The sequence below is a fragment of the Megalops cyprinoides genome, chromosome 11 (genome assembly GCF_013368585.1).
Source record: "Megalops cyprinoides isolate fMegCyp1 chromosome 11, fMegCyp1.pri, whole genome shotgun sequence".
NCBI classification, from domain to species: Eukaryota; Metazoa; Chordata; class Actinopteri; order Elopiformes; family Megalopidae; genus Megalops; species Megalops cyprinoides.
In genome coordinates, this window is record NC_050593.1 from 9878125 (window position 1) to 10166482 (window position 288358).

The window sequence follows — 288358 nt, forward strand, 5'->3', positions numbered from 1 at the left end:
AAGGCTGGAGTTTGGCTTCCTGTTACAGCACAAACCTGGAAAGTGAATTTGAATACATTCATGTTCAAGGTCATGTCAGTGTAGTCTTTCAGCATGGTTCTGATTAGTGTTTCACATAAAACTGGGGGGGCAAGTGATCATGGGTAATGACAGTTATGGCCTCCAAGAGGGAGTATCTCAAGCTCAATGTTGCTAACAGTCTCCATGTGAATTGGAGGTGACAGAGTGTGTCAGTCATTCTTCTGTCATCCCCTGGTCTGCACTGTTCATCAAAGCAGTGCAGTAAGTCACAGGCACATGACTTTTCCCTTACAATGAAGTGCACTTTAATCTTTATGGCTAGTCTGAAATGATAGTCTGGTTAAATATTTATTAGACTGTGTGTGTGCGTGCGTGTGTCTGTGTGTGTGTGTTATGTCTTATGTCTCATGAAGTGTGATTTCTCTCTAAGCGCTTTTTCCCCTTTGTGCAAACCTATTTTGGAATCGCCAATGGTACAGTTGGCTCATCTCGCCATGACAACCTCTGCACTTGCAAAGGAGTGTTGAAGCGGGACAAATGCAGGATACACCTGCATACAGGCCAATGGCTATTTTTCATGCAACAAGTTACGCAGTGCGCTATAGTAGAGTGGGTGCTCACCGCAAGCTAGGCAGTGCTTCGCTGAAGTCAACCGAGTAACTCACATGTGGATGACCAATCATAGGTTGTCTGGGAGTGGTGAGATGAAGGCATGGCCAACTCACCCCTGTCCCTGGTGGAATGAAGCCAGTTTTTACTGCCGCTGTGCGATCCTGGGTACCGTCAGTGGATGACATGGCCGGTTTTGAACCCAGGCAGTAGGGCTCAGCCTGCACTCAAAGGGAACGCCTTGCAGGACCCCCAGAGTGTGAATTCTGCTCCTCACTCTGTCAGTGCTGAACACATAGTGAACACCACAAGAAAGATAATTACATTTAACAATTAGATTTTCTCCTGACCCCCCACTGTAGGAAGAGTATCTGCTTTCTAAGCAAATGAACAGCGTCCAACCATAGCAGAAATAAAAGAGGAAAATGAAACCTACAACATAGGCACAATTTTTAAGTTTCCAAATGACAACTAATTTGTATCATCAGTTGGGGATTTGCCCCAGAGACTCCCTGCATCATCTTCATTCTGTTTGGAGGTCATCTGACACCCCGACACTAAAACCAGTACTTACTGATGAAGAAGCTTTCTCACGTGTCTGAATTTTATCCCACCTGTGATATGGGCTGGCAGTTGTGGTCTGTCCCCAGGGCTTCGGTGGCATTGTAGAAAGTAAGCGTGGGGTGGTGAGACGTTCCTGCTCCAGCTCTCCGTTCCTGCTAACTGCAGCAGAACCTCCGTCTCCCACTGGGGCTTTGGGCCTGTGCCTCTGAATGGGCACACAGCAGATCCCCATCAACGGAGGCATTGATCCCCTATCTGTGAGATCTGAGAGACTGAGACAGGGGCGCGGGACCCCCCTCCCCACGAGAAACTGTTACTGTGGATACCGTGTGAAAATTCCAGAACCCGTTCGAAACCCAAGAAGCCTTTGAATGATTTTAGCAGTGTCAATAACCTCTTCAGGGTGTAACCAATATCAGGGCTACAGCCAGAGTTAAGAAAAGTCTGTGAACACAAAGGGCTTTTCTTCTCATCAGTGGGTTTGAAAGTGGTATCAGGGAGAGTTACCCCCTCACTACAAAGTGCTGTGGTGTCCCACAATGAAGAAACAGTGTAAATGCATGGTCAGTTTTAACATTTTATCATTTGACAGTGTGTCATTATACAGCTTCCTCGTTTCTCTGAAATGTGGGAATTTGAGAAAAAAAAAACCCAATTTGGAGCCGATGCTCTGGGCATTCTGAAAGTAATCCAGCAGCGCCAACAGGAAGCTGACCATTTCCCAACTACCATTTCCTCTTCTTGAGAAATGCAACTACTGACTCTAACAGCACAAAAAATGATTCAGAGTGAAACAGGGACTGTGGATCCCTGAGGAGGGTGCCTTCCTTAACCCCATTACAGTAAACACACACAGCAGAATGTACATAGCAGCAATGCCATATAATGACAAATCAGGGATCCTCACAGGGAGGGGCCACCTGTCAACCTCACAGCAACTTATCCTTTCATTACCACAAATTACGTGCATAGGCATGAAGATGTGACTGACATGTTTACATCAGCTGACACTATCACATGTTGAATTCAGTCTTATTCTTTAGCAACACAGACAAGGTGGTAATAAATTGAAATGGTCACTGGGAATGTGTAAGCTGAATAGTTTATCTCAGGGGGTGTGAAAATATTGTTTTTAGAAAATTAAAGCAGGTGTTTGTTAATGCAAAGAGTTATGTAAAGCATGAAAAAGATGTTTGGAGCAGGATGTTATGAAATTTGAACATATGAACTTGATAAAAAGGGAAGTGCAAATGGTACCTGGCACTGCTGGTCAGATGCCTATCATCAGCTTTGTGTACAAGTCATATGCTTAGTTTTTTGACACATGGCTTATGTAATCTCACAATTCTGTAAAAAAAACTGACAGCTCTGTTATGGCCCATCCCAGAAACTCTTGTTTCTGTGATATGGCACATTGACCCCATCTAGGAAGTAGTGTATGCCCTGGCACAAGCATGTTTGTGGATAACATGAAAAACTTTTAAGTATGTCATAGTCAGCAAACAGATGAAATGTGTTCCTAAAAATCTGCTTTTACCAGGAAGGTTTCCTGGTAAACTCTCCTCTCTCCACTCTTACTGGAGTGAGCTCAGAATGTCTAGCTTAACCCGTTCATGCAACTCTGTTTTTGGAATGGCAGCTTGTGTATAGTAGGCTTGTTTCACCTTGGCTCTGTACTTGTGCAGAGGCACTGAGACAAGACAGATGCAGTCCAATACACTCAACAACTACTTTTCACACTACGAGTCACACATCGCACTGTATGGCAGAGTGGGCGCTCATTGGAGGATAGAAGCTACTCTGCTGACATCATCCAAGCTACTTGCATATGCCTGTCAAATTGCAGTGTGCTTGAGACCAGTGAGATAAGCAAGCACTAGTGATACCCTCACCCCTATCAAAGCCAGTTTGTTGTGATACTGTGGGCTACGGGTCATAGTTGTCTGATGGACATCAGACATCTGGCATCAAAACTGGCCATACAGTACAGCTTATGCTCAAGGAGAACACTGTGACCACTGAGCTACTCTGGAGCCCCGAACTTAGAATACTGTAAGGTGTTTTGTATTTTGAGAGACATGTGAGACCTGGAGATCCTCTCTTTCCCGGCAATACATGCCCCTCCCTATGTCCCTGTGCCTGCTTTTTGGGACTTTTTGGCTCTGCATCATTCTAAGGTCAGAAGGGCTGGTCTAAGGAAGGGGATAGCCTACACTTTCTGGCTATAAAATGCAGAACACAGCTCTTCATCCTCTTTTGGGGACTTCTTCTTTCCCTTTGTCAAAAATATATTTCTCTCCTCAGCACAGTTCTCCTTTAAACAGTGTCTTTACAAACACAGCATACTGCATATAATTCTGAACAATATGGCGGTACAGAAATTTCAGTGGAAAGTCTTCAATGGTGAGTGCTGTTGTGATTTATTCACACTGGATAGTGCTGCAGTGAATTCGGTTCAATTCAGTTTTTATTTGTATAGCTCTTTTTACAAGCATTACATGGGTCCCGGGCCTGAATTATTTACAGAAGTGGGTGCTATTGGGAATTATTCACACTGGTGAATGCTATTGGGAATTATTCACACTGGTGAGTGCTATGTTATTCACACTGGTGAGTGCTATTGGGAATTATTCACACTGGTGAGTACTCTAGTGAATTATTCACAGTGGTGAATGCTATGTTATTCACACTGGTGAGTACTCCAATGAATTATTCACACTGGCAAGTGCTATGTTATTCACACTGATGAGTGCTATTGTGAACTATTCATGCTGGTGATTGCTGTTGTGCTTTTAGATTCCACTTGAATCTTTAGACTCCACTTGAGGACTTTAGACTCCACCTGAGGGATGTTTTGGGGCACTCTGAAGTTTTGAGGTGCTTATAAGCCTTGCGTTTTGGGTGTTTGTAAGAGATGCATTTTGGTGTGCTGCATGATCAGGGGGCTGGCAGGGTCCTACGGGGAAGGCAGTAATAGGCAGAATGCCGTAGCTTTAAGGTTATGTGACATTCCAAATTTGCTAAATTGATCATGTGTAGGGCCTGGAGTTTTTCTCCACTTGTTTTTTGCATGTATTTCAGTCCTCCAGCATCCAAATTTTGAAGCCACAAGTTATCCCCTTGCAGTACCCCAATCATCTGAATTTATCGTTTCATTATCATAAATTACGTGCGTAGGTATGACGGTGATGCTTATGTCGGTTGATACTATCACATGCTGGATTTAAGCTTATTCTTTAGCATCGCAATGTTCACTGGGGATGTGTATATGGTATATGGAATATGGTTTTGATTTATCTGAAGGGGTGTATTGATTTTAGTATTGGCTAAAGTATTGGAATGGAATCTAGTATTAGAATGGAATCTAACCAGTGGGCATCCACATCCAAACTACAAATTTAAAAGATAAAGATCCTGACAGCTTTTTTTGTGAGCTGGTTGACTGAAACAAATTATTCAAATATTAAACTGATTGTAATTCAATTCAACGGGTTGTAATGTCCCAGTATCTTTTCTGTGATTATATTGAATGCTTTAACATGTTAGCAGTTTATTCTTCTGTCTATGCAGAGCTCCATATTATTTGGTCAACTCCTCAAGTTTATTATAAGTTTCTAGGATTCAAGCATGTAAGTCTAACCCTTGAACAGTGGTATCTGCCACTGTAGAGTATTTCATGGAGTTCACATACACCGTATCAGCAAAAGTAACTCTCAGATCAGCCATAATTAATTGACTTTGCAAAACAACCAGAATATGCGAAATATAATGACCTATTGTATCTCTTGATTTATTAATGACAACTGATACACTGTAAACTGTTTCAGTCAGTTCGATTTTGATTTCATGCAAGTCAACAGTTCACAGCAGACACAACTTGTGAACTTGACTTCTGATAGAAATGCCCCACAGCCTATATCATTCCTGCTTAAAAAACATCTAATTTTTAATTGGATTTATCATTTACCATTATCATTTATTCATTTCCCCATTTACCATTATCATTTATTCATTTCCCCTGTGTCTGTGACAGAAGCTTTTCCCTGACGTGTATCAGTCTCTGCACCAAACACTGTTTTTTTGTGTTTTTGTGAATTTAAATGCCAGTCCATTATTATTATTATTTGTGTGTGGTTATGCAAAATATGTTACATCCATCTGTACATAGTGCAGCCCTCCAAGTAGATATTGCTCCAATTAAACACCTGCTTTCTCTCCTAAGCCTGTAACTGTGGCGGTGTTTTTGCAATAATGAAGTCCTAATTGTTACTATCAAACAATCAACAACAGTAGAATTATTCAGGCTCCTGCACTGATTGCTTCAAGATTGCTGAGCCGGAGCAGGATCATAACTGAAATGCAGGTTGGACGCCCTGCAGGTCATGTGGTAGAGAAAAACAAAGTTTCAGTCATGTGACTTCCCAAAGTCACCGCATTGGTCACACGACATCTCAAAGTCACCAAGTCAGCTGCAGCACGTCCTCAAGCCGAGCATACACGCAAGATGACACTGTGTTTTGGCCTACTGGCCAAATTTCACATTCAAACTCAAATACTTTTTATGTGTCATTGTGATGTTGTAACAGATGTGCGTAATAGCTTGTTGATCTAATAATCGACTGCAATGCAGGTAGAAACTCTTCAGTGTGTCTCCGCAGTCAGTTGTCTCTCCCGAGCTTTGCTGCAAATGTAGTGTTGGCCTCTCGGAATCCCTGCTGGAGTCTTGTGAACTTAAGCAAATTCGGAAATATTGCAGGAAACTTTATTTTCTTTTTGTGTGGAGCCAAGTGTTGTTATTCTGCATTTACATCGTTTCTCTGAAAACTGGACAAACTGCTACCTCTGGTTTTACTATATGGGGAAACTTCCTCAACATGGTTACACTCACACTTAGGGCCAAGGCCTTCATGGATGTTGGGGGTGTTTGTTCAATATGAATTAAGGAGAAGTAAAACTAGGAGGTCATGAACTTTGCACAATCCGTTTGCTCAGCAGGTACAGTAAACCAGGGAAACTTCACATATTATCCAGTTATATCAGGGTGATCAACATAACATTGGCTCCCACTCTTTTTGTAGGAATAGGATTCAAACTGTGCCTGTCATTGTCAAAATGACCCAGTAAAAATGTGATCAATATTTTAACTCACCTTTCATTTATTATTCTGAGCAGTGTCATATGTATTTATTGCTCATTTGTGTGTAAAAGCAGTTTCAATTTGGACTGGCTATTTTGTTGAACACACATTGCAGTTGTGTTGAGTTTACACTCCTGATTAGATAACCTGACCACTCCTTGCTCAAGATCGCCCTCGTGCTTGTCTGTGCTGCAGTGGCATGTTGTGTATATCACAGGACCCAATAGTGGCGATTTTTATTCAGCACATTAGTCCAGTTCAGAATGGGATATTTTTACCTTCACTTTCACTCTGTGGGACACACGTGAAGCTCTGAAAGGCTGCATGAGGCCTTGGGCTGCAGCTGGCCTATATATGTCTATATACATACAATATATGTCTATACATATATGTCTATATATAGACAGGTATAATTGACTGTGTTGGGCTGAGTGCATTAGACAGCCTGTCAGCTTGGAGGTAAACTGGAGAACTTTAAGAAAATCATGATATATTTGCTCTTCCTGGAGGTTGTTCCTTGTACATTATCTGCCAACACAAAACGTTCCCCACCACACCCATTAGGTATGCTGTGTTTCGTGGCTTGAGGGCAGCTCTTTATTCCAGCGCAGGACTGTGGCTCTGTGGGGCCTCTCTGCTGAAGTATTCACTCAAGAATATTTCCATTTCACTGCCTCTAGGAGCAGACAGGTGGGCTGAACCAGCATGTCTGAGTCAGTGTGCGTGTGTGTATGTGTTTACCAGGTTTTCAATACAGAAACACAGGGTGTATGGCAATAGAAACACACCCTCACACACACATACAGCTCAGTGTTCGTAGTAGTCTGAGCTCAGGTGTCTGGGAAACCAGGTTTATCGGTGCAGGTAGTGGGGCGTTTACAGATTTACAGAGGAAATGGGAGGGGAAAGTTCTCCATTGTGTATGCTTTTCCGACAGTCGCAATGTCCACATTTGAAAGCGTAATTCCACCCCCCGAGGAGCAGGCTGTCACCTGATAGGCCGCCCATTATCGCACACAGGGGCCCCTGTGGGGGGGCTCTGTGACGGACGAAGGGATTGGCGTCTGCAGCACACAGCCTCGTCTCTCTTTATCTCTCACAGACCATCTCACAGCATCCGATTAGCGGCAGCTGCTGTCCGTGCGCGCGTCTGGACGCTCACGCTTGGATGGCTTTCTGTGTCGGCACGTGCATAGAAGCTCCGGAAAGACGCAGTTCTACCAGCAGCCATACCTGCACGTAGCTGACTGGGGGCTTTGAGGCTTTGTCTGAAGGAGAGGGAGTCTAACAGCAATCCCCAGGGGAGAGAGGGGCTGTGAGGTTTTAGACAAGAGAGGGAGTGTGAGGTTTTAGACAAGAGAGGAAGTGTGAGGTTTTAGACGAGAGAGGGAGTGTGAGGCTTTGGATGAGAGAGGGAGTGTGAGGTTTTAGACAAGGCTGCTGGAGTAGAGAGCAGGGTGTGAGGTGGTTGGAGCGGAGATCAGGGCGTCAGTGCTGTGTGCTTGGCGGAAGGCAGTCTCAGGCTGTGACAGAGCGCTCTCTATATGCCTGTCCTGAGGCTGGGGAGTGTGGCCGTGCGGGGGGCGGGATGGCTCGCAGCCACCTGGCCCTGCTCTCCCAGGACATCACCAGGCTGTGGCAGGAGCTCATGATAACCACAGGTAAGCAGCCTGACCTGGCCACCCTGCTACTCTTACCTCTCCCTGCAGACAGGCTCCAGGTGTACTATAGTGCTCTGTAGATATGTAGTTTGTGTGTTTGGTATGTGTGCCATTGTCAAGGGTTCCACTTTTCACAAAGATTTTTCTTCTTTGGTAATTGCATTCTTTCCGTATGGAAGATGTCACAGCACGCTGTTTGGGCTGGAGTAATGACTGTGATGAGTAATGAATGTTTTGTTGCAGTTTTATGCTGTAGTTAATGTTAGAAGCATGACAATTCCATTTTTCTGGTACAGAATCGGGAATTTTCTCTGCAGCCAAACCCAAGCTGTCACAATCTATGCTCTAACATTCTATTGTTTTTCCTAAACGATTGACACATTTGTTGCTTAACCACGCTGGGGTGGGTGCTGTAAAACATTACAGTCTCCTGTCACATCATTTGCCTGAGTAATCACTAGCTAGTTTCTGTGCTGCTGTTCACTGTTTACCTAGTAGTATCTGGTGCAGGATCCAAGACGGACAGCACCGAAAAGCAAACTTCGGCTCTTGCAGGAGTTTGTTTGCCGTATTGCGTGGGAACATCCAGCAGCATTTTCTGCTGAGGAAAGGAGAGACTTGCGCTCTGTGTAGGGAGGGTTCCAGCACAGCAACTCCTTGGGTTCAACGCTTGTGAGCAGATGAGAACTCCTCAGCTAGACCAGGAAGGAATCTGATCGCACATGGAGTCTGATTTCTCTATACTCTCTGCCAGGCGGTAGGTCAGGGCTTTAACAGGCGCTGGCACAGGCCCAAGCTCCATCTCACACCCACGTTGGTGGTGTACTCATTGCCATGTTTTGTTAAGGATGTATGTTGCGTCAGACTCTGGCAGCCATAGCCAGGGGGATTACAGAGTATGGAGGGCTTTATACCTGTCTGTCAGTGGGCTGGGTGCCGATGCTGTAAGGCGCTGTAAGGCGCGTGGGTGGGAGGGACCTCGCATGACTTGCGTTCTTCAGACATAATGCAAGTCAAACAAGCGATAACACATCTTGTAGTTTTCTTTAAGTAATTAGTACCTTGTCAATCCCAGTAAATTTAGCAAGGGGGGCTGGGCAGGATTAGAGTTGCTTTAAGGAAAGTAAACACACTCTGCCTTGTGAGTACTGCTCCTGGGGTGCATTTCTTAATGTTTAATATTTCGAAGCGAATTTTAGAGTTCAGATAGTGTGGCTATACACGTTAAACTGTAATGATTAATAAAAGTACTGATTTAATTACTCAGTGATTAAGAACTTACTGATGCCGCCTGACTCCAGGTTTCAGTTTGAGCAGGTGGCTCCTCCTCTCGTCTATCCATGTGTTCCCTTCTGGTCTGGTGTAATACAGGAGCAGAGTCATATGTGAGCTTTCATTAGGCCTGAATGTTTAGGGAGTGCTAAACATTTAGGCCTGTTGTTGGGGATGATGCTGGGGTTCTGACTTTTCCGCATACATCCATACCCACATACCCCGATACAACATACCCACATACCGCCATACCCCCATACCCTCATACCCCCATATCCCCATACCAACATACCCACATACCCTCGCAGTCCCATACCCTCATATCCATATACCCGCATCCAACACACCCACATGCCCACATACTTCCACACCTCTATACCCACATACCCCTATTGCCCCATAGCCCATACCCACATACCCCTGTTGCCCCATAGCCCATAACCACATACCCTGTTACATCCGTGAATGTTTCAGTGAGGACTGTGAGATCTCTGCTAGGAACAACTCCAGGCAGGTGAAGACACAGCAGATTCCTGGCTGTTGACAAAAATGTCAGTAAAACTTGGTAGGATGTACTTAACTCCCTGCCTGTGAAAACATGACCGATGACATGGAAATCAGTTCTGTGCACGCAGACAGAAGAGCTGTGTCAATAAAAGGGAAATATGCTCAGGAAGAATGTTATCTATTAGACCGGTGTTTGAGTATACGGGAAATCACCACTCCCACCCAGTCCCGAATGTCCCAGATTTGGATTCACAACTAAGATCAATTCTTTTAAACTACCTCAAAATGATCCATTTAATTTCCAAACAAAAGTGTTTGTGGGAGAAGTGTAAGCAGCATCCCACAGAAGTTATTGACCAAGTGCATTTTGACAGAAGGTAATTTTACTGGATGCTAAAAGAAGAAGCACTTTCTTCACAAATAATATCCCAGATCTCTGTTGGTGTCCGTAAGAACAATGACAGAGATGGTGCAGGAATAGAAACTGTCAAATGATTACATCGTTAATGTTCTCCTTTGATTTGGACTCCAGGCAGAGGGGATGACCATGGCCCCAGCTTAACCGAATCACTCATTAAATATACAGAGAGTTGTAAACAATACCTCTCTCCATTAAGTCAGATTAAAAGCTGAATGTCATCAGCAGCCACCTGACTATCATGCACAGATACTCAGATACTGACCTGTCACACACTGAGTGTGTTCTGGGTGGTGTCTGAGTGTGTTCTGTGTGGCGTTTGAATGTGTAGTTTGCGGCGTCTGAGTGTGTAGTTTGTGGTGTCTGAGCGTGTTCTGTGTGGCGTTTGAGTGTGTTCTGTGTGGCGTTTGAATGTGTAGTTTGTGGTGTCTGAGCGTGTAGTTTGCGGCGTCTGAGTGTGTAGTTTGTGGCGTTTGAGTGTGTTCTGTGTGTCATTTGAGTGTGTTCTGGGTGGTGTTTGAGTGTGTTTAGACACAGCTGTTTCTGCCTTATGGAAGACTGAAAGGTGAAGTTGACACAAGGCTGTGTGTTCGTAACCAGCAACTGACCCTCAGAAACTGCAGGGACATGCAAAACATGACCCTAGTCATGCAAAATGCCTCTCCTTTTATTTCATCATGACTGTAACTGTCAAAACAGCCATAGGAGAAAAGCCTCTGTTGTCACCTTGCAGTCAGATCTGCCTTCCCCAAAACTAGCCAATGAAAGATCATGGCGGTCTCCTGGGATCTCCATGAAGTTATCACCCTGTCTGATTGTTGTTTGTGTTTCTCCAGCTCTGTCTCCACTTCTGTTCATGTTCTGTGAAGTGTGAGAGCAGAGTAGGCCTGGCTCTGAATGATTCTATCCTGTACATCTGAGATAATGTTGCAGATGGGAGCTTTTAAAACTGTTGTACAAGGAAGGGGAGGCTCTGTGGGCACAAAAATAATTAAGGAGGCCTTCAATCTGGCACATGAGACTGTAGGACAGATCCAGGATCTTATTTTAAGCCGCTGGCTTATCACATGGCAGGCTCCTGCATGGGTGACCGCTGTCCTCAGGTCAGCTGTGAAGGCTTTCTCTTTGAGATTTGGAACTGCACCATGGCTGGTACAGGAACCGTTATACACTACCTCTACATGACTACTATATGCTTATTCATTGTCCTCCATGCTGGGGTGTTGTCTTTAAACAGAGGAAGCCTGACAGGGTGAAGGCGCCTGCTGTGAAATTGAATAAAACACATAAGTTGATTTAATGTTTCAGTGCAATGCATCTCACAGACATTTATGCCAATGAAACTGTAAGCCTAATTATATTCAACATTTCCTCCCTACTTGTTTCAGAAAAGAGTGTCCCCAACAAAATCTGATGAGATTAGATTGTTGGGTTTGCCATGTCTGTAACGGTGCTTTTTAGATGAGACCTGTCGGGTCTGTAATGGTGCTTTTTAGATGAGTTTTAATGTGTCTGTAACAGTGTTTTTAAGCCGTCAGGCTTACTTTGACAATCCCAGAAGAGTCCATCATTTTTTGCTCGGGCCATAACCCTTTGCTGTGCTGCTTCTCAAGGTCCAGAACTGGCAGTCTGTGATATTTTGTGCAGTTAGCAGCTGAGCTACAGAGAGCACTGTGGTGGTTTTCTTCCCTATCGATCTGTTGTGCTGTGCTCTGTGGTGTTTTCATTTCTAGCTGAAGGTCTCAGCAAAGCTGTTCAGTGTAGCAATTGATACATGACATGAGCAGTTGTACCAGTACCGCTAGGAGTGTGCAGCAAGATACCTAGGACCATACAATGCTGACATGAAAGGAGTTAAATCATTTTACAACTGCCTAAAATTTGTTTATGCAAAAGTGGCTTTAAATCATTACAGCTCCCAAATTTGTGGACTGTACCTCCAGCGATTAACTACATATACTATCAGAACGTTATTTTTGGTAAGGAGCAGCAGGACTTTTAAGTATCCTCTTTACTTAATCCATTCAGATAGTTCCTGTTGAGGGGCAGCAGTCTGCTTCAGGGTGGTGAAAAGGTAGAGAGACATGGATGTATACTGTGAGCATTCTGTAATCTACACCACTTCATCAGGGAGTACCAGACAAACAGGCACACTATGGAGAAGCTTGCTGACACCTTTCACAAATATGAACAGACGCAACTGAGAAAATGTCCAAAAAAAAAACACAGTCATTAATGTTAAAAAACCAACAAACAAGAGGAACCAGCCTGAGCACACAGTCTGCTAAGAAATACGTGAGCCCCCTGCTTTGCAACCACACACCTATATTTAATATGCCTTCAGTTAGGCAGGTGTGGCTCATTAACTAATGGCTGTTGTCTACATATAAATTACGTATATTGACAATTACAGTTAACAATTAAACAATTAATCTGCTTGGATGAAATTGATTGATGAGCTCAGTTATTGACAACTGGACAGACAGCTTTGGGGGAAAGGTGAAGGTTCTCCTTCACACACACACAGAGTGGTCATTCTGCGTAGTCACCTGATGCAGAGACTGCTCCCTAGGTGTGGCTCTGTTAGGAGGCTGGATAACCTGGCTCTGCAGGTTCAGCTCAGCCAGGAGTCTCTGAATGGTCACAGCCAAGCTTCATCAGAGACAGCTACACTGGACTGGGAGACATAGCAATATGAGACTGGTTTGAATATGAAATACCAGTATGTCACAGCAGATTGACAGGGATGTGAATATGTGGCTTGCCTGCATGTAGTTTGCCACTACCCTGAGCTGGTCAAAGGAAGACAATGTCTGAGTTAAATTCATCTTGTCCTGAGCTAATCAACAAGAGTGGAACAATACATGCCTCAGAAATACCCCCCTAATAATCAGCTAAACCAGTGCAGTCCTCAGCAGTAGGTTACATACATGCCTACATGCATAAATGCACTCTAACACAGGCGATCATCCAGTATACTAAGGCCAGGTGCATGTTTGTGCCCTGGGGTTTATATGGGAAATTGTATACAGAACAAAACATGCACAAAGACAGGTATTAAGACCCCTCATATTCCAGGAATACTTATTTAAAATAATATTAAAAACTAGAACAGGATCCCAAAGAGGGTGATGTTAGGCTGTTTGAGCTGACCAGCTCTGTATGCATCCTCCCAGACCGTAGGAAACTCAGCACAGCACAGTGGCTCCAGACTGCATTATTCTAATCTGTTTTACTGATTTACTGGAGGAAACAAACACGACCTTTTATTTTCTGTGATTCTTCTCTCCTTTGGGCACAAACAAAGCTGTGGTGTAAGCTGTGGTATACGGCAAGCCCTTGGCTTTCTTGGGTTCTCTCAAGTGACCGCTGTCTTTCTTTGTTCCGCAGATGAGATCATGCAGAAGGAGAGTAGCCCCCTCTCTGCTGCAGACATCACTCCTGACCTGAAGAAGCAGTTTGCCTACCTGTCAGGTGAGTTCCCCCTCTCTCTGTTTTAATTTCTCTCACCTTCACCTTCCTCTCTCTCTGTCTCTCTTTCTCAACCCCTCTCACCTTCTTTCCTTCTTCTCTGTCTGTCTTTGCCTCCCCCTCTCCCATACTCTCTTTCCTTCCTTTTTCTTTATCTCTTTCTCTTACCCTCCCTCACCCTCTTTCCTTCCTTACTCTGTCTTTCTTTCTCTCACCCTCTCTACTCTCTCCAAGTCCGTCCATTCTTCCCATCTTTTATCAGAGTAATAGAAAACTAATGGCCAGGGAGCTGAGATGGGTTTGCCCTGCCAGCTGTGACACAGATCCCTTACCCGTCACGTGTTATGTTAGAGAATTGTGGATGTCACGCATCACTTCGGTCTCAGATAAAACAAATGCTCAGTGACCGCAGCCAACTATTCCACAGTGGGGTGGCCTACAGGAGCACACTCAGTTCATTTGTGAAAGTGCAGCTTGCCATCTGAGGCCCGGACACCCACTGTATCCCTCCACTGCACTCCACTCCAGCCACAGAAACTCGAGCTGCCCCAGGAGAGAGTCTCTCTTGTGGCACCGACGTCAACACAGACATGACCGTGGGTCGGGTTACTCTGGACAAAGCTCGAAATAATCGCCGCAGAACTCCGCTTGGCTGCATGTCTGGTACTCCTGCACGGCAGGACTCACAGAATCTACCTATCAAATCATACCTGCTAACTCCAGTTCTCTGCTCGCCTTGTCTTCTGCTTCTTTGGTTTCTGTAGCTGCTGCTTGTTTATTCAGAGTTATTTAGGTCATCATTTTGTGTGTAGTTGGTGTTCAGTGGTTACATTTAATCAGTTTTGGCATTAGTTGTGTGTTTAACAGGTTTATGTGGTTTATTTGGTCTCATTATGGTGTAGTCTTCCTGTGTTTATGTAGCACCTCTGGGCGTTTATTCATTAAGTGTAGCTTTCATTTGATAATACGGTTTCTGTGATTGTAGGTTGTTTATTTGGCATTTACTTTAAGTGTGTATATTTGATGTGCAGAGTTGTCTGATAGGTTCCTCTCTTGCAGTCATAGTGTTTTTGTATATTTTCTGTAATAATTGTGTGTACCCCAATTGGTGTGGATCCAAGGCCCATGAACGCTGTATGTTTATTCAATGGGGAAACATGCTGAGCAGTGTTCTTAAGTGAAGATCATCACACTCAATGATTTCACGTCTCATGAATAATGATTTCATTTGTGTACTGCAAGATATGGGGGGGAGGGGTATTTGCAGCATGTGAATAAGGTTGATATAGTTCCCCATCTGAAAGAGCTGGGTTTCAGAATAATTTCCATCTTTAAAATAAACCAGTGAACTGGTCCCTCCATAGAGTTATATGTTTAATATGATCAATATGTTTGTTTATTTTAACAGAAATCAAAGGGTAAAATCTCATCAACCAATTCATTCACCTTATATCAGTGTTGCAGCTCTCAGTATGCTCATCAAATGACATTGGAATTAACATTACTTACACTTTTGCTAATATTTACAGGGGCAGCTTTATATTTTTAGCAGCTTCCTTTGAGATAAAAGCACCTGGATTTCATTTCAAAACACTGTTTAATCTTACAATGGATTAACAACCAACCCATGCTAATCTACATTAACACACGCTAGCCCATGCTGACACGCACAAACTTCTGATAACATGCACTAACCCATGCTTACCCGTGCTAACACATCCTATCCATTCACTTCCTGTGTCCTCTCTGTGTTTGCACTCCGGTTGAAGCAGGTGTATTTTTCCACTCTTAATTACTCATGGTGGTGACTGTTCTGCCAGAGATCTCCACCTTGGGTAAATGATCAGCATATTACACTGTAGCGCTGTGTAAAGTTCACTCATTTCAGGTTTTCATTTATCTTTTTCACAACTGTTTGCACTATAGTTTTAGGCCTTATGTTGTATGACTGTTCCTTATGCAGCTGCTGTGCCTTCAGTTAAATTTTTAGTTTGGGCTCTTACTGGTGTTGCTAGGTTGTATCACGGGATTGGGCAAACAGTGTGATGTAGTGGTACGGAGCAGCAGTGTGGTGTAGTGGAGCAGCAGTGTGGTGGTACGGAGCAGCAGTGTGGTGTAGTGGTGAGGAGCAGGGCAGCAGTGTGATATAGTGTTAACTACTACTACTAGCGCTGCTGTATTCCATACTACTTTATATGACCTGTACACATCTTGCCCTTGTGCCTGTTTGCCCACTATATGCACTTTTGTACATCGCTTTGGATAAAAACATCTGCTAAATGAATAAATGTAAATGTAAAAATGTACTTTACTACTATAGTGTTACACTACTACTATATTTCATACTAACACTGTATTACACTACTACTACTGTATTACACTAATACTGCTACTAATCTCATATTACTCTGCTACTACTGTACATGAAAGCTGAACTGCCTTAAGGTCTCCATGAAGGTGCCACAGGATTCCATTGCCTGTCTTCCATCTTGTAGCAAGGTGGCTCTGTTGCCATGGCAATGGGAACTGATGGACAGTGAAGCTGATATTCCCAGCCTCATTGATTTACGTAATTTATAAAATGTAGACCAGACATTGTCTAATTCATATCTGAAATGGCGAACGCTGGGCTCCTATCCACTGCAGCCCTGCATGTATGTGTGTTTGTGTGTGTGTGTGTGTGTGTGTGTGAGTGCATGTGTGTCCAATACTCCACCAATCAAATGCCCTCCTAACAGTGTGTGCTGTATCTATGTGCTTTGTGTGTATCAGACTACATGGGTGTATACCTCCCCCTCCGTGCAAACATGTGAGACTAGATCCACAATCCTTGCCTTGGCCAGATTGTCAATACTACTAAAAACATTTAAGGGAACAATTCAATGTTATGGAATCAAAAGTACATAAATAATTCATTGAAGTAATCTTTTTGAGGTTTTTCTGCTGATCCCATGGTGCCTTATTGACACATTGTTTCCGTAGTGATCAGGATGCATGCTCTGATGTTATAGTGCATTTTTCCGTCATAAAGATGTAATGTAACAAAAAAAAACCTGCTTGGTTGATTGATTAGTGATGTTTAAAGTCTGATAGTGAACATGTTTTGAACCTCACTGTGAATGCAAGGGAATGGATGATGTCATTAATGGTCCACCGATGGTGTTCTCGTAGGTGGCCGAGCGGAGAATGGCAGTCCCATCATCATTTTCCCAGAATTCCCAGGGTTCAGTGAGCTGCAGGACGAGGAGTTCCACAACGTACTGACGTACCTGACAAGCGTTCCCAGGTGAGCTCCCCCCTCCCCCTCTCCCTCTCCTGGTGCTTTGGGCAGACGTAGGGGTGGAAGGGATACATTATTTTGTGCATTAAAGTGACCTGTATGGGTTCAAGGAAAAACCAGGAACGAGAAAGGTAAAAAGAGTCGACCTTGGTTTAAGGGTAGATGTGCCTCTGGGGCCTTCCCTGGATGTTGAGTCTCCTTAGGCAAGTACAAGCCCTTTTGCAGCACCTGGTTGTTAAAGGGCGTTTCACAATCCTGCGGACTCCAGCGACTGCCAGCAGGGGGAGTTAGAGGGCAATGATTACTGTGCTTCTTTTTGAAAGTAACTGCAGCAGGATTTCTGCTGTGACCACATGTCATAATGAATTATTTTATCATCATGTAAATGAAATTTCCTGGATTTCTGCTCCATTAACTAAAACTATGAGAAGAGCATTTGCTCGAATATGCCCTGTTTACCACATTGACTGTGGGGCATTCTGAGTCATTTTCCTGCCACCTAACTGTCAGAGGGCACTTCGCTGGTGCATCCTAAACAGCCCCCTCTCCCCCTATGGCAGACGACCCCTCAACACGGACATTTCCCTGACGTTGTCAAATAGGCTAATGAGTTGTTCAACAATAAGGGCTGTGAAGCAGCATTGTGAGGGCCAAAGTCAGACTGACACTTGATTAGACTTGTGATTAGAGCTTTTTTGATTAGATGACTGATTATCTCATTTGATTAGACTAGCGATGAGTACTTGTTTTATCAGCCTAGTTCATGAGCCTTGAAGGATTTTGGTGCTGACTGGAATGGAATCAGGCCAACATGGGTGCGGGGGGTTGGGGGTGCAGGAGCCAAATTTGCACAAGGAGTCAAGTTATTATATAATGTGTGTTCATTTTGCATTCGTTGTACATGTAGTTTGAAAAGCCATTTTGGATGCGAGGCAGATTTATTTCAAAAGCACACATTTGCTAGGATTTCATGGTGGCCTGCTGCAGTGAGCTGTAGTAGTTTAACAACTGAAGAATTTTACACCCCAGATGGATTGTGGGAAGGAGAATCTGTTCTGCGCTCCCACCCCTACACTAAGCCCTCTCTCACTATACTAAGCCAGTCTCTTCTCACCAGCTGGAATTCACGCATATCCCAGCCATGTATTTCTGTCCAAATGGCTCAATCTAATTTTATTCCTGGTTGCCATGCAACCAGTAAATGCCCAGTGTCCAGGGGCATTTTTGCCCCACGGAGGTTTGTCTCTGAGCAGGATGATTAAATAATGGCTGGAGCATTTCAGGCAGAAGATCTGGGTGGATTTAGAAACTGCCCTTGATTTGAGGAACAGCTCTCTGTGGTGGCCATGATGGTGGTGGAAATGGAGAGAGAGCGTGATGCATGCAGGGAAGTGAACATGAGTCCAATGTGCAAACGCAGATGCAGACACAGAGGTGGAATGTTCTCTGTGGGATCAGGATCATGGGATACACAGCTGTGTGTTCAGCTCATCACTGACACAAATCACACGATGCCTGTGTGCTTTTCTCATGCCTCTAGAATTTTATTTGTCTGCTGTGAGCTCAGCATTGTCGATGGTCTCTCTCCATCTGAGAAATGAGTGGACAAAGCAGTGATGAGTGTTTAGTTCCACAAAGGTTTAGAATAATATTTAGATCTTTTCCTGTATCTGCAATGCACAGACTCCCCTGTCTGTGATCTGACACAGGGAGTAATTACACCTGCTTTATCAGTAAAATGTCATTCCCAATTTCCATTTATACTCTCTATGGAATGACATCAATCATCCAGCTGCTTCAGTCCTATGAGGGGCTCTAGTTAATTAGACAGCATTGTGCTGCCATGCCCCTCCCCCTGCTAGCATTTCCCCCCTTCTTTCTCAACCCCCCTGTCTCCTCTCTCATCCCACCCCCCCCCTCTGCTGAAGCTGAGAGCCTCCCTGAGCTGTGAAAACATGAAAGGCCGCAGAGAGAAAGGAAGAGAGGAGAGAGCAGGAGAGAGGAGGTAGGAGAGGTACAGGAAGGAGGGAAGGGTAGAGAGCAGAGGGGAGAGAAAGAACAGAGGGTGAGAGAGAAAAGAGAGAGGATAGAGGGAGAGAGGCAGTGAGAGATAATATATGCCATGGCGGCTGGAGTCTAAGAGCTGTTGTATGATGGTAGCAGCTCCTTTACTCACACCAGCAATGGGGCGGATGCTTACGGGTAAACCCGCCCCCTTTCCTTCACCTTAGCAGTTCGCACAGGGTACTGCAGAGGCTGTCTGTCATCCTGCTGCCAAGCTGTGATTGGCTGGCTGCGGCAGCCCCATTGGCTCGGCTGTTAAAATCGGCAGTAGGTGTTTTCTGGCTGCTGCTCACGCCGTGTGCCCACTGCGCTCCCGCAAACACAGCATTGAACTGAAGCTCGCCGTGTTCACAGGGATTTCTGCTTCCACTCTTTTTTAACATTTACATTTGATGTTTTTCCTGAGGGGGCTGTTTTTCCACACGTCCACCCCCCTCACAGTGCTTGGGACCCGCTGGGGAGCCCCTCGTCTCAGGCAGAATGTGTGTGGATGTATCTGAGGACAGACAGGTTTACCCCAGGCCAAATAGTGTGGGTGCAGTGCTGGTGCCATCAGAGTGTCGGCAGTGAGGCCTCGGTTTGATGGACAGGGCACTTCGCCTCCAGTCTTCCCTTCTCTCGACGGCACTCTATCCTCCTCCTGTGGACCGACTGCGGGCTGGTGCATGCTGGGAGAGCTGGCGTGAGGGGACTGGACCTGCTCTGAGGCTGACTGTGGACTTTTCTGTCTCAGCCTCGCAGCTACGGGGGTCGGATTCATCCTGGTCATCGACCGGCGGCAGGACAAATGGGCATCGGTGAAGGGGACGCTGCTACGCATCGCGGTGAGTCACCTGCAGATCCTGGGTCAGTGTGAGGATTGGACAGACAGCACTGGGTATCTGACTACAGACCCTGGGTCAGTGTAAGGGTTAGACAGCACTGGGTATCTGACTACAGATTCTGGGTCAGTGTGAGGGTTGGACACATTGCAGTGGGTATCTGGCTGTACAGATCCTGGGTCAGTGTGAGAGTTAGACAGTCAGCACTGAATATCTGGGTCAGTGTGAGTTTTGGACACACTGACTGGGTATCTGACTTTTCCACATTGTTTCTTAGTACCAGTCATATTTCTGATGTCCTAGCAGAGATCCTGCTCTGAGCGCCTTCTACCTGAGTCAGCTGATCTAGGAACAGCAGACACCCTTCTCATCCTAATCCAAATCATTAATGTGAGAAAACCTGAAACTGATCAAGAGACACTGTATAGAGCAGAATCACTCAAGAGACATCCAGCAGATTCTTGTGGTTGTGAGAAAGCACTCAGTGCTTTACACAAACTGCATGTGATTTTAGTCAGTTATCCAGTGGGACAAAGATCAGTTGTTCAAATGAATATCTGTTTGTTTAAAGGGCACTTAGCAGTATACTCTGGAGAATTATGAGTTTACTTTGGTTTTGATTTCTGTTTTTAAGAAGCTGAAATCAATTTGAAGTATCTTTCTTTTAAGTCAATATTTTCAGCTGTACAAGCTATCAATAAATCAATCAATCAAATCAATCAAATTGTATATGCTATAGTGCATTTTTACAAGATTGTCAGAAAGTGCTATACATCATGCACTAGGACAACTGTCCAAACATTCACCCTCATAGTGGTAAAATATACACTCCAGATGTGCTCTTTCCTGAGTGCTTACACCTGTAATCTCTGCATCTGCTGCAACTGTGAAGTGTTTCACCATCTTTCAGTGGTCATGCCCCACTGACCCGGTTCCACACAAGCATGTTATCTCTTCACCCCAGCTGAGGTTGCCTGTCCGTAGCCGTTGTGTTTATCTTACCGGAACATGAGCACAGAGTGGATTTGTCCCTGCTGCTTGTGTTGCAGGAGAGAGGGCAGAGTTCCCTCCTGCCTTGTATTCTTCTGTCCGCCTCCCCCCTGAGACCCACACCCTCAAACTGTTTGTTTGACTTTCTCCTCATTTCTGTCTTGCCTCTTTTCTATGCCTGTAGCAGGTCTTTTTCTGCCCTCCTGGGCTCTCTTTGTAAGTATTTGGCAAGACTGCGGCTGTTAGAGGTTTCCTCTGTGTGGGGTGACTGAAGAAGTTTCCCTCTCTCCCTCTCTCTGTCTTTCACTTTCACTGTCTCTCTCTCCCTCTATCTATCTGTCTTTGTCACTATCCATCTCTTTCCCTCTTGCTCTGTCTCTTACTCTCTTCTTTTCTCTCTGAAATGACACATTGGTGACAAACACTCCTGCATTCTCTTTTAGTCTCAAAAGCTTTCTTTTACTGCTTCGCCTTTTGGAGATTCCAAATGCAGAGCCATTTAAGGCATTTCTAATGCTATTTAATGCTGTTTTAATTGTCTGCCAGTTCTGCACCTCTCTAATTGTTGTTGTGGTTAGTTGTGTGAGATGTATTTAATGTGTCCTGTTATAGTAGCCTTGTTAAGACAATCAAAATAAACAGATAATAAATTAGAATGCCAATGAAATTATGGGCTATTCCTTACTATAGCCAGATTACAAATTTAACCTAAGCACATGTTTCTGCATCATTTGGGGAAAACAAATTAGTTTCTCTGTAGCAAATGGGTGTATCTTGCTGTTGTGGGAGACCGGTGTAGCTTGCTGCTGTCTGCTGCAGAGATGTCTTGATGCATTGTTTAAGGCTGAGTTTACACTAGTAATTACTGTGTAATCAGTTGATGTGCTGATACAGTTAAAGACTGAAAGGCACTGGCATGGTGCTGTCATTCTTCATAATCTTGTCAGTGCAGTGTGACATATTAACTTAGACATGACTGGATTTTACTTGATCTGTTTATATGTATTGCCAGTTCCTGAAGCCTAAGTATGGGTACTTTATTGGTTCAGAGCTTTCAGCAGCATGTGCCAGTGTGCAGGCTGGCCATGCTAACTCTGACTGTACGGCTCGAATGGAGTATCCTGTACAGGGCCACTCCACTCTGACTCTGACTGTACGGCTCGAATGGAGTATCTTTTACAGGGCTACAGCTCTCCCCCTATAAAGCTGCTGAGGATAGAAGCCAATGCCCTCAGCCAGCTGTTCCTCCCAGGGCCGCTGCCCAGCCCAGTTTTAGAACATCAGACTTCCTTCATTTCCCTCCTGGCTTTCTGCAGTTTTGCTGAAATGTGTTTTTCCTCTGAATTTGCTTGTGTTGCAGGTGCATGAGGACATGTAGGCTAGAGCTTTTACCCTGTGGGATTTAATGAGTAAACTGTCATCTTGCATCCCACAGCTGTCTGCTGTATAATAAGTTCACTGTGCTTTTAACATTTAATATTCATTTCTAAACCATTTAAAGTCTTCTTGAAAAGGTCTTTGAAAAGCATCTGAAAATGAACCCTGGGGAAAGTGTTTAGTTGGACACACAGCACCAGGCACATACAGTGAATGGATCTACTTCCATCTTAAGCACTTTCCCTGGGTTTGGATCCTTTGCAGCACCTGTTTGAGTTTTGATATTGGTTGACAGACTGTATGTGGATACAGATTTTTAAGGTGGAAGATTATTCTCCTAATGTTCTACAGTAAATGATCTGTTTATCTGATTGGCTGGGATTTCTCTCTGGACTTTTCTTTGTTTGCTTGTGTTTTGAGGTCATGATGGCTGGTTACACAAAAGAAGCGAAAGGGAGTGGTCACTGCTCTCTTTCTCTTCCTCTTCTCCTGCAGTGAGAACACTCTGCTTAATGGACAGCTGCAGACTTACTTTAACAGATTGTGATGGAATTAGTTTAATTAAATTGAGCTTTATTTTACCTTCAGGGGTATAATCAGATCTTCAGAACATTCTGATCAAGTCAAATCCTGTTATTGGGCAGATCCAGTGTATGTGGAGGTTACAGATATGTGCTGTTGCAGTTACATACATTCTAAAGATCTGCTTGCCCTATGAGGGGGAGGAGTGTTTTGTTCATGTAGAGTGCTTACACTCTAATGAAAGATGAAAGGGTACGTGTGTATGTTCTTGTGTATATAAGCCATTCAAATTATTCTGTTCCCTCTTTGGTAGAGCATGTTGACTGATGAACAAGCTGTACTGAAGAGAATAGTCTGCTGGGTTTTTTTTAATGTTTTGCCATGTAAATTATAATCATAATAGTCATTAATATATTTTTTTCCCTGTGGAATGCGGTTAGGTTTGAGATACCTTTGACCTTTAAAAAATGCCCAATATGTACATATACACAAAACACATACGCACATAATTGCAATATCTCTATTTTAAGTATTAGCTGTCTTAACTTTTACAGGAAGACATTAATTATGCTCACTATTATTAATAGTATGAGGGTATTAATGATACCCTGTATGAGGGTAGACAGGGCAGCGCTGTTGCTGAGATGTTGCTGATTATGAATGGCTCATAATTAAAATACTGCATGCATGTGGATACAGCACAGCATGGCTTCCACAGGCATAAGCACTGTTAGCATCATTAAAGGTAAACGCTCCTTATTCAGCCCCACAGTGCTTCAGCACTGCACCACTGAGCTGGGGGAAGGGCCCCTGGTCTGGCTGCTGTTAACAAGGGGAACTGGACAGGCTTGCTTGCGCTCAGTCACATGGGAAGGAGTATTCTGTGCTTCCAATGCACAGCAGAAGTCAACTGAGAATGATAATAAAAGGCCTGCGTATTGTTTAGTTTGCTTTTATGTGTCTGCATGTGTGTGCGTGTATGTGTGTGTGTTTGTGTGTCTGCATGTGTGTTTGTATGTGTCCATATAAGTGCATGTGTGTGCGTGTATGCATGTGTGTATGTATGTGTGTGTGGTTGTATGTGCCAGCATGTGGGTGCATGAGTGGCAGATTTCCTAATAATCAGATGGTCCTCTGCTGAAAGTCATTACAGTTCAAACATATGTGATAAGTAAAACGAGGAAAAGGCTGCAATCATGAAAGGTGATGTGTTGGATAAAGGGAGGTAGCAGTTAGTCTGCTCCCGTTTTCTGAGCCCTGAAGTGATTGGGTGTGATTATCTCTGCGGCCAGCTTGTGTAGGATGAGGGGTGTGGTGTGACACATGGAATGTGTTTGGCTGTTATGATGCAAATTTCAGGTCAAAGTTCAGAGTCCAGGCAGTCTGAGTGAGGTGGACATTGGAGAGGAAACTGATTAAATTTAAATGTGAAATCCATCACCTTTTGTTAATGAGGCAGACTGCTCTGCTCATTTTAGTGCTCACAGCAGTGTTCTCTGTCTGCATGAGATCAATCATGAGGAGCAATCATTCCCTCTAGGCAACTCAACATTAATTAGCAAATTCGTCATTTGGAGAAGAGCAATCTGTATTCCCTTTCAAACTGGAGTGCTCTCATAACTTAAATACAGGTTCATTTCTCAGTCGTGAACATCAAAATATAGATTTGAATAAATTTGATTTTATACATTGTATATTGCATTTAATTTCATGATTTTTCATATTCTTGTCGAGTCCATACAATTTCTTTGGGAAAACAAAGGATTACAAAGGGTGTTGTGTATGAAGTCCAGCACAGTGCACACACAGTAGGTTAAATTATTTTGTAGAGATATCATTTTTCATTTACATTTGTACATTTTGAGATTCGAGCATCTTTCATGGTGAAATTTTATTCTTCCAGAAGATTGTGGTACCTGCTTGCAGTTTGCAGTAGATTTTGGTACCTGTTTCTGAGTATGCCTGTCCTTCAGCGATGACGATGAAGGCATGGCCATGTTGCAAAATGAACAATGATATCCTCTCAGAGAGCCAGTGTCTGTCTGTCCACCTCTCACAGCCGTGTGTTCCCCTGACCTCTGACCCCGGACAGCTGGCCTGTCCCAGCAGCTCTGGCCGCACCCCTCCTCAGGGCACCATTGCTGAAAACCCAGTCGATAATGATGAGCTCTTTGATGAATTGAAAAGCGCAGTCAATAACAATGAACTCTCCAATGAAGTGCTTACTGGCCCTTGGTGCTCTTTGTGGGTTCAACACAAGGACAGGAGGATGATTCCTGTTCTTATGAGCATTGACTAGGCCATGAATATTTAATCACATGCAGTGTAGGACTTCTCAGAGGATTATGTGAAAGACAAAGTTGCTCAGGATTTTTTTAAGGGAGCTGTGTGTTCATGTGCTCTCTGACAGTCCGAAAAAGCTTGTTGGTAAACAGAAAATCCTCCACCCCAACGAGTAGTGTTTCCATGGCAACAGCGCATAGCTCGCTGCCTGCTTGGGATGAGCAGATGAAAACATGGACAGCAGTGGAAAATATGGACGTGCTTCTGCTTCTGCATATTTTCTTCAAACTGTTCTTCTTTGTCTGCAGTTGGAGCTCCTCCTAATGTATTTACAGTGCAGTTTTGGGTAAATCGGAGAGACTTCTCGGTAGATGCAATAGTGCTGTGTTTGAGGAATCCCGAGGGCTGTCAGGTAGATTTTGTTTCTGTTGCACTCTGTATCAGTTTGGATGTTGTTTCTATGGTAATGTGGAGGGATGCAGCGGGCTCTGGAGGGCTGCAGTATCTATCTGTGCCTCTGTGCGTAACAGTAGTACTATGGGACCAGGCCTCCCACTCTTAATGTTGTAGTCAGCTGCGTCTCTCTGTCCTCAGCTGTGATGGGTTGTCTCCATGGTAACTGTGTTCTGACGGGCCTTTTCTCTGGGCTCCCCCAGGGCTCATTCCCAGCAAACCTGCAGCTGGTTCTGGTGCTGCGACCCACCGCCCTGCTACAGCGCGCACTCTCGGACTTCCTGTTCAAGTTCAGCAAGGATGAGTTCAAGATGAAGGTGCCGGTACGTGTGCTCCAGGCCTGCATCAGCTCATCAGCATCTCCGCCCTGACAGAGGCGAGAGCTCCCACCTGCCACAGACTGACCTACAATCTTCAGCAGAAATGTCTTGTTTGAGGGGAGAAGCCGTGTAAATAATTCACCTGGTGCTTTCAAAATGCAAGAGGAGCCACTCCAATGGAAATGCTGCTGTGTGGAGCTGACCCATAAAGGACAGGCGTCACTGTGCTTCCATGTGATTAAATAATGAGATGTGTAATGAAGGCTACCTCAGACTGGGCTGAAGAGGAAGCTTAGTGACTTATGATTTAGAGTGGCAGCAGTAAAGCTCAGTGCTGATCTGGGATCAGTGTTCTGTGGCAGCAACAGACACATTGTTGAATGTTTGCTTACTCTTCACAAACAGGAAAATCTGTCTGTAGTCATTGATGCACAGAGTAAAAAGAATGTCAAAAATTAGGAATGTAAATGATGTAAGATTAATAAATAATCTAGCAACAAGAAAATGCAGGCATTTGGGTAATTGGCTGACATTTCTGCCTTGTTTGTGGTGATAGCTCTGGTGAGTGTGTGGAGCTCTACAAAATTCACCCTTACTCTGGAAGGCAGCCTGTGTGTGTCCTCACTTAACCCAGGTGAGCATGTTAAGCTCTGTGCCTCTCACCTGCGTCTGTGACCCACCCAGGTGATCATGCTCAGCTCTGTGACGGAGCTCCACAGCTACATTGACGGAACTCAGCTGACCCAGGAGGTGGGCGGGACCCAGGAGTACTGCCACGAGAAGTGGATCTCACACCGCACGGTGAGCACCAGCAGAACCCAGTCTGGACCCCAGAGCAGGGCAGCAGGGGCTGAGGAAGGTCAAAAACATAGCCTCTCTTTTCTACTGGAATGTTAGCATGTACTTAGCTAATACTCTGTAATAATAGCATACATTTGGCATACACACTGGAATATTAGCAAGCACTTAGCATACACACTGGAATATTAGCATGCACTTAGCATATACACTGGAATATTAGCATACACTTAACATACACACTGGAATATTAGCATGCACTTAGCATACACACTGGACTATTAGCATGCATGGTCATGGAGGAGAAAATGTGCTGTCTTTGTAGTTTGGAGACAGAATTAAATATGAGAGTGTGTTTGACTCTGTGTCTCTGAGCGTGTGTTTGTCTCTGTATTTCTAAGAGTGTGTTTGACTCTGTGTCTCTGAGCGTGTGTTTGTCTCTGTATTTCTAAGAGTGTGTTTGACTCTGTGTCTCTGAGCGTGTGTTTGTCTCTGTATTTCTAAGAGTGTGTTTGACTCTGTGTCTCTGAGCGTGTGTTTGTCTCTGTATTTCTAAGGGTGTGTTTGACTCTGTGTCTCTGAGCGTGTGTTTGTCTCTGTATTTCTAAGAGTGTGTTTGACTCTGTGTCTCTGAGCGTGTGTTTGTCTCTGTATTTCTAAGGGTGTGTTTGACTCTGTGTCTCTGAGCGTGTGTTTGTCTCTGTCTTCCCTTGGCTTTTCCAGGCAATCGAGGGCTTTGCTCTCATGGTGAAGAAGACGGCCCAGACGCTGCAGTCCTTCGGGACTGAGCTGGCCGAGACGGAGCTCCCCAATGACGTTCAGGCCACCACCACACTGTTGGGAGCCCACATGGAGAAGAAGGCGGGGATGAAGGTTTGATGATGGGGGTGACTGGGAGAGAGGCTTCATTCACCTAAAAATGAAAGGAGTCTACAGTGACTCACTGTAATTCTGCAGTGGAGAGCCAAGTTGTTTGATTGGTTAAAGCAAGTGATTGACAGCACATGGGATAGCTTCGCCCTTTATGTAGTTCACAAAACCTCTCTGTGTGGCAGCAGGCCTGGCCTGGCAAGCCACACTGTTGTCTGGTTTGCTGCCTGTCAACATCCATCAGTTTATCTTTACCCCACTTTAACAGGCAGGTACACAAGACAAAGACATTCATAACATACAAAGATTAGCTCAATTGTGCTGTACCTTCTCTGAACTGAGGCTTGGTTTTTATTGCTTTTTAAATATGTGGCATATGCCAGGGGTTGGAACAGGGCTGGGCTACAACTGAGGAAGGTGTGGTTTCTCCTAGAATGCCGCTGTTTTTCATTCTACCCCCCACTGCCCTGCAGGAGGATCTGAGGATAGCGCTGAACCAGGGTAACCGCCTCCTGGAGGGCATCAATGAGCCGCTGGAGCAGGACCCGGAGTACAACATGAACCAGGATGAACTGGAGAACCTGGCCACTGTGCAGAGGTGGGGGACAGCACTCTGACCACAGGGGTGAGGGGTTCATGCAGAGGTGAAGGGGTGAAGCTAGCTAATGACGCCCCCTCTGTCTGTGATATTGAGTGTGAGTGTCCGGCTATCTTGATTGGCTCTGTGAATCTGTTACTTGAGTCTAGATATAGATGTGAGGGCGCAGTAGCCAGAGAAGGCAAGTCTGCAGGTGATAGGGCAGAATGCCAGGGTGATTGATTGAATAGAAATGGAGATTGATGTCGTCACACTAACACCACTGTGTGGTTAGCATACAACGCCTAGGCACCAACATAAAATAATTGACACAGGAAATTGATAATTGTTTTTGGAGAGAAAAATGATCTGTCTTCTGATTTGTTTAAGCAATTGAACGCCCCTTGTTTGATTGAGCTGAAAACAACTTTCGTTGGCCTTAGAAATACCATAGTGGTCTGATCTGTTGACACAATTTCATCATGTAACTCTGAATCTTTCAAAGCCACTAGATGTTGAATTGACAAAATGCTGAGCCTTTGGTTACATCCTGAGAATTCTCCCAGGGTGAGAGGAAGGTGTGGTGTTTCGCTCCACTGGCCATTGTGCAGAGGCCAAGCTGGGGGTTATCCATCACACTCTGTACCTATTCTGAGCTGCAGTGTGTGAGAATCCCTCCACCTGCACAGTACTTACCTACCATTTCCTCATTTCCCCTCCCTCTCTCTCTCTGTCTCTCTCTCTCTCTCTCTCTCCTTCTGTCACCCCCCATGTCTGCAGGCTGTTGTCCCAGCTGGATGAGACAGAGACGGCCTTCGATGGGTTCTGGGAACGGCACCAGACCAAGCTAGAGCAGTGCCTGCAGCTGCGTCACTTTGAACACAGCTACCGAGAGGTGGGTTTGGGATGGACACACACACACACACACACACTGTGGGAATGAAATGGGGGCGAACCCTTCTGTGTGTATATTCAATGGGGCAATAGCAGTGAGTGTGTGTGTGTCTATGTGACACATCTGTCACGTCTCTGCAGGTCAGGACTCAGCTGGACCTGTGGGCGGATCGTCTGTCAGTCTTCTCTGAGGTGGCGATTAGTCCCGCCCACGTGGAGCACATCCTGAGGGATCTGACCTGCCATGAGGAAAGAGCCCATGTAAGTGCATTTCAGATTTCCCGTTACAATCATTATAGGAGTTACCCTGACCGAATCCCCCCCAAAGCAGCATACAGTCACACAAAATTAGTTGTTAACTAATTTTGTTAACTAGTTGTTAGTTGTTAATACTCATGTTATCAAATGAGTATTAATATCCCTCCACATTATGCAATATGTTTATAACCTGTTTATAATGTGTGTGGCAGATGCAATGCTCACATTGTTGTTGACACATTCTAAAATGACACTTTTCCTGTCATCTGTCTGTCAATCTGCATTGTGTAACAGTGTCCCTGGCACTCTGTATATTAATCCATGATGTTATTAATGTGGCTCCCTCTGCAGGAAACGTGACCCTTCGAAATCCTCTCTCTTTCACTATGCAGTCTGAGATTTAATATTGACATTACATGCTGTCTGGATATGTCACCGCTGCCCTTTGACCTCACACCACAGTGAGAGGTCATAAGGTCATGCGTAATAAGACTCCAGTTCTCTTCACTGGCAGAGTTCTGAGAGAACTCTGTCCAGTCATGATAGAACACCACAGTGCGATGAAAGATCTACAGGCCAGTGGTCTGATTTCTGCTGCACATCACTCAGCCTGTGTGCATTTCCAGCAGTTACACTGTAGTCTACTGAAAAATGTTCTGCATTAATACAATGCAGTTATTCCTTTTGTGCTTACCTTCATTCATATCATTGTTTATATTCATAAATAGTAAACAGTTGTGAAAATGCAAAGCTACTGTACCTGTAGCTATAGATATTTAGTGTTGAGAAGCATAAAGCATACATTATGCATACAACAAACATTAATAAACACATTCACCTCTTCACTTAGTGAAGATTTTGACCAATTAAAGCCAATGTGCATTATTTCTTTATTACATTGCATTATTGTCAGTTTAGCAGATACTCTTATCCTGAATGACTTACATAGGTTACAATTTATGTGTTATCCATTTATATAGCTGGATATTTACTGAGGCAATTCTGGGGTAAGAACCTTGCCTCAGTAAATATCCAGCTGTATAAATGGATAACATTCTTACTTAATTTTGGTTATATCCATTAACCTGAAATTTGATAAAAGCAGAATTATGATTGTGATTGTAACATATAATTGGATCATCTGTGGGTGTGGAACCATATGCCTGGTATGGGGTGGATGTAGGAAGGGGTCTGCCCATTCAGTACCAGTTACATTCATGAGCAATACCACAGCCATTCTGCCTGCCCCAGAGATAAGGACATCTGATGCTCGGTGGATGGAACATATTGCTCACAGAATCCATGAAAGGCAATCATACATCCCCTGGCACGGGCTGCCTTGGTTTTGTGTGATTCTGTGTGTTTCCATGGAAATGAGATCAGCGCCTTAGCTAGAGGGGGGAGAGGGGGAAAGGAGAGAGAGAGGGAGAGGAGAGAGAGCAGGAAGAAGGGAGATGAAAGGTGGAAGGGGAGAGAGCGCAATAAGGAGGGAGATGGAAGGGGAGAGAGAGATAAAATGAGAGAGGGAGCTAGTGCAGAAAGGAAAAAGATGGAGGGAGACAGAGAGCAGGAAGGAGAGAGATGGAAGGACTGCTGGTCCCCCATCGTTGCCTCTGCTTTCAGAAGGCTGCTGCATTGTGGTACTGAGGGCCTCACTGCACTGGGCTCAGTAACTGTGCTGAGGAAAGTGCCTGGCCTCACAGAAGGAGAACAGGAGATCCATTTTCAGTTTTACTCAGGGATTACAGTTATACGATCCATTAGTGTTTTGTGTGTTGATGTATGTGCATTGTAAAGCATTTGATATCATTCAAAATGAATTATGACTATGCCATTGCTAAGTCTTGTTTTGGGAACCCCTTTGCAGATACCCTGTAATTAGCCCTGTCCTGGCTAATGTTTTGAATTTTCCTGTTGTGTGTACCAAGTAATAGTAATAGTAGTAGTAATAGTAATAATAAGGCTGTTCTTTGGGCAGGATGTTCTGGCCCGGGCCCATGCTCTGGCGTGTGAGGGAGACCAGCTCATCGAGACATCGCATTATGCGGTGGACTCCATTCGGCCCAAATGCAGTGAGCTGCGGGCGGTGAGTGCGGACACGGCGGCCCGAATCAATGCCAAAAAGACCCACCTGCTGAAGGCCCTGGAGCTGCACCAGCGTCTGGAGAAGGTGAACCCCAATGCCCTCCATAATTCTCCACCCACGCTCCATCCAAACCAACTAATCACAACTGACCTGCAGTTAACTGGGCCCACACTCCACCATGCTCTGGATCCTGTATGCAGAAACTCTGAGGCACTTTCACTCATGTTCCACCCAGCAACCCTCGCTTTTCCTCAAACAGTGTGATCTAACATGTGTCTGACTGCTCACACATGGCTACATGAGATCCTTGATGGGTTTGGTCTGATTCTTGAGGGAGAGTCTCCACCCAGGCATGACTAATCGCTGCAATCTCTTTCTCCCAGACTGCCAGATGGTGTGAAGATGGTATCTACTTGTTGGCCTCGCAGTCCGTGGACAAGTGTCAGTCTCAGGATGGGGCAGAGTCCGCCTTACAGGAGATTGAGCTTTACTTGGAGACCGGGGGGCAGCACAGCAAGCTGGCGGACCTGGACGCTATCTGGAGAGACTATGAGTCTGTGCTCAGCACAGAGTTCAGGGTGAGAGGCCCTGCGTATGATGCGGGAGTCTGGGGTCAAAGGCCCAGTTCTCTGACTCATCTCCTTACTGTTAGCCATACTGAGCCAGATCCATCACCTTTCATCAGTATGTGTTTTGTGAGAATTTTAATGGAGTTGATCTCATCTGATATTGTTTTGAATGGAGGGGGGGAACTATCTCAGCCAGGAATGTTTGCGTAACAGTAATAAATTCAGTCCATCAAGTTTGAAAATATATTGTGGTTATGTACAGTATACAGGTCATCAGTGTAGAGTGTTTCTATCGGCAATTACTCTGTAAAGAGAGTGTATGTATATGTGGTACAGTAGGCTCTGTAAATATAGTGTAGTTAATATAGTATAGTCTGAGCTGTGTGAGTTCCAGAGTGGTGGCTGACCTCTGACCTCTGTGTCCTGATTGGTAGGAGCATGTGGAGAAGGTGTTCCAGAAGCAATTGTCCATGCAGGAGATGTTTGAGAAGCGCAGAATCAGTCTGAAGAAGCTGGCAGCCAAGCAGACGCGGCCAGTGCAGCCAGTGGCCCCTCGGCCTGAGGCCTACAGCAAGTCCCCTCTGTCTTCTCCAGGTGAGTTTCTGCTCTGGCACTCTGTGACGCTGCAGAGTCCACACCCACACTAACCGCTGACCCTGGATCAGTTCAAATTTTTAACCCTTGACAGTTTGAGTTCAGTATGAGTGACCTAATGGTGGTAACACAGGGGAAAAAGCACCCGGAGCCCTGCAGTGTCCATGCAGAAGTGCCCTCACACAGCTGAACTTTCTGTCCTTGGACTTACATCCCCCTGGTGGCTGATGTGTGTAACTGCAAGGGTTACTGCTAGTGTTTTTTTTTTAAGGAAAGAAAGGATTTTGATAACCACAGTAAACCAGGAAGTCTCTTGCACTGTTTTCATACCATTCTTTCTGTTTTTTAATAATTAAGTGATAGACTACACTTTATTTTTAAGGGCCTATTTATACTGATAAAAAATGGTATCTATTAGTAATAAATGTATTTATTGTTTAAAGTAGCTTGCGTAGCTTGCTAATGAGCAAGTCTGTATAGGTCAGGACTGGACAGTATAGGTCTTTTCTGATTTGTTGTTTTCAACCGCAGGTCTGAATGTTTACAGTTAGAAAATAAATCTGTACTCATTACATGTTTAGGAGTATGCATAGGCCCTAAAGTAAAATTGTAACCATATAAATGCCTCACCACATATGTGTTTTAAGTCATATAAGGTTAACCAATAACCTTTACCAACCCCCCCACACAGCCCACCGTATATCAGAGAGATCCCACAGTGAGGGAGATGCAGCCAACGAGGTGAGCTGTAGAAAGGTAAGTAGAGCTTCACCTGGCAGGTGCCACTGGTGCATCTTGCTAAGCCTCTAATGAGCTGGTATGGATTCACACACAGTGTGTAGAGGGATAATGTCCAGCTCTATAAGGTAATGCTTTGCTTATTTCCTCCCTGTGACCTCTCAGGTGGACCCGCAGCTGCAGAGTGCTACCAGACACGCCTCTCTGTCTGAGGAGGATGAGAACCTGGCTGTCCTGAGGCGGTGAGGCAGGGGGCATAGCGCTGTACATGGCTGCTGTGGGTGTGGTGACGGGTGAGATTAGGAGCGGATATGATGGAACGTGTGGCTTTCTTCCTCTGACTGCTCTGATCTCTGTGCTTTGCTTCCATAGACACGTGATGAACGAACTCCTGGAGACAGAAAGGGCATATGTAGAGGAGCTGCTCTGTGTTCTGCAGGCGAGTGCCACTGCCCCACCCTTAATTTACTTGCATATACTCATTACCCATACAGGAAGGTTACTTACTGTCAGAATAAAATACCTAATACCCATATAGTGAGTTAGAGTTTAGCTTGCCATTTACACCAGTTACTAGGTTGGAAAATATTCCAGTGCTGTCAAAGCTGACTTTGACACTTTCTCCCTGCTCTGTAATCCCTGCTAGTGCAGGAAACCATGGGGCACAAAACCCACATGAGTACATAAAATGACAGATATGGCTGTTGTAAATTAACTGAACGTTGGTTTGGGAGGCGTGTCAGTGTTCCTGCTTCTCGGACCTGCCACAGTCACCTATCTCTCACCCCTTGCCACTCCCTCCAGCCACACGGTCACTCCTTCCAGCCACATGGTCACTCTGTAAAACCACACGATCACTCCTTAAAGTCACATGGCCACTCCTTGTAGCCCATTTGGCCACTCCCTCTAGCCCAGGGTTTATTTGTATCGGAGTGGTGGTGTACTCTCACCTGTGTATAATCCATGTCTCCTGCTGGTTATGCTATTCCAGGGCTATGCTGACGAGATGGACAACCCAGCTATGACACACCTCATTCCCAGCGCCCTGCAGAACAAAAAGGATGTCCTTTTTGGGAACATGCCTGAAATCTACCACTTCCATAACAGGTGTGGTGTCTCAAATGGCCACAGGGGGCTGTGCTTGAGTTTGAGCGCAGTAATAAGCATTACTGTCAGTACTAACACTCCATCCCTTTCTGCCTCAGCATCTTCCTCAGAGAGCTGGAAACTTACACTGACAACCCTGAGCTGGTGGGCCGCTGCTTCTTAGAGAGGGTGAGTTAACCCCACCAGCTGACTGGCTGTAATAATGACACAGTGGCTGGCTGTGCTGATGATGATGTGATTGTCTGTAATATGACACATTGTGATTGGCTATAGTAATGACACATGGTGATTGGCTGCACTCCTTGTTTTCTCAGATGACTGATCTGCAGATTTATGAGAAATACTGTCAGAACAAGCCGCGCTCTGAGAGCCTCTGGCGACAGTGCTCAGACTGCGCCTTCTTCCAGGTAACCTTGCCCCCATGACCCCCCCCCTTTCCAGATAACCTCACCCCCACAACCTGACCCTCTTCCACATAACATCACCCCCAACAACCCCCCCACTTTCAGGTATCTCCACCTCCCACAACCTTGCAGTCTCTTAGCTTGATATATAGACATTAATTACTGGTGGACCGTTGCTTGTTGATATTTATTCTTTTTATTGTACTGAAATAGGAGTGCCAGAAGAAGCTGGAGCACAAGCTGGGCTTGGACTCATACCTGCTGAAGCCAGTGCAGAGGATAACCAAGTACCAGCTCCTGCTGAAGGTGAGCACAAACATCTCAACACTGCATGCTGTGCCATGCATGGATTCCACTGCTAGATGGAGAGACACAACACTTACGTGTTGGGCCGGGTGGGCACTTGAGATCTCGGCCCTCTGTTCGACCCTGGCTCTTGTTCACATGGTGGTGGATGGTGGTGTCCTTTTTGTGTGGCATTTCATGTTGTTTTGTTGGATGCACTTTGTGTTTGACTTTGGGAGTAGATCTAGTTTAAGAGTGTCTGCTGGATGTCAGAAATGTAAATGTAACATCAAATATTCTCACCTTGCACACCGCTCTGGATAAGGGCATCTACTAAGTGAAAATGTAAAAGTAGAATATCTTGTATTGGACTGAGTGAGAGACAGAGTGGCTTGTTCTTCTCCAGGAGCTGCTGAAGTACAGTAGGGGCTGTGAGGGTGCGGAGGACCTGCAGGAGGCGCTGTCCTCCATTCTGGGAATCCTGAAGGCTGTCAATGACTCCATGCACCTCATCGCCATCACGGGATTTGAGGTGAGAGCTGGCCAGGGTCTGGGACTTGGGTCTGGGACTGGGACTGGGTCCCGACACCAATGAACAAGGACTCATTATAATAATACAATGATAATATCTTACCTACAGCACTTTTCAAGCATACAGCAGAAAGTGCTTCACAAAACAGAAGCACTGTTAAACTTTTAAAAGAAGAAATGTAAATAATATAAAAAATACGAGAGTGTAGAATGAAACACTGATCCAAAATAATAAAAAATTATAATGAAAATAATAAAATTGAAAAATAACAATGATAAAAAAGTAAAATCAAAAATACATCTGGGCAACATGTTACAAACACACCTGGTACTTTTACATTGTACATAACACCTATATGGTGATGCAAATCTTTTAGACCATACACTTCTGATTAGCTAATTAATTCCTATCTGCCATGAAAGATGAACAGCAGAGTCCTTGACCTTTGAACTTTAACTCAGGGTAATCTGAGCGACCTGGGCAGGCTGCTGATGCAGGGCTCGTTCAGCGTGTGGACAGAGCACAAGAAGGGTCACGCCAAGGTGAAGGACCTGGCGCGCTTCAAGCCCATGCAGCGGCACCTGTTCCTGCACGAGAAGGCGCTGCTCTTCTGCAAGCGGCGTGAGGAGAACGGCGAGGGCTACGAGAAGGCCCCCTCCTACAGCTTCAAGCACTCACTCAGCGTGAGTCTGCACGACAGCACGTGTCCCGGGTCAGGGACCGGGCACAATATGTGCTGGGGAGGGGTAGGATTCTGCAGGGCCCGGCTCGCTGACATCATATGTTCTCTGTAAAGGTCGGTTTGCTGTGCAGTGCAATCCCAAGGCTCTTGGCAGCGTGGGAGGCAGACACTGTAGCATTATCCAGAGTGGTGGAGAGAGAGGACTTAGCTGGGGTTTATGGCTGCTTAATGTTTGTCAGGTGGCTCTTCATGTGACAGTTCGTCATCCAGTTCAGGGTGTCAGTGTGGCAGGCCTGTGAGGCCTGTGTGTCAGAGGAGGGAAATGAAAGCAACAGCTGAGTGATTTCTGCACATGTGATAGGAAAAGCCTTGGAAATAAATGGGAGAAACAAAGGGCTTTGTGCATTTGTAGAACAAAAGGGTGTCAAGCACAGAGCCCTGGGGGACACTTGTTGAAAGCCTATGAGGTGTGACTAGTTTCCTGACCAATGGAGTCATAGATTTCAGCTCTGTCTGTCACACCAGCTTTTGAGCCTTAATAACAGATTTCTGTCTGCTGTTAAGGTTTAGCTGTAGAAAGGTATGTGAGTTGTTATAAAGGAAAGTGTTTTTTGACATGACATAAGTCTTCCAGGAAGCATGAGAAATATAAATTTAAGATTAAAGTTCTCTTACACTCTGTGTTTCTGGTTCATCTCCTCACTCACAGATGAGTGCAGTCGGAATCACAGAGAGTGCAAAGGGTGACAACAAGAAGTTTGAGATCTGGTGCAACTCCAGAGAGGAAGTATATATCGTGCAGGTGAGCAAACACACCCTGTTGTCTATTCAAACCATTCCTGGGGACAGCTAAGCAGAATGTATGACACAAATGAATTGTGGCAATAAAACCTATAATTGTAATAGTAAGTATTCAATTTTAAACCTTTCCTGACAATGGATGTGCTGTATGTGGCAGGAGGGATCTTGTCTGATAACATATTTTTATCTTTCATTGCAGGCCTCCACACCTGAAATCAAAACGGCCTGGGTGAATGAGATCCGCAAGGTGCTGACGGGACAGCTCCAGGCCTACAGGGGTAAGATCACTTCCAGCAGTGACGGGAAATCAGGCTTACACTACATTGTGGGTGGAGCTACCATGGAATGGCAGTCCCTGACTCACACAAACCAATCAAGAGACCTTGATCTCAATCCCAAACATTGTGTTTAGTTTAAATCAGGTACGTCAGGTAAGGGGGTAGGAGGTGGGGAGGGGAAGGGGTTAGACGGTGTCTAAGAAAGAGGGGAGATGGGAACACACAGACAAGTAATGTGATTTGCTTCCCCCGGCACAAATGAGTAGCCCCTGTCAAATGAATGTGTCTGTGCTGTGATTCCCCTGTTGATCTGTAAATCACATCCATTTCAGTGACTGTAGAATCCAACTGAATTAGGCTTGGTTTCCCCCCTTTTCAGCTTTTGGTACTTTTTGGTAAAACACACAATTGAGTGGCAGCTTATTTGTTATCTAAACCACTTTTAGATTCATTACTGATTGGTTTAGACAATTGGTAGGTTAACTAAAGCAGATATAGAAAGTAACCTGTGCACTGGGAATAATCCTGAACCTTCTAACTGTGTAGAGCAGCGTTTCCCAAACCTCTCCTGGTGGACCCCTTGTCCTGCATGTTTTAGATCCCTCCCTGCTCCAACACAGCTGATTTAAATGATCAGTTTGTTATTAAGCAGCTTCAGGAGTTCATAACGAGTTGATCATTTGAATCAGCTGTGTTGGAGCAGGGAGAGATCTAAAACATGCAGGACAAGAGGTCCTCCAGGAAAGGTTTGGGAAATGCTGAAGCAGAGGTTTAGGAAGAGCACACAGCACTGTTCTGTGAAAGCTGTCTGTCTTGTTTCTTGTATTTGCTTAATTGACCAATAACGCTTGATTCAATGTGTTTCAGAAGCCAGCCAGCAGAGGGTGTCAGAGCAAGCCAGCCCTGCAACTGTCAGCCTCAGGTAGATCAGAGATGACTCACTGGACCCACCAGATCCTTCATCTACCCTTACCAAGCCAGGGTCACTTGACACAACAGGATTGTTAACTGTAAAGATGAGACACAAATCCAGTTAATGTACTGCCCAGATGCTGACAGGATCCATGAGGGATCCAAATGAGACAGTGGTTCACTCTAGCAGTGGCCCACACTATATTTGAGGGTGTGTGTAGGATCATGTGTGAGTGTGTGAGTGTGTGTGTGTGTGTGTGTGGGTGTGTGTGTGTGTGTCTGCATGCAAGTGAGTGTGTGTATGGGTGTGTGTGTTCAGGTAAGTGTATGGGTGTGTGACTGTGGGTGCGTGTGTCTGAGTGCATGTGTGAGAGAGTGTGTACGTGTGAGTGTGTGTGTGCATGTGTTGGGTTCACTTTTAAACTCTTGTATGAGGCGTGTCCTTCATTCTGTTTCTCCACAGCCCTTTCAAAGGCGGTCAGAAGAGCTCTGGGAAAGGAGAGGAGAAGAGACGCGAGCCTGGCAGCCCCGAGCCCAGCTCCTCCTCCTCCCCCAAGACCGCAGACAAGGCCAAAGGTTAGCAGTGCGTGCGCAGGAGGGAGCAGTGTCCCCACAGACACGGCAGGACTTTAACACCACAATGCAGTAGAGTGTACATCCTCCAAAACAAATGTCACATAATAATGACAAGCCTTGAAGCCCAGCAAAATGCACAAGGGAGACCAACTCAGTTAAGGCAGGTTTTAAACAGTGGTAACGTGAATAGACTAGTGAAACATCACTTACATTCTCTGCCTGGATTTAGTGTGTGATTGGCCCTGATCCCTCAGTCACTCCTATCAGCCCTCACGCCCTGTCAAACAGCTGTCCTCCTGAGCTCTCCCTCTTCTCCCTTTTCTTCTGGTGCCTGGTCTAATCTGAGCTTCCTTCTCCTCTTTTCTGTTCTGCTCTGTTCTCTTCTGCTCAATATTTCTTTCCTCTCTGTCTTCCCTCTGTTCTATCACACTCTTTTTCTTGTTCTGTCACTCTCTTTTCTGTCTGTCCTTCTCTGTGTCCTTTTCCCTGTGTCCCCCTGCTTGGTCCTCCTGTCCTCCTGCTGCTGTAGATGAGACAGTGACCAGCCCCACCACAGAGAGGGCGGCTGCGGCTAAAAAACGCTTTACCTTACAGGGGTTCAGCAACCTCAAGAGCCAGAAAGGTAAAACTGCAGTATACCATGGCCGAACCTACCCTCTATACTACAGATGCATCACCACTGTGACTTTATGTAACTTTTCCCATGGGCCTTAGGTTAACTTTTATATTGCCCTGGTGTCAGGTGAGGTTCAGCTTTATTGATGCCACGTTAAATGAGGCATATTTACCTTTACAGAGACTGCACTTCTTGATGCTAAAAACCTAACATTACCCATGGTCCTCCTTCCTCCACCAGGTACCCTGCAGTTAGACTAGCTCATAGTCCAGTATGTTCGACCTGTATGAATCAGTCTCTCAGTTTTATCCCTGCCTGTTTCATCTTCCTCTCTCCTCTTCCTCCTCTTGCGCTGCTAGGATCTCCCACTAGCCCTGACCACAAACCCAAAAGGCATGAGATTAAGAGTGACCCGACTCCTTTCGGTTTTAGAGGTATTCTACCCCATAATACCCATGCTGTTCCCATCCACATTCTCAGTTTCATCTCATGGGGGATGTAAGCATGGGTGCATGCTAGTGATGTCATTGTACAGTATGTTACCGAGATGCGAGCATCTTTTACTGGGAGCAGGGTAAAAGATCAGCTTTCCCCAACCTAGTAGGGAATATTTGTTCCTTTCTCCTAGATTTTAAAAATATGTGTTTTGTTCACAGCCCTGTGGCTGTGGAAAATCAGACAAATGAATTCATTCTGTTTCATTCATCACTCCACTCTTGTCCTGTTACCATGACTACAACCACTGGTCGCAACACTCACCTGCTCTAATGTACAATTATCTGCTTTATTCATCAGTTTAACCTCATGACCATTGGACAGTAAAAAAAAAAACCTGCATCTGGACAAAAATACTTCATTTATTTCCAGAATGGGCAGACGTTGTTCTGGTTTGCCATCAGTGGACTTGAGTGATTTAAGAGGAATCTTTACTGAGTGCTTTAGGAGGAATCTTTAAGAGGAAGCTTCACTGAGCCCTTTAGGAGGAATCTTTACTGACTGCTTTAGGAGATCTTTACTGAGTGTTTTAGGAGGAATCTTTACTGACTGCTTTAGGAGATCTTTACTGAGTATTTTAGGAGGGAGCTTTACTGGATGTTTTAGGAGGAATCTCTACTGAGTGCTTTAGGAGGAATCTTTACTGAGTGTTTAATGAGGGAGGTTTACTGGATGTTTTAGGAGGAATCTTTACTGAGTGTTTTTGGAGGAATCTTTAGTGAGTGGTTTAGGAGGAATCTTTAATGGGAAGCTTTACTGATGAAGCTTTAGGAGGACTACCAGGCCTGAAGCCTGAGACTGACTGCTGCTTCTCCCCCAGACACAGGTCCACACATCACTCTCAGCAGGGCCAAGTGGGTCAGTGCCTCTAGTCTGTTGCAGGCAAAGAGGAGAGGTAAAACTGCTGCATTGTCTGGGTTGCCTGTTCTGCCTCACACAGAAAACATGCGTGAGAAATAACTCCGCTAATCCACAGATGTGCTTCTTCCTCACCAGCGTCTGCTTCGCACGCACAAATCAAATGTTGTTTTCTTTCGGCTGTTGGGATATTTCCTCATTTATCAAAAATGTGTCATGGTAATGTCCATTTCAGGGTTTTGCTTGATTGTTTTAAAGAAGGAGGTGGTTCACCTCACTGATTGAGCTGCATGTGTTGCTTACTCTTTGCAGCTGTTGGTTGGAATCGTATGTGTGGTACTGACTGATCCAGTTCAAATCCATCCATTGCTTCTGCTTGGGCATTGTTTTACTGACAGTCTCTCACAGTTTGATCACTGATGGGGTCCAACTATTCTGTTGTGCCAGGTGTCGCACTGTTTCACTGTGTTTGTTGCCGCAAATGTCCCACCCTACTGCAGTCTCACTCTGTATACAAACACTCCACTCTACCCATTACTATCCCCATCTGTACTACCCTGTGGTAACTCCACCAATCCCAGGCCCCTGTCTCCCTGACAGAGCCTACACTGATCCCAGCCCCTGCCTCTTTGTTCCCCTGCCTCTAGGTTGGGCGAAGGCCACCCTGTCGATGGACGTCTCAGAGGAGAATGACGGATACTCCAGTTCAGAAGACCCCCTGAACTCTGACCCTGAGGATGAGGCAGGAAAGAGACTGGTGAGTAGAGGAGACTGGAGTATGCTCTTACTGGAGTTCAGCTTCTGTCCTGTATCTTACGTTTGCACTTCTGTGATCACCATCATTCCACTGGATTTACACATTAAAACAATTAACATGAATGTAGTTTTCATTGCTCCTGTGCCACTGTACTATTTGTCAGAGCACAGCACACTGATCACTGGCATGAAAGAATACCGCTAATCACAAGTTTGGAAATGGTTAAGGTTCTGATCTTTTAGAGGGGTCAGGGTTCTACTGCAGAGGAAACCTGTCTTAGTACTGATTTTTCATTTGGAAGATGGTTTATTGTTTTGATCTACTCAGATCTTGAATTAAAATATGGTTTCAGAAATAAATGGGGAATCTCTCATTTTTGTTCGGTATATCTATAATGCTAGAATGCCTACCAGTTTTAAAGTGGTTAAGTTTTGGTCTCAGGGCCTTGACTGTGCTGAAGAAAGGAACACCTTTACCTTTACCCTGTGTAATTCAGGTGTGGTTATTTACTCTAGGATGATTTGCTCTGCCATGGAACACTTTATAAAGCTGTTTGTTTCTCTGTTTTTTGTATTTAAGCTGCTTCAAAATATAAATAAATCCTATGGACCTTTTTCCTTTCATTAGACATAGCATGCATGTTACAATTAGTTTCTTGAGAACTAATTTCCTGGTGTGTGCTTGAACCAGCAAGAAACTATGTGGTTGATGTCAGATAACTTTTCTCCAGATAACTGCTCGACATGGACGCTGTTTACAGGCTAAATGAGATTTGGAGAGATTATAGATGTAGAAATGTTAATATTTTGCAGAGATAAAGAGGTCTTGGCTGAAGTGGGATTAGCAAAATCAACGTCAGTTAAAACAGAATTTGAAGAAATCCCAAATTTACAGTTCCAGTTCCAAACTGAGTATCAAAGTTATCTGATATTAGTATCTATGACAGCTCATCTTCCAAAGCTAACCTGCTATCTGACAGGTTAACCTGAGCTAAGCCAGACCAAGTTCATCCTATCCGAGATTGACTTGACTTCATTACTTCAATTGGACCAAGAAATGTGGAACACATCTCCCTTAGTCAAGTTGGAGTTCAGGCTATGGTTTAGGATTTCTTAAACCACCTTTCTGGTATCCTGGTGTTCTTTAAATCCTGTAAGATATGTGCATGCAAATGTCTAAGCAGAGGCAGAGCTGATGATGCATCCTGTGATGTCACACCCTGACCCCACCCCACTACTGTGCCCCCAGGCTCCAGGGAAGTACACAGTGGTGGCAGACTGTGAACAGGGAGAGGTTCAGGACCTGTCCCTGAAGAGCGGAGACATGGTGCAGCTGATGAAGGAGGGAGCTGATGGACAGTGGTGAGCTCTGACCTCACACTAACATCCTTACAGAACTCTGGGCTTAGACCACCACAGACCTGGCTTTCAGGGGAAATGAGCTTTTCTTACGTTTTCATTGGGTTTCATTGGGTTTGCAAACAGGCCTTTCTGCTTTCTTGCCCATCAATACTACTTATCAACCACAGTTTTGCATCCTCGTGGAAGGTAGTGTTGAAATGATACCCTCTGAACTTTCAGGTGCCCTAATTCAGCCTCAGTCCTACAGATGGTAAAACAATTGCTTGCATTTTGATACACAGATCAGCAAGGTTTGTCAGGATTGTTTGTGGTATTCTAAGTGTATACTGAGTCGGATCTGGATGATGTGGTTTGATGCAGGTTGGTACGAAACTTGAAGACCAACAAAGAGGGTTGGGTATCAGCTGCTAGCCTGCTCACTCTGATTGGACAGTCCAAGTCTTCCCAATCTCTCACAAGCTCAGGTAAAATAACAGACCTCATTCTCAACCACATTCACACTGACCCACCTTAGCTGTAGGTCAGCTATACCTGAGGCATTCTCACTAACACTGATTAGGTGTAGGACAGCATTATCTGAAGTCTTTCCATGTCACTGATTAGTTGTAGGTCAGCTATACCTGAGGTCTTTCCAATTCAATAATAATGATTACTTCACTGACTTCACAAATCACTGATATATCCAATCATCTGATAAACAAATCGCCATTTTGGGTCACATTACAGCAACATCCATGCAGCTGAGATGAGTCAGTGGACTAGAAGCTGCAGTCACTCCCATATCTTTGTAGATCTATATCGCTCCTGTATTAGTCTGCCCATATGTCACCCTCAGTCATTCATGTATCTATATAGATCTTTATCACTCCTATGTCACTCTGCCCATATCTCACCCTCAGCCGCTCCTATATCTATATAGATCTATATTACTCCTACATAAGATATAGTCTGCTCATATCTCACCAACAGTCACTCCAGTCCGCTGGTGTCGCATTACAGGTTGCTCAGTGTCCATCTGTACTCTGCTGCCACTGACTGGCTGTTGCTAAGTGCTGCTGAAAGCTGACTGTAGTGCTCTTATGTTTGGTGTTTAGAAGGCAGCGGCTCAGGCAATCTGAGCACCTCCTCCAGCTGCAGTGAGACCTACACCAGCTTCTCCGACATCAAGCCCTGAAAGCTCCGGCCACCTGTGACCCACAGCGCCACCTTGTGGCTGCTCCTGGCAGATGCCCGTGCTTCTCTGTCTCGGCCATCCCTCTGTGAATGAAGGACCTTGGTCGGAGGGAGTGGCACGCCTTCCTGTGAACATTAGCATGTTTATTTTCTACTCTTATGGGGGGAAATGGTGTGGCACTGCATGCTGGTGCCAGGCTCTGGGCCCTTCCTGGAGTTATGAGACAAGAGAGCTGAGGCGCCACAGACCAAACAGAGCCAGCTCTGTAAACCTAGCACCCAGGCCATTCCCTGGCAAAGGCACAGAAACTGGGACCCAAATACTGGCTTACCACTTCAACACGCCATAACACACCCTTTTGTCCTCTGAGTATTTACTGTTGTCAGTAGTGTGGGTGTGTTTTATACTCCCATTGAGTCTCCTGGAATGACTCAATTAATTTCCTGTCGGGTGTTTTAAAAAAGCTGTATTTCCAATTAAAACATGTAAATATGAAGAGATGTTTACCTGCATACAGATGTTCTGTGGGGTGCCCTGCACAGCAGGAGACCTCTCCCTGTGCAGGACATGAGGTTTGAGGGGCTCGCTCTGAGCCGGAGGGCTGGGCTCCCTCACTGTGCTGTTCCGCTAATGGGCTCCCCCTCTCTATCAGCGCAATAGCCTTTTACACACTGTCCTGCTGTGGGGGGTGACTGGCAGCCATGCCAACCAGCCAGATCTTTTGTGGGGAGCAACAACATGTTTCATTAAATGACAATTCCTGTGTTGAGTACTGTGATTGTTTCAGAGCTAGCTGAGTCACACCGACTCTTTCTGCTTACTGTGACCTTTACTGCTGAGATACACAGGTCTCCTTCAGCAACTGAGAAACCACATAGATTAATTTATTTCTTGTAAAAGAATATTTGTAAAGATCTTACCTATTACCTCAAATTGTTTCAATAAATACAATTTAGCATATAAGGTGATTCCAGGTATTCATGGGTTATTGTCTTGAATGGCTTGTAGTGGCTCTACCTGGATGTAAAACTTAATTTCATTTCTCAGTTTGCGCTGTGTGTTGGTGTTAAGCTCGGAGAAAACTATATTTAACTTTATTTCCCCTGATTGCCCCTCCTACTGCAATCAGGACTTCATCAGAAATGGCAGGGCTGTTTGTATAATAGACTTACTACTCGCAGCTAGACTGTGTGAACATAAAAATAGCACATTATTCCACACCTCACACTTAACGTAAAATAACACTTCTCCCTTCAGAAAAAAATCATGCAATTGATGAAAGCCGTGTTTTGACTCACCACACCAGTACAGATACATGTTCATAAAGGCAAACGTCCAAATGTTATTATATTTGTGTACATTGATGAGAGAATGTAAATACAGTGTACAGTGTCTATCTGTGATACATCTTGGAATTCCATTCTTGTGTAAATGGCAGGTGTATTGTTCCCAGGTCAGTAGTGAATAATAAAACGCTATGATTGTCAGCTAACCTTCTGATGAACGTTGCTGACCTGAGTCTCACTGCAGTGGAGGAAACTGTCTAATGCAGCATTCAGTATACTGAATCATTTTTTAAATGAAAGTTTTTGCTGTGAAGAAGTATTATATAAAATATTGTACTTTTTCATTTGGATTTGCACTCCATTTTAATATGATTCTAATGTTTTTGTTTATTGCACTTTATGCAGCATATTGCCGCACAGGGCTTTTTGCTATGGTAACTGAATTAAGAATTATAAATTATATATGTAAGATGTTTTGAAGATGTTCTGTATGGAGAGAGAAAATGGGGTATCTTGAATAAATTCTACTGAAATGTACAAAATCCAGAGTTTGTTCTTGTCTCATTACATCCATATGATAAAATGTCATTGCTGCTTTTATTGTATTTTAGAAATTAAGGCATATTCAAATGCCTCAACCATTTTCCATCTTAAAAAACAAAAAAGTAAAGGCTTTGATTTCTGACCAGACATATGGGAAAGGGATCTTAGAAAACAACTACCAGTCTTAAAATGTTTTAGAAACGTACCAAAACACAATAATCAAGTAAAGACCCCTGCTATTTAATATCAGCAATTATATTTAGTTTTGCAGAAATTGTTTGGCTTCTGTAAGCTTAAGAAGCAGTGTGTCTTGCCTGGTGCCTGGGTGTCTTGTTAGTCTGTTAGGAAAAGCACATACATGTTTAAGGTATCTTCTAATTTCTCTCCTTCATGAGGAAGGAGGATAATGTCATTTTACAGATGTAGCACGTATAGGTAGATCTACCAAACCCTTGTAGTGTTTTCACTGGCATCAGTTTTGTTTAAGAATTATTAATTGATTAAAACTAATAATTCCATGACAAATTTGGTAACAGAACTACCAGAACAATTACTACAAAATTATTACCAATACTATTTTCTACAGAAGACAAACAGCACAAGCATGGGTATTCCTCCTTAAATTCCTCCTTCTCACAATAACAGTGTAAAATCTGGCATTGGGTAATTAATATAAAATTTAAATCAACAATCATTTGACTTTGTATTAAAAACAAGAAGTACCTTGGTTATGTTTTTGGATTTCTTAAAGGTGAAAATATATTGTGGCTTTCAGAATGTTGACATTCCGAAAAAATGGCTCTCCTGTCTTTTGGTTTCCGAACCATAGTCAAAGTCGAGACATATTGGCGCATATCTATTTACATATCTATTTAGTTTATTTATTTTTAACTAAGTCATCTATCCTCCTCCATGAAAAAGTGGCTCTCTACATAATTCCATTACCATGGAATTGCCCACAAGTTTTATTCCTTAGTACTAATTCTAAACTTACTATTATTTTTTTTCTTCTTAATATATTTTTAAATTGGGATTTTAAGGTAACTGTGGTATCTGTATGGTAATTATAAGGTGTTAAGGTAACTGACACAGCCAAGCAAAGATAGCAAACAAAGTGTGTGTGTGTGTGTGTGTGTGTGTGTGTGTGTGCGTGTTTGCCTATTAGGTTCGCCTAGCCCTTCAGGAAAAATGTCATGGAATACATGCCTGTCTGCCAGTGAGAGATGTCTCTTGTTTATGTTCAGTCGCAGAACATGCGACAGTAACGCACTGTTCCAGGGGACCACATAAGCTTGAGGGGACGGAGTCTGCGTTATAAGAAATAAGGAGAGTGCCAAAGAGAGAGTACATCTGTTTTAGGTTTTGGTAAGGCTGAAACAAATGTCCATTCTACACTTACTATTGGTGTGTCAACCCAGAAAACTTCAACTGAGAAACTGAACTTGAACAAGCGGTGCTGTTTGATAGCGTACACAACCACACCTATCAGATAATATAAGAATTCGATGTTACTCATCAAACACTTTGAAACAAATTTCTGTTAAAATAAATCTGAGAAATGACTGCAACTCCTGTCCTAGCAGAATATAGATGAATTAACCATTATCATTGCAACGTAGTCAACTACACACATTTGCTAGTAAATAAAAATCTTAGAAACACATACATTTAAAATTGCCTTCAAGGCGGCTTGAGCTTTGTTTACGCATGCAGAACTTCCTCGCGGGCACATATTAAGTGATGCTTTTTTTTTAGATTTCTATAATGAACTATTTCAATATATAGGCTACCTATAATGCAACAGCAGAAGAATTACAAGTCTTGGATGGTGACGAAAATATAACGTCTAGTTATAGTATACCAGTTATAGTTTAACGTCTAGTTACTAGTTTACCAGTCACTACGGTGCAAGTGCCAACGGACGACTAAATGTTGAACAGTTTGTCAGTACAGATTATGGGTTTAGGTTCTCATGTCAGTTGGCGATCTGTTTTGGCTTTTGCAAGCTATGAGTTAAAACAGTTTTGGAACTGGATGAATAAAATATCGATAAACAACTGTGTGTGTGTGTGTGTGTCTGTGTAAATGTAGCTGCATGTATACAGGTACGAAGAGCAAAAATATGAAGAGGGGTCTAACGCAAACGTTGCACGCTGATTTGTCACACTACGTAAAATACTTCATATTCTATTAATGTTACTTCAAACAACGTATATTCTTTAATAATATCATGCTGGTGGCTTCAGAAAAATAGAAAGTATCTTCAAACAGGGTTTAAACTTAGAAACAAGCATTCAACTTGACAAGCAGTCAAGATAAAGAGTGGAGGTTCTCTCAGACGAAGACTACGACTATTTTTGAACGTCGTTTCTACAACTGACTCCTATTTGCAGGTATAGAGATGGTCTCTGTATCACGATTGTGAAGCATTTCGTATATGCTGCTGTTTGCGACGTTTACTAAATTGAGGGGTTTTCCCTCTCGCAGCTTCAGCGAATGTCACATGACACCTCGGGAAATTCGCTTGCAGTGGACCAGCTGGGAGATGGGAGCGCTGCTGAGTACACTGTGGATAGACTGAGCTCCAGCGAAATTCTGTCCTGCCTTCTTAAAAGAGTCCGCAATGTTAAGTTCGCTATACACACGTCCCTCTGACGTTTAGCCCAACATACACATCACTGGCGTTACCAGAAAAATCTGCACGGTTACACCAAGAAACAAACCTGCGCGATATACGACTGAAAAGAAAATCATAGCTACAAACAGACCCTGCTCTGTAAGTACCAGATCCAAACGTACAGGCCGTGTTAGTGTTCGGGTGTCGATCGGCCACATCGATGGTGTATTTGACACGGTTAAAACTTGAATCAAGGAAACATATTTCGTTCGATAGCTGGCTAGCTTGCTAATTACGTGAAGCCGTGGTCCAAACTAACGTTGCGGTTATAGACTTGGTCTGTCCGTCTCTTCGGATGCGTGTGTGCTATGCGCATGCCAGTCCTGTCAACGAAAGAACCAAAACATTTCTGCAGTGAGCGCCAGGTCTGGGGCTGCGCGTCTTCGCTTTCGCTGTGTCCTCTGCTGCCCAGCTAAGATTAGCTGGCTAGCAGCGTTTCGTTTCTTTGCAGCTATGTCAATGCCCCAGTGGTTCAGAAGGTAATATTAAACATGTTTTATTATTTTTACGTCACAGGCTATACGCACTGGCCATCCAGCGGACACACTATCTAAGTAGGAAAGGCAGAGTTTCCACACTAGCTACTCATGTTATTTGGTGATGTTCAGAGTGCCTTTACTGTTTGTGTAGTAATTTGCAGCGTTTTTTCTTCCTATAGCACAGTTAGCCTGTGGTTGGGTTTGAGGAACGCAGAAGAGCGAGTTAAGAGCCAGCCAAACGCCTTTGCCACGGGTGACATCAGTGTCCTTTTCCTCAAATACACTAGTTAGCAAGCTGCCTAGTCTGTCTAATTAACAACTGCTAAAGACAGTTGTTACACATGTCCACAGTGCTCATTGCCAGTGTTGCGCTGTATCTTTTAGCTAGCAGCGACTGTGTCTTAGTATATGTAATATTGGACAGCTGTGTTGCCTCTTAAAATACACATCGAAATATGTTTGCAGTGCTAGCGACCTGTCTGTACAGTGTCTTGTAAAATCCCGATAACCTAGACAAGTTTAAATCTAAATTGCATTCTGTATTCTGTATTCCGTGAGTTTAAGGTTACGTGAACAGAATGGCTTGTAATTGTACGCAAGGCCGGAGTGGGCCGTTGGACGCTGCCTCTTGATTATCGATATGCTCAGTTATGTGTGCCTTCATGCAGTTCGTATCTACAACCAGTTCTATGTGATGTAGCAGCAGTTTACAACAGAAGCGAAGCAAAGGAAAAAGGTAGCTGCAAAGCAAGGTTCCAAGCTGGAGGATCAAAGTTGTCACTTGGGTAGAGTTCAAAAAGTGTCATTTGGTCAAATGCAGCGCTGTACATTGTGTACTATATTGAGCATGTTTGCTTTACTTATACATGGGTATGGACAGTCTCTGTGTATGCTCTGTTCCTCAGTGCCACATGCTTAGTTCCATTACACCCTTCAGGGAAGGCATTTGTGATTACACAACCAGATTACCCAGATTTAACTTCGCTGTTACTGTGAAGTCCCTGGTTTGCACTCATTGAACATGCAGCCAAACATGTCTGTGGAGTTATAGTGTTGACAGACACACACAGAGTTGGGGTGCTGATGAGGAATTGCTGGAGCAGATTTTGTAGGTATGTCCAGGTATGTTTGTGTTTGTCTAAACATAGCTGTTCATAAGGTACAGCTGCCCAGGGCCAGTGTGTGTGTAAAGGAAGTCAGTACAGTGACTACTGCATCTGTTTAATACCCATGGTGTGCGTGGCCCACTCTAATCATTTATGTGTATGCATACCTGCTGAGATGATATATGTGCATTATATATGTTCAGCAGTATGACATGTTCCTCATTAAAGCAGTAAGCAGTACAGCAACTGTCAGCCCAGGGGTTCATGGGAAACAGCATCCTATGAGCAGCTTTAACTTTGCAGGGAGTTAACACACCTCCATCCTTCTTTAGCCTGCCAGGATTCGGCAGGCCTCCGGCCCTCACTCCTGTGGGATCAGTGCTGGGGTGGGGAGCGGTCAGACTGCAGGGTGCCTGGATCCAGGAAGAACTTTAGCAATGCTGGCCTGTTCAGTTTGAAGGACCAGTTGTCACAAACTTGTTTTGTCCTGCTTTTTAAATGACGTCTGTGGTTTCCACAAAGGGAGAGCTGACATGACTCCAGGAAACCATGCTTAGCTCATCAGTGTTCAGGTGAAGCGCCGAACCCACCCGTTTCCTCACCTCTTGATAAGAGGTGTGTTGTGATGCTATCCAAACTCTACATTTACATTTATTCATTTGGCAGACGCTTTAATCCGACTTACATAGGTTACAGTTCTTTACAATGTTGTGATGCTATCCAAACTCTACATTTACATTTATTCATTTGGCAGACGCTTTAATCCGACTTACATAGGTTACAGTTCTTTACAATGTTATCCATTTATACAGCTGGATATTTACTGAGGCAACTGTGGGTTAAGTACCTTGCCCAAGGGTACAGCAACAGTGTCCCAGCGGGGATTGAACCAGCAACCTTTCGGTTACAAGTCCTGCTCCTTAACCACTCTACCCACAGGTGTGATGTCACACAGTCACAGGAACATGTAAAGCTTTTGTAACATTTTTTTCTCCTGATTGAATGTCACACAGGTCCTCTTCACCTCCTCTTTTCATCAAACTGCAAAAAGGCAGCCAAGCCTGAGCTGCTGTACCCTTATTGGCATGGTGACAGGATCAGGGTGTTTGGAGGAAGTTGATTCAGGAGAGAAATGTTAATTCTGTGTTATCTGTTCATGTCCTGCTCTTGAACCTCTGAACCTGGTGCATATTTTTTGCTCTTTTTACTGCCCAGTGAAAGATGGTAAGATGTTGGTCTTGAAATTTTCATTCACTAATTTTGGCAGATTTAATCAGTGGTCTATTGCAGTGACTTTTGCGGTTACATTTTCATTACATGTACATGTATTCATTTGGCCAGCACTTTTATCCAAAGTGACTTACAAGTGAGACAGAGTACAACACAAGCAAAAAGCCATATACGGAGTAAACAATACGTTGATCAAAGATTGCTGTGCTGCACCCAACAGGTCATCGTGTCTTTGGTCCCCCAATGTAATCATCTGTTCTATTTCATTTCTGAAGAGGGGGTTCTGTAACTGCAGCCATGTCTGCAGAAACCTGCATTCTACCAAGCTGCATGTCTGTCTGTGAAGGCACTGGTGGAATGTGACTGATGAAGTGGGAGGGGCATTTTGTTTTCCTCATGCCTGTTATGTGGCAATAAAAGTGTTTTACCTTCTGCATTCCAACCACCCAAGGGTGTAACCAGCAGAAATATATTATGGGTGTGTGTGCGTTGCCAGCTCCCAAGCGTGTGCACCTGTGGGATTGACAGCTGTGTGTGTGTGTGTGTGTGTGTGTGTGTGTGTGTGTGTGTTTGTTTGTGTGTGTGTGTGCGCATGCGTGTGTGTGTGTGTGTGCGCACACGTGTACATGTGTGCAAGTGTATGACACATTGATTTAATTAATTACTTAAAGCTGAGGACAAAGTGCAGTGTGGTTATACTGAATCCAAGCCAGTGGGTAACTGAGAGGAGGAGCAGAGATATGGGTTGCTATGGAGATGGTTTTGCTTGTTTATTGGATACCGTGAGCTACCTTGTGGAAGAGTTCCGGGGCATGGCTCAGGAATAACTCTGCTGGTAGACCCTTGACCCCACTGTGACCCAGGCTGTCTCTTATGACAGCTTTTAGATTAAGGCCTAATTAAGGCAATTTATGTCCAAGGAGATGAATTTGATTTTTTCCAGTATAGGGTGAATTGAGGCCCACCTTTGGGTAAATGCCATGACTGCAGATTTAGCAGTCACTTTGAATCATCACTGTTTGCCAATGTTATTTACCCACAGTCCGTTTCTACCAACAGTGTTCATCCTGACCCTTTGCTGTTCTAAAATTGAATACTATGACTTTACAACGATACACCTGTCACAATCTCTACTGCTGTGGGTTATGAGTACAGGGTTCTGGGTGTTAGTTAGTCAGACAATTCTCTCTGAATACTTTAAGTGATGACGTGTTTGCATGTTTGAACCTCCAAAAGGCCTTTTATGCTGATTGTGTAGACCACAGGGTGCTTCCATAGAGAAGGTCTGTAATATCTCATTTAAGCTTCGCTGAGGGCTGGTATCCAGCTGTTGGCCTGTCTTTGTTATCCAGTTAAAAGACCTTGATTTCCACAGGTGAACATCATGATTGGTAGAAGTCTCTGATGACACAAGCTGGCCCCTCTCATTCTGAGACTGACAAAGTGTCATCTTCCCATAACGAGTTTACATGACTCCGGAATGTTTTGGGAGCTTTTGAGAATGAACTAGCACGAGTGATCAGGTAGGCTCACCTGCGCTGTGTGTGCTGTCTGTGCACAGGCTCGGCTCGTACCTGAGACACGGGACGACCTGCCACCATGCCGCTGTTTGGTAAATCCCACAAGAGCCCTGCAGACATCGTGAGAACACTTAAGGAGAACATGGTCGTCCTTATCAAGCAGGACAAGAAGACGGAGAAGGTATCTCTATCACCCCACCAAGGGCTTGGTCAGGGAGCTCCGTCCTCTTGGGTGGTCTCACAGTGCCCCACTGGGGATAATTACAGAAGAGATGGAGTGAATATTCACGAACAGGCAGACCTGCAGTGTGTTTAGTATCCTAGACTGTTACAGTGATGGGCTGTTTCCCTGCATATCCACACTGTTTAGAATCAGAACCAAGCACATACCTGTCTTTTACGGTTAATGAATATTTATAAACACCTGTCTTCACCTAAAGTTGGTAGATTCAATAGCCTAGGGACAGAACTTTCAATGTAACTTTTGGTAACCGCATATTTTTCTACAGCTGAAAGAACATGGTATACTCTCGGTATATCCTCACAGATACTGTATTTACTGGAGAGATATTCAGCTTGGCCACATTGAATTGAATCCATAGCTATTCCATAACATACTGGAATGGAGGGCACAGGAACCTCCTAGACATAGAAAGAACACAGAGTTTGCAGTTTCATGTTTTACAGTCTCTGGCTTCATCTCTGAATTCTCAGTCTCAGTCTTATGAAAAGGTTTTCCCATGCTTTGCAATGGTGTGAATGGTCTCCAGTGGCAGCTGTAATTTATCAGACAGTGCTGTCTTCATAGAGGTGCTATTGAGACATTATTTTCAGTAAATTTTTCCGGAGCATAAATAAAACCTTGATGTGCTCTTTCAGAGACATGCAATTCATGCCACTAGCTCATCAACTCTCATCAACACTTCCTTTTCCTTTTCATCTGGGTCCACTCAGAGAAGCCAATAAATGGCTTGTGGGAGGCTGGAGTCTCCTAAAGCTTTATGTTGTGACGGTTTTAAGTGTAAACTGTATTTTGGAGAGATTTTTTTTTTTTTTTTTAGCTCCCAGCTGCTTGATTGCAACCTGCCACCACAGCTGACAGACTTTCCAGCCACTGCGGTGTTTGTGTGTGTGTATATGTGTGTACATTAGTGTGTTTAACATGTGCGCTTCCTCCAGGCCTCAGAGGAGGTGTCCAAGTGTCTGGTGGCGATGAAGGAGATCCTTTATGGGACCAACGATAAGGAGCCGCACACAGAGACGGTGGCCCAGCTGGCCCAGGAGCTCTACAACAGCGGTCTGCTCATCCTGCTGGTGGAAAACCTGCAGGTCATCGACTTCGAGGTGAAGCCCTACCTGAGACACCCCCCCCCATACCCACAACCATCACGTGTTGCGGTGGGAGATCTGACCTTTGAACTTTGCCCCTCCTCGGCAGGGGAAGAAGGACGTGTGTCAGATCTTCAACAACATCCTGCGGAGACAGATCGGGACGCGCAGCCCCACGGTGGAGTACTTCTGCTCCCACCAGGAGGTGCTGTTCATCCTCCTCAAAGGGTGAGTCCTCCTCCTGCGCCGTGGTGCCTACAGTTCACAGCTTTAGGAAGGGATGCGTCTCCCTACGCTCATATTTTACCCACAATTCTCCACCTTATAAGCAGCTCAGCTGATTGGAGTGTGTGTTTGTACTTGTCTATGTGTGTTTATGTGGGTGTGTATGTGTATGTGTGTTTGTGTGTGTATGTTTGTATATGTATGTGTATGGGTGTGTGTATGTATATGTGCGTATGTGTGTGCATGTGTGTGTGTGTGTGCTTGTGTATATATGGGTGTTTGTGTGTTTGTGTGTACGTGTGTACATGGGTTTGTATGGGTATGTGTGTATATGTGTATATATGGGTGTATGTGTGCATATGGATGTGTTTGTGTGTGTGTGTGTGTGTGTGTGCAGGTATGAAACTCCCCAGGTGGCTCTGAGCTGTGGCATTATGCTGCGGGAGTGCATTCGCCATGAGCCCCTGGCAAAGATGCTGCTGCACTCAGAGCAGTTCCGGGACTTCTTCAGCTACGTGGAGATGTCCACCTTCGACATTGCCTCTGATGCCTTTGCCACCTTCAAGGTGAGCAACGTCTCAGGGCAGGAGAATTCCCACACCTGAGTCTAACACTGAGGCTAGGTGGCTCACTAGCTAGCTTAGTTTGTCAGCTAGGAAACGAAACTGCAAGGTCTGACTCTGTGTGACATCGTGTGGATAGCTATGGTGAAATGGCGATGGAGTTTCTGAGCTAGCCAGGTAGCCACCTGTTTTAAAAATAGACCTCAGTTACTGGACACAACTGCAGGAAGACTCTTAACAAAACTGTTAGGAATGTTTGTTGCCCAAGGATATTGTGAAAAAACACTTTAACACTCTAAACAAGTGGCAAAAATAGAGACATGTTCTATTATGAAAGTGATCAAATCTGAGTCTGATTCTGGTAAGAAATCTCATGCACAAACTATAGAGTTTTAAAAGTAAATTTCTCCCTTTATTTCTCCCACTCCAGTGTTTGAGTGACTAACCTCATCTGTTGTCAGTCACTGTAGATTTTGTTTATCAATATGGCCATTTTTTTTTTAATTCAGATCAATTCATCATTTATTTTTTCATCAACTTCAATGATTTTTGAATGAAAGGAATCCCTCTCTTTGACAGGACTTGCTCACAAGACACAAGGTTCTGGTGGCAGAGTTCCTAGAGCAGAACTATGATGCTGTAAGTATGACAGTGGTCCTCACCCTGGGGTTTACCACGGGGCATGAAGGCTCAGTAAAGATGTGCTTTTCTGGAGAGTTCACGGCTATTAAATGAGAAAAGATTTTATTTTACTGATCTCTGCTGGATGAGAATCTGTGTTACACATTTCACTTGGACTGTCATTTGGTCTCTAAGCTCATTGGTTTATAGGCTATATATTAAAGGGTCATAATTTTTGCTTTATGAAAAGTTATCCTCAAGGAAAATGTTTGGATATGCAGTGTGTGCAGAAATCAGGCTTGTTAATGGTCATGTGTGTTTGGCATACTGTTCATATAATACTGATGTATGAGAAAGGGGATCACACTGATCCAGGGAACTACAGGCCAGTCTAATTTGCAACTCATGCAATTTAGGAATTTGTTATAAGGGACAGATTAGAATGATTTCTGGGAAAAAAGTATCAGATTGGATTGTTAACAGATCATTAGGGGTTTTCGCAGAGGAAGATTCTCCAAAGACCTTTTTGAGGGAACTACTCAATGAGTTAACTTAAGTCGGGCTGATGAAATTATAATTTTGGATTTTCAAAAGGCGTTTGACAAAGCACTGCATGAGTGACTCATTATGAAAGAAATCAGTAGGAATTAATGGAACTATGTTAAAGTGGATTACAAATTGGCCTCAGCGTACAATGAGTAATAAGAGGGTAATAAATTTTTTTTTTCTGAGCAGGGAGTTGTAGAAAGTGGGACCCAGATTATTTTACAGGAGGTACAACACTAAGGTGTGTGCAGCATGAAGAAGTCTTGGGAGTAATAGTTGATGCAAGTCTGTGTGGATCTGGAAAACATTGTGCTGAAGCTGTAAAGGCAAATAGGATGCTGGGATACATAGCAAAGGTGTTGATTGCAAATGAGTTTATATTCATATTATATAATGCACTTTGTCAGACCATATTTAGAGCACTATGTCCAATTCTGAATGTCACACTATAAGAGGGACACAGAAGCTCTTAAAGAAAAACATATACAGAGATATGCTATGTGTTTTCATCTGGTAAGCATTGTCTACCAGCACTGTCCTGTGCTGGTCATTCGCCTATGATGACATCAGGGTTAGGCTTCTTTTATTCAATTTGAGTAGAATACCCTCAAATTATCCTCAAATAACCTCACTGCTGACTCCAAACCCCTGAATAATTAAATACCCACACAAACCTCAATGTTGGTTCCAAACCCCTGAATATGTTAAATACCCACACAAACCTCACTGTTGACTCCAAACCCTTGAATATGTTAAATACACAAAAGCCCTTGAGAAGATTATTCAGAACGGAGTGATCCAACGCAGACTCCATTTTTAGGTATGGCCAGAAATTCAGAGAAATATTATGCTGTATTTTGTGAAATATTAAGTCATGGACACATTAGACATAATATATATTTTAAGTCTCAACTGAAATTATGATCATTATTTCTGAGCATTGAACATATTTTTGTGTAAACTAAGGAGTACTAAGACTTGTAATGCAGGCTATGGTATGTGTTTGTACTTCACTAGCTAGTTTTACAGGTTTACCTGCTTTACTCTTCTGGATAAATTGGGAGATGTCTTTCAGCCTTTATGAATTAGAGGTTGAAGGTCCTGCTGTAGCAAAGAGACATTTTTTTGTACTCTATCATTTTTTTATCATGTCTAGTTGTGGTCATATTTTGTAGCTTCTGGTTTCAGTCATGTTTTGTGGCCTCAGTTGGAGTCTCATGAACTTCATACAGTATGTGGTTAGAGCCTGAACACAAGCACATGATTGCTTCTTATGCCTCCTCCATCCTCCACAGCCTTTTAACCTCCTGTCATGTGTTTGTACAGGTATTTGCAGACTACGAGAAGCTGCTGCACTCTGAGAACTACGTCACAAAGAGACAGTCATTGAAGGTTCTCTCTCCTCACTCTTTCAGCGTCTCACATACAGTCACACTGCCATTTTGCACAGCCTGGCACAGTTTCTCACACAGGCTGATACTGCTGTTTGGCACGGCCTGGCACAGTTTCTCACACAGACTGATACTGCTGTTTGGCACGGCCTGGCACAGTTTCTCGCACAGACTGATACTGCTGTTTGGCACGGCCTGGCACAGTTTCTCGCACAGACTGATACTGCTGTTTGGCACGGCCTGGCACAGTTTCTCGCACAGGCTGATACTGCTGTTTGGCACGGCCTGGCACAGTTTCTCACACAGACTGATACTGCTGTTTGGCACGGCCTGGCACAGTTTCTCACACAGACTGATACTGCTGTTTGGCACGGCCTGGCACAGTTTCTCACATACACTGATACTGCTGTTTGGCATGGCCTGGCACAGTTTCTCACACAGACTGACACTGCTGTTTGGCATGGCCTGGCACAGTTTCTCGCACAGACTGACACTGCTGTTTGGCACGGCCTGGCACAGTTTCTCGCACAGACTGACACTGCTGTTTGGCATGGCCTGGCACAGTTGACAGATTTCTGTGATTTTTTTCGGTCAGTGTAAAATAACAGGGTGAAAACACAGGGCTCACAGTGATGATTAAACTGAGTAAACTGAGCAGCTGTTTATTTTGTAGACAAATCTGTCCTCAAGGTCTTTGAGTGGTTGCATGGTGATGACAGTATTTACATTTATATTTAACTGAATTTAAGTTTCACTAAATTAAAGTCCAACCCAATGGATTACACTACATAATCACTGGGTGCTTCTGAATTCGCATTGCTAATAATTCTGTTCTTAGCTGTCCTTATTAGGCTGTGGATCATTTGTTGAAGTCTTTTTTTATTTTAATCCTGGAATGTGATGATTTTTGTGTGTGTCTTGTGCAGCTGTTGGGAGAGCTGCTGCTGGACAGACACAACTTCACAGTGATGACGCGCTACATCAGCAAGCCAGAGAACCTCAAGCTCATGATGAACCTGCTGAGGGACAAGAGCCCCAACATCCAGTTCGAGGCCTTCCATGTCTTCAAGGTAGGGTCCCACAGGCGGGGTGGGGGTAGGCGGGTCTGTTACAGACCGGTGCCCTTTCATCCCCGAAGCTGAAGTTCGACAAAAAAAGACAAAATCCTTGGCTGTTTCGCTCAGCGCTGATACTGTTGATTAGTATTGATGTGAATGGTCCCAGATGTGGGAGAAGTGGTGGTGTGTAGTGGCTGACATCCAGAATTTTACAGTGTCACATCATCTTGGCAAAAATTGCTATTTGGGACCAAATCTGTTGGGGGTTTAAAAAAATGTATTACTGGTTTTTAATAATAATTCCCAAATTTTCCTTAAAAGAAACAATTGTGTGTCGCATTATCATTTACAAACTTACTCATCAGTTTGACAGTGATCCGTGTTCTCTCATCTCCTTCAGGTGTTTGTTGCCAACCCCAACAAGACACAGCCAATCGTGGACATCCTCCTGAAGAACCAGACCAAACTAATCGATTTCCTCAGCAACTTTCAGAAAGAGCGCACGGACGATGAGCAGTTTAATGATGAGAAGACGTACCTGATCAAACAGATTCGGGACCTCAAGAAACCGGCCTCTTAGAACCTTGGAACTGTCAACCTCACCATCCTCTCTTTCTAATGAGAAAAACAGAAATGATAGTAACAATAATAATGCTATTTAAAATATTGAAAACATTTTTGTCTCTTTAGTTCCTTAAAAAAGCTTGCAAAAAATAGTCAATCACAGATCTTTAGCATCTGTTTTTTCCACAAACAGCATTGTTTTTATCACCAGTGTAGTGCCATTGTCACCTTTTTTTAGTTTGATTTGTTTTTAATGCAAGTTTAAAAAAGGATGAACCAAAGGTTTCAGTAACATCAGTAGGCCCCTCAGTTTATTGGCTTTGATGAGGGAGATATAAGAGGTGAGCACTGAAGTAGTGTTTGAATTTACATAGATGAAATATCAGTATGTTTTTTTTTAACACTCCAAAACTAAGAGCAGTCAGTCCAGACAAGCAGGTGAATGATATAAACAGATTGCTAATAACACTAAAGATGATTCAAATGGTTTGCCAAAATATTTTTTCTTTCAGTATAGCAAAAGTGAGTGATTAGTTGTAACTAACAAAAAGGTGTTGTGTTCCATATGTGTGCGTGTTTCCATGTGTATGTGTGTGTATTTTATGTGTGTGCGCACTTGTGCGTGTGTGTGTATGTGTGTGTGCATCTTGCTTCCTGGACACTAGCCATTCTGCATTCTTTTTCTCTTGTTCTCTCTCACCTCATGAAAACGGGTCTTTTTCAACACTCTTTACTTCATTTCAAACTTGCAGGCCTTTGATACAAGATACAGTAATGTACACAAGGTAATACAGTACAGTTTGATGTAGCCTTTTGGATGCACCAAGGTGCCATAATTCATTCCTTATATCCCAGAGACCAGCTGTGAAATGCATCACTCTGAAAAATACGGGATTATGTCTATTGGCATGACTTGTTTTTAAAAGGAACATTGATTTTTGCATTAAAGGGGCACTTCACTGAAGAATCCAGTTTAATAGGCCATCCTGTCCCTATTAAACAGTTGGCTTACTTTCTTTCTTGTCTCAAACTGATTTCAGTCTTTCCTCAAAAAAAACCTCTCTTGAACTGAACCAAATAGTGTCCATAAGGATATTTGATTACTTCATTGTTAATAGTCTAGAAAAAGTTCATGGCCAGATGATACAGGTATCTATTCATAATCCATTTCTTCACAGAACCAGGTGAGTTTTTAATGTATCTGAACCCAGCACAGCATTTGCTCTGATAATATCTAAAAGTAAACCATACGTCCAACTTGTGCAGTTTACTATGAAGTGTTTTTTTATAGAAAAAACCCAAGTAAAAGCTTGACAAATTACACATTTTGGTGGATTGCCCCTTTAATTAAAACATTTTCAGTGTAACATAATAATCAATATTTGAATTATTGGTTCTTGTAGAATGATATTTAGGCTCCAGCATAGCCAAATTCTGGTTTTCCTAATGATTTTGTGCGATTAGTACAACCTTTTTTTTTTTTTTTTTTTTAGTTTTCTGCTGATAACCATGTTTTTTCTTGTTCAACAGGGCTGTATCACAAATATTACTTCTTAATTATGTAAGTGGTGTTTTCCTGTTGTGTGTAGACATTATTTTACGAATCGATAGAATGTCATGGATAGTGGCATAATTTAAAAATCCATGTAGGCACTTTTGTATTTTTAGCAGCTTCTCCAGTTAAAGTAAGATGGAAGTAAGGATATTTTTATGAGTAGGCTATTTATGTGTGTGTGATGTAATGCTGATTTTATGGAGCTTTTCTGCATTGTTTGAACACAGGCTTGGTATAATGAGAAGCGGCACAGATGCCTTTGCTTGTGTGTTTCCGATGTCCTTTCTCTCACTGCCTTTCCAGGGGAGCTTAATCTTATTCAGAAAAATATGGAATAATTGTGATTAAGCAATGAACCGCCTTAACTCACCATATGCGAGTTACACTGTTCAAGAAATATTCTACTTGAAGCTATTTCTCATTTTCAGTGCTTAAAAATTAGACATAACAAGTGAAAAAATCATAATTTACAAGGACCAGCTAAAAGAACCAAACTCCCAGGGCTCTCTTTCTTTCAAAATGCAGATCATGCAGGCCTAAAGAGATGATCATTACAAAATGTCTTAATAATAATTAAACAAGTGATCAAGAATGGGATAAAGCCAAGGTTTACTCTGACTACAATGACTACAATGTTTATTTCTGAAATACAGTCTGATCCAGGGTAATTCAGATAGTAGTCTGACATGGATCAGAGTGGATTGTGTGTACATAAATACAAATTCAGAAACTGCTCTAAGGAAGGATCTGTACTTCTGAGGAGAACTTTTACAGTCTGTGTTCATCTGGCCAAATAGTCTGGGGCCAAACCCTTGAACAAAAAGCCATCCTTAACATAGTTGCCATACGTTGCCATTTCATTTTGGAATTTATCAATGTCAATACAACATCATAAATATCTTGTAGTATGCACTTACTAGTTAAAAGTGAACTTCTTGCCTTTTTTCCTCTTTTCTTTGCACAGTATAATATCAGTTTGGCAGTGGGCAGGGTGCTGGAGAATTTACCTGTGTTACCTTTAGCAGGTATTTGCAGCTCTGCTCCTTGTCTGCTGGAGTAGCTTCAGTTTTTATTTCTGTTCTAACCCTTAATGACATAATTTGATTTATTATTAGACTGATCAGACACAGGTGGCCACACCGTCCAGGTGGTTTGCACTTTTACGAAAGGCCGAATCTGCAGGATTGTGACCTATGAGGCCCAGGGCTGTCCACCCCTGGTAGGAAACATGTATCTGAATATATATGGCTAATTACAGAAGGAAGGCCCAACAGAGACTCCCACAGTATTCATCAAATCTTATAAAACTGAGCCAAATTCACTTGTCACGTTCCGCTTGGCTTTTGGTATGTAGAATTCCATCACTTTTGTGTACTAACAAAGCAAAGAAATGCCTTTTTTCTTAAGCTTTTGTTGTGGAATTTCATTTAACGATGACACACGGTTGTATATTTCCACCTAATGCTACTGTACCACTTCATCAATACAGGAAAATAAAGAAATAAACAAGGACAACATTTTCAGACTGTGATCTTTTCAACAGAAGAGTGTAAATTACCACAGTTATGAACTTACTAAACAATGGCTTCTCACATTCTTTGCAGTATATCAAAGATGTGGATGAACAATCATAACAGGTTGGTACAGTTCAAAATTTTAAATGCCCGTGTTAGAAAAAGTTATCTGGAGGGAAATGTATGTCTTTTTAAGCTAGGAGGCTGTGCTCTTGTCGTGGTTGTTGGGGGAAATTGTAACACTGTGTTACAGCTGACCCAGAACCAATAGCTACATCAAAGCACACTGGTTTTCAGCGAAGGGAGGAGACAATTGAAAAATAAATGTTTAACATATTTAACATTATGTTTACAAAATGTAAATAAATTTCAGCTGACTAGCAAGTGTACCCTGAGCAAAATATGTGTGCTTGCATCTGGTGTCTAAAGTTCTCATTCCATCCTGATGACCCCACGGTCTGGGCACGAATCTCCACCTGCCTCTCAGACATCTTGGCTTGGATGAAGGAATGCCATCTTCAACTCAGCCTGTCTAAGATGGAGCTCCTTGTCATCCCAGCCAGCCCGTCCATTCAGCGTGACATCACCGTACAGCTTGGCTCAACTACACTACCTTCGTTTAGGTCTGCAAGGAACCTGAAGGTAGTGTTTGATGACCACCTCAACGTTGAGGACCACAGCCAGATCATGCAGATTTGCACCATACAACATCCAGAAAATCAAGCCCTACCTATCTGAGTGTGCTGCACAGCTTCTTGTCCAAGCTCTTGTCATCTCAAGACTGGACTACTATAATGCTGTCTCGTAATGCGTCTGGTGGTCCCATCACATCACAGCACAAAATCACTATTCAGAACTTTCTCTGCTGTTTTCCCCCGATGGTGGAATGACCTTCCACACTTCATCTGTTCTGCCGAATCCCTCACTATTTTTAAGAAACATCTGAAGACACAGCTCTTCTGCACTCAGAAAAGAAGTGGAAAAAATGATTAACTGTTTTTATCTGTATTACTTTTCTGTAGTGTTTGCTGAGTGTCTGTGCAGTTTGGCGATAACACATTCTCGAGTTCTGTATTTTTGTCATTGTCCAGTAGATGGAGCTCCATGTTATCACACAAAAAAACGTGACAACACTGGTGTTGTGACATTACATACTAGAGTTGTGCTGCCCCCTAGTGGCATGCCCAGATACCTAGTATGGATAGAAGTATGAAGGCAGATACAACACGCAGCTGGGGAGTGAGCACCTGCATGCTCCCACCTGTGAGAACTATGATATACCCCAAATAATACTATTTCAATGAGTGAAAATTATTCAATTCAATTATTCTATTCTATTCAATTCAATTCAATTCAATTAATCAATTCAATTATTCAATTATTCGGGTTAGGTTTACAAGGGAAACATCAGTCATTAACTTTGAACACTAGCTGTCTTTTTCTATTTCCTCAGATGGAATGTTTCCCCAGGTTAATTCACTTCAAAAATATCAACATCATTATGTTTGAATCTTAAGAAATCTGCAGTCTAGAATCTTCTGCTGCTGCCTGTGCTTGCAGTCTTCAGATTCAAGAGACAAAAATGGAGAACCTGGAGAATCGGTATTCACAGAAAGCAGTGCATATGCTTGTATGACTTCACAAAACACGCCAGGAAGGAGGTATCATGCAGACAGGTAAAACTCTCTCACTGTTTTTTCCTCTAAACTAACTCCTACAAATTTATTATTGTAACAATCTAGAGTGAACAATGTGTAGTTGTTATATTTAGACCAATATAGTCTAAATAGTTAATTTGACAAAAAATAGAAGTGGAACCATGAAAATGTCAGTGGGGGTTTTACACTGAATTACTGTATTGCATGAACTGGAAAAAAAAACTGAGGATAGCAAAGTTTGAAAGAAGCCAAAGACATGTTTTAACTCAGACATCAGGGCCATGCTTCCCATGGGCAATGAGCCACAGGACTGGAGCAATATAGACTTACAGATTTACAAAGTACCTCTGCTGGAATTTTGTGTAAGGTTAAATAAGATGCTGCACTTGGGCATTTTCTGTGACCCCCGTGAGGTGCAGGAATGAATGCCCTGGTGCCTCCTCACAGGTGAACCAGAGGTGAGAGAGGATGTGGATTCAGCTGATCCTGGATCAGCGGCCCGTGGTCTCAGACAGCAGGAGCTGACACGCAGTGAGGAGGACACCACGGTGCTGCTAAATTACAGCCTTCACGACCAGAGCAAAATTAAGGTCAGGCACACCAGAATGATCCTACCAGTTGATCCACATGCCATTATGATCGGTGATTCTGTGCAGTGAAATACCTTTGACTTAAGTGTGCTGTGTGGGACCCCTAAGCATTGTCCTATGACTGGGTGACACTGGAAGTGTTTAGAATGTGAAAGTTACAGTATACTGAATGTTTGCCTCCCATTAGCTGCTGCAGGAGCTATGGGTGGAGGTGGTGTCACCGCAGGCGGCAGGATGCCCGGGGCCAGAAAGCACTTCAGCTCGGTGAGGTAGTGCACGGACCGCTGCATCCAGGCCTCACTGTGCTGCTTGCACACTGTGGTGTACAACTGGGTGCCGCTGTTCCCCAAAGCACATTCCCTCAGCATCCTGATCACCTTCAGGTCACAGGATAACCGGCATGACACCATAACACAGGTATAACTACACACACTGCCCACACGCGCGCCGAGAGGAGAGCGCGCGTGAGAGGGCCTTCACGCCGCTTACCTGTACTTACCCGTAAACTTACTTTAGCGGCATGCACTGGCTGCTTTTGCAGTTTGTCAGCAGGGAAGGAGCAGGGCCAGGAGGGACCTGTCAGGATGTGGCTAAGAAGAAGTAGATGCACAAACATACAAGAATAGAGAATAAAATGGACAAGATTCAGATATAATACAGATATAGACATACTACTTCAAATAACCGAAAGAAAGTGGTTTAATTTCAAGTTGGCTCAAAGAAGTCGGCTAAGTAGCCGCATTTTAGCATGGGTTCATAGGTTTCATCATAATCAGATATTGAAAACAAAATGAAGAAGACGTTGACGTGTTTACAGGTGCAAGGAGCAGAGTTTGCACAAAGGACACACAGACAGTTTAGCCGGACATAGAGATATGAAGTTTTGCCATATATTAGGTCAGATATAAATATATAAATAGGAATAGCCGTGGCTAAATTAGCTGTAGGGTTAATGGCTGATCATGGGATGGCAGAAAGGAGAAAATACACGTAGAAGGTAGGGGGAATGGTTGTTTTTCTGTTCTTAATAAAAGACAGATTTTATGCAGTAACCGTACTCTCTGTGTAAGTCAGCGGAGGTAGGAAGAACACAACAGCCGCACCTGGCAGGAGCTAGTGATATTGGGGACGAGCCAATGAGCTTTCGGAAAATTAGGGACATGCCTTATCCTTAGTCCCGCTTGCTGCCCCAGGTGTCGTGTGGGGGATGAGGTGGATAGAGCATTGAGTTTATTGTGCGCAGTGGGACACACAACCACATGGCGGGTCAGCATAAATGAGTGTTGTCCGGTTAGCTGGAATTTTCTTAAATGAAAAAAAAAAAAAGTTTGGCTTTAGAAGCCTAGCCACATGCATATACTAGCAGCTAGAAAACTAAAGGTCACATTACACTTACCAAAATAATGTCTCTTCATTGTAATGTGCCACACATTCCTAGCAAAAAGAAAATTTAACAACTGAAACCATGTTACACATATAAATTAAACAGAGCAAGCAGCAAACAACTTACCTACAGCAAATATTAGGCGCTCTGCTATGGGATACCTGAACGATCTTCTTCCTAGTTTTAGTATTAAAAGACCTATAATAGCAAGCAAGTTAGCTACCTACCTGTAAGGTATATGCAACTGTCAAGGTTGCATATACCTTTCTGTGCATTGTGTGGACAATTTGTGTTGTCAAATATACCTTTTTTGTACATTGTTTGGAGCAGTTTTGTGTTTGCATATACCTTTCTGTGTTTGGTATGGATCCAGGCCCCTATTCATCAAGTGTCTGAGAGTGGGAGATATGTCCTAAATTCTCAGAAATTCTGAAACTGATGTCAATTTGGTTCTACTCTTACTCTGAAGGGTAAAAGCACGGTATCAAGATTCTTCATGCTTAAAAGTACTCCTATTGAGGCAGGTATTTAGGAGTCCTCGTGAGCTGTCTTAACCTGTCATTACTAGCCTATAAACATCCAGTGTTATAATACTTTAAATTATAATTTACATGCCCTGACAAGAATGAACCATAAGTTATGTCTTACATGCAATATTATTTCATAAATCTGTGTGCCTATGTGTGCATGTATTAGGTCTCTGGTATTTTGTTCCAATGAGCTTTCAGGCTCACATATTCAAAAATTCTAATACAGGAAAATCGTGTTTTTCTACTGCTCTGAATGGATCTAACCTTCTAAACTGCATGTAATGTCAGTTTTTATTGATTTTTAAAAATCAGATGAAATGAAGAAAATTAATGTATTTTATTCATTTTCGTTTTCAACATAAAATAAACTATGCAGGTTTGACCTTAGAGAACTGGCTTGCATTCTCTGTATGCTGTGACATACAGTAACAGATATGTCATACAGAATATGTTATACATGTTATGTATAATACACACATATTACTGATATATCAGTGTATGTATACAGGTGAGTAATTCATGCAAAACTGCCCTAGAAGCAGAGCAGAAATGTCAGTCTCTGCAGTTTCTACAGGATACAATGTATACAGAAAAAACAGGGACTAGTAATGTTTTCACAAATGTTTGCCTACATGTATGAGTCAATCATTAAAATAACTAAGTTGTCCATTACCATAACTACAGCAGCTTACGACACTGAGGAAAATATTTTAAAGGAAATTTAAATATGCAGATAACATTAGAGTTTTAACTTAAGTCCTGTGACAATCATATATCAAGATGAAATGTGACTTTTCTTGAAGGTGTACAAAATACAACATTTTGTTTCACACACTTTTTAATTGGTACAATTTCGAAATTTCTTCCTGACTCATTTACAATGTATTGCCGTTTAAAGTAAAGGTGACGTTTTTTTAATTATGATGCTACTAAAATTCATTGACTGTAGGAATATAACCCCCAGTCATAGATATACATGGTGGTTTTAAGGCTTTTTACAAGACAGAAGAATAATGATCCACTTATTTATTTCTGCAATAAATTACTGAGAAAAACCTGTCTGGATAACAGAGCGACAGAGATCCATCTCTACTGTTACAGGTGGAATGTATGCCATCAGCAGCCAAAGTCTGGAAGGACACATTTACTAGGTCCCTGTGAATCGTGACTACAGGCACTATCATAACCAATACGCCAGCAGAAGCAACATCCCCCAGCAACCTGCATTACATTGACATAACTGCAGATATCCAAGCAGATCTATAAAAATACACTAAAATACAAAAGAAACATCAATATATAACAGCATAACAAACAAAGCTTTTTTCCATTTTTCTCTGGAAACAACGGTATTTAAAATATAATGATTAAAAAGTGTTTTGGCCCAATAAAAAATCAAAATGCATACAAAATATGAAAACAATGCAAAATATGAATGAAAATGTGAAATGTAATTCATACCGAGGACTAAGAGGACTGAGGACTAAATGTAGTCCTTTCTGTGCATGTGTCAATAGAAAGCCATGTGTCAGGGAAGAACACACAGCCAAGTTCCAGGACAGAGAGAGCCCTTAAACGGGCCAGCCACACCTATATCTATATGGCACTGATATACTGGTTACTTGCCTTTGTTTTAGCACTGTAACAATGGTGTCTTGATACACTGTAATGATGGCTGCTAGGGCTAACCCTAAGAACCATCCTGTACTTACTGATAGACTCCCACCCCATGGTGAACTTTCTGCTAGACTTCTCCCTCCACCCTGTCTGTCCTGATAGACTCCTCCCCCCACCCCATCCTTACTACTAGACTCCTCCCCCATCCTGTCCTTACTGCTAGACTCCTCCCTACACCATCTTCTCCCCATTAGACTCCTCCCCCACCATGTCCTCACTGCTGTCTGACAGTGATGTGGTGATGAGCTGGGTGGGTTGGGCTGATCAGGGCTGGCAGGACTGGCCGGCCTGCTGCTGGATCACCATCTCGTCCTTTCGCAGGGGGAAGGTGTCAATGGTGGTGAAGAGCTCTGCCGCAGTGATGGGGAAGGTGTAGCGCATCTTGTCCACGCCCTGCTTATCGACCAGCACCATGTTAAAGCTGTTATGGGAGATCTGCAACAGCAGCCTGTCAGACACATCATTTGAACAGAGTTTAACTCAAATAGGTTATACTTTATGCGGTGTGCAGAAAGCAACGTTACTTAAACAGTTTACAAGATACTAAACTCATAACAGGAGCATTACCCAGTATGTAGCCAAATGAACACACTAACCATATGTATAATAAAAAGTAGCCTCAACAATACCAGTACATAATAATGAATCATAATAATATCATATGTGATAAACAATAATGGCATAACTAGGTCTTAATATCTGTAACAAGTAGTGACAATGATATAGTACAAAAGGTACTGAAGTGAAGGGCAATGGCTACAGGCCAATCTAAACTAGGGAAACGGAATTCCTCCAAAGCGCTAACATTAGCTACTGATGCACTGTGTAAATGAATATCTACTCTTTAAATCAAGGATTATTTGAAATAACATATCTAGCCTTTCAGTACATATTCTGCATGGTTGACATTGACCCATTAGCACCACTACTTTAGACACCTCAGTGAAGAGAATGGTCTATGCAGAATTAAAAGCAGTCTCAGATAATGGGATAGGGTGGAGGACATTACAGCTAGACAAAATGGTGAACATTAAAGCTAGATAGGATGGAGAACATTATGGCTAGACAGGATGGATTACATTATAGACAAATAGGCAATAACAGAGACTGAAGGACATACAAATGCCTGCTGTTTCAGTGCACAAAAATGATACAAATTCTAGCTAGATACTTAGCAATCCTTAACTTCAAATAAGTTTAAGTGTGTAAGCTTAGTGTTAATGTATTCACAGTCCATTAAACTATGACAATATATGTATGGTACAGAAATATACCACTGATTTCAAATAATTCTCAAACTGCACAATAGCAATTTTCCAAATCAGTTCCAAAATCAGACAATTAAATTATTAAGTCCACACCGTGGAATACAGATATTTTTTGCAAGATTTTGCAAGCTAACCTTTAACACTTCACAAAAAAGAGCTTATCACACTAAAAAATAATAATAGGCATGTGCATCAAAACTAAGATGAACTAACATAAGACACAGAGTATTATTGATCAGGTTGATCATATTTGTACCAGATTTCCAGGGTGTGTTATTCATCAAGTAGACTGGGTGTTAACAGAGGCCTGTGTTATTTGTACCTGAGCTGCAGGGCTAGGCCAGGGGGGATGAGTCTGTGTCGGATGCGGCCGATCTGTGCTGGGTAGGTCCCAACCAGCTCCACCACCGTCACGTGCCTCAGGTCCAGCCCACACTGTGCGTGCTGGAACACAGCACAGACATCACATGTACACACATACTCATATGCATTCACTGCCTGTCCTTAATACCAAGTATAGACCATGAGGCCCAAGTGTCCCCTTTTTAAATGAATTTGCAGATTTTCTTTCTTGACCACATATCACAGCAGATAAACTGCTCATTGTAGTGGTCTTTAATGTTCAAATAGACCTATGATCCTTTACAAATGGTCTCTAATCTAATTCTCTCTCTCTAACTTGGCAGACAATAAGTGTACATTAAGTACCTCACTGAGCACCACAAAATGGGAGACAGGAACTGAAGTGACATTAACAGCATCAGTGGGACACATTTTGTCTATGTTATTACTAAAAATATTACTCATGCATGTGAATATTACATGTAATACCTTTACCTTTTGTAAAGTGCATTGTTGGTGCTTTAGCAATGTAACACTTTGTTTTGTGAAGTCACATTGTTTTTGCTGAGAGATTGATGTGACTGCTGGTGACTGTGACGTGACGTGCAGTCTCTCTGTAAATTAGTGGCATTCACTTGGAAACCTGGAATTGGGATAAACCCTTCTCGAGGTGAGACCTGGGGAGTAAGCCCTCCCCCCTCTCCCTTCCTCTCTGGCTTCTCACCTGCAGGTTGGTCATCTGAAACCTGTAGTAGTGATTGGCAGCTGTCGGGGCAGACACAATTAGCACGCGCCGCTTCTCATAGAACTGGTCCAGCAGGGCAGCCGCCGTGCGCACGCCCACGTTGATGTTCATGGCTGCAGGTCGGCAGGGCACAGGGACAAATCATGCGAGAGCACACAACAATCACTGCAAATATGGCCACCACTCCATGCAGACATCATCATTACTAGAAGTTTCCCAATTATTTCACTGATGTTGTTATTATTATCATTTTTTATTTTTTTGTTTTGCATATCCTCAATATTTACTTTACTGGTGTAATGACAAGAATGAAAGGAAGTTTTCTGTCACCTTTATCAATTAAATGTGTAATGTATGATACGCACAAATTCATCATCCAAGGGTAACAGTTTGTATAAATATGTTGCTCAGAAATACTTCTCTAATGGAAGTCAAGTAGCTTCTTGGCTGTACCAGCTGGTAGGCTACAGAAACACATACTGTATGTTAATTACCTAATTAGCTGGCTATTTTTTCTAGCTGCCTTGTGTAGTAATAAGCTATCTGGTTAAAATAACATGCTAATCAGCTGTAATACACAGCTAGCAATGTGATGATAACCAGCTAGCTAACTCATAATAATTAGCTAGCAAATTAGCCAGCTCATCACACCTGTGGATAACACAGCAATCAGAACTTTGCTTGTTGGCTTGCAGATGAATATTTTTTTCACTGTAAAATGCTTGCAAGGACTGACAACCAAATACGTGAACTTATTTAGCAGAGTTTTTTCTGTCACTGAATGCCAAGACTGACAGATATTGGGTAAGGACAGAGGTTATGCCCAAAGTGAACGTTAACATTTAAACCTCCCCCACTCACTGGTTTATACGATGATGTCAGAAAGTGAGGGGGACAGGAGAGAGGGAGTGGATTAAGACCCTGCCAATCAGTCAGGGTTCCAATCAGAGTGCTGCAATGCAGTACTTTCCAGCTCTCTTTAGGCGAAAAAACATACAGGTGGGACACATAGGTGGGAAAATATTCGATAAAGACAGTGGTTCAGGGTCTAAGAACACTGTGGCCCACCAAGAGCAGGGTTTTCTAACCCATCCCTGTGCTACAGAACTGCATTTGTACACACTAGTCTCAGAGAATAAGCTTTACTCTGGTGAATGGAAAATTCTGGCTGCAAAAGAATTTACTCCGTCGTGTATCTCTGAACTTTGTCTTAATTTCAATTATTTTCAACAAAGTAGTTATGTTTAGGCATTTCCAAATAAATGTGCTACATAGGTCCAACACATGTTTAGAGCAGAGGTGTAAGTATCACCTTTCTAGTTTGTTATTACCTGAAAGTATGTTGTATTATTTTAACAACGTGTTGCTTAGCATTGCAAGGATTCACATAGTATTGTACAGCAATCCCATAATTGTATGTTATTGCTTTAGTGTCATGAGTGCTAGCCAAATTAGTCGGTAGTTTAGACTTCCCTCTCTCAGCTGGCTTCTCATTCTCTCGAAAACTGAGTAGGACATTTACTGGGTGTATTTGTGCTAAAGTAGCAGTGGATGTGACAGCCTTGTTTCTCAGTCTTGTACAAAGACTCAGTTGTATAAAGACAAGGGAGTCTATCTGCAGAAGTCAAGCCCTACAGGAGGGAGGCCCTGACACATCACTATCCCATATAGCTACTGTTAACGTAATGAACTATGAGCTATGAACTATGAGCTGTTGTTAATTATATTTACCAGCGCTGGTTTTCACAGGGCTGCTACTTGGCTCAGGAACTATTTCACAGATAGAGGCCAATGTATTAATGCAGGGGGTCATAAATCAAGTTTCCTTTTGATCAACAAAGGAGTTCTTCAAGGATCCATTCTGGCTCCAGTTATGTTCTCTATTTTCATAAATAATTTAGGAGAAACTATGCAGTCAGAAAAACTATATCTGTATGCGAATGATACTGTCATTTTACACGGTTCCTTCTTCCCTAACTCAGGCTGTTAAAAATCTCTAGACTGTAGTTCACTCATTAAAACCCATGTTACATGATCCTAAATTAGTCCTGAATGAACAAGATGTTTTAATAGAAACATCAGTTTAATGTGCCACATCTCCTGCTGCTGCTTCTGTGGCAGTATATTCATGAGCTAATGAATATTTATTGATGCTGCAGTTCTTTTTCCGTAAGAGGGAGCAAATGCCCAATTTCCACAAAGCAGGGGTCAATGTATAGAGTACTGAGCAGCCTCCCAGTCCAAGTGAATGAGTGAGTAAGTCCATACTTCACTCAACATCATGTAAATTACAGCATGTACTGTATCTGTGGACAGTGGGTAAGGGTGTTTTTTGGAGCAGTTGCATTTAAGAAATACTCCCCTGTCATCATTTCAGTGACTTTGGAGAAGCCACGGCCTCTGGAAATAATGTTGAAATCATCATGTTTGCAGTGTTGATTCACATAGTTTAAACAATCTCAAAGTGGGTTTTTCATACTTTATTTAAATCACATCCTCTCCCACCCTGATCTTTCCCACTAAAGCGTCAAGCATCATTTGAAAAGCCACAATGGAAGATTTTATGCAGTTTGCACTCAAACTCCTACTGGAGACAGTTAACAAAACAGCTTTTCACCAGGTTTCCCAGCAAGGAGAAGGAACTAAGAGGGACCAAGCTTGGTTTCTACAACTAGATTCCCTGGGAAATAAGCAAGCGGTGCAGGGTTCTATGCCCTACCTTAAAACAGAAGAGGGAAAAGACCAAGAACGCTTTTCTTGTGGTGGATAAACTGTAAATAGATGGGCAGCTCTTCCAGGCTAACACCACCACACCCTGGCTCTTCTGAGACTTGCTACACTAAGGCTAGCAATTAGCAAACACAAATGTATACCTTTCTGCGAGAACAACAACCACTTACTTACCTGTGACTGCTTATTTGAATCTGTTCCCACTCTCACACAAGCAAGCACAGACAAACTTCTCTCTCTTTCTCACTGTTTGTATATTATTCTGTATTTAGGTTCAGTGTTTATCTATTTATGTTTGTAGTTTCTGTCTGTCTGTGTGTGTCTGCATGTACATTTATATCATTATTAAGAAAGGAAAACTGGCTGTTATTTAAGAACTCTGGATAAAAGGGGGAATCCTTTCAATGTACTGTTTAGGATTCTCCTCTCACGGCTCCAGTGATGACAGTGGTAATAACAACAACATTCATTTACATCCCTGACACATCTCACTTGTAAAGTTTGTGAGATGGTAGATGGCAGTGATTAAGAATGGGGCAAACTCATTACCCTGTACCGGCAGTGTAAACAGTAAGTTTATGTTGAGAAGAGCAATGGACGGGGCATACGTACGTGAACAGGACGTCTCGGTGCCAGACCAGGTCATGCCGTACTGGCACACCCTCGCGCCGCTGCCCTGCAGCTCGTACCCGCCCATACAGGTGAACTCACAGGTGGCACCGTAGTTATCCCCATCGCCATCACACTTCATGTAGCCATTGTCGGGAGGGGTCAATGGGTTGCAGCGCCGTACTGCAGAACAGAGGAACGGTCACAAGGTCACTGCAAATTATTCCCATTTACCTGACTCAGGTGGGACTGAAGGAAACAGGACTGTTTTATCTGCCCTGAATATATTTCAGGTTTATGTAACACTGAATTTTAACATGCCATTATATGTTATATTAGACTAAACTGTGTATGATGGCTGTTATTTTTCTTGTTTTGTGCTTTTTTCCTGTGCTCCAAGAAGGAAAACCTCATTTTGGATAAAAATCAACTCAACTCTTCCAAATGAAATCTACTCAGATCTCCTGTCTACAATTTCTACAAATCTGTACAAATTTTATTTACAAATCTTACTTCCTTTGGTATACGCATGGGCTTTACATACTTTGGAGTATGTGTGGGCTCACCCCTGGCTTCAATCAAGACTGACACGACATCTTAAGGGAATGTGGTATTGAATCCAAAATACAAACTCTTCCAATTAATCATGCATCATATTCACATGGCCCACCTGTTTTCTCTTATCATGACATTTTGACTGAATCCTCTGCACCATATACAAAATAGTGTTTGCAAAATCAGAAACAGATATTAATAAAAAAAAATCTCATCTGAAAAGACCACATCAGAGCTGAAGACAGGAAGGCCACATCTAAGGTTCCGAATGACAAACCTCGCACTCGCACTGAGAATCTGCAGGAGGCTTTGTTCCCCGCGCGGTCGAACACTGTGTAGGAGATCTTGTGATCTCCTTCTGGGAACTCAGTCCCAGGTGGCTTCCCTTTCAGAATTACACTGCAGGAGCAAAGAAGCAGAAGTTTGTCAGTGCTGTCTATTCATCAGGAATGAAAGCACGCACCCTGACTCTCTGCCATTGGCCCTCAGTATATATACCCAAACTGAGAAACTGCAAAAAGTTTAACAATCTAATAATTAGGAAAGCCACAAGTGAGAGTAAGTTGATTATTACAGTCATCTTATCACTGATTAGGAAACTCTCTGCTTCTCTAGACCACACGTGTTGCTCCCTGCTGTGCTGTTACCCACTCTGTGAGGATGCCATCTGCTGTGTCCTTGCCCTCCGGCGTGTCCCAGGTAACCCGCACCGTCAGCTTCCCTGGTTCTGCCGTCTTGTCCTTTATGCTGGGGCATTTGATCACAGGCGGCTGTACATCTGGAGAACAGGGAGACAGAGAGCATGACGAACCCCATTTATGACAAATAGCGCCGGGTGTCAAAGGAGGGAGGTCCTCAGAACCATCAGTACTGAAATCATCTGTCCCCTGAAATATCAAAACTCATTCTCTAAATAAAAACATAGCCATTTGTTCTATGAAATATCAAAACTTATCTTCTAAATCATCAACGATGCAAACTTAGGGGTCTGCCCCACAAAATATCAAAAATAATCTTTCAAATTCCATGTAATATAAAACAGCTGACTCATTTCTAATTAAATTTTATTTATTTTTAATTTTAATTCAGTTGAATTTCATTTATCAAACAGAAACGTTTTTGGTATGAATATATAAAAGGGTCCAAAATAAGATGAAGAATTGTGAAATGTGGGAGTGCTGGTTTCTGAGCATTATCAGAGAGTGGGACCATGGTTTAGCAATGAGAGCAGTAGTCTCTGCACCTCCAGATCAAAGGTTTGAGCTCATGGTCCTGAAGATAGAAAGCATCACTTTTCACTAGTCTCACACTATGAAAGCTGTGATTAACGGAGACTGACAATAGCACAGTTTTATGGCCATAAACAGCCATGTCCCCGTGGACATGGAGAGATCGCAGCCTCCAACTTTCTGTTTTTGTCTTCTAAACGTTTGGCTTAAGAAAAACACAGTTGATGGGCAACTTTTCACATTTCCACTGAAATGTATGCAGTGCCTTTCTCATCCCAGGCCTTTAAAAGATGGGGGAACCTGATAAAAACTGAGATACAAATAAAAATATCTGAAGTAATTTCAAAACAGAGGACTGAACTAACCTGCTAGACAGACAGATACATAGTGCAGTAGGTAACACTGTAAGGAGGCAGCTTATTTCCAGACTGAGAGGTTAGTAACTTACACTACATTAAATTACATATTCGTATCATACGGATATCCATATCAAAGAAAATAGGGATTATTTCTGGTGTTCCACAAGGATCTATTCTTTATCCTATCCATTTACATTTACACTAATCATTTGGCAAACACTTTTATCCACAGCAACTTACATTGTACATGCTTCCACTGAGCAAAATAATTTCTGTCAGCTTCCAGGGAGACAACACACAGTTATACATTTCTGTGGTGTCTCGACAGTGCTTTTAATCCTTTAATCAGCCGCTCACCTACTACTCTCTTATACTTTCAACACTAATCATTGTGTTAAACTCTCATGTTCTATCAACACTAATCAGTGTTTCATTCTATAATCATAGTGTTTTACTACTGACAACCTCACATTCTTATCACTTACAGTCAGCTGCTTTTCAGAGAAACTCACCCACACAAGCAGTCTGGCCTCCTGTCCAGGCTTTGTTGCTCATGCAAGTGACAGTTCGCTCTCCCTTCAGCGTGTACCCAGGTGAGCAGAAGTACTCACACCTGGAGTTAAAGTAGGAGCCATCAGAACACTTGTAGCCCCCGTTGGATGGCATGGTCAGCTTTGGACAGCGGATCTCTGCAAGAAAAATGTGGTGTAGTGTTAGTGAACAGGGCTCATAATCCAAAGGCTGTCCATTTGGTTCCCTGGTGGAGCGCTGCCATTATACCCTTGCGTGAGGTGCTCTCCACATGGCCTGAACTGTTTCAATGAAGGACATGTAACTGTAAGTCGTGTAACTCAGTCTGGATAACAGTGTCTGAGGTGCAAGTGCAATGTAATGTAAAGATAAATATGTCACATGCTGAACGACTTCACTGGGGTTTATTTTCAAATACTTACTATGTTCATTTCATGTTGCATAGCGTGACGGCTATCACTATATCCTTAAATATTGCAGTAGTTGTATACATGAGAGAGGTTACTCTAGGATGACATGATGAGACATGTTAAACGCTCCTGCCTTTGTGTGCCAGCAGGAACACAAAACGAATGTTTAAGATTCAGGAAAAACAACTTTCTTTGCATTTGAACACTGTTTTATTATTAGCAAGTAAGGAAAATTGTGTTTTTCACATAAACAGTTTTTTTGTACCAGAAGAATATACTTTGGCATAATAATTGGCTACCATCAAGTAAATATTTTGTAAGTATTTCATCTTATATGACAATCTGAATAAAGGCATCTGCTAAGCAAAAATGTAATGCCATGATCACTAGATCACTAGCTAACAATATTTGCATTTGCTCTTTCAGTGCATGCACAGATGGCTAGCTAGTTCACAATCTGGTTATACTGATGAACACAAAGAGGAGAGGGTCATTCCTCTCTTCTTCTAGCAAGGTAGCAAGCAACTACATGTGATTATATTGTAATGCCCGTAAAATAAGCAGTTAGCAGACTAGATATCTTTAAAGTGACTAAACACGTGACATACAGTAGTATCTAGCTAGCTAGCTGGCTGGCTAAGCACCTAGCTACAAAACTAACACAAAACAGCTCGCTAACTTGCCAGAGAAAATTTATGCTTTTGTTAACTTAGTTTGTGCTAAATACCTTATATTTTGTCAGGCATTCTGTTAAACATATTTAAACTAACATTAACTTCAGAGAACACTACCTTTACCAAAAAAGATTCACCAGTGTGGGGCTAGTCATACAGTCTTATGAGATATGCTTACGGAAAGAGCCAAGACAGTCCACAGGACTCCATATAGTGTCACTAACTAGTATCTTATGTAGGAGGAGTAACATTTTAAGCTTCATTTGGAGAGGTTAAAAATATTGAATAAGCTGTCAGACAACATTTGTCTTGGCATTCATATTTCTAGGTAATGGTACAATGAAAAAAAAACATTCAAAAATTGGGATCCTCACCAAAAGGCAACAGAATCAAGGGAAGGTCTGCTCTTGTCCTACCTACCTTTGAATCTCCCCGTCCCTAAGGCTAATTTTAACCTTTAATCCCTGCATCACTAAGACTCATTGCATTTCCTCTCATTCAAGACCTGAGTCACAGCACATATGCATTTACTTCCACTTGATATTACCACAAAAGGTAAATGTTTTGCAACACTGGCATTTTAATTATTGCCATAATGAACTTGTAATCTCTAATTAATCCCGTGATGAACCACAGCATATGAAATATTCTGCCCTCCACTGGAGCGGCATGCATCGAGAGAGCAGTACCTCTGCAGGCGTAGTTCCCTGACCAGTGCTTGCTGGCCATGCACACCACCTCTGGGTGTCCCTGCATCTCGTAGCCTTTGTTGCAGTGAATCTTGCAGCGAGCGCCCATCACGTTCCTGTAGTGCTCTCCCCGGGGGGTCCGGCAGCTCACCTGCCCGTGCTTCACCTTAATAGGAGCACACCAAGGTGTTCCTGTCACAGGGGAAAGAGAGAATGGTATCTTCCACACAATGATATCCAGTCACCGATGCGTTAATACCCCTTGGAAAAGTTCGGTGGTAGACACCCTTACCCATAATCCTCCTATTGTGACCCTCACCAACTCCATTGAAACATCTTCTGAGACACTTGTAAGAGCACAAGTACAAATAAATTCCATCAAAAGTGAATGACAGCCTAACACCACTTGAAAAAGTAATATATGCAATATGTACAGTAATAAAAATACATTTAATATTCTTTAAAATTTAAAAATGAACCAAAATATATCAGTTATTGCCAGTTTCACGTGTGCATGTTTTAAGCAGCAAGAATTGATATATTAATATAAAATATATCTTTATTTATTTTTTGAATTTGGAATTCCCAATATGTTTGACTCCTTTTCTCCCAGCTTGGAATGCCCAATTATATCCTTAAATACTGCCCCTATTGCTGCAACCCCTACTGTCAACGCGGGACAAATACATTCTCTCCTACAAAACACACGATGTCAGCCGCCACTTCTTGGCACACTGCAGCTCCCATGCTAAGCTTGTGCAGACTTGAGTCAGAGGAGGACACCTCATACACAGCTTTATGCAGGGAGAGCTACAGATTCCTGATCGACCAGAAGGGGTTGCTATTAGGTAGGTAGCCAAAACCTGTGGCTGCCATACCCTCGCCTACACAAATTCAGCCGCTATGGACTCCCGGCTATCCTCGGCTGATGACATGGCTGGGATTGAACCAGAGCTTTAGTGCTCAGCCTTGCGCTTGCAACACCAAGCACTTTTGCCAGGTGAGCCACTTAGGAGCCTCTTAAAATATGGATTGTATATCCTCATATGTAATTATTGACAAAGGAAAAGACAGAGTGAGCTTTCCCCATAACTTACCTCCCTCTTCACCACCTTCACCTGCATCCCCTCATTTGAGAAACACCCAGAGCAAGTAGAGAAGAGTACACGAAGTAACTATAGTAACCATAAGATCCATCTTTCCATGCATTCTTCTTTTTTGAATTGTAAATAGAAAAACAAGAAGGCGGCTATTGTTTTCTATTTTGGAACCTACTTAGAACCTGTGCTTTTCAACGTATACTTTGAAAAACCATTTGGGATTTTTATTTCAATCTCATTTTTAAATATTGTCTTAAATGTTGTCTGTAAACAAAACATTATAAATTGGATATTTAGTATGATAGAAGTAAATACACCTTAATATTAAATATTAAAAATAAATATTTCTGCTGCTGCACAGAAATGTTTAGTCACAGTGGTGCCTAATGGCTTAAATTTGATTTTTCGGCAGAATTTACAGCATACATGGCTGAAGATGGTATGAGACAGCCATTACTACCTGGTATGAGATGATATGAGATTGTCATTACTACCTTGCAGTCTAGAGATGTTTGCATAGGCAAAATAGTAAATTAACTAAATTTTAACACAGCTAACACGTGTAGGATGCTGAAACTGGTAAAATATAAAGTTAGCCTATATATCTACAAATGTGACTGTCATTCTGCAATGTAACTAGAAGCAACCAACAATGTAACTAGAGTCTTGCCTTAAAAATAGGCAGTAAAATTTTAAAATAAATTCTGTACGCAACAGGTAGCCAATGCAAAAATGATAAAACTGGGATGATATGAGATATAAGGATATATGGATATATGTTCTCCTGTTCAGTCTTGTTAGGAGCCTACCAGGAGAGTTTTGCAATGGCTGGTCAAAACAGCATTAAAGGAGGACAAAAGGAATCCAGCAACATTCTCGCAGATAATATTTAACTCCTGTGTTGAGGGATCTGCATTCTAATTTTAGTAATCTAATGAAGAATATGGCATATATTATATGGCATATATATGGTATGAAAGTAAAAAAGTTGACAACAATCCAAACTAAAAATGCCACTTTCTTGTTTTTCTATTTGTGATTCAGAAAAGAAAAATGGATGGACAAAAAGTACCAGGATCTTATACTCTCAGTGGTTCTCTGCGTCAAGACACATCAGTGGACAAATACCCAGTGCACCCCTGAGCTTTGAGCTCCTGTTCAACTGGAACAGGATCCAGTGACATGTTTTCCAATGTTTTTGTACAACAGGTTACCTCAGCCAATTAATATCTGTTAAAATTTCAATCAATATTTACCATATTAATCTTAGTTTGATCAAAATGGGCTCATTTACATGTATAATTCACTATGACTTGGTGGTACACTATAATGCCATGCTTCTATCATTCTCTTTGGTGAGTGAGTGAAGAACACATTTTAGGCTCCACAAAACAGCATCTTACATTCTAGGCTTTAGTTGGCAGAATATTTAAAATTCCATGTAAACTTGCCTGGTGTATGGAAAATGACATGAGAAAAAACTAGAAATTCTGTCATGGTTTACCTCAGAGAAAGCATGGCATGTAATTGGAAAATGAAACCCTACATTTTGGAATCTGAATTATTTTACTGGTCTCTTTTACTGAGCCTGGTGTGGAGTCTTGGTCTGACCACTGCTGCCACTAGGCAAGACTAGAAACCCATCAGAATGGGGTGGGATGAAGTTACGAGATTAGTTCTGTGTGCTGTCTGTTTTTTCATTTGATGACTTCTGTGCATTGAGTGCCACTCTAGATTTTATTTAAGCTACCATTCCAATAAACACATCCATACATGTACAAATGATTGCCTAAGCTAAGTCCCTACCTGACAGTGCTGCCAACACTGCAGTCATAACTGCTTCCGCTTGCTATTTCCAGCTCAAAGCCCAGGGGTGGCACTGGCTGCAGAGAGACCACCCATGATTGTGCAGTGGAAACTAGCTGTCAGCCGTTAGTCGAAGCGTTCACCTTTATATCTATGTGCATACGAGTCCTCATCGTCTCCATACGATGAATACCCCGACCCTGGAACAAGAAAGTAATTACAAGGAGAAACAGATGCTGAGGAATTGTCAAGCTCAAAAGGGAGATGCTGTGAGCAATTCCTCACATGTTAGTTGGTGGAACATGGAGCCTGTGCTCATGGCCCACACTGCTGGCTGCCAGAGGCAGGAAGCCTTTGAGAAAACCTGGCGAAGCACAGCATTTCCTCATTCAGGAGCCACACAGTTTCAGTTAGAAGAATCTGGTGACTAATGCATACTTACTACGATCTGTGGTACTTTCAGTTGCTATCCTCATGTAACCATCCGGCAAAAAGCATGATGCTTACAAGAGCAGGAAATGAGTTGGCACCATTTTGTGATACTGATTCACTAAGCATTTTCATTTCTTTCAGCATTCAAAACACAATTTATATCACCAGATTTCAAAGTGCAAGGCTAAAACTTGCAATATTTTAATATTATCCAGCATGTAGTGGATAATTCCTAATACTGACTAAAAGATCCACTTACAGACTAAGGGTATTGAGATGCTATATCTGCAGTTTCCACAACTTGCAGCAGACTGCATCTCAGTATGGCTTTTATTGACTATTATGATTATACATTAATATTTTTGACATGCTGGATAGTAATAATATTGTCAATAATCTATCTTGCTCTTGTACTTTCCATCGCCAGAACATTATCACTCCTCAGAACTGCATTAAGTGACTATAATTCCTTTGTCAACCCAGGACAGAATATACAGTGCATGATGACAGATGTGTAAGTACAATAAATCATCGTTGCTGTCATCTCCCGGACTGTGATCAGAGAAATCTTCTTAAAATATATTTGTTGTAGCTACTTGTCACCAAGCACCTCCAGCACGTGACTCTTTCTATAATGTGATTGGATAATTGGTGAAGCATTTCTACATAGCATATTGTATGTTTGTCTTTTTTTAATTTGACGATGCAAAAATAATCACCATAAATTCCTTCAGTGGTGAGCAGAACATTTCTGCTCCTTCATGTGCAACTGTAAAGATAGGTTTATTAAGGTGGTGCTACACAGCAAAGGCCGTGCATGCACTACCAGAATTCAGTATCTGAGAGGAGTTCTCAGGAAAAGTTCCCAGGGAATACTGACTCATCGTTGACGCATGGCAAAGCAAGTCCCTCTTTAAGGTCTACTCCACTCAGTATGCAAAAGCAGCAGAATTTCTCACTACAGTTTTGTCCGGATGTAGAATATCCACAACACAGCTTAGAATACAGACAGTAAAAATACAATTGGCTAGCTATTACAGTCGAATTAGCATAGTGTAAAAAAAAACAATACAAGGACTTTTTTAAGCATAGCGTAAGTGCCCTCCTGCTTAACCCAATTAGTATCCAGAGTACACCCATAGGCCCCTGCACCACCTTCATTGCATCTCTGCTTCAAACCACACCACCAGCTGTCCCTACTGAACTTTAACCTTATCTGTATATTAATCACCGTGCCTGATGTACCTCTAGTTTAGGACACAGACAGTACACTTGTGCCTGATTTCCTCCATCACTGCCTTACTCATTGTGAATCTGAATGGGTTGATTTAAATCGCTAGGACTTCTGGACTGAATGAGTACAGATAAAGTATGCTTCAATGCTTCCATTTTAAATAAGAGTTGCACAACAGCTCAGTATACTTCCAGTATTCTAAAAAAAAAATAAAAAAACTTAATTTTGGACCCTTTATTAGGATTCAAGTAGCCTGTATACTTTCTACACATACTGGGCTCCACAGGAATCCATTTATTGCCAAACACTACAGCACCCTATATCTCATGGTATTCAACTGTATGTCAATGACAAGTTAGCAGTGTATACATTGGCAGTGTACCAGAGTGGTTAAGGAGTAGGGCTAAAAAACTGCTAGCTCATTTCCCCCCCAGGGCACTGCTGCTGTAGCCTTGGGCAAGGTGCTTAACCCAGAATTACCTCAGTAAATATTCAGCTGCATAAATGGATAACATATAAAAAAAAAGGTAACCTATGTAAGTCATTCTCGATAAGAGTGTCTGCTAAATGCCAATAATGTAATGTATATCACTTAAAGTACAGAAAAGTGCTACAAGTACAACGTCACAACCTGTAGAATGGCTGCCGTTTAATTTTCATATAGGGCAGAAAAAGAAACAACTGCTTATAGATAAATATATGCAGATTACTGATGTCACACTTCTGTAAGACTGCAGTTGTCTGTCATTAATAGAAGGTCAAAAGAAACATACTGAGATTCATCTGGGAGCAAGATTCCAGAAAACACCCACTTTCTCTCAGGTTTCAATGGGCCAAACATGCAGCCCTGATAGAGAATCCAGTCTTCCGTCCAGACTATTCCCACTGGCACAGCTGTCATCATATCATCCTGTTGTATTTCTCTGTCATGTCACAGCACACACTATTAAGTCTACCTGCTTTTACAACTTTTGCATCTGGCCCATTCCCTTTATTTTATAATGATGCAGTTTCTTGCCGTAGCTGGAATCAGTGCCCGGTGTGCATGGGCAAGAGCAGGCTATCTCATTTTTGGAGGTGACAAGCAGTGTTCATTATTGAACAGGAATCTGAATCACCTGTTGCCCAGTTTCTGTGCACTGTGTGCCATTTCCTGAGAATGTGCCTGACTTTCTGCACTTTTCAGAATGTGTGTAGGGACATTTCCTTGTGACAGAGTAACAGTTTTTTACTTTTAACATTCTTTTTATAATTTCGGACATTGAGAGATGTGTGACAAATCCTTAAAATGAAATTCCATGTCAACTGGCAATTGTCACAAACATGGTTAAAAGATTTCAATACATCAGAAAGATGAAAAGCCAAACACTTAGGTTAAAGGAATGGCCAAGGAGTATGTCACTGTCAGTCCCACCAATCACGTTTATATTATTGTCATTTAGCAGACCTTGTTATCCAGAGCGACATACATAGGTCACAATTTTATCCATTTAAAAAGTTAGATATTTACTGAGGCAATTGCAGGTTAAGTACCTAGGCCAAGGCTACAAGAGCAGTGCCTCAGCAGGGAATAAAACCAGCAAACTTTTCTTTATAAGCCCTGCTCCTTACCACTACGCCATACTGATGCCCAACTATCATGCTTGGCACCTGTTTTGTTCAAGGGTTATTTGCAGAGTAGAGACGTAGACTACAGAGAAAAAAAGTTTTATTTCAATCTGTTCTGGGGCAATGTGCAAATTTATTTGCTCCAGCCAATTAACTCCACTTGAAAGAAATGCTTCTTGACATAGTTCTTGATGTATCTCATTTCCTCTGACTATGTAATTTTTTTGTTCTGTACCAAAGAGCTCCTAATAAGCTCATAATTCTTAAAATCATACAGCTGACAACTACGATGTAATTATTCACACGCCTGTGCTGATTCCACCAAGATTGCTAAGATTAGAGTGTCTACAGGGATACCTTGGGATACATGATCACAACTAAAATACAGGTTGAGAACCCCATAGGGGCTTGTAATTATAACTATAAGCCTCTAATAAAAAATAATAATTGGCTAATTGAGTAATAATTGAGTTTATCCCAGTGTGCCTTCATACACTATAGCCTCTTGCTGGAACCTCTATATACACAGTTCAGGCCTGCTGCTGCATGGACCTCCATGCCAGGTAGCAACTGCACACATGTGTTCTTGTCATTAACAGAGCAGAGGGTTGCATACATAGATATAGCCTGTCTTGGTGAGATTTTCTGCATCAAAGATACAGCTAGAGTAGGGTTACACCCATACTGTATTATATCCATTACAGTAATATCATAAGGGAAAGAACCAGTCACACACTGAACAATGACCTCAGAACAGACTTGGAGCAGCAATGAAACTCCCTACACACTGTTGTGCTGTTACCCCTGTTGCACAGTAACAATGACTTTCATTGTTTTGCAACTTGCATAATAATTCAAGCCACATCAGCAAAATTCAAAGAAAAGTGCTTCGGTGAAATTCATCCAAGTCAATGTTTCACTGTTCCAAACAGGCAAAAATATACCTTGGTAAAGAAAACAAATGAATTTCAGGACAAATCCTTTCATTGTATTTGTTTTAAGTGAACAAGGCAATCTGTAATAAAAGAAAGCACCTTTCAGCAGACCTCAGAAGCTGAAGAGTATTTTATATGCAGTACTAAAGAGCACAGGACCGTCACTTCTGCTGAGTCTGAGAAAATGGAAGCAAACCCAGTCTGATCCAAGCCAATAATGTGGGTGAAGCATGCCAAGAGCATTACAAACAAGTATCAGAGGAATATGCTTCATAAAAAGTGTTCCATCTGTATTGCAGACACAGGGCTGTGTTCAGCTTGGGGAAGGATGTGAAAAATGGGTTATCAGATTTGGTAAATTGGTTATTAATTAGGTCCTGAAAAGTGAGATCAGGCAGGTTATAGCACACCAAGAAGACTAAGGGCCCAATTTTAAAGGCTTCAGTCTCTAGCACAGTGCACAATGGTCAGTTCAGTATAAATGAATTTCCACATAAACTGCATGAAGCGTGAAGCTTGCAGTTGATGTGGACATCATTTAAAGGGAACAGAAACAGGGGAGATGCGGTGGAGAAGGGGGCAACTGTGAACATCTGGTGTGGAAAGGAAGTGGTCAGTGGGATTAGAATGGTGAATGGGACTGGTTTGTTTAGCTTTGGTTAATAGTGTAGGGATTGTCCGATAATTCTCCCAGATCTTCATACAGAATTTCAAAAGTGGGCTGTGGAACAATGTTTCACGAATTGTAGGTGTGACAAAGGTGTGACCCTATTAGGACTTAAGGACTTGCATTGCCTTAAAATGTGTGTGCCCTATCACCATGACACAGTGGCATTCTGTAAAAAATTTACAATTAAACCAACAATAAGGTTAGACAAGGACAGAAGCATACCAAGTACATGGCCTTTTGAATGCCTTATGTTAATGTTAAACAACTGTTAAACAATCACTGTATTAACTTTTTTAATGCATCAAACAGTCCCACACTGATTAGCTTACATACAGGTATATATGTACATGTGTGTATGTATGTATACAGCTATGTGTATGTTTATATACAGGTAGATGTATGTCTGCTTAGTTATAGGTGTGTACAGACTAGGTAGTATGTACACTGTATAAAAGAATGGCAGCCTTGCAAATAGAAATGCTCTACAAACAGGGCCAGTAACAAAGTTTCTTTCAATGATACTCTTTCCGGCCAGCACTGGAAACTATATGTAGAATACCACAAGAATTTCCTGTGCTCTCTGATGATATATACTGTTATGTATGCTCTCTAGTGCTGACATGTAAAGAGAGACAGTGATATGAGGGTCTGCATTCATGACCTTTCATAGGGTTGGAAACATCACCAGAAAACTATGAAGGCAAAGGGTGATTTTTCTTATATTTAATAATATGGCTCAAAGTGATTCATAAACACATATGAGGATTCAAGTTTACTTTTAAAGCAATTACCCAATCTTTGAAAGCACTCGGTACAGTTATAATAATATTCATAAGTCTTATAAGTGATAGCTGAGAGTCACCAAAAAAACATCAAGTTCAGTTTCTGAGACGTTAACAGCTGAAAAAAAAAGATTTGGAACAGTAAAACACCGGGTGTAATTGAGGAGGTAATGATTAAATGTTGCAGGTATTCTGTTTCTAATACACGTTAGCCCAACTCCCAAATGAAAGCTAACATTTCTGTTATTTAGCAGAAATAGAAAAGTAGCAGTATTACAGTGCCAGTTTGGGGTCCAGCTTCATTTATTTACACTCTAACTAACTCTGAACTGTAAAATAAACTGGATCACTGGCTGCATTTTTTCAAGTCATTTTAGGACAGCAGATTTCAAAGAATATTCTCTCCCTGGCCAGTGGCCCTGTCCCTGTGCAGTGCTCACATGGCTTTGTGGTATGCAGCATGAGAGGAAAGACTGTATTTGTGTGCAGCACCTTTTTGCCCATTGCTTCCTTAGGGCCTTTTGCCTTTACTTTCAGCCAAACCCCTGCTTCATTCCCTGGCTTTGCTGGCAACTTCATTCCCAGAGTTCAGGTGGGCTTACATTTTGCTGAAAGCAACTGTTAACTGATGCAAAGTTTGCATAGACATTTTTTAAACAATTTTGATGTTGCTTCCCTTAAACTCAGGCCTCAACAGAGAATACAAATGAACAGCTGTGTATGGAACAGCAATTGCTGCACTTCAGATTCTACATCATTGATACAGTGGACACTCAGTCATGGCAAGAGTTAAGAAAAATCATGCTTATAAATCAAAGAGAATTGTCTCATAACAGGGGTGATCCCCAGACAAAATTAATCATAAGAAGGATTATCACCTGCAGTCATTTTAATCTAAATACATTAGATATTAACATTCAAGTTACATGTTTCTGTTAAATACATAAAGACAGATATGCAAGTAGTTACACTGGAAAGACCAAGCAATGGTTAACATCTATTCACAGAGCCACTTACTGCTATTTGTACACTAAGAAAGAGTGAATATGTAATTTCTGGAACATACTTAATTGTAACTGAATTCAATCAAAACATTATACTGGTTTAAATAGTGTTACTTTATATAACATCAAGCTTAACTGTGCTGCAATTTCCCCTCTTTTCTACAACGAATGTCACCTAAAAATGTGCATAAAACATGATTTTTATTTTTGTTACTGCTCGGTCATTGCTTTAAAAGGTTTAATCTGTAAAATTTCCTTATTCATGGATTTGTTTAAGTAAATCAGATATTAGAATCTGACATTTGGTAACTCTGTTTACTGAAGTCCATTACCAAAAACCAACAAAGTTTTTTTTTAATCATGGAAAACATATTGAACCTACAAACTGACTGTCTAGAGTGGACACTGAGCATCTTTGTAACATTTCATTTCTTGTAACTCCTGTACCAGTAAGAGATCAAATATTTTTCATTTGTATATTGTATATGTTAATTTGTATATATTATCCACATTTCAAGACTGTGGATAATATAATAATAATATAATACAATAGTTGTAATATTTTTGGTTTGTGCAAATTAAATCTTTGATCATTTTACCTGAAATTATTCAATTCTTACATCATAGAATATATAATTGATTACAATTTATGACATTTATGACAAAATAACAAAAAACTCGATCAACTGGGCACAAGGCTGTGTCTCAGGTTGAGCTCAGGAGAGAAGGGCAGAAACAAGGCATTTATTCAGCCATTGTTAAGATGAAAACACACACTTACAGTGCAAAATGAAAAGGTTTCTTTAAAGCATACAAAGACAAACAGAAAATAACCCCAAAGCTTCCTTTCACCCGAATGTGTTCACACACTCCCGTCTGTGGTTTGACAGGAAATCAGAGGTCAAGGAATCAAGCAGAGGGATGCATGCACTCTTTATGAAGGGCTGCAGAGCACCACAGACACATCCTCACAGCTGCACGCTGCTGGAGATGCCATGTGTCCTTAGCACTGTGTGTGTGTGTGTGTGTGTGTGTGTGTGTGTGTGTGTGTGTGTGTTATGAATGACGTTAGACTGGAGCCCTTCAAGATCCTGTTTCTCCTGAGCTGAGAGTGTCACTCACCTCAGATAATATGGTATCTGAAGTTCACAGAAGCCCAGTGACAACCCATAGCCATGTATACAATCAAATCAAGCTGTTAAGGTTACACTGAATGTATGCTTTTGTCCATACATTTATACACTATAATGTATTAACAGACATGTCCTGAACAATGAGTACAAATCTCCCCAAACAGGTTTAACTTTTCAGAATAATTTGATAGCTAAGTTTGCAGTGTTTAAAACACTGATGATTCAGGATTTCTTGAAGACTTATACTTAATTTGTGGCTCCTATATGACTCTATGACACGTACTCAATTTCGCAAATGTAGTTAGCAATGCACTAGCTGCAGTATTTCTCCAGCCTGGAAATTCTTCAGCATTCTGAGCAGGCAAGACCGATGAAAACGAGGTACTCCAGCTGTCGGGACGCAGCATTAACCTGTATTTACACCTGACACAGAGTGAAGCAGCCTGGAGGACAGCGTTTAAAACCAAGCCACAATTTAAGTCAGCTTGACAAGCTGTGTTTACGCTGTCACTGTAAATCTAACTTGTCTTCATGTTACAGCCTGTGTAATGTGAACTGTGTCTGAAGTCATTCTTTGCTTGGACCATCTATAACACAAATGTAGTGCCAATCCAACAGCAAAGAAGTCGCTCCAGTCACTGCTGCTTTCAGTGACACAGCAGGTTTCACTTAAGTCAAAATATTAAAATAATGTACACTAAAATGTATTCAATTATAAATACATTCTAGAACAAACTATATCATAAAATGATGGATGACTAGGAGGTCCAAAAATACCATTTCCATTTCTGAAAACATTCTGCAAACACATGAGCAAGCCAATGTGCTTATTTGATATGGATCCAGCATGTGCTTGGCAGGCAGTCAGAGTAGCTGCTGACTGATAATGCTCCAAGGCCACTCTCTACACAGAACAGCATGCTGAAAGGAAGCACTGAGCTGCGGTTAGCCCATCACCAGGGCCCCAACAGTACGCTCATCTTTCCAGCTGCTGGGTCTCTCATCCACTGCTTGAAGTCTACTTCAAGCTGCACTCAGAGCTTCACACTGACTCACCAAAATGAATTCCTGTAGGCTCACTCTTTTTTTTCAGTTTTTCACTGCACACTGAAGAATGCTATGAGGAGTGGGATCAAAGAGATAGGAGTTACTATTCCTAACCATTTTTCCATCTTCATCCTCTCTACCCTTCTGGACAACTGAAATATAGTTTCCTTACAGCTGACGTTATGGAAATAAGCCGTCCTGCCAACACACGCGTGAGGCGGTTTAACAGAAAAGCCTCTTCCAGATCTCTTAACGTATGTGTACGTCACACATTTCATACAATTCAAAAGCTGTTAAACCGTTTCACTCTCCGGGCCTTATTCATAAGCCCCTTCAAACAGGATCTTTTCCTTCACAAGTAAAATAAGTTTTACTTCATTCCTTTCACTGGCATTAAACCAGAAGTGCAACATTAAAAATCGCAATAAACCGTTTGAAATAATTTTAGCAAAACTATACTGGTTCCCTTGAGCCTCGAAATCTGAACGACAACCAAATGTATACTGTCCACGTGTTAATCTATTCACAGTTCGCAGCGCTTTCCAGCAGGTAGGGTGCGCTATGATTGCTCTACTGTAAACATCCCACTCGCTGCTTTCCCCTGCCTCAAAATATTCCACGTAAACAGGGAGACTATTGTACACTACAGTTTTGCGTTTCACATAATGCCGAACAGCTTCCAAATGTAAAGCATTAAGCTAAAATGTCCCTCTACCAGCGGGAAATGATTAGCTAGTTACATTTCCCTCCACGCGCAACAACTTAACAGCAGACAAGCATAAACCGATGCCTTTTTTCTTTCAAATGCATCATTTCACCCCTGAAGTGCAATACTGTTACTAAAGAATTGTAAAATACGCTTGCAATAAATCAGAAAAGAATATTCGACATGCCTTACCTTCATATCCAAAGCTGTAGGAAAACTGGGCACCTACGAAAAGAAAAGCAACAAGCCAGGTGTCCATATCCAAATACACTACTCCCTTACTCATCTAAGGAGAGCGGAAAAACCTCCAGAGCTATCCCTGCTTTTCTTTGACCCCGCCTCCGCAAACCACGAAACAGGAGAATGTTCGCTTAGAGTTACTAATCGAATTTGGACGCAGCCGCCGGCACACATACGCTTAATTTGGGCTCCTTTCAGCATAGTAGCAATGTGCGTTCTGTCTATATTTATGGCAGTTACAGCATATCACTTTTCGACAAACTCCCTTTTTCGTTCACAGTTACATTTTACTACTCAGAATCCAAAGCTAGAACTATTTTACTAAGATAAGAATTTGCGTACCCTCGTGGTAAATGTTTACAAACCAGGGAGATCCTCGCCCTCAATGTGACATCTCCCACGTAAACAGCATATGAGAGACGCAGTTTTGCGCCGAGCGACACCACAACTCGTTTGGAAATTTTATCAGTTTGCATTATTCTGGTATATCTGAAAGTATGCCTTTTTCGAATCAGGTTTCCGATGAAAAAAAAGTTGAAAATGGGAGCGCAAAGTTCAGATGTTGTTTTTTCTACTACTAATATTTATGCACGTCCAGGCAGCAGGCCAAATAAGTGAAAATCATCAGGTTATGATGATTTGCTAATAACATAAAGGTTAATGGACTTTTAAGTCGATTCACTAGCTATGATGATTAGTCGTGTGCTGGTCGCGAACGATCAAATCTTTTTTTCAACGAATCTTTTTCAATAGGTACTGATTCACTACTCTAAAAAATCGTTAACTTGACTCGCTTGTCAGATAGCCTCCCCGATATGCTTTGAGGGACAGCTGCATCAGCCCATCAAACCTGACCGTGAGTGGGGGAAAGGTTACATTGGGGCAGGCTGCTGTCCAAGCAGCGTATCATAACTAGTAGAGTCACTGAACGTAAACGCCCCCACATTCTTAACGAATTAGTACACAATACAATGATTCTCGTTGCAGTTTGTTCGTGCATCCAGTTATTTCCGTTCACTGAGCCTCTACTGATTCGTTCGGGGTTCCTCCAGTTCACTTTCAGTAGGCTACATCTCGTTCAGTGAATCTCCTTCAGTTCGTTCTGTGTGTTTCCCTCTCCCACCACAGGGTGACTCCATCTGTCGCCATACTGTGGAATTTAATACATAGACTACAAACTTGCTCTGTTATGGAGAGATTGCACTATGCAATAAAAAAACAAGTTTCCACTGTCATTTTAAGCGAACTACCGATGAAACTATTTGCTAGATTTAAGATTATTATAGAATTAATAGCATACTTTGTTTTTAGCATCATCATCATCCTTCGGCTGCAGCTGAAGTTTTTAGCAGTAAAGTGTAATTATGCTATAATTGTATCTAGACATTTTACAAAGGTATATATAGTTTGTCAGTCATTTCATGTTTTATCATGTAATCAGTATGTGTAGTTTGCAACCAACTGGCATTGCATAGTTGGCAGCTGCTAGCCAGAGAGCATTATCTTTAATGAGCAGGTGTTACCTGACTTCGTTAGTGTACTGGTGATTCAGGCTGGGCAGTTTTTTAGCTAGCTTTAGTTTTTTAGCTAGCTAGTAGTTAGCTATTTTTAGTTTTATAGTTAATGTGTAAATCATATACATGTACAGTATATGTATATGTATATATTACATGCTACACCTGTTAGTGTCTTTATTTTTCAGTGATGACACTTGAGCATGTTCTGTGACTTTTGGGGCAAAAGATCTACTGTACGACCTTTGTTTTTATCATTATCTTTATTCAGTATTTCACATGCAATGGAGACGGGCAGTCTATCAATAGATTTATTAATGAAGGCATGTCATCTGCCCTGTGGCTTAATGACAAAATTTGCCATCTAGGTTCTAGGTATCTTAAATTGAATGGCAGAGTATTGTCAAGTGCCGCCCTGTTGCCAGACAAGGAAATGCACACTGAAACTGAATGAGATGTACTGAAAGAAATGAACAAACTGGGGGAAATGAATGAATCAGCAATTTTACAGTCACTTTGTGAGAGAACTGGAGCAATGTTATTCAAACCTTAGGGGAAATGCATGTGGGTCATGGTGTGTAATGTATAATACAGACAAATTTTACATTCCAAATAAACTGTTAATACATTGAGAAAATAATGTCAAAGGTAATAAACCTCAAAGAATTACATATAGCATTTTTTTCATTTCTTTGTCTTTGGTGGGGAGAGTCCTTATCAAATGAATCGGTGACTCAGTGAACAAATGTTTATACTGAACTGAACAAAATTATTCAGTTCAGTTAAAAGAATTAAAATGCCAATCATTAGCATAGTCATTCACGCTGGGAAACAAACTTATAACATTTGCAATGGCAACACTGTTTTAAAAAATGTTTAGAAATGCCTATACAATATTAGCTAGCGGAGTTCTTCTAAACATCCACACGCCGTCAGTCTAAGACCACAAATGAGAAATGTGGACCTCAACAGCCCTGTGTTCTCACTATCAGAACCTAGAGGGAAAAAAATGTGGTGAAAACAACCATTGCTGTCAATTCTAGCAAATATTATTTCTACACCAATAAGCCATAACATAAGATTAAGGCACCATTATACACAATGCATAAGCTGTCTCAGTTTTAACTACGTAACAAAATTGTTATCTGTCAGCCTAGTGTTACCAGTTTATCATGATTATGAAAAACCATGTGGAGAGATTATAGCGGTGCTGAATTAGCAGCATTAGAACAAAAAATAGGATGATATCAACTAACAAACACAATGAGTGATAGTACAGGATTTTGAGGGAACAGAATATACAACTTACATGATAATTAACACATACTAACACACATGATTATTGGTTTAGGACTTTCTCCTTCATTGACAGGGTTTCAAATCTGCCAAGTGCTTGTCTGACTGTGCCACTGTTTATCTGAGTTAGCGGTGGAATTCCAACTCCAGCCATGAAACCTCAGCCAACCATTGGCCAGCATTTTGTTTTCTGCCACTGGCCCAGCTGGCCTGAAGCCAAAATTGGTTTGATGTTGGAATTTGGCTTGCGGCTGTGCCAATCTATGCCAGCACTAGCTTGATGAATGCTTCCTATCTGGGTAGGACCTCTGGCTGTACAGGACAAAGCTACAGTGACATATGTAGGGGGGATAGCATTACTAAAACAATTTTATTCGCTTGAAAATATTGCAGTATGCTGAAAAACTGATGGCAGTATAGAAAGGGTGGGAAATTCCTCCCTCCCTACTTTCATAAATGTCAGGAATTTTCCTATTGGAGAATGTGAAGTTAAGGCTAGGCATGGAACTGAAAATAAAAAATAATACTTACTCACTTTCAAGGAGCAAGAAAAATCAAGAAATTATTTCATTTAAATGAAAATAACATGTGGATGCATGAACTGAGGGTATAAACAGCAGTATGCATCAGAGCGCTGCCCTTGGAACTGCTGATCATGTTGTAACATGTTTGTAGGAATTCTCTTATCTGGCAGGATAAATGTAGGCTGTGTGGCCATATGTCAAGCGGAATTAATGATGCCACAGGGACCACAGTGCATTTCAACAGAACACAGGCATTAGGTCTTGAGTCCTATGGAAAGGTAGATGCGGTTTGTATCTACACCACAGCCTGTCTTTGCAGCAGATTCGGTACAAGCTGGGACTCTCAGAGGAGGGAGGGGGAGGTACTGGAGGATATCTGAGATACTGATTCATAAAAAAGGGAAACCCTCAAACACACAATGTGATGAAGTAATCAAATAAAGTGGAAATTCAGAATGGGTGGCTCTGAGATTTTGGTTTAGACCTGAAGGACTTGCTCAGTCTAAACAGCTAGCAGTGAAAGCTGCTTCATCACCTGATCCAGAGCCAGATGGCATAGTGGAAGACTAGGCTTCAGTTCTCTGTTCTACGGGTTATGCTTGTTGACTCCCCTGTAAACTCCCAACTCCTCACAAAATCTGCAAGAAAATAGGTCTGCTGTGTGGATTCAGTCCTAAACTAAACCACGACTGTGTGTGGTATGGTGAATTCTCTATCTGCTTCATACATAAATGTCATTAAATTAACTAATTCAACAACAGAGACACTTTTCCTACAACTGCTTTGTAGCTAGGTGCCATTTTAAATTTTCTGTCAGACAGCTTAATCATTAACTAGCTGCAGGAAGATGTCATGACATAACAAGTTTGGTCTCCACCTGTGGGATGAGCCTGTTGTCATTCATGTCAGTCAACTTCATATATAACCTTATTGTTTCACTAGATACCTGTCACAGTGCCATTTCTTCATGCACTCAGCAATATGGTTAAAACATATATTCTGACTGTGCCAGCAAATAAATAACTCTCAAAAGTTGACTTCAGCTTACCAACCACTCAGGTAGATGGTTCACAATTAATTCCACCTGCTTGGTAGTTACCTAGCTAGATTCTTTCCTTTTCACGTTTGGTGGTCCAAAAGAAGGGTTTACAACAGTACACAACAGTACTACTGTAAATGAGTACTTCCAAGACAGACACAGGACACAGTCGTAAAGTAGCTTTTATGACAGAATTACGAAGTGCCATTAGGAGGCACTGTCAACATCCCAATGAGTGAGATGCACTATAAGCATACAAGAGTCAATATGAATTGACAATATGTATAAATTAAAACCGTGACAAGCTACGTAAAACAAAACATACTTTTAGCACACTGTAGCACCGAAACTTATAGCTACACATCATTTTAAACTGTTTACTTAAGTAAATTAAAACACACTGATATTAAAAATCCTGTCAAAACATGACTATCACAAATTAAAATAGCTGAGGTTTTCTTTGATTGTTCGCAAACAACCTTTTCCCACTGCATTGCATTAGCCCAAAGCACGAAATCTGACAGCGAATGAGATCTGATAGCAAATGGTTACTAATCAGGAATCGACATTGTAAATAAACTTCCTTTTAAACGAATGTAAAACAGTAACCTAAACAAAAGTTAGTAACTTCACCAGGTAAAGCGCAGTTCAGACTTCAAAGATGACTAACTCGCTGAACTAAACGTTGCACCATGTTGCACCAGGAGTTCTTTGAGGTAATTCATCCAATTCGAGTTATAGCCTATTGTTTTATGCGTTATCAGACTAAACGCTGCAGTATTCACGTATACAATAATGTATACTGAAAGGTGTAATTGCGCCATCCAAACAATGCTTTTCTGACAAAAATATTCGATGAAGTCGCCCATACATTATTTTATATAATTACCACTGAATTCTGATGCACAATTTCAGCCACTGTGCTAAAATTATCCGCAAAATCTGATACTAGGATTGTTGAATTGTTTTCTGTTCTGACGGGGTTTTTAAGCATTATCCTTTAACTGACGATCGATTCCCTCGTGGTGAAAAAAAAAATCATGAATGACCTGCGCATCACTAGGTGATGCATGGCATTCCAGACGTGTTTTCCAATTAGGGCGTATATTAAACTCTAATTAAGGATGATCTGGTCAATTTTGTGGGTTTTGTTGTTGATACTTTTTGTTACTAATAAACCGCAAATATTTTTATTACATGTAGCTAGAAATAATACAGATATATGTAAGAAAATAAATTAAATTAATAGTTGGAAAGAAACTATTGTAAGTTATCATCAGTCTTTCGGCGATTTTTTAAAAAAATGTTCTGCATTGCAGTTTTACACAATATGTAAAATGTTTCATAAAGGTATGATATTACAATGGCGTACTGTAGATTCACACATTTACTCAGGTATTATCACATCTGAAACACTCAGTCAAGACAATGTACTCAAGATCATTAGATGTGTTAGGAACCTCCAAAGACAGCCTGCTCTTGCTTAACATAGTGGTTCAATGACACTACAATGGGACCGCATTAATGCTTGAGCCAAGACTGTGTTCTAGGTTTCATTTCAAGTGTTACAACACAGCCAAAGACAGTCAACACCAGCCCATTGCTGTGTTACAATACTGCTAAATACAGTTTGCTCAATCGTAATCTAGGTCTGCCCTCATGACTATTCTGGCTGTCTGCCTCTCTCCTTAATTATGCTGCCCTAGCCTAATTCTGTCAGTATTTTCCTTGTTGCACACAGGCTACTCTTCTCTTCTTTCTTGTTCATTCAGTCAATCCTCTCTGCATCCATGTAGGTTGCCCCTAATAACAATTTCTCTCCACTCTCCATGAAGTACTCGCCAGGACTTCTGATTGCTTCTGTGGGAACGCCACCTGCTAATCTATTGGCCACAAAGAACAAGATGCCTGGACCATTGCTGCACTGTCAGATGGGGAGTATCTATTCATAGCCTGCCTCAAGGCCAATGTATTATACCCTGCCCATCTCAATGGCTATGAGGGTTGCAATTAACTGATTCCCTTTATGTGTTAAACCTGTGTTAACATTTCCCCTGTTTTCCAGGAGTCTCTCAACTGCCTTTTCCTAGGCCCAGGAATTTTTGTCCTATTTGGCCTGTGTTTCTTTTCTTTTTTTTTTTTTTTTTTTTTTTTTTTTGGAGGAAGTAAATTGTGATTGAAGGCACTAATACTAAAAGTTGTTTTGTTTGATTAGAGGTACTGTACACTGTGCTTGTAATGCCACATCAGGCAAACTAATTTAAAACACCATGTAGTTAATTTTAAATACAAAGTGCATTAATTTCATTCATTCTATTTGACTGAAATGCCAGTTGCATTCATAAAGTATGCAATATGCACAATTCTAATTCAATTAAAATTTTTCACTTCAAAATGGAGTAGAAAACTTGCCATTGCAAACATTTAATTTATAAAACTGTCGTAATGTTAACTGTTACTATTAACGTATTAGCCAACGTATCTGGGTTAGTTAAATGACAACTGAGGTAAAACAATAAAAACTACTCATCTTTCGTTCCAAATGTTTTATTTTTTAAAAATGAGATGAGTCGAGATTAGGTCTTCATCTTCATCATAAACTCATGTTCGGACAAGAAACTGCAACGTTTCAACCATAGTTAATCTAGTCTGTTGTGCACTGATTCTGGATAACAAGGTTGAGCTGAATCTTGCCCATTCATTGCATGAGAGCGTTGCGCGCAGAAAATGTACGCCATAGCACGATCATTCGGTAACTACTGGTGATCAGTTTGTACATGTCCCCTGAGCGCTGAGAAAAGATAGAAAGTCTTTTCAACAGTAAATATCTTTATTTTGAATTAACCATGCCTTGCGGAAACCGGAAGTAGTGCCCGCCCCATCGCTGGATTTGCAGGTCCAATTCATGTCTTCATGCAGGGAGACGCGTGGTATGGCGTGGTCTGTGGTTTGTAGTGTTGCCTGCTTTAGTCTGTAGTGTACTACAGTATAGGAACCCGTAAATTTCACAAACGTTTTATCATCAACAAGCAGGTCTTTCGGCTACGGTCTGTTAAAATGTTTGCTGTCAAGAATTCATTTTCCTGTGCGCTGCAAACTTTTCCAAGCATCCGTGTGAGGACATTTAGGTAAGAGACTCATTGACAGTCGTTACTAGGCAAACGTATACAGCAGCATGATGCAACAACGTGCTTGCTTTACACTGCTAGTGGCTATTTAGCAATCTATATGGTTTTGCTGTAGCTTTTATTTTATTTATTTATTTATTTATTTATTTTTTTTACAAAAATCGCATTTAGCTTTTGTATCAATTTTGCTTTGATTAGCTCAGGCGAGTTCTGAGCCACTAGTTCTCTCAGTGAAATAAAACTGTCGATTTATATTTGAATACTTTTTGATTTACTTTTTCTTTTCATTTTTAAAAATTATTTTTACTCTGTGATTACTTTTTTGATACTGCCATGCTGTAGCATCGGGCGCATGGTCTCAGGGGCTGTGAATCTCAAGGGTAGAAGTTTGCTGACTCTGAAAGACTACAGCTCCGAAGAGATCAAACACTTTCTACGAATATCACGCGATCTGAAACAAAGAATTAAACAGGAGGGACAGGTACAGGTTTTCCATATTACTGTTCCTCCAAGCATTCATATGTGGAAAAAGCTATAAAGTGAATATGAATGAACTGTAATGAAACTGTAATGAACCTGAATGAATGCATTTTGAAGCTAAGTGAATATATAGAAAAGCTAACTGACATGTCTTTCTGCAGTACCTTCCTCTTCTGCAAGGCAAGTCGATTGCCATGATATTTGAGAAGAGGAGCACCAGGACGCGCATGTCCACAGAAACAGGTGTCACTAAACAAGAATGTGTGGAATATGCTTTTGCCAGCTGGCGATATGAATAGTGTGTCTTACATAGAAAGTTATTCCTGTGTGGGAAACGTGGGTTTCCCTATTCATATAACTACGTGTGCGTGTGGTCCTCGTTCGATTAACAACAAATGTTCTGTCTATGCGTGCTTTATAGGGAGGGGTTCGTTATACAAACTGGAATATTCTGAGCCTTTGCGCAGGGCGCAGTGCTGTCATAGATAACTTCAAGATTTAAACCGCATTAATGAAAAGACACATTTGTTCATCTTTATTTTTGGTTTTGCAGTATGCCTAGTTTGTATTGGTTTGGCATGAAAAGTGATGTAAGAATTCTGACAAAATTAGGAAGCATGTTTTGACTTGTTCTAATGCAAGCACATACTGAAAGTTCTGAATGGAAGGGGTCAGGGCTGAGACCAGAAACAATGGAATTGCAGAGTGAGCAGATTGTGTGCCTTCCGTCTGTGCCTGTTGAGCCTGTGGAGACCCACTGTTTCCTCTGCCCCAGATTTTGACACACCTCGTCCAAGGCCAATAATAATTTATTTTATTTATACAGTACCTTTCATACAGCAATTGCAGCTTAGTGTGATTTACACATCAAAGTAAACAAGACCAATGCTAAATGTATAGAAGCAGCATAGAATAACTCAATGGGAAACTATATGTATATATAAGTCACAGAGTCAGCCTGTCTGTTGTGGCTTTGTGTTTCACAGTTTCGGTGCATAAAAACAGAAAACTGACTCATAACTTTTCTATGTCTGCTCTTTGGAATACTATGTAGGGTAGCATTTGAAGATCTAAGGGCACTAACATTTACTTTAAAAACAAGTAAATGTTAAAATTAATTCTAAAGCACACTGGGAGCCAATGAAGTGTAGTCAGAACAGGAATAATGTGCTGTCTTGCTGGTTCTGGGTATAATGCTGACAGCAGCATTCTGAACAAGTTGAAATTTGTCATTGGCTTCCTTTGGCAACACAATAAAAGTGCATTACAGTAATCTAGGTGACTAAAAATAGAGGCATGTGTCAACTTTGCATCACGCAGCATAGGGAATGCTCAAATTTGTGCAATGTTCGTGAGATGAAAAAAGGCAGCCCTAGTTACACGATCAATATGAGACTGAAAATCAGACCAGAGTCTAGAATGACCCATAAATTTCTTACTTTAGTTTTACTCTGTAGAGCCAAATGACCAAATTTACTGGATTATTTTTCTCTCTGTCTTTACAAGACAGTTAAAATAATCTGTCTTTTCCCCATTTAATATGAGAAAACCTTTGGACATTTAATTTCTTATGCTAGACAAGCAGCTGATTAAAAAGCACTGGCAGAGCTCTACAGAAATGTATAACTGTGTGTCGTCTGCATAACATTGGAAGTTCCTACTGTGTTCAGGTATTATTCTACCCAGTGGAAGCATGTACATTACAAATGAGCAGGATATTACATGACTGTTTGTCCCTGGTTTGGCATCAGTGTTCGTACAGGGTGCAGCACAGTGATGCAGAGATAGGAGCGTCTCATGTGTGTGGCATTTTAAGTGTGCACCACAGGCCTCTGTGCACCCCTAACTTCTGCTGTCGCTAACCACAGGCTTTGCGCTGCTTGGAGGACACCCTTGCTTCCTCACCTCTCAGGACATCCACCTGGGGGTGAATGAGAGCACGACTGACACAGCCAGGTTAGTGAGTGTGCTGCATTGGGCCAGCAGGCTCAGCAATGTGCTGGGGGAACTAATTATTTGGAGGGGTTACATTAACAGTAGAGGCCAGATGCTGCTGGTTATGAAAGGGTAGCTAGACAGTGGACCAGGATTTAGGGAAGCATGAATTAATTAGCTGTTCTCCTGTATTGGAATTGCATGTGGTTTCATTTCTCAGCTGCTGAAAATAAAGTGTGCAATAAAAGTGTCTGGTGAGTGTCTTTATTAATGAACATCACAAAGCCCTGGGGTCTAATGGCAGCTTTATCAGATGTGAGATTCTCCTTGGGACAAAGGCAGCATTTATGATGTGTCATTTGCTTGTAAATTGCAAGGCCACACAGTGTTGACGGATGATGTGTAAAACCCAAATGTGTTTTTGGGTGAGTAGTTTATGAGATTACCCAGTGGGGAGCAGCACCTTTAACTGGCTCAGGTTTAGTATCTCACACCTGCTCACTGACTGACTCACCTGGAGAGGATATCCACAGCTGTCTAGAAATGAACACTTATGGCAGTTATAAATATTTACAATGCCGTACTGTTTTTTTCTTGACACTTAAAAGAAAAATACAAATTTGGTTACACTGCAGACGTGTACTGTTAATATAAACCAATACAAATAACTTGTACTAAGTAGATCTTCTTTATTACTGTTTATTTATAAAAACAGTAATTGTGATTTAACTGCGGGGTGAAGGGTTTTAGCTTTGCATAGAACAATCAGTGACCTGTACTACGAACTTTCACCACCTGAGGGCAGTCCATCTAAACAAGGGTCCCTCAGTTCAATGAAGATGATTTATTTGCCCCTTTATGCAGAGAGAATAAGAGGTTGTGACTGCTGTGTATGTTTTGAAGGGTTTTGTCTGGGCTGACAGATATCATCTTGGCCCGAGTGAACAGCCACACTACTCTGCAGCAGCTAGACAAGGAGGCCTCTATTCCTGTCATCAATGGCCTCTCTGACCTCTATCACCCCATTCAGATCCTGGCTGACTTCCTCACTCTGCAGGTACCATGGCAACTGGGAGACTCACCAGGACTGGCTTGTGTCTGTCTCAGACTGAAAATTCTACTTTTTACCCTGAATGGCACTCCTATGCCAGTATCTGGTTTTAATTATTGTGTGCATGTGGGTGCGTATGATTATCAAAAGAGGTTAGAAATGTGCCTTGAACTAACATTTCCTGATTGTTAGATTTGTAAGAGAAGATCCATTGTTTACCTTTGTAATCAGTTTACTTTTGCATGCCATGAAATTATACTGCTGTAAGTTAATTAGAGATACTTCCTGGGTGTATACTAATGACGTGGAGAAGGGCTGTGTTAGTTATGTGCGGTTAAGGTTTATTTTTAGGCAGTTTTTTAACATTCTTCATGAGCAGGATTTTGTGTCTTGTGTTTTGTTTTGAAGGAACATTATGGGTCATTGAGTGGACTGACAGTGTCATGGATTGGGGATGGCAATAATGTGCTTCATTCCTTCATGGTGTCTGCAGCTAAGCTGGGTGTCCATCTAAGGATCGCCACTCCTAAGGTGCAGTTCAGTCCTGCCTTGGAATATCACTGGAACAGTGTGTTTAAGAAATAAAATACCTCTTAATGAACCTTGTGTGTTTTCAGAGGGTATTGAAATATCTGAAGAATCACCTCAGTATTATTTATGTATGCATTTATTTAAGTTACAAGTAAAAAAGGCTTTGTTGTACAGCACTGTGGTGTCTTTATGGTGTACAATCTGTAGGCATAAAGCTGTTGATGAGTATGTTTAATCTAGGATGTAATTTGATTTAGCTTTGGGCAACATGATCTCTTTTGTTTTGACACTCCACAGGGGTATGAGCCAGATGCCAGTGTTATTCGTGAGGCTGAAAAACTTTCAAAGCAGGTGAGGATTTATACAGCTAACACATGACTGTAGGTAAGTTTTACGTAGCTAACATGTGACTGTAGGTTAGTTGTTTTACATAGTTAGCATGTGACTGTTGGTTAGTTTTAGATAACTAACACACAACTATTTTTAGGTTTCACATAGTTAACATGTGACTGTAGGTAGGTTTTACATGGTTATTAGAAACAGTCATTATTTCATTCTTATGTTGTCCTGGGTTTTAGCTCTATAAAGAAAAGAACACATATCCTGATTCAAAATAAACATTTCAACTAAGCTGCCATTCCTCTTTTGGCAAATATGGAGGTAATCCAGAAACAATTTAGGAATGAAATGATTTATATCTAAACTTCTGGCACCACCCATCAGCATATTTTACTGTGGCCAGCATACAGTCCTATCAAGAGCCTATACTGCATGACTTGCAGTTATTAATGGTCCTTAATGCACAATTAATAACAACTATTAATGGACAAAATAAATAGTCAGTATGTTTCTCATTTCTGGATTGTTTGCAAAGAAAGTATGTGCATTACGCAGAGCCCAAAGATGTGGGTCACCAGGGTATGGTAGTAGGTAGTGAGTCTGTTCCATTGCTGTTCCTGATATGCTCTCTCTCTCTGGCTCTCTGGGTCAGTATGGGACTCAGCTGCTCTTGACCAACAACCCCTTGGAGGCAGCCAACAGCAGTAATGTTCTTGTCACTGATACCTGGGTCAGCATGGGCCAGGAGGAGGAGAAGATCCAGAGGCTAAAGGATTTCCATGGTTACCAGATCACCATGCAGGTATAGCAGCCCAGTGAACGCATGAGTATTGCTCAAGGCTGATCTGTGTCCTACCACTTGGTGCCAGCAGCAGCCCGACACTGTGCTTTGGGTGTCTGTTGATTTGAAAATCAGTTTGTGATTTCTGGATCCTTCTGATTTGTCTCAATCAATGTGCAGACATGAATAAAACAGAAATTTGCCAAATTAATGTAGATTCAGAAGAAATATTGTTTTTAGGTGTTAATAAGCAGCCCAAATCCACTCACTAATTTACACACTCGTTCATTCACTCACAAGCCTATTAACTTAAATCATCATTCATTCATTCACGCACTCATGCCTACTCATTCACATTGATACTTATTCACTCACTCGTGCACCTAGTCACCTACATCATCACTCATTTACTCACGTGCTTGTGCCTACTCATTCATACACATAATTTACCTACTGACTGAAGGAATGGCTCCTCCAGCTATTTCCACAGTACCTTAGCTTTGCCACTAGGTGGTGAATAATCAGGGGATCCGCCAATGCTGTTCATGCTCCTCTGTGTACTGCCATGTGGAAACAGGTGGTGTTTTTTGTGACCAGTATTTAAAATAGACCAATATTGCTCATATGTATTTTATATTAATTTATTATGCTGCATTGATGGCATTTTTGTGTTGTTGAGGTGTATTATTGTATAAAAGCAAAAAGTGTCACATCATGTTGTGTCAAGTAGTCCTCAAATGACAAGGCTTTGATCTCTTTATCATATAAAAATTTATTCACATTGTATATGGAACTGCTGTGGATCAGCCCACTAGCACTCTATAAAAAACCCTGTAACAAAATTTACAAAATGACAAATTCTTTAGACATTTGGAACCTCCCCTGCCCTAATATTATTTAATTTTAGAGTTTGCCACTGCCTGAGTTCAGTTTGAGTTGATGTCAATAGTGATGCAGATGGTTGTGTAAATTGCTAAGCACCACAGATAGTGAAACCATTTAGTTGCAAAGGTTTATTTGCTAATTTTATTGAAGGCTCTTGCCTTCCTTATACCTGGGCTATCAGTATCCAGTGTGATTTCTTTAACACTGTGTTAGTGATCATAAATATGTTGTTTACATGACTGGCTTCCATGATTCTGTGCATTTTTGTAGGGTGGATTTCCTAAGCCCATACATGACTATGACTTGATTCACCAAACAGGGTTCACGCTTTGTGTCTCCAGACAGGAAGTGTGGCCGCCCCAGACTGGACCTTCCTGCACTGTCTCCCTCGTAAGCAGGAGGAAGTGGATGACCATGTCTTCTACTCCCCGCGTTCACTTGTGTTTCCGGAGGCAGAAAACAGAAAGTGGACCATCATGGTAAACAACATCTGCAATATTTGTATTGTTGTTTAGGCTTTGAGGTCTTCAGTAAATTCACAGCATGCAGAGGCTTTGGGGTAAGTGTGGTTTGCTATCTGTAAGGGGGTGTTGGGTATGCTGTTAGCAATGGCAGCATCCCAGTCCTGGCGAATTAATGAAGTGTGAGAGAGGGAGGCCAGATGTCATTTGGCATTACACAAGTACATACCTGCCAAGAGAAGGGAAGAGTGTTAGGGTTTTGTTACAATCTGTAAAAATGTGCAAATAAAATTTGATTGATTGGTATTTGGGAACACATTTAGGGCAGTTTCTACTGTTATCATTTCAGAGCTATGGCTCAAGACAGAACAAAAAAAGACAATATGCATGACAATTGAAGCAGAAGTAGCATTTGAAACCTTAATGCTTTGCATGGTAGTATTTGCTTAGCTTCATCCGGATATTTTACTTATGCTTATTTTTCCCAGATCTTCAGACATTTTAGTCCTATGGTTTAGTCAGATAATAGGTGGTTTGAGCTTGAAATGAATTGTAAAATTGCTTGAGAAGGCTAATGAGCAGTCTGTCTGCAAATGACATCCAAACACGCTGACACGTTGCACACAGCAGTGACAGTGACCCTTGAATATTTAGTACACCCAGCCACAAACATCCCATGAATGGAGTTTTCTCACAGAACAGAAGTAGATATAGTTTACACTCGGAGAGAAATGCCAGCTGGGCAGGTCATGGCAAAAACCCATCACTGACTAAGGCTTAAATAAACTGCATAACCATCCCAGCTCCTCTCTACCAAACTTAAGGTGGGATAACCCCAGCTTGTATATGCCCAACTGTCTAGTAGCAGTGATTAGTAAACAGCCTGTGTCTCAGCAAATCAACAGGTATTTTCTACTTATTCCACTTCAGAGATGCCGATCATACCTTTAAGCATAGTGGATAGATTGCAGATATGAAAACTCTTAGGGACACCAGCATGGGTCATGCTTCAGAGCTGCTGTTTCTGGACTTCAGTTATGCTTCAACTCGAACATTCTTTACTGGCGTAATGAAATTCTGGTTTATGTTGATGGACTGTACACTGTGCTGTACAGTTAAACCGTAGCCCCAGTTTTTGTCTTGTTGAAATCCAGGAATAACATGTAGTAGATTACAATAATATAGGTTTAAGCATTGCCCAGATCTCACAGTGTTATCTGGCAGTATATGTTATCCATTCAGTAAATGCATTTTGTCTGTCTGGAGCTTGTGGATTAAAATCCTATCCTAACACCACCTTTATCTCTCTGTTACCAGGGTCTGATGGTCTCTCTGCTAACTGACTACACTCCAAGCATACCAAAGCTGAAGTGATGGCACCTGAAGGAATGATAATGACCAATGTAATGTCTACAGATGGTGAAGGATGGCATGGGATGGTGGATGCTAAGAATTTTAATTATGGGTGGCAGGGTAGTAGCAGATGCAGTGTCACAGCTGTTACATTGTCATCTTAATTTCCTGGTACTGTACTATGCACACATTCACTTGACTTGCACCACTAGGGGTCAGAACTGGACAGGAGAACCTGGCATGACATGGACACAATAATACAGGACACCACAACCAAGAATTATTTACTAGTGTTTGAAAACAAAATAAACTAGGATGAACTACAGGCAGTCTGTTTTGTTTGCATCCTTTAGAATGTTACATTGAACATAACATTATTGTTCTCAAAGGCATGGTTGACGGTGCCTGTCCAAGTATAATTTGTATTGTGCTGATCAGAATAAAGTTTGGGGGTATACTTACATGTTCCTAACAAATCGTTAACCTTAGATGTTGTCAAGATGGGTGCTGTTAAAACGAATTTGAGCAGGAAAGACACCTGCTCCACACACCTTTGTGAAGTACGGTACGGGGCGTCACCGCGTGGGAGGGCATTAGTGCAGTTGGCATGTTGATTGGCCCGAGGGCGGAGGGCGGCTACGATGTGAAAGATCACAGTGGGTCAGATTAGCGAAACCCAGTGGAGAGCCGCAGAAACGCAACTCCTGCTAAAATTGTAGCTACGCTTCGCATCGCTGTAGTATGGCACCAAGGAGAATGGATACGAAACCAGTGATAACCTGCCTCAAAACCCTCCTCATCGTATATTCCATCGTGTTCTGGGTAAGCAGACCGTGCATTGGTAAGGCATTTGTGGAAATGGATTTTTTTAATGGGGTAATCTGCTACTGAAAGTATATCATTGTTTTATTTTAAAAATGAGTCCATGTGATCTGCGATGTTCATGCTGGGAAACGAGCGCAAGTACATAATGACAGGAGAGAGGCATCAGTTTGGTACCGTTAGCTACAGTATACGGATATATATATATACGGATTTTTCTTGTGTTTATAATGACGATTTCGTAATTTTGTTGTGTTTATATTACCTTTAAAATGCGAACGTTTCCTTCTTAATGACGTAAATGAATAGCAAAATGAAATCGTCATCTTCAGAACAATAGCCAGACATGCGTGTTAGTTAAGATGTTTGTTAGTGACCGAAATGTGTGTAGAGAGAAAGTGGCGTCCCTGTAGCCAGCTTTTTAATGATCAGATTTGAATATAGGCACCATAGCATGAGCAAATAAAAGCACAGTGCGGCTCCTTCAGTCAGTGCAGATTGTAGGACCGTTTATTGATAACTCTGGGGTGCATGCCTGTGTGACACCGCCCTTGCTGTGATCCCGTTTTCTAGTTTGCGGAATGGTATATTGAATGAAGCGGATTTCACACCAACTTTATCGAATAATTCCTGTACTAAGAGCGAGCTAGTAGTGTGATGAAGATGCTGTTGTCTCCCCATGGTGCATAACTTGTTCAGCCAGGAAATAAATGTCGTTCATCCTCGGAACAAATACTGTATACATGTAGCCATATGGAGAAGAGTGAGAGCATCATCCGGCCGTACATTAAGCACAAAAGTGCGCAGCAGTTGAAATAGACAACCGTGCAGTGAACTAGAAGGGAGGTTATAGCAATTATCATATAGTGTAATTTTGTTTCAGTGTATTATACATCGTGAAATATAAAATCATCTGTAAATTCAGGTGTAAACGTGGCGCACATGCGGCTCATCTGATTGTTAATACGAAACAGCGGGCACAACAACTAATGATGAAGTTGTAATTGTGTAGTTCATTGGAATTCGTGTGAGGGTTTATATGCAGATGTCTTGAGTCGACTATCGTGTTGTTACAAATGTAATGAAAAGTAAGATTAGATCACTTTTAGACAGGAATAGAATGCTGATGTATAAAAACGATATTTGTGAAAGGGAAAATATTTACAAAGGGTGAGAATATGCAGAGGACAAATATGGGAACTGGGTTATGGGTTCTGATATATACTTAACATAAGAGGGACAGATACTTTGCCATAGTCATAAAGGTGTAAGATGTTATCATATAGATACTTACATTGTCTAAAGTTGGTTCACAGACTGACTGAAAGGTTCCATGGGTGGTAATAACACTAATAGTATTAGTCAGGTTCTAGGGATAAATGTCATGTTTAAGTAGGCCTAAGTAATGTGCTGCTCGATTTGTGAACCTCTGTGCTGATATGGCTTGGGAGGGTAAATAGTTTTACTGGATAGGACTGAGGAGCAGGTAATCTGAGATTTGTCAAATAGATGTGTACAAAAACAGAGTGGTGTTTTTATGAATCTGACTGCTTGTACATTGCTGTCAATGTGTAGGTGTTCACTGTAGATTTAGTGGATATTCACTATACATTTAGTGGGGTATATTTAGCTCAGATAGTTTTAATGGGGGTCACCAACAGTTTGATTGGTGCTGTTGCTCTGTGTGGTCAGATTTCAGTTCAGTTCCAGCAGAATCCCACAGCCAGAGACAAAGTCCTGGCAAAGTGTGCCCAGCACAGGATCGACACATTCAGTTTCCATGTGGTCTCTAATCACTCAGCCTGGAGTCGTCAGACTGTCTTAAATTCCTGTGTAAATGCCCCTAACTGCATTCACTGATACATGGTCCTGACTCCATACACTGTGACATGGTACTCACTCCATATACTGCTATGTGATATTAACTCCATAAACTGAGGTCCTGTTCATGCCAGCAGGGCTTTTGCAGTATTAAACTGGATTCCTGTCTTCTGTGGATGTCAGGTATTTCAAGGACAGGGAAAAGAATTCTATTTTAGGCCCATTGAACCCTCAGCTTGGTGTTAACTCCCCTCATGACCCCAGGTTTTCCTGCTAAGGAAGGATAATTTGTTGCAGCTTTCAGAACAGCAGCTCTCACCACTGTGCCACCTGTTTGGGTCCTGTCTTTTTTAATGATGACATAAATTAGGGTTCTGTTCAATCTTCAGTTCTCATTCAAGTGATTATTTAAGCAGGTGATAGGTGACTTTTTTGTTACATGGCTCTGGAGTTCCAGGAATGAACAAAAATGTTTGCATTGTAAATGTATTGTTCTACAATACAATATATTTGAACTGAGGTGCAGTCAGATTAAATCCCCCAGGAAATAAAAGATTCTCTCCTCAGCAGGAACTTCTTGGCTAGAACCAATTCTGTAATCTTAACCTCAAAATATCCTCATAGTTCCTCCATAAACTATTCTTCCATCAGTAAAGCAGGCAGAGATTAGCTCCTCCATATGCTATAACTCCAATGAAGCAGGTAGAGATTACTTCCTCCATTCAGTATAAATCCAGCAGCCCAGCCACTCCACTCTGTGACCCATATTCTCTGCTGCGTGTCCCCCCCCCCCCCCCCCCCCCCCAGCTCCTGCCCCCATGGGTTCCATGAACACTGGCACTGTTGTTTCGTCACATGCAAACATACTGAAATCAATTTTAGTGGGTGCGTTTGTCACTTTCTGCATAAACAGTGTATGAATCTTGTTGAAAGATTTCAAAGATAATTTTGAGCCTAGTGTTCCATGTAAACCCAAGGAAAACATTGCCAAAGCCCAAAACTGCTACAAATGAACTGCATTTATTTTAACTGTACAAGCATGAAAGCAAAATAAAGCTGTAAGAATGTTTGTGTTACACAGTAAGTCAATCAGAATGTGTATCAGCCCTGTTACACTGTGAATCAATCAGAATGTGTATCAGCCCTGTTACACAGTGAATCAATCAGAATGTGTATTAGCCCTGATACACAGTGAATCAATCAGAATGTATATCAGCCGTGTTACACAGTGAATCAATCAGAATGTGTATTAGCCCTGTTACACAGTGAATCAATCAGAATGTGTACCAGCCCTGTTTCTCTGTTATGGCTGCCTCTAGTTTCCAGGTTTCAATGTTAGGGATGCCTCTAGGTTATGGGTTTCTAATTTCAGCGTTAAAATGATGAAAGTGATCCACTTGGTACCATTAAAGGAGCCTCACTCCCCCTCCCCTCTCTGAAACACACTCTGTGTCAACCCCATTTCCCCTCTTCTCTACAACACATTCTGTAAAACAGAGACTTGTCAAGTTAAACATTGACACAGTAAATAGCTGTGACTGTAAGTCACAAGGGGGTCAGTTTTGAGCAGTCTTTGTCACACTGATGGGATGTAGTTCCTTAGTTTGTCCACTGCCCACATTATCTTTCCCTCTGAACTTTAGAAAGAGCAAAGCAATCTAGCAGACTGAGCTTCGATTGGACTGGCGCTCTCTCTGTCACACACACGCACCCACTCTCGTGCACACATACACATACATTCATGCAGACACTTTTTTTCATATATATTTTTTCATTTCAGCACTGTGAATAAATATATATGAATACATAATCAAGATGTCTCTCCAGTTTGACACTTAAAGGACACCTTTCCAAATGTACATAGTTATACTTGGGAATAGAAATACAGTAATAACTGGTTAGGAGCTACTAGTAACCTCATGCATTGTGCCAAAGGGCACACTCTTTTGTTATGTCATGATGCCTGTAGTATCAGTAGGTAGAAGTAATTCATTCTGGTTTTGCATTCATGTTTTCAAACTGATCTGAGTTACATGAAATTTACTGTATCAGTATGGTGTACATAATTTTCTAAGTCATGTACTATACATATACTGTAGGCATTTCTCAACATGGATAAAGTGGATTAAAATCACGGTAAGTATAATGTAATTACTATTTAATATGCAGTAGTGTAACTAAGCAGGTCCTGTGTAATGTAACTGCCAAGTAAGTATATACCTATGTACTTATATACTTCAATAAAGCATTGTTTGGTCCTGTTCCTAGGGACTCACTGTGTATGCAATGCTCATTTAACAGCTCAGTTAAACGTAATAAATTAAGAGTTCTGGAGTGATCCAGCTCTGGAGCTAGAGTGTAAACCAGTATACACAGGCAGTCCCCAGGATCAGGGATGGGGAAACACTGCATTTATGTTTAAAGCTGGAATGTGTGTTAGGTGCACAGCTATGGCTTGGGTTAGGGCAGGGGATATTCAGTCCAGCTGTGTAAATACCAAGACAAAATGTTGTATATTACTACTTTGTAACAACATGTAGATTCATATTGATAATGCGTTGGTTCAGTAATTATTACAATTGAATTACAGAGATAGATCTTTAGATTCCATTCATTTGTATGTATCTCTCTTTTGTATGAAGCCATTGTCAAATGTAAATAGTGTCCCAGATGCCAGCTCCCTGGTCTGTACATATGGCTTTTGGGTTGCCATAGCTGTAGTGCTCCTCACCTCTCCTTGAAGGGGTGTTGCAGTTATCTTTTCTCCTAACTGCTTTCCAGCATTTTTATCATTTCTGTAGAGTTCACTGCCTAATGTCCCCTCAGTCTCGATAGCTCGCGTGTTTGTTCAGTTCTGGGGAATTTACTCTTGTGGATGTTGTCAGTGTGATTTGAGATGATGTTTTTTGAAGGAGCTACTTCACTGTCTCCAAGTCATTCATCACTTCCAGAGTCACCTGTTCTGCTGTACGAAGTCACTCTGGATAAGAGCATATACCAGATACCCGAAAAATAATGACACTGGACAACGCGCTCCATTCTTGTGAAAAGAGGGGCTATTCTGGAGGTTGTGTCCCAGGAGACTACTGCTTTAACTGTTACCCTAGAAAAACGCTGCTTTCCCTGGCACCTAGGGAAACTGTTGCTTTGCCTTGTTTGTGGTGAAAGTCTTCCTTAGTCCATCAAGGTCTAAGGAAGTCCGTCTGTGCTGATCTCATACCTGTGTCCTCATCTCTCTGTGTCTCACCTGCCTGGGGTGGAGTACTGGCACAGTGGAGAGTGCTGAAGAGATAGAAAGTGGTGTACGGGAGTGTTGGGGAATGCTGGGCAGCGGCAGAGTGGCTGAGCTTTACTTCTCTTTGTCTCTTCACTGTTGTGATTGTGTGTGCGGGTGAGCCTTCAGGCCAGTGGAATTACTAGTTAATCTCCAATGACGCACCACACTAAATTTCCCAGTAGGAGCATGTTACTCTGAAATAAGTGAAACAGCACAGGTAAGGTACCAGAGTGACAGGTAGATATTGATGTTGGCTCTGTTACTGAGAGCAGAACTCTCTCATTTGGGTAAAGTGCAGATTAGCACAGTAAAGAGGATAATCCATAGGATTTGCAGAAGACATGATTAAACACAGTGCAGGCATCAGAGCAGGGGATCATGAACACAGTTTTAGAGAGTGAAAGGGCCCTGGGCCATTTGTATCTGTTTAGATCTAGATGTTAATTCTAAGTTTTCTGGAAGTCACTAAGCATTTGAAAATAAGACTTAGGGAGAGCTGAATCAGACTGTATCAAGCATGTGCCAATAAGGTAATTGACCTCACAGGGCTGGCTTTTCTTTGTCCATCTGTGTACATTTAAGACAAACCATGAAAATCTCATTTGGAAACAGGAACAAACACCTCCTTGCTCTTGATTAAGTAAATTAATACAAAGCCCTCATCCGAAACAGTGAAAAAATTTGACTTTAGAACATAGAACATGAGCTGTGTTTTTTAATGTGAGGTTTAGTATTTTCTTTACTGAGAGGCTGAGTCAGTAAATATTCCAGGACGTAATAAGAGTCCAGTGGGTTTCGGACAGGGTGTCTTCAGGCCCCAGGCTCTAATGAGAGGCACATTCCTCAGGGAGGTGTGGATGGCAGGGACGCAGTCAGGGGAGTGGCTATAGTGTGGTCCGTGCTGCTCCGGCTGACCACTTCCATTTCAGTTGCCTGGCTTTGTCTGTTGAGTTCATCCCTTATTTGTATGTGTATATTATGCCACAGAATTTCCCAAAATACACTGCAATAAATTTCTTCTTTAATACTGGGGACAGCCTTCAGCTGCTTTATCACATAAAAGTCACATGGAATTGTACTAAAAGCTGCACATGTCTGGCCCACCAGGACCTGAACCTGTGCCCATTGGTATGGGACAAATATGAGAAAAGGAAAAAGTCCCCCCCCCCCACCACTACTTTGTTCATAAATATCAGTGAGAGGCCCCACATCACACAGGAAAAGCCACATGAAAATATCTTGTGTTTCCCGGCCATGAATCAGATTTCTCACCTAGACGGTAAGATCTTTGAATGCCACCCAGCACCTGTGCGTGACCTTTTTTCCCTAGTGTTTTTACACTGAACCACAAATATGTCCACTCCCGCCAGGCAGCACTTCACACAGAGCTTTGTAAGGAGTCATCATATAGAATATCAACACGTGGCACAGATCATGTGTAGAAGTCTGTCAGATCATTCTGCAAAGCCAGGTTCTAACCATCATGAATGTTGTGCTTGCACGCAGCAAAAGGGTAGAAATTGCAGGTTTAGCTCGGGAATAAAAAACAATTAGTCCCTGATTGAGGAATTTAAAAGTGACCGAAAACTCATTTGGTGGGCTTTCAGTCTGTGAGGCCTCGTGCCTGGGGGTGTCATGGGGGTCACCAGTTTGCATCGAGCTGGTAATGAAAGAGAGCATGACTGTGCCAGCAGGGGGGAGGTGTGAGATTGCTGTTCTGACTCATGTCCGTCACAGAAATGAGTCCCACCTGCTTCCAGCGGATTTCACCATATCTAAGGTCACAAGTATGGGATTGAAACCCTCACTGCCTTGGCAATATCTGATGAGCTTTATTTTAATATTAACTGTGGAAATCAGAAGAAACCCTGTTGTGTTTCCCAAACCTGGGAATTGATTCATTTACATTAAATGTATATTTCATTGCTCAGCGGACACTTTTCCATAGAGCGATTTACATAGGTTACAATTCTTCTTATGTTATCCATTTATACAGCTAGACATTTAATGAGGCAAATCTCAGTTAAACATTTTAACCCCAGTCCAGGGATTTATAGCAGAGTTTGCATTTTTGACTTCGTTATTATTATTATTATTATTATTATTATTATTATTATTATTATTATTATCATTATTATGTGTTTCTGTAGTAGATGTTCTTGTCCTGGGCAATTTCAAAGTGTATATTCAACATCCTGTAAAACGTTTACACAGCCAGATTACGTATTCAACCTCACTTGTAAAATGTTTAAATGCATTAAATCTTGTCAGCAGAACGATGTCAGAATCATTAAACTGACAAATTAATATTGAACACTAGCACTTCAGCACAGCATAGTCAGAGCAATCTGGCAATGTGTTAAAACATTCAATGATGCAAAAGGGAATGGCACCTTACAGAAGTGATGGGTTGAAGAAAACATTTCAGTTTTACAGATGAATTGTTACTAATCACTGAACATAGAGGGCTTTCCGGAGGGAATAATAAAAAAAACAGAAACCCAGAGCTGATAGGGAAAGAATGGATTATTCCCTGACCCAGAGAAAAGCAGCAAAGAGACTCCTGGAAAACAGAGAAAATACACAAACAGTGGAATGGCATAAAAATATCCATCCACTCAGGCTCAGAGATTGTAGTTGGTCAGAGGGGTTAGTGTGCTGGGAGGAGGCCTTCTGTCCAACGCTGACCAGGGCAGGGGTGTGGGTTTTCTAATCCCAGTATAACAAATGGGGTAGGGGGGTTAAATACTTAAATTCACTGGTATAACAGGCTTTCAGGGTCAGAGTATGAGGAACTCTGGTTGATAAACAGGGCATTTGTATGATTATGCCTGGAGTTCACAGGCTTCAGTTGCCATGGTGAGTGACTGTCTTCTTGCCTGCACTTTCAGTTGTCCTACCAGCCTTGATGTGTCTGCCGGTGATGTAGTCATGAAATGCATTAGAGAATGGTGCGATTTGCTTTTCATAAGTTTAGTGTTGTACTAATGAAGCCCATGGTGAGTCATGACAGACAGAACAGCTCTCTCTCAGGCTTTCATTCAGGGCCTTGCTGTCATGACTCACAGCAGTATTGAGCTGGAGACTGCCAGACGAGGGACTAATGTTTGAATCCCTCAAGGAGCAACCTCACTGGCAGCATTCCTTCATTTCATATTCCTTTCTGTGTCAAAGTGTTATTTATCCAGACTCCCTCATAAATCCTTCATAAATCCATGAGTTCATATTTTCTGTGGAATTTGGTAGTGCCTCCCTTGCTGGATTTACCTTTCCCCTGAGCTGCCTGAACCTGGGTTCTATGGCCCTGGTTCAATTCTAGGTGTGTCTTCAGCTCACAATGACTGGGAGCCCTCAGCGGCTCAAGCTGGCTTCAGCAGGGTTCGCCCCTCTCAGTGGAGTACGCCTATCCTCCAGTGAGCACCCACTCTGCTGTAGCGTGCCGTGTGACTTGCAGTGTGAAAAATGGCTGCATGCGATTATATAAGAGGACTACATTTGTCAGTGCTCCTCAAGTGCAGTGGATGTTGCAATGAGAGGTGCCTACTATTGAATGCAATTATCGTTTCCCAAAAAGGGTTGCAGAAAGGGGAAAAGTATAAAAATATGGATTACTATTTGCTGGAAACGCCACACTTACACTGCCACAGCACCTTTTAGTTTTAGTAGAAAAATGACATTTAAGGAGGAGGTTTGATACAAAGTATACAGAAGACACTGAGCATATTTAGAAGCCAACTTAATAAAAGTCAGCTAACTACTACTAGTTCTTCTGTTTTAATATTCATAGAGGGTCTTCAAATCAATCATAGACTCCCTGCAGAGGTTTGGTGCATAAGGAAAATTGTATGAGTATGTTCTCCTCATACAAGGGGTAAAAAACAACACCAAGGTGCTTATTCAGACAACTTGGTTATGAATAAGGTTGCTAGCACTGGCTGACATTTTAATAATAATAACACATTTTATTTATAGAGTGCTTTTCAGTTACAGTGTGTGCTATACAGTGAGTGCTGTATATTTTAATATGTTTTCGAGACCCAAACAAATAAAATTGAGTACCATCCATTTTTTTCTGGGCATTGTTTTGTCCTGCACATAGGCAGTTCAAAACATAATGTGTTTGTACTGTTACTGTGTGGCTGTCATTGCATATTAATAATCTTTTCAAGTGGCGTGTTATAAGAGTATGGTGTAATAGTTTGCAATATACCACGTGAATACATTTGTCCCTCCCTTGTACTTCCGAGTACATGCAGTTGCCATATTTAAAATTTATTCCTATGTTATTTTCAACAGATTTTGAAGAAGAACATTAAGTGAGAATGTCACATAGATGTGTTTAGTTTCACACCTGTTTTGCAGTGTTGTCACACAGCAGTGCGGCTGCCACTAATTGTTCATGTGTCCTTTGCCAAGGTGCTGGGTGATTTGTCTGAGCTTGGGCCAGCTGCCATTGACCTAACCATATTAGTTTACTGTCTCGTACATGAGAACACTCATACCACTCAAAAACAGTTTCATTCATTCTTTGTTAGCCTCTGTTATACTCCATTCAAAGGGTGAGGTGAAATTAGCAACTCTCTCTGTCTGATTCTCAAGTACCCAGTGGAACCAGTGGTAGTCACTCTGTGGGCAATAACATTAGGCCCCTTCTTCAACCTTTTAGCCACTTGTGTACACCAGAGATTCTCTGAAGGGCACCAGAGACTCTTCTCTGTAAAGCCACCACTAACTTACTTTACAATTATGATTTAATGTGGATTTGTTGGGAGCTTGAAACTGATTTCATGCCTGTTGGTGCCATGTATCATTGTTTTTATATAGTTATTGTTTTGGTCAGGCAGTTATGCTTCCCCACCACCCCCACCAAAAAAATCTGGCCCCGCCAGTCAATAAAGTACAGCAGATTGCTTTCACGTATTCCTCCTCCTCCTCAGTCATGTGATACATCACTTGGCATGCTGCTAAAAGGCTATCTAACTGTCAGGCTAATGGGAAGCAGTTCCCTTGCTGAGTGCTCCTGTGAGCATAGGGACTCAGGTGGACATTACAAGGAGACAGTGGGGGTGCTTTTTTTAAAATAATGTACATGTTATCTAGTGGAACTGTATTGAATGGTTGAGCAATTTTACTGGTGCAGTAACTGGTGTCTTTCATTTCTCCTTTATATAATTTAAATGAGTGTTTTCTATTGCTTGAGCTCTAACCCAGAAGTCTGAAAAAGGGCAATAAGTAATGTTATAGTTATATATTATAGCTATTATAGTATTATAATGTGTATTAGAGTTATATATGACCTTCCTGCTTCCCCACACCCTGTCCTATGGTTTTCACGCCAACACTAGATTTTCGTTTTATTAGAAACAGTCAACAACCATTATAGTCAACAGTGTGTCCAACACCATTACTATAGCCAGTGCATCACCCAGGTTATTTAATTTCACTCATATTCCTTAGTGCTTCAGGAATCTCTAAGTAGCCTCACAGACTAACATGCAGACTCACCCCAAAACTGCCTGCAGTACTTGCTTCTAGTATGGACAGGCAATGTGGCAGTAGAAGGTTGCTCCTGAAACAGCTTACCAATGTTGCAGGTCTATTTTATAGGCATTTTTAGAGTTGAATCACAGATGTTGGCGTGGCTTTCTGAGTACAGCTTGAGGCATGTAGCATAGTCAAGAAGGCTACAGTCTACATTACTCTGCAGAAACGTGGAGAAACTGAACACTTCAGGGTGTTTTCTTTGTAGGCGATTGCACTTTTTTGCACCACTGGTTCAGGTTCAGGAAATGGAGGAAAAGGAGATGCAGTTCTGTCTCAACCACTTGAAGCTGGTAGAGAGATCAATGCACTTTGGGCTGGGCTTCATGGCCAGGATGTGATTACTGATTCTACACTTTGTGTGCAGCTCAAAATGTTTCTCAGTCAGGTAGTCTGCCATGGTGCCATTTTGCTTCATGCCTTTATTTGTGCTTCCTAGTGAGTAATATGGTTTTGTTTATAACTGTTGTTTGCACTATAACTGGTGCATCTGTTGTGCTGTCCTAAGGCTGGATGGTGACAGTACTGTGAGCTTCAGGACCAGCTGATTGAAGGAGCTCTGCTTTTTTCTCTGATTTTGACATTTCACCACCTTTTCATTACCAGAATGAGGCTTGTTTGTTAGTTTGTTGATGTTTGCAGAATTTGATGGATGTTTTATGGAATTATTAGTATTCCAAATGTTAGTAACGAATATTGGCATAACTTTGCTCTCCATGTATTTTGGGTCTTTTTCCCGTTATGTGGAGGATTCTTTTGCAGAACTGTGATTTTTTAATAGGGTTTTTATAGGGTGTGTGTCCCATTTATCAAAATCGTGTAAGTGACCCAACTCCAAATCTCCTTGCACTCTGTCCTTGCACTTCACACCCCCCTCTCTCTTTCCTTCCCTCACTTCATCTTTGCCTGCACAGATCACTGGGCTGATCCTCCTGGCGGTGGGAGTATGGGGGAAGTTAATGCTGGGACCCTACCTCTCCCTGATTGCTGAAAACTCCACCAACGCGCCATATGTCCTCATCGGTACCGGCATCACCATCATCATCTTCGGCTTGTTTGGCTGCTCCGCCACCTGTCGTGGGAGTCCATGGATGCTGAAGCTGGTGAGGGGGGCACTGTGTAATAATATCCTGTGGCACATCTTACACATGTTCTGTCATATGTTTAAACTGAGGATGGTGCTTTCAGAAACTTAAAGTAGCAATGTACAGATTGATCTGATTTTCTCAATCATTGGCCTTTCAGAAAATATCTAGTTAATCTGTTAAATAGAGCTGTTAATTGTTGGAGAAGCTAATGGTTTTCCTAAAGAGCAGTTGTACTCTAGGTGCTCTTTCATTGAGACATACTGGGGTTTGAGTAATGAATCCAGTGCCATCTCAGCTCCTGATGCAGTCACTGCTGGCTCTGTGGCCCACTGAGTAAGAACACTGGGTTGTTGCATGATTTTCATTGGCTGACTTGCTATATGTATAGGTACACAATGGAGAAAATGCCTGTGAAGTTGATTTCTCATGCTCATGCAAACGACAAATAGGAAAGACAAAAATGCATGCTGGGCGTTAGCTGAAAATTTTGAAATTTACCCAGCTGTGGCAAGAGCACAAAACTTTATTTAATCCATCCACCTGCAAACTACAAATCTGCCATTACAAACATCAGAAGTATGATAATGATGAAGAAATAAGTGACAGACAAAAGCTGGTGACTTTGTGTGTCCTGGAATTATGGTAAGTGCATCACGAACATACAGTAGCAACAGTGCTCGGTGGGTAGCTGTATGGTTCTGTAGTGGCTGCAGAGTCCTGAGGTGGTTGCACATAGTGCATTCCCTGATCTTAAAGCACACGTGGTGCGTCAGCTCCAGGTACCTTGGATTCTGCAGCAGTCCAGTCGTAATGTGTGTCAGACTCACTTACAGAACACTTGCTAGTGATTTTCAAGAACTGTAGTATTGTCCCAGACACATTTCTCTCCCTCTCCCAATGTAATCTTTTCATTCCCACACAAGTGGAACAAGATTTGACACATGAAGCTACTCACTTATCTCACATAATTACTAATGAGATGTAATGCATCTGTCCATTTAACCCCCATGTTGTTGTGGCTTTATGATTTCTCTTGCTGTCCACAGTATGCCATGTTCCTGTCTCTGGTGTTCCTGGCAGAGCTGATTGCTGGCATTTCAGGCTTTGTCTTTCGTCACGAGGTGAGTAACCCTGCCTGCTGTCTTCCACTGGATCATGGGTACCTTTAAATCATCAGAATTGCTCTTATCCATGTCACCATAGCAAAAAGTGGTCCACCAACCCAGTGCCAACCAATTAGAGTTTTACACCAGGAAAACTCCAGGAAAACAAAATCACAACTTTATGAATAAATCCATGCTTAAAATATATGTTGTGTAGGTATACTGTGCAGATTCTGCTGCTGGTGTAAGAGTGTAGTTAAAGAGTGGTGTGGCATATGACCCTTTCCCCAGATAAAAGGCGACTTTCTGAGGATGTACAGCGATGCCGTTCAGCACTACAATTCCCAGGATGAGAGGAGCCGGGCTGTGGACCATGTGCAGCGCAGCGTGAGTTTCATTGAGAAGCAGGATGTCCTGCAGTATACACCAAGCTAATGGCTAACGGCTACTTCCCCTGCAGAATAACACACCAATCTATCTGCTACACACCTTGCCAAATACAATACCAAACTAACTGCTAACTGCTGCTTACACTGCAGAATACTACACCAAGCTAATGGCTAACGGCTACTTCCCCTGCAGAATAACACACCAATCCATTTGCTACACACCTTCCCAAATACAACACCAAGCTAACTGCCACACACCCTGCAGAATACAACATTGAACTAACTGCTAATTAATACACACTCTGCAGAATACAATACCAACCTAATTGCAAGCTGCTACATGCTGTGTAGAATACCATACAAAGCTAACTGCTACACACTCTACAGGATACTACACCAGACTAACTGCTACTCATCCTTCAGAATACCACACCAAGTTAACTGCTAACTGCTACTCATCCTGCAGAATACCACACCAGTTTCATCTCAGCACAACACAGGATTGCCTTTTTTGACTCTTCAGTCTTCCCATGTCTCTTCTCCACCCGCTCTTCTCTGTTCTTTTTCTATTTCCAGTTGAAGTGCTGTGGAGTGTTTAACTACACTAGCTGGATTAGCAGTGCATACTACCCTGCTAGTGGCATCCCTGCAAGCTGCTGCATAACCCTAGCTGACTGCAACCCCCTGGACCTGCGCAACGCCACCATTGGTCCCACCAAAGTGCACCAGCAGGTCAGTAAGACGTATATGGCCCTTCTCACAAGCACACACGATGGCCTCTTTAAACACCAGGCGTCTGCTGTGATGTATCCTGTTTATCTCTGTGTATCTGTTATATCTGTTGTTTGCCCCCTCTTGACCATATCGAAGAAACGAGACATAAGCTGTGGAAGAGAAAATCTCACAACGCCGCTCTAACCCCATGAAATGACCTGCCTGTAAATGCCAGGCTTCACAAAGTCTTCTCCATCTTGACCTTCCTACCCTTTCCCATGGCAAGCAGCAGTCCACTGTCCAATCAATGAGCACTTCTCTTAATCTCAGGGCTGTTACAAGCTGGTGATCTCCTTCATTGAGACCAACATGGGCATCATTGCGGGTGTGGCATTTGGAATTGCCTTCTCACAGGTAAGTTGTATTTGCTCTACGATATTTTTATCCTGTGGATGCCAGGATTTGACTTACAATAACAACACAACAACAATATTTATTGAATGTAACACATTTTACAACTAGTACTGTCACAAAGCACTATGCAGAGGTTTGCCAGAGGGACTTAGAAAAAATGAGAAAAAAAAAACCCTGCAAGGGCCAATTTGGGAAAAACTGAAAATTAGTCCCTGACTCTTAGCAAAAAGGTGACTGAGTGACTGACTTCTGGAAAATACAGTACAAAAATAAATACAACACACATATGTAGTGTGGTGCTTGTAAATCATCAGAAGGGAATAAGCAGTGTGTTAGTGGTTTGGGAGGTAGTCTCCAGCAGCCTACAGGGGCATCTCTTGAATACAGTGTTGGTCTAATTGAAAAAAGACGGATAGAGTTAATGTTGACACAGCAATTAGCAAAAACGATTAGGGAGCACTTTATCACTGATTACTGATGCGAGACAGATAGGCCAGAACCTTCTGAGATACGATTACAATGCCAGAGTTTGTGACTTTGGGACACAGAAGGCCAGAATATTCTGAAATATTACATTACATTCCATCTTTTTGTTACTTAGAAAACATTCTTATCCAGAGCAACATATAAGATGAGTACATTTAATGTTACATTTACATTTTTGACCATTTGATTATACATTCTCAGTTATGATTATAACACCTGGCAGGGCCTTTTGATGGTAACCTGAGGTAAGAGCATCTTACCTTCTCTCACTTAACGAATGTTCCGAATAGAGAATAGCTACTTCCTTGGATCTGTACTAGATTCAGTGAGATTCTAAATTACCCAATTTAAGCCTGCTCCAGGCCTGAGGCCACCAGCATGAGTACCAGCAATTTGAAAATATCTACAGTATAAAATGCTTCCATTCATTATTCAGAGAATCCTCTAGTATAGTATCTTCTGTACTTTTGTAGTATAGACTGTAGTAGTGTGGAAGATCCTCTTTATCCCTGGCTCTGCCAGGGTAAAAGCACAGCAGGTGGGTGTGGTCAGCATCTCCCTCTCAACTCATGAGCCACTGAATGAGTGTTTTTTGACACTCCACTAAGTCATACGGACTGTGTAACCCATCACAATTTTTTGGATCCTTTTACCATTAACCAAACACCATTGCCTGAAATGAAAAGTACGGGAATGGAACCTATTTATGACCCCTCCAAATGCATTTAATTATGCTTAGCTGCTTATGTGATGGAGACAGGAGGGGGTGGGCTGGAAGGAGGAGGGGGCTGTGGGCCAATCCCCCTTCTGTTTTAATCTATACTCTTAAATCTATCCATGTGCTCCTGGTGGTGTAATACAAAGTTCCTGAGCCTGATGAGAGGTAAAACCCCAATCATTTTAATTAGACCAGTAGGATTAAGCTGCCTTCTCAGTGTGGATGAAAACCTTTTAATAAGGAAATAATGAAAACTTTTTAATAAGGTGAGAAGGAACCAAACAAACCAAACTCATTCCTTAAGAGTTCATTGCTTGCAATTCACTATGACAAATCTCTGGTGAAATCAAATGGTACACTGGGAGGTCTTGTGGTTGACTGTGGGTGTATGGGGTCTGGTAGGCTATGATGTATTAGGTCAGTGAAGCTGTGGGTGTCCAACTCTCCATGCTCTTAATAATCCCCATCCTACCTTCTCTTCTTCTCTTTCCCTTCATTCATCCCTCCCTCTCGCTCCCCACAGCTGATCGGCATGTTACTTGCCTGCTGTCTGTCACGCTTTATCACTGCCAATCAGTATGAGATGGTGTAGCATGAGGCCACAGGTGAGTACACACAAATCAGTTCAACTCAGCTGAGCTGGTAGCAGTAGCAAACAAGTAAGCAATTGCCTAAACATGCTGATGTTATGGGCAACTGCCACCTTGATTGACCTTGTTTTGTGTTTTGAAGAAGAGACTATAAATCTACATGCCTCGTGTTGACCTCTCCTGAAACAGTCTCAAGATGAGTTGACTTTATTTTATAGCTTCTGAAGTGTTTTTAGCCCAAAGAGAGAAAAAAATAAAGTGTTGATGCTGTAAAAAAGGACAATTTAAAAATGATAGCTGACAACTGATAGCAACTGATAACTATCTGAAACAAATTCAGTTGAGCATTTACCAGCAATTTACACAAACCCCTGCATAGCACATAAATTTTTAGTAAATATTTATGCAAGAAATAAATTAAAAAAAAAAAAAAAACTTGTTAGTTAGAAATCAATGTATTTTCATGTACTTCTAATTTCTTTTGATCCAATTACAACTATATTGATGATACAAATTACCAATATGACTACAGCTATGATTATAGGGAGGCTGAGACAGACTCTTATCCCACTGAACACTAATATATTGACTCTTAAAAAAGGGATTGGTGGTTTACCTTAGTTGTGGATCATGTGTAGTTTAATTATTTTAAAATGAACATCAGATATGGTGGCCTTTCCCAGGCTGAGTTACAAATTCTGCAGATGCCCCCCCAAAAATTGTATTATTAGCTATAACAGACTTAAGTAGCCTGCCTCTTAACACCTGGAGTGGTGAGCACAGCATGCCAGGAAGACTCTGCCAGACACAAGCACACACACGTGCACAGACTCACATGCACCTACCTGATGCTGTTTGCTCTGTTCTTCCCTTACAGGATGACGTTCAGGCCTACCTCACTGGGGAGAGGAACACTCTCGGAATGCTAGCACATATTCCTTTTTTCTCTGCTTTGCCTGTCCCCTCTCTTCTTTGTAACTTATTACAGTGCATCATCCCCTCGCGTGAGGTCATGCAGTAAAATCAGGCATACTTTCAAGAGCTTATGTTCACTAAAACCAAACAGCCCAAAGTAGCAGACCTGCCAGCATGTCTGGCCCTCATACACAGCATGGTCATAGTGGTGTATGCAGTGCTGCTGCAGTCTGCTGTTTCTTTTGGAGAACATTGACCTCATTTCTATGAAAATAAGAAAACAAAACAATTTTCCACCCATTATCTTTTGTAGACTAAATATTGAAAAAAATAAATAAAAATAATATTTAAAGATACTTGAAAACAAACTATTTTAATAATGTTGTGTTTGATGGGAATTGTAGTCCTAGATGTGAAGCAGCAGCCTTTTCTCCTGACACATGCCACACATCTGCATTTTGCTGCTGCTGTATTTTGAGTATATTTCAGGATTAATATCAGTCAAACAAAAGCTGGAAGAGATGCTGCATAGGGATGCATTTTGTTGCTTTTTACACCTCTTTGATGTGGCTGTGTATGGAGGGGTTCGGTCATCAGTGACCTCCTCCACTCTGTCTCATTCCCTCCAGAGATATTATTTGGGTAGGTTTTTTAAAACAATGTCATAGGTTTGGATGTACAGCCTAAACTTTACACCACCCTACTGGTCCTTTCTTTATTCCATCATGCTGCTCCTTACTTTATCATACTCTACATTTCTTTTCACACATTACTCAGTGTACTCTACCTGTTCAGCTCTATCTGAATTGTACTGTCTTATGGCTGTGCCAGGAGATAATTTCAGTCTACAGTCTACAGTCTACAGGGGCTGTTTTTCCCCCCTGGTTCTTCACATAAACCTGGAGAGACCTGGTAGTGGTAATGAGGCAGTCAATCTCAGTGTCATCACCAAACTCACTCAAACCAAGAGCCAGACTTGCTCAAAATGAGAGACTGGTTGTGGCCTGAAGAGGTTGTAGCACTGTGATCAGTGTCACTGATGGGGAGAAGAAGGGAAGGAATATCACTGCAATTTTCTTATCTCTGTACTGATTCTCATGCAGTTGTGTCACTCTGAATGGAGAGCCATTAGGGATGATCTGTATACTCCATCCATATGACACATTTTGAAGTCTGAAGTCTCTCAGGAACAGCCTATCACATGGTGTATTCTAAATAGAAACTGCAGTTGGCCTGTTTGCTTATAGGGTGGTATTGCCCAGGGCATGAAATAATGTCACAAATACTGAGAAAAATTACCAGAGGGGAGATATTTGAGTAAGGAGCCTGATTGGCTAAGAGGAACCCTACGGGGTGACAAGGGTACCAGATGTAGATAAGGGTGCAGTGGCAGAAAGGGAGAGAGATACCTCAGCCTTACCATGCAAAAAATGAAAAGAAATAAACAGATGTGAGATCTCCCTTTATGATAAAGAGATACTTTGTGACCTATGTTTCAATAGGAAAGTTGTGGAAATTGCAGCATCACTTCTGAAATCTTGTCCTGTTTGAACTGAGCATCAGTGGGCTGGGTAGGAGCGTTTGAGAATTGGTAGAGCTCTGAAAGCACTGAAGTCAGTGGCGCTAGAATGTGTTTCATTAAGCTGTTATGTAACTCAGACTGGGGGAAATTCACTATGTGGCCCAGTAGCTCTGTCTGTGTGGTTATTGCCCCATTGTGAAGTGCTCATGGCAACCACAGTCACCTGGTTTGTTTTAGGTGGATTAGGTGTATTACAGTACAGGAAAGCCTAGACAAAATTGTTAAGGACAGATAAATTACACATAAAGAATACATTTTTCCAAAAATGTTTTCAATTTTTTCACCAGCGAGCATGCCTATGAAGTATGTTGATATTGTAAACAAATGTGATCTCTGTATTAATAAAATGGTCATTACAGATTTTCCACTTGTTTGTTTGATACCTTAGCATTTTCAGAAACACTTTGCGTTTGTATTTTTGTGACCAATAATATCTGTTTCACCAATGCATTAATTTTCTCAGTTCCACCGGTACTTTCGGTATGTAACTGTGAATTTAAATTTGTTTAGTAGGCTACATGTGTTCTCTACTTTGGTCTCCATAATTTAGTGGTACTAATGGGCTACATTCAACAGCATGTAAAAGTAAAATGTCCACATTCAATAAAACTTAAAATAACTCCATTTAATTTTAATCATGACTCTCAATGTTTTTTCTCCCCTCCTTTCACCACAATTTGCAGTTGCCATTTGCTTGCGAGACTCATGCTGCCAACACAGCAAGCACTCCTAGAATTAATTTCGCACGCCAACAGTGATTATTTTTTCAAGTCACCAAAGGCAGTACAGCCATGGAGGAAGGGTGTGGCTTCACCTTACATCATCCAAGTAACCTGCAGGCACCTCATGAACCACAGAGTCCCTGAGAGCGGTGACAAGCAAACCCCTGCCAACATACCGCAATAGTAGGGCAACACCAGTTTGCTCTGGTGCTGAGGGCTTCTGGTCATCCTTGGCTGATGAGATGACTGTTCAGACAGACGGTTGTTCCAAACAAATGAGCTGTGAGTCACTGTACTGAATGTAACAGTAATGTAATTAATTCATTTTAGAGAAGTTAGATAGTTATAGCCGTGCAACCTGATTGGTCAACTTGGTGTTCCAGTAGTGCTGTTATTTATGATAGGTACTTTGTAATGAATGCCAAACTCATTGACTTTGTCAGGAAGTACCAGTGCTTAATATAGTTAGCCAACAGCAGTTGAAACAGAACATCAATTTTACACATACAAAAATATTGAGGTTACTTCACTAGCTCTGGTTAGTATTCATAATAAATACTAAACATGGTGTTTTTCGCTAGATAGATTCCAGTCATAGATAGATTTGCCAACCTCAGCTAATTGATTGTGTTTCTGAATTTAAATAACTAGCATGAAAGGCTTTGAGCACCTAATGACTGTTACTCAGTACTTAGCTGCCGCCAAGCTCTCTTTCAATTCACGGGAGTGTGTGGACCCAAACCTCTTTGTGACGCTTGCGGATTGCTGAGGCAGTGGGTGCGCAACAATGATTCTGCATCTATGTAGTTTACCAGCTAGGGATTTAAAAGTCAGCCCTTGGGCTTTACTAATGAATTTGTCACTGTTAACTAGCTACTTAAGTTACTGTCTCAGTATTTTATTAAATTTAGACAGGACAAAGCCTACTACCAATGTAAAGAAGCAGGGACAAACATAGTTTACACAGCCTTGCAAATGCTCTCCATGCTGCAGTAGCCTACAAACCTGAGTAAACATGTCAGCAAGTGGCTAAAAAGCACAGAGCTCGCTTCAGAATTAGCCTGCTGGAAGCTGTTCCTCAAGAACAGAAAATATTGAACCATAACTGAGCGTTTAATGGTAATGGGAAAATCATATTTTTATGAGAAGTAAGATTATCTAGCGACTAAGTTAGCTGTACCACTGGGTAGCTGCTTTAGACAAAGTAGGAGGTGTGCCATACGTACCCAGCGATGACAGTCTCATGTCAGTGAGTTGACAAGTTAGCTAGCTGATTAAGTGGGTTGCCAGATGTTGACATATCCAGGGGTGAAAGTGAAACAGTAGGCCTACTAGCTGGCAGTACTATTACTAAACTGCCAAGTACTCCTGCATTAAATTCATTGTTCATTTAATAATGGGACCTATTTCTGAGAGAAAAAAAACATGTTTTATGTCATTAGTTTGTATTACCACTATGTTTAGGTTATTTTACATTCATTTCATTTTAATGTTGAAAATGAACAAATTCAATTAAATTAAATAGCTCACATTAAACTGGTGTTCTGAAAATCTTCCTCAAAATAGGCTAACCAGTAGCTCAGACTATCAGACAAATCTTCATGATAAAATCGCTCAAAATAAGCTATCACCTAAAAAACAATATTGAGGTTAGAGGTCACTTGGTTGACAGGTAGACACCGCCTACCAGACTAACTAAGGGCAGTTTATCCTGAAAGGCAGAAGTATCCTGCTAGGGTGAGTAAACACCTAAACAACAGGATTTAAAAGTTGTTCAACCTAACAGGTTATAATTAACACATCAGTGTGAACCTCTACACAAACAGTATTTACACTAAGGGAAGCTTCTTGTCCTGAAAGGTAGAATAACACCTTAGGATGACCTACCCTCTTTGTTAACATATTGTTGGCCTAACCTATACTGTAGCCAACATGTCCTAATAAAGAAATCAAATGTCATAATAACCATAATAATCTGATCTGAATAATCTGATCATACTTTGCTCTGATGACGATGCATCCTCCAAGGGTGGAGACAAAAAAACAAAGCGAAAAAAAATGCACACCTTGTAGGTAGCACATGCATATTCTGAGGGGTAGCTCAGATTAGAATAGTCATCATTCACTCTGTTGGATTCAGGTGGTTTGTGTGACTGGGTGCATGGAGGAAAAGCAATGTCTACAAATGCCTCAGGCATTTTAAACTGTGATATTCAACTTTTGACATTGCTGGTTTTTAATTTCAATGTGTTTTAATTTAGTTCAATGAATGGATGTTTTCTAATTGCGTGTAAGTATGTTTGGGTGCTACTGCATGTTAAAAGTATGTGTTATTTTAAAAGAACTTGTCACAGTTTTAATTTATATCTTAATATTCAGTCTCTACCTATAGTGTATCTCAGCTACTGAAATGGTGAGAGTGCCTCCCAATGGCTCACACCGGCTACTTCACGACTTTGTCCAGTGTCTGTCTGACTTGCAAGTAATAAATTAGTGCTGTTTTGCACTATACCAACGATTGGTGTGTGATTTTTCTACTGTAACACTACACCTTCTGAGTGACCAGTCCACAGTGTCAATGTCAACATGCTTTTAGTCAACAACCGAATTATATCCGACCAATTGTTAACATCGTAGTGTACATATAAGATGTATACATATAAGAAAAGTACAGAACCGACTCATGCTGAAACATCCTTTGCTCATGAAATAGTAATTTGATCTGAACTTTATTTTAGTGCCATTTTGTAACATACAGTATCAGCAAATTGAATTTATTTTTTTTCCCTCACTTTCAAATATATGCCAAAAACATTGCGCCAGATTCACTATTCATACATGTGCACCTTTTTCTGCGTAGAGTGTGCGACAGCGGACAACGACAACGGACATTTTTTAATTAATCGATTAATTTCTTATTACGTGAAATTAGTTACTACGTACAAACAAATTTCTCTTCTGCTCCCGACCACTCGTACCACATACAAAACCACACAATTTTTGTTGACGTTTTTGTTTCCCCCTCTGACAAAATTGTACAAGTATAAAATATGTGTACTGTATGTAGGGTTCTATTGTTATTAACTTACTGGCCCAATTATAATTGCGATTATGTTTATACTGTAGGTGACAGTGGTTATTGTGCGTAATGAAAACTACTTGACTCCCGAAAACGCTGAACTCAGCCGTTACCATAGGTACGTCGGTTTAGGGAAACAATCTGAGATACAGAACTCAATCCGCACACCATTGTTATCTGAGATTACAAAAATCTCAGCAAAAGAAATGCAGGTGAATTCAGTAAAACGTGGATGAGGTACAAAGGAAAATGCAAGTGAAGTAGGTCTATCCCAGCGCAGAGGGTGGCGCGCAAATCAGCAAATGTCTCGGTCAAGTGACCTTCATCAGCACTATTCTCCTTTACACAGAGTTACGTTGTTAAAACCTGGCTGATGACACTGTAGGTCAATCTGCAGACACCACGCAAGGTTCAATACAAAACATACGCCATGTTCTGGGGGAAATACAGAAAGACTCATCTAGGGAATCTGTCAGAACTATACTTACCTAAACCGTGAGCAGAAGTTAGCAGCGCTCTCATCCTTCATTGGATGAGCGGAGCCTGGCCCTGGCCGTTTATTGGATGACTGAGCGAAGGTGGGGCGCAGCTTTTGTGTGGTCCGCAGGGGTGTAGCAGCGACCCAGCATAAGTTGGTGCAAACTTGGCCCTTCATGCTCCATGCACTTGTTCCCGCCCCCTGTTTATCTCCCGGAAGTAAATCCAAAAATTCTCGCGGTATTTTGCGCGTGTTATCATATCAAATCATAATTCCGACAAATTCAGTGAGTTAAGCGAAACTTCGTAATCATGTCTAATAATACTGAACGTGCACCAGAAAAAGCAAAGGCAGAACTATCGGAGAAGGATCTGATAAAGTGGGGACTTACAGGTTTGTTTCCTTGTGGGCTAGATAGCCATTCTTACTTTTGCTTGTTGCTTTTCAGCTGTTTCCATGCAATAATTTAGCTACAACACTGACCCTGCTATAGTTTGCTAGCTATGGTAGTCATATGATTGGAACAGCTAGCTAGTTAGCCTGCTAGCCGAGGAGGTTTACTTTCTTGCCACAGACGTGCGGCATGGTTGCTGCTTGCAAAAGAGGATACACTGGCAGGTAGTTCACCTACATGTAGGTTTAAGTTGCTCGCTGTCATTGGCTTCAGTTCTCTGATGCTCTTTAGTATCTGATTATGGGTGACGCTTTTAATAAACAGACCCTGCATACGCTTACGCGCTGGGAAAGTGTAGTGGTGGCTGGTGACATAGATATCTCTTATTCGAATGAGAAATACATTTGACGGTATCCCTGCGGTGTGGTGTTCAATTTATCTTTCTCAATCAACTTGATTTCATGGTGGAAATCCGTTGTCGCACCAGATTAGGATCCGCCTGGGGTCAGGATTCAGTCCAGGGTTCTGTCACCACTTTAATGATAGTGGGGCGGCAGTGTAGGATAGTGGTAAGGAGCAGAGCGCGTAACCAAAAGGTTGCCGGTTAGATAGCACACGGGTCACTGCTGCTGTAGAGAGCCTCTGCTAAATGAAAATAATGTAGTAGAATGGATGACGTAAATTGTACGGGAGAGCGCATTTCAAGTAGCCAGATTTCATGAAAGCTCAGGAGACCAAAATCTGATACAACACTGATATTGTCACCGTTTGATCAAAGGCACACTTGTCTAATTGTCCAGCCAGGATATTTAAGTGGGAGCAATGTGAGTAGCCTTGAATTGAATGCATAAAAAGCAAAAACAATCTGTAGAAAGTTGAACATTGATGTGCAATAATTACAAGGTCAAGTTCTGATAGGGATTCAACTTAGGTCCTACCAACTGGATGGAGTGAGGTGGCTTACCCAGTGCCTGAAGAATCAGGAAGGGTGCATACTGGGAGATGAGATGGGCCTGGGCAAGACCTGTCAGGTCAGTGATCATTTCATCATCATCTTTATTGATCTGGTCACAAACATCAACAAGCGTACCTTTGTTTTTAATCAGACAACAGAACTGTTTGTTTCAGTACTTACCATTTTACCAATACTCACCATACTCTACAAATCACTAATTTTCATGGTTATTTAATTGACATTAAGGGATGTCTAAGCTCCAGTTATGTCTCCAGGATAAATTAAAATTCTGAGGTGACCAACAGTTTATTTTCTGAGAGTAACCCTTTAAATGCCTCCAGATGATAAGAGTTTGTTGAATTTGGATGAGGTCTACTACTCATATGCATCATTTGTGATAGGAGCAAGTGTCAGTGCTGGTCTTGCTGCACTAAGATCAGTTGAAGCAGGCTCACCCTATCGTTCTGCCTCTCTGTCATCAGTCAATCTCACTGCTGCTGTACACACGCGGGGCCCTGGGGAGTAAAGGCCCCTTTCTGGTGCTGTGCCCGCTGTCAGTCATGGAGAACTGGAAGCAGGAGATGGAGCGGTGAGTATGAACACGCAGTCATTGCACTCCTCTAAACAAAACCCGAATTTATCTTTCTGTAAGATTCCGAGTCTGTGATGGGCTGATTGCTCAATTGTTCTACATTGTCACTTGCTTGTTGGTTTTTTATGCAGCATATGCTGCCAGTAGGTGGCGATAGTGATCTAATGTAGGACTGAAACAGAGGATGCTGCACAGCCTATTGATGCTTTTTAAGAGGACCTGGAAAGATAAAGAACACTTCACAATGAACACTATTTAGTATGTGTTTAAGCTATATACATGTACAATTTAGGATCATGAAAAACATACCATGGAGCCAAACTTGATATTTACTATAAACTTATTAAAATATTTACATATATATTTTTATAAGTAGTTTTGTTTTATGTTATGTTTAGCTATGTTTTTTCTGTTAATTTCTGTTAATAACCTCAGCTCCCTCCTCCTTAGCCTGTGACTTTATGCCAGTGATACAGGGAAAATCGCTGCTTCTATGCCTCATAAATTTCTGCCCACCTAAGTCTCTGGAAATGTTTCAAATCAGTTGTTCAGCTGAGCTCAGAAAGCACTGCTCAGCATAAGTTTGTCGTTCTGTGTATGTTGAATGCTTCTCAGTTATATTGGAATGACGGCCTTGGATGAACCATGCGTTGAAGTCAAGTATGAGGGCAAAAGCCTCTGAGTGTTGATGGTTTGGAATGGAGTCTAATGGCCAGTGTTTGTGCCTTTGGTGCTGGTGTAGGTTTTCCCCGAGCCTGCTGTTGTTGTGTTACATCGGCGACAAGGATAAACGGGCGGAGCTCCAGGAAGAGCTGATTGGAGGCAGGCAATTTCATGTGCTGCTCACTACCTATGAGGTGAGTGGGTTCCCCTAATCAGGGGAACAGCCCCCTTTTGTACATATCTAGTGACATCATCAGAATAAAAATAACTTTGTTTTAATTACAGATTTGTCTGAATGATGCCTCCTTCTTGAAAAGGTAAGCCAGATACTCTTAACTTGTAGCCTCTCACCTGAATATTGATATGGAGGTGATGGTCAGTGTGAGTGGGAGCAGAGGATGACTCGTGGGGTGTTGCAGGTGGCAATGGAGGATTCTGGTGGTGGATGAGGCCCACAGACTGAAGAATCAGAACTCCTTACTCCGCAGAGCCCTGACCCAGGTGAATGCCCTGTCATGCCCACCATGCCCTGTTTGGGTATTCACATGGAGACTAGGGATGCATTCCGTTACTTTAGACAGAGTTCCATATGGAATGCCGTCCTTCCCTGTTTTTAATTTGGAATGTATGGAATGGGTGAATTTAAATGTGTGGAAGCTTATGTCACAGATCCTTGGTTTCTCATCCACAAGAAGATAGATCTATACATCCTCTGCTAAAGGAGACAATCAAGGAATTACCTTGTTCTCTTCAAGTGTCACCTACAAAATTGGAATAGTCCTTAAGGTGATGACCAGTCACAGATTTACAGGTCAAAAAGAATCAAGGATGTAGCGGTTGTGGGAAGGATGAAATTGAGGACTTTTTGAATGCAGTTTAGGACAGCGGTAATCTTTACCCTAACCTCTGACCCCTTGCAGTTTTCAATCCGCTTCAGGATGCTTCTGACAGGAACTCCGGTCCAGAACAGCCTGCAGGAGGTCTACTCTCTGCTAAGCTTCATCGAGCCCCGAGTCTTTCCAGAAGACAAGGCCGAAGACTTTGTGACCAAATACGCAAACGTGCAGTCCCAACCCACTCTTGGTATGTCCCCCCAGGCCACTGAATGATTTCCTGACCAGTTCCACAGTGTTGGGGAATTAATGTGTTGCCATCGAATTGTTTCATCTGTGTTCCTTGAATAAGTGTACATATGCCAGTGCAATGTGCATCACAGAGGTTGACAATGTTCTGGAACTCCCCCCCCCAGCCACCGAGTTGCATGGCGTTCTGCAGCCATTCCTGCTGCGGAGGGTCAAAGCAGAAGTGGCGGTCGAGCTGCCCAAGAAGGTGGAGCTGGTGGTCTACCATGGCATGTCTGCTCTACAGAAAAGATACTATAAAGCTATCCTCATGAAGGACCTGGGTGAGCATGCCTGCTTTGTGAGGGGGAACGTGAGCGTGTGCGCAGGGGGACTATAGCAATTACACAATAACAATTAATTAATTGTAATGTGTACGTTGTAAACAATAATGCCACGACTATGAAAGTTATTATTCATTGTCCTGATATTATCTGTACTCCAAGTGAATAACTTTATTTTCATACTGGTATCAACTTTAGTCTCCAAACAGAGACTATTACATGGTATGTTTTTTTTCTGTGGAAGGGAGTTGGAAGCTGTGCTCAGTCTTCTGCTGCTTAACTCTCTTAGCTCTCACTAAGCTCTTAGCTCTCACTAAGCATAATATGAAGAGCACGATGAGTCTGTGCTAGCCACTGTTTTTTGGTAGCTAGCTAATGTTAGTTGTGATTTCTGAGATAACCAGTGATTTCTGAGATAACCAGCTAACTACTAGGCTGTGTAATGCATTGCTAACTTAATATAGTGTTAAAAAACCTGACTATCAGCAAAAATAAAGACTATTAATTGAACAACTACATTAGTGAATAAACCAGCTCGACGTATCGATTTCATTGGCACAACTTCAGATCCTTGCTGAAATTTGCTTCAACAAATTTCAGGTGCTAGTGAGAACTTGACTTGCTACCAAGCAGTTTTAGCGTTGCAAGCTAGATAAACAGACATATGTGCATGTACATAGGCTTGATGTAGAAGTACAAGATGAGCATGCTAAAAATTAATTAATTAAATATCTGATTAAATATCTGATGAATCTAATGAATTCCTCCAAAGGTTCGATAACTGTTGCTTATTGGTTTATCAATTTGGTAAGGACTATCATTAGCTATATTAAATGATACAGAGCACAAACATGTGAAAATTCCTAACAAACCTTTGTTCTGTACTTGTAAGACTTACCAGTAATGGGGACAGCAGTGTGTTTCTATCTGCCAAATGCATATTTTACTAATTAAATAGATAATTCCACTGTTACAAACACCGATCCCATAAACCTACAAATTAATTAAATTATTAGGAAAAATTAACAATTTTTTTGATCTGCTAATCATTGTATGTGTTTGTGTATGCCTGTGTGTGCGTGCATGGGTTGAGGTGAACAGATAATTTAGTGGAGGCAGGCTGGTAGTGGTGCGATTAACTGTGATGCAACAATGACATCATTACATTATGCAAGTATATGTATATGTGTATGTGTGTGTATGTACAGACATGGTGTGTGGCTAAGGTTTACTTTTGTTCCTCAGATGCATTTGAGAATGATCAGGGCAAGAAGACCAGGCTGATGAATGTGTTGATGCAGCTACGGAAGTGTGTTAGCCACCCCTACTTGTTTGATGGTAAGAGCTACTCACTTAAAGGACACCTCACAGTTTTCATTTAAATAATTGTGTGTAAATGTATAAATAATTACACATTAATGCCCAAGTTTTTTCTGGAAAAAGGCAATGAATGTTAGGAATGAAACCCGGGGACTGTTTAGTTGTATGTAGCAGGCTAACAGTAACTTAACAGTCTTATAAAGTTTGACTTGTTAATGCTTTGTACATTTGTACCATTTGTACCTTTGCACATTCGTAATTTTGTACCAAACTGTTTATCTGAATTTTGGAGCAGCAGTCGGTACCCTCATGAATTACACTCTTTTTGGAACTTAGGGAGGGGCCGATTTTACAGCAATTTAATGCTTAACCCCCCACCCCTTCCTCCTGTCAAAGGTGTGGAGCCTGAGCCATTTGAAATGGGAGAGCATCTTGTTGAAGCCAGTGGGAAACTTCTCCTTTTGGACAGCATGCTAGAGTTCCTGTACAAAGGGTCAGTGTTCACACTATCTCCTCCCCCTACTGCAGAGCATACAGAAAGACTGCATCCCAGACTACATGCCCACCCTCACTCTGCCCCACACACCCTCCCCCATTAAATGTCAATGTAGCTGGCTGTTTATCTACTTATAGGAAAGCTATCTGCTTACAATAACTTGCTAACTAGTTATAATACGCAGTTACGTACATTAATGTTTATCTGTTACTTATAACAAGGAACAAGCTATTCACCTTGCCAGCTTGTTACACCCTTGGATAACAGAGCATGTGCATACACACAGGCTCATACATGTTCACATGTAGGCATGCACACACACACGCCTTACATACCTTACACATACCTTATTTCAAGTCCTGCTGTAGTGCACTCTAGGTGAACATTTTGTAGTCCTAATTTACCTCAGTATCTTTCCATCGAAAAGGGCTTGTGTAATCGAGAGATGTAAGACTGTCTTTTTGGCAGTGAGTAGCATTCCTGATTTAATTAGAATCAGTGTATGAGTCTGAGTTAGCAGGTATAGATTGTGGACAAAATGGATCCTAATCACATCAGATTAAATAGATCAGATAAAACTCCCATGGTAGCAAAAAGTTGGCAGAAATTTATATGGTATCTGCTGAGTGGCCTTATAGATTTTGTTAAAGGTGATAAGACAAATCTTTGAATACAGAATCTAGACTGGCCCACGCAGTCTCCTAGTTTTTTTTTTTAATTTGAGTTAAAGATTTAAAAAATGTGGCCCTGTAATCAGTGGAGCTGAGGCTGCTTGAGATATGAAATTCCTGAGACAGCTTGAGGAAACAGAAAGTCCAAAGGGTTACGATTAATTAATTTATTTGTTTGTATGTATGTTTTAAATTATTTTTGTTTGAAGGGGCCATCGAGTGTTGCTGTTTTCACAGATGACAAGAGTTCTGGACATCTTACAAGACTTCATGGAGTACAGAGGTACAGAGGTTCCCCCTGCTCGTCCCCACTGCTCCACACTGTTCCCCCTGCTCTTCCTCACTGCTCCACTGTTCCCCCTGCTCTTCCCCACTGCTCTATACTGTCCCCCCTGCTCTACACTGTTCCCCCTGCTCTTCCCCACTGCTCTATACTGTTCCTCCTGCTCTTCCCCACTGCTCCACACTGTTCCCCCTGCTCTTCCCCACTGCTCCACACTGTTCCCCCTGCTCTTCACCACTGCTTCACACTGTTCCCCCTGCTTTTCCTCACTGCTCCACTGTTCCCCCTGCTCTTCCCCACTGCTCTGTACTGTTCCCCCTTCTCTTCCTCACTGCTCCACTGTTCCCCCTGTTCTTCCCCACTGCTCCACACTGTTCCCCCTGTTCTTCCCCACTGCTCCACTGTTCCCCCTGCTCTACACTGTTCCCCCTGCTCTTCCCCACTGCTCTATACTGTTCCTCCTGCTCTTCCCCACTGCTCCACACTGTTCCCCCTGCTCTTCACCACTGCTTCACACTGTTCCCCCTTCTCTTCCTCACTGCTCCACTGTTCCCCCTGCTCTATATTGTTCCCCCTGCTCTTCCCCACTGCTCTATACTGTTCCCCCATCCTTTAACCACAGCACTATGCTGTTCCCCGTGGTCTTCCCCAGTGTCCCTTTGTCACTTAATCATGTCTTCATGGCTTCCTCTTCACGTCTGTCTTTTTTTCCCTATGTATGCTTAGCCTTGGGCTGATATGGAAATTAGTTATTAGAATGCACTTCAAGTTTCATCCAAGTCTTTCAAAAGGCCCTTGCTAAGCTGGTTTATACATGCGTGCTTGACACAGCTAAACAAGTCCTTGTCTGTATTTCATTATTCCTGTATTCCTATGTTGTGCAGGTTACAGCTATGAGCGACTGGATGGGTCGGTCCGCGGAGAGGAGCGGAACCTGGTCATCAAGAACTTCAGAAGCAAGGATGTGTTCATCTTTCTGCTCAGCACCAGGGCAGGTACGTCATTTTAGGTAACTCCACATTTCATAGAAAAACAATATAACTGTGGAGGTAGTTGTAAATGTGGTGTGAGACCCCAGTATTAATAAAATGAAGATACTAATCCAAGATACAGGTATTTCAGAAATATTAAATTATTTCAGATTTGACAGATAATCATTTTCATTTCCTTTTTCATTCACAGTTCACAGTTGTAACTAGTCAGAAAGCTAGCACCTCAGAATTGGACAGACATACCACCTCACTCAGCCCCTCAGTTTAATTTCGTTCCTGTTTTTGAAAACCTGGAATTACATAAACCTGGAAACTTGGGATATCTGTGTGATGCCAGGCATGTTTCACACAGCAGCCACTGTGATGAAAAACTAATCTCAGATTCTTTCTTTCTTAAACAGCCAATCTGATTAGCATGCTGCCCTGATATTAACTCCAGTGTAGTCTTTTTGAAATGTTCAGTATATGTTTTGGGAATTTTTTTCCACACCTCTTCACACATGCTTTAGGGGGTGTGGGGCTGAACCTGACGGAGGCCGACACCGTGATCTTCATGGACAGTGACTTCAACCCCCAAAATGATCTGCAGGCTGCTGCCCGTGCCCACAGAATTGGGCAGACCAGGTAATGTACTGACACAGGCAGGCGTAGTCGCACAGGGAAATGAAATTATAACCAGGGGAGCAGAAGCTTGAGTCTTGGGTGGGACACTTCTCTCGTGTCCTTGAGAAATATGCCTATACAGAATTCACTTGAATATTTACAAGGGTGGGTGTGAAGGAGGGTGTGAAGATGTGTAAAATGCAGGCTGTACCAGTTGTATACCCAGACCTTTATATGTGTAGTTTTCAGTTCTTATTTTTTGGTATTTGTGTTTTCACTGCCCGCTCTGGGGCTGGGTGGGGTTGATTTGTGCCTGTTGCAGGGCGGTAAAGGTGATCCGGCTGCTGGGGAGGGATACGGTGGAGGAGATTGTGTACCGGCGTGCCGTGTCCAAGCTGCTCCTCACTAACACCGTGATTGAGGAAGGGCGCTTCTCGCTCCTGGATCAGCCTCATTCCGCCACCGCAGGCCTGGAGGTAAAGAACCCATTTACAGGAAGCACAGGATCCCTCTCTGCTGCCCTCTACCTATTTACTGCCCTCCACTTCTCTAATACCCACTACCTCTCTAATGCGGTCTGCCTCTTCATTTCCTCATTCCTTCACTGCCTTCTACCCCTCTACTGCCCTCTATTTTTCTGCTGCCCCCTTCCTCTACTGCCTTTTGCCTCTCTATTGCCCTCTACCTCTCTACTGCTCTCCAACTCTCTGCTGCACTCTTTTTTACTGCCCTCTACCTCTCTATTGTCATCTGCTGCCCCCTTCTCCTCCTGCCCTCTACCTCTACTGCCCTCTCCCTGTCCCTCAGTAATCCTCTGATTGCCCTGTCCCCCTCTCTCCCCTCTCCGTGCAGTTAAGTGAGATCCTCAAGTTTGGAGTTGATAAGCTGCTGGCATCAGAGGAGAGCTCAGTGCAAGACGTGGACCTTGGTCTCATCCTGGGCCAATCACGTGACGGACAGTGGCTGACTGAAGAGCACCCCCCTCTTCCCACTGAGGAGGGGGAGGCCTCTGATGATGATAACCTGAGTGAGTGTAGCTGGTGTTTATCATTGCCAGAGTTTCACTCAGTTAAACGTCTGAACGGCTGTTTTTCTTTCTGTTCATCTTTTAAATGTTTATCTGCTTATTGTGGACACAACCCAACAGCCATGGGCGTCAGTTTGTTTTGAAAAGTGCTGGGGACAACGACGGGTTCAGCATGTTCACAACTAACTAAAGGCTTGTGGTGGAGACGAAATGGGCCATCCCCGACAAGAAGTGGTGGGGACATGTCCCCAGCATCCCCAGCGTAAATGACGCCTATGCCACAAAACCATCACTGTCGCGCAGGTTATTTGGAAAAATGAAGGTAACTGGTAACTGCCACACTGTGTTGCTGTTGCAGGCCATATGTACGTGTTTGAGGGCAGAGATTACTCCAGAGACCCCAGCTCAGAGGACACAACTCGCTTTAATCAGATCCTGCAGGAGCAGCTGGCCGAGCTGGAGCATGCTGGGGAAGAGGGCCGTGCAATGCGCAATAAAGCAGGGGTAAGAGGCTCACACCGAGGCAAGGTGTGTTGCTAATCCTGACACAGCAGAAATATTAGGCCACACTTGGATTCTCATCAGACCTGGGTCAAGTACGTATTTCAGATATTTAACTGCCTTTCACATATTTTTTATTTAATATATACAAAAGAGATCATTTACAATTACAAGTATTTGATGAATTTTGGGAATACATTTATTTGAATAGAAAAAGGATCAAAAATTCCAAAAGGAGAGTATTCCCATATGGCAAAAGTGATCCCAAAAACAGAAGGGGGACCTAGGCAGCTTTGCTAAGCATGCTCCCTCGTGAACGGATAGCTTGGGGGCTGAAACTTGGCCCAACTGTTTCATCCACTTCAAGAGCAGAGGAAATCATTTTGAGCTGGGAATTCCATCTTGTGACAGCAGCAGGCCGCAGTCAGTTTCCTCCCTCCAATGTTAGCATGAGAGAGTAGACTTGCAACAGAGAGAAATAACGTTTGAGACTTTGGAAGTAGTTTTATTAAGGTAATCAGCAGATGTTACACCGTCTTTGATGGTAAACTGAAGAGTATGAGCAAAGCTTGGGAACCTTCATCATCAGAGTAGTAGACAGCATTATTTTCCTTTTCATTGGTAGATGAAGAGCTGTCAAAATGAACAAGACCAGCAACCTGATGGGATTTGCCCCAGGTCTGGTTCTGATCTGTATGAGTGTGTTCCACGTGAGTGTGTGTGCTAGCTGTGTGTGTTCCACCACAGCATGTTGGTGGGCACTGCCCTATGAGTGTTGCAGTAGATACATGCTATATTGTTGTACTGTGAGTGATAGGTAAGTGTGCGTTTCTGTACTGTTAGTGATAGGTAAGTGTGTGTTTCTGTACTGTGAGTGAAAGGTAAGTGTGTGTTTCTGTACTGTGAGTGAAAGGGAGGTGCATGTTTCTGTACTGTGAGTGATAGGTAAGTACCTGTTTCTGTACTGTGAGTGATAGGTAAGTGTGTTGTGCTGTGGCTCCTCAGGTAGCCCTGTGCAGGCCCCTGGGGGTGTCCGGCCGCCGGAAAAGGCCGCTGAGCGAGGCGGAGCTGGAGCTGCGTCGGCAGAAGAGGCGGGAGGCCGCTGCAAAAAGAGCCAAGCTGCAGGAGGAGAGGAAGAGAGCACGGGAGGAGGCACGACGCCAGAAGAAGTAAGAGTCGCAGCCGACACGGATCTCGACAGCAGGAATCTCAGAGCTGCCTCAGGGTGATGTCACCACCTCCGCTATCTGTCAAATACTGTCCAACCCCTCAGTGCACCGCCGGGCACATCTGCCTCACACTGTCATCTCTACATACCACTCTGAATGGCAGTCGCTTTGCTTCGGCAGTTTGCACTGAGTGGCAGAAGTAGAAACACTTCCAAAGCATCCCAAAAAGCAGGTGTATATATATATTTCATGGTAGTACCTCCTTTTAAATATATTAATATGCTTTATGATTTCTTGACTTGAAATGATCTCATTTATCTGTCATTATGTTTGTATTGTTTATTTTAAAGAATAATGAGTATAGGAAATTGCTGCATGTCTGTATCTACACCATTCCCCCTACTGTAGTACCTGCAGTACCAATCAAAAAGTGCTGTATTAAACTGAATTACATGTGAATTAAATTAAGGGTTGTGTTTTAGGATTACATTAGCCAGCAAAATAATTTGTATTATTATTAGCACAGTAAAGTAAACTCAGCTCTACCAGACTTTAGGCATCGCTGTGAAAGATTGATTGTGGTTAAATTTCAGACTCGTCATGTTTCAGCTAAGGGACTGTTGTCTTTCAAGTTGTACCACTGCATGTGTGTGTGTGTGTGTTTTGTAGGTTAGCATGGTGGGAGTCCTCTGGGTACCATTCTCTGTGCCTGCCCTCAGAGGACAGTGAAGAAGAGGAGGAAGAGGAAGAGGGTGATGATATCAGCGTGAGCTCCACAGATTCAGAGCATACGGCCATCCACTATGTTCTAGGGGACGTGACCTACCCCCAGGCTGCTCAGGAGGATGCCATAATTGTGCACTGTGTTGGTATGGCAACAATATGTTCCCAAGGGGCTCTGCTCTCCCCACCACCACTAATCAGTCTTAATCTGTTCTGAAATCCTTATTCTATACTGACATGAAAAGGCTGAATACTCACTGCTGCATCATTTACAAGTTACTCATTTGCCCTAATCTGTTTTGTGTGTGTGTATATATATATAATACACACACACACACACATATATGCGTGTGTGTTTATAGATGACTCTGGACGCTGGGGACGAGGTGGGCTGTTCACTGCACTGGAGATAAGGTCTGATCAGCCACGCAGACAGTATGAGCTGGCGGGAAAGATGGAAGGTGAGCAGACTATACAAGCTGGTGGGAAAGTTTGTCAGGTGAGCAGACTGTACGAGCTGGTGGGAAAGTTTGTCAGGTGAGCAGACTGTACGAGCTGGTGGGAAAGGTGTCAGATGAGCAGACTCTCCAGCATTGCCCTCCCCAGCACTACTTGTGCAGCATGTCACAGTTTTTCCCACATGTACAGATGGCAGGATGGGCTGATGCCACAGGAGGGCACTGGTGAATGCTTAAGCATTCCAACCTGTCGGACATGGTAATGCTTTATGTGATGCAGGAATGTTTTTGGCTTTTACCTCCATTTAAAACATGCACCAGTGCTCTCTGCTTATAAAAAGCAGATCCCTCTATGGCAACGTGATTCTCTTAAGCAGTTGATTCTTAAAAGCAGAGGTACCAAATAAATGAATGAAAGTGACGTTTCATTCACCGGGCTCTGATTTCCTTCTCTGTGTTTCAGACCTGGACCTCGGAAACGTGCTGCTGTTCTCCATCGATGACAAGCAGGCCAGGCTGGACGGAAAGGACTATGTGAGTTTGCCCGTCACCATGACGCAGCTCTGACACTCTGAGGGTCCAGCTTGTGAATTTACTGTGCCGGTGCATGTAGGCAAGACTGAGCGAAACTCGTTTTGTGGCAGATCAGTGAAAGTGAAGACCAAAAGAGTACTTTCATCTTCATGCCCTTCTGAGGGGTCCATGATATAAAACAACGTCATCTATCTTCAATATTCAGTTCAAAAACAATAAGATTAGATTACCACTTGAACAAAGCATATTTTTCTGCTTTTTCAATTTGAGATAATCTAGTAATAGATAGCAGTTTTGTAAATACAGATGGCCACAGTAAAGTCTAATTGTGACTAAAGTGATACTGTTAAAAAAGACTTGTTATAGCTTTCTACTCATGCAAAAAAATATAGATAAGCATTACCCCTGCTAACAGCGCCTCTGTTCTAAAGTTCTGCAAAGCTGAACAGCCTATCCCATACGGACAAATCCTTATCATTTTTACACAGTCCATGAAAATATTTTGGCTGCACTTAACATGCAAGTGCTCTAAATGAAAGGCTTTTTGTTTCTGTAGTACACTTTTACAGGAGTCAGCAGCCTCGCTCATTTACCCATGAGCCTCCTGAGAGATGTGCCATGGGGTTCCTGTATTGCACAACAGTTCCTAGCATGCAACCACACAGCTGAGAACTCCTGCGTGATTAGAAATTCCGTTTGAGGGAATACGCTCACTGATGACAGATTGATTGATTGATGGATACCTAGCATGATAATGAATATGAAGTGGTGTAAGCGTCCTTACCCTTAAAGGTGGGGAACAACTTTGTAATATTTCACTGGAGCTCCATTTTAACCATTACCACATTTTTCAGGGGATTGTTTTTCATTGGAATGATGAATACTGCTCATCAATGTTGACATGTAGTATGAGTGTGCTTAGCAGGTGTGGAGGAAAAAAAACACACATCTTGTGCTCCTGCATTACAGCTTGCCTTGATAGTGGCACAACATAGGGATCAATCAAACAAGCTGTCAGGAATCCGGCTGTCAGCTCTGGAGGAGGGACTGAAGAAGATCTGCACAGCGGCTAAGAAGAAGAAGGGTACGAGTGAAGCCAGCCGTTTCAGTGTGTTGTCATGCTAACGCAGCCACACTGCAGTGCCTCCTGAATTGGCTGCTACAAGCTGGGTTGCTTATACTCCCAGATTAGCATGTCATTTCATGGTGCTATTGAGCTGCATATTCGATAGTGAGGTTTTAGTTGATGATCTGGTGTATTGATAATCATGAAAGAAATGAGGTGTTCGTGGTACTGAAGTCAGAAGTGAAGGTAATTCTCCTCCTTTTTGGAGAATTACAGTTATTAATTTAGCTAAGTTAGCAAGTTAATTAATGATTTAATTAATTTTAGTGAGCCATTCTGAACCGAACCGCCTCCCATAACTGTTCAAACAGACAGGGAAAATTGGCTACCTTACTTCCTAGCTAGATGTCTTCCTGTATTCCAGATAATATGACAGAGAGGATTGAATTTGGGGGGAAAAAGGGACCGGGAAATGACAGACAGGGGAAAAGAGAGAAACAGTTTGGTGCCGTCAGCATAATAGAGATGTTAGAAGCCATGGGAAGAAATGACAGAGCCAAGTGATCTTGTGTATAAGGAGATCAAGGTCAAGGTCAAGGAGGTCAAGGACGAACCTCATAGAGAGGGTCTCAGCATGGTACAGCCTCTCTCCAGGACACCTGAAGGTGTGCCCTGAGAGGTGAGATGAAATCCAGCTAAGAGTGCCTGACATGCCTATCAGGCACAAGGAAGACAGGAGAATGTGATGATTTTATGTGTCAAAGGCCAGAGAAAGGTCCTGGAGAATGAGGATGGCAGATTGGGAGGCTGGTCTTAGAGAGTGAAGGGCATTTGTGGTAGAAGAAAAGCGGTTTCAGTGGAGCAGCCAGCCTTGAAGCCAGTTTGATTGGGGTTGTGCTGGTTATTCTGTGTCAGAAAATGTGAAACTTGATTGAAGGCAGCATGGTCAAGGTTTTGGAGGGTTTTGGGCACCAGAAGAGTCTGGTGCTGGTCTTTTGAGTAGAGGTGTGACCCAAGCCTGTAGACAGAGGGGATGCAGACAGTGGTCAGAGAGTTTCTGGTAAGTGAGGTGATGAATAGGAATTATTGCAAAAATGTTCAGTTCTGTTTTTTTTTGTGAAATTTGCACAAAGTCCATCCTGAAGGCTCCTGCTAATACTGTGTTGCTTGTGGGATTTTGATGAAAAATAAGTGGTAATGAATTTGCATCCCCATCATTACAGGTGGATTTGTGGGCAAATGGGGAAAAAACCAAGTCGTGAATGATCCTAAATATACATTACTCTGTATCTCTATGCATATTATTCTGTATCTCTGTGTGTATTACTCTGTATCTCTGTCTGTCCCCCCAGCGAGTGTACACCTTCCAAGAATAGGCCACTCCACCAAAGGGTTCAACTGGTACGGCACAGAGAGGCTCATCCGCAAGCACCTCTCTTCCAGGGGCATTCCTACATTCGTGTGTCCTTCGGCACTGCAAATGTCATTTAACACTTGACATCCAACTGAAACTGGAAGGTATTGCACATTGCACATTGCATATCATGAGGTCTAAAATGGATTCATCAATCATACTGATGCTTATTTATGAGAGGAGGCTGTGTCCTTACCTATCAAGCTCCCAGCCTGTCAAAAAATTGTCAGTCCTCCTGTTGTTTCGTGATAGACCTGCTGTCAACATTACATCAGATACAGCAGAAAGACTCTAAACTCTGTACCCAGGTCCAAACAAGCAGTGACAGCTGCTTTACAAGTAGACTAGGTGAAGGTTTTTAAGGACATTCCTTGACGCTGCTATCAGATACTACTACAAGAGCAGGGCAGTGTCATCGGCTCCCACGCCGGCAGCATCTGCATCGCCCTCGGCTCACAGCAGTGGGGGTGCAGCCAGCGGGGGCGGGGGCAGGAGCTCCCCCAGCCTGGCCGGCTTCATGAGCGGAGTCCATGTCTTCTTCTACAACATCGCTGCCTCTGAGAGGAAGAGCCTGGCAGGTGACCTCATCAGATATCCTTTCAAATGAGTGACGGGATCATGGTGCTGTCAACACAATGAGGACCGTGCCTGAATAAGAGATTGACTCCTTCAGCATGTTTTGAGCCTATTTGAGTTCTTTCATGGCTTTCAGTTGTTCATGTTTGTTCATGGCTTTACTTCCATTCTGACTGGCACATTACTGCCATCATTCATTTCCACAACAGAGAACTTTAGTAAGCTTTATTCGGGGCATGTAATATTTTTTATTCAACGGATTGGTCATCAATCAGATTTCATTTGCTATAGCAGATTTTTATAATGAAATAGTCTCAAAGAGCTGAGCATAATGTGTTTTCCAAAGGGAAACAAAACACCAGAGACTGAAAAACTGGAAGAATATTCCCTAGCCCTGATGGTAACCAACAGTGGAATGCCATGAAAAATGGATCAGTTCAATTCATCAGTTTAAGTCCAGATACAGTTAGATATGTAGGCTCAGGTGAACTATGGGGGGAGACCCTACTTCCTGCAGTGACCAGACTTATTTTTTTAGTTTTTGGAACCACTACAAGGCCAGCCTCTGTCCTTCTATCCATTTGGAGGCTTGAAAGTTAGCGGTTTGAGAGTTAGTTAATGAGGTATACAGTACCACCACTATTAGTTACATCTGAAAGTACCTATCTCTGCTAACAGCATCTATTAGCCATCTCTGAGGGACACCCTGAATGCTCGACCTCAAGTCGCCAGCGCTTGATCAAAGGTCGCTGGCCGCTGAACTACAGGTCACCGGTGCTCAGCCACTGCTGGGTGTGGAGGCTTGAGTGTATCTTCCTTAACACTGGGGCACTTATGATGGGGATGAAGAGGACCGCATGAATGCAGAGGTGACACACATAGTGGCAGAAGTGGAAAGTCCCATACACACACAGGTGACTACCAGTTCAGTCTCTTTGTAAAGTAATCAAGAGCATGACGTGAACATTTTATTTTTTACGTTAATTCATTTCATATAATTACTCGTGTCCATGATTACCAGCTGACTTACTTTAGATAAGGTTGTGCTTAAGGTGTTTCATTCAGGCCATACATCATCAGGCCAAGTAGGGTTGTTAATGTCTGCCCCTGGCAACAGCTGATCTGGGATCAGTTAATCCACCACTGATCCACACCCCAAAGTGTTTTGCTTAAATGGTGGATATTAGCCTTACTTCCACCCCCATGAGTCTGAAGGTACCCTCTGGTCCCCCTTGCAGGAAGTGGAGGACCTCCTGTGCCAGTATTCTCAGGCTATTCCTGTCCAGAAGACATGGCTGGAGTCCTGCTTCTCGGAGCAGAGGAAAGTTAGCACCACCCCGTTCCTGCTCCAGTTTAACTGATGACTATGCATTACTCATCACTCTGAACAAGAGAGGGGAGATTCAAACCTCAGGCTTTGCTTTCATTTTGAATTTGTCATCTGCTAAAGCCTAGTGCCCCAAGAGTCCTGATCTAATTACCAAACCCATTGACAGATTACAGAATTACAAAAGGACTTTGCATATTTGCTAACTAAATGAGAACATTATATTTGTATGGATTAAAAAAGAATATTTTTTACAACTAATGTCAGACAGACTTTTTTTTGAAAATTGTACCATGTAAATATGGAGCTGAAGTGTCAGGTAACAAATCACAGGGAAGGTCATGCATTTATAACTTACTCTCAGTGGGGCCTTGTACTGCCACAAGTGGTAATAATAACCACAAAACAACAACAACAATAAATAATAAATAAATAATAATAATAAATAATTATGATACACCTTTACTTGCATGGACAATTGTTTGTGTCACTTCAACAAACACATAATGACAGCAACAGTCACAGATTACGTTTAACACTTAATACAACAGAAAATGATCACAGGTAAGATGTTACAACAAAGAGTTTCTCCCCAAGTGTTTTGAACTATTGCGTCCAGGTATGTGGGTCACACCAGATTCAGCTCAATACAAACACAATAGGAAGTAGTTGGGACCCTTCCAAAATGGAAGTGTCACTATATCATGATCTCATGGCAAGGCCAGAGGTAGATATGTTTATTGCAATGTTTGGGCAACACTACTGTCACCAAAGTTCTCTGTGTGTCAACTCTTGCAACAGGTTCCCCATAAAATACTGTAATATATTGGCATCTTCAGTAATGGATTATCAATGTACTCACTTCTTTTTTTTTGAGAATCTACAGAAATATTCTGGGTCCCAAGAGCTATAGTCATCAGACCTTGGCTCTGAGTTCAGGGCTTTGAGTAGGGCTGATCCCTACAGTTGAGGTTTGAAAACTGGCCAGTGATAGGGATGGTGGGTCAGCCAGGCTTTTCTCACCTCACATTACTCAGGCATCCTATGTTTCCTCAGGTGCCTGTGTGTTGCTCAGATGGCATCAGTGGAGTAGTGCCTATCTTCTAGCACCCTACATTGTGTGATTAACAGCAAGAAAATAGCTGCTGAGTGTGAGAGGATTGCACTTGTCTTTCTTCAGTGCTCCTGTGTGCAAAGGTAGAAGGGGGAAGACAAGCCAGACGTACCATTGATAATTCCAAAACAGAGATACATATAAAAGGTGGAAGAATAAATGTTTTCTTCTTCAGCCTTAGTTGAAACAAACTGTGTTAATAACATCTTACTATTATTAAGCATGTATTCCTCCATACTCCAGGACCGTCCCATTCAACCCTCTCAGATTTTGGGGGGAACAAGGTCCACCCAGCCCCTGCCCTAAGACTACTGAGGCTGTCCTTCTGATGGCTTGACGAGCCCCAGTTAGTCCCATGGACTGTATTTATCAGTCTCTTCAGTGACTTGAATTCACTGTTTGTTCTTTTAAAAACATGTACAGCTGATTATTGTACCCAGATTGCGCTGTCAGTGTGGAACTATTTTATTTCAATTTATTGTATTTATTATACAGCTTTGTAAAAGGTCCTCTACAAACACAAATATTCATTAATTACGTCTTGTCATTGTTGCCATTAATGAAGACAATGTCAAAATAATCAATGTTTTGGTAATGTTTAGCCGCCTTATTTCAACCAACTAAATTTACGAACCGGTTATCTCAAAGTTCCCGGGATCGCAGCAGCAAGGCGTGGGACATAACAGCACAGTAGCACCGCCTACTTCGAAAGACGACTATTTTTCGAAGTCAAGAGGTTAACGTAGACGTCAGAGGTACTTTTCAACAACACTTACAACTAATTACCCTCTGATTTAATTTCACGTCTCCTTCCAAGGACCTGCAATGAAGTAAGTATCCTTTAATCCAATTACTTTTGCAGATAATTATTCCGCAGACGACCAACAATAAGGCGAAAGAGAAAACGAACAAGCGTTGGTGTTTAACTTACCTGTACATTCTGTGACATGCTCGTTTCAACCTCGTGATAAGTGAAAAATAAAGCAAGGAAAGCGGGCTATAGTTGGCACGTTTCGTAATACCGATCGAATATTTGTCCAGAAAAGCTCTGTTTATGTTGTGGTGCAACGAGGTGGCTTCGCCGAAGCATACATTTCTATAGTTGGTGATAAACTAAGTTTGTTACCTGTTAGCTTGTTTGTTAGCTTGTATCCTTACCTGGCCCAGTTTCCTGCGTTTCTGGGCTGTTCCGTCACTACATTCCAAATTTACTTTGTAGTGGTTTACGGTGTAGTGTTTTTTTTTTTTTTTAAGAAAAGCAACAGATCTTTCGTTTTATTATGTTTTTCGACATGGTCTGACTTAGCTGAACTAAAAAACTGTGGGCAATCAGAGGTTATATATTGTGTATAAAACAACAACACCGCAGTAGCAGTAATATAGCGTCTCTCCATGATATATGGAAACAGTTGGCGCAAATTCCTTACACAATGGTAACACATTTAAAATTGATTGTCTTCTGTACCCTTTCGTGTTCCCTTAGCTATCTAAACAGAACAAAGCAAATGTTGAGACATTTGAGTTCCTCTTTTTCATATTTTAAATCTTTTTTTTTTTCTATTTTTGAAAATGTTTAGTTGTTAGAGAGGGTAGACAGGAAGAATGGTTGGATGGTTGTCAATAACGTAACTACAGCCTTTGACCCAAACCTAAACCCGCATACACAGGTTCTTGGCAGTGGTGGTACAGCTCACGTCGAAAGTGGTGTCTAGGGGTCGTGTCACAAACTATGTTGTATTTTGCTAGTGGGCAGGTAATAATTTAATTAAACATGCAACACTGTTGGCCAAACAGAATGCCAGCCGCAATACCACTTGTTGTGTTCAACATGAGAAGTGTGTTCCTGCACACTGCAAATGGTGGTTCCTTTGCAGTAAAGTAAACGCTTCGCAAAGTGGCCAGCAGGAACAGCTTATTTGGAATGACCTTTTGCGCAGTTGTGCTATCCCATTTTTGAGCCCAGTTCTTGGAATCAACAGCTTGATTCTTAACACTCATTGCTGACGCAGGTCAGTAGTTATGGAATTAATCACCACTGTCATAATTCACTCACGTATTAGCTAGCTGTCTCGTTCCAATCCCGTTCCAAGAAAATTTTGAGCAAGTACAAATAGGCAGGGTCATCTCACTGTCTTAGTGTAACACTGTTCTAATGGTACATTAGGGTTGTCTCACTGCCTTTGTGTAACACTGTTCTAATGGTACGTTAGGGTCGTCTCACTGCCTTAGTGTAACACTGTTCTAATGGCATGTTAGGGTTGTCTCACAGCTTTAGTGTAACACTGTTCTAATGGTACATTAGGGTTGTCTCACTGCCTTAGTGTAACACTGTTCTAATGGTACATTAGGGTTGTCTCACTGCCTTTGTGTAACACTGTTCTAATGGTACGTTAGGGTCATCTCACTGTCTTAGTGTAACACTGTTCTAATGGTACATTAGGGTTGTCTCACTGCCTTTGTGTAACACTGTTCTAATGGTACGTTAGGGTCGTCTCACTGCCTTAGTGTAACACTGTTCTAATGGTACGTTAGGGTCGTCTCACTGCCTTAGTGTAACACTGTTCTAATGGTACGTTAGGGTCGTCTCACAGCTTTAGTGTAACACTGTTCTAATGGTACGTTAGGGTCGTCTCACGGCTTTAGTGTAACACTGTTCTAATGGTACGTTAGGGTCTTCTCACGACCACAGCTTCTGTTCTGCGCTCTCTTGTCCTTGTTTTTTCCCCACTGTCTTGGTACAAAACTGACAACATACATCATCATAACCACCACCCCATTTTCTGTACGATTGATTACTTTTCTGTGTCCAGTTCATACAAAATAGCTTTATAGCTAGCACACAACTGCTTGTAACAAGCAACTATCTGCTTGGACCTGTTGGATACACTCACAATTCTACTTTAAGCTGGCCATACCAAAACCAAATATAAGGCATCAGAGGCTTCAAATGATTTTGCAAGATCAGTAGCTGCCATTTATCCTCCTCTCAAAACTGTGATGCCACTAAATAATTATTGTTTTTTTATAGATATTTTCACATATGATATTTGAGCCATTTCTTGATTTATTTTTGAACTGCTTTCTTCAATTTAAACTACAAACTACAAACCGAAGTGTGGCGTTTGCAATAACCAGTCCAGGGTGTAAATGTTGTGTTTACTTTTGTGTTCATTCATTAGTAGATCTTATATAAGATTTTTGCATTTGGAGCATTGTCATGGTGCAACGTTCCATTGTTCATCCAGCTTGACCCTCTCAGCTGAAATGCCCTGGTATACATTTAACTGTGTCTGTGTCAGAAGTAATAAAGATATCCCACAAACTGGGTCCATTTCTCAGCATGGATGATATGTGCAGCTTTTTTCTCTGAGAACCTTCTGAGGCAAGAAAAACCTTATGCCTCCATCTTGTACTTGTAGAGCACACGGGTTTTTAGATGTAGTAACACAACTAGTGCAGACAGGTAAATGCTTTGTTAATCCCCTTGGGGGAAAAGTAGCTTGTCAAAAACAGGGCAGCAAAAAAAAACTCACAACAACAGAGGAACAATAAACACAAGACTAAAAATACAATGCAATACAGAAGGAGAGAGGAACCATAAACATAAACCTGAAGATACAGAATACAGAACCACCCACGAGTGCATAATATAAGTGCTGGAGATCAAATCAGATCATCAGGGCTCTACAGTTGATAGTTACAAAGGGCAAGTTATATTAAATCACTAACAGTGTGTATAGCCGCTGGTCTAAATGAGCACCGGAACCTCTCTGTAGAGACCGAGGCAGTAAGGTGACTGCTGAACTCGCTAATCATCAAAATTACAAAGAGCAGCAAAAAGCAAGTCAAGAGGAAGGAAAAGCTTTGAAGTTTCTAAAAAGTTTTTACTTTGAAGTTTTTGTTCATTTTGCATGTAGTCTTATCATTACCTATAGGACAAGTAGGCCATGTCCTGTAGAGTCCTCCCTCTGCAAGCTGTATGTTTCACAGTTCACACTGCTGAGAATACTCATATAATAGTATTTAAGCACGTACCACAAACACTGGGAGAGATTAAGTCCTGCACTTGTGCTGTTTAAATGCTCAGCTTGTAAGAACCAAGCAGTCCACTTACAAGAATCATTGTGGGCTCAGACATAAGAGAAAAGCCCTTCTGGTCTGTTGACATAGGGTAGAGTCAAAGTCTCTGCAAGTGTACATCATTGGGTTGCCTCCTTGTGTATGTTTTACCTGAGTTGATAGTTGGGGGAAAGTACCTGAAAATGAAATATGGTTGTGACATAGCCACTTAATATAAACTCAGCACTTGTACCACGCCAAAAATATACATCGCAGCCACAGGTGGAATTAGGTTAATGACCACAGAGTGGAAATTAGCACACAGATGGGATTTTTTTGTGTGAATTTGAATGCTCGGCAGATTTCCAGAGCTCAGAGAGGAGCTCTGCATACATTGACATTTGAAATGGTTTGTGTGAAAGTTCAGGTTTCTGCCATGGAGACCCGCTCTCAGTTCATGATAACATCTCTTGGAGGAGCGCACGTCGCTTTAAATTGTGCTGAGAGCGGCTGATCTCAGAGGCAGATAAAGCCACAGGGACGTGGCCTGGTAGGCAGGTTCTCAGCACACACAGACCAGCACAGTCTTGAGGGAGGTTAAGAGGAGTCAGGGGATGTGTGGCCAGTGGAGGTGCAGGTCAGAGCCAGAGTGTACCTGACTGATCATCTGGCTTTACCCAACAGCAAGGTCTGCTCTTTGCCCATGACATTACAGAAGGATTGTGCATAACAGCCTCTAAAAAGCACATGCTTTACCCCTGTCTGGAGGAACATTTCTCTGTTAAAACTCTTCTGTGGTGGTACTTTGAAAAAGTAGAATCCAGGCTGCTTCAGTTAATGTGACAGCTCAGCCATAACACTGGATGCTTAGTCTGCCTTAACAATGTTAAAAGTTTCAAGTTTAAAGTTGATGCACAATTTACGTAATAACTGGGTATATTACTAGTCATTTATCAAAGTGAAGCTGCTGGTGCCTTTTAAGTCAACAATTCCATGTTCTTGAAAGCACCTGTGACTTTTAAGCACCTGTTGAAACATCACCAATGAACCATAAGATTAAGAAAAACAGTTTTAATTAAAAATGAGTGATCTTTAAGTACTCAACATAAGCACTTCCAGAGTAGTAATTAGCAGGGGTGTTGTCGGCTTACTAGTAATTAGCAGGGGTGTTGTCGGCTTACTGCAGTACACGACATGTTTTGTTCTTTTATATACTGCAAGTACACAGCACGTTTTGTCCCTGTATGTTGAAGAAATTGAAAATGTTGAAAGTGTGGAAGAGTGTAGTGCTAAAGAAGAGTGTTCAGTCATTTACATATTTTTAGGGTGTACAGAAGGGCAGCCAGTAACAGTTGGGGAATGCTGGAGAGATGCAGCTAATGAGCACTGTTGCAGCTTAATGCTGAGGGGTCCGGCAACAACAGCATGGTAACTCTTAACTCTAAATATGATGTCATGCTCAATTTTGATTTTCTTGGTGGAAAAAGTAAGTGGACCTAATTGCTCAGTATCAGCTTGTCATCATCTGACATTACAGAACTTCTCTGAATGGTGTGGGTAGCTGCAGGCCTTATAGGGCTGGCTGCTGTCAGCTGGGTTGTTGACTTGTTACTGACTCTTGCACGTGTATTTCAAGTTTCAAAGATTAAGGTCATACTCTTATTACAATTCAAATTCATACAAAAAATTCTTAAAAAGAATAATGTTGATGCTTTTATGTGAAGATTAAAGAAAAATACTCTGAAACATGCAACGTATGTGGCATACACTTAAGTGTCCACTAAAATGGTGGGTGAATAACCAAAAAAAAATAAGTTATGGTCCCCTGTGGGCATTAGGTGCCGCAGCAGTAAGTAGGGCGTTATTTGGGTCATGCTTTAGCTACTCTTACTTAGGGTTGGGTACCGAAACATGGTGCCAATATGGCATTGGTTCCTATATGACCGGTATCTACCGGACCGAATCACAACGTAGATTTCAGTCCCTCATTTTGGTGCCACAGCTGTCGATTGAAATATTTGCCCTCTGGTGCTCCGAAATGGACATTACAGTACTGTAACTGTTATTTAGTGTTAAATTATTGTAGTTGGGTTAGGTTTTATTTATTATGTGAATTTGTTATGTAAATTTGTTAAGTGTTTTGTAGGCTATTTATCTATATTTATATATTTAAGTACGCTTTAACCCTTTCGCGCGTATGGTCACACCGGTGTGATTTGCCGTTTAGTGCGTATGCTAAAACCAGTGCGATTAGAACACTAGATTGGAAAAATTCTAGCTAATTTTAGCTTTGAGGAAACAGCGATTTAACGTTACAAATTTAGCAAATGCTAACTGATAACTATGAGAAGCTTAAAAATGCTAATGAAAACATAACGAACCATGTAACATAACATGCGTGCTACATAGCATAAAAATAAGATTTGTGCGAAAGGGTTAAACTGTTAACACTTAATATGTTGTTCAATTTCAAGTTCAAATTTGCCTTAGCAATGAAAGAAGCCGTTCTTTAATGTCGTCATCCATCGTTTTGTGCTTTTTTTTTGAGTATCAGTTAAGGCACCGTTTAGGCACCGGTACCGTCTTAAAAGTATTGCTTTAGCACCAGTATCAGAAAAAACCCAAACGATACCTAACCCTACTCTTACTAGAAAGTCAGATTGCACACCGCAGACAAGGTGACCTGGCCTGTAAATGACTTCCCTTAACTGTAGTCGATTCACAACATGTACGACAGTTTGAAAAAAGACTGTAAAAGCCAAGCGTGTATTTGGAGAGACGAAATGTAGATTGCCGTGTCTCTGGTTCTGAACACAATAATCAACATTCTGCCTGTACAAGCTGGAAAGAAAAATATCAGGTGTTTGACAGCTTTACCTTTAGGAGAAAGAATGCATTTATGAGAAAGAAAAAACAGCTCCATGATGGAAAGCTTTGAGGTGCCTGTGGCTTTTACCTGATCCCTGAGAATGAACTACCACTCTGCTACAACTCCTCTCTTGCCTGTCATGTATGCATGTTATAAGTCTTGCACTTGTGAGAGTGAGCTCATTATTACTGTGTGACTGTTGGGGTGTGTGAATCTGTTTTCCAGTACCAGTTGACAGGAAGGGCTTTTCAGGTAGCGACAGGTGACAGATGAATGTGGATCTATCCCATCTAAACAGAAGTAGCATGCAAAAGAGGAAGTCCCTGATGTGCAGTATACCGTTTGATGTAATACCACGCTGCTCTGGGGATTGGCATGGGTGTGACATGTTTATGTTGAAAAGGGTGAAAAATGTACGAATAAGTATGTCTTTTCACATGTGTGTGTTTTTACACTGTTGAACCATCTGTGCAACGTAATGACTGGTAAGATTGTAAGAACAGGAGTGCTCCACAAGTGGACCAAGTCTGAATTTATTAAATCATAGGCATGCACCTCTCTGTGGTAGCACTTAAGCGAGGTTTACATGCACATATCTAACGGTTGAATCAGGCCCAAACTGAGCAGACTCAATTAACTGAATGACATTCACATACATCCTGGAAGAATTAGAGGACACGAAGGAATCAGCTAGAACGTGGGCTGTACTTTCTCACATTCTGAGGGAAGGGTTCACTGTGGGGTAATTGATAATTGGCTAATTTCATTTAGCAAAATAATCAGCTAGCTGCCTAATGTAAAAGTCACTTCATTATCTTAGTGGCCTGACTCTGTACACTTAAGAGAGTGGCTAACTTTTATTAAAGCATCAAGGTTTATGTAAACACCTCTGAGAGAGAAGTGTTAGTCAACAAAGTAAGGCAGTTTCCGTCAACATATTTGCCAGAATGACATAAAAATATGACCATGACCACAAAAAAGAGAACAAAGGGAAACATATTTAACAGGCTTCTGCACTCCACTGTCCACTGCACTCATCAACTCTACAACAGGCTCTCAGCCCCAACATGTGTACTAACAAATCGATCTGGTTTGTACATATAGGTTGATCTGGTTTATATATATTTCCCCCTCCTTATGTAGCATAGCAGGAAATCTGCCAGGCCCTGTCAGAAGGTTTTCTTCAGCATATCATACAAAGAGTCATGATAAGAGGTAATTCATCTCAGGAGGGAGCTGTGAGAAGGGGAATCTTGCAGGGATCGGTACTGAGGCACCTCTGCTGTTCCTTACTTACATAAATGACCTTAATGAGGGCATTTAAAAGCAAAACCGTTAAATTTGCCAACAGCACTAAACTGATAGGTCAAGCTGACCATTTGGAAGGCTACATAAATGATTTGAGAAGATTTAATCAATCAGAATCATGCATTAGGCAGATGTCTGATAAATTAACTTTAACATTGCCAAAGATAAAGTTCTACATGTAAGCAATAATAATGTAAAAAAAGAATTATTTTTATCGGTGGTACCAAAGTAAAATGTGTGCAACTTGGAAAAGACGTGTTTGTAATAGTTGATGTGCATCTGTTTGGATTTAGACTTTGTGCTGTAGGCAAATAGGATGCTGGGATGTACAGCTAATAGTACTGATTGCAAATCAAAGGAGGTTATATTAATATTCTATAATTCTATAATGCACTTAGTCATTTTACTAAGTGCATATTTACATTACAGTGTTCAGTTCTCAGCACCACACCATAACAAGGACATAGAAACTCTCCAAAAGTACAGAGAAGGGCCACAAAATGGTTTCAGGTATCAAGTCTATAAGAAGGGTCTGGGGAAATTTGATTGTTATTTTATGTTTTTCAAAAGATAAAGTGGACTAGAGAAATTATTTTGAAATTTGTTTTGTGAACAGAACAAGAGTACAGGTGGAAATTAGTTTAAGCAAAATTTCAAAGATATTTGTAAGTACTTTGGTAGTTATAAATGTATGAAATAGCTCACCAGGATGTGCTGAGTGTTCAAGACCAGGCTTTACACAGCCCCATCGTTACATTAAACTTCTTTTCAATTAATCACATTTTATTGGTTAAAATGCATTTTGACAGTCAAGATTTTGTAGTTCCCACTGTCTGACACAATTTTTCAAGTTTTTAAATTTGACTTTAAATGCTTTTAAACATTTCACTATGCCAGTTTGTCTTAAGAAATTTACACTGGGATAAACGCAAAAAAAAAAATTCACAGTCTAACATGCAGAGCTAAATGATGCTTGTCAGTTTTTACACCTCTGTCAACGTGTCTATATTACAGTCTTTATTTTAAAATGGCTTTTATAGCAAAACATTGGTAATTACAATGGACATTAATATGGAACATGTGTACACTCCTTTTGATTTGCAATTCAGATTCTTCAAAATATGAATCCTTTTTCATTTGCTGTTTCCATTATTTTGTATACCCTTTGTGTAGTTATGTATATATAGCACTGTGACAGTAGTCATGCTATAGTTTGATCTGTCAGTGCAAACTGGTAGAATTCAACATAAAATACAGTATTTCAGCCATTTCGTCATAGTATACAGTGAGATTTTATACACCAACTCTGACCATGACAAGCAACAAATTGAAACCGCAGTTGCAAAAATCTGTGCCATAGTTTTTGTAAATAAGACATAATTTAAGACTTAAAGGGACTTCGCACGCACACAGTTGCAGTTGCTATTTAAAAAACTATCATTGCGTATTCTTATTTTGAATTTTATTCAATAATCTCTTGCATCTGGTCTTCACCCGTCTGCAGACTTGTCTTTCAGCAGGATAGCTGTAGTCCGCATTCCTTTAACTGTCCTGAGGAGAACGATGAAACAGTGAGTGAGGACGATTTTCCCAGCATCCTCCCTGAGTCCAGGACCTACCACCGGCCACACCCACACGGCCCCTCCCCCGTGGGCCGCTTGAGTGTAATGGCGGATGCATCCTTCTACGGCAGCGAGCTCACCCAATCCCAGCCCAGCAATGGCCAACGGCATCAGGGTCTTGGCTCATTAGTTGGACGTGGCCCCGCCACACCCTCCCTCAGCTGGGCAGAGGGATGTATGAGCACCGTGGACCACCAAAAGGGGGCCTGGCTGCACCCCAGCTTTGCCAGCAGCTTTTCCCGGTACCCCAGCAGCCTGCCTCCACATCTGCCCTCAGGAGAGTATGCCAGCTGTTACCCTGTGAGGGGAGTCCACTCCCTCCCCAGCTCATGCAGCCCCAGTCTGGAGCAGCCACGTTCTCTGCACTCCTTCCCCCCAAACGCTGCAGCCCCACTCAACTACCTTCTGCCTCCCTATCCCTGCTCCTCCCATGGCCCCGCCTGCTGCTCCCGGGGTCCTGTGGAGCGTTTTGGGATGGGCCCCTTTCCCCGACACCTGTCCTGCGGGGCCTCTGGTGAGCTCCCACGATAACATATGATAGTCTCCATTTTGTGGGTGTGGGTTTGTGCTGACTTGTCTGCTTTTGATGTAGCTCCTATCATTGTGAAAACACTGGGAAATGTCTAATATATAAAAGGTAAAGTCTCTCTATAAATCCTACAGTGTGGTCATAGGCAGGAATTCAGCTACAGCAGTGATTGTGGGTAAGTCAGTCTGAGCCTGTGAAGATAGGCATTGATGAAGGGAAGAGGGTGGGCTTTACTTTACTGTCATGTCCCTTCCCTTAACCTTTCCACAACTCTGCTTCCCCATTTGAAGCAAGGTGGGAGATAAAAATCAGATTCAGTACCTGTATTCAATACATTTATTTTCAATTTGCAATTTACTATTTGTAAAGCCCTCTATCACTCCCATTGACCTGTATCTCAGCACACTGTCTCAGTGACCTGCATTTCTCTCAGGGATTTAGAACTAAATCAGTGGCCTGTGGCCTTGTGTGACCTGTAGTTTTGTGCTTTTCTGCTCATACTGACCTGTAGCCTCTCTGTCCTGCATTTCTCCTTACAGGTCCTTATCCCTGTGGATGCCCACAACCAGGCTGTACACAGAGGTGAGTCAGAGTCCAGCCTTGTGTCTTGCAGGTCTGTGAAAACCAGCAGCGCTCTAAAATACAACATGGAGAACGACTGTGTCTAACTGTAGAAATGCTGATGCATCATCAGCCTTACTGTGTCACAAGATTGTTTATTGCTGGTAAATGGATGAGTCTGAAGCTCCTAAAACTCCAATCTTACGTAACACACACAGATGAAAACTGCTTACGCATTGGATGACAGCCCAGGAGAGCAAAGCATGTTAATTTATACCACTGTGCTTATGCATTTAAGGAGAATTAGAGGGTTTCTGATGTGTCGTCTATCCCATAGTGGGTACCCCCATCCGCACCTGAGACAGAACATCAGTCCATACAGCATGCCACTGTCCCAAGAGCACCGTGAGTAATGACCCCAACATGACCTTTACTGTCATTGTGTTAGACAGTGTAGTTTTTGAGTACATAGTTGCCTGTGCTTTGCATGGGCTTTTAGTGGTGTGTCATTTGTGAGCACACAAAACAACATGGCCCCTCCTTCCCTCCCTCCCTCCCTCCCCATCTCTTTCTCTCTGGGTTCTTCCTCTCAGGCAAGGTGTTTGTCACGTATGAGGCAGACAGCGACGGCCATGTCAACGAGATAATCAAGTTTGTGGCCTTGCTGCGGCACAACGGCTTTGACACACGTGTAAGAGCTCTTTCGTAGCCAGGCTTCAGAAAAATTTTTACCACTGTTTCTCTTGTTGCATTCTGTTTGAAAATACATATCATTCTATTTAAATATATACCACAAAGTGATACAAATAATACAAATATTGTATAATGTAAATATATATTTCTCAGATTTTCAGAGTTCTAATCCTCAGCTTTTCAGATGATGCAAGCAATTCAAATTTGATTTTGTCCTCGTCCTTTTTGATATCAGAAACTATTACTTTCCCTGTGTTATACTGTGCTGCTATGGTCCTAAATCCTATCGCTCTTTCTAATTTTGTTATTTCATTTTATAATTTTTTTGTTGTCAAGTTTTGCTTCCATTGACATTGTTACTACATTTAGATTTTACATTTAGTTGTCTCTTTGAAGTGTCATTTTTCCACATTGATTGCATAATTCAGGTTTCATACCGTTCAGTTGACCAACGTGTTTGTAACTCTGATGTTCAGATCTTTGTGGTTTTACTATATACTGTGTTTTGGGGAAGGCCTCACAGGTTTTGGTGAATATGAAAGGTGAAAGGTCACGCTCACTCTCCTTCCTGTGTTGTGCAGATCGATGTATTCGAGCAGCAGTTCCGAAGCATTAGCAAAATTGACTTCATGGAGAAGTTCATCAGGGAGGTAAGTGTGGGTGGTCTTCCCAAACCTCCCTGCTAACACTCTCATCCTACCTTAAGCAGCACCATGTTCTGTTTTCTGACCCTAGCAGTACTTTACTGTATTATTATTTGATGTGTATGTGATTATAGTGTACAGTTAATGAAGGGTTGGGGGAAAAGTTAATAGGTGTTTGAAAATGAATCTGACAGAAAGTTTTGAGTTGGATTTACCAAGCACACACCACGTCAGTGGTTCTTACAAGCACATCCAGCCAAATGTTTCTTGTTTTTTTTCCACAAATGTTCATCCCAGGTGCCTTTGGAGAAGAGGGGCTGCACTTGTGTTGGCCTTGCCTTTTTAGGCATGTGCACGTGTGTCATGGCCGCAGAGATGTGACAAAAACTTCACACAGCTGAAACAGTCTTGTGGACCTCTGCTACCCTTGTGCACAGCTGCTGATCTGTGACTGTTTCTCTCCCAGAAAGACTACCTGATCATCATAGTCATCAGCCCTAAGTACTACGAGACTGTGACGGGTGGCCTTGTCAGCACAGAGAATGATGAGAGGGCCCTGAACACAGTGTACATTCATAAGCAGGTACGCAACACAAGCACTGAAGACATTACTGATATTGCTCTATTTTGTCTGTGTAATTTGTGCTCAGTTTTTTGATGGAATCTGGCCTGCTATAGAGCAAACCATTCTGGAAGCGCATCTGCTCTTGTGTGTTTGGGGGTGTCTTTGCAGGTGGACTTTAAAAAAAGTTTACTCTATAACGGTAAGATGTGATAGTGGTAAGATGCTGCAGATACACTGAGGTAGTGAGCACAGAGAGATTATTATGAGCCATTATTAAAAATCTATACGCATTCACTGGTTAAATTCCTGATGGTTCCTTGGTTCCATATTGGTCCACAACATACAGGCGTTTCCCTCTCCTTTTGAGCCAGTCCCCAGGCCTTGGTACCTCCAACTGGGTGAGCTCTGTCTCCAGTGGACAAACTTAATTATCTCTTCTCTGTCAGTTCAGTTTCAAAAAATGAATACAGACACGACAAACAGAAAACATAACACAGAGTGGATTCACCCATTGCCAAGGACAAAGCATTGTTTTTTTTTTTTTTTTTACTAAATTTCAACAGCTGCTAAACTCATAAAATTGTGTAAGCATTTGGAAAAAAACTCCTTATTCCAAGTTAAGGTTAATGTTTTGATGTCAGATTTATCAGGGCTCTAAAATGTACAGCAATTCTTAAATCTTTTTTGTCTTTGAATTCAGCTGCAGAATGAGTTCATTCAAAATGGCAGCAGAAACTTCCGGTTCATCCCAATCCTGTTTCCTGGTGCCAAAAAGGTACGTTAAACTGTAGGGAGCTGGCAGTAGAATGCAGTAAGTGGGTTGCTGTCTTGCTGCTCTTGCCTTTGAACTGAATATTCTATGTTTTTAACTTGCTTAACCTGATAGTTTGATGTATACTTACTATACATAAACCTAAACAAGGTCACAGAAAGTGCGCAATAGCCAGGAGATTCTGATTCAGGAAAACACACTGAAAGCAAATATGATAAAGGTCATGGCTGCTGCATAATAATGTTCCTGTTGCCTGTTGTACAATGTTTTTCATGCGAAACAAACATGTTTCTGGGATAGCAGACACACAGTAGAGAAATGTACACTTCATAAGTCAGTATTTCTCACAAGATGAGGAGATCAGAGGAAGCAGGTACTGGAGTCTGGAGGTGCTGCCACCTGAATGCAGTTTGATTCATCTTGCTATTGCTGGTTGATTAGCCACAGTTGCCTGGAGAATTGCCACAATTGCCTGGAGTCAATCCATCACAATGGTTTTGTCACTTTTAAATGTTTTGGCCCAATTTCAAACCAATTTTTGTCTTATGATTAAAGAACTAATAGGGAATCTGCAGATAACTGGAATAAGAAATGAGTGACTGGTCAGCAAGATGATGTAAGATTAGGCAGGAGATAACAGTTGCAGCACATGGTGTGATTGGATTGGGGGAGTGTGAACAGATGAGGGAAGAGAGTGGGTTGTGATTGGGTGGGGACAGGGGTTTGATAGGGTAAGGAAGAAACAGGAATGGTGTGATTGGGCAGGGATGGGAAGGGTTGTGATTGAGCAGATGGAGTATGGGGAGTAAGAGGGGGGTGTGTGATTGGACAGGGGGTGGGGCGTTGGATGTGACTGGCTCACTTCTCTCTCTGTGCTGCAGACCCACGTACCCACCTGGCTCCAGAATACCCATGTCTACTGTTGGCCCAAGGACCGAGACGACATCCTGCGGCGGCTGATGCGCGTGGAGAAGTACAACCCCCCTCCCATTGGAGATCTTCCCACCATCGTCTCCATCCCTTTGTAGCGCCCCCATCTGGTCAAGGGATAACCCTGCAGAAGGCTGCAGACACAGGGCCTCAGACTGGTACTCTATCCACATTCCTCATTCAACCTCTGTTAGTGACTCTCCAGGTCAGTATTGGGCTGGAAGCAGAAATAATCTTACAACCCCTGCTTACCCAGGACCTGCCCGGTGCAGTATTCTGAAACCAGCCACACCACTGGATACAGCAAGGATTTTCTTTAATTTTTTTTTCCCCTTTTTCCTCTTTATGGAGCCCTCTTTTGGAAACACCAACCGGATGTATTAAGCTTATCTCACTGTGAGAACCACTGCGCTCACATTGGACTGCCGGCGGTTTACAATCCTTCAATATATTCGTGTGCCTGTCATGGCTATTTTCTGCTCTGTAAGTTTCCCAGCGCACTACAGTGAGCTAAACACTGGAGAATGGGTGCGCTTTCACACCTGAGTCACAGAGTACCCGTGGAGAAGCCAGCTTGTCCTGCCACTGTGGGCTCCTGGCTGTTGTCAGCTGATGACATGACTGGTATCCAGCCCAGAACATAGAGTTCAGCCAATGCTCAAGCAAAGCACTTACTCACTAGCCCCTTTTCTTAAAGGTTTCATTATTTTAAATATTCTTTGGATGTTATTTTTGGGATAAGTGGGGAAAAAATGTTTGTGTTTATTTTTGTCTGGAGTTTCGTTTCCTTATCGGCTTACCTCTCACAGTTGTGACTTTGTGTCTTATTGATAAAGTAGGTTCAGGTTCACAATTATAAATCCAATCAAGTTTGCACTTAGGGGCCAATTCAGGGTGTTTTGCACACCCTCACTTATGAATTTTTCAGCTTTTGGGATTCAGATTTAGCTTATGCAACTCCTTTCTCCTTTAAGTGGGAAACACAAAATTGCCCAAGGTAAATAAACGTAAACTGCCCTGAAAAGCAACACCTCCCTACCTGGAATCTGGTGGTCAATTTTATAACGGACGTTTTAGTCCTCATTGCAGAGTGCAGATGCAAGACACTCTCTGAAGTCATGAAAACTTAACAAATAACTCTGAGAAAACAGAGCAGTTCTAGAAGAAGATCAGCCTTTTCAGTACTTCAGCATAAAATGGTACAAGTTAAAAATGTCAGTATAAAATATTTTTATTTGAAAAAGGAAAAACATGACAGTGTACTTATTTTTTCACATTATTCATCACATGTGGATACTAACAGAGAGTCTGTAATGTGTGTGGTTCATTCCACCAGCTATGTAGCAGCTTAGCAGAGTAGTGTTACACTCCAACTGCTCTGTTTTGCTCTCTCGTAGCACTGGAGTTTTTCTTGGCTTTTCCCAGTTGAGTTTTCTATTTTTTTTGATTCCCTGTAGAAAATCTACTATGCTACATGCACAGCGCTCTCTGAAGTCAAATGAAATTTGATGGATTGATTGATTGAAAAGTTTATAACAACTAGTTATGTGGGCTCCTTTGAGCTTTTTCTGAAATGTGTCAGCCTTGGTTAGTGACCCCAGACACCTGAGGTAAAATAATGAAATAATAAAACTGCTTATCTTTCATTCTAATTGTTTTTTTTTCCACAAAATGAACTGTTATGTTTTTGTCCTAAACATCCTTCATCTTTGTCATAAACTTGTGCTGACCTCATTTTCATGTTCTTATCCATACTGCATTTGTTTGTCGTGTGCTGTTCATGAAAAACAAAGCGCTGTAGCAGCAGTCTCATAGTTCATCAGATGAGTAGAGTCCGGCTGTTTATTGGATGAGTGGGCGGAGCTGGGCCGGAGCAACTGTACACTCTACCAAGTTCACCAATAACAACCGTGTTTGGTCAAAATGTGCATATCTTGGAAAATGAGATGCACCCTTATTTCATGCAAAATTCCCTAATTCTGGACAAACTCCACTGCTCCACTCCACTATATCTGAATGTGCTTGATAAAAACAGAAACGCACAGTTCTTCTCAGAAGCATCAGAAGTGCGTATCTCAAGTCTGAATCGACCCCTTAGCGAGTAAACAAACTTCAAAGAACAGTGTTTGTATCTTTAGTGGAGTTGAAGAGCAGCTTCCTGTCAGACGTTCACTGTGGGAAAGCAAGCATATTTCGCTGAGGTAGCATTTATAAATCAGTGCAGTGAAACACAAACATGTTTACTGTAGGGCAGTGGTGACCAACCTGATTGAGAGTAGGGCCAGACATTACAGACATCGTTGTCTGTACCACAGGGACCACAATAAAATATTCTCAAACATGTTATGTGCAAATCAAATTGATCTGCCAAATCACTTAATGTAATGTACATGGAAATAAATGTCATTTATTATACTGAAAGCTCATGTTTTTATTTTCCATCCATGAATTCATTTGTACTTGAAATGGAATGGAGGAGGTGATGGAATGGCTGTTTTGCTGGTCTGCTCCTGGTGAGATGACTGAGCGCTCTCATGTACACTCTAGACTCTACAGTCATATGCAAGTCACAGGACCTAACAAAATGTTTTTAGCATGGAATTAATGGAACTTGTAATGGGAATCTAAATCTGAGTGATATTTCCTTCACTGTCACTCTAAGGGCCACAGGTGAATCTCTGAGAGCCAGTGTGAGGCCCTATGAACTTTGTGCCATGGAGGAGCCGAGGGTCTTCTCTAAGGAATTGCCCACTGCTCTGTTACTATGAATTCCAAGCAAAAGCAATTGGTTCTAAACAATTTATGATTGTAGCTATAGTACTGTATGCACTGTTTTGTACTTCCAATGAATACACTCAGAGTGCCACATTAGATGAGGTGTAAACATTTCTGACAAAATGTCCTTTTTGTTCACTTTTGAGGATGTCCGCTTTCTCAAGATGCCCAATATCTGCTGAGTAACTTGTATCTGCATATAGGTCCTGTTCTTTTGGTTGCAGGTTGTCACTGTATCTTTCAGCAAAGCATTGTTTTTAAATCAGATGCAGTCTCTTGTGCTGTGGCTCTGAGATAATTGCCCTTCTTTACTGTTTTAATACATCTAAGCAGCTGTGTACATACATTTCATTTCATTTACATGTTATTTCATCCAAAGTGACTTACAAGTGAGGCAGAGTACAACACAAGCAAAACGTCATGTAAGGAGTCAACAATATTAGAAGTGCTGCATAACCATGTTTCATGTTTCAATAGTTGGCCAAGCAAGGTACAAGCTAGCTGCTAGAGGTACGAGTACATTAAAGGTAGTAAAGGAAGTTTAAGACAAAAGAAACTGCTTTAGGTCAGCGTTTCCCAAACCTCTCCTGGAGGACCCCTTTTGAGATCTAAAACATGCAGGACAAGGGGGTAGGTGGTAGCGTTTTCAGGTATGTGTGGAGGAGCTGTGTCTTCATACAAAGGCTTATGTTGAATAATTAGGTAAAGGCTTGTAATGAACACCTTCATACTGCTGACCTGGATCTTCCCCAAAAAAACAAACCATGATTTAGGGAATGTCACTGCATTATTCACTGATGTTTCTAGCTGAAGTAGTCTGTGTCTGCTGTGATACTGTCATGACAGTTACCTTCTCTCTGTCCTTTTATGAATGCTTACCTTCTCCCTACTGTTTCTGATTGTCTGCGGCTTTATAGCTGTAACTATAGCTGCTGTGTCCTGTTACACGTGGATACAAGTTTTACATTTCAGTGGTTACCAGCAAAAGAAACACTGCAAATCCATGCAGGGAAATATTACAAATAAACAGTACATGATTCCTCTGAGAAACAAAGAGGTACGAGTACATTAAAGGTAGTAAAGGAAGTTTAAGACAAAAGAAACTGCTTTAGGTCAGCGTTTCCCAAACCTCTCCTGGAGGACCCCTTTTGAGATCTAAAACATGCAGGACAAGGGGGTAGGTGGTAGCGTTTTCAGGTATGTGTGGAGGAGCTGTGTCTTCATACAAAGGCTTATGTTGAATAATTAGGTAAAGGCTTGTAATGAACACCTTCATACTGCTGACCTGGATCTTCCCCAAAAAAACAAACCATGATTTAGGGAATGTCACTGCATTATTCACTGATGTTTCTAGCTGAAGTAGTCTGTGTCTGCTGTGATACTGTCATGACAGTTACCTTCTCTCTGTCCTTTTATGAATGCTTACCTTCTCCCTACTGTTTCTGATTGTCTGCGGCTTTATAGCTGTAACTATAGCTGCTGTGTCCTGTTACACGTGGATACAAGTTTTACATTTCAGTGGTTACCAGCAAAAGAAACACTGCAAATCCATGCAGGGAAATATTACAAATAAACAGTACATGATTCCTCTGAGAAACAAAGCAACGTGAACACCATTTCCCTTTTAACGTCTTTAAATTTACTTCAGTTATTTTAGTGCAAACTAAGTACGTTACATTACATGTACTATATACCGGTAAACAACTGTATAACAATGTCAGGAAATCTACACAAAACAAAAAAGCAAACATAAAAAACAGCGAATGTTACCTTTGTATATCAACTCATCGTAGATCAAATGTGCAACTTGTCACTTATAATTAATAAATATAAATAAATGGCAGTTATGTACATGCTGTTAAACATTTGGGAAGGGACGCTTTACAATGGGAACATGATGGGTGAGAACAGCAGTACTAAAACACAAAATAGATTCCACAGTAGCCACAGTCTTGAACTGGACTTTCAGTTAACAGGAAGTACCTCAATGAGGCGTGACAGAGCCCTACGCTGAGGCACTACCATTCCAGTGAGATCCATTTACTTTAGTAACAGAAATAAACCTTTAAACATACGGAGAACCCCACAGCTGTTTTTCAGACATCAATCTACATCTGTTTCACTGTACATTTATACAGGAAATGCAGTTGGTTGGCAATCCCAGGCTTTGTCAGAGGCATGGCTGGGTGTAATGCTTTTATCGTACACCTTAACACTTAGTTTGGGGCTCATTTCCAAACGCTTATTGACCTTTTCCCACAATTGGCTTTTGTCACCAATCCTTAAAATCAATTTCAAGCTCCAGCGATTCAGAAATGCCACATGGGGCTTATAAAGTAACTAGGGGTAAGCTAGGCAGCTGTTTCACAAACACAGGGCATCACTACAACGCACTTCACGAAAGTCAGAGACATGTGCCCCCTGTGGAGCCTGAGCGTGTGCACTTCCAAATTCCTTTCCCAAATCAGGGGTGGCCACTTCAGAGGCTAAAAGGCCGAAGCAGTCATTGCCCTTCCACGTCTTCTGTCTTAAGTTCCTTCTTTGGGTGACACAGCACAGTCCTGCTTCAGGGACTACTTGATTCTTATAAGCAGCTGATTATTAAAAGTGGAGTTTCAAACGAAGTGTTTCCATGTGAAGTGTGTGCATGTTTGTTTTAAACATTTCCCCTGGATTCACTGATAAATGCCCTTAGATCTCCAAACATGGAACAAAACTTGTATTGAAGTATTCAGTAAGTAAAATACTAAGCAGAATAACAATAACATGATTCCTGTTAATAATTGTGATTGTGTGATCTGCTGGGACTGTTGGAGCTACAATGTGCTGTGGAACAGTCTATTTTCTTAACTAAAACATGAAATAATTTGACTCGCATTAAATTTTTAAATGCGTTTTCCCCTTTATGTAACCCTGTTTAAAAAATGGCAGCTGTACATTAGGCTCATCTCACTGTGGGCACCTAATGCAATGTCAGCTGTAAATTCAGCTAATATCTGAAAGGTAACCTCTGAAACTTGCAGGCCTCCAGCCACCCACAGCCAAAACTGCCCGCCCCTTGCCTGACTCATGTCCTCTTCCCAACACGTTACACACTCATGACTTCCACAGGACCAGTCTCACCCTCCATCACATGGCCTTTCCCCTCACACACTTCAGCTTTGGCACTGTTAAATTACTGTACAGATGCCAGCCTTCAATGAGATCTCTGCACTGGCACTGTTTGGAGTGAGGCTACTAAACCAACTGTTGTGGCATGAGGAGGCCAGCAGAGGGCACTGATGTGCAGCCTGCACATAGTCTTAGGAGATTTTTGTACACTCACATTCAGTATGATATGTATGGCCACTGTCTCCTTCAGATGGCGCAAGCTGATGTCTGTGTACACCAGTCTGTCTAAGAGTTTGTGGACCTCAGTGAACATATTACCACATGCAAAGGAAGTCTGAAGTGGTCTCAAAGTGTCAGCTTTCCAGGAGCTGCTGACAGAGAAAAAAAGATGAACTATTTACACCCTTATAGGAGAAGTAAAGCAGAGCGTAATACAGCAACTTGAGCTATTTAACTGTAGGTGATGCCATGTGGAAGGTGCAGTATATTTTTCAGCTGAGTACTGGCAAACTCTAAGACAGAATGGTGTAAAGTGCCGCGCCAGCTGTCTGAAGACGATGAGACACGGCTGCAATATGGCACCCGGGCCAACCCTTACGAGCTCTAAACTCCGTCTGATAGCACAGCCCTGCAGGAGTGATGCATTATGGGTACAGTGGGGAAGGGGTCAGGCACAAGGCATACGCCTGGAGTGCAGCTTAATTAAACATGATGGATTCGGGATCCTGGTTCATCATCTGGGCCATGTGGCGGAGAACATCCTTCTTCGTGATGATCCCCAGCAGGCGGCTGAAACGGAATTGAAAACTGTTAGCGATGAACCTTTTCCCTCATTTCTACCATCACGGTTATAACCGCACACCTGTGCACAATGTCACATGATGGCCTTCCAGCCTGTTCTGGATTTACCCAAGAAACAGTCCAGGACCTAAGAACACAAACTTCAAATCTTTGTTTTTAATAATCTTTACTGGGTATTTTATATATTATATATTATATATTATAACCTGCTAGCTGATGCTTAATGGAAGCTAAAATGGTAGCTAACTCATAGCTAGTGAAACACTTATCTTGAAAGCTTGCTGGGGAATTTTAACAAAAACATTACTTTCTTGTTCTAGTTAGTAAAGTACTGCAAATGTATTGATTTCTACCATATTGTAAGTACTTTAAAACCTGATACAGTTCTTATGTTTGATTAAAAAGGCCTAATAAAGGCACCATCTAATTGATTTTTTAAACATATATCCCTTGCTTGGTGTGGTGACAGACTTGGCTTCCACAAGTCCGTACAAATGGTACAAAATGAGTTATTTTAAAGCTGAAAATAAACTATGTACTTTTTGAGCTTTTAGCAGGCTAACATTACCTACACTGACATGTCCTCATTCACCCCCTGCGTGGAGCAGGACAAACCCCAGCCCTCGCCCTCTGTGTGTGGCAGGACACGGCCCTACTCACCCGCTGCGCGTGACCAGACACTGGCGCAGGCCGAGCTTGCGGAAGATGTCGACGACCGTCTCCATGGGCGTGTGGTCGGTGACGGTGAAGGGGCTGAGGTTGAGGATACGGCGCAGCTTCAGCGGCTGGGGGTTACTGGCGGGCAGCTGGGGGGCCTCCTCCGTGAAGTACACCACCGAGTTGCTCACCACCCCGTCCTGCTTCTGCCGGGCGTTCTCTGCAGAGGAGACACACCCTGAGCGCCCGCCACTGCTGGGAGCCTCCGTCACGCAGCACTCCTCTACTTCATCAGGCAGTGGGCTTTACCACTGCTCCACACAATGGAAATACCACTGAACTTAACTACACATGACCACTGCTGCCAATGTCACTCGTGCAACACGTGAGCTTTACTACTGAAATTAACTGGGAACACAAATAACTCAATCTAACTGTCACTAGTGCAAAACAGAAAATACATAACAGTATGCATGAAAATCAATAGAGGAGACAGAGCAGTGTTGGAGGGGTGTGCATGTCTGTGTGCATGTGAAATTGTAGGTGTGTGTGCGCGCATGTGAGGTGTAGGTGTGTATGTGTAAGTATGCATGTGTATGGGAGGGTATAGGGGTGTGTGTGCTTATGTATGTCAGGGTGTAGGTAGGTGTGAGTGTGTGAGTGTGTGTGTGTGTGTGTGCGCGTGTGCGCGCATGAGAGGGTGTAGGTGCGTGTGCGGATGTGACAGTGTGTGTGTGAGAGTGTGTGTGACCGCGCACGCACGCAGGGCAAAGTGCTGCAGGGTCTTACTGATGGCCAGGATGAGGTCCCTGCGCTGGACGAAGCCGATGAGCCGCTCCGACTCGCGGGACACCACCACGGGGAAGCCGTTGTAGTCGGTGTCCTTGATGAGCGCCTCCACGTCCTCCACGGTGGTGCCGTCCTGGGTGAGCACGGCCAGCGGGGGCTCGCCGCGCCGCGGCCGCATCACGTCGGTGGCCAGCGTGCGGTGCGTGAACTCGTCCTTCACGTCCAGGAACGGGTAGCCGTTCAGCTGGATGTGCGCCTCGTAGATGCCCTCCTTCCCGAACGCGTCCGCCACCCACTTGCTGGTGACGGCCGCCGCCATCAGGGGCACGATGTACTCCAGCCCGCCCGTCAGCTCGAACATGATGACCACCAGCGACACCGTCATACGCGTCACTCCCCCTGCAAGAGCCAGCAGAACAGTCAGCACACACTGCAATACATCTGCAGGAACTGGACTCTGTTATTGGACATGTATTTATTACTACAACTTGCACTGCTGCTACTACTCAACCAACTACTGGTACTACTATTACACCAACTCATATTGCAACTGTCACTTGCACACTTTGTCTATTTATTGTCTTATTTATTATTGACTATTTATTGTCTTTCTCCTGTCTTATTGTCTTTTTTTGCACTGCTCTCATTGCACTTCATGTCGTCTTTGTCTTGCACTGTCTAAATGTAGCACCATGGGTCCCAGGGAAACATTATTTCATCCTGCTGTATCCCTGTATATGTATGGGCTGAAAATCTTTCAGTAATATCCTTCCTTTCACTTTCCACTATCCAATTAAAGAAGGCGAGCACACCACAGCACACAGAATCTCATAACGTAAATGCTCCTTTCCATCTTATCTTATAAAGGGTGTAGCGCAGCCACCTCTGCTGGGATTGGTGCCAGCTTCTTACCCAGACACGCGGCAGCGCCCACCATGGCATACAGGCCTGGCGTGACACAGTCTGCCCCAGGTCGGCACCAGTTCCTGAAGATGATCCAGTCGTGGTGGTGGTAGGCCATCTGCTCCACAGCAATGCCCACGATGCGGCCGGCAATCGCACCCACGGCCATGCTGGGAATGAACAGCCCTGAGGGGATCTAAGGGGAACAAGGGGAGATATCAGCACCTGGAGCTTACCTGCACCTACCCAAAAATGGAGCTCAGCTCCACCTGCCCCACTTCATCTCTACCTGCCCTTACCTGGAATACCTTTCCACCTGTCTGAAACTTTAGTTTCACTTCTCTCCTCAAACACAACCCATTTCCAACTCCCCCATTTCCCTACACACCAATATAAGCTCCGCATGCACAACACAGTTAGAGTCATGTAATCATCTTACTGGAAGAGGATAACCAGACTGACTGCTAAGGGATCCCTTTCTGGCTGATGAAGGTGAGCTGCAAAAACTCCATGCTGTGCTTGGCCAATGTGCCATGTGCTGCATTAACAAATTAAACTGTACAGAGCTGAATGTTTTTTGTGTTGGATTCTATCTCTACTTTTGTTCCAAAAAGCTGAGATGGGCCATGTGTTAAGCAAGCACCTCCAGAAAGAGGAGGATACCCAGTTTGAGTAGATCATTTAAAAAAGCTTTAATATGGTTAAGTGGTCATAAATGTTTCGTGTTTCCATCTGCATACAATATACTCAACTGCAATAAGAAATAAATAATGTGGGAGAGTTTCCAGCTCATCTGCATTCAAACAACACATTCACACTTTCTGAAAGCTTTGTGCTGCAACAGTACTGGCAGATATTATTTCCCAGTTATGCTTAAATAACCAACACCTTCAATTTGAAAACCTGAAAATCTGACCTCCCCGCCCTCACTGGAACTGGCTGAGCTCACTGCAGACACACAGACACAGGCCTCACTGCAACTGGCCAACCTCCCTGCCATCAGAAAGTTTCAGCCCGCTGCCCCCCCACGTTGCTCTGACCTTCATGCCGAAGGTGAAGATGGTGATGACGATCTTGAAAATGAGCGCGAGGGCGAGCTGCCAGAGGGCGCTGTAGACCCCCGGGCCGGCGGGGCGGTCGGGGATGTCGTCCACGGGGCGGGTCATGTTGGGGTCGTTGACGTAATCGCAGAGCTGGGAGGACTCGAGGGCCCCGCAGTCGTTGAAGAGCTGGGAGATGAGCTCGCTGGTGCTGCGGCGGGTGTAGGGGTTGGGGTACGCCAGGATGGCCGTGATGCCAGTCACGGCCATCACCTCCAGCACCGGGTACCGGCCCAGGCGCGTGGTCTTGCGCCGCCGGCACCAGGCGATGTTGGCACGGATGAAGAGGGTGCCCCACAGGCCCCCGAACACACCCAGCAGGATGAAGGGCACCAGCTCCGCCATGTACCAGGGGGTGTGGTACTCCACGTAGAACAGCACCAGCCGGCTGTTCCCAAAGGGGTTGATGGAGCGCAGGGTGAAGGCGGCCACTAGGGCGGCGAAAAAGGACCGCCACAGGGTCTTCAGGGGGAAGTAGTAGCTCACCTGCCAAACACAGAAAAGAAATTCCTCTGGGCCTAAGGAGATGCACCAATCGTAGCCTTGCACTACAAATTTAAAGGCCTGATTGGCAAGGTCTCTTAAAATGACCAGAAATTTTCCTTACAATTATCATTTAATGTGTATATTTAACCAATGTTTAAAATTAACATTTCAATTTTCTGTAAAATAAGTAGAAAAAGAGTCCCAGAGCCTTTTGATAGAAGTCTAGAGTAACAACATTAGCACTGGGTCACTGCAGCCAAACACACTCCATTCATTTGATTTCCTTACAGACTGACCCAGTGTGTCCCAACACAGGGCGTTATACAACCCAGCATTGTTGGAAATTTGCATACCTCCTCCAAGCTAAAGAGAACTCCTCCGATTGGAGCCCCAAAAGCAACGGACACCCCTGCGGCCGCAGCAGCAGACAGCACCTGCAGAACACAATCCCAGCATTCACTGCGTGTGGTGGGAAATACAGCAATCTCCTTTCCTTACTGACATAACTTCTCTCTTTTCCCTTCTCAGGGGAGTGGTATAACCATGCATGTGCAGATAAAGATGTTATTGGCTGTTCATATGCCAAGCATTGAAATGTATGTTGCATGGCTAATATGCTCACCTCTCTATACTGGTATATGTGATGGCTAATATGGTCAGCTATCTGCACTGGTATGTGTGATGGCTAATATGCTCCCCTGTCTGTACAGGTGTGTGTGTGACGGTTAATGCGCTCACCTCTCTGCGCTTGCCCTCATTCTTGCTGTACTTGGAGAACAGGCTGCTGAAGAGGTTGCCACAGCAGCAGGCCACATGCACCAGAGGCCCCTCCTTTCCCAGGCTGAGCCCGGAGGACACAGCCAGCACCAGCGTGACCGTCTTAATCAGCAGCGTCCACTTTCCCAGGTACCCTCTGATGATGAACCCACTCAGGATGGTTTTGATCTGTGGAATAAGGCAAAAAGAGTCTGAAGCTGTTCTGTACATGACAGCAATTATGCATAATGTTTCTGACCACACGGTCAGGATGACAATGAAATCTGGTCCCAAAACCCTGAACCCTAAAACTCAGCCTGTTTCAGGACCACCCACCTCAGGAATACCTGACCCGCAGGCATATGGAGCAAAAACCCGAACAAGAGACACCGCCAGGAAGGAAAAGAGCAGCGCCCACAGAATGTACAGGAAGTAGTTCAGCACGTATTCTCCGGCACCCTGGAACAAATACAATGCAAGGGATGGACCTGGTCAGACACAAGTGTTCAATAGCGGCAGACACACACAACGTATGACTTCACTATGGCAAAAGGTCACAACGACACCATCTTACCTCCGTGTGTCCGGTCATAAGCTCTGCCCACTTCTGCCACTGTGGACACTTGTCGCGATCATCGAAGGTGGTTTCATTGGAGGTCCAGCAGCACTGTTCATGACTGTACCAGAAGGCTGACAGACACACCCCTTCCTTCAGATCCGTCATCCAGTCCACTGCCAGGTCGATGACACCAGCCAGCGTCCCTGCATGTGTCATGAAGGCACACAGATCACACCAACGTTGCCTTTAAGGTAACACCCCACTAAAAGGCTCACCAAACCCAGAGAATGTGTCTGCCTGGACACAGCGCACAGTAAGGCTTGCTCAACTGAACACTGTCCCTTGGGGTTAATGTTCACATACTGAATGAATTTTCTCCAGGCACCACAAGCTCTATACTGTCACACCAGCTACTGATATTTTTCAGTTGAATCCTCAGCAGTCAGATCACTTCCAAAGTGTCCTGCTTGACCTTACCTGACAGCAGCCCAATAAGCAGCATCACCACCCATCCTGACCAGGCATCCAGCAGGCTCTTAATGAACTCCCAGATGGACTCCTTACTCTTGCTGGTGATCTAAGGAGACAGAAGGGGTGTGTTGTATCTGTCTGGGATGGCAGAGGGATAGAGTTCAAACAGGAGATACCCTCACCTTCCTGTGGCGGTCTGTGTCCCGTGACTTCTCCCTCAGCCAATCAATGGTGTGGAAGTCCTCGTAAGTGCCCACGTCAGGGATGGGCTCGTCCAGGAAGTCCATCAGATTCCCAGAGCCGTTCATCTCCTCCGTGGGGGTCATAGTGACACCTGTCTAAGAGAGACACAGGACAGAGGCATCACCAATGACTGCTCAGGAATGCTGCATATGTACCGGTTAGAAAATATGACCATTTTTGCCCCTGCTGAAGTTGTGAATGAGACAAAATTATGGCTTCTACAGGGGAACAACTGCTTCATGTGGTACCAAGAATTTCTGTACAACTGACAGCTTGTTGACAACAGTGAGAGAGAGTGTAACGATATCACATAATCCAGAGATGAAACAACAAATGCTGCGTCATCGTGATTTTATTTAGCTAGCATACTGTCTTCTGAGATAGTACTAACAACCTTCTCTGTTGTATGCCTTTTAAAAGCGTAGTTTTAAAAAGCAGACATATGAACGATAACGGTAGCCTCTTAGTCTGGCCATGCCAATAATTATGGGCCTTCAATCTGAAACGCTGTATTTTGGAAGTCAGGTGTTCTCGTATTGAAATCAGGTAAGGCAGAACAATCAAACCTTGCGTTCTTATCGCAGATAGCAGACTGAATGTGTCGCGCACGGCTATACACGGCCCTGTATGTGGCAACTCGCTAGCAGGTAGCTGGTTAAAGGACACACCTCTCGGTCACTTCACCCTCAACGCGACCTCTGATTTAGCTTCAAGGAATCAAGAAAATCTGGTTGGGCAAGTAGCTAGGGTCTATTTTCCAGCATAAGACGAAAGGCTTCCAGTCAGCATCAACTGTACATTTGAAACATGCAGTATATATTCTAACCCGAGCTGCTGCAGCTAACTGATTAAACACACAGATTATGCTGCTGGCTAACTAGCTCGCTTGTTACCTATAATTTTGACACAACACATTATCTGCACCCAAGCAAAACGCCAACTAGCAACAGACTGAAAACGTGAGCCCACCGCTACCTGTCAACCAGCTAGCTTGCACGGCTCTGACGAGGTAAAAAAAAAACAATTAACTAACAAACGATATGGAACGTAGACTAGCTAGATACAGTTCAACCCCGAGCACTGCAAGCCAGAAGACTTGGATCTATACAGACATTTCTTTTTCCGCCAAGGTTTCCAGCTTGCTCGCCAATATTAGCATTAATGTCCATTATTCCAGCTCGCTAGCTAGATGTAAACCATTGCTTACCTTCGGCTGCAACGATTCGGGTGTATGTATACGACTCTTTCACAGTATATCTATTTCAAATATTCGCTTAATTACCCAAGATATGTTCATTTTAGGAGGCTTTTGCAAAATATAACTTGAACGCCTCTGATGCTAGCCAGCTAGTATTGAATGGTCAGTGATTTCAGCTCTTGCTAAGCGATCCCATAAGCCATCTGTTCCCACTGTCATGGCGTCGAGAGAAACCTCCCTCAAAATCATTTGACAGCAGCAGGGAATAATACCCGCATGTAAACACATACAGAGCACCTAGCTGAACACTTGATATTAATCACTAGTACTAAAGAGTGAAATGAATAAATTGTATTCTAATTCAGGCTTGTTTTTGTAATCTGACTTGGCTGTTTTGTAATGTTTATATTTTTGTCAAGAGCTGATACCCAAACAACAGTAGCTATATTGCTGAAACTCAATACCAGTACATGTGTGAGACCATCACACTGATCCAAGGAACTACATGCTGCTTAGTTTAAGTTTTAGTTTAACTGTCTCATGTAAGATTTTGGCATCATAAACTAAGGGTTAGACTTATTCCTCAAAAAAAAACATCAGGGGATAATAAACTTGCTTTTCTCAGAGGGAACATGATGATCATGCTTTACAACTTCCCCCTTTTTTTCTTTTTCTTTTTTTTTTTTTTTTTGAGGAAACCATTGTTGAATAATATTCCAATGTGAGGACAGAGCTTCACTTTTCAGACAGTTTGCTTCCAAAGGGAGAATAGTTTGGTATCTCATAAGTGCTCAAGAAAGATATCCTTGGGAAGCATGAGGGACATCAAGGTGCCGAGCGAGACCCCTGCAGTCTGTAGTGGCACAGATCCACCAAACAGTAGACAGGTGTGAGAGCCTCCAAAAACACAGGAACTCACATTGCGAACCACTGATACCGGCTCCAGTTCTAGAAAGGCCATGGGAAAATGTGGGTGTGGACCTGTGTGAGTGGTCAAAAAAGACCTACCTGCTGATCGTTGACTACTTTTCACAATTCATTTAATTAGCTGAACTGGAAGTAACCTCCTAGGAGGTCATCTTCAAAGTTGTCAGGGAGGTCTTCACATGTCACTGAATTGCTGAAGCTATGGTGGCTGACGGTGGCCCCCAGTTTGCTGCAGAGGCTTCCCAACAGTCTGCGTTGAAGTGTAACTTCCAGCATGTCACAAGCAGCCCGTACTTTCCTCAGGCAAATGGGGAAGCAAAACTTGCTGCTGGCGCAACTAAAGTTCTCTGAAAAAGGACAAAGGATCAGTCCAAAGCACTACTGGCGTACAGATCTACATCATTGGAGCATGGGTTTTCAGCTGTGCAGCTGCTCATGTGGCGAAGACTGAAGACTCCACACAACCTTTCCACAAACAGCTACCAAACTGAGTTCTGAGTGGCCAGACCTTCAAGCTTTCTTGAGAAAGGGTAGAGACATAAGACAGCGCGAAGCAGGAGATTATAACCGCCACCATCTCTCTTGTCCACAATATTAGCTTCAGCCACGTCAAAAAGTGCGGATCACTGCAGAGCAGGCACCTGTTGTGTGTGTAGCTAGAACACCACAAGCATACCTGGTTGAGAGGGTGTCCTGAGAAGGAACACGTCCCACCTTTGCCTAACTGGAGACTTACCTGCCACAGTATCAGTTTCCAGATCAGGCAGGATCTCAAAGCCACCAGATGAACTAGAGCTATAATTCTGAAATTTAAAAGTACTGAAGGGTTAGGTCTTATAAGAAGTTATGAAAAGGGAAAAAAGGAAAAAAACATTTATGTTACGGTTCAGAGACATTAGCTAAAAATGGAAGGAATTTAAGTTGTGAGAAGTTGAATAGAAAAATGAGTTGAGAAAATGAATGTGAGAAATGAGAAATCTGATAGAAAACATCTTAAATCTTTGATTTAAACAAATTGTGCCGCTTAGGTAAAATGAGGTGTCATGTGAGGCTACGTGTCACATTATGCATAGCAAGCATATGATGTCAGATGGGCATCTTCTGGGCCAGTGAAAAGGTTGCTAAAGGCTTGTGTATGGTGTCCATCTCCCTCACTACTTCCATAAAGCAGTGTACTCAACAGAATTCAACAACAATAAATGAATTCATTTACTTGTCATTTATCATTTATCACCATTCATTTACATTACATCACATTCATTTGGCAGATACTCTTATCTGCAGTGACTTCCTGCACAATAGAACAGAAATGTTTCCATACAAGTCAAATGAGCAAAAGTGTCAGAGTAGGCAAACAACACTCCCAGACCAGAGAGTGTGTGCACAACACCATTCAAGCACTACCACAAGTTAACCTGTGGAAACCTGAAACTAAACAGCCTAGAAAACTAAGGGAAGTCAAGTATACACACCATATAAGACACTGTCACTAGATTACAGACTTCATAACACATCATGTAAATAAGCGGTAGTAATACAATTTGCAGATGCTGGAGGTTGGGAATGAAGTGGAACTAAGATGCAGTCTGAAGAGGTGGCTATTCAGTGTGTTATGAGAGATAAACTCTTGTTGTATGGAATTATCTGAATAAAATCTGAGCAAGATCACATTGTTGTCCAGGAGACCATTTGTTTATACCTGAAATAATCTTACACTCCTCTTTTCATAGTTCTTTTTTTTTTTAAATACCCCCATTAAACAGGGATTGATACTCACCACACTGAAATGATTACCTCCATTAAATGTTGGAGATGAATACTCACCACCTTCAAAATGCCCCTGTTAATGTAAGGGATAGATATGCACCACATTTAAAATGCACCAATTAAACGTTAGGGATAGACACTCACTATGATTAAATGTACACAGCATTTAGAACACTAATGCTCAGAATAATCAGTTTCATGCACAATTGCGAATACTCTGTACAGTGCACCAAATGTAACTAGTGCAGGGCTCTTACATGTCCAGTAGATGTCGCCAGATAAGTAGCACATGAAACACTTTTCAGCACGACACAATCTCAAAGAGCTCAAAGTGCTTTACAGTCAAATGCGAAAAACTATAATAATAAAATAATACAGAGGAATGCACAAAACAACTGGTAAAACAAGGAATGATAAAACAAGGGAAAAAAAACATGCATTGTGAGGCTATTTTATATAACATATACATGTTATATAAAAAATGTAGTAGCACATGATTAATTGTTTTTTTTTTTCTTATTTTGGCTTTCAGATAAACATGGACCCCCTTTTGGATTATGGATGTATTATCTGTTCTGTCACACAGATGAATATAATACTGTCAATTTGTTTTGCTTCTTCCCAATTCCTATGGACAGGTGGTTTGGTTTGCTTCCCCTGTGCACATAGATCCCATGAGAGATTGGCAAAGTGTCACAGTCTGAAATCCTGTCTACTAGTCATTAAAGCAAAGGCTTTAGACTGAATTAAGTACTGTGATCTCCAAACATGATGTGCAAAATCCTATGTATAAGGAGCTAATTTGACAATTTAGCATGTTCTACTGTAATACTTTTACCTTATAAATATAGGGACTGTTTTCGTAGGAAATGATTTTACCCATTTCCAAAGGCTTATAGACCATTACAATAATTTAAAACCAATACCAACGTGTGTTTTATGCAAGCACAAATGTACACACGTTCACATACACATACACATACACATACACATGCACATACTTGCATGCTCACATACACATACACATCCAGGCATACACATACACATGCATGCATACACAAACACACACACATCCATGCACATTCTCACACATACACGCATACACATTCAATTCAATTCAATTCAATTCAACTTTATCTGTATAGCACTTTTTACAACACAAGTTGTCACAAAGCAGCTTTACATTGTTCCCAGGCCTGAGACCCCTTGAGAGCAAGCCTAATGCAACAGTGGCAAGGAAAAACTCCTTAATTAACTGGAAGGAACATCCATGCACACTTACACATGCATGCGCACACAGATGCATGTAAACATATAAGCATGATGGCACACACCCAAACACACACAGACATGTACACATATGTGCACTTGCGTGTGTGCGTGTTTAGCTTTCTCCTCACTGTAGCATTCACCTCCTGCTGTCATGCACAATGCCAGCCTTGTGTCTGCTGTTTACCAGTCATGTGCCACAGAATTCCTCATTCAGACCATACTTCTGCAGCCTCTGTGTGCAGTGAAGGTAAGAACTACCACAATTCATCAGAACAATTGAAATTATTACAAAAATTGCTTTTGTTATGTGTGTTGACACATGTTACTAAACACGTGTGTACTTACACATATTGCTTTAAATTTAGTTGTAAACAAAGTACAACATTTGTATGCCTGTATGTTAGTTTGCATATACATAATATTGACATATTTGTATATATTTGTGTACATTTGTGTGTATTATGTACAAAAATTTATACCAATATGCACAAATATACAAATATATATTAAATATTTTACCAAAGATGTTGCTCACTTAACCAAAACTGGCTGAATTTTTTTTTTTTTTTGGATTACTTTGCGTTTATTGCCTTAAATGATCTTTCCAAAGTCATAGGTATAGTATCTATTTTATGACTTTGGTTCAAAGTAATGTGTGTTGTAGCCATTCAAAAGAACTCATTCTCATATTTTTAAATATAATAAAAAATCATAAATCATAAATGTCTCATAAGAATCAGCCTCCACAGAGGATTGCCCTGATGTTGTTAGTTGGGAGGAATAAATCATTCACATGTTGATCTGACTGAGCACAGAATGCAAATCTGAATCATTTCTCACATATCAGCTGAGACATATCAGGTGAGACAGACATGGGGAGCACTCCGACACACATGTACACACACTCACATACATGCATTCATTCACACACGTACCCGCTCACATATGCATACATATCCATGCGTAGACAGCAAGGAGCCTCCTTGCTGCCTTGCCATCCAAGTTGCTTTAAAGCAATCAAGCCCACAGCGCTCCCAATATCTGTGCTTATTTGTTCCTCCTTAGATGCCCACCATCAGAGCCACATCATTACTGGAGAGACAAACCTGACAGACACAATCAGGCGAGTGGGAGAGTGGGGTAAAAGTGGAGCTGCCCCCACACTCCAGAAACAGCAAAGATCTGCATTTTAATGACATCCTGTCTGCATGCTAATCGCATCCTGCAAGGCTCGCTGTTTGGAGACAGGCAGCAGTCTCAATGACAGTTTTGTTCGCAGCCTGTCTCAGTCTCTGGAGCTCTGTGGCACTGCAGCAGCACTGACCCTCTCCCCCACTGACGATCCCATCTCTCCCTCTCTCAGCAGGACCCGCTGCGGAAGGAGTGAGTCTGGGCTGTGCCGAAGGCTCCGCCGTGACTGGCCGCTACTTTGAGGAACTTGCACAGCAGCAGCAGCTGCTCCGGTCTGACTGCAGGGGAGAGAGGAGCCGCTGGCAGCAGGCCGAGTGAGGTGAGGGGCTGTGGGGCGAGCGGGATGTATCAGGGAGGGTACGTGCTGGAGCTGCTGGGGGTGTTCCTGTACGCCACGGCCTGGCTCTGCACGCTCTCCGCCATCATCATGTCGCAGTGGCTGACGCTGTCCACCGCCCTGCTGCCCACGGAGAGCTACGAGCTGGGCCTGTGGGAGACCTGCGTGGTGCAGGAGCTGGGCGGGGGCACGCAGTGCAGGCCGTACACCAGCCTGCTGGGCCTCCCGCCGGACATCCGGCTGGCGCGGACCCTCATGTGCTCCGCGGCGGCGTGCGGGCTCCTGGGCCTGCTGCTGGCGGTGCCGGGGCTGCACGTGGTCAACAGCTGCCGGGGAGCCGGGGCACTCCGGGCCAAGAGGGCGGCCAAGCTGCTGGGCGGGGCGCTCTGCCTGGCGGCGGGGGCGCTGGCTCTAGCGCCAGTGTCCTACATGGCCCACCTGACTGTGCTGCGCTTCTTCGACGAGTCGGTGCCGGACGTGGTCCCGCGCTGGGAGTTTGGCCACGCCCTGTTCTGCGGCTGGACGGCGGGGTTTCTCCACCTCGCGGGCGGGACTCTGCTGCTCAGTTCCTGCTTCTGCTGGCAGGGACACGCCCATCCACCACGCCCATCCACACACGAGGGCGAGGCTGCGGGCCCCAATGCGGTCAAATCTGAGTACGTGTGAGCAGCATGGACGCAGTCCTCACTGGAGGGCCTAGGACAGCTTCACTTTCCTTCTCCGTCTCTGTGACTCTCTCAAGGTGAATACCTGTGTTTTCCTTCACATGCTTCTGCACACTAATCTAACTACATCTACAGGATACTGTTGCTAGTACAATTCTTGAGGCCTGTTTGCTTTGGGAGTATGAGTTAAAGAGCATCTGACAGGAGCTGTTCACAGTGCTGAGATCTCCCCTGTACTGTTCCTGCCTTAGTTACTCAGGTAGCTTCTCTCTTCACCTTGTGTTTGAAATGGACCAGTGAAATTAGTGGCTGTTATACAGTTACTGCATGAGTCTCACCCAGAGAATAATGAACCATTTGTTTCTGCTCAGACAAACCAATCCGACCAAGTCAAATTAGGTATCAAATAATGCATAGAATTCAGAATCGTCTTTCTCCTGCACGAGGAAGCATCAGCCGACAGTAGAAGGTGAAATCCTGCAGCGCTGGACCATGTGAAGCACACACAGACGAGTGAGCAGCACCTGAGTGTTAAAATGCCTTTCTGTGTTGTTGTCTGACCTCTGGACAGTTTTCTGGCAGTGTCTTTTACTAAAATTTTGCATTGTACCAAAATTTATTGGAGTGTTATTGTCACAATGGTTTTAATGTTGCATAATCATCAAAATATAATGTAAAGTATTTATCCAAAAACATGAACATTCAAATGTAGTTGCGCAATCAAATTTGAATTGTGAATTTGCACATTAATTATTTGGCAATTTTATAAATAAGAATGACAAACATATGCCCTTCCGAGTGCTGATTTGATAATATACAAAAATGTATCTATAGATACAACATGATTTTCTCTTAGAGTATTTTGTATGTAAAGAAAATAGACATAATAAATATAGTATTTTGTATCAATTGGGAACATTCAAAAATGAATAAATATGAAAAAAATAATAAAATACACAAAACAAAAACTAAAACTAAAAGAACGAGAAAGAAAAACAAAAGAAATAGACTGCATATTAATCAAATAAACTCATCAATACAACATATTAATCATGCTGCAAAAAACAACAATTAATAATTTTGATATATACATTATGGACATTGTCTTTTAAGGAAAGAAAAGATTTATTTTTGTTTTCCCTGCCACTCTTCTAGAGCAGGCTCGTCATTTTTTAACTAGCCTGAGGTAATATATTCCCGTAAAGAAGCCAAAATAATATGTAAAAGATATATGCCTCTACATTTAAATTCCTTAGGTGTTACAAAAAATGCTACTTGAGGATCATTTGTTAATGTTGTTTTGAACATTCTTTTAGCATTTATGCATGAAAAGATAGAATACCAGAAGTCTTTTGACTTACGGAAAGACAAAAAAAATATGTAAATGATTTGCCACCTCTTCCCCACTCTTCTCACAAAGTCTCTCTTCAGCAGATGTAAATATGCAGTATGTCCTAGGGTAGAGGTGGCTTTGGCATCCACTGCACTGTCCTTCAATCATGTATACTTCATCCATTGATTTAAATTTTCAGTTGCTACTTTGCCCCCAAAAGAATGGACTGGTGAGAGTGGTGTCTCTTCAGAATAGCTTTTTCCATCTTTAGCCACCTACAATCAGTTATGTGTTTCATCCATATTATCCTGGCCTGCATTTGTGTTTCCCAGGAATACCACCTTAAATTTGTTAATCCCAGGTTTCCTAGATTCTTTTTTATCTTACTCCGGGTTTTTTTTTTTTACCCTGCCAGATAGCCCTGGGTATAAAGAAGTCTAACTGATTGAATGTAGATTCTGGAGCCAGCACTGGTAATGTTTGGAATCAGCCTAGGGAGTGCAGTCTTACTCTTCATAGTTTCTACCCATCCCATTAATAAAAAAAGTTAAAATAGACCATCACCTCAGATCTTGAATAACTTTAGCTAATTTACTTCATGCAAGTCTTTAATTGCTGCAACTGTGTTAATTCCAATGTATCTAATTCCCTTTTCTGGCCACTTAAAGGAGGGGAAGATACTTATCCAATGAGGTTTAAGTGGATGGTTTAAGTGTTGGGCAGCAGTGTAGCATAGTGGTAGAGAGCAAGGTTTGTATCTGAAAGGTTGCTGGTTTGATTCCCTCCTAGGGTGCTGCTGTACCCTTGGGAAAGGTACCTAAACCAGAATTTTCTTGGTAAATATCCAGCAGTATAAATTGATAACATGTAAGAATTGTGACCTAAGTTACAAAGTCACTCTCGACAAAAACATCTGCTAAGTGACAATAATGTAATATAAATGTAGTGTACCCACAGCAAGTGCCTTTGTTAAGAACGTATATTTTATACCCTGAGTATCTCTTTACGGTTCTTAAATGTGATACTAATTTATGAAGGTCAGATGTGAACAGCATAATATCATCTGCATGTAATGAAATGTATGTGCTCCTCTCCACCAACATGCATACCTTTTATATTTTTATCATGTTATGAGTTGGGCAAGGGGCTCTGTCCTGTTGGCTACAGCAGCAATGAGAGGGGACATCCTTGTCTCACCCTCCTGCCTATTCCAGAAAAAGAGGATAGCTGTCTCTGTCGAACTGGCTTGTAGTGTGGAAAAGAGAATTGCAATCCATTTAATAAATGCATAACCAAATGTAAACCTACTGAGCACTTGAAGTAGATTGGGTTCTGACATCCTGGTAAAAGCCTTCTCTGCATCTAAGCACCATACCCTCATAAGGTTGTTTAAGTAATAGGAAGCAGCCTCCAGATGTTATCTGGAAGTTGACCACTATTCAAGATATCAGAGATACTGTATCTCTGTACTAACACCTGGGATAAATTGCTCCAGAAAGAGTTAACAGTATCCATCTATGTCATTTTTATGTATGTAAGCCTGGGCTTTTATTGCTTTTCAATTTACAGACGGAAAATGTCCAATTCAGAGGTTTTTCAGTTTCAGCTGCTAATTTTGTAAGTTGTGTATTTTGTAAGTTGTAGGTATGACTTTAACTTGTCCAATTCTATACATGTATTTGTATTAGTGTGAAGTTTCTTTTAAAATGATAAAAAGCTCCTCTGGTCTTTTAAAGAACAGTTTCTCAGTGTCACCTGATTGAACTTGATGAATCTCATTTCTAGGCTGTTGAAAGTGGAAAGTGGCTGACCTTGCCATCTTGGTAAAACTGTTGCTTCAAAAATCTCAGATTACACTCTATTTTCTGTTTGAGCAGTGAACGAAATTTTCTATTAATCAATTGGGAAAGTATTTCTCCAGTTCTTGTTTTTTTTTTTTCTTCCTATATTTTGCAATGGGCCACTCTTTTTCCCCCGGAGCCCCCTTGGTACAGCTTCTCACAGGACAGCAGGGGAAACAGCTCTCTTAAAATACCCAAGACACTGTCTGAATTCTGTCTTAATGTAGCATTGTAATTCTACCTCATCTATATAGGAGTGATGCATTTAATTTCCACAAATGAGAGGTAGGGTGCTTATGTATATTACATTACAGTACATTTTCTCACTTAGCAGATGCTCTTACTCAGAGTGACAGACAAGATGAGTACATTTAACATTACATTTACATTGTTGACATCCAGCAGATTCTCTTATACAGAGTTATTCCAGAAGTCAATCACAAAGGGAATCCAATTTATTTATCCCATAGACAGACTACCTTATCTTTGTACAACCAAATCTTCACACAGCAAGCCAATAAATGCTGTCAACAAACAGCCAGCTAAACTACTGACTGATTAGACAGGCAGTAGTTTGCATGTAGGTTGCATGTAAACCTACATGCAACAAGTTAGAAAACTGATACTTAATATGTGTATTACTATACAACATTACATACAAATCATTTATCACAGGATCTTCAGTTTTAGTTGTAAAAAAGTAATTAACACATGAGTAGCATTTCGGGGGGTTGGAATAGAGAGAGAACTCCAGTCCGTTTGGATGCATATATCTCCACACATCAACATGACTGATGCACCCACTTCTCAGTGTGAGGTGAGAATGGTGCCTGATCACCTGTAGCAGATAATAGACAGATAAAATATCACACTACTAGGAGCAGTCCTGCTTTTTCAGCTATTGATTCAGTTCTCTTGTGTTTTCTTCCAGGAGAGTCATCTTCATTAGATGCATAAATTTTAAACATTGAAGGGTTTGTCCCAGCTAAACACTATGCACTTTTAGACTAAATGAAATTAAGCTGTGCCCTTGTCTTCTTTCTGAGCTAGGTGAAGAATATTTGACTGACCCATGATCTGCTGAACTTATGATGTTCTATATCGGGCAAGTGGATTTCTTGAATAAAAGATATTGTACAATTCATTCATTTAAGATATTAAAGAATTTTGTTCCATTTGATTGGTCCTTGAAGCCCCTTTACACTATAAGCAACAAAATGCGGTCCATTCATTCAGCCCACATGCATTTTTTATTTTCCCCCTTTGCACCCATCTTCTGGACTGGCCAGCTAAACACTGTTGTCTCTCACAGCCACATCTGCTTGGCTCCAGCTTGTCCTCCATTGGTCAAAGCCGCAATTAACATCAGTGTGACTTTCATTCTGACAAAATCATTACTAACCCAAGGTACCGATTGGATGTCCTTCCTTGGCTGCTTGGAGATGTCATCCATATGCATGAAATTAACATTAATTTTTATGCTGATGATACAGAGCTATATGTCTCAGAGAAGTCTTGTGAAGAACTCCAGATCTCCATATTTGAAACATGTCTTAAAGATATAAAGCTTTGGATGTTATCAAACCTGCTTCTTAATTTGAGCAGAACTGATGTGGGGGGTTACAATTGGGGTACCTTGGGGTTACAATTGAACCAGACCTCTCTTTTCAACCCCACTCAAAAACACAAAAGACTGGTATTTTTTTCCAGCTACAAAACAATGCCAGAATTAGGTCTCTTCTTCACATAAAAGCTGAAGAAAAACTAGCTCATGCATTTATTTCACCTTGATTAGATTAATGTAATGCTCCTTTTTCCGGATGCTCAAATGTCACCTTAAATCCCTTGCAGAAGATGAGTGCAAAAATGTGTCAAATAATATTGTGGTTCTAGTATCACTGTATCACTTTACTGGTTATCAGTTATACTTTGGTTTGATTTCAAAGTGCTGCTCCTTATTTATGATGCTTTAAATGAAGAGAGTGCCCATTTACCTGCAGGATTGATTAATCGATTAATCCACATAGATTACATCATTCACAAGAGGCTAGCTTTCTGGTGTTTCCAAAAGTAGAAGAAGTAAATCTGGTAGTAGAGCATTTTCACACAGACCCTCTATTATGGAATAGTCTGCCTAACTATGTTCAGGATTCAGGCACAATCTCAGTTTTTAAGACTACACTGAAAACTTACCTTCACAGTAAGTCTTACAGTCATTTGGGTGCTGAGGAGGGTGGCCTGTGGCTATAGAAGACTTCAGATGTCTTTGCTGTCACCTCATTCCCAGTTGGACGATCCCTGTCTGGTTCCCGCTCTAAATGGGGCAGGCCAGTCTCTGATCAACTTTGTAGCAATGGATACTAACCTTCCTGCTCACCACACCTTTGCATGCTGCCATGGTTTACCTCTGCTGAGACTACCTAATGTCACACTGCCAAATTACTTACTGCACAATTCCCTGACCATCCCGTTTTAACCACTACATTCTCTACCTCTCTTCTCCATCTCCTATTTCTCTCTCCTGCTCTCTGTCTCTCTGCCCATTTGTGAAACAGGTGTTTCCACAGCATCACTACCAACAATGTTAACTGGCCACAATGAATACGATGCCTGGACCATTGCTACAAATTCCACTCTCAGAGCGATGTCCCCAGTCAGAACCAAAATCAGGCCAATATTTCAATCCCCTGTCCACCGCACTGTCTGTGGATTGGACACTGTTCTGTTGAACTCTTGAGATGAACTGGTGGCTTCTCATGTGTTACACCGATGTTATCTTTTCCATTATTATTTTCCAGAGTCTCTTGACCGCCTTTTCCCAGGGTCAGAGAATAATTTTCCAGTTTTTCCAGCTGGCCTGTGTTATAGGGCAGCTATTTTTTTTTATTTCCTCTGGAAATGCACTATGCTGTACATACAGCACTTTGTAGAAATCTCCATTGTGAAAATGTACTATAACAAATAAAGTTTGATTGATTGATTGAATGGTGAGGGTATTCTGGGGACTGATGGCTCTGAGCTCTGCTCCACTTTGGCACAGTTGGTTCTGACTGTTCTCACTGACCTTGAGACGGACTGTGAGGGCACTGCTTCCCACTAGCTACGTGCACACCAGCATCTGAAAGGCCCCTGTGTGGTGGCCCATCAAAGGGCTTCTTATTTCTTGTATGGTAATTTGCCAGTCTGATTACACACTGTGGGAGGCTCTGCATCACTGAAGCATGTGGAGGCCATGCATACAGTATCCAACCAAGCAAACATTCCCTCTGGTGACGTCTTATGAAATATAATTACAGTGTAGTATGGGAGTGATGTCATATTTGGTGTGAAAGCATGATCGGTGTGGGCAGTTAATTTCTGTTGGTCTTATTTGAACCCCCCTTCCTATAGGATATGTGCACTTCCAGTAGAGTGAAATCGTTGTTCGCCTTGTGCTAAATACGTACAACAGGTAGATGTTGGCAGAAAATTTCTTTTCTACTGTGTTTTAGATAATGTTTTATGAATTCATATCCAATCTTTGCTCATAAAAGTCCCAAGCCCTCCACACATTTAGATTAAAATTTAAACACCTTCACCGAGCTCATGGCACACAGTTTGGGTACAACATTACCCTTCTTCAGTGTGCTAAATCACATGTTGTCATATCCAGGTCAGTCTCAAAGACAGGGTTTCAGTATGAGGAATCTGTGGGGTATCTGTATGTACTATGTTTTTTTTTTTTTTTTTTGAGGGTGGGGAGACTCCAAACAATACAATCTGCTGCTGCGGTACTCTTAAAATGCTGTTGCCAAACAGATCGTCCCCCCTGAGTGGTCATTTTTAAGGGAAGAGTTTCATTTATCCTACTGATCCTATAGCAAAGCAAAGGACTGTATTAACCAGCTTGATTGTCTGGCAAATCAAATTAAATTTAATTTTAAAAAAGCATGCGTTTCTACAACCATTTCTCCTTACATCTTCTATGTCCCATAATGTCACCCTAATCTGAAGCATTGAATTTACCTGTTAGATAGCAGTGTGTCAGTGACAATATGGCACTGAGATGAAAGTGTAGATAGTGAGTTTTTATGGGTACTTTATGGAGTTTTTATGACCTCCTTCCTCAACATGTGGTGGGGCATTAACTTTGTTTGCAAGCCCTGTAAAAAGGAAATGGTTGCAGCTAGCCTGTCAGTTTGGATGTCTGGGCACTGGTCATGGTTCTTTTGAGTTGCTGCAGGGTGTTCATTTAGATATAACAATGGTTATGGTAATTTTTTAATAGATACCACAGTACCTAGCTCAAGTGTCCCACCTGAGATTATAACCGGCAGGCTTAAGGCATAGATTTCTGATCATCACACACAATTGAAGCTGTTACGTGGTTGGCATTAGAAGAACACTCAGAACAGAAGAACTTGCCAATTTAAGCACCATGGGGAGATAAGAACAACATGAGAAATGAATAAGTATCTATTTTTAGCCAGAGGGTGTTTCCAGGCTTGTCGTATTTTTATCTTCCTGTTAGGCATGTCTTAGGTGGGTGGAATTATAGAGGGTGATAAAACATTGGCTGCCAGCATGCCCGTAACCAGCTATGACGTCACTGAGATCCGGACCTCGGTAATTTTTTAGAGCTAAAAATAAAACTTGAAGCTATATACAACTGGATAAAAAAATAAGTGGTTGAGAACTTCTCCTCTGATATGGAACTTCTCCTCTGATTTGGAAATGAATATAAGTGTATAATGACATTAGCTTGTAATGATGTTACTCTCAAGCATTTTTCTTTTATTTTTATAGCTAGCTAAGGTTACAAATAACCTTAGCTTAATTATCATGCTTCATACCGTAGACCTCTGCATTTTGATGCTCTACATAATGTTCTTATGATTTAGTATTCAGTCAGCAATGCATATTTCAGTACAATCCAGTTCAGATAGTGTACCTTACAATTAAAACACAAATAAAATTTGTTTTTTGTAAATAGCAACAGGTCTCTTTCTATCGATGTAATATTTATATGTGTAATTTTCACAAAACCTAACACCCTCCTGGACAACAGTATTGACAAAACCTAAATACCAACGTGCCTGTAAATCCCCCCCCCCCCCCCACCCCGCCCCGGACCTCACTATTTTTTAAACCCTGGTTATGGCCATGTCTGCCAGGACTGCATTTGTGCTCTACATCCTGCATCTTGAACACCCTCCAGATTTGCTGTTGCAACACACCAATATGCAAGTCATGGTTGTATTATTCAACATTATTTCAACATAATTAATTAAACATTAAGGAACAGCAGCAATACGTTATTGATTTTGAGTAAATAACCCATCTTCAATGTGTTATCTCTGGCCAATCAGACTGTGCCCACCTGGAGATGCTGGTGGCAGTGTGCCCGATGTCACAGTGCAGGTGGACGCTCTTCAAGCCTGCCAAAGTCAATACATCTGCACTGATAGGTAGCTGAATGCTTGCGTGAATAACAGTGATTCACTTGATATTAACACAGGGCAGGGAACTTATTCACCATCAAAGCCATTACAGGCTATTCACATAGCCCATGATTCCTTGACACGCATGAGAGGGTATGGGTGCCAAGTCATGGACATTTCACACAGACAAACCCAACAGTGTAAAATGGAGTGTCGAAGATGTATCAATAAGAAACAGTAAGTTATCAAGTTAAATCACTAAAAACCAATAACATCCAATAACATCATACAGTGGCCTTCAAAATGAAGGCCAACATCTTCATTCAAAATGCTTTAAGGATCCCATAGGATCTAGTCACAGATTTTTTTACCAGGGTAATCAGACACAGCAAACAGAGAATGTCTGGAAATCACTTGCTTGTTGCTTTTCTTGGATGGGTGCATGTGACTGTGTCAACAGCAGACAGGCACGACAAAGACTACTGTCTCCTGCTGCGGCCATCACTCCCACTGAAATTCCTGGATGTAAATCTCTAAATTGCTGTGTGTGGCCCATTAGTGTAGAATTCAAAGAAATATAATTACTTCCTTACATTGATCAACAGGAACAATTTTCATGGTTATAAAGAAATCACATGGCAGGCAGTCTTTTATCAGTAGTTGTGGTTTACAGGTGAGATTACATATCTACAGGTATGTGACTCTAATCTTCTTATAAGAGTTTGACACACTCAATGCACTAATAATAGGATTGATATGATTCTTTGTACAATTTGACTTAGATTAAGATCAAAGAACTTCAGGAACCTCACATACTGAATCAGTTCTTGCCCAGAAGGGGAGCTGACAGCACTGTGGGTTCCTCTATGAGAACCGAAACAGAAGAAAAAGCTTTACAAAGCTTTGCAGCCTCATAAGGGCCTGGTTTAAAAGGGATCTGGTTTACACAGTCCTGCTTAAAAGGTCCTTCTTTAGAAAGGACCTAGTTTATAATGGTCTAGTTTACAAAGCTCCTGGCAATGACACTTTACTGTATGTCCAGTGTGACGCTTTCTTAAGGGTTTTTGTTAAGTATAGCTCTTGATGAGCCAAAACAAAATGTACCAAACTTATAGCACCTCTTATTGTCTATATCAATATTAAAAGAATAAGAGATGGACAAAACAATATAGAAACACTGCCAATGCTTAAATGTGCAAGGATCAAAGGACAAAACACTTATATTTCCAAAAATAAGTTTTTGCTCTCTGATGTCAGGAATGCCCTATCTAACAGTGCTGACCAGTTTAAGATGAAAGCTCAGAGAAACATCACAGGTGATATGAGAATAACTTGTGAGGTGAGTGGTATGAAACATTGTGATTATCCATGGCTGATACCTTTTGGGGGACATTGTGGTGGGTGGGGATGTGCGGATCTTTTCATAACCCCTTTGAATGGTTAAACCACAAAGACTATTAAAATAACTTATTCTATAATTTATTTACATTATCAAATTTATCAGCAATAGATATAGGCCACACATCTGTATCTGTGGGGGAGTAATGCAGTTACAGATGAAATAGTGGTGTGAATAATCATACAGGATGATGTGATACCTACTCCAAGAGCGCTCCTCATCTCTCTCATAAGAAGAACCCACTAGGCATATTACACTCAGTTATTGTAAAGTTACTGTATATGTATATTACATTAGTTCTCTGATATGGTTATTGTATGCGTAAAATGCAGAGCTCCAGTGTATTATATTTAATCATCTTACACATACTAGTATACCTTGTGCATTCCATAAGCTCACTTCATTATCAAAATGTCATTACGTAAGCAACATGGCACCTGGGGATATTCAAAATTTCAGAAAATTTAGCTAATTGGTAAACTATAGTTCAATTCCGAATGGAACCAAATGCACGGTGCATGGGGGTCCTGAGCAGCTCGGTTGGCCAGGTGTTTCACTTGAGTGTTGGCTCAAGCCCAGCAGTGTTATCAACCAACACTGACCACAGCTGTGAAAAAAATGTATTAGGATTTGTTCAACCGTGGGTACAGGTGGATAGGTCAAACAGGGTCCCCTCATCTCACAGCTATCAAGCACCCTGCCTGGCTGCCAACTAGTTGCTCGAACTTGAACAAAGCTAATGTCTGAATGAGATTTTGTTGAATGACGACCAAAGGACTGATTGGCTGGAAACCCACGTTTTTTGTGCCTGGACAGGCTTACTTTAAGTTAACCTGCCAGAGAGCAGGTTATCTTCTGAGGATAAGTTGTCATAGTTACTGACATGTGATTACTATAAATATGGGATTTCTTCAAATTCAGTTTTATTGATCTTGATTACTTGCTTATCTTGCTTTCAGAAGTCAGAAACATATCAGCTGTAAAGATCATCAGTCTTGGCCAGACTGAACTAGCTTGTCTGCGATAATTGCATACTTACAGTGATGTTGCATTTTATACCATGGAAAATATAATAGGTTGTACAATATATGCATTGAATTAAGAATGTTTGAAAATATCTCGAATTAGCTGGACTTAACCTTTTACTGAATCAACATATTATCCTTACCACACTATCCAGCTGTGTAAATCCTAAATCTACACGTTAAGTATGTTGTTACTGTTGTAGTAGGGGTGCAGTGCGGTGCCCCCCGCCTGGTGTGTGGGTAAAGACCAGGTCGTGGTGGATCTTCTTAATGAGTTCTACTCCAACAAAGGGCCGTGCTGTGTGGATAGAGGGTCTTTGTTCATGTTCAGCACAATGCTGACCCACGTGAAAGCGTTTGTGTCTGATTGTGCTTCCCCAGGAACAATTGCTGCGCTCAGCGGCCAGTCTGGGCCTTGTGCTTCTGCCGCTGCCAGCCTCGGCCCCCGGTCACATGAGCACGCATGGCGGGAACGGGGGCATCACCTCTTCTCCGGGGTCCCGTGACGGGGGAAGGGGGTATGAAAGATGGGGAAGGACTTTGAAGCATGTCCATATCAGCCAAATCATTTGGTGATTTACGGGAGGAAACAAAATTGGCAATAAACAATCATACAACAAGGATCCATCAGGTAGCTGTGCAGAGACAAATCAGCTCCCTGTGTCATTGTGAGGCCCTTCATGTTACAAAAAGCAGGCTGGCAGCAGTATTACAGTATTGGCTGTAATATCTGATGCTACAATATGGAGTTTACAATAACTGATTATGTAACAATGTGCTTTCTAGTATGTGTAATGATATATTTCTGTCTGTTATATATCATGTTATGCTATATTTCAGAAGAGGGTTATATCAGGGGGTCAGTTTTGGCGAGTGAGACCCATTTATAACTGCCACAGGTGACAATTCTAGTTTTCATGCATCTATAAGCAGAGGCTCAATGCTAATGCAACAGCAGGTATTCCACAAATACATTCATTTGAACAATCAAGTTCTCGAACTAAAGCAACCAAGAATGAATCTTGAGTCTTTGCTAGAAAATGTAAAACAGCGTAACGAAAATCAAAATAGCCAAAACAGTGTTTAATTTGCTGTCAGAATTCTGCTGAAGCTCGTGTCACTGCACTCCACTTGTAAGTGTGCCAGTACAGGGTTTGTTTTTCTTAAAATCTTAAAATCTTAAAATCAGAATTACAAATGATTGAACTAAATTGATGATGTAAGAACTGTCCTTAGCAGACGTCTTCAAAAATACATGGTAACTTTAATAAAGTCTTTTATTCATGAAATAAATATATGACTCATACTCATTAGTGTCTCAGTGGCACTGAGCATTGTGTTAATAGAGGAATATCAACAAAAAGCTTTGGTTCTTACTGTAGTCATCCTGAGTCAGACTGCTTCTCTTAACTTAGCGCATGCTATTCCATGTCTGTCATTTTTATTTATACTACTTTACCATTACCATGCTGTTTGCACTTTATTTCCAATGCTGCTGTGTGAGTCATTTACCAATACCATTTCCAAGTGCATCTTTTCCCAATGTATTTTTCCATCTGCTGTGATTCATGTGAAGCATCATAGATTTAGAAAGATGTTATATAAATGAAATGTATTATTGTTCATTTACAGCTGCCTCAGTCACAGCTGCCTCAGTCATACAGTAGCTGCCTCAGTCATACAATAGCTGCCTCATTCAGAGCTGCCTCAGTCACAGCTGCGTCAGTCATACAGTAGCTGCCTCATTCACAGCTGCCTCATTCAGAGCTGCCTCAGTCACACAGTAGCTGCCTCATTCAGAGCTGCCTCAGTCATACAGTAGCTGCCTCATTCAGAGCTGCCTCAGTCATACAGTAGCTGCCTCATTCAGAGCTGCCTCAGTCATACAGTAACTGCCTCAGTCATACAGTAGCTGCCTCAGTCATACAGTAGCTGCCTCATTCACAGCTGCCTCAGTCATACAGTAGCTGCCTCATTCAGAGCTGCCTCAGTCATTCAGAGCTGCCTCAGTCATACAGTAGCTGCCTCATTCAGAGCTGCCTCATTCACAGCTGCCTCAGTCATACAGTAGCTGCCTCATTCAGAGCTGCCTCATTCATACCTGCCTCAGTCATACAGTAACTGCCTCAGTCATACAGTAACTGCTTCAGTCATACAGTAGCTGCCTCAGTCATACCTGCCTCAGTCACAGCTGCTTTACCAGTTTTAGGTTTCTGTCTCCTTCTGTCTTCCTCTGCTGAGACTCATGAAGGCGGGGTATATCATTAACTAACAGTGACATCTTTCTTTTTCTGCCATGTTGACTGGCATCTATATACTTACCTAAACCACACAACTTCATTCATGTTCTCTGTGCTGTGGTAAATAATGACACATGAGATTCATGTTGAAATTCACATTTCAAAGGATTTATTCTCAAAGTAAAGACTTTTCAGAAGAAGGTTAGACTTGAGCTGAAAAGTCAGTTTCACTGAGCAAATGTCTTTCACAATTGAAAATTAAACTACACTCTGTACACAAGCTTGTCAAAGGACTTATGGGATCAATCAGTCCTCAACTACCTGGCCAGACAAGCACAAATCTGAAAATTCTTATAATATATAATAATAACAGTGAGCACACAACACCATTGTTTTTATTTGTGTGTATATATAGTACAGGTCAAAGTTTGGACACACCTATTCATAGAAGGGGTTTTCTTTATTTTACTATTTCCCACATTTAATAATACCAAAAAAATGTTAAACAAATCAAAACAAATCAAAATCTTATATTTTAGATTCTTCAAAGCAGCAATATTTTTAAAAAATGTTTTTGGAAAGAAATTCATACATAGGCATAACTTCACTATTTATATTTGTCTAGGAAACAAATTTCAAGCATTTAACCATGAGGCTTTAGATCAAAATGTCTTTGAATGCATGTTTGCCATTATCTTAATCAGGTGTCTCCAACCTTTTGACTGGTACTGTATATACATACACATACACATATACATATACATACATATATACAGATGATATATACAGTATATGTATATGGCATGTATAATAACTATTATTCAAAACCAAAATTTATGTTTTAATTGAATCAAATGTGCTGTGTAATGTTAACCTGTATGAATTATCTGTTCCCAAGCATCTGGAAGGATACAACCTCAATGAAGATATCAGACTCCCACACTAAAATGTATTGATTCAAATCATGCCTTTAAACAGTTACATTCTTCAAATAATAATACATCAGGAGGTTTACGGGTGTATGAAAAATATATATCTGGTAGCAAATGTATAAACCTTTGTTATGGGAGGTGCTACACAGTGGTGTCACACAGGATATATGAATCGTGCAGCGTGGACTGTAACAACAAATTTGCCCGCAAATTTGATTACACCTGTGAGTCCCAGGGGCGTGGTTGCAAGGCAATGACTAATGACTAATGCAAGACTGTCACATGCAGTGCCCTCTGGGGCATGAGTGTGTGCGCTCTGTCCCAATTACAGACCTCCTAGGGAGAAGCACCAGCACAGAGGCACCTGGTAAACAGTCTGTGGTATCACCTCCACTGAAAACATGGCATTAAAACAGGCCAATTGCGCTAGAGCACGAAGACTTATCATACAAGAGCACATGCCTGGAATCTGCATGCATCTCCAACTGACTGCTGTAATGTATCACAGCAGTTACCCCCATTTGGCAGGAATGTCTCTGAAGAGAACTCTATAACATTGCTCTGCTTCACACATCCTTCATTTCCACACATTTCAAAAAGGCATCCATCAAAAAAAAAATGCAACCGATAAAAATGTTAGAGTGTTTCAGGAAACTGGATGAGCATTTGGGCCTGAGTCCTGCAAGCTCTCCTGAGACTCAAAGGCAGGGTTGTCTCTGCTGTGAAGGGACACCGCTGAGCACTCCTGCAGGCCTGACGTGCCGATGCTGGAGAGATCCGGCGACGGAGAGACCTTGGGACTGGCTGGAAACCTGTAGGACAGGAACATCAGACCGCTGCCAATCAGCAGGATGGAGGCGGTGATCCCCACCCCGATCCCCGCCCCCGCTTCCTGCCTCACGGGGGCGTCGGGCATGTGAAAGTGGGCGGGGAAGCTTATGCTGTGATTGGCCACCACAGAGTTGAGGTTCCAGGAGAGGGGCAGGAGGGAGCAGCCCCCCGCCAGCATGCTCAGGGCACCCGCCAGCGAGAAGGCCGTCCTGATCGGCTGGCGCTCCTCCAGGCCGAAGTACACACAGCGGAGGCCGTACACGGCGCTGGCGTTCCCGCCCAAGCCCGCCACCAGCGCCAGCATCATCAGCACCTGGGCCGTGGGGATCTCCGGGGGCGCGAACGAGTCCAGCAGCCCCATGGCCTGGCAGAACATGTCCTGGCTGTCAGAGGTGAGGAGCACCCGGCTGTAGAAGCACGTCCTCCAAATGCCCACCCAGGCCACGCCCGAGGTGATGACCGTCACGTCCAGCACATGCCACACCCTCCACTGCACCAGGCCCAGGGCCACCGCCGTGAGGATCCAGCCCACGCATCCCACCCACAGGCCCACCAGCTGCAGGTGAGCTGAGTGAGCCAGGTACGGCATGCCGCCCCACGTCCCCCTCCCTAAGCGTCCAGGTGAGCCCTCCTCCCTGGTGAGGAACGCATCTTTGGCTGGGGCCCGCGTGGAGCTGCCTCTACACAGCCTGGGAGCTGCTGTCTGTACGATCGCCTCTCTGGAAGCGCTCAGGATTCACAGAGTCCCGCACAAGTCACGTCTCCCTTTTAACTCATGCCGCCCCGTCTCCAGGAGACCTGGCAAACAAAGCACCTGGGTCCCTGTGAGAGGGAGGGAAGAGGGTGAGAGCGGCAGACACAAAACAGCTAAACACAATGTGCTGCGGATAAGAAGCCCAGAAACAATACCCGAATGACTTACAGCTTATAGCGCAACACCCTGGCGACACAGAAAAACAAACAAGAACCTGTGCACCTAGGGCCTGAGACCATCCGAGGTGAGAACCAGACAGTGGCATACAATCCAGTATCCAAATGCGAGATCATAAACATTAAGAGCAGAGTAAAGCAAAGGAGTGTCCTATCTTCACCTGTCTGTGGGAGCAGACAGGCTTCTGAAAATCCCTCTTTTCCTATGGAATCAGTGTCATTCCTGGCACCCTGGTGCCTATGTAAGCTGAGCAGCTCTAAGATACCGCTGCGGCCCATAGTTTGACAGGTTAGAACAGACATGGGTTGACATCTACGATGAAGGCACTGTAATTTGCATGTGCTTATCTTGTGTATTATAGATAAAGGCAGCATTAAGGGTTTATAGTCTGTTAATTTGTTTGGATATCAGTGTGATTGTGTATAATAAATGTTAACAAACCAGCTTTGTAAAGGTCATACACTAAGAGAATGCTTGGTTATGTTCACCATTTCAAAACCCTTCTAAAAACACTGGTATGCTGTAGAATTGCTCTCAAAATCTATTTTGTGTCTCTAAAAAAAACCAAAAAAAAACGCCTCACGTTTTTTTTTATTTTGTGAAGCACATTGTGATGTACTGCTGGAAAGATACTATACAAATAAAGATCATTTTTATTGTGATTATTTCAGATGACATTAAAAATAATGTGCTGTAAGGCAAAACTGGCCAAAATATACACTAACGAAGATAACTTATGTGACCGCTGTAAAATGACCAAAGGAGATTTAACACACATGTTCTGGACATATTCTAAGATAAGCGAGTTCTGGACATCAAGATTTGAGATTTTGAATGAGGCTTTTGGCTTGGATCTACAACCCAGCCCTGCAACAGCTATTTTTGGGGTACAAGGAGGAGATTTTGTAATGCCCAGTAGTAAGGAAAATGTTATTGCTTTTGCAACCCTCATAGCACGTCGCAGACTACTCATGGAATGGAAATCAGTAACCCCACCAAAAGCATCTGTATGGCTTTCTGACCTAATGATGTTTTTAAAGCTGGAAAAGATCAAATATTTTCTCAAGGGATCCACCAAAAAATTCTATAAAACCTGGGATCCTCTACTGACCTACTTTGACAAACTAACAACGCTTCCTTCATAGTAGTAGATAGCGCATAGTAAAGCGAAACTGTAAAACGACACAGTCATTCACCATGAGCAATGTTTTTTTTTTTTTTTTTTTTTTTAATGTAATTATTTATTTATTTTTATTTATTTTTGTTACTTTAATTTTACTTTAATTATTTATTTATTTCATTTTCTCAGTTTTTGTGTTTTGAAGGAAATGTCTTTCTTGGCATAAATGTTTGTTGTGGGTGGGATAGAAGTTAATAGGTAACTACTTGAATTGTAAAATTTATACATGTTGTAGTACACATTGTGAAAGAACCTTCTATAAAATAATAAAAATACATGTTAAAAAAAAAAAAATAGTGTCCTGCCCCCAAAACAAATATACACGTAGCCCAAGTTTCCTTGAAAACTCATCATTAGCTGATCAGGAACAGAAATCCATTTTTCATAAAAAGGCTGAATAACTGTGGTCTTAGGTCAAATATCCAAAAGGTATTCATACCGTGTAAATGCCTGTATATTTTAATATATTTACATATATAAAACAGAATATAAATATTCAATATTCATCATATGACGATTGGTGGTTTGGGAATAGCAGGACACATAATAGCTGTGTTTCCTGGTCTCAACGAAATGCAACACAGACCCACATAAGCTTCTAATCTATTCTCTTGTTTATGAAAATTTACCTTAATTTTGAATACCTAAATCTAGCTTTCATCTAGTAACTTCTATTAATCTATTACAAATTCACAACATGTGGTGATATGGTCCCAAAGAAGGCTTAAAGCTTCTATGACAAATTGTTTTGCACTTATTTACCAAATACTAATTATGCTCAGTGCCATTGTTTTCCTAGTAGTCAGGTTAGGTTAGTATCCCTAGTAAAGATAATCAGTCTTTAATCCAATGCCACAAACAGCCCTACCATCCAAAGACTTTGCATCTGATGCAGCAAGAATTTCCATACATGTACTTAGAGCCTGAGATCAATACCTCCATTGCAATGAGTCCAAGGTGCACACAGGGTGTAGAACAGTGTGGCACACCTCACCCTCGCATTCCCAGAATGAATATAATGTCCAGACAACACCCTGATGCCAGTGGCACTTGTTTCAAAATATATATCTAAAAAACAAAAACACTGACAACAGTGTTTGAAATGAACGGAAGTGAACACTACTTACTCGGATTACTGGTCCTATTCATAGGGCACAAAAAGCCAAGGCAATTAGCCATATATAGTTATTTCACATATGAAGAAGATGCTAACACTGAATGGCTATTTCATGTGCGAGAAAGACGCTAAGATAGAATGGCTATTTCACACGCAAAGTGTGAAATATGCTGCTGCTTTCCTTCCAGCTTTCATGAGTGGGTTTGACTGTTTAAACGCTCAAAGCTGTAGCATTTAAATGCTGTCAAAACTCTGCCATGTGTAAAGTACTTTAATCACAGACACAATTGTAATGCAACATGTCGGTAATACCAGAACACCTGTGCTAGGAAGTGCTGCTTCTTTCTAAATGGAGGAAGCAGTGCTGTGTGATCATTCCCCAGCAGGCTGTGGTACCCTTGGGCAAGGTACTTAACCAGAAAACTTCAGTAAACACCCAGCTTTATAAACATAAAGCGTATTATAACATGAAAGATATTAAACTACGTAAGGTGCACTGGATTACAGCATCTTCCAAGCTGCTGTAATGTAGCGTATATATACGCAGTTTGACTACAATGTGTTTTGTCCTAAGTTGAATAATGAATTTTAATTAAATTGGATCATGTTTTCTTGAACTCTTAATTCTTATTCAACGTTTTTCATAATTTCAGCAACTGAAACAAAACTAATATTTATTTAATTTAATGTGTTGCTTGATGTTAAAGACAAAGCAAATTGCACATACTGTAGACAGAACAGATCCCCCAGCTGTGCTCTGCTATATTATTGCAAAATGAACAAAACATTATGTATGATTTAAAAACACCTAGCAACTGCTTTTCACATGCAAATGTGACAAGTCACATATTTAAAAACTGCTCTATCAGTTTTGGATCAGGAAATCTATAGGCAGAGGAACTACATGATTAAGGTCACAGAGACAAAGGCTGAAGACCTCCCAGACAATGCCACTGGTAAACATGTGCTCCAAATGCATCTCCATTCCATATAGAATGCATAAACACCAGACGCTATTACTTCCATTACTCATTCAACAACTTATAGACAGATCATATGTGAGGATAAACCATTGTTAATACACTGTACAGCTGTACAACACACTGTACATTTACCTGCTGTTCTGCTGATGAGTCTGCTCCCGACCGCTCTCCCAGGGCATCACCAGACAGCCATGGAAATGCCACTCACACACTCCCCATCCCTCATTCTCACTGCTCCAACACAAGACAAGGGAGCCACTTCCTAGTCCCAGCTATCTACAAAGTAAATATAGTCATGACTATGTCTTAGTTTAATGATTGACTAAACGTATAAACTCACGCCTGGATTGGCTGTTACACACACACGGAACTATTTACACACAACTTCCTTATTCTACATTTTGCTTTGTCATTACAGTAACAGCAAACTGCAATTAACCCCTACTGCAATGAGGGAAGGAGCTGACCTTCATCATGGAGCAAACATAAAGAGCGTGGACTTTAGCGCCTCCATCAAACTTGTAGTTAAAGAAAGGACGATTTCTCAGAGACCCTGCATAGGCCTTCTGACTTTGGAGAGATGGTGAGTGGTCAGTGAGAGTGACCATGTAAGACAGTGAGACGTCCATGTGTATGACCGTGTGAGATGGTCAGTGATCAGTGAGTGTGACCATGTAAGATAGTGAGAGGTCCATGTGTATGACCGTGTGAGATGGTCAGTGATCAGTGAGTGTGACTATGTAAGATAGTGATGTGGGGATCATGAGTGTTCTTCCTAGAGCAGCTGCATGGCAGAAGCACAGGTCTGCCATCTTTGGAGCGACTGAGAACAGAGCTTAAGGTAACAAACGTGCTCCTACCCAAACGCATTCACACTCCCGCCCTGTTCCAGACACATCCACACCCCCACGCTGCTCCAGGCACTGGTGGGGAAGCATCTCTGGTTAGTGCTGCAATAGGTGAACAGGCTTTGACACATCAGGAGCTTGACAACCCCTGTCTAATTGGTGGGTTGAACAGTTTTGAGTTAATTATCTGAAGCAACAGAGAAAACAAGTTCATGTGACCCTGGCCGCTGGTTCCCTTTCCAGCTCATCCAGTCCCATCATTCTCACTAAGCTCAACACCTGCCTCAGAAATTATCCTTGTACACAGAAGGCTGCAGGTTTTAGACCCAAAAGGCCCAGTGACATTCTTACCCTCCACTGTTTGTATGTGGATTCAGCCGTATACATGGAAGATGTTCAGAAAATTCTGGGTAAACAATTAAGTAATGGCTTATAACAACAACCGTGAGGAGCAATAAAATGGTTTCTTTGTAAAAACAGAAGAATGCTCCACTGCTTGTGCTCCTGTACTCCTCATTTCCTGTTCTTTGTGTCTCCTCACTTCCTTTGTGACGCCCATCAAGGAGAGGAGGAAGAGATGCGAGGAGAAAAGCAGGAAGTACCTGACCCAGTGAATAGGAGGTATCCAGTGAGGGAAATGGAACGTGCTTGTGCAATTTAACTCCAATTCCATTATGACATTTCCCTCCCTCTTCATTCTAGGTGTGTTTTCATGGAATATATGGAATGGGTTGATTTGACTATTTCGCTAGCAATAGGTTTTATCCATAAAATGAAATTTTGCCTAAAAGCCAATTTACATTTTAAGGAAAATTGAAAATAATACATCACCTCTTTACAAACTATCCATAAGTGAAAAGTCCAGTGAAAAATCCATAAGATGCTTGCAACCGTCGTCAAAATATAATTTATTTGCACTGTGACTTATCATTTTATTCTGGCTGCTGTTGTACACATTGTTTTGTAGTGACAGCAGGGGAGAGGTGTGCATTCACCATGCACCATGTCGCCATGGTAATACTCGAACTAGTTTCTGTGGTGCTGGGAGTCTGAAGCTATCACTCACACTGTCAAGCCCCTTTAAGTGAGGAGGACCACTTTCAGGTGGTAGTTATCTGCTGCAAATGTCTGCAATCTGGCAGAAATGTTACCTTCAAAAAAATAGATCAGACACAGAAACACAGAAAAAAATGCAAATGGAATGGAACCAGCCCCATATTTTCATTGCATTATTATTTTATATTTCATGTGAGCCTTATTCATTCTCTTGGATTATCTCCATAAATAATATCAATCATTACAGATACATCAACTAATACTAAACGACAGAATGTAATACAAGGTTAAGATATTTAAAAGCATTAGAAAGGAATGGCATATTGTTTACTTTGCTAACCGCGAGTAAAATACTCTGTAAAAGAACTGTACTTATCCAAAGGGCTGCAGTAAGTTACAAAAACTGACATTTACATTTTTTATGTAACAGCAGGCTATCTAGCAATATGAAAATGCATAATGTTACAATGTCTGGGTGGCTGTTAACCCTGGCACAAGTATAGGGTTTATTGGGTTTATTACATATCTGAGTGCAGTACATCCACTGTAACATGTGAGTTACTCCCTGTCAGGTAGGGTGACCATACGTCCTCTTTTTCCCAGACATGTCCTCGTTTTGGGACCTAAAACATGCGTCTCTAAACGAGGACGTGTCCGGGAAAAAGAGGACGTATGGTCACCCTACTGTCAGGTGCCCCTTCAAAGTCTCTGTGAGGCACCAAAACAGCCACCAAAGAATCAATGAAGAGTTACCGCCACAAGTCTGCCTTGACAGCTGCCCTCTGCTCCCCTCTAGTGGTGGGGAAATCCCACTGCAGCGAGCACTCTGAGCGTTCTTAGGAGGGCATGCTCTGCTCCTGGGGCAGGCTGTCCATCAGGCTCTTCAGCTGCTCCTCTCCCAGTCTGATCTTGTCGTCCAGCTTGCGCCGCTCAACGATGAGTGCAGACTTCATCCTGATGAAGTGCTGATAGTCGGCCATTTGCTCCTCGCTCAGGTAGCTGGCCAGGATATCGTAGACCACACGCTCCCGCCGGTCCAGGTTCTCCTTCAGCTCCTCGGCATCCTCGCGCTGACGAATCAGCAGCTTCCGTTTCTCCATCAGCGTACGCTGCAGAGAGAGAGAGAGAGAGTGAGAGAGTGAGAGAGAGAGACATTTCAGACAACAGCCAATGGAGGTCATGGACACCTTCTCCTGCTGCTGTCTTAACTTTACCCATCAACATAAGGGCAGAACATGGTTATCTTTACAAAATGATTAGACTATTTTAGACTATTTTATATCGCAGCTGGCTGCCCTCTCTGAAGATGTAAGAAAGCATGTTTCAACAGGTCAGAGAGGCAGATCATACAGAGGAATGCAGGGATGTGAGCTGAAATTATCTCATAAAATACAGACGGAACACAAGGGCACTATAATACAGGCATTCAGGCCCTGCAGTGTTTAAGAGTGCTTCCTCAGCATCTCCAACACAGCAGGGGGTTATCGTTGTCTTTTATCACAACAGTGCTGGCAATGAGTGTACAACATCTGGGCAAATTCAGATCAGACTCCAAAAAACTGTCAAAATAACATCCAAGATTCAAATAATGCTGAGATCATGCACTCACTTGAAAGTGCACTATGGCTATGGCTATATCTAGCCATGGCTCTATCTATACCTATGGCTAATATTGACACATTCATGTAATTCTGTTTGGACAGGTGTGCGCTCTCTCGTGCATGACCACACCTGTATTCTGCGCCACCCACCCATGTAGCCTCACCTTTTCCTCGGGGGTGGTGCCCTCCTCCGGGGTGTTCAGGGCACTCTCCACCCGGGCCAGCCGGCCAGACAGGGACAGAAGAAGGCTCACCACCTTGTCCAGGTCCCCAATGAACCTGTGGAACTTATCCAGCTCGTTGGGCCTGCACACCTGCTGAAGGGTGGCCTCCACCTTGTCCCCGAGGGCGTTGTTCTCCTGGACGTCCTCCAGCAGGCTGTCACGCGCCTCCCGCAGAATCTGCAGCTTCCTGCTCAGGCTGTCAATCAGCTCGTGCTGCTAGGGGCAACATAGGCAGGGTTAAGGAGAGGTAACCACACGCCCTGGCAGTGGCGGGCAGCAATGGGCCCATAGTGTGAGTTTCTGGGCCAGAGAAACAAGAATCATGCCATGAGTGTGGCACTGTGGATCATGAACGTGATCGTGTGAGATGGCAAGAGGTCTGCCAGGTGACCGTGTGAGATGGCGAGCGATTTGTGAGTGTGACCATGTGAGATGGCAAACGGTTTGTGAGTGTGACCGTGTGAGGTGGCGAGCGGTTTGTGAGTGTGACCGTGTGAGATGGTGAGCGGTTTGTTAGTGTGACCGTGTGAGGTGGCGAGCGGTTTGTGAGTGTGACTGTGTGAAATGGCGAGCGGTTTGTGAATGTGACCGTGTGAGATGGTGAGCGGTTTGTGAATGTGACCGTTTCAGATGGCAAGATGTCTGTTACGTGACCGTGTGAGATGGCAAGAGGTTTGTGAGTGTGAGCATGTGAGATGGTGAGAGATTTGTGAGTGTGACCGTGTGAGATGGTGAGCGGTTTGTGAGCGGTTTGTTAGTTTGACTGTGTGATATGGTGAGTGGTGAGACGGTGAGGGGCCCATGAGTGTTGAAGAGTTCACCTTCTTGTTGGCCAGGTCAATGTCCAGCTCATCCTCGGAGTTGCGCTCCTTGACCTGCTCTGGCAGCTCCGCCTTTGGCACTGAGGTGTCTGACTCAGCCAGGCTGTTCTCTTCACGCCTGGAGCAGACACAGAAATCACTGCACACACACTGTCCATACACACTATGCACAAACTACACGCACACACTGAGCACTGACTACACACACACTATGAACTAACTACACACACACACACACACACAATGTACTAACCACTTCTGCACTTCAGATGCGGTAGAACAAATTTAACTGTGTATCCACTACATTGGGGAATAACTATATTCAGCCTAAATTCACTGGGGAGTAAAGACTCCAGAGTGATTCAAACAGGAGCTATGTAGTGTTCTGAGCCTCCATACAAGAATCACGCACACACACGGCATGATCCTCCATCAGCTTTGAACACATGAGGGAGATTACAGCACGGACAGTGCTGTCATTAAATCACTGGGCTGAAAATGAGCATATTCATCTGGTAGTACAGTCAATCAGTGTGTGAGACAGCTAAGGAGCCTAATGGCTGGCATCCTTCAGGCTCAGCAGAATCACACAAACCTTATGAAGGTAAGCTGCCCTACCTGCAGGGGGCGGCATGGTGCAGGGAGGCCGGTGGCTTGTCAGTTAGTCTCTGGGGGGTGAACTGAGGGGAGGGCAAGCAGGATTCAGTTTGGGGGGGCACGGGGACAGGTCTTGTGCCCTGTGGAAACTCTCCCCGCAGGGAGGCGGTGGAGTCAGGTGTGGACATGGACTCCAGAGAGTCGCTCAGGGCGGTTGTGGGTTTGGGTGGGCGGGGCCTCAAGGGCACGGGGGCCTTCTTGCATGGAGTGGAGAACTGCCCAGGTTCCGTATCATGGGATTGGTCAGCAGGGTATGGTGGCAGAGCCTCTGGGTTCTGGGGGAAGGGTCTGTTGTGGTGCTGGGGATGTCCCTGATTGGCAGGGAGGGAGTTGACCGGGTGTCCTTGGGGGGGCTGTAGGGGAGCCTCGGGGCAGCAGTCGAACTGCGCTGGTCTGTCTCTGTCCCCGCACATGCCGGTTGTCCAGTCAGACACCCTGGAACACAGAGAGAGTGTCACACTCCAAACAACACACGCTGAGGGGGTCAAAACCCTTGGCTATTATGGCTGCTAAAAATTTAATGCTAGGGATGAGAATCCACTGCAGCTGTGAGGAGTTGATCTGAGCTCCCCCACTGCAGAGATCCCACCCACCTGCTTAGAAACAGCCAGGAATCATCAACCTTTGCTGCTGAAGGATTTTACAACCCCTTCTGTTACAATTTTAACTCCTTGCTGTCTGGATTTCTCCATTTATGAGCAGCAGTGAGGAAACAAGACATTTATTGTGTGACTTCTAGGGTTAGGGCTACGGCTAGGGCTAGGGTTAGGGTTAGGGTTAGGATCAGGGCTAGGTTTAGGGTTAGGGTTAGGGCTAAGGTTGGGGCTAGGATTAGATTTACGGCTAGAGCTAGGGTTAGGGTTCTGTGTCCTGAGCGTTGAGAGAAAAGCAGCTTACAGAGAATACAGAGGGTAAGGCAGGCCCTCTCACCTGCCAGACCCTCTTACCTGGTAATACTTCTCACCTGGCAGAACTCTCTTGTCCAGCTGGATAGTACTCTGGGTGGGAACCATCTTGGGTCCTCTCCACAACAGGGTTGTTCTAAAGAAAACAGGCACACATACAAGCAAAAATGCATGCGCACACACACACACACACACACACACACACACACACACACACACACACACACACACACACACACACGCACTTCTTAAGTTACAGGCTGAAGTAATGACCACTGCCATGTTGGTGTTTCAGGTGCCACAGGGTGTTTCACAGCTTTGCCTTCTGAGCTGAAGTGCAGGGTGTCATGCGTCTGCTACAGTATCATCTCTCTCACTTGTTTCACTTTGCCTATGGGAGTATTGGTGAGTGGGGACCTGAGGTTATGTCTGAGGTTATCACTGTTCCTTTGTTTTCTGATTATGCATTCATCCTGCCTGACTAAACATGGTGAGAGCAAAAAAGAAGGTATGATCTGCGCCTCTTCTGCCAATATTTCAAATATATATTTTAGCTTATCCACTTCCTAGCTAGCTTGCTGACCAGATAATGACATTATAAACTATGATGAAACTGGTACGTAGTTAGCTAGCTAACTCACATTAGTACTGTGAAATGAGACTTATGTCAGGTACAGTGAATAGCGGATGTCTGAAGACCAGCATGCCTGAAGCTTTCAGGCTGTCATTATAAAAAAGTATTTGTTCTTAATTGACCTGCCTGGTTAAGTAATCATCTCAAAAGATGAGGAGACTCCTGAATTTCCACCATAACACACCACTGGGTTCTATCCTGATTGTGTTTACAAACTGATTTCCTCTTCTGATGGATTCGCCCTGATGTAATGAGTACTGACTCTGACTAACCTGTCCAAAGGAATCAGCTGAGGGTGGCGAGCGCGGTCTTCCATACATGTATGAGGGTCTATTCCTCTCCTCTGTGTAGGGGTCAAGGATGCTGTCAGCAGAGTGATATTTCCCAGAGGCCCTTGCTTCCAGGGGCCTCCTCTGGACGTTCCATGTGGCCTCATGCTCTGCGAAGGTGCCCAGGCGCTGGTGCTCGAGGAAGGCCTCTATGTCTCCATGGCTGAGGCTGCCCTGACTGTCCTCCAGGAGCTGTCCAGTGGAGGCTGCCCTGGCCGGGCCCCAGCCCTCGTCACTCTGCCCTAAACGGGGCTTCCCCTCACGCCTGCCCGGCCAGTGCTGATCAGGATGGCTCAGACTGGGATGAGCAGTCAGAAAAGTGGATTTAGCGGTTGATTCAAAGGAGGTGGGACCGTGGGAAGAGGAGTCTGCAGCCTGCGGGTGGGGCAGAGCCTCCTCCACCCCCACCTTGTGGATGCTGTCCGGCACTGAGAGAGAGCGCGCTTTCTTCTCCGAGGGGAAGCGTTTACGGCCTCCTACACGGGTCACCTGGCTGCTGGAATGTCCAGGATTTCTCTGTGGAGCATCAGAGAGCCCTGGAAAGGGGGTGATATCATTCTGCAGCGAGGAGGAGGGTGGGGCAGAAGGCAGGTAGCTGGGTGGGGCTTGGCTCCTGAGATGCTCCGGCTGTACAGGCTGCAGATCCCGCCTCTGGAATGACGTATTGTTAAGGACGCGTGCCTGTGCCTCCTTCAGGTGGTCCTTGTAGGTGGTGGAGGTGGTGTCTGGGTTCTCCTCAGCCCCGCCCGGGCCGGTCAGGGCTGCCGCACTCCGGCTCTTCTGCAGCCGAGCTCTCCTGTTCTGGATCTCACTGCGGAGGATGGTGGCAAAGCGGTCGCTGCCCTTTACGTGTTTGCCGGTCAGGGGATTCAGGGGTTCCCTGGGCTGATTGACTAGACTCGTCAGGTCCTGGGACAGAGGGCGGAGACCTTCCCTGGGCTGGTTGACTAGACTCATGAGGTCCTGGGAGAGAGGGCGGAGACGTTCCCTGTGCTGATTGGCTAGACTCGTGAGGTCCTGGGAGAGAGGGCGGAGACGTTCCCCGGGCTGGTCAGCTAGGCTTGTGATGTCCCGGGACAGAGTATATAGCAAGGGGGTCCTGGGGGACATTCTATGGTCCTCTTGGGACAGCCAGGGCTCCTGTGACTGGTCTCTGGGCTGGACACCCTTCCCAGCAGGGTTGTCAAAGTAATGATGTTCTGTGCTGTATGCATTATCCCTGTAGTGGCTGCTGTGGTCCTCTGTGTGGGGTCTGGCTGGGGGCTGTTCTTCTCTGCAAAGGCCCCTGCTGTCATTGCCATCAGGGAGAGGCTGGGGATACTTGTTCTTCTGAGGGACGTGCCACACCGGTCCAGTGGACCTACCCGTGGAGGCACTGAAGTGCCTGGAGCCTGGCTGCTCCTCGGCTCTGAGGCTCTCCCACCCACCGGCCTCTGCTGGCTGCTGCAGGAGGTTCTGCCCGTGGCGCCCGTCCCATGGGCCCACCTTCGACAGCATGTTCTCTGTGGAGGTTGCGTTGCTGCGAGACAGGGTGTGGTCTGGCGTGCCGGAGCTGGTGGAGAAGGAGCTGTAGGCAGAGTCTCGCTTGCCTTCACTGAAATGGTCCATGATGGTGCCTCCAGGAGAGAGGTGTGTCAGAGGGTGGTCTAGACTGTCCATGCTGCCCAGCGAGCTGAGCTGGTCTGACACTCGACGCAGGTTAGCCTGGTCCCAGTTGCTGGAGAGGTCATATATGGATGAACTACAAATCATTAAGACAAGGAGTTTGTTTTCTTCCTTATGGAATGCAACTTTATTAGAAATACAACCAAAACCCTTTCATTTTTAACAGTTTTAAAAATGATCTTTAAAAAACATTGTTTAACAGCACAGCATGTACTGTGTCAGTGTTACTACAGAAACAGCCTGTGCAGTACAACAGAGTGAGTGTGTTTAGTGGGGAGAGGGCTGAGAGTGTGTTTAGTGGGGAGAGAGCTGTGAGTGTGTTTAGTGGGGAGAGGACTGTGCTTGTTTAGAGGGGAGTGCAGTGAGAGTTGCGGGTAGTTATAAGGTGTACAGTAGAAGAAGCCCAGTGCTCCTGAGGGATCACAGACAGCTCACCTTGCGTCATAGCTACTCTGCAAAGCAGATGTGGGTGCTGCAAGTGTTTTGGCAGCTTCAGATTGACCCTCTGTGATCTTGTCAGAGTGCCTGGAGTGAGGCCTTTTTGGAGAATCATTCCTCCTGGAGAACAGAGGGACACAGAGCGCTGGATTAGAACCAAAGGGGCATGGAAGGCGATGTACTTCAACTCCTCCAATACACTGTTCTGTCAAACAGAATCACAGGCTCCTTGTAGGTGGTGAAGAAACAGCCATCAAAGGATGATATTACTTACCATATTTATGCTCCAGCACCAACACAGCCTCATTTTTAGCCACTTGTTAAACAATTATCCCAGTGCAGTAACTCAATTATCTCGATCACTTCATTACCACAGAAAAGTACATAAGCATGAAGACTGACAGTGACATTGAAATCCATTTACACTATCACATGCTGGAGTCAGTCTTATCTTTTTACCAATGCAGACAATGATGCAATAAAATATTTAGCAGGAATATATATACATAACTGTTTCTATGTTTGCATTACATTACATTATATGCATCTAGCAGGCACTCTTATCCAGAGCAACTTACATCAGTTACAGACAAAACAAACTTGGGGTCCAAAAACATTACATTACTGGCATTAAGCAGACGCTCTTACCCAGACTGACTTACATCAGTGTGGGTTAAGTACCTTGCCCAAGGGTACAGCAGGGGTGCCCCACCAAGGAATTGAACCAGCAACCTTTCGGTTGAGTCCTGCTCTTTAACCACTGTGCTACACTGCCACCTGTTTGATGTGTGGGAGTGAGTGCAATAAAATATTAACCTGCACTAGCATATAATAAGCAGGAGGCACATGTGAAATCAATACATAAATGGGTCATGAGAATGTCACCTTTCCACGTCCCATTCACTAAAAGAAAGCCCAGTGTTCTAGATATTGTGATTACATTTCATCATTGTCATTTGGCTTACCATCTCTTCTGTCATGGGTTGACGTTACTGTGTGAAATATAATCGTAGGGGTGGGTTATTACTCTATGCAGTGAAACTGTTGTGACAATGACCGGTGTTAATTTCTCAGATCCTCAAGTTTTCGTAGGTTTCGTGGATCCTGACATTCTGGCAACAAACCTTGAAGGATGCCATTGTACACCTTGAAAATGTCATTTGCACTGTCTGACAACCGCGGTCAAGGTTCCAAAATCAATTCAAACACATTTATACATTTCACAATGCCTTCTGGCACTGAAGAGTGATTCGTGGAGTTTTCGTATACTGTATCTAAATAACTCAAAATCAGCATCAACGAAACATCCTTGCATGACAAAAAATAATGATGTTTTACACCTGTTGATTTATCAGGGACTACACGGAAGCTGCCATATGCTTTGATCAGCTCCATGGCAGATACACCTTGTCAGGCTTACTGGACCATGGAATTTTCATGCCGATTAATACAGGCTTGTTTAAGAATGCACATCACTTTGACTGATCCATTTTTTCAAGGGGAATATTTAAACAGAAGAATGGATCTGTCAAATCGTGAATGACATCCTTCTTTTCCCCTCTCTCGCATGCTTCAATCAGGGACTTTGCTTTCTAAATTCCAGCCTGTTATTCTCGTTTGCGTGCGACATGTCAATTTCTCATTCTGCACCAATGAATTCTGAATAATTTCAATTCTATTGCTTTTGTTTTAGTTGAATACTACATTAAACAAGATGGGAAAGGGAGCCTCTAACGTTTCCTTAAACGTGGTGAAATCTGTATAATCTGAAGTTAAGCCCACTGTTTTTAACATACTGGAGTTAGATATTCATCTCATCATAGCTCTAATGTACAGCTACCTCAAACAATGCAGCTGTCAGCTTCACTTGAGTACAAGTGAGCACTTGAGTGTTGCTTCTCTCATTGAGATTCGTGCCCTGTACGTGAACTCCATATAACAGGAAACATATTATTCATCTCATCGCCTACATCTCAACTGTGCCTCATAAATGACAGTTCCAGTGCTTATGAGTGAGTTTTCTCTGTTCCAAGCTTTATGAACTCTGGCCCAGGGGCGCTCAGTATATGCCATGTTTTAATATAGTATACGATTTTATTTAATCTTTAACCCAGACTTAATTGAGCTTTGTTCAATTAGCCCTTACCATAATAATTAACTGAACACTAGGTGAAGCCCAATAAATTGTTTTTATTTGTGAACAAATCTATGAAATTTAACATGTGCTAATAATTTGAGGAATAAATAAAAACTATATTGAGAAATATTTTTATCAGCAAACACACACTACAAATTTTTTTGACAGAGAACGTATAGGCAGAGATGTTCAAATCACCAATCATTACCACTGAAACATGACTAAGTGAGCCCATCTGAAACTACAGGTAGCATACACTGAGCAATGACAGGCCAGACATGCTGAGCTGTCCTATTATAAATGCCTCGCATGTTTAGAGGTTGTGAACAAGACACTGAGATAACGACACTTTTAGCCATCAGCTACTTAAAACAGGAAGACAAAACAAACTTGGGGTCCAAAAACATTACATTACTGGCATTAAGCAGACGCTCTTACCCAGAGTGACTTACATCAGTTACAATGTTATCCATTTATACAGCTGGATATTAGCTGAGGCAATTGGGGGGTAAGTACCTTGCCCAAGGGTACAACAGCAGTGCCCCAGCGGGGAATCAAACCGGCAATCTTTTGGTCACAAGTCCTGCTTCTTAACCACCATGCTACACTACCACCCTGGAACAAGAACAAGGGTCCAAAAGGTGATGTATATTATGAAACAGTGATAAAATCTACTGCGTGCATGTAGCTACAATATGTGTGATACAGTGGCAGATCAGCAGTGTCAGTGCACCCTCTACTGTCCAGCAAGAGAAGTATACTTTACATTACACTACTTGAGAGTTTTTCTGCAGATGTGCCAGCATAACGGATATGAAACTGTACATTTACAAATGAAAAGGTGGTCAGGGTGGTCAGCTACAGAAATATGGCTTCAGGGCTACAGAGTGTTTAAGAGCGATAGCATGGGGTACTGGCTTAGTGGCCTTTCAACCTCCTTACAGTAGATCAGCAACTCCATTCCCTATCGCCCCCTCAGAGTTTCCAACACTGTCACTGAACCCTGGATCTCTCCACAATCACAGGGGGTTTGAGCACGGCACAGAATACCACTGACACACTTTACACAGACACCCCAAACCCTGATCACCTGAAATCTCATTTCAAAAAGACATTTTACACCAACAATGAATTCAGTGAATACGATGTGGACCATTCTTCTTTTAATGGCAAACTCCAATCAGACAGCAAAAACATAAACCCATATGTAGTCACTCCGAACCTGTTCTGTGTTTCCCTCCCTCTGAAGAGCCACACATTGATCAGAGACCCATTGTAGGACGATGTCAACTTTCCATTCAGTGGAAATAAATTCTAAGCATATTCAAGGGGAATTTCTTGTATATTCAGGCCTGTTTACAAGTACTTTTAAAAAGTATGGATTCACTTAACTTCATATGAAAGAAGAATGAAAAATAAAATAAAAATACTCCTCTATTCCCCATGTGCAGTGCCTCACCATGACCCTTGACCTCACACGCTTTTTGCTTTTTCTTGAAAACAGAGTGACACTGGGAAGACGTCCAATGAAAACAATCAACTGTACAGCTGCTAACAAATCAAATGAAAACAATAAAAATACTAATTTAAACTGTGAAAAAAAACTGACAGCATAACTATTATTATCGTATCATTTGCTTATAAGGCACTGTTTTCCAGAGCAAAGTGAAATATTAATTGATTAACAGAAAAGACAAATGACAGTCATTGACATAACTGCCCCCACCCCTGGCCTCCCCCTCTGTGGTCATGTAACCCACTCTGACTGGCTGGACCATGGTTGTGCTTGTCCTGTGAAAGAAGCCACACGCTGAACAGGTCAGAATGAGGCCAGCTTGTCAATTATGCCCACTGAACTCAACAGGGCCCAGACTCATATCATTTTTGGCATATATGGGCCTGCAGTACATGTGAGAGCTTTTCCACACTGATTTATTGTAGGCTGACTCCTCATCTACGTATTCCAAATGAGACAAACTCCAGGTAAATGTAAAAGTAATAAACTATACCTTGAATACACTGAACAAGGGTTTATATTTGTAAATATATCTGTACATTTCCAAATAAATCATACACATACTCTGACTTCATATTATAGCATAATATGCCTGCCACTTCAAAATAAAAAATTAATCAACTGTAAAATGTTTCATTAATGTTTCATTACACAACATTGAGTTTGGAGGTCATTCAAAGGGAAAGTGCATTGGTGTTAGACTGTTCATAATACTAGCTCTCTACTGCAGTTAACAGGGGGGCTAATTAACTGATATATGAGATTAATTGCTTTAACTGCTTTTAGACCAATTAACCACAAGGTTCATATTGTTAACTGGAAGTAACAGTAGATCTCATTCTGAAGTAAGCTGTATGCAAGACACACACATACTGTATGCCCGCACAGACGTGCGCACACACATGTGCAAGACCAAGGTATAAAGCTTACAAAGGCAGCAGCTCCACAATCAAACTACTCATGCCAGGAGGAGAAGTGTGTACACAGCCACATTCCTGAGCTTCATCACATACCAACCCACTAGTTACCAGCCCCTGCACAGCCCTCTCTCTTGGGCCCCCGGCACACGCTGCCTCTCCCCTGGGCCCCCGGCACACGCTGCCTCTCCCCTGGGCCCCCGGCACACGCTGCCTCTCCCCTGAGCTCCTGGCACACGCTGCCTCTCCCCTGAGCCCCCAGCACACGCTGCCTCTCACCTGGGCCCCCGGCACACGCTGCCTCTCCCCTGGGCCCCCGGCATACGCTGCCTCTCCCCTGGGCCCGCAGCACACGCTGCCTCTCACCTGAGCCCCCGGCACACACTGCCTCTCCCCTGAGCCCCCGGCACACGCTGCCTCTCCCCTGGGCCCGCAGCACAAGCTGCCTCTCCCCTGGGCCCCCGGCACACGCTGCCTCTCCCCTGGGACTACAGCACTCTGCCTGTCCACTGGGCCTGACTCCACCCCTCCAACTATGCCTATCCTTCCTCATCCTGCCTCTACCCCACAGCAGTAAAGAGCTTAGGAAGCACTCAGATACAGAAGTAAAAAAGCACTAGGTACAAAGGTAAAGAAGCACTCAGGTACAGAGGTAAGGATGTGCTCAGGAACAAAGGTAAAGAAGTGCTCAGGAACAGAGGTAAAGGAGCACCCAGGTACAGAGGTAAAGAAGTGCTCAGGTACAGAGGTGAAGAAGCACTCAGGTACAGAGGTAAAGGAATGCTCAGGTACAGAGGTAAAGAAGTGCTCAGGTAAATATGTAAACTGAGTTTGCTAGATAATGATATAGATATTAAGACCACAGTTTTTGTTGGTTTTCTCTCAGCTTGTTACATACAGTCTGTCAATGGGTCATACAATTAGAAAAAGTCAGACAACAGATCAACATTCTGATGGATTTTATCCTGATTACTTCCCCTGGTGAAATGAGTACAGAGCTTGCAGGCCACATACCTGTTACACAGTCAGAAATCAGGTTCCTGTCCTTACAGACATAAGGTAATGCAGGATATATCTGCAGATTTCAAACTTCTAGTACTATTTAATCAACTATTTGTTTCCTAAAAACTGTGCTTTTTCCACACAGATTCTCTTTCCAGTTCTTTTAGTGTTGCTTGCATTTATGCAAACCATTTAGAATGGAGCAATAAAACAGTAATCCAGCAAAATGCAGCATGAAAGTATTTCCCTCTTCACCCACACTTGTGTTTCTGGGCTCCTCTCCCACTATAAACCCATGAGAGGGTTCTGCAGGGGACAACCAGATTCTGTTCTGGATTCAAGTTGCTGCAGCAAGTCAGTGAGCTAGGTGACCACACAGAACAGACCCCTAACTCACGTTCAGTTATGATTCTAAAAGAATTGTACCTACTACCCCCTAGTGGTTGTTCAGTGTATTGAATGAAAGAAACCTGTTTAGAAAAAAACAGTGACATCTCATTTTAAAAGTCAAAAACCAGGAAAACATATTCCATGGTACAGTATCCCACATATAGGCATTTATGATCAAAGAAATAAGCACACGATTAATTAATGACAACTACACCCCACACTATCTTGACACAAAGGAATTTGGTCTTCAGAGGATCCTTCTTATGAAAAATCAGTAACTTAACTATACATGGTAGGAATGCATTTGCTCCAGAGGGTATCCATTGGAGCCCCTGCTCTCAGGCTGTTTTTTGGGGTGGGAGGACACGCCCAGGCAGAGCTATGATTAGTCTGATACCCTCAGGCAATAGCCCCCCCCCCCCCCCCCCCCCACCCCTGCTCCAGCACCTGCCCCCTGCACCCAAAAGACGCCCCCTGCTTGAGCTCCAGACAGATGAGACCCCCCGACTGTGGGGGGAAGGTAACGCCCAAAACTAGAAGGCTTAACCATTATTCAATTCTATTCTTATTCATTTTTATAGCACCTTTTTCACAGTAAAGCAGCACAAAGTGTTTTACAGGGGCAATAAAAAGGAATAAAACAAACACATAAAAACTAACAGAACAAATAAATCAAAGACTGTTTATACAGCAGAAATTAACAAGGTTTACATAAAAGAACAGGAACCACAGTGATGTCCACAATCAATCATAAAGAAATAATGAGTCAACGTCACCCCCACAAAATAGTAAGAAAAATAATGAATAAATATCCAATAAATAAACAATAATAAATAAGTAAAAGTGAAATAAAAGCAGCTCATTGGTATGCCATTCTAAACAAGTGCATTTTGAGCTGTGATTTAAAGACTGGAGCTGAAGGGGTATCTGATAAAAAAAAGTTTTTTTCGAGTTTGGGGGCATAAATTTTAAAAGCAACCCTGTCCTCTATTCTTAAAACAGACTTCTGGAACATGCAGGACTTCAGCAGTGACTGACTTGAAGTGCTCATTCTGGTTTATATAGTTGAAGCATGTGCCTGATGTACAATGCTTGTTTTACTTGTAAAACCTAACAAATTGAATTTTAAAATCAATTCTAAAACAAATGGGGAGCCAATGGAAGGATTTAAGCACTGGAGTATTGCCCTCCCACGTTTTAGCCTAATTTAGTACCCTGGCTGCTGCATTCTGGATCATTTGTAACTTTCCAATAACATAGCTGGGGAAGACAGAGACCAAGGCAGTGCAGTAGCCCAGTGTACATGAAATAAAGGGTAATCTTCTCAGCTTCAGGCAGGGATAAAAATGACTCGCTTTAGCAATATTTCTCAGGTGATGAATGGAAAGTTAAGTAATATGCTTAATGTGGAATTTAAGATTTCAGATAAACTGTTGTTTTAGGTCAACGGGAAAGATCCCTTAGGACAGACAACTACACACAGTTTTTTTTTTTGACACCGCGTAATAGGCTGCTGATAACTTCCAAAAGAAATTGGTTGGAATAGGATCAAGTGAAAAGGTAGCTGATTTCATCTGTGAAACTGTTTTTCTGCATTCATTCCATGAACACTGCTCAGTTTCGCAGCGCACTGGATAGCACTCTACTGTATATACATCAATACTTTTACCTATGGTTCATTAACAAATATTCACAATTTTTTCCAGACCTCAGCTTCTGTGAGGGCAGTGTCTGAATCACTTGGTATGTGTGAAGACAGTCAGGTTCCATTGCAGAGGGTGTCTCGGTTTTGGTTTCATTTCTCCCAGCTCCAGGGCACTGCTGTTGTACAGACATTCCCCTCCTCATTGTCACACTCTGCCACTCCTCGCACTCTCCGTGCAATGACAGCATGACATCACACTTTCCTATTAAGTCACTTCATGCAAAACAGGGTGTGAACATCTCCCACTCCCTGTGTGTCAGCCAGCTTACCCGTAAATCTAGCAGCTTCCTGTACTGCTATCTCATTTCCTATAGACACTGTGCTGCTGGGAGCCCCTTCCCTACAGACACTGTGCTGCTGGGAGCCTCTTCCCTACAGACACTGTGCTGCTGGGAGCCCCTTCCCTACAGACACTGTGCTGCTGGGAGCCCCTTCCCTACAGACACTGTGCTGCTGGGACCCTCTTCCCTACAGACACTGTGCTTCTGGCAGCCCCTGACCTATAGACACTGCACTGCATACTGAAAGAACACCTGTATAACTGACTCCTTATACGAAGGCAGTTTATGACACAGAGCTGTTATTAACAGTAACAGGGACATTCACAGAATATGTTAATGAGAGAACTTGTACATAATATCTGTAGTTCAACCACTCAGGCCACAGCAAGACATTGGACCTGTCAGCTGTGCTGCCCTGGTGTGTGGCTGCATAATGACCTGCTGCCCCTGCCCCAGCTTCCATTTACATCCAGGCTTCTTCTGTGGCCTTGCAAATTCACCGGATGTGGAAGCTTCTTCTGTGTGCACATGTAATTACAGTCCAATGTGGCCTCCTCCCCCGAAGCTTGGGTCTAGCAGTCTTCACTAAACCAACTCCCAGAGCAACCCTCTGGAAAAATGCACACACCTCAAAGACATAAATCCTGCTCCCTCTACTTAGACATTCTTCCATTCCTGGAAAAACGAGCAAAGCCCGGGCCAGACGAGGCTTGCTTGCAGTGCCACATCCATTATGCGCTACAGTTGCTTCGTACTTCTTCCAGCCAAGTTAATACTGTGCGAAAGGCTGGTTTTTTTTTGTGTGACGTGGTGAGAGATGAGTGGGATCATGTTTGGGTGTAGAATATATTACACACCCCCTGCTGGAGAGCACTGCTAACTCCTCTGCTCGTTCCACCAAGAGGAACAAGGTGACCTTGCTGTAGTTTTATACGTGTAGTTAAACATGTATCTCACAAAGGAATCTATCTATGAGCACACTATCACATAATTTGCATGTCAGAACAAAGGCAATTTTTACAGGCATCTGACAAGCACAATCGAGTATACAGTTTTTCCACTCCTGCCACAGTTCGGTCTCCTCAATGTTAGGTCTCATCATTCCATAATGTCACATAACTCAACAGGAAGTGACACAGCAGAATCTGTGTTAAAGCAAACAATTTTGCAGAAAAGTATATAAAAAATCAAGGAGACTCGGTACTGACAGTTACGTACTGCAGAATTAGAGCTCCGCTGTGACCAGTGTGCAGTGACTGACTGCATGAGATCCTCAGCACTGAGCATAGGCTGTATTTGACTGTCACACATGCCTGAGCAATGAGTGCTCCTGAAGGCCATTAACATCCCAGTTTTGTCTGAGTCTCTTGGCCGCCTTTTAATAGGGTCAGAGAATAATTTTGCAGAATTTTTGGCTCTGGATATTTCACATTTTCAGTTCCCTCAGCAAAAAGGACTATGCGCATGGCTTTGTGAATATTTAACTATAAAAACCTGCTATAACAAATATAATATGATTGACTGATTGACTGTCTTTTAAAAGGGTGACCGTGGGGCACAGGGAGGGACCTTTAACAGGGTGACAATAAGAAAACTCCACTGCTGAAAAGTGCTGCTTAAGGTACAGTAGGGCAGCCTTCTGTGACTGGTTACTGTACTCCCCACTATTCCCACCACACCCTCACACCTGCACTCTCCTCCCACTCCCTCACACCTGAGCTTTACTCCCATTCCCATTACCATGGTGTGGTAGTCACGGAGATAAGCCCATGTGCTACAGGAGAGAGAGCCTTACAGTAGGGGGAGACACTCAGCTCCAGGTCTGCCTACCTTCTGACCCCGAGAGACAGGGTCTTGAGCGAGGCCTTCACCAGACCGATGGCCTCCTGCCGATAGCCGCTCAGTGGGATATCATTGACGGTCAGGATCTCGTCCCCGACCTGAAGCTGGGCAGCCGAAGCACTGCTGCCCTCCTCTACCTGGAACACAGACACAGGAGATATTACTGCTGGGCCAATGAGTTGGGCCCTGTCCTTACATTATACACTATTATTACCATTATTATTGTATCTTTATTACTGCTAAGTCCTTACATTGTATACTATTATTACCATTATTATTGTATCTTTATTACTGCTAAGTCACTCACCTATCAGGACACAAAGTGTTGCCAGTTATCATAATCAAGACAAATTAAAACTTGGAGACTAATACTGGAGTGTTGCTGAGGATTATGTACAGTTTGATGAAACAGCACCACAAAATCCTCCCCTGTAAAATTATTTAAAATTCTGTGCATTATATTCTAACATTTTTAAAATTTGCTTGAAAAGGCATTCACCAATAATTTTTTCCTTTGACCCAAAAAAGACAAAGAGTAATAATATGTGGGGTAAAAACAGGTTGTGTTCAAGAGAGATAAGCACCAAAGGATGCACCTAAAAATACCTTAAAGAGACCGCTTGTGGAGAAGAGGAAACAGGCCACTTTCTCAGCTTGTTTGTGTAATGGAACCCCCACTGTAAAACACAGAGTGTGGAGTGTGTGTGTGTGTGTGTGTGTGTGTGTGTGTGTGTGTGTGTGTGTGTGTGTTTGTCTTAGGGGAGGGTTCACAGGCACCACCACAGCAGCCATGCACATGAAGGCATTCGCAGACACCCATGGCCATGTTTACACAAAATTCCTGTTCTTGCAAGGCTAATATGCTCTTTGCAAAGAAATGTGTTCTTTCTGAGGAGTCATTGACACAGACCCCCTCTTAGTTACATGAAACAACAGGGATGCTTCACCTTTGACTCAGACTTCATGGATATCCATCTGCAGCTCAGAGAAAGTTTAATGTTGCCAAATGTAAAGCTTGTAAATAATAACAATGCATACAGTGCAATTATTGTATGGGTGGCACAACACATGCAACATGAAGTACATGGGAGTACTACTTGATGCAAAACTATCTAGATCTAGATATTGTGCTGAAGCAGTAAAAAGGCAACTAGGATGCTGGGATACAGAGCAAAGGTGTTGATTATAGATCAAATCAGGTTGCATTAATGTTATATGCCTTTGTCAGGCCACATTTACATTAATGTGTTCAGTTCTGGGAACCACACAACAAGGAGGACATAAAAGTTGTCAAAAAGGTACACAAAGGGTAATAAGACTGGTTCCAGGTATAAAAGATGTAAGTTTTGAAGGCAGACTCAGGTTAAGGCTCATACGTAATCTTTTCAGTCTAATAAGAAGTAGAAACAGGGGAGACTGAGGTTTCACATTTTTAAACAGAATAAATAAAGTCAACTAGCAGACCAAGAGGACATAGGTAGAAATGAATTAAAGGTAAATTTCACACTGATACTAAGAAGTATTTTTCTCTCAGAGAGGTATGAATGCATGTAATAGCCTGCCGGGATTTGTAGTGGAAGCAGGGACATGTGGAGTGTTCACGACCAGGCTTAGACTACAGACAAAATGATGTGCCTATTTGGGGGGAATGGCGTATTCTCGTCATTAAACTTCTTACCGTCTTCCAGCAGACTAAAGCACAAAATCTCTTTAAGCAGTAAAACTAATGTAAAATAAGTGATACCTGGAATGAATGTGAAAGGAGAAACAGACACTCAGACACCTGGCAGTGCCATCATCCTTCAATCTCGCTGGAATTCTGTCCAATGTTGCTCCTGAAAGTATGGCTTTCCTTGAGCGCAAGCTGAGCTTTGTGGTCTGGGTTTGATCCCAGCCTTGTCATCAGCTGACAACAGTCTACTATGACGTTAGCTAGACTGTTAACTTACGGTAATTAAAAAATAGTTAGCTATATAGCTTAGCTATGATTTTGCATTAGTTGGACATTCATGGATGGCTTGTTATTGTACTCAAGTAAATTCTGGCTGTTGCTAGACTAAAATTCAAGCAATAACTTACAGTTAGGTGGAGAGACAGGCAAACCGATTCATTATAAGTCATCTTCTGTTGCAATGAGGTAGACCCTTTCATTCACAGAACCAAAACAGCAACAACAACATGGCACAGCCTAGCAGTGGAAGGAGTTGATCATCTCAAGAATGCTAGCGAGAGACCCAGGCCATGTTTATGTGGTCTCCAAAGGTCTCTAGACTAAGACCGTGAGACTGAGACTCCATTTGTGTTACCCCTATGCCATGACTTTCAGTAGGATACTGTACTGAAAGGGGGGGGGCTTTAAAGTCAAGACACTTTTGGTAAAACTCTGGTACGAGAGGAATGCAGGGAATTCTAATTAGTTCCAGTTACATTCCCTTCTGCTGGTTTAAATCTTTGGGTACTTTTATATTCTTTCATTAACAAACAGAGGGCAGAGAAACAAAGAACAATCATGGCTGACCTCTCTCATTTACATTCTCCTCTGGGACTAGACGTGCAAGGTGTGCTCCCAGCACAGGACTGAATACAGGCCTCCTTCTCCCAGGCCGGACCTGTACCGCTTCAGCTGAACACAGCCAAGCATGGCAGAAAAAGAACACCCAGGGCAAAATCTTGATTCTTCACAGGAAAACATCAAACACTCATGTACATTTCAACACCCCTATACCTGGGTATCTGTGCCTTTCAGGCTCCTCAAAGAAATGAAGCACTACACTTCACACACACACACACACAAAAAACAAAATTACAAAAAAATGAAAAGCCAATGCTAAAAGCAGAAAGCAGAACTTTGATTCCTCTAAAAACTCTACCCCTCTGTCTGTCTTATAAGTACTTTTCCCATGCAACAGACACACAACTAATTTACTGCATTGGACCAAATGTAAGGCAGGGTTTTGTCCCCAATATATGCATCTTTAAACATCTCTAAAACAGCTTGTGCACAAAACATGTCTTTCTGGTGTCTCTGAGGGACCTGGTAAGGACAATGTCTTTCACAAGATTTTGAGGATTATAACAATTTGGATTTACTACTACTTACAACAAAGCCTTTATCGGTCAGCTCTGAGAGATAATGACAGACAAAAACTATGATTACTGTCTCACAGGGCTCTTTTGTTGTGTGCTTTTTAAATAAAACAATGCAGGTGCATCATATCAGAGCATAAAAACATCACACACAGGCGTGTGTCTATATATAAAAAACGCTTGAAAATAAATTCAAAACAAAGTGTGTAAAGGGACACTGGAAGGACATTCGATACTGATGCATAAACACAGTAACAGCCAAAAAGAACTGTCCATCTCTCAGGAGGCATGGGCAACCCTTTCCACACAGTAAACAGACATAGGAGCATGAATATTTGGGAACATCATTAAAATGGTAGTAGAGTTACACTAAATTTCTTCTGTGATCTCATAATAGGAACCTTCAGGACCTTTAAAGCAGTATCTCTGAAGATTCCAAGAACAGGTTACGTAAAGTATGTATGGAAAATGTATTTTAACTGCATTCCTGAAAGCAAAAAGTTATGAGTTTGTAAAAGTATCCAAAAAATTGTGTATCTTACCCAGGTCTGTCATTAATACCTTGGTTTGTATTCATGAAAGAAACCAAGACAGAATAAGTAAACAGTAAGCACTGTTCATTAGGTGCCTGGATAAGTAAAGCTGAAATGTTTTCCCTTCAAAAACAGCACTCAAACAGGAAAGGCATTTACAAAACAGACCTTTCCATCAATTACACAGTTATAGCCACACCCTCTATTATCTTTGTTTATATCTGGCATAGACATAAAGGCAGATGTGGGAGCCCTGCTGTTCTAGTTTATGATGTTGCTCGAAGGTGACTTGTGTGCATCAGACAGAGGAGGTGTGGCGTCACATTGGCCTGGAGGATTTCAGGTGGGAAAGGTGGAAGTGCAGCTAAATACACAACTTAAAGTCTGGGTCCCACAGCCCAACAGGCTTGTGGAGGACAATGACATCACACTACAGGATACTGAGGAGATAGGACTTCCACTGTAACTCCATTCAGACAGGCAAATCTCTTTCCTCGCATTTCACACTGAGGGAATACTAAAACAACATATATTTACATTACCTGATTGTCACTGAGCAGACACTTATCCAGAACGACCTACATAGGGGGACCCAGGCCAAATATAAAACACATGATAGTCTGAGAAGGAAGTTGTGGTGGTACAAGTGGGTGAAGTAGGAGAAGAGGGTGTGGGTGAAAATGTAGATAGAACTGGGGGACATGGGGAATGTCAAGGGGCAATAAAGACCACTCAGGGAGAAATGGAGTTACTCTGGGATAGTAAAAGACTGACGTTGCTTCACATGTAGGAGAATAAGATGCCAAATTTTGTTATTATTATTATTATTGCCAAATTTAGAGCTGGAGCCATTATATGTGCAACATATATGCTCTAAGGAAATAAAGTGAAAGACATCTTTGATCCATAAGGAATGTGGGGGGAGGGGGGATTTCCATTTTAATAATATTAGATGCCGTGTTAGCAATGTAATAAATGCCTTTAGTCAAGAATATACTTGGGCTTCTTAATAATAAAAGGCAGAACTCCGAATAATGCAGTCATAGGTTAGGCTTGTGTTGAAACTGTAATAATTCTGAGAGAGGAAAATATTTTGGTCCAATATTTGTATAAGGATCTACAAAACCAGAACAAATGTATCAGGGAGGCTGAAGCCTGTTGGATGTACATCTGGGTAGATTTATGACAGTTTAACTTTGGTCCAATAAGTACAGTGAATTAATTTATACTGAATTGTCCCATGGTTTGTACAAATAGAAGAATACACACAAAGCAAGACCTTTTGTGAGTCTTTGTCGATTATTATCTTCCCCAAGTCCTTTTCCCGTTGCACTTTTATAATGGTCAGTGGAAGTGGAGTGACAGCTTGAGAAAAACTGCATGCCTAGAGGTATCTATACAAGTGGTTCTTTGGGAATGACAATTTTTCAAATAGAGGGCCTCTTTAGATGTACATTCACAGCTGGAATAAGCAGAATCCCAGCAAAGAAATCACCCTCTTCAAAACCCAACAGCTAGACATGTTTCATCCTAGACCCTAACCCATGTCAGCAGTCCCATCTCAATGTTTCCCCTAGCAGTGGTTTTTAGAGATGGTGGTAGAGCCTTGTGGAAGTAAGGTAAAAACAGCCACAGTGGGTGGAGAGGGAGGGGTCTGAAATAACATGGCAACAGTGATTGTCAGGACACCACTGAGCAAAGATTTTTCCATTTGTCTATTGTTTATGAATATGTTATGAATTGATCTGTGAAGTGATGATTTGCCTAACCATAAACCACAGACAAGAGAAAGCTCACCTAAATTTGATTTGGCTAAATGACCAAGTTAACCACTCCAAACCTACTTGTTATGGACACTGGAGTTACAATTGACCTAAACCTTTCTCTTCAACCTCACATAATTAGTCTACCTTATTATGATTAGGACACGGGCACAGCCTTAGTTTTTAACCAATCAATGGTTAGCTCTGCCTTTTGGTGACATACAGTTTGCCACCAGGTAAAAATGTGGTTTATGTTTCATGAATTCCTGCTTACACTTGCTAAGAATTTCACAATCCAAGCTGGAATGAACTTCCTGTTAACTCTAAAAAGAACATTCTATAAAATGAGAATGAATCATGTGAAATGCAGTGAGCTGTAGAATTTTTTACAGAACTTATGTGACTGGTGTTGCTGTCATGCAAATGGGTTAAAAAGAGTTATAAAGAGAGCCATTGAAACCGTAATGTTTCACGGAAAGGCACACTACAAATTAATGCTAAATTCGAGTTGCTTTCACTATGAACATATGAAGACAACCATCTTAACTTTTAATTCAGGAAGGAGCTCACACAACTGCAAAGCGCACAAGACCTCAACTTGTTGTTTCACGTTTTCAAAGCTGGCTGAACTAATCCTAGGAGTAGATCATTTTGCATGATTACCGGCAAGTCTGGTCAGATCGGATCAGAAATATGGGACGGAGGTGTAACACTGACGGTGGTTAGAGTTATGAAAAACATACCTGCAGTGTTGACGTAGTCGTCATAAGCCCTTACCACCATCAAATTTAAAGAGTGGGCAGACAACGCACGTGTCATTTCCTGTTCCGTAGAGCACCATTAATACCTTATGTATTACTCATAGGAGCACTAATGTTTACCCCCCCCCCCCCCCCCAAACTGTGTTAACACGTATGAGCATACCACGAAGGAAAAATAAATCAGTGTTGTTACATGGGTAATATTAATTCTTAAAACAAAACACTAATTCAAGTAAGATGACAGTGTTTAAGATACGTTATACACGTATAACGTGTAACAACGTTAATGTGAGAGAAGGAATATATGCAACACAGAGATAGCCAACCCTTTAACTGATAAATACCAAGAAACATTCTAGACTGATTCTTGCTTAGTTTCAGAACTGTAGAAAACATCTAATTTAGCATGTTCAACGAATTATTTGAGGATAAATAGCCCATGTGCAAGCACAGTGAAACCTGCTCAACAGAAGAGCTACCACCTTCCCCAAAGCAGGTTAAAACAAGGTGGATCATAAACTTTAGTTAATGACTGAGTGTGTGTCACTATACACAGACAAACAGGAGAAAGGGGGAAATACTCTTTCCCCATTTCTGCTGGTGGCGCTGCTTCTGAGTGCGATTGCAGGCTGTGAGATCTTTTACCTTAGTTACGATCAGAGGCTCCTGGTTTTCCAGGCCGCCTTTCAAACTGAAACCCCACGGTGCTCCACCTGTGAGGAACACATCCAATAGCTCCCATCCTTGCCGGTCAGCGACTCTCTGCTCCAGAACCCCCAGCAGATCCACTTCTTGGGGAAGAAATCCTTGAGTGGACTCGTACTCTCTGCTGGTAAATCTGGGGTCAGCCCTGTGGTGTGCTGTCTCCATGGTTTAATTCAGTCTTTCTTCCAAGATGTAATGTTAGGTGTCATTTGAACGAAAAAATAAAGAAATGGAACTCCCTTACTCACTCCTTTTCTCCAGCGAGGGGGGAAATCTTTGAGCAGGGATTTGGAGGCTAGTTAGTTAGCCACCTATAGCTATACTACGACGTATACACCTGACACATCACTAGCGATCGTAAATGACAGAAGCAACGACACGTACCAGCTCTTTTGATGACACGCAGTGGCGTTTAGCCAGCAACCGCGATTTATCGTAATGTAACTGTAATCTAGTAGTGTGAAACAGTCTGGCTAATCGAACGAACTAGACGTTTGTTACTGTGAATGCGATGTATGGTAATTTGTGCTGCCTATACACAGATTCCGTCGTAGCCTACCGTAATTGTAGCTAGCAACTCCAGCTATTCCTCTAGCAAAGTTTGTCTCGCCTGAAAGCTACTGCTAGCAACCTCACACTTTTCTTCCAAAGAATAATTCAAGATGGGTCGTTTCCCCGTCACCGTCGATGACATCAAATCAACAAAAAATTCCCTCATCATCTAGCGAAGTATTCAAATCGATCATTCATTAGTGTCTTTCTTTCATAAAACACAGGCGATCTCCTTTTTCCACAAGCTTTTGTATCGGCAGACAGAATCGTTTGTTCACCGCACCTTGCTAGCTAGATCTAGCTAGGTCTAAATTTCGTAAGAGCGTTCATGTGGCAGTGCTATTCTACTGTCCCTGAACTGCGCTGTGAAATTATGCCTCTTAAAAAATGTTGTTCAGATGCGTCTCGCCGCGACTGTAACAAAATAGCTTTAGACAAAATAAATGTTAGAACACGCACGACTGACTACAGCCGGAATAACTAGCTGCTATCTACTTATTTCCTAGTATTACTTTGCGTAAGGTAGCCTATCTGGATTGGCCAGCAGGGGCGCGGCATCCACTAACCCACCTGTAACCACAGCGCTACAAGTTCATCAAGTACACACGCATGGGCGTGTGCGGCCTCTACTGTTATATCCCGAATTACGCTTTTTATTTCAGTGGCAAACAGCGATCAGAACAGAATAAAATGTCCATGCTCAAATTACTCGATTCACCCATGTGTCTGCTGGATCACATTTTACGTCATTCCACAACAATGTGGAATATAGAGTCGCAGAAAAAATATTTAATGAATTCAATAAAAAGTTTTTACAAAAACCACATCCTTTAATGCATGGATAACATTTATACACGATTTTGAAAGCACCGTTGTGAACTGTCTGCTCAGTGTATAAGTTTATGAGGAAGGTTACAAATTATTAAAATATGGTTGTAAAATATCAATCCTTTTTATATGGACCTTTTCATACTCTGCCTAAGATACCTCACCTGTTCTATCAGAACTATTTAAGGATAGGAAGACATGCTTATGCAAGTGGACTTTTCACCATGAACTTATTGTGTATTAATTGAGCTTTCTCCCTGCTGGTATCCAGTTCTGTTCAAAAAGGTGTTTTATTGTTGATTTCACTTGAACATGAGATATTTAACAGACTTTATAGATGTGAAAGGAATGGCAGCATGCAGTAAACCTTCATTAGATCTGAGGTTGCCAAAACCTGTTATTCTGGAGTTATAGGTTTGATTTATGGCAAACATAAAAAAAGTTACAATACTTTTAGGTGATGGTAATTCATGTAATTTACTTAGTGAATGTGCTCAGGCTTTTATGCTTACTCTTGCAGGCAGATCCTGGTCTTTAGTGAAATAATGCTGGGTCTCCACATGGGTTTTAACATTGCAGAAGAGAGTTTTAATGCAGAAGAGTACATCAGTGTCAGTTCCCCCCTCTCTCATTCTGGATATTGCCAAGGTAGGGAGTATATGTAAGAGACGATAGTGTTTACTTTGGCTAGACTGGTGTTTTGGGACCGAAAAGTTGTCTCATGCCTGGGCTATCATTGGAAAACTGCAAGCTTTTATAATGCAAATCACAGTAAAATGACAATGTTGTTGCCTATGTATGAATTTCTTTTTAAAAAATTAAAAAATAAATAATAGGGCTACTATTGTGGCTAAAATATAAAATAGTTTTATTTGTTTAACACTTTTGGACATTGAAGAATTCAGCTTGTGTTATTTCGTAGTTGTGATGCCTTTACTATTATTCTAAAATGTGGAAATTAATAAAAATAAAGAATAAAGATTGTGTCCAAACGTTTTACTGGTACTGTATGGCAAGTCTGAATCAGCTGTTTTATGTGGGTCATTCTTAAATGAGTAATTCTTAAATTCGTAAACTTTACTTCAACAAAAATAACTAGAGAAACACACATTTTGCTGCTTCAAAATAATCTGTGCTATGTTAATATTTTCTTATGGTCTTTAAAAAATCATGTAATTACATCAGTGTTGTAGCTGTGGTACCACTTTCTACCACTGGGAAATTTAAGAGAATCTCTTCTACTGGACAATGCACTGCACCATCTACTGCACCCTCTGTTCCATTCTCCATATCTACCCAGCATTCACCTTATTCAGCAGGTGACTGCATGCTTGTGTACATTTGCCTTGCTTGTATTTCACAGCTTCATCTATATACCATTTAAACACGCAAGGTACATTACAAAGACATACCTATAAAAATACTTTGTGTACTAACACACCAAGCAGGCTAAATATTAATAACAATAACATCACCACCACCACCAACGTCAAAAACAACAACCATACTACTACTACTAACAATAATAATACATTTTATTTATAAAGCGCCTTAGTCAAAGCTACTCACAAGTAGAAATGATAAGCCCCTTTAAACTTTAAGCTTGCCTTTAACACTGAGCACCATCAACAGTATGTGATGCCAAAAAAAGGAAAATGCTGGGACCCGTGAAGGCTTGGGAGCTGCTGGGGTGATACTCATGAAACGAGTGAGAAATGTGGCTTTGATCTGTAAGAACCTCATTGATATTTTCCCAAATTCTTTAATCGCAAAAGTTTACAGTATAATGCCCTCTGAAATCTTCATTACTAGATGCAATATTTCCACAGACCACACGATGGCAATACTTACCAGTTCATGACAGCCGTACTTTACTTGCGTTGACAAAACGAGAAGCTAAGAATCTGACCAGTTTTTGCGTAGTTTGTCCTGCACCAAATTAGAATAAATAAATTGATCTGCAGTTAAACAAATGTGACAGCTCAAACAGCCTCATTTGGTGCACAATTAGATGAGAATTCTGGAAGATCAAGGTGTGTTGTAAAAACTGAAAATTAAGTTCAACAATTTAAGGAATAAACTGTATGATGTTAATGACACATCTGCAATCAGGAACATGCAAATTCAGCTGCCTTTGGACTAGTACAAAAGTAATAAGGAGTAGGATGGTTGTCAGATATTCTCACAGTTCTTTTGGGTGCTTCAGTGATAGTTAATGCTGATCCTAAAAAGTATGTGGGATCCACATATAATAGATACATTGATTTGTGTTTGAGTGATACCTGTCTCTGGACAAAATTGTATAACATATGCATGGGAAAGGTATTGTATACTGTTTCTTCTAAAGGAATTAAATCTAAATACAGTGTCTATATACTGCAAAGAAGTGAGTCGACGAATGTCTATGTAAATAAATTAGTAAAAAATCGCGAGCTGTATATTCAAAATGGGTCATTCTTTAAGAGTTTAATATACTTATAGATGCTGAGTCCTTCCTTGACATTTTCACTCTATTTTCACCATCCACCTCCGGCAGATCTTACCTGTAGCAGCTCCAAGGTAGCCTTAGACCAGAGGCCGCTTTGACCAGTAGCTATAGTTGTTTAAACACCCAACAACGTTTCTAGAGCAACAGAAACCTAAACTGGAGTACTGTTAGATGGTACTAAGGATAGATTTAAGATTATTTCTTCTGTAGGTCCATATATTAATCTGTTTATATTTGGTTATACATTTTATTTCTAACCAGATACAAATTTAATCAAATTGCTTTAAAAATATCAAAAAAATACAACTGTATGATACGCACATTACCACATGCCTCACTGTACTGATTTAAGCCATTTGCCCCTCATCGTGGAATATAAAATCTTAGCAATTCACCGCCTTGTGCTTAACTAAGTTTGCATTTTCTTTGGTGAATTCAGTCATCTCGTCATTGTCAGGGTTAATCAAGTCAGGGTCACAAGACCCCCGTGTGTTGGAGGAAGAAATGATCTAACCTCTGCTGGTAACCTCAGCGATTTTGTAGCCTACCAAATGATAGCTCTCCCACAAGGTTGGTCTAAAAGTGTAGCCTATATGTTTCCCAGAGGAACCACAGAACTGAGTAACTTCCCATCCCAATTTCTTTTAATTTCATTTCATTTCACTGGATCACCTGTACCTGAAGGTCACAGCCTCCGGCAGCTGCACTTACGCTTAATTAAAGTAAGTCTTGTGAAATAATCGTTCAGGGACGAGGAACCGTATTCGAAAATCCTTCGATGAATGGCAAGTTTGCAACCATAAAGACTTTTCAGATGTGTTTATAATGAACACTTTGAATCACATGCGTGAGATAGCACGTGCGATATATAGTATCATTTCAGTTTATCGAACTACAGCTGGTAGTAGCAACAGTTGCGAGTACAGCCTGTTTTCCAGCTACCCTTCAAGTTTTAACATCACGCTGTTCTAGTCAACGGGGCTCGTTTTCCGTTTTTCCTCTTCGAACCGTTGAGCCCTGGTAAAGAAATGTGCCATAACAAATCGCGGTGGTCTGACTGCTATTCCAGTAAAAGCTGTGTTTTGGGGTTCCAGCACAGTTAAATATCCCTCCCGCTCCATAAGCGCATTGCGCTGCGGTATGACCTTCTCCCGACAAAGAGCGCTGTCGCCAGGCAATCCTATTACGTACACAGTGCTCGTAATCCTCCCGTTCACTGCTGCACGTGGATATTTTACAGTTTGTTTCTGCATACCAGCCAATTACTGTCAGTTTGTCCCGTGAGAATATTTTACCTATTTAAAATTTTAAACTACGATGTGTGTTGGAATGGCCTTGAATCAAGCCATGTCATAAAATGATATGTCATGTCATGATATGATTATAACATTTTTGAAGGGACACCATTATAAAAGTATACATTTTAATAATCAATGGGAAACTTGTAAGCCACCCCACTGAGTGATGTAGCCTAATCCATTCCCGGGCTGGTTCTTCCTAAATTTTATTACAGTATTCATTACATAATATATTCACAAAACAACAGTTCTATGAAAACATTTTGTAAAATTAGGAGTACGTAAGTGTCCCTACGTTAGAACACATATAAACTAAAAACCACAAACTTTCTAACATGTTCTGGTTTGCTGTGTCTGGCGCAAATATTACGACGAGCTTTTACTTAGTTTAGTCGGATGATACCCTAAAACACAAGTTCCAGTCGAAGGGCTGCTGACAGAAGTCGCAATATTTCTTCATTCTCAAATGAAAAGGCAGCTTTTTCGCATGGAGAAAGAAAACCGTTTAGCTGCAGCGCATTAATAGGGACGACGCAGAACAGGCTGGTGTGCTCGCCGGATCCTCCCTTTACTGCACGCTCGCTGGAGACCTCACTCCCTCTCTGCCTTATTTTGTTTTACACGTCCGCCGCTCGGAGCGTGCTGGAGGTTATGGTAATTGCGGTTCCCCGACTGGCCTTCTGGGTAGCGTCCGTGAGAGGGAGTGAATCGCTCTCGGCGTTCAGTCTCCGCGGTACGCACGAAGGCAGCAGTTGGTGTCTTGAACGGCAAAGAGCGACGGTGACGGAGGGAACCGGGGCCTCGGAAAAAAGGACGTGGAGGGAGAAAACGTGTTTTTTTTTTCAAATAAACGACACAAAGAATAAATCAAATGGGTTTAGCATGGATACAGTACATTTGAAAGGAATTTCCGAAAGAAATGCGTAGTCAATGGGGCTGTATTTTGAAACGGCGTGCTCGGTGTGAGCTGTGACCCAATATGGCGCTGCGAGGCATTACCAGGCTACATTAACTCCTGGAGTCTGAGGACCGTCGCCACCTGTACCTTTGTACAATACGCGAAAATAAAAACTCGCATTCCAGCCCAGGAGTCTATCCGTTGGATCTTTAACGTATCACTGGAATTCTGAGGATGTCCTTATTTCACTTCTACTTCGCACACTGTTTTTACCCAACTGGAAATATATCGATACTTTGGATCGCTATGAAAAGTTCTACCTTCAGCGAAAAGGCTGAAGAACAGTCGTAGATTGCAGAGGTGGTATTTATTTGGTAAATTCAACTAGCGGCATTTATAACGGGTATCGTTTATCCTAAGTTTGGGTTCAGACGATGGTATGAGTTTTGATTGGGATGTTTGCGCTGGATGGTGTCTGGTTTGAACTGTTCAAGTTGAAAACTTCGAATGGGAAGAAAAGGCTGGAAGTTCAACTGATAATTTGATTCTATTCAGATATTTTGTCCAGGTAAGGCATTTTTCGTTTACTTTTAAGATGTGGGCTTCATCTGTGCCGTTTCGTTTTTCTTTTTTGTATGTTCTCCAGCACCACGTTGTACGATTTGAGAATAGACATTCACATTGAAAACAGTGAAGTACGATTTTATAGCCAAACTTTGGTATTTTTGTATCTTTTGTAAATTATTTTGTTTTAACCACCCGCGAGTGGAAGGAAACGCTTCCATTGCACTGGTTTCCTAAATGTCACATGAAACGACAAATTCGGGTCGCGTCTATTGAAAGAACGCCAGAAAAAGGATGGTCTTTGTGTTTTTCGACGGAGTTATAGCATAAGGTTGATAAATTACGCTTGCGATTTTCACCGATTCATCTCGATCAGGCGACACCCATGCTGTCAGTAATGATTAATTTTCTACGTTGTAATGGGGCTTCCCGGTTAGCGGAACAATTTTACGCTCGCAGAGCATAGAGGAGCCTCATCGAAAAAGGCTGGAACGTAGCAGGAGTAGTTAGTTCGACTTTGTGTGAGTGAAATTCGTGTGTTGTTGTTTTTACCGCAAAGAATGTAAGATGACAGGCTACCGGAGTCGCTTTTTTTGGTAAAGAATAGTTCCCCTGTCCAAGATAAACCCACGCCAGGATAGACGTCTCTGGCTCGCCCTGTTTCCCTGTTTATTGTAACACGCTGTAAACGAATTCGCAGTTCAGCATGGTTAGAGGTCATCCCCGAGCTGTTTGTCTGCGTGCGTGTGGGAGGAGAAGGAGTGCGGACTCGTGCCTCGTGGGACAGAGAGAAAGATATGACGGAGATCGAGACTGCGGCAGGGAAATGATCCTTCAGTACAGATATGTGTTGTCCGTCCCTCGCAGAGTGTGAACTAGACCGAGGGAAATGGCTTTGTTCATGGTATGACCCCGATTTAGTATCGTGCCCCTATCGCGTAGGCCCATTTGTCACAAATAAAAATCACGAAACTGTCCAGTTTACTCAAATAATTAACTTAATCCCCAAAGGGTGCGGGTATTGCCTCCTGAAAGCCGTTTGGTCATCCTGGCTCTGGCGAATGAACGTTAATAATACTGGCTGGGTGGATGCTTTTTCTAGCGGTTATCCGGTAGCGGAATTGGACCCATTGACTCCGTGTACGTTAGTCAAGTCAATTTACGGAAAGGGCTGGCGGTCACATTCGTTTGTTTTCAGCTGTCCAGTGAAAAGTTGTTCTGCTCTGGTTATATGACTTTAGAATACCTCACGTCTGTCAGGCAATGTGCGTAGGCTAAATCACACCATTAATGTGTGGCAACGAATAATGGAAAACTGAATCATATGCATTTTCTAACCTATATTATCTGAATTCCTTGTGAAGATTATTTGTGAGTAGTTTTACAGTTGATTTTGATATGTTAGCAGTGAAGGAAAGTGAAGAACTTTGTAGAAAAAAGGAAGGAAATGAACCAGAAGCGTGCAGTCGCTCTTGTTGATGGAAGAGTCGAGTCTGATAGATTGTTGAGGAAGAAACTGTAAAACTAAATCTATTTTACCGAGTTTGCCATCTCAAACAGGTGTAATTAGTCATGTCAGCCAATGACTGTTCGCCTCAGATTGTTTCCATTTCTGCATATGACGAAACTCACCGAAACGCCAAAGATGAAGTGCACGACTGAAAGGAGATGCACTTTGAGAGAAAGGGGACATTTTCGTAATCGGCATGAAAATTTAATCCAGCTAATCCAGAATGTGGCGAAGGAGGTGGCGCAGCTCAAACGTGAGTTCAGTTCCAACGCGCCTGGTCTTTCTGCTTGAGTACATATAGACTGACGATTAAACGTTTCGAGTCATTTTAGCGAGCCTGTGCCTTTGGCCCCCGCGCTCACAGCTGGATTTAAACATTAAATTGGCCGTAGAATTAATTGGTGGAAGAAACGGCAAGTTCTACAACTGAGCAGCCATCGTCAGCATACATAGGCTATTAATCAATTAGCGGTCACAACACAGACATTACAAACTGAATTAGTAAAAACAAGGATGATTTATTTTTTTATAATTTAAATGTGGTTTAAGTTGTGTCGGAAATGAACAAGTACAGACATTTTCCTCTAATGCGTTTACTTGACCTGAGCCTCTGCTTCAGTGTAGTAAAATGGCTTGTTTTTCAGCGCAGTCGTTTAAGATTTCGCGCACTATTTCCTCCCGAAGCGGTCAAATCAGTGTGCAGTGTCGTGAGATCAAGAGTTCTGCCATCAAAACCCTGATTTGTCTCCCTGGTGTTGCTAGGATGTCGAGGGAAATAATGCGGAGGATCTTTGGACAAAACACGAAGATAGTGTTTCGCCCTGGGGCCACCTCTCTGTAGACACGCTTTGTTTGGTCGTGTTTAATATGAGCTCATATTCCTCAGGGCTTTCTCTTTTCAATTAGATATTTCACGAAAAGAAGCACTGCCAGGATAACTAACGCATTAGAACATGTCACAACCCACTATTTTATTTGTTGCAAACTAGCAACTGTTCGAATGTGGTCCGCCACAACTCATTCCTCACATCAACACATTCATTGTTGGACATACTGTTATTGAATTTTCATCGTTGGCTATATGCTATAAGGAGATTTGCAATAGTCTAAAGGTCAAAAAGAGCTGCAAATAGGCTGCTCCTAGTGTAACCTCGATTTGAAATGCTACAAGATGAAAATTACTGATAACGCGAAAACAGTGACAGCCTCTGGAGTTATTCCAGATTAAGGCCAAATCGTGGTGAAGGAAATCGATGCTGCCATTTGGAATCAGTGGGAATGAGAGATCGGAATAAATGCATCATGAGCTTTATGCTCCTCGGTGCAACGCTAAACGTCACGCGCTGCAAGTCGCTGACCTTCCTGTTTCGCTTGTGTGTCTCCACGCCTCTCTGCTCACCCTATGGGCACTTATAACATTTTAAGGTTATTGGTCCCCGTTTGATTGGCCCGTTCCGTTGTGACAGACCCCGTGTTGTGCCCTGCGGGACGATGTCAAAATGTTAATTTGTTGTGCAGAGACAGATTTCAGGCGTTACTGACCATGAAACAATCGAACGCTGTTTTGCCGTATAATCATGTGAAATTATCGTGTCTGTCTAAAACCAGATTTGGAATGCATTCACGCACGTCACACGTTGCGAAGAGACTGTACACCCAGTCATTTGTTTAAACGAAATGCTTTTATTTTGAATCCTCGAATTAAAGGTTAAACACAATAAAGCTCTTCGTAAAATAGGAACAGTCATCCTGATAGGGCTTTTCTGCCTACATACACAGCAAATGCATACATAGAGGTTATATTTATTTCATTGGTCGGTTTGTGTTATGTGTTTAAAATATCTTAAATATATTGAGAGAAGTGAAGTGTCACTTGTGATAGTCATTCAGAAGGGTTTTTGGACGGAATCAACCTCACACAGAGCACATTGGAAAACTACACAAACGAGCCGTAACCGTAAGTCTCATCGACAGATTCCACCAATGGCCTTTTTTCTGAGTTTTAAGTGCTGAGTTTTAAGTGAACGCTTTCGTTACTGATCTCATGTGTCGGGGGTAACCTTGTACCATGTGTCTTAAGACTGTTTTGGTGACAATCTATGCAACGGACTTTTCATGAAGAAATGCAGCGAATAATACAAGGCTGACAGCCTAACACGAATACACGCCATTTCAACAGACCTTTGCTTCTTGTCTTAATTTAAACGGTATCTGTGGACACATGCTCTACCAGAACTCAATTGCACTTGCGCTTGACGAGGCCTCTACGAGAATCGGATATTAGTTTTGAGTCCAGTTCATGACAGAGTGGAAAGAGTTTTGTAAATACGACACACGGGGATGTGTCCATTTCAGGCATTTCCAAATGCCAAGTGTGTTGGAATAAACAGTGTTCATTGCAGCGAGCTGGAGAGATCGGGTTTCAGGGCTCGCTTTCAGAGGAGACGTAGCTGCTCGGAGTCCGCCTCTGCCAGGACGGTAGCAGTGAGAGAGCACTTGTGTGCAGCAGGATCTCCGCACGCACGGCTCGGCTGCGCTCGCTAGCGCTTGCATTGCTTTCTTAATGCTGCTCTTTCACCCGCAGTGCGAAACTTGCATTTGCGCTCGCTCCGCGCATGCATACGCCGAGCAGGGTTCTCTGTATAAAGTGTATCGAGTTTCGGTTTTACTCTTCGTCTAAGGAGAGTTCGTATGCCACTTCACCTTCATGATGGTGGCCTAGAGCCTTCTCAAAATACACGTTGCGATCAAAGTTTAATTATATTTATTCCTTCACTTTTATGTACGGCCTAGTTTAATGCACATGTTTAAAGGGACACCATGACCTCAGTACGGCAGAGCATGAATGAACTCGACCTCAAAGGTGGCGGTTTAGTGTTATGTCACCACCTATGGCTTTCACCTCTGATGGAATGCCATAGAAACTTAATGCTCTTGGAATAAACTGGAAAGCATGAGGATGGGTTTTTTCTTAAACCATGTTATATGTTCATTGAAAGATGCCATCTCAGTCCATTTCATGTAGCACATGTCAATTAAAACAGTTTGAGGACCCAAAGCGATCATTCCTTTCAAAATAAATTGCTGAATAAGTATTTCATGTCACTCTAGTCGTAACATTCAGATCATAGCATATGGACACATGTTGGTAGTCCTACGTTTTGGTCCAAGTGAGGACACTGACTGTGCCGGCTCAGAACAGACTTCAGCGCAAGATCTCGGCTACCGACACGGAGTGGGCGAGGAGTTAGCGTCGTTTTGTGAGGCAAAAACAAATACTTCAACGCAAGTTTTTGGTAACGGGGGGGTGCGCCTAATTTGCATATTGGCTCTTCTTTAACAAATAATCTAAAAGGCCAATTCCTTTTTCTTATTTGGCTTGGGGTGAATAGACGTGTTCAGCTGCAAAGTCCTCCGGTAACAGCACGGGTCGCACAATGCTGCTGTTGTTGATTTTCATGTAGTCAAGGATTGTTCTGCCAGCTAGCATGCGCTATGTGGTTAGGAGAGAGAGAGAGAGCGAGGCCTGTTTGCCCCTAATGCAAATAAAGGGACAGCTGTTGGAGTTGTCCGCTCCGCGGTCCCTCGCGCTCACCTCCTCCCTCACCCCAACGACTGCACGACACAATAGCTTCCTTATGGGGGTTGTGCGCTCGCCTAATTATGGCGCATATATACTACTGACTTACTACAACTCGCCTTTCTTTTAATAGTCACGATTGCTCCTAATGGATTGCTGTAACTTAAACTGGATTGATTTTGGCGGCAGGGATATTCATTTTTAAACTGGAGCACGCGCGCTTTAAAAAGCGGTCAATCAGAAAACATGCAGCGGCTATTTAAACTGTATTTCTGAACTCCTACCCAAATGCAACCGTTGTTATTCCAACATTAAGACGCCATACTGGTGTCTTGCCAGTTTCTGTGGAAGTTCCATGGAAATTCTTCGCAGCAAAGAGCCTAGCATCTAAATGTGCCAGCACTGATTTTGGAACGTTCGGGTTTTGGAACTAGTATGTGTTGTTGTACTGTATCTCTAGTTTATGGCTTCTTATGGCTCTCACTGTGTTGTATTTTTAGTCTTGAGTTTATTGGTCCTTTGTTCTTGTATGTCTGTCATGTGTGCTGTTTTGATAAGCCAGTTCCCCACATGTGTATTAATAGAGCATTTATCTATGTATTTATCTGTCTGTCCATCTAGTGAGTGAGCGTCAGTGCCTTCTCAGGTCTGCTTACTTTGTTAAAGAGGTGTGTCATCAGATTCCAAACCACTGCTACAAAACATTGTGTTGATTCCATAACATCCGCCCCATTCCAACGTTCCACCCAGCGCTGAGTGATAGGAACTGAATATTTACGGGATTCTCAATTGTCATTTTATTATACTGGCCCCGCTGTGGCGGGTGCGTCACACAGTTATTGATTTTTTGCATAGTTCAACTTTTTGACATTTGCCGACCACATGGCTGTCATTGGATCATTTCACGTGAAGTGGTGCAATGAAAAGATAAAACATTGAAAAGTATTTCTCGTTCTCGGCTGCACAAACTTCTCCGCCCCCAATGTTTAGATAGAATCCCTGTTAGCTGCAATTATGCAAACTGTATGATCGCTCAGCTTTCTTCTGAATACTCGCCCCTTTCTGTTTCTTTAGTAATGTGTCTGAATTATATCTGTTTATTTCTTATTGTGGACAGCGCTTCCGTCCTTGCGCTCACTCCGTCCAGTATTTCGCTTTGATGAGCCAAGCCTAACGTCACCGTAAACGCATTCATTATTTCAGCGCATAGTTTGTATGATCTTTAATCACACCTATGTAAAGCTGGAAAATCAGTGGTGTTTGCCTGTCCCTTGAAAGGAGAACTTGATCTGGCAACAGTGCAGGTCCATTATCACGTGAGCAATTTTCCAGACACCCCCTGTCAGTCCATGTTAAAGTCCGCCCGGCAATAAAGTCTGCGAAACAATGCAGCGCCCCCCCTTTCCTAACGCTTCGGCCTCAGTCGGCGGCTGTGGAATCCGGGTGCTTAAAATGTGGCATGTTGGCTGTATCCGATAAGCAGGCAGTCTGGCTACGCGGGACAGAGTAGGGGGTGGACGTTCCTTTGTGATACGTGTGTAGGGTGGATACCTCTCAGTTTGGAACCGCGTGTATAGTGCCAGCATTCATTGTCCTGTTAGTGTAAAGTGTGGGCAATTACTGGAATCATGCACGTCGCGAGTCCACCGGTAGCCGACCTACAGCGATGCTTCCTTATAAAGCATTTTACGACTTAAATATCGACGCGTTTACAGCCAGGCGTAACATTAGAGTGAAATTTAATAGCCCTTAATCAGACCTCAGTAATAAGCGCGGCTGGGACTGCGGCGTCTGTCTGGCGTTAACCCTTTACTTCTGTAGCCTGTATATTTTAACTTAATGGGGACCCTTAAGTAAAGCCATTAAAGTCCGTTGTGAAGTCCCCGGCAAAAGACATACGTGTTCTATCGCATGTAGATCAAACTAAATGGCTACAGAAGGCAAAATGTTTATTTTAGAACTGATCGTCACATACTCTCTGAGCCATGAAATGAAGTAGCCTACTGCGCGACAGGTCTGGTGCTGATCCCAGATTCCAGTCGTAATAATGATATATGGTCTTATCTTGGTGAGCAGCTGTTATCTTCTCTCGAATATGGTGTCATTGCAATGAATGCCGAAGATTACGACAAATGAAAAGGAACGCCTATTTTGAGGTATCCACATGGCGTCTGTAATTGGGCTAAATCAGTTTTTAAAAAAAAAAAAAAAAAAAGAAACACGTTTAATGAGGCAATTTCAGATCTGTTTTTTTTCTGGAACATACATACAGAGTCTAGACCACGCGTTCAGCGTCACCTTAACAAAGTTTCCTGACGGATGAGGGATGGTGATGGGGGCACTGGTGCAATGAACATGACACGCGACCCTCGTGGAATAGAATTAGGTAATCCTGACGCTGTAAATTACTTTATATAGTAAAGTTGTATATCAGTTCATTTACGTCAAGGTGCTTGATTCTGAAGACAAATGGTTGATATATTTTTCATGTTAGTTTCCCGAGCACCTTCGAAATACCACCCACAGGATGGGGGTCGTCAGGAAGCTATTTTTACTATTAACTATTACTTTGAAAATGGGCGTCATGTCAGGCGCATAATTTTGACTATTATTTTAGTGTAATATTATTACGGCATATAACGCTAAATCAACTTTGAAAATTCAGCTTTGCCCCATGTAAATTCAAACAATTTCAAACATGCAGTGTCAGCATACCACTCAACAATGGCAGCTGGGCGAGCAGGTGTGGTTTAGCAGACAGTTCCAAATGTCTTTGACATTTGCGTGGTTGCAAATCTCTTACACAATAATTCAGGTAGTAGTTTAATTTAATTAAAATCGTCCTCAGAGCGGGTTTGTTGTTTTAGAGCACTTCTATAAGAAAACACTTACAAAGAGGCCAGCAATTGTGGATGATTTCAGAATGAATAGAGGTGGTCTCGCTACTGCAGTACACCAGATACCTTGGATATCTGACTCAATAAGCATTTATATCCTTGAAATCCATTACAGACTGAAAGGAATTTTGTTTCTTTCTCCGGCGTATCTTTGCAGTTTCTGCCAGCCAGTCGTTATGCTGTCTGTGACACCTTATCTAAAAAGCCCAGCACACGTAGCGACGTGTGCCTTGACACGTTTTCTCCTTCCCACGGGCGAACTTGTAAAATGACGTGCTGCATCTTTAAGAGACTACAAGCGCCGAAGCCGTATAAGGCTGGCAGCCTGCCAAAGACAGGAAAACGAGAGGGCGCCGAAACGCGGCCCCTGAGCTGATACGGTCGACTTATCTCGATCGCTGGCTTCCTCCCTCCGCTTCGTTTCTGGCGAGGAGGTCGCGTAGCGCTACAGGCAAACCCCACACCTCGGGAGCCCATTACAAAAGTGTACAGACTTGGCGGTTTCCTGTCTTACCCTGATGCAAACTTCCCCGCCATGCCCTTCTCATTAATGCGGCGGGCGCATGAAATGCCATTACCGTAGGCTTGACATCAGAATTATCGCTGAACGTCGTCACTTGTAGTGACATTTAACGCTTCAAGAATTTTGATGGGGAGTACAAAACGCCAATTTATATAATCGGACAGACACTTAAAACCGGTGGCAGCGTGAACCGAATCTGCGCAATCTAGTTCTATAAGCGCTCCCATTTGTGGCAGTGATAACGGAAAATAGCGGGTGTTTTGAATGGATAGCCGTTGGACATTTGTTAGGTTTGACTTAGTATTTATCAGTTATCGTTATTTTTCGTAGGTTATAATAACTGCCCGTAAATGGAACCTTCATTTGCATCCAGGTAGGGTTGTTCATAGCTGATTGGTTTTCTTTGCTCTCACACATTAGATCCTACGCAATTATGTGAATTGTGAAAACTGGAAGCGCTGAAAATTATTGTGCATCGCTGTATTGAAACTGACTCGGCGTTTATAGGCGCCACTTATGAATCGCTTAGCAAATGATTATCTTGATATGCGATCGCAGCTCTCGGATAACCTGACGGTAGTAAACTTCTCTTATGGCTGTACGGAGATAGGTGCTGTAGCCCGCCTCAGCACTCCCTCCTTCACTGTAAGACATCTGATAAGGAATGATGTTAAGATTTTGGGTTTTAGTTTACGCATACTGTGACAGTGGAACAGAAGAGATATTGCGTGGCCAGGAACGAGTTACAAAGTAACACAACTCAGTTTTTTTTCCCTCGGAAGAATGATTTATGCATGGTTGCCTTCCGTCTATTTAGAGAGATAAAGGTCAGTGCGTTGGTCTGCTGCTCCTTGTAGGCAGTGGCGGACTCAAGCTGTTTGAAGGGCAGGGGCGAAAAAATAAAAAGGGCACCTGGTGCACGACATGGGGCCCCACCAGCACGCAAAAGCTATGATGCATCATGTATGATGCAATAGTTTTCATCCTTGATTAAGATTAACATTATGTTATCAGGCGATCCAGATTAAAAGTATAACCACACCTTTATGATAAAAACACACAGGGAACTATAAACCTTTAAAATGTTTATTTCACAAACACCTCCTAAGTAAAACACAGAGGGAACTATTAACATTTGTTTTACAAACACACAGACAGACAGATGTGATAATGTCAATGAGAAAGCTATGGTTTGGGAGCTTAGTAGTCAGGGAAAGGAGATGGTGGGTGGTGGGGTCATAGCAGAATTCTTCTTTTGGCCATGTGTTTATATACACTATTTCACCAAAAGTATGTGGACACCTGAACATCACACCTATATTAGCTTATTGGACATCCCATTCCAAAACCATTTTTACATGCTATGCGCTTCAGCACTTGGTGGCCCCGCGTGGTCTTCACTTCCACTTGACAATAATAGCATTTACTTTTGACCGGGGCAGATCTAGCAGGGCAGAAATTTTGCAAACTGACTTGTGGCAAACATGGCATCCCATGACGGTGCCACATTTAAAGTCACTGAGCTCTCCAGTACAACCCATTTTACTTCCAAGGTTTGTCTATGGAGATTGCATGGCTATGTGCTTGATTTTATGCACCTGTTAACAATCGGTGTGGCTGAAACACCGGAACTCAATCATTAGGAGGTGTGTCCACATACTTTTGGCCATATAGTGTATGTCAATGACCTCATTATGGTCAACTGGGATATCCCTCTCAATTGACAGCAGCAGAAGATCAGAGAGCCTTCTTTCCCCACATCAGTTTCTGAGCTGGGTTTTTATCAGCTTCAGTTTACAGAATGATCGCTCTACTGAAGCAGTTGTCACCGGGATTGTAGGATATATTTTGAGGACCATAGTCAGATTAGGGAAAAGTGATTCCACATCGTTGTCTTTAAGGCACCTTAGAACAGCTTTGATGCAGAAAAGATTTGTTAGTGTTGTGGTAGCAGGGTTTGAGAGGTAAATTAAAAATCTTCTTAAAGTATCTGGCGGCACCCCTAGACTGTCGTCACGGCACCCACTTTGGGAAAGCTTGCCCTAGAGAGCATGTTGTAGGGGAGACTGTAGGGCACTGCATCTCATTTTCTTCACTGAGATTTTTTTCTCTCCATTGCAAGGGCACTTCATCGTGTTTTCTCACTTGGAAGGGCATCTAAGAGGGCACTTCATGAGTTTTTTCATCAGAAAGGCACCTGTAGGGAACCTCAAATTTATAACATAGTAAGGGCACCTATCACACCTATCACCTATCACCACATCACTTTTTCTCCACTGGAGGGGCATCTATTAGGAAACTTCCCCACATTCTCACGCATGTAGGGACACCCTTTACAGCACTGCATCACAGTTTATCCACTGGAGGGGCACTTCTCCATTAGAGGAGCACCTAATTGGGCACTTCATCATGTTTTCTCACCTGTAGGAGAACCCTATACAGCACTGCATCCAATTTTCTCTACTGGAAAGAGACACTGTCATGCAGGGGCGGCATAGAGGGCACTTCATAATGGCACCCTCTTCCATTGGAAGGGCACCAATAGAGAACGTCAAATTTAGACCATTGTCAGGGCACCTTATAGGGCGCTGCATCACATTTTCTCCACTAGAAGGGCACTCATTAAGACACGTTTTCAAATTTTCTTGCTCTAGCCTGCACATCATCATAATTTATTGCATGAAGGGGCACCCTAGAGGGCACTAAATCATTTTTTCCCATGTGAAGGGCAGCCAATAGGGCACTTCCTCTTGTTTTTGCCACTCTAGAGGGCACTTTAGCGACGCATAGCCTTCTCTTTTACCTGTAAACGGTCCTTTGTCTAAATTCAAAGCCACCCTGAGAGGCGCTTGAACTGTACACCTCACGATTATTGACCGTTTCTGTTCCTGCCGAGCGTCAAGCGTCGGGACACTGAATTCAAGGCATTATAAACTCCTCCGAAAAGAAGCTGCCTCTGAGTTCGCGCACAAGAACATTTAGTGCAGCTTCATGTGTACGTGAAGAGGCCTATTCAGATTGACCGTCTGAAAAACACATCCGCGTATACTATGGTTTCTTTGTTACTTTCTATAGTTCTATAGTAAACCTTACAACACACATTATATTATATATTATAAATTAAATAAGACTTGACGTTTATCTAACGTCAGTGAAATACACCATTATACCCCTACCCTCTTATCCCTCGAGTAGCTTCAGATTATTTTGAATTTGGGGCCGTGAAACGTTAGCACCCAGTATAGCCCGTAGACAATGAAATATCTTGCGGAGGCACCAAGTTTGGATAGCTACTCTTTCATGCATGGTTTTGGTTTAAACTAAGAAGCTAGAAAAATTCTGTCTCATCTAGGCAAGAAGCGCAGACGTGTTGCTCTCTGCGGCAGACGTGCGAATCTCAGGCACAATTTTGTGTGTTCGTCCGTGTCAACTAGCGGATCAAGTGGGAAAGCGGCTCTAGGCTGCGGCTGGTGCCCCTCTTAAATTAGATAAAGTCGCCTGATGGCGGGGGACTGTCACAATCCTGCATCTGAACACGTTGGTTTATTCTGCAATTTTATCCAAATTCGGCACAATATTTTGTGAAACCATGAATGTTAAATTAGCATGACATGTGGTTGTGATTATGACTGCACTAATCCTCTCAATCAATCAATCAATCAATCCACCATAATCAAATTCTCACAGGGTGCTTTGTATTGTATTCATCCCTAGTTTGAAGAACATATGTAATTGTAAATGTGGTACCAATAACAACTGACACAAGTTTATAAAGTAACTTATTTCCAGTTTCACCATAGTGTTTTCTATGTTCTTCACAATGACAATAATAAAATGAGGAACTGGTGAAATGGCTGGGAAATTGAGGTGGGGGGCAAAGCATGGTGAAGCTACATGTACACTGGCACAAATGGAGTTTACCACCAGCAAGGAGTCCAGAGGCTTCCAGAGACTTCCCTTTGGCGCCCTCAGGACAGCATTCTTATTGGTTCCTCTGATCTGATTCTCTTTCAGAGGCGAGTCAGGGAGGGGACGTCATGCTCTCTGCGACGCCACTGTATGGAACGATTCCCACCTGGATAAGCAATGAGAGGGCTCGCATGTGTGGAATTAATGAGGACAGGTCAGTTGCTACATCTGTCTTCTTTAACACTGCACTTCAGCTTCTGTTGATACTTCAAAGTTTTTGAAAACATTTCAAGAGAAGCTCCTCTTTCCTCTTCCTGCTACTAAACATATCATTGACATTTTGGTTGTGATACGCTCCTCTGAGCTTTAATTAACTGAAGTTTTCGAAGCACGTACTGTGAGTAATTCTTCATAGCTTTTTGCAGCTCGGAGTCCCTAACTTTGGGAGGTGTTCATGGCAAGTTGTGTGGTATTGCCTGTTGACTGTTATCAAAGAACATGTCTCTGGATTGTATCACCACATGCTTGGAGGAGTATCAGATGGCAGTGTGTGATGGCTGACACAGAGACAGGCTGTTTTCTTGCCAGTGAGGAAAATGAGATGAATGAGAACGCAAGCGTGCTGCCGTTGTCTGCAAATAGGCCTCGCAGGCCAGGGGTCAGCTGCTGTAATAAAGAGTGGAGGTGCGTAACGTTCCTCCTGTGGTTTACAGCTCAGGCTATTTGTAGTATAACGGCTTACTGAACGGCTGACTGAATCCTGTCTCTGCAATGCAAAATGACTTCCTGTCCGCTGGGAGAAATGCACCGCGCGTGACGTTACTAGAGAGCGTTTCTTTAACAGCTGGATCCAAAGGCAGAGTGGAAGCTCAGCTCATGGGGGTGGAAGTGTGCGTTCATCTGGAGCTGTGGTAGATGGGAACGACCCCAGACGGGGGCCGGTAATGGCTGTGATGCAAGAGAGTCGCCCAGATTTACAGCGGTGATGCTTTCCAGTGGAGGAACTAGTAGTCCAGTAGTCTCACCGGAAGTAGTGATTTTTATCATTAAACGTCTAGCTTAGATGCAAGTAATCACGCACAGTCTCCCTGTAGAAGCAGGTAATCATGCACAGGCTGTCCTTAGAGGCAGGTAATGGCCTCTGAGAAGCGCACACGGGGCCAGCATGCTGTTGTGCTGCGAGTGTCTGGGCTTGCGCTCGGAGTGCTTGGCAGAGAAAGGCGTTGCTTGGGGAGGGCATACGTGGTGCAGCGCTTCATCAGTCAAGACTCTGGATGGTGTTTCCCGTCTAGCCACACAACAGCAGGTAGCGCCACGCAGCATACGGTGTGCCTCACTGTTGCCAGGCATGGGGCCAGCCTGCTGCACTGCCTAAGGGGCCTTAAAATGAGCAGTTTGCCTTTCCATTGGGTTCATAATCTATATGAGAGCTGAGTTACTCATAGTTAATTTTGGTTAGATTGGCAACAGTGAAATTAAATGTAGTTGGTTCCAGGCTATTTCCGAGCAAATGCTTGCTCCTATTATCGATTCTTTGGCAGACGGGTTATCCTTCAGTCAGTAAAGCAGCCCTGCACTGTGGCTGTATGTTGGGGTTGGGTTGTATCATGTTCTGGATGTTTGACAGAAAATGATCTCACAGAACAGGGCTTTGACGCCATTGCCCTCGTATGTTGGTTTAAATAAAGAAGTAGCATTTCATTTAATCAGAGGTCTTTCCTACATTCTCCACTGTGTAGTTTACAAACCTGGCTTTATTTCTGTGACATGACCTGGGGCTGGCTATTCTACCAGGGCACAAATACATTAGCACTCGTGAGCCAGTCTGTGGATCCACCCGGAGCACCTTTTGTCTGGGTGATTCTGGTAAAGACGCAAAATGTGGCTTAAACAGATTGTAGATTGTGTTAAAGCAATTTGTTCTTGAGGCCTTCTTGTCTCCGGCTGTTTTTTTGGAGTTTTAAGCTGGATTGCACAGGTGGGAGACTGGTTTCTGTGAGTGTTAGGCTGGTTTCTGTGTGTTTGTCTGGTTTCTATGGGTACATGGGTGGTCAGAGTGTTAGGCTGGTTTCTGTGAGTGGTAGTCTTTAGAGCTCTGTTTGCAGCTGGTACAGATGATTTTAGGACCTCATGTAGGTTAATATGTTACAACTTTACGAAGGGTTTATTTTGGTCATTTAATGACAAAAGTAAGTGCCTCTTGCAAATCCAGATAACTGCTGAATTAACTGCTGGATAGCTGCAGGTATTGGTGCCCGAGCATTTCTCCCGGCAGTAACAGGTCCAAATAACTTGTGAGATGTAGCTGTCCCTCTTGCTATTTGCTGGCTGAATGCAGGGGTCAAATAGCACATGTTCACTCCCCCTGGGGTGGGGTTGAGGGGTCATGGAGCTGGAATGGGAACAAGATTTGCCTTGCTTTTATTTCTAGGGGGCAGTGATGGTGTTGTTGGATGGATGGATGGATGGATGGATGGATGGATGGATGGTTGTGGACCCACCCCCCAGCTTGTACTAACTGTCAGAAACACCCCCCAGCATCTGGTAACTAGAACAGGACTGGGGAAGTGAAACAGACCTGTAAACCCATCAGTGCTTGGTGCATTCTGTGGCAGGCCGGCAGTGGCTTCCCTTATGTCACTTTACAGCCGCGTGCCGCGGGGCTGTGGGAGGCCACTGCATCTGAACCTACAGTGCGTGACGGTAATGCCCCTATGAACCAATGACAGCAGCTGTGGCCCTGGGGATATGAGAGGTGCACTGAGGTGTTCCTCATCTGCATGCTGGCTGCGTCAGGGACAGGCTCTCAGGTCAGGGGAGTGCAGGAGCTCTGCTGCTCCTGAAGACCTTTGCTTTTAATCTCCTCATTAAGTCTTTCTGATTGGTGGTAAAACTCCTAGAGATGCTGATATCATGCACCTGCTACAGCAGAAAGATTTACCCTTGCTGGGAGCATTTGTCAAACCATAGCAGTTTCACAAAGCTATTTTTCATTCTAAAGGGTGATTTTAAGCAATGAATGGGGTTTTGGATTTCTAAATAATTCTAAATACAGAACAGCTAATGACAGGCTGATGAGAGCTTTGTTGGATGGGCTGGTGCTGGTCAAAGGCAGATGGGGCCCCCTTTGAGCTTGGTTCTGCTTGGATTCTTCCTTTTCAGTCTTTCCTCGTCACTGTTGGCTTAGGCTTGCTCTTGGGGGTTTAGGCCCAGGATCTCCGTAAAGCTGCTTTGTGCCAATGTCCTTTGTAAAAAGCGCTATACAAATAAAATTGAATTGAATTGATTTGTTCCCAATGTTAAAGACTCCCCTGGTGCTCAGTCATTGTTATGCTGTTCACAGGAAGGCGCCTGGTAGTTGCAGTGAACCTCAGAAAAAACATCTGGAACTGAGAGACGGAAATCACACCATACAAAGTATGGTAAGACTTCTTCATGTCTGTTATTGAACTCCTTTTCCTCTTGTGACTTTTATCTATGAATGACACTTCCTCTTGACCTTATCAGGAGTCTAACTTGCTCTGATCTTTCCCCCTCAGTCAGAGTACAACAGCACCGGTGGGTGTGTTCAGTCACAATCACCTCCTCCTGATCTCAGGCCACTTTTACATCTGCTTTCAAAATCTAAAGTGGCGCAAACCACTATATAATCAGATATTCAATAAACCTGCTTCCTGGCATTAGTACCCTGGGTGGACGGTCATCCTACTCCCAATGATATACTTGGCCAGGGTCATCTGATAATCTTCGATAAAGACATAGCAGAACACACTGCCTAGGCTACTGCTGACACTTCATTTGTAGAGGCCGCTGTTGTGCCTTGACTCCAGTCCGTAATCACTCAGTTAGCTGCAGGTGAGTAAGTACTAATGAAAGAACTACCAGTTTCAAAGGGAACTCGTACTGCAAATATAGTGAGGAAAAGTCATTCTCAGAGGCTGCAAAAATAAAATATATTTTCTTTAATTTAACTGTTATTCATGTTTAAGTGCAGACCAGTGTTTCAAACACAAGATCATTATCAGTGTCAAGATGTCTGACTGCTTATTTACAAACACGTTTTGAACCTGGGTATGAAGAACAAACTCTCCAGACCAGGAGGGCAGCAGTATCTAAAGTTGTAGCTAACCTCTCCTCTACTAAGTAGCTAGTAAACAGCCCACAGTAGCTACTCTCTCAATCAGAAAAAAATCACATTATCTCTGTTCATTCATTGTTAAGGGAAAGAACACATCTATCTAGCTAACATGAGATAAATAGTTAACTAGTCTACGTGGTCCCCAATCTGAAAGACTGGACTAAATGATTTTGTTGGTATAGAAGTTAGATCCTCTGTTGTAGTTAAAGCTCTGGCCTCTCCTCAGCCAAGCTGATCAACTTGTCCTCATTCTCCTCTTTTCAAATTGCTTTCATGACTGCAGTTGCAAAGTTTCTTCTAGCCCCCCCCCCCCTCTCTCCTTGTTGTTCATTTACGTTCTCTCAAGGGGAACCCCCCCCCCCCCGTTTATTGGCCCAAGGGTGACATATTCTCATCCCAGCAGCAGCATCAGCAGCAGCTGACGTCTCTGAAAGAACCCTTTTACTTTCACGTCCTCCAAATTTCAAATAAATTCTGTGTCTCTGTTCAATGACGTCAGTTGTGTGTATATTTTTCCTCCAGATCTGTTTTCCGGTAATCGGTGCCTTAAGTGGCAGGACAGATCAAAGCAGTGATCCTTGTAAAATGAAGCATTTTAACTGATAGCCGGTGGTGTTTTTAATATATATTTGAAAATCTGTGTTGGTAACAAAATATTTTAGTATTATATGGGACAGGGCATAGGATTAAAGCATGTGGCTGTTCTGTAATGCACTATTTAATAGGGTAATATATCTGTTTCTTGCATTAAATGTTTTTTTTTTTCTTTTTATATTTCTTCTATTTTCTTCTATATTTCTTTTTCTTATCGCTTTTTGTGTGGTGGCTTCTGATGGAGGGCACATACTGTGTGTGTGGTGCCACAGTGCTCTTCTCTGCTGTTTGCCTTAAGTCTGGCTGTATGAGAATCGCATCCCTGCTGTTTGCCTTAAGTCTGGTTGTATGAGAATCAAATCCCTGCTGTTTGGCTCTTGTCTCCCTCACCCCTCTGTGGGCGTGTTTTAGGTGGATGCGAGCGCAGCCTCCAGGATGAATCCGCTCATAGCGCTCAGCATGGAGCAGGGCGGCCTGATGAGGGACGGCCTGCGCGCTCACAGCGGGATGGTCTACCCGGGCATCCAGGCACTGTCCAATGACAAGGCAGGGAGGGAGGGGAGCTCTTCCGTGGGGCTGGGCTACCTCAGTGACCGCATCTCTGACCTGTACTATAAGCCTGATGTCGCCCTGGAAAGCAGGAAGCCAGCCAGCGACTATGTGGGCCTCTACAAGAGCACTCCGCCCGGCCTGCCGAAACCCATGCTGGTGCCAGGGGCTGTGGGGGAGTCCTTGGGCCTAGAGCACCGCATGGGTCCCGGTGACAAACAGTCGGACCGGAGCCTGGGTGGCAGCGATGGGTACCTCCGCCTCCCCTGGATCAGCCCGTACCCAGACGCAGGCATGTACTCCTATCTGGATTCTACCAAATACGCCCTCAGCATGTACAAGGCCTCCTTCTTGTCCCAGCCGCCCCCGTACCTGCAGCAGCACCTGGCCTATCAGTCCCTGTGTGCCGGAGCGGGGGGCAGCCCGGCCGGCGCCGAGCGTGTGTTCTACGTCCCCCCGTACAGCCCCGCCCCCATCTCCTCCCCGCTCGCGCCCCCTTTAAGGGTCCCGACTGCGACCGTCGCCCCAGCTGGCCTCCCCACCCTGGTGCACGGCCAGGAAAAGAACGCCGGGCCCCGCATCCACCAGGAGCCTCCCCGCTTCGGGCATCAGGCGCAGCAGCTACACCCCCAACCCCACAGTGAGCGAGCGCACAGCAGTAACAGCAAGTCCAGCCGCAACCCCTCCAGCAAAGGCAGCAGTGGCTTTAGCCTGAGTAGTAGTAGCGGTAGCAGCAGCAGTAATAGTAAGAACAGCAGCCTCCCTGTGGACTCCACCTCAGCCATACTGTTGGCCTCTCCCCGCACGCCCTCCTGCCTCACCCAGCCCTCAGCTCCGCCCCCACCACCCCAACCCATCGAAAGCACTTTGGACTCCCAGAAGCTGCTGCCGCGAGGCCTGCATTCCTCACCCTCTTCATCCTCCTCTTCATCCCGTGCTGGGTGCATGAGTGGAGGAGGGCTTGGTCCCGCATCGCCAGCTCTGCCTGACAGCCACAACTCCAAAGCCAAGGAGGGGGGCTCCGAGCGCCGGGGCAGCAGTGCGGACAGGAAGTGCAGTAAGTCTCCCCACAAGACTTCTTCTGAGAAGCCAGCTCAGCGCACTCCTTCCAAAGACCTGGCGGATAAGCCTTTGGACCTGTCTGCCAAATTAGGGGAATTTGGAAGTGCTCCCAACGGATTCTCTCATAGACTGGAGGTCTCGGCCAAACTGGGGTATTCTTCTTCTGCTCGATATGGGCTGCCACCCAGTCGAGAAGTTCTGAAGGAAACACTCTCCTCCTCCTACTCCTCCACCTCCTCCTCTTCCTCCTCCTCCTCCTCCTCCTCCTCAGTTAGCACTTCTTCCAGACCTCCAGAGAGGCCTGAAATAATCAGCACCTTACACTCCTCCTGGGTGGTCCCTGGCTCTGCCCCTGCCTGCAGTGCAGAGGCCAATCACAACCAAGTTCCGACCATCGTCAGAAACAAGCACCTGGATCGTGTGGCCCCCCAGCAGCGCAGCTCCTCATGTCCCAGAATTGGGGAGTCACGCTGCACCCCTGCCCCTAACTCCACCCCCACCGTGGTGACTTCCACCGGCCGCCCTGCGTCTGCCTCCCCCTCCCCCAACGTGAACAGTGAGTGGCCCAAGGCTAGTCCCAGCATTCCCGAGAAGGATGTGACAGCTGGCCACATTACCTGCCAGACCTTGGGGAGCAAAAAACCCACAAAAGCTCCCGAAAGACCTGAGAGACAGGAAATCGCCTACAAGCAGCTCCATCTGGAGAATGGTCATGCCCCTAGCCACCTTTACCTGCCCCAGAATAATACATTTCTGCCCCCAAACTTGGCATACACAAACAGATACCTGCCGTTCTCTGTTCCCGACAGCGTGTCCCTCCCTCATGTGGGCCTGTCGGGTAAAGGGCCAGTTTACCCGCACCCTGCCCTGCTGGGCAGCAGTAGCCTGTACCCGGCACACCTGGCTCCAAAGCACTGCCTCTCCTACACGCTGCCTCCCAGTCACGGCGAGTACCTCACCTATCACGATTCGCAGGAGATGGTGCACCCCCTGATGTCTCCCCGCCTGACCCTGGACTCCAAAGGCGGAGAGCACGTAGGGCATAGATCCAGGCCCCAGGACAAGCACAGACACAGCCAGGATTCTGCCCACCCCAGTCGCCACACCGCTGAGCTGGCCGGCATACCGCCCAGGCCTGACAGGAAAGCGGAGAAGCCCCCGCCAGCCGTTGGCATTAGTCTGATCCAGGACGACACGCACAGTGGGTCCCAGAAGGCCCCCAGCGCTCTCCCTGCCAGGAAAGGGGATCCCAGCCGCCCCACGGGCAGTGGGCCAGCCAGCAGCGATGGGGCGGAGCCGGAGCTCATGCAGATTCTCCTCTCCCGCCAGCAGGCCGAGGCCTGGCGTAGACCTCACACGGAGGAGCAGGGTGTCGGCGACAAGTGCGTCTCCCCCGCCGTCTCCCCCGCGAGGCTCAGTCCAAGCGAGGACAGCCCCTCCCCCCTCGGCCTGCTGGAGCAGCAGACGCTCCGCTGCGCCCGTACGTCAGGGGACAGGAGCCGTAAGGACCATCTGAAGGAGTGCCTGGGACACGATGAGGCCCAGCGGTACGACGATGGCGGCAGCCACTGCTCCTCCAAGACCTGGAGGTCCAGCCTGGCCAAAAGGATCGCCAACTCCTCTGGCTACGTGGGCGACCGCTTCAAGAACGTCACCGCAGAGCTGTACGGTGATTCCAGCAAGCTGAGCCGAGAGCAGCGCGCCCTGCAGGTGAGTCCGCGAAACTGCATCCAGGAGGCAGGATCTGGGAGCTTTGTGTGTGTATGTCTGTTTTAACATCTTTAACAGATGGGGAGAAAGGGAGAAAGACTTCCTACGTCCTACTTCAAAGTCCATATTGAATCTTAACGCCAAGCAGAGTAGAAGTGATTTTGCACAAAATAGAGTTCTTAGCAAAATGTTGTATCGTCTGGGATGCTGCAAGTCCTCATATACAGAGTGACTTCCTATCTTCCTATTCAAAGAGGCATGTTGGGAGACATCTCTGTAGAAGCTGCCAGACAGCTTTCATGTTTTCTCAAACTAAAAGTAGATGTCATATGTATATATATATATATATGCCATGACTGTGAGGATCTGACAGTTGCAGCAGTTGTAATGGCACGGGTCAGTCACCCCCACCCCGACTCTGCGTACTCCCTGAAGCCTCACTCTGCTTAGCAGGGCATGGAAGGTTAAGAAAGGGTTAACACGGCACATGTGTGAAGTGCAAGCCCTGCTACCAAGCATGTTCCCTGTGACCCTGGGGGTGAGGGGTGGGTGGACCTGCTGCTGCTCCCCCCCCCCAAGGACAATACTGCCCTGTAGCCAATCACAGAACCCCGTTCAAGGCTCTGTGTGCTGTCTGCTGCTATGAAGGCTGGCCCCTTTCACTCAGCTGTCTCAGTGGGAGAGGTGACCACTGTCGATTGTACCCCATACATTCACCCCCCCCCCCCACCCTGCCTATCACCTGGAAGCTGAAAAGCTGTGAAACCACTGACCTGTAGACACTCTTTAATTTCGCATGAACACACAGCTCGTTATGTGGAATCAAACATTTAGGTGTCCTGGTATTTCTCATCCCTAACTGGTTTAGAGGAAAACGTGGGCCAGTCTGAGCGCTGTGGCCGATTACACATGTGAGCATACTTCACTGTGGCACGAAGCTGATTCCGTACAGTGTTCTGTGCTCATGCTTACAGTCAAACAGCCTAAATGGAACAGCATTAAAGCTGCATTTCTGGATTTTGAAAAGTCAATACATGAAGCTTTGGCTCCCTTCATCTACAGTGGTCACCTTGAACAAACCCTGTTTTTTTTAATACATTGTACGTGCTCATGCGCAGATAATGTGTCTTTAATGCAAAAAGTGGCAATGTTTTAAAATCCACAATTAAGCTTGAAGGTGTCAATGTTGTGGCGCACTGATTTATTTTATTTCTATTTGACACCGATGTCCTAGTAGGGCTTATGTATGCTGTTGAAATGTTAAAGATGTGACATATCACTGAAATGAATGGCAATATATTGAGCACCCGTTTTAATTGCTTAGATGGAAGGCTTATCACAAGAGGACAGTATTATAAATCAACCTGCCGCTAACTGTGAGGTCAGTTCTTTAAACTTTTTATTACAAATTGACGTTTTAAAGGAGTTTGAAGCCTGCAAAGGCAAAATATTCTGATGGTAGTTTTAGGTGTGTCAAAGGCCAGCTGTGTTCTCCAGGTCTTTCTGATACAGGAGTAAGAGAAGGCATGGAAGTGACAGTAGTCCTGGCTTAGGACTCATGCCTCACTGTTGTCTGAACTCCTCTTTCTTACTGTGACTTGTTTCTCTTCATTAATGGCATTGGCAGTGCAGGGATGTATATTGTGTCCCCTGAGGGTGGTACTGCAGAGATGTCATGTCTGGCCTGTGTGTGTGTGTGTGCGCGTGTGTGTGTTTGCAGCGTGCGATGATGCGTTTCTCCGAGCTGGAGCTGAAGGAGAAGGAGGGCAGCTCCGCGGCGGAACAGGAGCTGGCGGGCGGCCAGCGCGGAGACGGAGACTGGGACGGCAGCCAGCGCAGCGGAGGAGACCGGGACGGCGGCCAGCGCGGCTCCAGGCCCGGGAGCCCCGCCCCCGCCCAGACACAGAGGGAGGGTGAGTGGCCCCCCTTACCCCCCTTACCCCCCTTCCTCCCCCCCCTTGCTGGCTCACGCCCTGGCGGGACCCCAGCGGGCTGTGAGGAGGACGCAGGGCAGTACACTGGCCTCTGACGCTGCCTCCGTATAGAGAGGGATTTGTCGGTGTTTTTTAATCATGGTGGAATGTGTCCCTTAGGCCAGTTTGCATAGTCGGGTAGCGAAACCTCAGAAGTGAAATATCAGCTGTGTGAGAGTGTTATCCTTCCTCTCCCTGGCTGTGTGTCTGAGCTGGGTCTGAGTGTGTTAGCTTGTGTGAAGACTCAGGAGAGCAATGGGGAGGGTGGAAAGGGGAGGTGGCAGGTGAGAGAGAGGTGTTTATGAGCCAGTTGTGTCACTCCGTTGGGTTTTTTGTATTACCGTGGGGTCGATAAGTTTGGACAAATTCAGTGCACAGTCATTTTTAGTTTCAGACTTGAATATGAATGGTTTTATCACTGCAATGGATCAGATTCATGTGCTGTTGAAACAGCAGGTGGCATAGAGCCTCTTGTGCAGGACAGCTGAGTTCCTGGTGCAAGCAAGTACCTGTTGATGGTATGCTGTGTTGAGTGCTTTGTGTTGTTCATTGCCAATCAGTGAGGAGGGGCCAGGGCCAAAGCCCTAAACGGAAAGCCAGGTCTGACCACTCCGGCCTGTTTCAGTACTCCTGCATGTCCAACAGTCATTTTATGCAAATGGCAAAGCTGTTTGGTTTCTATGGGTGAAAATGGACTCTGTTGCCATGGTGATCCCCTTTTGACAGAAGAGTTGCCATAGCACAGATGTGGTGTTTAATTATGGGATGCCTGCGTCATGAGTTATATGATCGCTGTTCACAGTGAAGCCCCTGGCATTGGGCCCCCCAGCTCGTCTGTGTGCCAACGGGGGGGGCAGCATCAGGGAGCGGGCTCTGCCCTGTGCACCGGGCTCTGCCCTGTGCACCAGGCTCTGCCCTGTGCATCAGGCTCTATCTGCATGCTCTGTGAGCTTCTACACACCTGCATGCACAGAACGCAGGTGCACCGCGGGCCCCGCTGCAGCTCAGGGCTGATTCAGTGTGTGTGTGTGTGTGTGTGTGTGGGGGCCCTCTCTCTCACACCACTGCGTGTTCTTACCTGGGTCTGAATGGCAGTGAATTAGAGGGGGTTGGCACAGCTATGAATGCATTTAGCCCTCCTACACCACTTGGCAGAGTGTCATGGTTCGGATCTCCCCCTCTCGTACTCCCTCTCCCCAGGAGCGCGTGCGGAATGTGGAAGCAGTATGGTTCCAGCCCTGCAGAGGTGTGACACACAGTGTGAAACCCCGCCCCTCAGGGGGCAGGACCAGGCGCGGGGCTCCGAGAAGGCCGGCTGGACGCTGGAGGATGCCAGGCTCATAGGGGCGCAGACGTCGGCCAGGAAACGCACGCTCAGCCTGGGGGAGGGACAAGGGGAGGCCCAGGGCGCAGAGGAGACGCAGGCCAGGAGGCCCCGGCTGATGGCTGGTAAGTGCCCCAGTCACATCTCTCCTCCTGTTACCTGTGCCCTGCGGAGCTGTCTGCCCGATAATCCCATAATCCCATCTTTCAGTTAAGGAGGGCGGCACAGCCACCTCTCTCTCCAGGTGAAATCCTCTGGGTTCTGTTCTGAGCTCTGCTGTTTAACTGTGCTTTTGCGTTTGGCCTGTTTGCTTTTTTGCCCCTGGAATGAGAGCCTAATATCTGAGTCTGGTGAAATTGTCAGGCCAGTTCCTCTCGCTCTTTCAATTGCCCAGTGATTAGATTGAATCACTCCAGAATGAAGTAAATAGCCATAGTTTCGGCCATCAGCATGGTAAGAAAGCCAGCTTTAATTAGAGTCTAATCAGCATGCTTTATTCATGTCTCCCTGCAAACCACATGCACTTTGATTTGCGGTCTGTAGTGATGTGGAAGGTGTAGTTTTCATGCATTTGACCTCATTTACTGTCTCGTTGGATATGCCTTCAGTGCTCAGCTGGAAGGGATGGTTGTGACATACCATTAATTTTTCCACTCAAAGATTATTTTTCATAATATCACCCCAGCAGTACAGCTGCCACGTCTTTCTCAAACTCTTGATTGTGTGTGAGTGCTGGAGGGTCATTAGTCCCCTCTGCTCTGGGGCCTTTTGAGGGGCCAGAGTCTGGTGATTGTCTTAAGGATACAGAGCCATAAGGGTGTGTTAAAGGTGAATCCTCCTTTCTGTGAATGCGTTAGGTGTGTTTTCAGAGGTGCCAGGGAAGTGTGACCGTAGAATGTGTTCCTCAGTACTCAGCCTTGCCTCTTCAGATGGCTGGCCTGGGGTGGGCTTTTCACAGCCTTCCCAGCACCTCTCAGTGGAGATGAGAAAGCTGCATTTGCGTAAGGTGCTGACAGGGCTGAGGCACCACCGGCACCTCTGTGAGAGCCAGGTCTCCCCAGGGGGGTCAGAGGTCAACACCACAACTGCCCTCAGCACTCAGCAGGGAGGAGCAGGTGGAGTCCCGCCCACTGGGGGGCGGCACTGTCAGGGCCAGCCTATTGGAAGAGGCCCCCACCAAGAGGTCAGAGCTCAAGAGCAGCTGGCGTGGCAAGGCACGCTATAAAGGTTACGCAGAGCAAGCTGTGCTGGCCAGGTTCTTGGCCTGTGACGTGCAGGGCTAGCTCTCTGTGGCTCTCTGAGTTTCACAGGATCACCGCCTGCTTATGTGGTGTGTTCAGAGTGTGTGACTCTGCTATTTTTGTGCTGAAGAAATCTGCAGTCCTGCGATGGTGTATTACTGGCTGCTGGTGCGCTGGAGGGAAGCTGCCTGTGATAGGGGCTTTCCCTACAGAGAGGAAGTGGTGTGAGCGTGATTCTCCGTGAAGGCGCTGTGCGGGCTTTTCCTTGCGTGCGAGGCGGGGGGTGGGGGACTGAAAGGTTCCTCTCGCTTAGAAGCTCTTGTGTAGCAGTGCTTATAAGGTGCAGGCTTTTAGAGCTGGCCGAATAGCTTCTCCATCTCACTGACTCACTTCCGAGAAGAGTGAGGGGAAAAGGAGAAGCTGAAAGCTGGAGCAGCCACCCCCCCCCAGCATAATGGGGTGTCAGCGGTAATTTCTGGAGCTGACGGATGCCCGTCTCCGTGGCGACACCGCTCAGAGGCCACATGCCTCCCAGCAGTGGTCCTTGACAGAGCTGCGCATACAGCTGTGCTACATATCAGTACTACGCATCTCACTGCTGCCTGCTGTGCCAGCCTAGCTTTTAATCTGTGTGTTTTCGGCACAGTCGTAACAGATTAAAGCATGACAGATCAGTGCTCACTTGATTCTATGTGAAAGCAGAGGCAATGTGCCCTTTTCTGTTTTTCTGTTTCGTTTTATAATGTTGGTGGTAAAAATATTGGATTAGGACAGCGAGTGAATTTGCTGAAATGCAAGACATGCTAGGCATGATAACCCCATGGGTTATCCCCCCTCCCTTGGCTGTGAACGCGAGCCCCTCGGCAGTGGCGGCACCCTGTGAATGTGAATAAGAGGGCGTGAGAAGGTACAGGTGTTGGTGAGGAGCGTTGTGCTGTGTGCGATTTAAGAGGCCTTTTGCGCTTTCACTGTGCCAGCTGTGCGCTGCTGGCAGAATCAGCCAGGTAGGCCCAGAATCAGCCTGTGCCTGTTCATGTGTGCCTGCATGTATGTGTGTATGTACAGTGTGTGTGTGTGTGTGTGTGTGTGTTTTGCGTTAACCCCTGACCCTGTTCTCCCTGCAGGTGAACTTGCTGGTCCATTAACCCCCACACACAGTGAGGAGGCAGACCCAACCAGCATCCTCCTTCCCCCTCAAGGCCACGCCCACCTCCCTAACGGCCCCTCCAAGCTGTCAGACAAGCGGCAGCGGCTGCAGGAGCAGCGCAGACATGGGGACGCAGAGAAACCGAAGGGGAAGCGGCCCTGCAAGACCAAACACACGAGCCTGCGGGAGCGGCGGGCGGCGTCTCGTACAGTGCAGGAGCGCTCCAGCCCACACCCACAGCAGCAGGTAACGTAACGGAGACCGCAGAGAGCCGTGCCCCAACAGGGAGCCTCCAAAACATGCGTCAAATCGCAGCGGCCTGAATCATTCCAAATCGCGGACCGAATCATTCCAAATCACGGCCTGAAACATTCCAAATCACAACAGCCTGAGACACTCCAAATCACGGCCTGAAATATTCCAAATCGCAACAGCCTGAGACACTCCAAATCACAACAGCCTGAGACACTCCAAATCACGGCGTGAAACATTCCAAATCGCAACAGCCTGAATCATTCCAAATCACAACAGCCTGAAACATTCCAAATCATGACTCCCTGAATCATTCCAAATCATGGCCTGAAACATTCCAAATCACGGCCTGAAACGTTCCAAGTCACAACAGCCTGAATGATTCCAGATCACGGCCTGAAACATTCCAAATCACGGCCTGAAACATTCCAAATCACAACAGCCAATATTATTCCAAATCACGGCCTGAAACATTCCAGGTCACAAAGGACTGAATGATTCCAGATCACGGCCTGGCTGTGGATGGCAGGAGGCAGCGCGCCGGCCCTCTGTTTGAGGTCGCTCCAAGTGCAGAGCCGCGCCCCCCTCCCTCTCCCTCCCCCTGCATCAATAATGCGCTGGAAGCGAGGGCAGGAAGCATGCCGTGTTTGCACTGCCGCGGCTGCCACCCTGACCTCCCCGTGCACCGAAACGCGATCTCCCAGCAGAGCGCCGGCAGCGGAGACGGGGGAGGAAGCCTGCTCTGAAGCCCAGCCGCCGGCTCCGCCCTGTGGGCCTGACAGGCCGGGACAGCGCGCATTCCTTACATAACAGAGCTCCCCCCCCCCCCCCCCCGGCACGTCTGCTCTCAGTTCCCTCACGGGGCTTCTCCCTGCTCTGAGCGGCGCGCTCGCCGGCAGGCGCACAGAGGCTGTTGATCCTGTCGGGTGGGCGGTCAGCAGGCGCGTGATCTTGACCCCGCCCCCCCGCGCTCGCCCCCGCACTGAGGGTTCACTCCAGTGCAGCGTTGCGTTGATCCCTGCTTCCTGTTCCTCGCTACGGACGAGCGTCCGTCGAAATCCCAGCGAGCTTTCTGCAATCCCCCTCACCAAACGGAACACACACCTCGCATCTGCAGCGCCCAGTCGTAAAACTCAGCCCTTCTGCCTCAGTCTGACGTGCGGGTGTCACCGTGTCCCGGCAGCCCTGCCTGTCTTAACACAGAGCACAGAGCGGGGGGGACGTTCGTCTGAAGCCCGCGGCCCCAGCCACCGCACGGCGGTGAGCGCGTGAGGAGAGCGCTCCCTCCCCGCTATGCTACGCTTGGTTGCAGGATTAACCGCCAGCGTGTCTGGAGCTCCCCCAGCGGCACGCTGCCCTGGGAACCTGCCGTTGTTAATAATTAGCACCCCCCCCCTTTCCCTCCTCCGGGCTGGCCCAGATGGTAACCTTCGCCTCAGAGCGCTGCGAGAAAGAGAGCGAGAGAGGGAGAGAGAGGCAGAACAGGAGGGAGGGAGAGAGAGCAGGACCTTCTCTTAAAGAGGAATACAGGCTGCTCCCTCTATTAGCTTTCCCACTCAGTCCTTTCTCCTCATATTCTTACCATAACACATTCCTCTTCTTCTGAAGAGTCAAGGGTCTGGCTGTGGACTGTTGCATGTTGCTGTTATGAACAGTTATCCGGTTCTTGGAAAGGAACCAGTTGAAAAGATGCTAGTCGAATCTGATTTCTGAGGCAAACCAGGAGTGTGAGAGTGAGAGGGGGGTGTGCCACTCGGAGGGCAGGTTGACCCAGTCGGTAACGCCAAGCCTGTCCTCTTTCTTTGAGCAGGTTTGTTTGGAACAGTCGTCAAGCAAAGGGTCAGCATCGCTGTCGGATTACGACTCCTCCCCAGTCAAGCCCTGCGCCCCGTTGCTGTGCCCCGTCACCCCCCAGACGCCCCTGCAGAAGCCCCCCTCGCAGCCTTCGGCCGCGGACACACCCACCGGCCGGCCCATGCCCCCTGAAGCGCGGAGGCTGATCGTCAACAAGAACGCGGGAGAGACGCTGCTGCAGAGAGCGGCGCGGCTGGGATACCAGGTACACAGCTGTCACACACTGTCCTGCCCCACACACACCGCACCGCCTCACACACAGCATCCCGCCTCACACACGCCCAACCTCACTCACACACAAGCACAGACTCACATGTATGCACACACTCACGTACACAGAAAAGCCATTGTTTCCTAGTCCGTATGAGTCACAGACAGTCCGAGCCCCACACTGGTGTTGTTTTCTGGACCTTGTAGAAGCCCTCGGAATCTTCTTATCCATCTCTGACTCTGATTCATTGTGGTTTAAGAACTTAAATGAAATGCTACATGATTAAGGATTTTATAGCACTGGATACTCTTAAGCACCAATCTGTGGTGTGATGGCTGTTAATTTTTATTTTTAATTTGAAGAGTTCTAAGTAAAGGAACCAGTGAGTGTCCCATTTCTGGGATTCACGTGGATGGCATGAACTCAGGCATTAAGATCTAGAATGTTCCGTGTAGGACCTGACAGCATCAAAGCTTTCAGCATTTAGTAAAGCGCATGAGAAACTGTGACTGCAGGGATCAGAGCTAAATGCTTCTTAAGCGGAGACTTTTATGCTAATTCCCTTTATAGATTTTTGCTCCCCCTCCCTCCTCGTCACCCACGTCTCTCTCTCCAGAAGAGATGACATCAAAGCACACATGTAATTAGTGCTACCTCTACCAAAGCAGCCGTAAAGCAGCGCTCTGAGTAAATAGCTTTTTATTTTGTGCCCAACCTCCACCCCTCCCTTTCCCTCTTCCCTGGGGAGTGCACGTGTATGTGTGTGTGCGTGTGTGTGTGTGTGTGTGTGTGTGCGTGCGTGTGCGTGCGTGCGTGCGTGCGTGCGTGTGCGTGTGTGTGTGTGTGTGTGTGTGTGTGTGTGTGTACATGCGAGCATTTCTACTCTCAGGGGAGATTGCTCTTTGCCATTAAAGCTCAGTTATGTGATGAGTGCTCCCCTCCAACCAGGCTTAATTAATCATCCTGATGAAGGTGCTAAATGCCTGCTGCTTCAGACCATTAGCGGCCTGCTTTCCTGCAGCCCCGAGCTGGGGAATAGCCTCGCCCCCCCCCCGTCACGCACTCTCAATTGGAGCTTCACTGTGGTCGCCGTGGTGATGTGTTGGGTGACAGGCTGGAGGTCACAGCCTCATTAACTGTGGGTGGAACTATGTGAACTGTAGTTTGTAGGAATTTTGGGGTCAGTGGCACCTCTCACCTGTATGTGTATTCTATTTGAGCAGTGGTTTGGTCGGGGGTTTCTGAGCATGTGTATAGAGGGAATTTGAGCTGAGGCCTGGATACTGCTTTAGGTTAGTGCTGTGTGCTATCAAAGCTTTGGCTGTATTGCCCTAATGGCAGTGGCCCTGGATGGGGTATTAATACATCTAATGGTTCAGTAATGAGTATGTGCATGTGTGTGTAATGGAACAGTAACATGTGCGCGTGTGTGTGGGATGTAAGTCTGGGTGATATTGGCCTGACCTCAGCGTGTGAATGTGGCAGAGATGGAGGCTGGCTCGTGTTATTCGGTGGTTTGGATTGGTCCTGCAGACCAGCTGCTCTCTCCCCTCAGTGGTCTGGTTGGGCCGGGGCAGAGCAGGTCAGGACATGTTTGGGGCGTTGTGAGGGCAGTGGTCAGTGCCTTGTTTTCGTAGTCTGTCTTTTTCAGACAGGAAGCCTCTCTCTGACTGCGTGCGTGTGATAAGCCGTCTGCAGCTCTCTAGGGCTGAGAGGGCCAAGTGAAATATGACATGGCTGCGAGCTGGCACTAGCTCTTTTAATACAGGCAGGCAGGGATCTCACAGTCTCAGGGTGTGTGTGTGCGTGTATGTGTGTGTGTCTCTGTCTGTCTGTCTGTCTGTCTGTGTTTGATGAATTCTTTTAATGATCTTCCTTCGCTTTAGTGTAACATATCAGTGGGATTTATGGTTTTTGGGAATTCTATTCACTGAGGACCTTTTATAAAAAGTACTGAAAATTAAAATGGTGCAGTTACCAGTGCCTGGAGCGAAATCATTATTTCTGTCGAAACCTATTACAAGGAGGACTCATGGATGTTATTTATGGGAAGTGTGTATTTGAATGTTACTGTAGATCCATTTGAAGTAAGTCACTCTTCTGGGTGGGCTAAATGGGCAAGTGCCTCAGTAGAGGAGGTGCTACGGTGGCAACGTGGGGCTGGTGTAGAAGAAGGTACCATGGCACCGTGGGGCTGGTGTAGGAGATGGTACTGTGGCGACATCAGGCTGGTGTAGAAGGCAGTACCATGGTGATTTGGGACTGGTGTAGAAGGCAGTACCAAATCATCATGGGGTTGGTGTAGAGGACGGTACCGTGACAACATGGGGCAGGTGTAGAAGACGGTGCCGTGGCAACATGGGGCAGGTGTAGCAGGTACTGTGGCGACGGGGCTGGCGTGCAGTGGCACTTTGTGGCGCGTGTTGTGAGGGCGAAGCAGAGTGGCAGCTGTGCTGACTGCACTCCCGCTGCAGCTGTGTTTCAGCTCTGCAGGCAGACTGAGTGATGTGGCTGGGTACACAGCTGTGGAGCTGTAGGATTACCCCTGCTTCATCTACATAGAGCACAGCTCCTCTCCCCCACATCCGTGTGGTAAGGTGTTAATGAGGGGAGTAGCAAATTAAGCTTCATGGCTTTTTGGCTTTCAGAGTTACCTACTGTGGTTAACATGGCAACCTGACACACACATATGCATTCACACTTGCACTAGCACTGAAACACACACACACACACACACAGCCTGAGGCTTTGTGTGTCTCCCTGACAGTCTCTGCCCGTCGGCCTGCGCTCAGATCTGCTCTGCTTTGCCAAGGCAACGTGAGACACGCTGGGTGCATCGCTGCCGTGTGGTGCCGCTTTGTGTCTAAAATTGGCCCCGGGTCTGTTAATGATGTCTGAGTGCCAGTGTGTGACTAGCGGTGGGCTTTGATTGGCTGTGCGAGTGTGCAGCGATCAGGGGAACGTGCTGGCAGAGCTGCAGGAGTGTAATCAGCCCAGTGGACTCAGCTGCTTTCAGCCTGCCTGTTGGTTTCATTAGTCCCACCTGAGTCAGAGAGCCCAGCGCGGGGTGCCTGGGTCAGAGAGCCCAGCGCGGGGCGCCTGGGTCAGAGAGCCCAGCGCGGGGCGCCTGGGTCAGAGAGCCCAGCGCGGGGCGCCTGGGTCAGAGAGCCCAGCGAGTCAGAGAGCCCAGCGCAGGGCGGCTGGGTCAGAGAGCCCAGCAAAGGGCGGCTGGGTCAGAGAGCCCAGCAAAGGGCGGCTGGGTCAGAGAGCCCAGCAAAGGGCGGCTGGGTCAGAGAGCCCAGCGCGGGGCGCCTGGGTCAGAGAGCCCAGCGCAGGGCGCCTGAGTCAGAGAGCCCAGCGCAGGGCGCCTGAGTCAGAGAGCCCAGCGCAGGGCGGCTGGGTCAGAGAGCCCAGCGCAGGGCGCCTGAGTCAGAGAGCCCAGCGAAGGGCGACTGAGTCAGAGAGCCCAGCGCGGGGTGCCTGAGTCAGAGAGCCCAGCGAGTCAGATAGCCCAGCGCGGGGTGCCTGAGTCAGAGAGCCCAGCGAAGGGCGCCTGGGTCAGAGAGCCCAGCGCGGGGTGCCTGAGTCAGAGAGCCCAGCGAGTCAGAGAGCCCAGCGAAGGGCGGCTGGGTCAGAGAGCCCAGCAAAGGGCGGCTGGGTCAGAGAGCCCAGCGAAGGGCGGCTGGGTCAGAGAGCCCAGCGAAGGGCGGCTGGGTCAGAGAGCCCAGCGAAGGGCGCCTGGGTCAGAGAGCCCAGCGCGGGGCGCCTGGGTCAGAGAGCGCAGTGAAGGGCGCCTGAGTCAGAGAGCCCAGCGAAGGGCGCCTGAGTCAGAGAGCCCAGCGAAGGGCGCCTGGGTCAGAGAGCCCAGCGCAGGGCGCCTGGGTCAGAGAGCCCAGCGAAGGGCGCCTGAGTCAGACAGCCCAGCGAAGGGCGCCTGAGTCAGAGAGCCCAGTGAAGGGCGCCTGGGTCAGAGAGCCCAGCGCGGGGCGCCTGGGTCAGAGAGCGCAGTGAAGGGCGCCTGGGTCAGAGAGCCCAACGCAGGGCGCCTGAGTCAGAGAGCCCAGTGAAGGGCGCCTGGGTCAGAGAGCCCAGCGAAGGGCGCCTGGGTCAGAGAGCCCAGCGCGGGGTGCCTGAGTCAGAGAGCCCAGCGAGTCAGAGAGCCCAGCGCGGGGCGCCTGGGTCAGAGAGCCCAGCGCAGGGCGGCTGGGTCAGAGAGCCCAGCGCAGGGCATCATTGTCTCACTGATACTGTGTCCTGCTCTGCTGTGTTCTCCCCTGCATGCCTGATCAGAGCAGATGCCACTGTGTGTTGGTCTGTCCCAAACCCACAGAAAGCTTCCTGTGTTCGAATGCATCTCTTCTGAAGGTGAAATTCCTGTAAAGTCATGTTGATGCTGATGTGCAGTTGTGCGTGTGAGGAGGTGTGAAGATTAAAAAAAAGGGGGGGAGGGGGTGGATCTCAGCAGCTCACATCAATCTGCTGCTTTCAGTAAGAGCATGCGTTACCCTCCAGCTATTGCAGAATTTAGCTGGGTCTGGTGAAAAACTGCTGGCTGTGTTTCCCGGGAGTGGGACTCTGGAGCAAGCTCCCAGGCCTCCCAGAATTCCCTGTGACAGCAGTGTTGGCATACATTACCTGCACACGCATAGCAGCACAGCAGTGTCACCTGGATAGGCGGAGGAAGTGTTCTGATTGACTTGTCCGGCTGCTGTCTATACAGGAACCATCCACCTGTGCTATGATAGGGTGGAGAGGGTGGCTGCAGATGGACCCCATCACATGATCATGGGGAGCTGTCCAGTGTGTGCTGCTTGAGATACCCAGTCAGGACTGGTTGGCTTCCAGTCTTCCTCTAGTCTACTTTCAGTAGAGAACCCTAGATATCCATTAACACTTCAGCTTATTAGCGTGCTAAGGTTATCCTTGTAAGACACCGCAATTAAAGAGGGAATGTAAATTTAAATGGTTAATTCACTTTTCTGACCTTTCATTTTCATATTTTGATTATCATTTTGAATGGCCATTTGGAAACCTCTGCCATGCTGGAGCACTCACACTCATACTCAGTGCTTAGCACTCGCTATAACAGGGGGTCATGGGGGTACGTGGTGTGGTACACCTCACCCTGTCTGTCTGGCTGCTTCTTTGTGGGCAGGCTGGATTGATTACAGCCGCCATCTCCCCTTTCAGGCGGATCGCGTCCTGTTAGGAGCATGTACCCGTCTCCGCACTGAAATGAGCCTGTGCTGTAAATGATGCATAACCTCGTTGATCAGGTGTGGTTATCGGTGCCCGGGATGGTGGTTCTAGCCATGCAGCCTGTGATTATGGCTGCGTTAGGACCGTGATTATTGGTGCTTCATTTTCACATACATGCTAATGGTAAATGGCAGAGGGGAATGTGAGGCCTGTCTCCTGGTAGGAGATTTCAGTGGAGATGTCAACCGCGACGTTCTGCTAGTTCAAGGAGTGTGTCTCTGACAGGGAAGGCTGTGTTACAAGAGGTGCGACCGGGGTGAAGCTCTGTGCCTTTGAGGCTTTCTCTCCTTCGTCACAGGCATGTAAAGTATGAGGCCCTCCTGATTGAATGGTAGGCATTTAAATAGATTTATCATCCAGGTGCTGAACACATTCATATGAGCTTTGTGGTAAGCTGAGCTCGCCATTCACAAAGGAGCTGAGAACTAATATGAGACAGGTCAGCCCTGCTGAAATTTGCATAAAAATCGATTTTATAGAGTGAAAAGATTTTATAGGTTCAAATGGACCTCTCTGTTCTGTCAGCACTGTTTCTGCCAAAGACTCCAAACGGCCTCATCTGAGGGACCCACACATTACACCAATCACCTCTGACCCTGTTGTGTTCTCAGACAAACTATGTGGTGTGGTGTGTTACGGCGGAAGAGTGTTCAGCCTTTGGGCGGGGGAATGAGTGTGGAGGAGAGCACTCTCCGCTCATGCCATGCTAACCCTATGCACCCGCTGACCACAGTGACCCTTCTCTGCTGCAGGAGGTGGTGCTGTACTGCCTGGAAAACAAGGTGTGTGACGTGAATCACCGTGACAACGCTGGATACTGCGCCCTGCACGAGGCCTGCGCCCGCGGCTGGCTCCCCATCGTGCAGAGCCTCCTGCAGCACGGAGCCGACATCAACTGCAGCGCCCAGGACGGAACCAGGCGAGTGCAGAGGCACACAGACACGCACACACACACACACACACACACACACACACACACACACACACACACACACACGTGCACACACACACAAACACACACTCAGACAGACACATGGAAAGAGATATGCACACACTCTGAGTCATGGACACTCAGAGACACACAGACATGACTCACACACAGACATGCATAAATGCACTCACACATACACACACATACACATACAGATACACATAGAGAAACACACACAGAGAGGCATATATGTACACAGTGACATACACATATACACTCAGATATGAACATGCTCGTGCAGAGACACGCATGCACCCAGACATGCACGTTAACACGCAACATGTGTGTGTCTCTTCAGGCCTCTTCATGACGCTGTGGAGAATGACCACCTGGATGTGGTGAGGCTGCTGCTGTCCTATGGAGCGGACCCCACGCTGGCCACCTACTCCGGCCGCACCCTCCTCAGAATGACCCACAGTGACCTGATGGAGTCCTTCCTGTTAGGTGAGTCGGCCCCGCCCTCTCACTCCGCAGCTCGCAGCAGTGTCTGGTTACCAAGCAACGGCTGGTGTATTTACTTAAACTCAGCTATGTGAGTGGGAAGGTGCTTTTCCTGAGAGCGCATTCTTCATTTCCCTGGGGTGACAGAGTTATGCGTGTGCACAGGATCCGGAACACCCAAACCAAGGGACAGACGACGCCTCGGCAGCCCAGCCCAGAGCTCTCTAAAGCACACACTCGCACAAACACACATGCATAGTGTCATACACACACTTGTATGTCAGGTTTTGTGTGTGTGTGTGTGTGTGTGTGTGTGGTGTATGTGTGTGTGTGTGGTGTATGTGTTTGTGTGCTCTATCTAGAGCAAGTGCTGGTGGTCATCTCTCAGCTAGAACTCCACTCTGTGATCTCTGAAACAATACAGGGGCCCTCCTCCTAAGAGTGAGGGCATCAGTCATGGAGCCTCAGCCTGGAAATGTGTGTGCAGAACGAGCTGTACGTGACAGCAGGGATTAGACAGGATGCTCAGAGCTTCATTTCCTCTTCAGAGAGCAGGACCCTGAGGCAGGTCTGAGGCCCACACTAATCCACAGCGGCATTTAGCAGATTCTGCTGCTGCTACTTTCATAATCCTGCTTAATGGGATTGAAGTTCTCTCTTTGATGCTGAGATTTTTGGTGAATTTTTTCCAACTTATCTCAGTGTTGATTCTGGGCAAACTGTGGCATTCAGTAACACAAAATGCTAACTTTCCCTTAGATCTGAGCACAGATAATTCTATTATGAATGCCAGGCTGGGCCTAGAAGAGCAGGTATGTCATATTTTACAGCCTATTAAATGCGCTACTAAATATGTCTGTGTACTTCCCCTTACACTTCCTGGGACAGTCACTCAGCACAGGCGTAAGGTAATAACCCTGCCTTTGAGGTCAAAGGTCATACACAAGTGAGGTTTTGTTTATTAGCTATGCATACGTGTGCCTCCACACAGTAGGCGTCTAGATGCAGCTGTTCATGTAGAGTGAACTGTACAAGGGCTTAACGGTGATGGGTTCAGCATGGCAGAGTTCAAGAGGAGAAGCCCGGTTTTCTGTCCTTTGAAATGTGTCTGCACAGCGATGCACAGCACTGATTACTCAGACCACAGCTCAGTGCTAAGGAAAGGGAGGGTTGCAAGCACAGAACGTCTGTGCAAGCACCAGCACATGAGCCTGTAATGAGAGTCCCCCTCCCTGGCTAAACCACACGTACTTTACATGCTCCATGAGACAGGTTCTGTTCACTGACTGCCGTCTGTCAGCACAGGGAGCAGCACAAACTTGTACAGCTACCTTCCTTTCCTCTGTAGTGAGCATGGCAGCGTTTGGGTTCTGTTCGTTTTCAATGAGCTATGGAGCGCTTGGGTTCTCTTCCTTTATCTGGAGAAATGCAGTGTTTGGGACCTGTTCTGTTACTGTGTGTACTGCAGCATAGGGCTTCTGGGCTTTTGTAGTGAGCATGCCAGGGTTCCAGCCAAACCCATCTCCCATGAATTGTGTGCACATTCTTTTTTTACTTTCCAGGGTTTTTTTCTTGTCGTTAAATGGACATAACATTTAAATACCATGCTTTTGCAGGCGACGCCTGATATCACATCAACTCAGTGTTTGGGTTCTGTTCCTGTATTGCGAGCATTGAAGTGTCTTGAGTTCTATTCCTTTAACAAGATCCTTTGAGGCATTTGGGTTCAGTGCCTGTACATTGGGAATGCAGCGTTGGGGTTCTGTTCCTTTATTGTGAACATTGCAGCATTTGGGTTCTGTTCTGTTGTGAGTTCTGTTCTGTCAGAGTTTGCGTTCTCTTTCTTTACAGTTTGCGTCATAGCATTTGGGTTCTCTTCCTTTATCATGAGCACTGCAGCCTTTGCATTCTGCTCCTGTATAGTGGACTGTACAGTGTCTGGTCCTTTGTTGTGAGTTTTCAGAAGACTCGCAGCAGTCAATTCCTCAACATCATCTCAGATGTAAAACCTTGGCTCTGTTTGCAACAGGATAGAGCACAGCATGAAGATAGCCAAAGGTGCTGTTTTGTCTGGGTTTAGTCTGTCTGGCCCAGTGGAGTGGGTGTCCTGCATAAATGAGCCCTAAGGGTTTGAGGTATTGAGCAGGTAGTGCTGCATGCTGCTGGCCATTTTCAATGGAAGAGCGGTTCTCATTACTAATTTAGACGCTGCCAAGGAATCATTCCGAGAGGCACCACATCTTTTCCACATTGCTCTTAATAACGGGGCTGTTGGTCAATTTCACGAGACCTCTGCAACAGATGTGTGTACGTGCCTGTGTGTGTGTGTGTGTGTGTGTGTGTGTATGTGTATGTACATGCCTGCATAACCTCCTCATTGCATATTTGCCCCTGCTGATTGGTCATCAGGAACAGTCTTCTTGTTTTGGTTCCAGTGGTTTAAGCCTTGTGTTCTGGTGACTGTGCTGCTCAATGGCTGTGCTAGTCAGAGACTGTGTTTGTTAGGATCTGCAGGTCAGAGACTGTGTTTGTTAGGATCTGCTGGTCAGAGACTGCGTTTTTTTTGGCCAGAATGTGTTTGTTAGACAGAGTGCTGGTCTGACTACTTATGTTGAAACTGTGCTGGTCAGAATGTGTCTGTCACAGACTGTTTTGTCAGAGACTGTGCTAGTCAGTCTGTGGATCCAAGACTATGCTGGTCTGCCTGTGTCAGTCTGCTTGAGGGATGGCCTGAGTGAGTGCGAGAGGTGATCTCTGATTGGCTGCGGTGATGGTGTGGAGGTAAGAGGCAGCCACTGAGGGTAGTGCGTGATTCATCTCTCTCAGGGAAACGGCACTGTAAATCAGACCCTGTCCCAGAGCGCTGTGCTGTCTGCCTCTCTGATTTACACCCCCACTCAGACCTCTGCTCATGCAGGGGGGAGGGGAATTAACAAGCTCCACGTGCCCTCCAGAAAGACCACTCTCCGAGTGAGTGCACCCCAGACACTACCTACTCCGCCACCTCATCCCTCACACTACTCATGCATTTACACACACACACACACACACACACACACACACACTGACATACACACATTCGCATATACACTTACACACACACACACACACACACGTACTGGCATACACACATTCGCATATACACTTGCACACGCACACACACACACACAGAGGTGAGCACAGATACTCCATGTAATTCCCCAGTGTGGTGGATAAGAGAGATAAAGTGATCAGTGCCTTGCGGCGGTTTGCACTTGCAGTCCTGAGGGAAAATGCCTGTGTGCCAGCACCCCGCAGCTGTGTGACCCCTCCCAGCAGGCTGCAGCAGGGCGGGGGCTGTTTATGTGCTGGAACTGGCCCTCATGTGCTGCCCTGTCCCTCTCCTTTCTCCACAGATTACTTTGCTGACCTGCAGGGCCGCGCTGACAATGACCCCAAGCTGTGCTGGGACTTCTATGGCAGCGCAGTGTGTGGTGAGTGTGTGTGTGTGGTGTGTGGTGGGCTATGGTGTGTGGTCAGCTGTATGGTGAGCTGTGCAGTGTCTGGTCTGTGATGAGTTCTGTGGTGTGGGATGAGTTGTGTAGTGTGTGGTAAGTTGTGCATGCTATTTCTCTGGCTGTGTTTCTGTGTATCTTTGGCATGCTGTTTCTCTGGTGTCTGTTTCTCTGGTTGTCTTTCTCTAGCTTTATTTCTGTAGCTGTATTTCTCCTTCTCCTTAAAAGGTACATAGGCTCTCACAGATTTTTCTTCTCCCCCAACTCTTACGAAACAACAAAAATCTGACACAATTCCAGTGCCAAACCTCAGAAGTATTGTGAAAATATGGTTGTGTGGTTGTAGCTGTGTGGGTTTTTTCTTCTCGTCCCTGGAAAGATACTTCAGTGGTGACAAGACCCTGTCAAGTCTGCTGTCTGTTTTTAGATCCCGCATTTGAGTGGCTTTCAGGAAAGCCCTCTGTGCTTGAGAGCCCTTCCCGTCTCTCTGCAGCCGTAGTCCTGTGACTCAGTGTCACCTCTGGCTGTGAGATCTGTGAACTGCTCTTACCACCTTTCAGACTGCTTGTGTTTTTCTGGCAGCAGTTTCTGGATATTACCAATCACCCCACAGCAAAATGCATGGAGAATTTAAAGTGAGATTTAAAATGAATTGGTTTTCGGGGAATGGGATGAAAATGTCTCATTTCAAATGGAAAGGGCCTTTCCCTGCTATCCAGACAATATTGTCTGTCACCAATGTCTCTGAATTATTCAGGGTATTCGCTGTACAGCTGCTAGTGTTTCAGGGTGTTTCTGAAGCTGTGGTGTAAAGAGGGGGCATTATTCAGGGTATTTCTGAAGCCCTGTGGTTTAGTGGCTGGTGTGTATGAAACACCTGGTGCAGGATCAGGTGAGGGCAGAGCCCCAAATCATACAGCCTATCATCTGACCTATCTAACCCTCTGTTCAGGAACTCTGGCTATAGGTGTAGGTGTGTGTGTTTACATGTGAGATTGCATGCTTGTACATGAGTGTCTATGTCTGCTTGTGCTTGTGTGTGTGGGTGAGAGAGAGACTGCATGTTTGCGTGTACATGTATGTATGGTGTATGCGCACATTTGTGAGACTGTGTGTATGCGTGTGCGGGTGTGTGAAATACTGTGTGGGTGTGTATGGTGTATGCGCATGTTTGTGCGACTGTGTGTACGTGTTTGAGAGTGTTGTGTAATGCGGTAACGCTCTGTCATTGCAGAACCTGTTTGAAAGTGTTGTGTAATGCTGTAACGCTCTGTCATTGCAGAACCTGTGGAGGACGCGGGTCACTGGGACGTGCTGGCCAACCCCCCGGGGCCTGACGAGGAGGGGGAGGAGGAGGAGCAGAAGGAGGTGTTTGAGTTTGAGTTCTCAGACCAGCCCCTCCTGCCTTGCTACAACATCCAGATGTCCATCTCTCAGGGGTAAGCCGATGCATCCGTTTCAGCACCATCACTCTGAGTTCCCCACGCAGCAGGGTCTGTGCTCTGTGACCTGCTTATTTTCAATCAAAGCTCCGTGAGCAATGGTACTTGTTGAGAGGTGACCCTGAAGATATCAGGTATAAAAAGCTCATAAGACCAGAAGCAGATTCAGTCATTAAATGTGTTTTATTTTACTATTGGTTTAATGAGATTCGGTCTTCAGGAGGAAAAGCTTTGCTCCTCCTGTTCAGCCTTTTAATTCCAGCTTTTACCAATTAAGGAGACTGTGAATGTTCTGTCACTGATGGACAATCTGTCGGTCCAACCTTCATTAAGAATTCTGTTGCAAGATGGGTAATTACCCGTCACCCAGCCTCCTGGCTCTGCATTTGTAACTGCCCTCGTTTAGGGGCTTTAATGAAACGGCCGGGCTGGGATCATTATTAGCGGAGTATTGATAAAGTAATATGTCTCACCTGGGGGTGGAGGGGGTCATTAACCAGCAGCCTGCTGGGAGTCATCACAGAGATTGTGGGGGAGTAAATGAGGGATGTGGCAGGGGGCTGAGTGGGGCAGTAGGTGGGGGAACGGGCATGACAGCCCCTCTGGAATCTCTATTACCATGCCCAATTACGGCTCTTAAACAACAGGAGGCCTGGCACATGAAGCAGTCTCTGCAGCTTCCTAGAGGCTGCGCGGCTGCGTGGTCCCTGCTGCTGAAAGCAGGCTGCGTGGCAGTGTGGTCCCTGCAGCTGAAAGCAGGCTGCGTGACAGTGTGGTCCCTGCAGCTGAAAGCAGGCAGTGTGGTCCCTGCTGCTGAAAGCAGGCAGTGTGGTCCCTGCTGCTGAAAGCAGGCAGTGTGGTCCCTGCAGCTGAAAGCAGGCAGTGTGGTCCTTGCGGCTGAAAGCAGGCTGTGCGGCAGTGTGGTCCCTGCAGCTGAAAGCAGGCAGTGTGGTCCCTGCGGCTGAAAGCAGGCAGTGTGGTCCCTGCAGCTGAAAGCAGGCTGTGCGGCAGTGTGGTCCCTGCTGCTGAAAGCAGGCAGTGTGGTCCCTGCTGCTGAAAGCAGGCAGTGTGGTCCCTGCAGCTGAAAGCAGGCAGCGTGGTCCCTGCAGCTGAAAGCAGGCAGTGTGGTCCCTGCAGCTGAAAGCAGGCAGTGTGGTCCCTGCTGCTGAAAGCAGGCAGTGTGGTCCCTGCTGCTGAAAGCAGGCAGTGTGGTCCCTGCAGCTGAAAGCAGGCAGTGTGGTCCCTGCAGCTGAAAGCAGGCAGTGTGGTCCCTGCAGCTGAAAGCAGGCAGTGTGGTCCCTGCAGCTGAAAGCAGGCTGTGCGGCAGTGTGGTCCCTGCTGCTGAAAGCAGGCAGTGTGGTCCCTGCAGCTGAAAGCAGGCAGTGTGGTCCCTGCAGCTGAAAGCAGGCAGTGTGGTCCCTGCTGCTGAAAGCAGGCAGTGTGGTCCCTGCTGCTGAAAGCAGGCAGTGTGGTCCCTGCTGCTGAAAGCAGGCAGTGTGGTCCTTGCGGCTGAAAGCAGGCTGTGCGGCAGTGTGGTCCCTGCAGCTGAAAGCAGGCAGTGTGGTCCCTGCGGCTGAAAGCAGGCAGTGTGGTCCCTGCAGCTGAAAGCAGGCTGTGCGGCAGTGTGGTCCCTGCTGCTGAAAGCAGGCAGTGTGGTCCCTGCAGCTGAAAGCAGGCAGTGTGGTCCCTGCAGCTGAAAGCAGGCAGTGTGGTCCCTGCGGCTGAAAGCAGGCAGTGTGGTCCCTGCAGCTGAAAGCAGGCTGTGCGGCAGTGTGGTCCCTGCTGCTGAAAGCAGGCAGTGTGGTCCCTGCAGCTGAAAGCAGGCAGTGTGGTCCCTGCTGCTGAAAGCAGGCAGTGTGGTCCTTGCAGCTGAAAGCAGGCAGTGTGGTCCCTGCTGCTGAAAGCAGGCTGCGTGACAGTGCAGTTTCTGCAACTGAAAGCAGGCTGCGTGACAGTGTGGTCCTTGCAGCTTGGAGTCATCGTCGCTCATCAGTTTCCTGAAACTGAGTTGGACTGTTGCCTTTGTGCCATCATTTTTCAATAAACAAATACTACATGTCACCCTTCCACAGTGTCTCCAGTGCCTGTGGGTGTCCACAGGCTGTGTGGGTGTGTGTGCCCGTGTGTGTGTGTGTATATGGAAAAAAAAAAAATGTCGCAAACCATCTGTGTAAACTATGTGACCAAAACCCTTTGTGTGTAAAATGTGTGCTATTCACATGCTGCAGAAGGGCAGTGAGAGAGACTAAAGCTTCCCGCTCCCCTGCAGGCCGCGGAACTGGCTGCTGCTGTCAGACGTGCTGAGGCGGCTCAGGATGTCCCCCTCGGCCTTCCGCGCGGCCTTCCCGCACATCCCCGTGGTCGCCATCGCAGAAGCCGAGTTCCACCGCCAGGCGCTGATCAGCCAGCTGCGCAGCCCCGACGAGCTGGAGGGCTTCCTGCCGGACAGCGCCGAGCCACTGCACCTGGTACAGGCTGGCAGAGAGCTGGCCACCCTGCTGGGGTCCTCTCTGGAGCGCCTGGACAGCCGCTGGAATGCCGTCACCATGGAGACCTTGTGACCCAGGGCGCGTGTGCTTGTACATAGTGTAAGACTGCTCAGAATGCTGTGTGCGTGCCGTTTCTGAGCAAAAACATGACAACCATGCAGAAGGACTCTTAATTTAATGATTCTTATTTTTATAAATATGAAACTCTGTATATGTAATCTTCTGATTTGTTGGTTTTATTTTATATATGGTCACGTTTCTTTCCCTTGTGAAAAATGGTTTCCACAGCAAATTTTAGTGCTTATAATTTGGACCCATTGCCTATGGCAATATGGTGTCTCACTGAGGTGAAGAATATTATGGTGGAGCTACAGAGGGAGAGGCTATATAGTTTATTCTGATTTATTCAGTGCACTTCAGGTGGTTTCCAGACCTGCCTGCCTTAGTCGGGTGAATAAATATTGTTTGAACGCTAAAGTTACTTTTGAAGGAGTTTGTATTCATAGGTAACTGACGACTCTCGGAGAAATTTTCCCTTACAGAGCTCCGCCATCTGGAGCAGTTTTGTACCTTTGTTCAAACCTGGGTTTTACTTCTCTTATTTAAGATGTCAATGTAACATATTTTCTTGTGTCTTTTGTAAAGTAAAAAAGTTTTAAGATTAAATGATATAAGCTGTTTAACAGGAACTTGTACTTGTAAATAGCAGGGTGTCAATAACAGTCAGTGTCTGATTGGTGTGTTTGCTGTTTTTGGAGAAGTGTTTAAACTTTGTAATTAAAAGGCGCAATTTGTATTTATATTTTGCAAAAAAAAATGTTCCTTTAAAGTAAATGGCAATAAAAGAGCTCCTACTAAAAATCCAGCTCCTACTGTGTGATGTCTTTGTGTGCTTTGAGGGCAGTTTGATCACTGTAATTTAATTTCCAAGTATTTCCAGGGTCATAACATCCTTAGCTTAGTGCTCACTTGTGGAGGTCAGAGACAGACATGAAAACTAGTTCATGGGAGACAGCTAAGATGAGTAGTACTGAGAAAGATTTGTGTGCAGTAGAACATAACTACACTTCCTATGTCCTGGAAATGGTGACATATTGCTTTTATGCAAAACATATACTTGACAAAAACATTTCCTCTGAGTTCCTAAAACAAGAGAAGAGTACATGAATGGTCTTCCACCATGTATACAGGCCCTGTTAATAACGGACAGACTGTTTTCCATATTACATGAGGCTACATTATTAAAATGGTTGATCTTTAATATCCAAAACACTGGACAGAAAGCTGGCATGAATTGATTATGGAAAATATCTCAAATATCTTTAAAGTCCCAGGAAATCACTACTGACAAAATACAGGAAACTCACTTTTCATTTCTCTAGAACTTGAATCAATGTGTCAGTATTTCCTTTTAATAAAGCAACTGGGTACATCTGTGGACCATGGTGCCCTTCTTAATACCACACGTCACAGACACCACACCTTCTCAAAGCCATTCACACACATCCCCTCACAATACCACATACCATGCACACATACACCCCACACCTGAATATCACACGCACACACACTACACATCTTGTGTAGGCTACTATACAAGTATACACACATCACATGGAGATATATTGCTTGACACAGCATTTTACCTTCTTTTACTGAATATGCTTATTGCATTTGAGAAATGGATCATTTTAAGATGATGTTTTCAGAGGGAGAAGAAAAAGATGGTAGGCTTCCACTCCATCTGGCCTGGATGCGAATTTAATATGTGCACCTCAAATTTTCTTCGGGATTAATAAAGTATTTCTTATTCTTATTCCCCCGCAACACAGCTTTCGCCTCCTGAAAAAAAGGTCCTCTTCTGATGTAGCCCAATATGTGACTGTTCAAATGCAGCAAACCGTCACATATCCAGTGATGTAACGGCTAAGAGACGCTGGCCTTGGGCCAAATCAAACTCAACTCCACAAGAAACAAAATGGCTTACGTCATCGCGTCTCTGATGAAAGGAGACACCTGGTTTGGCGCAAGTTAAAAAGATACACAGCCCTGTGCAGCTGACTGAAACTGCAGCGTTTTTCTTTGGAAACTGTAACAACCCTAGCACAGTCACAGAGTTCAATCAAACGGCTTGCCCTAACATAAAGAACACGGCGGTTTTTAAACTGCCCAGCTTTAGAGAAAAGCCCTCTTTAAGCCAATAAAAGTTTTTCACTGTTTCAATGTGGTGGTCAACGCCAAGTTCAAAACTGCATCGCAATGTAACAGCTGTCTCGAGGACACTAGATTAGCAGGTTTCATCGACACTTCTTTTCTTGCCTTCTTTTAAAAACGATCAGTCACATTAAGTTGCGTAATTATTTGCTCCATACTCAGCAATTGCTAACTTAAACATCAGAAAATCATGAAACGGAAAGCATGTAACGTTACGTACAATAGGTTAAACAGCTAAGACTGTGTGAAACCAACGCCATACGGACGCCTCTTCGAGGGTACGAGCCTGACTCTCGCGTTTACAGCCGAACAAAAATGACCTAAATACACTATCAATAACTACACGTCTGAACAGGCACTCTTGGTGGTAGGAGTACGCCTACTTCCTGAAATTCAAAACGGTTCAAAGCAGATTCAGCCAGAATTAAACTGGATCAGCAATATGCACATACCTCTTCACAGTGCAGTAACGTGATTCCCTTCGTCATGTTTCATAGAATCCCATTAAAGGCAACTTAATTAAAATGAGTGAGCCAGCATCTTGGAAGGACAGTGAGAAATTACAGGGAGATGATGAGTGTCATTGACTGGATTGTACTGCCTGCTGGATCTGTTAAAGGGCTGGCAATAAGGTTACTCTCATTACTACTAATAATAAGATTGTTATAATAAGGAGAATACTGATTATAATTAATTATATAGTCACAAATACGTATTTTCTTTTCCTCTTAGTTATAGAGGTAGCAGTAACAATAACGATAACAATAATACTTTATTCTCTAAGTGCATTTAATTTGACTGGTATTTGGTCTTCTGACCTCCTAATATACTCATAGGATACAACAACTGACATGCTTTTTTTCCATTACAAAGATACATAGAAAGATGGAAGTGTCGGGGCACAGGGCATATGAATAAAATGACTGGCACTAAAATGACTGGCACTCAAAAAAGATTTTTTTTCTATTGGCTGTGTATATAAAAACATTTTAAGAGAATAACACCAGCTTGAATTTCTCTGATTTGAGGTGTCTGAAATATTATATGTGTGTAAGGCTTTTGAAAAGAGCTAAATCGATAACCACAGTTCACAGGGTAGCGTGGGTATTCCCTGAACGATCTTGGTGCAGATTGCAGGATGTCAGAGTTGCTGTCAAAAAGACGCAGAGATTAATAATTACCCTGCATCACAGTTGGTAGCTTGTGTGCAAGTGCATGCATTTTCATCCAGTAGTGATATGCCCATTCTATCGTTACAGCGTAAACTTTTCACATCGACCTGAAATTCTGAAAAAACGAAGATAGAGCTGTGGTAATGTCTGTGTTTTCTTTGTCCGCTGAGAATTGTACAACAGGAATCAGCTTTGGCAGCTAACAAGCCTCTTCTCCTTGTCTTCTTGCAGGGTAATAATGTCGCTTGTACGGAAAAGCATCGCCCAACATGGGGCTCGAACCCACGACCCTGAGATTAAGAGTCTTATGCTCTACCGACTGAGCTAGCTAGGCTGCTTTGTTTCTTTAGCAGACAGCAGTCGTTGCCAGAGGTCACTGGCCTCTGTCTCTGGTACCTCTTACTGTCAGCTGCCAAGTGCAAACACATCGCTTTGTGCAGTCAGATGCAGTCTTCTGTTGCGAGGTCTCTGTGGCGCAATTGGCTGTTAAGTCAATGGTCTGTGGTTGGAGCCCACCCAGGGACAACAACCTTTTCTCTGTATCCTTGACTTTTCTGCTTAGCAGAAGGCAGGGAAGTCCACCGGTCACGCACAGCCCTGGATAACAGTGGATGCTTGACTCCACATAATGAAGCTGTGGACACCTCATTCAACTGTTGTGAGGGTTAAGGAAACCCGTTTTGGGTTGGCCGACTACGTCCGGTTCATCACCACATTGCCTGAACCAGTGGAAAGAATTTCTTCTCTGCAGAAAAAAGCGCTTGTTGCTGCAAACAAGAAAGTCTTACACAACACCTGGTATCAGAAACTCAGGCCATTTAGGGAATGGCAAAGCCTTACCACCACATGGTGCTGTCTTCAGCAGACTTCATGGTTCTCCTTTGAGTCAGGGGAGAAAGCATGAGGTGCTAGCTGATTGTTGACAAAAGAAAAGCAGAGGAACCACAAAGGCACCGCTGGGATTCGAACCCAGGATCTCCTGTTTACTAGACAGGCACTTTAACCAACTAAGCCACGGCGCCCTGTTTTGGCTAGCTTTTACATTTGGGGCCACGAATGATGGTGAGCAACTGCAGCGTAAAGCTTTGACATGGACCTGCAATTTTGACAAAGCATGAAGAGGGCGCTGCGGAAACGTCAGTGTTTCCTCGCTACGTTGACAATTTCACAAGATTTTCCCAACTTGACAAACACTGCTTAGAGAGGAGAACTTGCATTTTTAATGCAAAGTTGGTTGCTTGAGAGAGGAATCAGCTTTGGCAGCTAAAAACAAGCCTCTGCTCCTTGTGTTCTTGCAGGGTAATGTTGCTTATGCAGAAAAGCAGCGCCCAACGTGGGGCTCGAACCCACGACCCTGAGATTAAGAGTCTCATGCTCTACCGACTGAGCTAGCCGGGCTGCTTGGTTTCTCTAGCAGACGGCAGTTGTTGCCAGAGGTCACTGGCCTCTGTCTCTGGTACCTCTTACTGTCAGCTGCCAAGTGCAAACACATTGCTTTGTGCAGTCAGATGCAGTCTTCTCTGGCGAGGTCTCTGTGGCGCAATTGGCTGTTAAGCCAATGGTCTGTGGTTGGAGCCCACCCAGGGACAACAACCTTTTCTCTGCATCCTTGACTTTTCCGCTTAGCAGAAGGCAGGGAACTCCATCGGTCATGCACAGCCCTGGATAACAGTTGACGCTCGACTCCGCATAATGAAGCTGTGGACACCTCATTCAACTGTTGTGAGGGTTCAGGAAACCCATTTTGGGCTGGCCGACTATGTCTGGTTCGTCACCACATTGCCTGAATCAGTCTGCCAGTCACAGGAGGAGAGAATATTGTAAAGTAATTAAATTGTTTATTACATACACTGTTATTTAACTGTTACCATTATTATAAATTGATTTGATTGATTGCATGATTAGTAGATAAATTAGGATGATTAGAACAATAGCCAGATTGGGAGTTTGGCCAGCATCTGATTTTCCTGAGAGATTTTTCATCCAAGTAGTCACCAAACCTGTGCCCCACTCTTGCCATTTCATGACCATATCATTAACACAGTGCTAAAGATACAGAGATGGAGGAGCTTAGCACTTGCTTCAAACTGGCCTTCTTGGGGAAGGCATAAAAAGCCTCTGATGAACTCAGGTTTTGCATTTGTCCCAGCCGTGATTTCCTGGGTTCAAGCAGAGGTGCGTTCCATTTCTATGGGCATTTGTGAAAGTGCTTTGCTTCAGCCATCAGGCAGGAGAAGGCTCCAGGCTACCTGCTGGTCAAACGTTAACTCATTGTCTCAGATAAGTTTTCAGCCTGAGGGGACAAAGCGCATCGGATTTTGAGTCCAGTGCCTTAACTTCTCTGCTGTCATGACTCGTACTGTAATGGTTTTCCAGTATAATATGTTTCCAGACAGTTTGAAATACATCGAATCCTACTTCTTTAAAGATTTATCATATAATTATTAGAAGTCATAACAATGTCAGTTTACCACCCCTGGTTTTACTTACTGCAACTTAGACATCTTTTGCAGTTACTGTATTTTCAACTGCTGTGACCAAAACTAAGACTGTAAAAAATGCGTAAACAACTAGTATTTTTTTATTTTTTTTATTTTATTTTATTTTTTGAGAATTTTAAGGTTTTTTTAATGAGGGAACAAACACTTGATAAAACATAACCTTTAATTCTTCTCAGTTACCATACTGTTTTCAAATGCCATTTTGCAACAACAACAAAAACTAGAGCATTAATTACTTAACAAATTGTTCGTATAAAGAAGAAAATATTCAAGCACCCAAATGTAAATAAATCATGTTTAGTCTGCGTTCTACTGGGACATGTGCTTACTTGTTAAAAACCGATTAAATTAACCATTACTTATTAAAAATTGATTAAAAATCAATTGGGTGACATTACCAGAAGTAATTATTCTCCTCCTTATCAGAGGCATTGCAGCGCTGGCTAATATTCTTATCTACTGGCAGTGATACTCAAGACAGCTGACCACGGCAGCACATTCCCATGCAGGAGAAAGAGGTTGGCTCCTCCAGGCTGGGGCGTCTCTCAACACTGCAGTGGGGGAGGAGCACTGACACTTATCACTTCTGTCAGGCTGTATGTGAGAGAATGTATCTGTGTGTGTCTGTGTGTGTTTGTGTACATGAGTGTGTGAGTGTGTGTATGTGTGTGTGTGTGTGTTTACGTGTGTGTGTGTGTGAGGGGCTATTTCTACACATTTCCCTTTTAAGGCAAGGTAAAATGGTTCCATGTGGGGTGACTAAGTGCTAAACTAATGAATACAGAGGCCTGTTTTTAAGGTGCTATGTAGTTGTGGAGCATCGCTGAGCAAAGGGTAGGTGTTTGCTGGCAATCTCACAAAACGACAGAAAGATGGTATTATTCCTCTCTCATGGGAAATCAGAGTGTGGATGCCTCTGTGAAAATGTCCTGCTGTTAAGGGAGACAGTGCACAGTGAGGATATCACTGTGTAAGGTTGTGTGAGAGGGAGAGCAGGGAGGCTGAGCCCAGTGGGGATATCACTGTGTAAGGGTGTGTGAGAGGGTGAGAGGGAGAGCAGAGAGACTGAGCCCAGTGAGGATATCACTGTGTAAGCATGTGTGAGAGGGAGAGCTGAACTGCTGTAAAGGGAAACTGCACTGAACCCCTGTCCTATGCAGGAAGATGGGCAGAGACATGATGATCTGAGGCTGTCTGTGTCACAGTTTCTCATGAGGGGTGAGGCTGCTCCTTACATCCCCACAGGACTTTCCCAGCAGCTGCTAGACTGAAATTTAATTAAACATGTAAATTATACAGCTGAATATCAAATAAACAGACATTACTGTAATCCTATCCCTGAACATCAATATGGCTGAAAATCAAACTTTGATAAATACACATTTTCTTCAAGAGGAAAGGTGTCAAACTCTCGTGACTGCAGAGTCACTATTTTTCACAAAAGCACCATCTGCAACCCTTACACCTGAGGCAGCCAGGACAGTTTCTGTGATTTAAAGACCGCAGCAAGACGCCAGCTGCCCTCTTCACCCTTCTGCTTGTTGAGTTAAATACAGTTCGACACTGCAGTGTGACCAGCCTCTGAGACCGCAGACACAGGTTTTATTCACAGACCATCTGCAGCAAAAGCAGCCCTGGAACACCTGCACTGCCCTGCAGGTACAGAGGCATGATTTCACTGGCTTAAGTCACATCAAACCAAAAACAATGCCCCAGTCCTAACCTTAGTGGGCTGAAGTGCGAGTTAGGCCTGACATTTTAAAGAAAAAATGAGATAGTTTGTCCAAATATGCATGCACACCAGTGGCAGCTCAAGTCCAAACACCTGCAATGGAAGCTCTGTTGTGGAAATGCCGGGAGCAGAGCCATAAGGTCACTGGTACGCAGCAAAACTGTGGGTTGAACTGAAATGAGTTCACAACAAGCACCTCAATCAACCTGCTCGGTCTTGTCTCAGACCTGTAGATAAGTTCCTGTTTGAGGAAAGCAGCACACCTGGAAGACTGTTATATTCTTCCCAGCTGTTTCACACCTCATAAAGATATTAATTATCTGACCTGACCATCCCCTTGTTCTCAGACATTTCCTCCCTACAAAGTGGAATGAGCTAATGAAGTCCTTTACAGCCCTAACCCTTTTTGGACTGCCTGGTGCTGGACAGAGGCACGTGGCTTCCCCCTTTGAGCAGGGTTCAGGGTTTTTTCCTTTTAGTCAGGTAGTTTTTCCTTGCCACTGTTACTGTAAGACTGGGGCTTCAGGCCCAGGATCTTCAAAAACTGTTTTGTGATGAATTCCCTTTGTGAAAAGCACTGTTGAGATAAATTTGAATTACAGTTTAAGACACCATTAACCCACTCATTGACAATTTGAATGAAATGTTGATGTTGTCTAAATGTATGCAATATTTTCCTTTGTTTAATTAAAAAAGTCTAATTAGCTGCCAGAAGGAAGTGAGCTATTGTTTCATGCTTCCAATTTTTCATCTTTCAGTCAACTCTCTTCTTTAAGCAAATGCTAAGGCAACTTTTGGCTTTCGCAGCACTTGAATTTGGAGGAAATCAAAAGCAAGACTTTCCGGTGAGGGTAGCACATCTTGCACGCATTCAATGGTTTTTCTCTGCCAAGGGAAAACATAATGAAGCTGCCGCGTGCGCACAAACACTCGTGTGGGAGTTGCGCTCTTTCCGGGAGGAAACAATGATCCAGCCATCTGCTCCTCCAAGGAAACACTCGCGGTAGCGGCATTACAGCTTGCGTGGCTACGAGCTCTGAGGAGAGCTCTGGCAGAGACTTGGATGGGGACAGATCTTAGTGTCGGGAGACCGACTCTGCCGGGTCGAATTGCAGGAAGTTCTTCGCACGCAGCAGTGCCTCGAGCAGTTGCTATTAATCAACGGGTTCCACCTGCAAATCGTTATGGATCGCTTACAACAATCTACAGAGAAACGCCACCCCAGCCCCGCGGCCCAGCTCCACGTTGCTTTCACCATGCATAATTACACACCACTGCGTCTCTTCTCCTTCCAGGGCGGCTCGTTTACGCAGCTTTTGATCCGAGACGGCAGCCTTTTCTGACCCAGAGAACTCGGCCTCTAACCTCTCAGCAGTGTGCTTTGAAGAACTGATTTTTATGCAAGTGCTAAATTTTTGTTTGTATAATGCTGCGTGAGTAAAGAAATGTAACACAACGCAAAGGAACTTTGCCTCTAGAATCCACCTGCAAACCTCACCTATCATTATGTGGAACATCATTGTAGCGCCAGTATTCCTAAAATAACTAACATCGCATATCCATCTACGTTATTTTGGCGTCATTGAGCCTTATGTTTAAAATATAAACGCTTCCTCTCATGAGCGCTGCAGCATTGTCTGTATCATCGTTATTATGCAATTGCATTTTGCCGCTTAATTATATTCAAAATGTGCCCTCTTTACAGGTAAATCCTCCTTGCATTACCGCGTTGGAGTACATTTTAAACGTCCTTATCACGTTCAATCGATGCACCAACTTTAGCATGCTGCCAACCGAGGCATTATCGGCCCGTGGGGCTTTACACGCGCTGCCTGCACTCTCCCTCATGCAGCTTGTCCGCCAGAGCTGTCCGCGCTTCGCTTTCCCCGGCAGCTCCGCGATTATCAGCGGCAGGCTGCGAAGAAGGCGCTGTAGTGCAACAACCGCTGAAGATCAGAGCGCTATCCCCCCTTCCCCCACTCTTTCTCATACCCACTCGCTCCGACTCCGCTGTTGAGGCGAATAAATTAGGCTGCTTTGAAAGGCGGCAGCTGCTATCTGCGCCAGCCAAGACAAACGAACTCCTCACGCCCGTAGGGCAGAACGGACGACATACAAGGTCGACAGTACAGAACGTATGTTTCTGAGTGTGGAAAAACCGCGTGTCTCGCTTCATTAATTTTGATTATAATAACGTGATCTGTTTTTGACTAAACCACTAAAATATCGTATGTTTATATAGGCCTATCCCTATTCATATTCCTGAGTTGTCAATCGAGCAAATCTGTCAAAAAATAACTTCAGGATGATGATAAGAATGCAAGTTCTCTGACTCCAGTATTTATAGGTCATCAATCATCCTAGGTGTTGACGCATGGACAAAAAGGAATCAAAGCAACGTGAACGACAACGAAAACCTGTTTCACAGTGCTTCTAACTAAATCTGCATGCCTTCAAACTGGAAAGCCTTTTTGAAATTGTTAATTTCCTTAATTGCACAACATTACCTTGTTCAGTTTCAGAGCCTGTCAAAACGTAATGGTTTGTAGTCTCTGGTTATGATGTTTTTAAAAGAATGTGATATGGTTATGAAGAGTTGTGTTTTTTATTCTTCTCATGGAGTTTCATTGCCTTTGTTCTTGTTCAGATGTTCTTGTTCAGGGAAAAATGAACACATTAAACATGCAATCTGATTCACCACAGTACTCAAGAATCAGACCAACATATACAATCGCCAAGGAGCAATTTATAATCCAAACTCATACAACACACAAGCCAAAGAACACAAAATTGAACTATTTCCTTCAAAATATATGCAATATAGAGCACCATTTTACACTTCAACAACTATAAGATTCAAACATTCATAGTATAATATTTGTGCTGTATTCTGTGAACCAGTTTTAGGAAATGTACCCATGACTGACATAACTGATCCTCTAAGCACCCTCCAGCTTTCACCCAGGACTTCATCATATGGGCTGAAATAAAGGTCACTGAGGAATGTAAATTCTCTCCTCGAGTGACAGGTTTCACCTCTGACCTCACTTGACTCCTAACTTCACCTAATCCCCCTAAGCAGTGAAGCCCACGCCAGTGCAATCGGCACTCGGCAGTGCCTGTGGAGGAGATACTGCTGGACCCCCCAGCACTGATTATCACAACCAAGAAAGGAAACAACAGCCTGAAATAAAAACACAGGAAACACTTTAGGGAATTAATTGCTGCGTAGAGAAACCATTAGCGTGAATCGAGAGAGAAATACAACAGTAGCCTACGAGTTCATTTGCATCAGAAGATCTAGCTCAAGGAGAAACCTCCCCTCCCTCTCCCCCTCCCCCTTCCCTTCTGAATCCATCTACTTTCCCCCCAGCTTCTTTCTCCTCCCTTTCTCACCCCACACGCACAGGCATGCAATCGCTCTCGGTGATAAATGGTCTACATTATGCCTGCTCACGCTCTGCCTCACACTCACACGCTCGTAGTGGGTGTAAAGCGACAGCACTAAGCTCCTACCGGCCCAAAGCAGAGAGGCATGGTCAGGAGCAGGCGAATTAAATGGGCGCAGGGCTGGAAAGGGCTGTGTATTACTGCTTGCTAATTGCTAACAAGACTGTTGATCTTTAAAGAGACCTTGATATGAAGTGTCTCGCAGACCTCCTCTTCCCGCGCCGATGTTCAGCACAGCGCTCCTGGG

At 43.5% G+C, this 288358-nt stretch overlaps 12 protein-coding genes and 3 non-coding genes across 19 annotated transcripts; 8 read left to right on the forward strand and 7 right to left on the reverse strand.

Moving 5' to 3' along the window:
* Positions 1–7741: 7741 nt before the first annotated feature.
* Positions 7742–45695, forward strand: LOC118785720 (guanine nucleotide exchange factor DBS-like). Its single transcript, XM_036540617.1, has 33 exons — positions 7742–7992; positions 13580–13663; positions 16832–16946; positions 19738–19828; positions 25654–25773; positions 26455–26571; positions 27292–27441; positions 27912–28036; positions 28796–28910; positions 29051–29170; positions 31146–31337; positions 31637–31831; positions 32257–32416; positions 33108–33172; positions 33320–33396; positions 33527–33593; positions 34146–34261; positions 34360–34429; positions 34576–34668; positions 34879–34971; positions 35357–35482; positions 35944–36165; positions 36874–36966; positions 37165–37243; positions 38111–38165; positions 38619–38731; positions 39261–39353; positions 39707–39781; positions 40663–40737; positions 41348–41457; positions 42706–42818; positions 43179–43282; positions 43913–45695. The coding sequence occupies exons 1-33, from the start codon at positions 7920–7922 to the stop codon at positions 43990–43992; spliced, it is 3576 nt and encodes a 1191-aa protein (XP_036396510.1). The 5' UTR covers positions 7742–7919; the 3' UTR covers positions 43993–45695.
* Positions 45696–48404: 2709 nt separating this feature from the next.
* On the forward strand, positions 48405–60466 carry LOC118785639 (calcium-binding protein 39-like). Its single transcript, XM_036540458.1, has 9 exons — positions 48405–48597; positions 52875–53014; positions 54013–54177; positions 54272–54390; positions 54785–54953; positions 55530–55589; positions 57444–57509; positions 58435–58578; positions 58967–60466. The coding sequence occupies exons 2-9, from the start codon at positions 52913–52915 to the stop codon at positions 59144–59146; spliced, it is 1005 nt and encodes a 334-aa protein (XP_036396351.1). The 5' UTR covers positions 48405–48597; positions 52875–52912; the 3' UTR covers positions 59147–60466.
* A 7724-nt stretch (positions 60467–68190) lies between these two features.
* srpx (sushi-repeat containing protein X-linked) lies at positions 68191–90897 on the reverse strand. Its single transcript, XM_036541290.1, has 10 exons — positions 90829–90897; positions 81229–81285; positions 78180–78371; positions 76388–76564; positions 74939–75065; positions 74565–74686; positions 73736–73915; positions 70373–70506; positions 69629–69750; positions 68191–68486 (listed from the first exon to the last, which is right to left on the reverse strand). The coding sequence occupies exons 1-10, from the start codon at positions 90893–90895 to the stop codon at positions 68303–68305; spliced, it is 1362 nt and encodes a 453-aa protein (XP_036397183.1). The 5' UTR covers positions 90896–90897; the 3' UTR covers positions 68191–68302.
* A 7409-nt stretch (positions 90898–98306) lies between these two features.
* Positions 98307–106214, forward strand: otc (ornithine carbamoyltransferase). Its single transcript, XM_036541133.1, has 10 exons — positions 98307–98377; positions 98720–98858; positions 99019–99100; positions 100726–100813; positions 101696–101849; positions 102252–102374; positions 102672–102725; positions 103366–103515; positions 104721–104858; positions 106158–106214. The coding sequence occupies exons 1-10, from the start codon at positions 98307–98309 to the stop codon at positions 106212–106214; spliced, it is 1056 nt and encodes a 351-aa protein (XP_036397026.1).
* A 686-nt stretch (positions 106215–106900) lies between these two features.
* LOC118785730 (tetraspanin-7-like) lies at positions 106901–125939 on the forward strand. The gene is made up of 8 exons (XM_036540631.1): positions 106901–107015; positions 118569–118757; positions 119789–119863; positions 120137–120232; positions 120811–120966; positions 121279–121362; positions 123090–123171; positions 124034–125939. Exons 1-7 carry the CDS (start codon positions 106935–106937, stop codon positions 123156–123158), a joined length of 750 nt encoding a protein of 249 aa, XP_036396524.1. The 5' UTR covers positions 106901–106934; the 3' UTR covers positions 123159–123171; positions 124034–125939.
* Positions 125940–130233: 4294 nt separating this feature from the next.
* Positions 130234–145808, forward strand: chd1l (chromodomain helicase DNA binding protein 1-like). Its single transcript, XM_036540903.1, has 23 exons — positions 130234–130325; positions 131245–131357; positions 131764–131870; positions 132616–132730; positions 132822–132853; positions 132956–133037; positions 133457–133619; positions 133786–133941; positions 135187–135279; positions 135658–135754; positions 136638–136711; positions 137596–137706; positions 138213–138327; positions 138629–138782; positions 139159–139333; positions 139692–139837; positions 140840–141003; positions 141673–141872; positions 142089–142187; positions 142648–142718; positions 143688–143802; positions 145137–145245; positions 145586–145808. Exons 1-23 carry the CDS (start codon positions 130244–130246, stop codon positions 145803–145805), a joined length of 2793 nt encoding a protein of 930 aa, XP_036396796.1. The 5' UTR covers positions 130234–130243; the 3' UTR covers positions 145806–145808.
* A 3131-nt stretch (positions 145809–148939) lies between these two features.
* On the forward strand, positions 148940–163961 carry LOC118785946 (adapter protein CIKS-like). 2 transcript variants are annotated; one of them, XM_036540901.1, is made up of 9 exons: positions 148940–149045; positions 157956–158587; positions 159142–159184; positions 159462–159568; positions 159757–159854; positions 160438–160506; positions 160967–161083; positions 161766–161840; positions 162719–163961. In XM_036540901.1, the coding sequence occupies exons 1-9, from the start codon at positions 149041–149043 to the stop codon at positions 162863–162865; spliced, it is 1293 nt and encodes a 430-aa protein (XP_036396794.1). In that variant the 5' UTR covers positions 148940–149040; the 3' UTR covers positions 162866–163961. The 2 variants fall into 2 exon arrangements, with proteins under 2 accessions (XP_036396794.1, XP_036396795.1); XM_036540902.1 differs by having other exon boundaries at positions 159501–159568.
* A 3400-nt stretch (positions 163962–167361) lies between these two features.
* On the reverse strand, positions 167362–176838 carry clcn4 (chloride channel, voltage-sensitive 4). The gene is made up of 12 exons (XM_036540493.1): positions 176626–176838; positions 175358–175513; positions 175182–175281; positions 174720–174907; positions 174482–174604; positions 174128–174334; positions 173743–173823; positions 172844–173389; positions 171813–171999; positions 170901–171299; positions 170115–170331; positions 167362–169442 (listed from the first exon to the last, which is right to left on the reverse strand). Exons 2-12 carry the CDS (start codon positions 175499–175501, stop codon positions 169352–169354), a joined length of 2283 nt encoding a protein of 760 aa, XP_036396386.1. The 5' UTR covers positions 175502–175513; positions 176626–176838; the 3' UTR covers positions 167362–169351.
* A 5278-nt stretch (positions 176839–182116) lies between these two features.
* LOC118785836 (claudin-22-like) lies at positions 182117–182776 on the forward strand. Its single transcript, XM_036540778.1, has one exon. The coding sequence runs from the start codon at positions 182117–182119 to the stop codon at positions 182774–182776; it is 660 nt and encodes a 219-aa protein (XP_036396671.1).
* Positions 182777–197611: 14835 nt separating this feature from the next.
* On the reverse strand, positions 197612–198385 carry cldn34a (claudin 34a). The gene has a single exon (XM_036540779.1). It carries the CDS (start codon positions 198383–198385, stop codon positions 197612–197614), a length of 774 nt encoding a protein of 257 aa, XP_036396672.1.
* A 6188-nt stretch (positions 198386–204573) lies between these two features.
* On the reverse strand, positions 204574–228865 carry LOC118786185 (protein Shroom2-like). Of its 3 annotated transcripts, none has more exons than XM_036541271.1 (10): positions 228209–228865; positions 227765–228002; positions 220964–221112; positions 211183–211305; positions 209026–210823; positions 208179–208255; positions 207176–207649; positions 206558–206675; positions 205677–205949; positions 204574–205020 (listed from the first exon to the last, which is right to left on the reverse strand). In XM_036541271.1, exons 2-10 carry the CDS (start codon positions 227987–227989, stop codon positions 204748–204750), a joined length of 3510 nt encoding a protein of 1169 aa, XP_036397164.1. In that variant the 5' UTR covers positions 227990–228002; positions 228209–228865; the 3' UTR covers positions 204574–204747. The 3 variants fall into 3 exon arrangements, with proteins under 3 accessions (XP_036397164.1, XP_036397165.1, XP_036397166.1); XM_036541272.1 differs by having other exon boundaries at positions 227765–228006; XM_036541273.1 differs by lacking the exon at positions 228209–228865 and having other exon boundaries at positions 209026–210799; positions 227765–228054.
* A 5486-nt stretch (positions 228866–234351) lies between these two features.
* On the forward strand, positions 234352–277825 carry LOC118786100 (BCL-6 corepressor-like). 2 transcript variants are annotated; one of them, XM_036541140.1, is made up of 14 exons: positions 234352–234456; positions 246977–247085; positions 250215–250293; positions 252015–254924; positions 256249–256305; positions 256645–256837; positions 258098–258346; positions 260587–260855; positions 262672–262920; positions 268938–269104; positions 269475–269620; positions 273013–273090; positions 274394–274550; positions 276823–277825. In XM_036541140.1, exons 2-14 carry the CDS (start codon positions 247000–247002, stop codon positions 277112–277114), a joined length of 4932 nt encoding a protein of 1643 aa, XP_036397033.1. In that variant the 5' UTR covers positions 234352–234456; positions 246977–246999; the 3' UTR covers positions 277115–277825. The 2 variants fall into 2 exon arrangements, with proteins under 2 accessions (XP_036397033.1, XP_036397034.1); XM_036541141.1 differs by lacking the exon at positions 256249–256305.
* Positions 277826–280689: 2864 nt separating this feature from the next.
* On the reverse strand, positions 280690–280762 carry trnak-cuu. Its single transcript has one exon. It is a non-coding gene; the product is annotated as a tRNA-Lys (tRNA).
* Positions 280763–281376: 614 nt separating this feature from the next.
* Positions 281377–281450, reverse strand: trnat-agu. Its single transcript has one exon. It is a non-coding gene; the product is annotated as a tRNA-Thr (tRNA).
* Positions 281451–281753: 303 nt separating this feature from the next.
* On the reverse strand, positions 281754–281826 carry trnak-cuu. Its single transcript has one exon. It is a non-coding gene; the product is annotated as a tRNA-Lys (tRNA).
* Between the last annotated feature and the right edge of the window lie 6532 nt (positions 281827–288358).

Excerpts from the sequence above, each read along its gene's own strand:
- LOC118785720 (XM_036540617.1), top strand. The coding sequence starts at position 7,920 with ATGGCTCGCAGCCACCTGGCCCTGCTCTCCCAGGACATCACCAGGCTG. Across the intron at positions 13,664-16,831 it reads GCAGTTTGCCTACCTGTCAG|GTGGCCGAGCGGAGAATGGC; the intron begins GTGAGTTCCCCC and ends GTGTTCTCGTAG. Across the intron at positions 43,283-43,912 it reads CCAATCTCTCACAAGCTCAG|AAGGCAGCGGCTCAGGCAAT; the intron begins GTAAAATAACAG and ends TTTGGTGTTTAG.
- LOC118785639 (XM_036540458.1), top strand. The coding sequence starts at position 52,913 with ATGCCGCTGTTTGGTAAATCCCACAAGAGCCCTGCAGACATCGTGAGA. Across the intron at positions 54,178-54,271 it reads TGCAGGTCATCGACTTCGAG|GGGAAGAAGGACGTGTGTCA; the intron begins GTGAAGCCCTAC and ends CCTCCTCGGCAG. Across the intron at positions 55,590-57,443 it reads TAGAGCAGAACTATGATGCT|GTATTTGCAGACTACGAGAA; the intron begins GTAAGTATGACA and ends GTGTTTGTACAG.
- srpx (XM_036541290.1), bottom strand. The coding sequence starts at position 90,895 with ATGGACACCTGGCTTGTTGCTTTTCTTTTCGTAGGTGCCCAGTTTTCC. Across the intron at positions 75,066-76,387 it reads AGGCCAGACTGCTTGTGTGG|ATGTACAGCCGCCTGTGATC; the intron begins GTGAGTTTCTCT and ends CCTGTTCTCCAG. Across the intron at positions 74,687-74,938 it reads GCAGATGGCATCCTCACAGA|TGTAATTCTGAAAGGGAAGC; the intron begins GTGGGTAACAGC and ends TTGCTCCTGCAG.
- otc (XM_036541133.1), top strand. The coding sequence starts at position 98,307 with ATGTTTGCTGTCAAGAATTCATTTTCCTGTGCGCTGCAAACTTTTCCA. Across the intron at positions 98,378-98,719 it reads ATCCGTGTGAGGACATTTAG|CATCGGGCGCATGGTCTCAG; the intron begins GTAAGAGACTCA and ends GCCATGCTGTAG. Across the intron at positions 100,814-101,695 it reads AGCACGACTGACACAGCCAG|GGTTTTGTCTGGGCTGACAG; the intron begins GTTAGTGAGTGT and ends TATGTTTTGAAG.
- LOC118785730 (XM_036540631.1), top strand. The coding sequence starts at position 106,935 with ATGGCACCAAGGAGAATGGATACGAAACCAGTGATAACCTGCCTCAAA. Across the intron at positions 107,016-118,568 it reads TATATTCCATCGTGTTCTGG|ATCACTGGGCTGATCCTCCT; the intron begins GTAAGCAGACCG and ends TTGCCTGCACAG. Across the intron at positions 118,758-119,788 it reads GTCCATGGATGCTGAAGCTG|TATGCCATGTTCCTGTCTCT; the intron begins GTGAGGGGGGCA and ends TGCTGTCCACAG.
- chd1l (XM_036540903.1), top strand. The coding sequence starts at position 130,244 with ATGTCTAATAATACTGAACGTGCACCAGAAAAAGCAAAGGCAGAACTA. Across the intron at positions 130,326-131,244 it reads GATAAAGTGGGGACTTACAG|GGATTCAACTTAGGTCCTAC; the intron begins GTTTGTTTCCTT and ends AAGTTCTGATAG. Across the intron at positions 141,873-142,088 it reads CATAATTGTGCACTGTGTTG|ATGACTCTGGACGCTGGGGA; the intron begins GTATGGCAACAA and ends GTGTGTTTATAG.
- LOC118785946 (XM_036540901.1), top strand. Across the intron at positions 158,588-159,141 it reads CCTGTCCTGCGGGGCCTCTG|GTCCTTATCCCTGTGGATGC; the intron begins GTGAGCTCCCAC and ends TTCTCCTTACAG. Across the intron at positions 161,084-161,765 it reads CAGTGTACATTCATAAGCAG|CTGCAGAATGAGTTCATTCA; the intron begins GTACGCAACACA and ends CTTTGAATTCAG.
- clcn4 (XM_036540493.1), bottom strand. The coding sequence starts at position 175,501 with ATGACCCCCACGGAGGAGATGAACGGCTCTGGGAATCTGATGGACTTC. Across the intron at positions 173,390-173,742 it reads TTCTCTTTAGCTTGGAGGAG|GTGAGCTACTACTTCCCCCT; the intron begins GTATGCAAATTT and ends TGTGTTTGGCAG. Across the intron at positions 171,300-171,812 it reads GGGCGCTGCCGCGTGTCTGG|GGGGAGTGACGCGTATGACG; the intron begins GTAAGAAGCTGG and ends TGGCTCTTGCAG.
- LOC118785836 (XM_036540778.1), top strand. The coding sequence starts at position 182,117 with ATGTATCAGGGAGGGTACGTGCTGGAGCTGCTGGGGGTGTTCCTGTAC.
- cldn34a (XM_036540779.1), bottom strand. The coding sequence starts at position 198,385 with ATGCCGTACCTGGCTCACTCAGCTCACCTGCAGCTGGTGGGCCTGTGG.
- LOC118786185 (XM_036541271.1), bottom strand. The coding sequence starts at position 227,989 with ATGGAGACAGCACACCACAGGGCTGACCCCAGATTTACCAGCAGAGAG. Across the intron at positions 221,113-227,764 it reads AGCCTCTGATCGTAACTAAG|GTAGAGGAGGGCAGCAGTGC; the intron begins GTAAAAGATCTC and ends TCTGTGTTCCAG. Across the intron at positions 207,650-208,178 it reads GGACAAGAGAGTTCTGCCAG|GGTGTCTGACTGGACAACCG; the intron begins GTGAGAAGTATT and ends TCTGTGTTCCAG.
- LOC118786100 (XM_036541140.1), top strand. The coding sequence starts at position 247,000 with ATGCTCTCTGCGACGCCACTGTATGGAACGATTCCCACCTGGATAAGC. Across the intron at positions 247,086-250,214 it reads TGTGGAATTAATGAGGACAG|GAAGGCGCCTGGTAGTTGCA; the intron begins GTCAGTTGCTAC and ends TGCTGTTCACAG. Across the intron at positions 256,306-256,644 it reads AACCTGCCGCTAACTGTGAG|CGTGCGATGATGCGTTTCTC; the intron begins GTCAGTTCTTTA and ends GTGTGTTTGCAG.